Genomic DNA, 284663 nt, shown 5'->3' with positions numbered 1-284663 from the left:
ATATTGAATTTACAAAAAAGTAATAATATGAACATAATATAAAAGTATATGTAGAATTAAAATACATGAAGACAATGACACAAAATGTAGGAAAGAGTAAATGAAGATAAAATATTATAAAGTTTAGCATTATTAGGAGAGTGGTGAAAATAATAGTTTGTGTTAGATGGTAAGTCAAGGAGGCATATTTTAAAGTAGCCACTAAAAGGACATAAAGGAATGTATAACTATCAAGTTAAGGCAGAGGAAAAAAATGAAATAATCAAAATATTTATGTACTCAAAAGAGATGGCATAAAAAGAAAGAAAAAGGAATAGAAAACAGGTAGTTCACATAGAACACAAATATAGTAAATTGTACACATGAACCCAAATATGTTAGCAATTGCATTACATACAAATAGGCAGAATACTAAATATAAATAGATTAAATGTAAATATAAAGGTACTAAGGTTGTAAAAATGGATTTTTTAAATCCAACTAAGTGCTGCTTACAAGAGACACTCTCTAACTATAAGTACACAGATAGGATGACAAGGAAACAGTGGAAAATACGTGCAGACATTACCAAATGAAAGCTAGTGTAGCTATTCTAATATCAGAGAAAGCAGACTTTAAGGCAAAACATTGCTTGATAAAGATTTCATCATAAAGGGGTCAATTCACCAGAAAGCTACTAGATCTATATGCATGCAATAGCATAACTGTAAAATATTTAAAGCAAAAATTGACAGAATTAAAGGAGAGACAACAAACCCACATTCATAGTGAGAGAGTTTAATACATCTCTCTTAGTAGCTGACAAATGGACCCCAAAAATCAATAAGAAGAGAGAAGATCTGAACAACATAATTAACAAATAAACTAACTGGCAAATGTAGAACACCATGTTTCCTGTTATATAATTTTTAAAAACAAGCAAAATGATGCTATTAGAAACCATGACAGTGGCTATTTTGGGGGTGAACCAGATGGCCAGTTCCCTGCCCTCGTGGAGTTTATCACCCAACGAGCAATAACACAGTAAATGAACAGGATAATTATCTGTCATAACAAGCTCTAGAACTCCTGCCCAAGTCACATCCTCCTGAGACTAAGAGGCCATGTGGCCTAGTGGATAGCAGTGTGGGCTCAGAAATCACACTGCCTGATTTAGTCCTGGTTGCTCTATTAGCTGTGTGACCTTGGGCAACTTACTTACCCTCTCTGAGTTTCAGTCTCTTCCTATGCAAAATAGGAATCTTAGTGATACCTAATTATCTGGGTCACTGTGAGGATGAGCTAGGTCATCCATGTAAATACCGTAAAATAATCTGGCATCACAAAATGCCATGTAGTTTCAGGTCGTTGCTGACTTGTTAAGGGGAGAGGAGGCCGTGGCCATATGCCGTATGAAGTCATTACGTCAGCTCACTGAGACGTAAGCAGCCGTCTCCCAGCTGGCCTGAATCATCGGTCAGCGGCAGGAACAGAAAAAAGCCGCCCAAACTTTTCACTGCCTACATACACTTTGGTCTAATCAGCACCAAATTCCTTCCTTCCGGCTTGTGATGTGATTATTCCCTGTGCAGAATCAGATTCAGGCTTAGTCTGGAGCCCATAACTAAGTGTCCATGATGCACTGAGCAGGCGGATCACAAGGCCTCCCGCAGCTGGACAGCAATTAGTGACCTCAGGGCAATTGTGCCCCTGGTTCTCAGCATCCTCACCACTCCCTCCCCCAGCTCCCTCCCCAGTGCCTGCAGGCACAAACAGCTCTGGAGGACCGGGAGCTCTTGTCTAAACCTCTGAACCCAGCGGAGCGGATAACCTGCTCCAGGCTGTTAATGGCCTGCGGTACTTGCAGGCACACCAATGACTCCTAAGTCCCTGACAGGATGTGTTTCTGGGTCCCTTCCAGAATCCTCTCATCGCGCATCTACCAAGCTCCACCCTGCCCTGCTTTTCCTTTCCATACTTTCTTCCCCTTCCTTGGGAGGTCACACCTTTCTCAGCAAACTCCCACATGCCCACAGAATGTCAAGGCATCCGTCCCTTTGCTGTGTCCCAGGAGCACTGGACGAGCAGTGTCACTGCAGTGCTAAATACTTAATATCACGGTTGTCAGATTGCATCCCCTCCCCCAACCTAAACCATGACCTGCTTCCAGGCTGACCCTGTTTCTTTTTGCTCTGTGCCCCCTGTGCCTGGCACACAGCAAGAGGATAATAAATGATGGTGAGGAATGAATGAACCAATGAAGGAAGGGAGGAAAGCATGAGCAAACGCCTTCCAAAAAACAAATCTGAGAAGGGGAAGCATGGGAAAGGGCAGCAGAAAAACCAAGGGCCGGGCAGGCTGGCTGGTGTGATTGACCTTGGGCAAGGGTGCAACAGAGCATAACCTTAGTGAATCTGTAGCAGAATATGCATGGAATCCCTAGTTCCGGCTCCAGATCTGTGGGTCGCCAGCTATGACCTTGGACAGTCCACTTACCATTCTAGGGCTCAGAGTCTTCATCGACAAAAGAAAGGAGTTGGCCTGAGTGATCTCTTGTAGTTTTAATACGTTACCATTTTTTAATCCAATTCTCGACTCGCAAGTTTGATACTAATAGAAAAATATATCCCCTCCATCCCCAGGACCCCTCAAGCCCCCCTTTACCCAAGAGCACCCCCGATGAGCTGTGTTACTCTGGTGCTTCGCACATAACATCACGGGGGTTGGACTGCATTCCTCCCACCTACACTGACCCAGAGAGAAGCCCCCTGAAACAGTCTATGTGGATTTAGGCAGTGGTCTTCCTCTCACTCTGATGGACCATTACCATATGTGATAGCATCAGCCACAGCATGGTGCTGGCCAGCGGTCACTCCTGGACACCACAACAGCAAATCAAAGTAGCATGCCATAGTCCAGGGGCCACCGGACAAAAGCGTTATGTAGTCACCACGTTTCAGGTAACAGTCAGTGAAAGGTGAACTAAGAGGCATGAGGCTTCACCTGAAAAAAAAAAAGCGCTTCGGGAATAAGAAGAAAGAGATGCCGGAGTGGAAATGAATTGTGTCTTATATCACTTTTTCTTGTCTTGCCTGGAGCAAAAGGGATGCGATATCCACCTCCGGAGAGCCCAGCTCTGTCCCTTACCAGCTCTGGGGCCCTGAGCAAGCCTCTTTATCTCTCCAAGACTCAGCCTCCTTATTGTAAAAATAGTGGAAACAGTATCTGCCTCACAGGGTTATTATGAAGTTTAAAAAGCTCATGTACAATGATGACCTATGATTGCTAAAACCACCGGAGTGAAAGAACTGAGGGGGTGGGGTGCAGTGGGGAGACATGCCACAACCTTCCAGAAGCACCCTGCAGTTTACGTGCTAATTACAAAGGAAAATAGCGTCTCCAGTCTCCGCGATGTACCAATCAGACAAACGCCGCCCCAGCTGGCCGAGTGATCGTTAACATCACCAATGACAGGACAAAGTGACATTTTACAGCCCCTGGTGGGATGAACTGAGAAGCACACAGCATCATTTGTGCAATGATTCTTGCCAACAATATTTATCCTGAATCTTTCCCTGAGGGAATATCAAACAAATCTAAAATGGAGGGACATTTTGCAAAATAACTAGCTTGGACTCCTGACAATGAAAGAAGAAAAGGGGCTGAGAAACTGTTCTATATTAAAGGAAAGTAAGAAAAATAAATGCAATGGGCCATCCTTGGTTAAATGCTGGAAGGAAGGAAGGAAGAAAAGAAGGAAGGGAGGGAGGGAGGGAGGGAGGAAGGAAGCAAGGAAGAGTTGTTATTAGGAAAATTGGGAACATTTGAATAATGACTACATAATAGATAATGGAATTGTTTTAGTGTTAAATTTCCTTGGTGTGAAGGTTATATTTTTATTTTTATTTATTTTTATTTTTGGCTGTGTTGGGTCTTTGTTGCTGCGCGCGGGCTTTCTCTAGTTGCGGCAATTGGGTGCTACTCTTTGTTGCGGTGCGTGGGCTTCTCATTACAGTGGCTTCTCTTTGCTGCGGAGCATAGGCTCTAGGCACACAGGCTTCAGTAGTTGTGGCTCGCAGGCTCAGTAGTTGTGGCTCATGGGCTCAATAGTTGTGGCTCATGGGCTTAATTGCTCCACGGCATGTGGGATCTTCCCAGACCAGGGCTCGAACCTGTGTCCCCTGCATTGGCAGGTGGATTCTTAACCACTGCGCCACCAGGGAAGTCCCATGAAGATTATATTTTAGTTATGTAGAAGAATGCCCTTGTTCTGAGGAAATATATGCTGGTATATTTAGGATGGAAGACTCATGACGTCTGCATGTAACTCTGAAATGGTTCAAATATATACATATATATATAGAGAGAGAAATAAAGCAAAAATGTGAAACAAGGTATAAGAAACTAGGTGTAAGAAATAAAGCAACTAGTGAAACTCAGTGTTTCATTATATATTCTTACTACTTTTTGTAGGTTTGAAATTTTTTCAAAATAAAGATTTTGGAGAAAGAATAACACATATATAGTCCTCGGCACTTAATAAGAGGTCCATAAATAGTAAATCTGATATGCTAGTGATGATTATATCTTGATTTGATGGAAACTATTAAAATCTAACAATGCCTATTTTATGCCCACATCTCAGTTCCCGATTTGCCCCGTGAGATGGCTCAGCCCCTAGGCCATTGGGAGCTTCAGTTTTTCCATCCATAAAGGAGGAGAGACATCAGATCCATATGTGGAATACCAACAAGAAATGGGATGCTGAGAGAGAGGATGGTAAAGATTAGACATATAATGAAGCAATCAAATTCCTCTCAGGGGCTGGGATAAATCCGTCCACATTCCTGCAGTCATGAGGATGACACTCTCTGATTGTTCATATGAACTCTGTCCTGGTTTATTTTTCTCTTCACACTCTGATGAAATTATTGTCTCTCTGTGCTCTTTGAATGTCCTAGGAAACTTAACAGGGGACAAGGAATGCCTGTTTTAGAAGGTTGAGGAGGCGGCAGACCCTGTCGGGTGTATCATGCAATTCTGCAGACGCTGATTGAGGACGGTCCTCTGTGTCAGGCACGAGGTGCAGAGAGCAACAAGACCCTTTCTTGTCCCTGCTTGAAGGGTTCATACCCTATCAAAGGAAAACACGCATAATCGAGAGACCAGACAAGCCACATGAACTCTTTATTAAACGTTATGACATGTAAAACATCGTAGGGCTATTATAAGTAGGCGTTTAATAAATCATTGGTGAATGAAAGAATAGCTGAGCGGATGGATGGATGGATGGGTGGGTGGGTGGGTGGATGGATGGGTGGATGGATAAATGGATGGATGGATGGATGGATGGCTAGATGGATGGATGGATGGGTGGATGGATGGGTGGATGGATGGATGGATGGATGGGTGGGTGGATGGATAAATGGATGGATGGATGGATGGGTGGATGGATGGATGGGTGGGTGGGTGGGTGGATGGATAAATGGATGGATGGGTGGATGGGCAAGCAGACAAAGGAATGGAGAAGTGAGTCATGAATAACTCTCAACATAGACAAAGTAGAAATGCCCCAGAAAGTGCTCCCTTAAGGAAGTGTCTACACCAAAGCTGCCAGTGGCTGGTTTTGGTTCCTGGAAGCCTGGCACAAACAAAATAGCTTTCCAACTCCTGGAATCATTGAGAAAATATAAACGCATAAAGAAAGCCAAAGCTTAGATATGCAGCAATTGAAAACAATACTTGAGGAAGACAACTTATACTCACTGCCATATTTTAATTTTGTCCTAACCTTATCTTTTCTTAAGAACTGTAAACCCTAGATTATAATTAAGGCATACCGTAATAGTTAAACTGTTGCTTTAATGACGAGTTTTCCTTTTAGAAAAAGCAAAATAAGGTTTCCCTGGTGGTGCATTGGTTAAGAATCCGCCTGCCAATGCAGGGGACACAGGTTCGAGCCCTGGTCCGGGAAGATCCCACATGCCACAGAGCAACTAAGCCCATGCGCCCCAAGTACTGAGCCTGCGCTTTAGAACCCGTGTCCCACAACTACTGAGTCTCCGTGCTGCAACTACTGAATTGAAGCCCGCGCGCCTAGAGCCTGTGCTCCACAAGAGAAGCCACCGCAATGAGAAGCCCGCGCACCACAACGAAGAGTAGCCTCCGCTCACCGCAACTAGAGAAAGCCCACACACAGCAACGAAGACCCAGCACAGCCAAAAATAAATAAAATAAATAAATTCTTTTAAAAAAGAAAAAACAAAATAATATGGCAGAATCGTGCTCTTCATCTCTTACCCCTTCTCCGTCATACAAAACTAGAGTAAATTTATTCATCTTCCCTCTACATTCCCTCCAGCTGGTGGGGACACACTGCAATTGTGGGCACAATCTAAGAAGAATTGCCAGGCTTCTGGAGAATGCCATGCTAATCCACCCAGAATAACTGACAGCAAAAGACAGCAAAGGCTTATTTTACTGGGGAAGTTGTACAGTGGTCCAGCGAATCATGGTGATTCTGGAATCAGACCTCGGGCAACTTCTTTAATCTTTCTAAGCCTCAATTCCCTAATCTCTAAAATGGGGACAATAAGAGTATCTATCTCATAAAGTTGTTTAGAGATTAAAATGAAAAATGATATAAACCAATCAGTACACTGTGTCTCACAGTAAGCCCCCAGTGAATATCAGGTATCACCAAGAGATGAAACAAAAGAAAAACCAATAATTGGGAAATACAGAGTGTTCATCTGAACCGGTCCTGGCTTGGTCATCCGCTGGCTGACCTTGAGCAAATCAATACCACTCTGGGTCTCAGTGTCTTCACCTATAAAATAATTTTCATGAGCTCCAAGGTCCCTTCCATTCTAAGATTTGTTACTGTTAGAACAAGAGCCCAGAGAGAAAAAGAAGTGAGCATGGTTCTCTCCCCCATTGCAGTCTGTCTCCATGTGGCCAAGTTGGTGGGAAGGCTTGGAGGTACCTGATGGCAGAAAAGGTAAGTCCCACTAGATTTGGAGGCCCTGAGAGAAACCATGGGGCCTCTCTGGATCCACCTGGATCCAACTATGTTTCTGGTTCCACTTAAAGATACTTCTTCCTCTCCAATGGCTGACATAGTTGGCTACCTATTCAACAGCCATCTTCTCCTTCTTCCTTGATCTCTGACAAGGTGAAAATAGGGGTGGATCATGATGGGTTTAAACCAACAGCTCTCAGGGGGAAGTGGTGATGGCTGCATAACACTGTGAATGTATTTATACCACAGAACTGTACACTTAAAAATGGTTAAGATGGGGCTTCCCTGGTGGCACAGTGGTTGGGAGTCCGCCTGCCTATGTGGGGGACGTGGGTTCGTGCCCCGGTCCGGGAGGATCCCACATGCCATGGAGCGGCTGGGCCCGTGAGCCGTGGCCCCTGGGCCTGCGCGTCCGGAGCCTGTGATCCGTGGCGGGAGAGGCCACAGCAGTGAGAGGCCTGCGTACCGCAAAAAAAAAAAAAAAAAAAAAAAAAAGGTTAAGATGGTAAATTTTATGTTGTGTGTATTTTAACACAGCTTTAAAATGGGGGGAAGGCATAAATTTGGAAAGAAGAAAATAAAACTTATGCTATTACATATGACATGATTTTCTATGTAGAAAATTCCAATGAAATCTACAAAAAACTCCTAGAACTAGTATGTTGGGCAATGTTGCAAGATACACAATAAACACACAAAAATCAATTATGTCAATACTAGCAACCAAAATTAAAAATACATTGCCATTTATAATCACTCAAGAAGAGGGAAACACAACATGTACAGGACTTGTATGCTGAAAGCTACAAAACACTGTTGAAAGAAATCAAAGATCTAAATAAAGGAAGAGACATACTGTGTGCATAGTCTGGAAGACTCAACATAGGAAAGATGTCCATTTTCCCTCCAATTTATATATATAGGGTCAACACAGGTCTTACCAAAATTCCAACAAATTTTTATAGCTATAGACAAGATAATTTTAAAATTTATATGGAAAGGCAAAGGATATAGAATAGTTAAAACAATGTGTGAAATGGAAGACTAAAGTGGGAAGAATCAGTCCACTCAATTTCAACACATTGTATCATAATACATCCCTTTGGTAAACAACACTGGATGGTCTTGGTGGAGGGAGAGACACAGGGAACACTGGAACAGAATAGAGAACCCAGAAACATGCAACAGAATAGAGAACCCAGAAACAAACGTGTGCAAATAGGCCCAAGTGATTTTTGACAGATGTACAAAAGCAGTTCAATGAAGGAAAGATAGACATTTTAAGAAACGGTGCTGGAACAATTGGATATTTACAGGAAAAGAAAAAAAAAAAGGTCCTTGTCCTAAGTCCTACACACAGCGTACAAAAATTCACTCAAAATGTTATTACATACTTCAATGTAAAACTATAAACCTTTTAGAAAACAGCACAGAGAAAATCTTTGGGATCTAGAATTAGGCAAAGAGTTCTTAGACTTGACACCAAAAGCACAATCCATGAAAGAAAACTTGGTAAACTAGACTTCATCAAAATTTAAAACTTTTGCTCTGTAGAAGACCCTGTTAAGAGGATGGAAAAACAACCCACAAACAGGGAGAAAATATTTGCAAACCGCATATCTGACAAAGGACTAGTATCTAAAATACATAAGAACTCTTAAAACTCAACATCAAAAAAAAATCCTATTAGGGCTTCCCTGGTGGCGCAGTGGTTGAGAGTCCATCTGCCGATGCATGGGACACGGGTTCGTGCCCCAGTCCGGGAAGATCCCACGTGCCACGAAGCGGCTGGGCCCGTGAGCCATGGCCACTGAGCCTGCATGTCCGGAGCCTGTGCTCCGCGACAGGAGAGGTCACAACAGTGAGAGGCCCGCGTACCGCAAAAAAAAAAAAAAATCCTATTAGAAAATCGGCAAAAGATACAAAGAAACATTTCAACAGAGAGGCTATACAGATGGCAAATAAGCAAATGAAAAGACATTGAACATCACTGGCGATTAGGGAAATGCAAATTTAAATCACATTATGATGTCATACACACTGACCAGAGCGACCACAATAAGAAATAGTGGCAACATTAAATGCAGATGAGCATGTAGAGAAACGATGACTCACACGTGGCTGGTGGCCATATAAAACGGTACAGCCCCTCAGGAAAGCAGTTTGGCAGTTTTTCAAAAGAACTAAATATGCAACCATCATATGACCCAGCAACTGCACTCTTGGTATTTATCCCAGAGAAATGAAAACTTGTAATCGCATGAGAAACCTATACACAACTTTCCCTAGCAGCTTTCGTCCCAACAGCCCCCAACTGGAAGCAACACGGGTGTCGTTCAGTGAATGAATGCTGACAAATTCATACCAGGAATACTACTCAGCAATAAAGAACTACTGATACTTGCAACAATTTGGATGAAACTCCAGAGAATTATGCTGAGTGAAACAAACAAACAAAAAGCCTAGAAGTCTACATACCGTGTGAGTCCATTTACAGAGCTTTCTTGAAATGACAAAATTACAGAAATGAAGAATGAGTTAGCGGTTGCTGAGGGGAAAGGCGGGGGTGTAGTGGATGGAGGGATACAGGTGTGGCCATAAAAGGGTAACAGCAGAGATCCCTTGTGATGACATGCTCCACATCTTGAATGTATCACTGTCCGTATCCTCCATGTCATCCTTGTGATACTGCTTATAGTTTTGCAAGATGTTACCATGGGGGAAACTGGGTAAAGGGGGCATGGAATCTCTCTGCGTTTTTCTTACAACTGCATGTGAATCGACAATGAGCTCAAAATAAAAAGTTTAATTTTTAAAAATTGTGCCAGGGTGCGATCAACAGATCTGTCGAGCCAGGAAGCCCAAAGCCATGTGGTGGGTGTTGGAAACAGAGACTAGGGCAGGCCCTGCAGATGCCTAAGAGGGAAAAAGCCAACCGCCCCATGGGGGGTCAAGACAAACGCACACTGATATTCCACTTGCAGGAACAAGAAAGGAAAAGAACTGCCATATGGGCGGACTCACAAAAGAAACTGCTTTCAGCTTGAATCCCTCTGAAGCCAGAGGCACGTTCAAACAGCAAGTCCCCACCCCTGGCTGACACACGTGGGCCCCTCCGACACAGACTTGCAGATCTGCTCCATTCACAGCGAGTCAGCACTTTGGGACATGTGTTTGCAATCTGAGCCTTCCTGTGAGGTTCGCAGGCCCTGCATCACATGTCTTCCAGGATCTCCGTGGTTTGGGATGCCAGGCCAGCCTGCAGTTGGGCTGAAGTTCTGGCTGAGCATAAACGGGGTCTAAAGGTCAGTTCTCCAGCCAGCAGGCTGGACTGTGGGCCTTGGGGTGCAGAGGGGAGCTGCTCTCAATGGATTTCCTCAGAGGAAAGTCATTTATCTGTGTTGCCCTCATGTCAGAGAAGAAAAGCTCCACAGCGCTGTCCCACTGCTTCCCTCCTACCTCTGCTGGGGAGCCAGGGGGTGTGGCACAGAGCCCCCTGCCCCATTCCCCCCGTCCTCCTCTCCAGCCTGGAGGGAAACGCTGGCAGGCAGTCCACACACCAATGCCTCGCCCCTCCCCACGGCTGCCACCCCCGCTCACCCTGGCTTTTGCACGGGGCATTTTTGCACAAGTCACACCCGGAGGAGCAATTCTCTTCCTAATGTGCTTCTTAGGCATTTCAAGGGATTCCATGAGCCAGCCTCTCAAAAATCATGTTCTAAGGTATTAGGGTGACCGATATCCCATTTAATCTGCCTTTACTGCTCTCAGCCTATTTTACAGATGGGATAATGGAGACCTGGAGAAGCTCATTCTTTCTTACTTAACCCTAACATCCTTTCAACAATTTCTCCTCCCCCATCCGTCTGCATCAGGAAACAAAAATCAGAGCTAGGTGAGAACACTTCCAGGAGTTCCCTGGTGGTCCAGTGCTTAGGACTCCAAGCTCTCACTGCTGAGGGCCCGGCGTTCGATCCCTGGTCGGGAGCTCAAATTCCACAAGCTGTGTGGCGTGCCCCCCCCCCAAAAAAAATAAATAAATAGGTGAGAACACTTCCTTAAGCTGTAAGCACACGCTAGGCCTCCGTCAGGCTTTGAGGCAGAATCCTGAGCCCCCTCCCCCATCCAAGGTCTCCAAGAGGCTGTCCCCAAAGGCAAAGGAAAGTGGCCTAGGAATTTGCCAGCAGCTCTTCTGCAAACGTCCTTTGTCACTTGTGGCCTCTGGAAACAAATCATCAGCCAGCCAGGGAGAGCATGAGTGTCCTCCACGCGCACATGGAAATTTCTCAAGGCCTGTGCTTTTGTTCAATAGGGGGTGAGGTGGGCACAGAGGAGAAAAGTGAGAAAAAGGACAAAGAAAGGTGCCCAAATGACTAAGAAACTTGGTGCCAGAACGGTTTTCAGACTCTGAGGTCCTGGGTCTCAGTTCCCAGGATCAAACATCGTGTCCTGGTGGGTTACAGGGCAGGGTCCCCCGAAGCAGGGGGCCAGGGGCCAGGGTGTAGCTGCAGAGCTGCTGATCCGCCCTGCCCACTAAGCTACGAAGGCCACGTACACGGCAGGAAAAGCAGTGGAGCAGGTCAGGTACCGGGCAGAGTGCGGTCAACTGGGAGGCCCCGGAGTGGGCTTCCAGTGTATGGATTACATGCTCTGCAGTTCTTTGTCCTCTTTAGTAAGATAGAAATATTAACACCCATCTCAGGAGGTGAATGTGAGGAGTGAACCTTAGGAATGTGTTTTGCCATAAATAACAGCCCGACAACCATGCCTAAAAGAATTAGGAGTTTGTTGTTCTCACATAAATCTAGAGGTAGATATTCCAGGGCTCAGACACCTGTTCAATTCTCATTGATTCTAAGACCCACTTAACTTTTTTTATTTTTTTCACTTTTTAACGTCTTGGGAATCTGGATGTGCTTTACAAACAAGTTGGGTTTTCATTAGCACCACTTATCTTTCCTAACGGCACTTAAATAAAGCTGTGTCTTACAATATTGATTGTCTTTCAGTGAAAGACAATGTGTTCTCAGGAGCGAAACTCTTACCCTGGGGCATTCATCCTCTTGCCTTGCCTCATGGTTGCGAGATGGCTGCCGCACCTTTGACCATCACATCCAGGTTACAGGCGGGAGGAAAACAGACGTGGGAAGGAAATTAAAGGTTTTCTCTTCTGGAGACTTTGTCTTTTTAGTTAGGAAGCGATGCTCTCTCCCGCAAATGTCCACTTTTATATTGTTGGCCAGAACTATGTCACTCAGAGGGTGAGTTTTAGGTTCCCAGGCTCTATAAAAGGGGCAGGCACAGGAGGAAGAAGGTGGTTGGTCGCTGAGTGAGCCAACCTATGATGTCTACCCCAGGAGGTAAAACAACAAGCCCAGTCTCTAGCATGTAGTAGAAGCTCCCCAAACAGCAGCTCTTTACCCCCACACACAAACAGAAATGCAAAAGTTCTGTGTTGGGGATGAGGGAGGCCAGCCCACCAAAAAACCTCACTTCTTGGAACACGACCAACACTCTCTAGGAATGCAAATGAGCTTTGCCCAGGAAAGAGTGATACACAAGCGTTTCTGCAGAACCATCTCCGCAGGCTTACACACCACTAGTTTCTGGTGCAAAATAAATAAACAAGCTGTATTGCTTTTCTCACGGATGATTTTTTGGGGTTTCCTTCACTGAGTGAAGCCCTCTTCCCGCCTCTCTTCTTGGGCGGTCTGAGCCCGGCAGCCCCTCCCAACCTCAGTGGGAACAAGCTGGGCTGGCCTGTATCCCAACCATCCGGGCCAACCCGTGCAAGCGATCGGGCTTCTCAGATAACCGGAAAAGAGCCGCGTTCCCTTCAGTTTCTCACAGGGCAGCTCACGTAATCCTCTCGCAAATCTGCCAGCAGGGTATAAGCATTCCTAGTTGCCAAAACTACAGCTCAGATAAGTTAAGAAAATGTTCGGACTCATCAGCTGGGAAGCAAGGAGCTGAGACGCAAACCTGGTCTGTCTGGCGCCCCTCCCCTCCCCCTCCCTCCTCGGTGCTGCCTGCTGTTTACCTCTCAGTTTTAGGCCAGAAAAAGCAACATCAGGAGTCCGTAGAAAGGGGAGGTGTTGCAGCTGCAGGGACCTCCAGGACCCCAAGACCTCCGCTCCTCTGCCTGTACTGGTCGGGTAGCAGGCTAGAGTCACAGAGACGGCGGGAGGTCAGCCGATCCGGTTCCGTCCCGGGACAGGTGAGGACACCGAGGCCCTGAGGACTTCAGAAGAAACGGGGCCGGGACTCAGGCCACAGCTTCTGGCCCCTTGCTTCTTCCAGCACCGTCTTCCAGCTCTCAGACGGCCTCTCCCCCTCAGGCACAGGCCAGGCTGAGAAGCTGCCCCCAGCCAGTCTTCCAGGTGGATTTCCATTGGTTCATTTCACAAATATTTCTAGAGCGAGGACCAGGGGCCTGGCAGTGTTCTAACCGCTGGAAATGCAACAAACAAAGAGTTAATGACCCCATTCTCGCAGAGCTTCTGTTCTCTTGGGGCAGACAGAGATGTTATGCAGAGTGACCAGGGCTGCACTTTAGAACTGGGGTCCGGGAAGAGATCTCCTAGGGGGTGGCACTCAAGCCGAGACCGGAATGGTGAGCAGGAAGCAGCGGGCGAAGGTCTGAAGGAAGAACGGCCCCGGCAGAGGACACAACGGGCGCAAGGCCTTGAGTGGGGAGAGGGTTTGGCTGTGCCAGGGAAGAAAGGAGGTCGCTGGGGCCTGATTCAGAGAGAGAGGAAAGCGACCAGGTGGGAGAGGAGGCCAAGGGCAGGTCCCGTAGGGCCCTGGGGCCAGGGAGGGGAACTTTGCTTTTGTTCTCAATACAATGAGTGGTCACTGGAGGGTTCACATGCCAGTGCCAGGAGTGCGGGGCTCTCACTTTAGCTTTGAAAAGATCATTCTGGATGCCTGGGAAAGAGCAGAGAAGGGGCGAGGATAAAAAGAGGCAGCTGAGTCGTCGGCAGTGCCAGCAGTCCTCAGGCCATATCCTCATTAAGCCGTGAACCTGGGGTTTTCACAAGGTACCCCAACTCCAGGGGTACCCGTCACCTAATCGAAATATGGGCAGCATCCTGGTTGCTTTAGTCCCTTACGATTCTGAAAGACTCTTACGACCCTGATATAGTCATGTCAAAGGAGCAAAATAAAAACCCCTTTAGGGCTTCCCTGGTGGCGCAGTGGTTGAGAGTCCGCCTGCCGATGCAGGGGACATGGGTTCGTGCCCCGGTCCGGGAAGATCCCATATGCCGCGGAGCGGCTGGGCCCGTGAGCCATGGCTGCTGAGCCTGCGTATCCGGAGCCTGTGCTCCGCAATGGGAGAGGCCACAGCAGTGAGAGGCCCGCGTATTGCAAAAAAAAAAAAAAAGAAAGAAAGAAAGAAGAAAAGCAAACCGATAAAAAAACAGAGCAGGATAACCTACTCAAGGTGAGAATAGTTCCCAAGCTCAGAGGAATCAAATCCAGCAGGGGGAGGAGCCTGGGACCCTCCCTCAGGCCTGTCCCCTCCTGGTCCTGGCCACACAGGGAGCATATGTGATACTCCCTGCAGGGTGAAGCTGTTGGGCAGGGCTCTCTAAAGGGCAGTTCTGACTCAATGAATCCTGTGAGCAGGGCCAACAGGCAGAGTAGGACCTCAGGTAACCTGGGCTCCCGAGAGGGAGAGAGATTCCCTCTCATCAGGGCTGCTCCCCACAGAGCCCCCCTGCATAGGCCCCTCCCCACAGTCACTGGGGAGGGCAGAGAATTTGGAATCCCAGAACTGGGATTTCTGTCGGGTTGTAAAAAAGCACTGTGATTAGATATCACTTCCTGCGTAAGAGCTAGTTTTTAGACCTTGTTGTGATCTTCCCGTGGCTAGGTTAACTGATCAATTTAGAAATGTTGCATGAATATTTGAAAAGAATGTAGAACCTTATGTATATACAATGGAATACTACTCAGCCATAAAAAAAGAATGAAATTTTGCCATTGGCAGCAAAGTGGATGGACTTGCAGGGCATTATGCTAAGAGAAATAAGTCAGACAGAGAAAGACAAATACTATATGATATCACTTATATGTGGAATGTAAAAAATACAACAAACTAGTACATACAACACACAAAAAAGGCAGACTCACAGATGTAGAGAACAAACTAGTGGTTACCAGTGGGGAGAGGGAAGGGGGGAGGGGCAACACAGGGGTAGGGGATTAAGAGGGACAAACTGTTAGGTACAGAATAAGCTACAGGGAGATATTGCACAACACTGGGAACATAGCCAATATTTTATAATAACTATAAATGGAGTATAACCTTTAAAATTGTGAATCACTATATTGTACACCTATAAGTTATATAATATTATACATCAACTATACTTCAATTTTAAAATTTTTTAATTAAAAAAGAATGTAAAATTTCTAAGTCAAAATGCCACCTTTATATGTTTATTAGTAATCTATTAATTACTTATTAATTATATTATTCAAATCCCTTTCAGTGCTGTCCAATAGAAATGCAATGTGAGTCACACATGTTATTTAAATGTTTCCAGTATTCATGTTAAAATAGAGAACTGGTGAGATTAATTTTAATAGATTTTATTTAACCCGATATATCTAAAATATGATCTTTTCAACATGTAATCAATATTTGAAAACATTCCCAAGACATCTTACCAGATTTTTTGTACCAAGCCTTAGAAATCTGACATGTGCTTTATACTTACAGCACATCTCATTTTAAGGGCTCAACAGCTTAGTGGTTATTGACTATACTCTGTGGCTAGGGACAACTGAATTGGACAATGCAAGTAATTAAATCCTTGGTTATTTTTTGTCTACTTGAGCTGTCATTTCTGCTTTATACATTTTTTTTTTTTTTTTTTTTTTTTTCTTTTTGCGGTATGCGGGCCTCTCACTGTTGTGGCCTCCCCCGTTGCGGAGCACAGGCTCCGGACGCGCAGGCTCAGCGGCCATGGCTCACGGGCCCAGCCGCTCCGCGGCATATGGGATCCTCCCAGACCGGGGCACGAACCCGTATCCCCTGCATCGGCAGGCGGACTCTCAACCACTTGCGCCACCAGGGAGGCCCTGCTTTATACATTTTGAAACCATGCACAAAGATTTATGAGTGGACAAGAACAAAACAAAACAAAATCCCTCTTCTCGGACCATTAATTCTTTTGGCTTTGAATTCCATTCTCTCTGATGTTGATACTGGCACACCTGTTTCCTGGGGTAAGTGTTTCCTTGGTTAATAATCTTTTCCATTCCTTCACTTTGCAACTTTCTGTGTCTTATATTTTTGTATCCCTTTTAAACAACATATAACTGAACTTTGTTTTGTCACCCAATATGAGAGTTGTGACATTTTAATGGAGACTTTGACCAAATCACATACATTTTGAGCACTGATATATGTGGACTTATTTTGTCCATATACTTGTACTTTCTATTTACTGTGCTTTCTTGTTTCTTTTCTTTTTTGTGTTTCTTACTTTTATTGAATTAATCAGGTTTTAGGTGTTATGTTTCCTTTTTTTTTCTTTTAACAGTTTACAATTTATGTATCCTATTTCTATTCTTTTTTTTTAACCTCTAATTTTTCTTCAGTAGAAGAAAGTGGACAGTTTTATTTCCAACGCTGTGTGATTGTCAGCTAACTACTCTATCTTGCCCTTTTTTGTTGTTGTTATCTTTCATTTTAACTAATGTTAAGTTACATAGATATTTTCTCCTTGTGAAAAACAAAAACGTTATAGATTTGGTCAAATTCCTCATTGATTACATCCCCAATCCCAATCCCCTCTCAAGAAGTAATGACTAGGACTTCCCTGGTGGCACAGTGGTTAAGAATCCGCCTGACAATGCAGGGGACACGGGTTCGAGCCCTGGTCTGGGAAGATCCTACATGCCGTAGAGCAACTCAGCCCGTGTGCCACAACTACTGACCCTGCGTGCCTAGAGCCCATGCTCCACAACAAGAGAATCCACCACAAGGAGAAGCCCGCGCACCGCAATGAAGACTAGTCCCCATTCACCGCAACTAGAGAAAGCCTGCATGCAGCAATGAAGACCCAATGCGGCCATAAATAAATAAATTTAATTTAAAAAAAGAAGTAATTACTATACTTATACTAAGTTTAAAAGATATTCTTCCAACTTTTCCCATGCATTATATTATATATACATATATGTATCCACAAAAATTGACATTTTCTGCGATTCCATTTCTAGAAATGTATCATGAAGAAATAACTGAATAAGTAGGCCAAACTATATGTGAAAAAAATGCTTCATAACCACACTGAGAAAGTTTTAAATTAAAAACATTCTAAATATTCACCAATAGAAGATTGGTGAATAATATAACATATATAGATGTTATAATTTTGAAAATATTAAAAACCTTTTCCCAAAAGGTAAATCTTAAATAACATAAATGCTCCAGGAATATTTGCCATGTTTATCCAAAGGCTTCCCCTCTTCCCTGGCATATGACCTTTGAGCCTGGGAGAGCCTATGCCCTAGTTATAAAAGCAAGCTCCAGGGCTTCCCTGGTAGCGCAGTGGTTGAGAGTCCGCCTGCCAATGCAGGGGACACGGGTTCGTGCCCCAGTCCGGGAAGACCCCACATGCTGTGGAGCGGCTGGGCCCGTGAGCCATGGCCGCTGAGCCTGCGTGTCCGGAGCCTGTACTCCGCAATGGGAGAGGCCACAACAGTGAGAGGTCCACATACCGCAAAAAAAAAAAAAAAAGCAAGCTCCAGAGCACTTCCAAAATAAGAGGAGAGAGGATTAGCATCGTGTGCCATTCATAACTAAAAACTTCCAGCTGTAAAGCATCAGTGTCATTTTGCATGTCGCTGGTACATTTGCTCAGCTGTCTGTCCTTATGTTTTCTGAACCCTAGGTGGGTTTTTTCTATGTTTTGCCTTAAATAATATTCTTCTGGGAACGAAGCAGGCTGTAAAGCCCTTCATGAAGAATGCCAAGAGCGTGGCAAGCAGTCTAAGCAATGCTTTTGACACTGTTAATGAAGATCAATAATTATTTCAAGCACTAATTAGCACAACTAATGTTCGTGGTGTCATTGGAAGTATGCCTCGCAACAGCTGAAAAACTCCTACTCCTGCTGGGGCGTCTCTGTCGTGGGAAAAATCCCTGAGATTGTGAGGTCTGGTGCCACAATCATTTCGTTACCACCTCCTAATGAGCACCAGGACTTGTTGCAAAAAGGAGTAGCTTGGTCATCAAGCTCCCAGTGAAACGCAGGCTGAAGTCAAGCTGATCCAAACTGATCAATATTTAACATCGTGTCATTCCCCAGTCCTTCTGGAAGAGGGAAAGGTGCTGACCAGAGGCTCCTTTTCTCTATTTGTCATATGAAGAAACCGAGACCAGTCCCCACGCTCAGAGGGTAGCAAGAGTCTTAAGATGAGTTTCTCCTCATTTTAAAGATGGGGAGACCGGCTGAGTCCCACAAGCCATAGGATGCACACGTGGAGGGCAGTGCCTTCTACCTGGGTGGGTCCACCTGCAGGAATGTGGCCGTTTTTCCTGAGAAGGGAACTCACAGCGTCTATACAAAGAGTTCTCATCGGGGCCGCATCAGGACGACGGCTTAACAAGCAGGAATGTCAGGAAGCAGGAGCAGAGGTTGTCAAGGGAAGCTTCATTTCCTTGCAACCCTCCTGGGTACTAACTGCAAGTTGTGTTGGAAGACAGGCTTGTACTTAGAGGACGGAGAAATCCGAGTTTTACATTTCCCGACCTGTGATGCTTCACGGTCCAACCTGACCGCTAAGCTGATGCGCTGTACGTCCTGGGGATGGGGATGCCGACTGTGTTGTGTGTGAATGTGTGTGTGTGTGGAGTGTGTGTGTAACCATCCACCCCCAAAAAAGGTGTTTTCTGTGACTCCATCTCTAGGAGTGGACATAGATACCGTTGCCAGGAATCCAGGATATCAGGTCCCGTGCTGACATGAAGGGCCCCCACGGGATCTACCCTGTACCTCCAAGCAATGGGTGATGGCCAGTTGAGATCTAAGGGAAGAAGTCTAAATGTTATTATTATTATTATTATTATTATTTTTTGCGGTACGCGGGCCTCTCACTGCTGTGGCCTCTCCCGTTGCGGAGCCCAGGCTCTGGACGCGCAGGCTCAGCAGCCATGGCTCACGGGCCCAGCCGCTCCGCGGCACGTGGGATCTTCCCGGACTGGGGCATGAACCCGTGTCCCCTGCATCGGCAGGCGGACTCTCAACCACTGCGCCACCAGGGAAGCCCTGTTATTATTATTTTTTACATTTCTAAAGGAGTCTCTGTGAGTCCCATCCCTCCAGCATCCGTGATGCATCTTTCTCCGATGTAAGGCAGCACATGGCGCCAGAATACAGACTGGAAGCAGGGGCTGCCGGTCCCCAGCCAGGGGCAGCAGATGTGCCGCAGGCCTGGATGAGAAGCACAGGTCTCCCAGTCCAGGACTAAAACTCCTCCTTCACTGTAGCTTCCTGCTGGGGATTTCACCGGCCCCTCCGTTTTTTGTTTGTTTGTTTTTTCCCCAAATGAAGGAGTACTCTTCCCATTTTGCAGATGAGGAACTGAGGCCGAGACCCAGAAGCCAAGCCCAAGCATTTGTGACTCAGTCAGTGCTCAGAGCTGGGGCGGGGGTGGGGAAAACTATGACAGTGCGGATCCTGACAATGAGCTCTGTCCTCTGAATTATCAGCTCAGCCTTTGGAGGAGTCAGCGTGACCAGGAAACCAGGGCCTTCCTCACGAGAACACGGGAGGAGGATGGGAATGGAATATGTCCAACTCACAGCTCACTTCCCTCTCCTCACCCAGGGGATCCAAGCCAACCCCCAGTTCCTTTCCCACAGATGCTGGATCCTCCCTCACCCGCCATCTTCTCCCAGTGTGAAATAAAATGGAACAGATCAGGATCTTGTTAGTGGAGCAGCACTTGGGGCGGAGAAGGTCCATTCTTTCATAGAAGGTGAGGACAACACAAAGTCCAAACTCTGGAAGTCTGGGGTTTCACATCCGTGAGGTCTGACATGGGAACACTGGCCATGCGTGGCTACTGAACACTTGCAACGTGTAAGTGCAACAGAAGGACCAAATTTTTTATTTCAATTAAGTTAATTAACCTAAACTTAAATTTTAAAACTGATCACTCGATGTGGTTACTGGAAAGCCTAAGTATGTATAGAGCAACTTAGGTTTATAAATCTACTTCTTCAATCGTAAATGTTATGAAATCCAAAAGCAGAGCAGGCACTTCCAACGTAGAGGCCAGCATCTGAATTCAGATATGCTGTGAGTGTAAAATACGCACAGAGTCTGAAGACTTAGTTGGAAGAAAATGTAAAACATCTCTTTAATAACTTTTTATATTGATTCATGTTGAAACAATCTCATTTTTAGATATATTGTGTTAAATAAGATGTATCATTAGAAGTCATTTCACCTGTTCCTTTTTTTACATTTTTTTAATGGGGCTACTGGGAAATTTAAAATTGCACATCACACTTCCATGCGTTCGCTACTCTCGATGTTAATGTCGCTGGGGATAGTGCTGGAGAGCGGACATCCTGGCTCAGAGGTTCATTCGTCACTGGCCCTCTCGTATTGCTAAAGGTCCCTCCGGAGTATTTTGCCGTCTCCTTCCTAACTATGGTTTCAACAACACTAACTTTGGTGAACACGCACTTCCCCTCATCCTCACCCCACCGACGGCCTCTTCTCCCACTCAGGCCTCCTCCACCCTTCTCTCCTCTACCCCTTAGAAAACCATCTTCTACCACCCGTTTCTCAGGCTTTTCCTTTAACACCACCTTCTCCGGCACATCTGTGACTTGAAACAGAGGTCGAGATCCTCCCCAGAGGTCTCACGGAGGGGCCCTCACATTCTGTGCTGCTCTGGCCTCTCTCCCACCACAGGCTCGGCCTTCACCCTGAATGTGGTGCCGGGGGTTCATGGCCTCTTCTCTACCCCCAACCCACCTTTCCTTTGTTCAGCCCCCTTTCTCACTGACCCTCTGTTGCAGGTTGGATTTCTGGGAAACAGATCACGCACGGAGACGGAGAGCCTGGCGTCTACGGGAGGGACTCTTAGGGACAACGCCTGTAAGAAAGCAAGAGATGAGGGCTTCCCTGGTGGTGCAGTGGTTAAGAATCCACCTGCCAATGCAGGAGACACGGGTTCAAGCCCTGGTCCAGGAAGATCCCACATGCCACAGAGCAACTAAGCCCGTGCACCACAACTACTGAGCCTGCACTCTACAGGCCGCGAGCCACAACTACTGAAGCCTGCACGCCTAGAGCCTGTGCTCTGCAACAAGAGAAGCACCGCAACAAAGAGTAGCCCCCGCTCGCCGCAAGTAGAGAAAGCCCACACGCAGCAACGAAGACCCAACGCAGCCAAAAATAAATAAATAAAACAAATACATTTTTTTAAAAACAAAAACAGAGATGGGACTTCCCTGGTGGTTCAGTGGTAAAGAGTCCACCACTGGACTTACAGTGCAGGGGACGCGGGTTCGATCCCTGGTCTGGGAACTAAGATCCCACATGCTGCGGGGCAGCTGGGCCCTCGCGCCACAACTGCTGAGCTCGCATGCCTCAACTAGAGCCCACGCGCCACAACTACAGAGCCCATGCGCCCTGGAGTCTGCACGCCACAACTACAGAGAGAAAACCCACACATCACAAGTAGAGAGAAGCCCGCATGTCACAAGGAAAGATCCCGCATGCCGCAGCTAAGACCCAACGCAGCCAAAAATAAAATAAATAAATAAATAAATAATCTTTAAAAAAAAGAAAGTGAGAGAAATGGGACAGCAGAGAATGAACTTGAACTGGACACAGTTTCCCCAGAAGCTGATCCCTCAGGAAGCTCTGGAGCTGGGACGGCCCTTCAGAGACCTCTGGAGCAGAAGTAAATCACCCGATCGGGTCTGGATGCCCCCAAGGAGGGGGGACCTGGCTCATCCTGCCCCCACTGAAGGGACCCTCTCAGAAGCCCCTGAGGAGCGCCTCATCGCCGGGTCTAGCCCCGTTTCCTTGGGCGCCCTCCTCTTCGGCGCCCCTGGAGCTGGGCCCCTGCAGGACCTGCCCTCTCCTCCGTGATGTGGCACCCGGCACTGCACAGACCCCCGCCAACCGGGGCAGTTTCTTTCACCCACCCTTTCCCTGCTTAGACCGGGTTCTGCCCTCAGCCCGGCCTGCTCTGCCTGGTCTCAGCTTCTCGGTGTTCCTGTTGGCTCCCTCTCCCCCAGCGCCCCGAAGGCCTCCTTCCTGAGACCCTCACCCCAGGCAGCTCTGTAGACCCGCCTCTGCTGCATCTTCCCCAGTCACCCCCCATTTCAGTGCTTCCTCCCCAGGGACTATTGCCGTCACCTCCCTCAGAGGCCCCCATCCCACCTCCCCTCTGCCCCCCTTTCACAGCCCGAGGTGTGGGGAGGATGGCTGTCAGCTCCCCGCCTCCATTGGCTTCCCTGGACCAGCAGCCTGGTAAATGGGTAACGGCGCTCTCTGTGCTCAAATTTGAAAAGACCACGGTTGGGTAAGCTCAGGCCTTTGCTGCTTTGGCAAGTAACAGTAACCATGAGGCCCCACCGGTTGGATCCAGTTCAGGCAGCTTTGCCCCTGCTCTGGGCCAGGGCGGGACAGATGGGCTGTGTCAACTTTGCTTTTTTCTCCAGTCCGGGAGGAGACCTTGACTCCCAGAGCCCAGGAAATGGAAAGCTGACGGCCCACAGGACTCTCAGAGGGACAGGGCTGTGATGGGGTCTTCCTTGTGTACGTGGGTCTGGGGGGAAGCGGGGAGGAAGGGGGGGCTCTTTGTGATCACACGGGCCGGTCCTTAGAGTCGCCGCACACCCCCACGGCCAGCTTCCCCCAGTACCCTGTGGGGTTTCACGCCCCACTAGGGGCCCACTTGGGGGACAGGGAGACCTCCGGGAGGCCAGGGTAGGGTGTCTGCAAGCCGCCCGACTTCCATCCATCCATCCATCCATCCCTCCATCCATCCCCCCTCCTCGCAGGGACCCCCAGGGCCACCGCACAGCTGCCCTGACTCGGACTGGATTCGCTTCGTGCGCTCCGAACGGGAGAAAGGCCAACCCCAAACAAAGACGGGCAGCCGGCGGGGCGGCGGGAGAAGGAGCCCGGGCATTGGAGGGGCCGGGGGTGGGCGCTCAGGAGGCGGGGCGCGGCCGCAGGAAGTGCAGAGCGAGCGCGGGGTGAGCGCGGCTGCGGTCCTCACCCGCTGGCCCTGCAGCCCCGCCCCGGCGCTGGCAGCCCTCGCTGCGGAGCCCGCGACCGGTGAGTGCTTGGCCGGGGCGCGGGAGGGGGCCCGGCGGCCGCTCGGGACTCCCGCGGGAGGGGCTTGGAGTTGCGTAGCCGAGCGCGGCCCGGCGGCAGCCGGCTCCCGGGAGGATGGGGGCAGGATGGGGCGAGCACGCGCCGCTGGCTGCCGTGTTCCCACCCGTCCTCCCGAGACTGCCCGTCTGCACTTAGTGTCTCGGGAGGGAGCTCGGGTCCTCGGTGCGCGTCTGTCCCTCCTGCAAACGTCATTCTCTTTGTCCACCCGGACTTCTGGTGGCTCTTATGCACGGGCCCGAGGTGACAGGCCCAGAGCCATCCTAACTAGAATGGGTGCAGTCCTTGGTTCGGTGCCCCCGGCAAGGGCTTGCCCAGTGTTGGCAGCTGGCGTGTCTCCTGTGCGGGCACAGGATCGTTCTCGGTGGGTCCGTCTGCCTGCCAGGGTGGTCCACAAGTTTCATGGGCACATCTGTGCATTTGGGGGAACCCGGCTCTGCAGGCCCTTTCACCTGTGTTTCCTGCCTGTTCCTGTGCCTGCAGCTGGCTGGCTGGGTATGGAAGGACAGGAGGTGTGGAAGGTTCTAGACGTATTGTTTTCACCAGCTGTACGTTCACACACATGACTTGGCTGGAAATACGAAAGGGGCTCAGGAGGGCATCTCAAGCTGGGTCTCAGTTGCCGAGGGTGCGGGGGTGAGTGCTGGCCGTCTCAGCACATGGGCCCCCACTGTGGGGCAGGGTGGCGTGGAGAGAAAAGGGAGCTCCTGGAAAAACCCCAAGTGCACTCTAGGGCCTAGGGTAGGTGGACGTGTGGGGAGAGACCTGGGTGGTATTCGGCCGGAGTGGGTGGTCTGTGGTTAGCTGTGGGCAGCTGGATTAGAGGTGGAGTTGGAGACCTGGGTTTGAACCAGAACTTGGTGGAGGGTCACCACGGCAGTAGCGTGTTCTCTGCGCCTGTCACCCTGGGACTCAGTTGCTTCGTGTGCAAAATGGGACTAATGACTGCTGTCCTACCCACCTCGGGAGGTGTCTGGAGGCTCAGGTTAGCTAAGCAAAGTGCTTTGACAGCGGGGAGGCTCCAGGGACTAAGGGTGAAGGCCAGGCCCACGGGCGCGATCGGGCTTTGGGGAATGCCTCGGGGGCCAGGTTTGTGGGCTGCAGCAGGAGCTGTCTTCACGCTGCTCCCTAGAATATTCCAGAGATAGGAGTGTCTGCCCAGTGCCGGGCCTCGATCCCTTGGAGTGTGAGGTATTCCCAGGCCTGCCTGGTGCTGTCCCTTTGGTGTGGATGCTTCCACAGCACAAGAGGACAGCCGGCTTGGCAGGTCTTCAAATCATAGCCCTGGAGCAGCTCAGGTGTGCAGAGACCCTCCTCCAGGCGGGCTGGGACCTTCACACCCACCGGCTGGCTTTTCTCTGCTTGTCACTACCACCAGAAGCAGTCAGGCCACAGTTCAGGCCAGGGAGATGGCAGAGGAGGGAGCTCTCTGTCCCTGGTCACCAGCCTCAGCGTTCCATCTTCTGGTCACAGGGCATCCTCTAGGACCAACGCTGTACCTGCCGAGGAGGGCAGGGAGGGTGTCAAGAGTCCTCACAGCCCCAGACACCGGGATGTGGTTGTGGTTTGTCACCCCTGGATGTCACCTGTCGCCAAGGCTTCTTGGCCCGTAGTAGCTGCTTAGTAAAGAGCCCTGGAAACCCCGGTTCAGTGCAGCTCGGCTTCCTACCCGCTGTGTGACCTGGGGAAAGTCTCTTCACCTCTCTGGGTCTGTTTCCTCGTTGGTCAAAATCAGCATCTTTCCAGATCATAGTTCTGGTCTCAGCTCACATTTCACGTCCTCAGAGAGGAAGTGACCCTCTATCCAAAGTGGCCACCTCCCGGCCTCAGTCACATTGCCCTGATCTGTTTCCTTCCTAGCACTCTCCACACCATCTGAGCCGCTCTCAGCTGCATCCAGCCACACTGAGAGCTTTGCCGAGGAGGGACCTCCTGTATCCTGTTACCTGCTGGCTCACCGCACCTGGAACCTAGTAGGTGCTCCGGAGAAGCTGTGTCAGAGAGTGAGTGAGTAACTCAATAAGGGAGATGGATGCGTGTCTTTCACATTGTGCTCCTGGGAGCTTGTGAGGGGTCAGCGGGCCCATAGGCAGGGCCCTGGGTTCTGCACACCCCAGCTCGGGACTGATCTGAGTTAGAGGCTGGCTTCCAGGTAGGACTTCCCTTGAAGAAAGGGCCCTCCCATTAAAATAAAACGAGAAAACCATTGCATCCGAAGACGATGGGGCCTTTTCAACTCCAAGTTGAAATAACAGTACTGGGACGGGGAGTAACTCACACTCAGCCCTCGGGGATGACCAAAGGCTGTGGTTCAGACACGCGGAGCTGTCATCCCATCAGGCATCACTGCTTGGCCGTGGAATTCATGATATGGTTGCTTTTTTGCAACTGGTTTAATTTCCTGAGCTTTGGGTCAAGATTAATGTGAAGAGGATTCTGCATCAAGGGGTATGCGGGGTTCTGGACCAGAAGGAAACAGTGGACATCACAGAGTGGATAGGAGACACGCTGATGCTGGAGAGCTGCCTGTGTGGGGTTCCCGTCTGCCATCCTCCTCCTTTGGGTGTGTCCCAGGCAGACTGCCCAGACGCACGTGTCTCTCCCCAGTAGTTTACTCGGCCTGGTTTTTCTCAAGTAGTTGGTAGTGGAGGACCCCCTTCTCTCTGAGTGATTCCTGAGCCTGGAAAGCGAGGTGGATGGCGTGCCATGCCCTATGTTTAAGCAGCCACGGAAATCATCCCTCCTTCGTCGCTTCTTGTAAATTCATTTGTGAATGGCGGGGTGACTCCCCTGTCCGGTGCTGTGCCCAGGTTTGGAGCACAGAATACAGTTCATCACCACCTTTGCTAAACCCCAAGGGCTGGGCATCAGTAGTTCACCCAGGGACGGGGAAGGAGGTTGAGTTGTTTGTGGGGTTGTTTTAGGTGGCTGGTTGAGGAGAGAGAGGGGGGGAAGTGGACAGAGGCACTGAGTGCAGGACAGAGCCCTCTGCTAGTTCCTCTGACCGTTGACCTTCTTGTACGCGTCCCTGCTGGGCTTACTCTTGTGCGTTCCTGGGTCCAGAAGGTTTAACCTTCCAAGAGGGCCCAGGCAGAGGGCAGAGCCCATAGAGGTGGTGGAGGGGGAAGGGGGTTCCGGGTTGGGGGGGCGTGGTCAATAGTCTCACGTTCCCTGTGTGCCTGCCAGAGCCTTGGTCCTCCAGGCCTGAGAGTAATAAAGACCCAGCCCTGACCTCCGAGCATCCTGTTGTGAAGGAGATGAAACTTACTCCCCGGAGGAGAGGCGAGAACAGCTGAGTGCAGACTGCAGCGGGGGCGGGGAGGGGGGTCTCATGCAGGCCACAGCTGGAGCTCAGAGAAGGGTCGGGAAAGCGCAGGGGGAGGGCAGAGAGCCCGGGGCGGTCAGCTGTCCAGCCTGGAATCTGGACTCTGCCTTCTCCTGAGCGCCTTCTGTGACCTTTGCTGCTCTGTAAGCGGAGGAGACGGTCTCTAGGTCATAGCCTGGCTTCAGGTCCCCGAGGTTCCCCCCCCCCCCCCCCCGTCCAGGCCAGCCCCGTCCCTTACCTCCTCTGGGTGCCCTTCCAAGTGGGCCATTCCCCTCCCCACCTGGCTTCGAGAGGAGCTGGCTGTATTCCAGAACTTCTCCCATCCATGCTCACTGCCCCCCTCCTCGGGGGCTATGCGCATGGCCCTTCTTAAAGGCTTAATTAGCTTTGCTGTCAAATACCAAGAATTCAAGACTTGAGGATGTTACAGAGGTTGAGGAAATGTTCCGGGAAGTTGCTCCGCTGGGTCCCTAATCTGAGATCACGGGGAGGGTACTCAGACCCTCTCCCGTGGTAATGTGTGTTGGCGGGGGGGGGGGGGGGGGGGGGGGAGGATGCCCTGGGATTCTGTGCTCCTGGGGCATCAGGTCAAATGCGGCATCAAGGAACAGTGGGTCCACATACTGTGTGTATCTCCCCAGCTCACATTCATGCCCACCGTCCCATGAGACTTCACGTACAAAACCCAAGTTCAAAGATAAATTATTAAGAATTCTGAGATGAAACAGCCGACCATTAAACCAGGCACGGGGCCCTGTGAGGCTATACTTGTTTCTGGCCCAGGAAGCCAGCGAGGACCCTCCTGTGGGTCACAGTTGTGGATGGTGGCCCAGTTAGGGCAGAACTAATCCTTTAAACAAGTGGGCTGGTTAAGTGCTCTCGGATCCCTGTTTGTGATGTATATCTTTGGAAAATGCTGGAGGCTGCCGTTTCCTTTCCAGGCCTCCACCCTTCTGCTTTAAATCATTTACATTTTTAAAAAGTCAGCTTAGGTCATTCACTAACAGGTTCTAGGGGTTTTTTAAGGTTCAGAAGAAAAGAACAAAAGAAAGAAGTAGAGGTGGGTGTTGTCCATTTCGTCTGAGCTCTGGAACAGATTAGAAAGCACAAAGCCTCTAGGAGTTCTGAGGCCCGTTTAGAGAAGCTCACCAGCTGCTCCGGGTACGATGACTTTTAGGCCAAAACTGAGCAGATAGGTTGGGACAGAGGAGGGAGTGGCCTAGTGACCGGCGACCCAGGGCTCTCAGGGTTGGAGAGGAGGGGGAGGGGGAGAAGGGGCCACGGGCAGGGGCCACGTGACTCCACAGTTTGGAGTGTGTTTTGCACACACAGAGACTTCGGGAAGCCAGGAATTTTATTCCAGAAGAAAGAAACTCCTCTGTCTGTGGGCAGAGAGGGTGAGACAGGAAGTTAGGACTAGGAGCCCTGGGAGAGAATGAAATACTCAGAAGGCAGTTTGCACTTTCTGACAGCTCTGAGCACGTCACTGAGGGCTTTTAAGTTGCTGGAACCCGAAAGTTCCAAGCGAGTTCTAGGAAGCAGGTACTGGTACCATGAGCTGGAGGAGGGTGGAAGGAAGCCCACCCGCCGCCCCCCCCCCCCCGTTTTTTAACATCTTTTTTAGCATATCATTGCTTTACAATGGTGTGTTAGTTGCTGCTGTATCACAAAGTGAATCAGCTGTACATATACATATATCCCCATATCCCCTCCCTTTTGTGTCTCCCTCCCACCCTCCCTATCCCACCCCTCTAGGTGGTCACAAAGCACCGAGCTGATGTCCCTGTGCTATGTGGCTGCTTCCCACTAGCTATCTGTTTTACGTTTGGTAGTGTATATATGTCCGTGCCACTCTCTCCCTTCGTCCCAGCTTCCCCTTCCCCCTCCCCGTGTCCTCAAGTCCATTCTCTACGTCTGCGTCTTTATTCCTGTCCTGCCTCTACCACCCCCCCTCCCTTTCTGATGTAGAAAGGAAAACTGGGTTAGAGAAAAACAGTGATGATAACAAGTAAAAGATGAGCGGGAGAAACCATGTTTATATCGTACCTTTAGTTCCTTTGAATTGGTCTGCCTTCTACCTTGGTTTTAATTTACTGTATGATTAATGCTGATTGTGAGCTGCCGTTTCCATCATTAGATTTAATAGTTGCATAACAGGCTGTTCTCCAGGGCTCTGCAAACTGTTTTTGGATGACCTGCAAGCTGAGGATGATTTTTACCTTTTTAAAGGGCTGAAACAAACAAAAAACAAAGAAGAACATACAGCAGAGGCCAGAGGCCCGCAAAGCCTGAAACATTTGAACTGGTCCCGTGCAAAAACGGTTTGCTGGGCCATAGCCATCAGCCCCAGGCTGTGATCATGGACAGCTCAGCGCACCCAGGGCTCCGGATGTGGGCACCGCGGCTGGAGGGAAGCTTCGCCTCTGAACCAGGGTCTCTGGGCTGCTCCCCTCTGAGATCCCGACCGAGTTCACCTGGGGTGAAGCCTGGGAATGGGGTTTTTTTACATTCCTTGGCGGGAGGGGTGGGGAGGGTGTCCTAGTGCAGCCGACGTTGAAAATCACTGCCCTGAGGCAGTAATTCTCAAAGCGACGTCTTCGACCTGCAGCGTCTGCAGTGTCGACCTCCCCCAGCTGGTTAGAAATGCAAAATTCTGGACCCCACCTGACCTGCCAACTCAGGAACTCTTGGGGGGAGGCGGGGAGCAAACTGTGTTTTAACCAGCCCTCCAGGGGATTCTGATGCACCTCAAGTTTGAGACCACTGCTCTCAGGCTTGGCCTTTCAAACCTAAACCTTCCTGTTTGCAGGCGAACGTCAGAGACGGTTAGGTGGAGAAGGCAAGGCGGGAGGAAGCCAGCAGGAGGGGATGGCGAGGCCTCGAAGGTTATTTCAAGGCTGGACATAACTGTAGTTGTTATTTTATGCACAGCCAAGGCCCTGGGAGGTGAAATGGCTGCAGGAAGCAGAACTTGGGACTAGAATAACACTACCACCTACAACAATCATGTTATCCTTAACAAATATCATGAATAGCAATTTTAGCTTTGAGCTCTATTTTTCTTTACTACATATGATTGTCTTCTAGTACATTAACTTGTAGAAGGTACCCATTTGGTAAATGCAGGGATTTAAGCACACGTCTGAGCTATCTTGAAATCATTTAAATGAACATTATACGTGCCTGGGAAGTCGGAAGGCTGGATTGCTGACCATCACCTCCTGACTGAGGGTGAATTCTGTTCTCCCAACCACTCCCTCAAGGGAAGGCAGATCCCCCCAGGGTACTTCGCCCCAATTGCTGGCCCTCCAACGATGTAGCACTTGGGGCATTTATAAAAATGTCATAGGGATTAGAACCTACTGATGTCCTGCTATGTGCCAGGCGCTGTGTGAGGTTTTAACATACATTATCTCCTACAATCATCACAGGGCTGTTATCCCCATTTTATAGTTGTGAATGTTGAGTCACAGAGAGGTTAAAGACTTTCCCCAAATCCCGCAGCTAACAAACCCAGGGATGTCTGGCCTCAGGATCGGTGGAAGTGGAGGGGAAGCTTGCCCACAATCAGGCATTAGGTGGCATTTCAGTAAATCTAAGCTGGTGAGTCTGTGAACACGTAAAGCAATTATTCCCTGTTCTCCCAAGCCTTGCCCAGTGTCCTGGGTGTCCTTGGAAGGGTGTGAGTCTACCCAAAGGCTGGATTGCTGATGTGCCACCTTAGAAAGAATTCAAGGACCAGAGGCACATGAGCATCCAGAGATAAAGATTCCATCTGGGTTGTCAAAAATGCAGTTGCTCCCCACAGAGCTGGCTGGGTTCTTAAATTCTTCCTTCCTCATTTGGAAAATTAGCAGCTAAATTGATAGACAAATTTTACATCTTACATGCTATCATCGCTATCAGTAGTAACAAGGCATCCTTTGAGAGTTTTCGCGTCTCCAGAGCACTATACGCTCCTTAGCTCCTGATGTCCTGGTATTGGTGGGCTTGGTTATGACCAGGGCCAGCAAGAGCTCAGAGATCATGACCATCGGGCAGCGCTGGGAGTCTGCAGCTCCCCGCAGCCCCCAAACTAGGACTGAGGACCAGAGATATGGGTTTGAGTCCCAGCTCTTCCCAGTCTTACCTGGTGAGAGTGGAGAAATGGCCTCCACCCTCTGGGCCTCCCTGGCGAAAACACGTGAGGATGAACTCTTGTCTAAGGAGTCTCTACTCCACCTTCTAGACCTGGGACATGCAGGCAGCTTTCCAAACCTTGGCAACAATGGGTAGTGATGCTCCTGGTGATGATGTAACTGGTACCCAATTAGGGAGCCAATGTGGGCAATAGCTAGGGCGTTCTGATGCCAAGTCCGTTTCTATAACATCCTCCCTCTGGAACTCATGGAACTATAGTTCTTTTTTGGAAAGAATTAGGGTAACGGTGCGGGGGTTGCTGGTTAGTTGCCATGTGAGTACATTATTTCCTTGCCCAGAAAGGTCAAGTATCTTTAAAAAGACAAGTTTGTGTATGCTTGGCTCTCCTGTGGGGAGAAGATTCTAATACTTTCCAAGGTGGGGGCAGGTTTCTAAGTCCGTAGAAAATATGTTTTCACAGACCTGGGATGAAGAAACATGGTTTATTTATCAGAGAGCTTAGCAGCTTCCAAACTCTCTTTGATAAATTACATCATCTGGACTTAAGACCTAGCAGATTTACATCCAAGACCCAAAGTGAAAATTGGAGTTTAGAATTGGATGCATGAATGTCCTCTCCCGCAGCCTTGCACACACACACACAGAGATCCACCATCCGTGTGCTCTGGCAGAAAGCAAGCTGAAGCGGGGTCTGGATACCCGGGACACCTGGCTTCCTCCCCAGCTTGGCCTCTGCTGCATCCCTGGGGCCCACGGGGTCTCTGAGCCTGTGTCTAAGACACAGCCCTTCCCGTAGGAGTTCATAGTCCAGGTCTTATCTGTACCTACCCAAAAAAGGAACCTTAACCTTCTTGTGGAGCAAAGTCATAAACCCCTTTGGGGATGTGCTAAAACCTATGGGACCCCAGCATGTAAATGGTAACATTTTTTCATACAGTTTCAGGGGCCTCCACGTTATAACTCCTTGGAAGGAATGGTCTTTCAGGCTTACTTCTCAGCCACGGTGTCCTGCTCCAGAGACAAGACAGGCACTGTTTTGAAAGCAAATGAGCAATAGTACCAATCCTCATCTCTGGGAACAGAGATGAATTTTTGTGTCATTTGGGCTTGTTTTTTTTTTTTTTTTTTAATTTCCCGATGCCTGGAAAGGAGTATCTGTGCCTTTCTGACTCCCAGGAGCAGGTTGTGAATGTCTGTAAGCCAAAGTCACGTGCACCGTGAAATAGGCTTCTACAGGGCCCCTCCTGCCCGCCAGAGCATCCCCCCTGCAGCCTGGCTAGTCCCTTAGAGCCACAAAGCCTTCAAACCGCCATTGATCGTCCCCTCGATGGAGGCGCTGCTGCTGCTGGTGTGATGGGGGGAGGGGCAAGCTGCGCTTCACCCACACTTACCCCCTTCCCTGCTCAGTACCCACAACGGAGGAAGCGCACCCTGGTCTCTAAGAACAGCATCGCCCCCAGTTCCTCTAGCTCCAGTGTGAGCCCCGAATCCAAGCTTGGGAGGCCCACGGGCCCAGAGTGTCCCCAGCTTCTGCCAGGCTCACTGCGGGGCTGTGGATGTGGGGGGTTTCCCTCCACTCTCAGGGTCACGTTCACCCAGCCCTTCTGACCTTCTGTGATTTCTACAAGGCACTAGCAGCCAGGTGTCGGCTGGACCACCGATGGGTGGATGGCGGAGTGATGGGAAGACCTGCTTCCGATGCTTCCAGCCTAACCCTGCGTCAGAGGCGCTGGAGTAGAACCGCCTGGCTGGCATCTCCGGCCACCGCCTCCTCTGGGCCTGTGTATGGTTGGCAGCCTTTTTGCCGGGCCCTGGTCACATGGCCTCAGCCCCCCAAGGTCCCGGTGCAGCTTCCAAAGACCCAGCCCAGGCTCAGGCTCCCTGGCTGAGTCCAGGGCCTGGACAGTGTGAGTCAGATGCACTGGGAGCCGCCCTGGGGGGAGAGAAGTGGCCAGTCCTCCTGACCCGGGGTCCCCAGGCCCAAGCCGAGGGCACAGAGCAGGGCAGAGCAGAAGCCTCCTGGCGGAGATGCTCTCACCATCAGCTGGGAGCTGGGCAAGAGTCAGCAAAGCCTGATGCCACAGCCCAAACTGGAGAGCCACCCACCTAGTGGACCGGCCTGGCAAGGTCCAAACTAGGACGTGCTCCTGGGGGGCCGGCACCAGGAGCCTGGGCAGGACGACCGGCCACGCTGTCTGGGAGACGGGGGAGCAGCACGGGGAGTGGATGAGGGGGTGGATTTGTATTTCACACTGACTCGCGTGCCCTCGAGTGAGTTTCCTTGTCTGTGGGCTGGGGATGCTAAGAGCACCGACCGCTTTGTCCTGCTGAGAACTGCTCACCCACTGGCCTTATTATATATCTGTGCAAGTGACCTAAGATGGTGACAGTGGTAAAGTTTATGTTATGTGTATTTTGCCACAATAAAAAAAGAAAGAGAAAAAGTAGGGTGGGGTTGAGGCCCACGGGGACCATCACAAGCCGAACCATCTATCAAGTGAAAGACTTCTCAGATGATCTCGGAGGTCACTTCCAGTTCTAAAAATATCTTCTGGGTCTACAATATAGATTCCTGGGATTTAGACCCCCCCCCCAAGCTCTCCCCTGGCTCATCTGACCATGGACAGTGCAGGGTGGCTATGGAGTTAAAGAATAAAGAAGCTCACGCCTGCATGGTCTCAGAGAGCACTAGAGCGGGTTTCTTTGTGGTTCGGGCTTTAGGGGGAGTGGGAGAGGGGAGACAGTGATCAAGTGAGCTTGAATGGGGGAAGGGGGCTTAACACACCCCTTCTGCCAGAGAAGCTGCAGTTTATCTGTTTTATATGTTGAGGTTCTACCAGAAAATTTACTTAAAAGAATGTCGTTAGGACACCAGCGTCCTCATTGTGTAGATAAAGACACCGAGGCACACAGAGGGGCAGTAACCTGCCCGAAGTGCTGGTGCATAGCAAGGGGCACCCTGAATTAGATCCCCTGGGCCCTGCCCTCCCCCGTCTGACGATGCCTCTGTACACACCACACCGTGTCCATTAGCGGACATTCCTAGCATCACTCTCTGCGAATCACGGGAAGGGAGGACAGCCCTTGGCGCCTGTCCCTCACCTGGGGTCCAGGACACATGTTTTCCCCAACCAAATGCCCCTTGTGCTGAGCACCAGCCTTCCCTGTGGGTCATGGCCAAGCAGAACCCCCCCACCCCACCCCGCACAGGGCCTCACGCATGTGTCTCCACGTGGGTGATGAAAAGAGCAGCGCTTTCTCGGTGGAAAGCTTGATCCATTCATTCAAGAAGATCAGGGAAATTATAATATAGATCCATCTCTGAGTGTGGGAAAAATTAGACTGTGTTCTTCGCTATAATTAAGCTGGTTTTAGTGGGAGCAGTAAGTACATCTGACAGCAGTGCATTGTTCTTTTTAAAGGTGCTTTTGAGACCCAGCGTATCAGAATTAAAACCCTGCGGTCTTAGTTCAGAGCGGCGGTGCTTTTCCTTGGTGCGTTTACGGTCTCACGTCTCATCATCAGCCTCCACTGCTCCCCTAGCCTGGTCCACCTGTGCAGCCCGTGGTGGCTGCAGGAGGACTGGGTGAGGAAGTGAGGCTTCAGACCTTGGTGGTGAAGAGAAGGGCATCTGGCGATAATTTGATTCAGGGGAATGTGGGAGACCCGGGAGAGAGTATGCATGGCGATTTGGTCTAGTTTGGGAATCGTACACCTGAGATTGCATCCTGGCTCTGTGTGTGTCCGATCAAGGAAGAATTTGCTGCCCCTAGAGGTGGACTTGGAGCAGAATTTTTTTCTTCTTTTTCAATGGGATGTCATACAGAGAAGACTGTGACCCCTAGAGATATAATTCAGTTAGAGGCAAGGCTGAATGGCTGTATCAGACACCTGACAGGACAGTGGCTTAAAGAACAAAATGGCTTTGTCTCTCTTGGAACGGTCCAGGGTAGGCAGGCGGTCCTGCTCCACGAGGTCCTGCAGGGATCTAGGATCCTGCCTTCTTCTTTCTCAACCATCCCCAAGCGCAGTGTGTGGTCCCCAGACCAGCAGAATCAGCAGCCCCTGGAAGCTTGTTGGAAAAGCAAATGACCAGGGTGGGGCCCCTGGGGTGGGCCCAGAAACCTGTGTTTGTAAAAGCCTTCCAGGGCATTCTAATAGACTCTATAGTTAAAGAACCATTGCTCGGAGGGGCTGTCCTTGTCTGCATGGTTGAAACTGGGTTTCAGGCACATCTGTGGCCCAGCTCTTGGGAGGTGGGAAGATTATGGAGATGTGCAGGTGCAATATTTTAAGACCCAGGCTTGGAAGTAGCATTTCTACTCACGTTCCTTTGTCAAAAACTACCACACAGCCAGATACAGCCACTTAGACGGTTGGGAAATGTAGCCACTGGTTCAGTGGCCGCGTACCCAGCTCCAACTCCATTATAATGGAAGGAGGGGAGGACAGCTTTGGGTCGAACACTAGCTGTCTTGACTACCTGGTGAATCAAACTAAAGTTTCAATGCACGTCTCCTCCTCTAGAAAAAGGGGAGGTTATCTACCTACAGGTCACAGTTTAGTTTGTATGTTTAAAAGGATCCATGGGGTGGGGAGTTGTCAGGTGTACCAGCCTCCGAATGTCTTCCCACCCTCACGGGGCTTGGGCAGCCCAACCCTGAGGTATCCACCCCACCTGCCCACCCACTGTATATTGTGCTGCCCAGTCCCTGCTTGGCAACTTCCAGTAAAAGTCAGGATTTCACCCAGCTGGTCCCTTGAGAAGGAGGGCACCCAGGCTTGGCCGGGAAGGATGGGTGGTAAGGATCCTGGTTTACTGGAAGGGAGAGAGAGAAGGCAGGTAAGCAGCTTGTTAAGTGAGCAGCCGTGCACACCTGCTCAGTCCCAGGGCAGCCGTTCATGGGGACTCTGCTGTGTGCGGCTCCCCCGGAAGTTGGGTGAAGCCCTGTCTGTGTCTCACCCCCACGTCCCAGCCTCTGCTGAGTCCCAGCAGCCTGGGCTCTGGGGACTTCCTGCTGCCGCTGCCCCTTGCCTTACAGATCCTGAGCGCGCCCTGAATGGACCACCTCTGAACCTCCATCCTTGCTATGCAGGGCTTCTCGGGAGGTGTGTCCATGCGCCGAGGACCAAACTTGGACAGGAAAGTCAACCCTGGATGGAGGCGACTTCTCTCCTGCCCTCAAAGCCTACGGAAAGCTCAGACCTGCGGGGCCTTGACCTTGGCTTCCCTGACACGAGGACCTGATTTTTCGGTGTGGCAGGGGAACCTCAGCCTCCTTGTTTATAAACTAGAGGTGATAGCACCGGCTTCGCTGAGCCGCCGAGACAGTTAGAGACCTGGCCCCCATGAGGGGCCCCCCGCTATTCACTGGCCGAAGTTACAGAGGGCTGGGGTTTGGGGACTACCGGCCAGAATCTGGGCGAGGCGCCGGGTCTGGAGATGGCTTCTCTGTGCTCTCAAGCATCTTGTCTCCATGAGTAGGAAAGCATACGTTTCTGGTGCAGAGCAGACTGACCTGCCTCCCTCGGATCCGGCATTCGTTTATTGAATGAGCTACTTTCAGACCCAGCGCATGCACACGCCACCGTGATGCTGAGCCTTCTGCAGGAGGCGGGAGAGGAAGCCAGTGTATTTTCCAGCCCTGAGATCCCACTGGGGCGGCCCTTAGGGGCTGTGGGCTTTCCCAGCCTCAGCTGGAGAGCCTTCCCTAAAGGCTGGAGCCAGCACAGGGAAAAGAGGGCACATGGTGGGGGTCGGAGAAGGGGCTGATGCTCGTCCATTTTCAAAGCCTCTGGTTTCTTCGGAGGTCGGACTTCTCTAGGGAGCACCTGTATGTCCAGGTGTTTCCCCCCAGTGGAACTGTCCTGGTCCCATTTGTGCCTCATTTGTATTATTTTCAGAAGGATTTTTCTACTTTGATGTACCACGGACATAGGTCTGTGTTTCTCACCTGGCCTTGAAAGATGAGGGGAGGAAGAGGGTGGCGTGGAGAGGACAGGGGAGGTCCGTGGGGGGGCTTGGGCAGGACGTCCCGGGAGGCCTGTCGGGAGGCGCTGAGCCTGTGCTGAACCATCCACGTGAAACGCCCTCCACACTCGCAGGCATCGGGCCGTAGAAAGGACGGTGTGAGTTTTGCTTCTCTCCTTTTCATCACCTTTGACCCAGGTGTCCTGGGGAACTTGTGAGAAATATTTCTATAACTCTTAGAGCACGCAGGGGCTTTCACATGGCTCTTTGGTGCATATGTTCATCCATTCATTCATTCCTTCCCTATCCCGTGACACCCTCGGGTCAGGCGCCGAGGGGCATGCTTAGGATGCAGGCTGAGCTCAAATCTTAGCAGATGCTGTGGTTAAGGGAAACACCTTATGCTTCTCCGTAGGGTTGGTGACCCTGAGTGTCAGAGCATGTGGGTTGGAGAAACCTATAGTGTGTGGAGGGGATGGGGGCAGAAAGAGCCAGGGGCTCGAGAGATATTGAATACCGTTGACCCCCGATTTAAGATGGTGGTGAAGAGCCAGGACTGAATGAACATCCAAACCGGGATACTTTTTTAAGTGAAAAGGCCACTGCAAATAATCATGCCGAGACAATAGGTGTGAACCAGGACTATCCAGAGAAACTGGCATTGGGTGGGCAAAGTGGAGCATATGGTCCCCCCGAGAAGAGTCCACTTTGAAGCCAGTCTGCATGATTCTGAATCCCACCCCCTCCTTACTGACAGCCTGGCCCAGGCAGGCTCTATAACCTTTGTCTCCCTTTCCTCATTTGTCACGTGGGGTGATGCTCATATCTGCTCATGGGGTTACTAGGAGACTTAAAAGGGGGGACCCTTCCAAAGGGCTTAGGACCATACCTGACATGTGGTACATGATCAGTAAGTATTGACCCTTGTTATTTGTAGGCACACGATCAGACACATGGAGCCTCAGGTGATGCAGTTGCAACTTTACCCATCTCAGTAAGGGAGATAGAGTCGTTGCAGTTTTATAGACGAGAAAAACCAAGGCTCAGAGTCACAGAGCAACTTAGAAAACAGAAATGGGACAAGAACCCAGGTCTCTGGATGCCAAGCCCAGTCCTCCTTACATCCTGCATAGGGGCAGAGGGGTTATGAGAAGGGAGGGAATGGGTAAGGGCGACATCCTTCACTCTCTGGGCTTAATGACCTCATTAGCCCTGCTTTGATGGCAGAGGCCTAGCCATGTTGTCCCATGGAGCCCCACCCACAGGCCCCCCAGGCAGCAGCCCTCCCCTGGAGCCCCTTCTCCCACCCCACAGAGGATGCTTCTTTCACAGCATCTTGCTGTGTTGAGAACTGAGATGAGGTGCTTAATGTTCACCAAAACCCTTGCCTTTTTCCCCCTTCTTTTTTTTTTCAGTAGGAATATATGTTTTAACGACATAATTAACAAAACTGGAGAGTATACACTCTTTTCAACACACATGGCACATTCACTGAAAGAAACGATTTCCTGGGACATAAAGCAAGTCTCAACAAATTTCAAAGGACTGAAATTATACAGAGCATATTCGCCAGCCACAGTAGAATAAGCCAGAAATCAACAAGAAAAACACAACTAAAACATTCTCAAAATGTTTGAAAAATCAAGCAACATACATATAATCTTGGATCAAAAAAGAAACTGCAGTGAAGATTAGAAAATACTTTGAAATGAATAGTGAAAATATGACAAATTAAAATGTGCAGAAAGCAGCCAAAGCAGTACTCAAGGGGAAATACATAGCCTTAAATGCATGTATTCACTTTGAAAAAGATCATCAAGCTATACACTTAAGATCTCTGTGCTTTACTATATATTTATTAAACTTCAATATTAAAAATTTAGAAAAATAGGAAATCATCCGATTTAACAAATTCACACTAAAATACAACAAATGGGGCTTCCCTGGTGGCGCAGTGGTTGAGAGTCCACCTGCCGATGCAGGGGATGCGGGTTCATGCCCTGGTCCGGGAAGATCCCACATGCCGCAGAGCAGCTAGGCCCATGAGCCATGGCCGCTGAGCCTGCGCGTCCGGAGCCTGTGCTCCGCAACGGGAGAGGCCACAACAGTGAGAGGCCCGTGTACCGCAAAAAAAAAAAAAAAAAAATACAACAAATGAGTGATAACATTCAACTATGTCTACCTTTTAAGAAAAAGGTGTAGAAAAAATGATTTTTGCCACACTTTCAAGTGAAATGCCAGTACAAATTGGAAAATTTCAGATGACCAATGTAAGAGAGTTTAGAAGACTTTCAAATGAAACTTAGACCAACCCATCTATCAGAAGGTTATACAAAAATTGCATTTTAGAGACACATTTGGGTGAAACAGAACTTAGAAAGGGAGGTATTGATGAATGATAAAAAGAAAGAGAAGACTAGGAAAAATAATGTCCAAATATATATTTTACAGTTTTATACTTAAACATGGTAAATAGGCACACCTACAGGGTGTCAACTGCACTATTTCTAGGATAACCCTTGGTAAAGGTCCCCTTCAGCTCTCAGTTGCCTTCTGATGTATAATCTCAAATTGATTTCCCTGTAATTCTATAGAGAGTATAATTCTTTATCATTCTTACCTTGCCTTCGTCCACGACTGGTTAGTTAATAGGTTCTCATGACTTTGAGGCTAATCTCAAGATTAGCCTTAGTTAAATATTATTAATATTTGTATCCACCCTTCTTTTAAAATGACTGTCCTGTCTGAACTAATCTACTTTTCAACAGTAAGGTCTTGATCTTCTGCAGTTGAATTCTTCCTGGTCACCTGGGGACAAGGTCTCCTGTCATGGCCATCTAAGTGGAGTCCACTAGTAGGCAAGTGGGCTTAGATACAGAGGCTTTGAGACTGTATCCCCAACGATCGGATACATGGCCTCTGGCTGATGTATTCTCTAGAGTTACCCACACCTTCTTCTTCATTCAAGGACCTCTTGGGGGTTGGTTGTAATAATGCCTTTACCCTGGCATGGCACTGAGGCTGTAAAAACCAGTACACACAGTTCTTGCAAATTCTTCAGCCCATTTGATCCTCACCACCAACCTGCAAGGGAGGCAAAGTTGGACCAGCATCAGCTCCATTTCACAAAGGAGGAAGCTGAGGCCCAGAGGTCCTGTGACTTGCCCAGGGTTATGCTGCTGTAGGTGACAGCTGGTATTCACACCAGGATCTTCTGACCCACTGACTAGAACTGTTTTTGTTTGTTCGCTCATTCTTTTCATAAGCACTGGGGAAGCCCTCACTTCATGGGTCAGACTGAGATTTTTTTTAAAGGGACCCAGGAAAAACAGCAGAGGGTGATAGTCGCCTACAGGCAGAACCTCCAAAGGCTCTGTGTATGTATAAATGTAGAGAGTCAGAGGGCAATGAAACCACCTGCCTCAGGTTCTGAGCACAGCCCTGACTAATTCACTGAATGCACATTGGCACCTGCAAATGAAGCAAAAAATAGTCCCGTACTTAGGAAAACATGTGTCTCTGGGGATAAAGACTAAGAGTTCTTGGTGCTGGGGTTTTATTTCAAGTTTCACCTCCAGCACCATCCACATGACACTATAGTTCGCTGTTGAACCTAAGCTGGGTCCAGAAGAGTTACCTGCATCCCTTACCTGCACACAATAAATACGATGATGTAAAAGAACAAGCCAGTGGCCACCCAGAGCCCCCAGACCAGCCCCTGTCTCACTGTGGCGCTAGCAGCTGCTGGTGGAGGACCAGGGAGAAAGGCATGGTCCCCCCAGCGGGTCCCCAAGCATTTGGTATCTTGGTGGTGACAGCCGTCACGGCACTTGTGACCCAGGATCCTGCCAGGATCAGAGAACACTGGCCCCGCCGCCTCCTGCAGCCCCTGGCTGGGGTCTCTGCCCGGGGAAGGCCCCCTCATTCAGCTTCAGCCAGAGGCCACCGAGCCGGAAGCAGTTACAAGAGGCCAAAACTAGAACTGCCCGGAGGCAAGTGAACATATGCTCCCGCTCTCACCTCTCTCTCCACTTTCTCGTGCTGTGCCTCGGTTTCCTCTCCTGGAAAAGGGGTAATAATCTTCTCGTGGGGTCGTTTTCAGTATTACATCAATTGATGCACACACAGCACTTAGTTCAGTGCCTACCACCTAGTTAGCATTGAGCACATGTTGATAGGATGATGATTACATCAGCCAATCAAAATCCTGTTGGTGGCCATGGAGACAGGAGGCCATGTCCCTGTCCTGCCACTAAGCTGCAGCGTGACTTTGGCCCCAGTGTGTCACCCCTACCCCACCCCCAGAGCCCGGCTTCCTCGGTGCTCAAAGGGGCCGATCCAGGGATGCTTCCCCTTCAGCTGTCCCATTCAGAGGCCCGAGGAAGCCTCACTTCTCTGAGCCCTGCAGAGGGACTCTGCACCCACCGGGAATAGGGTCTCAGGCACGTGGAAATTAAACAGAGGGGCAAGAGGGCAAAGAAGCGCCACACATGCGGGGGTTGCAACCAGGGTTCATTTGAAGCCTAAATTCAGTCACAGGTCAAACCACTTCGACTGTTTTTTCCTTTCCACCTCTTTGACCGTCACACAGGCCTGGCCTATTGCCGACCAAGAACCCAGAGGAGGAAAGAGGCACTTATTTAACTGAGGGGGAGGGTGGAGCTAGTTTTTCCACAGCAAATATACTGGCTTTGTTTTTATTTTAGAGACACCAAGCTCCCCCCTCCACCCCCGAGTATGGGGCAGTCCGCCCCGAGGGAATGAAGAGGCAGCCTGAGCTTGTGCTAACGGGAGCAGGCAGAGAATAAGAAGTTGGTGAGAGCCCAGGAGAAGAGAGCGTGTGGGGAGGGAAAAGTCACACCGAGTGCGGCCAACAGGATTGGCCCCTGGCCTGACTTTCTAGGCTTTTCTGCAGCCGCAGTGTCCAGCCTCTGCTCATGCTGTCCCCTCTGGCTGAGCAGCCTCCCCATGCAGAAACCCTGCCTGTCCTCAAGGACCAGGTTTAATGCCCCCCATTCTGCCCCCATCGCAATCTGGAAGGATCCATATGCCACCTCCTCTGGGCCGCTGGCAGGGTCCGGAGGTTATAGGTGTGCCTGCGCCCCAGCCCCATGGCTACTGTCAGCTCCTGAAGGGCGAACTCCAGAGGTTCTAAGTACAGCTCCTGGCACACCGTGGGGACTCGACGCGTGTCTGTTGAATGAGCAAAGGATGCAGCTGGTCCAGGGGCCGACAGAGCCTCGTATCTATACGGTCAGGTCCCAGGCACCCGCCTGCCCTCTGCTGCCCTCACCCAGCGCCCAGATGGTCCACTCTGCTCTGGTCTCTCCCTCTGGCTGAGCCCTGCCCTGCCCACCGGGACTCTGGCACATCCAGCCAGCCAACGGGGTTCTGCCTACATGTCCCTCATTTTCTCTGCACTTTGAGACTCATTCTGTCTGGGGGGGAGTGGGGTGGCGAGAAGCCGTAGAAGAGACGGTGACCCCCAGGTCTCAGGGCCCATAATTTTACATATCCGGCCTGACGCGGTCCCCAGATCCATCGCTTCACCATCAAGGCATTGGAGGCAGCTGATGTCCTGCAGCACAGGCCCCCAGGCCTGCTGGCTCTCCCTGAATCCCAGCTCTGTTCTGCAGTCAGAGGCTTGGCCTGGAGACCCGGCGCCCTAAGGCTGCATCACCAGGCTGTCCGGGAAATCTGCGTCCTAAATGTGGACTTTGTGTGGGAGGATGCACCCCCCACCCGCTCCGTTACGTCTGTTCAGATGCAAAGGGTAATGACGCTGTGCAGGCCATGCACTTGGAGAACTGGAAGGGGCTTTGGAGAACACTGACTCGGAGTGTGGTCCCCAGACCAGTGGCAGCATCTGGGAGTCGGGTGAGCACCCCCTACTTCACCCAGGGTGGTCCAGGTTCAGCCCTGAAAGTCCAGCATTCCGAGAAATCCCTCAGTCCTGGGCAAATCACATAGCTGGTCGTCCTGCCCGGGAGTCTGTTCTCCAGGGTCCCACCCCCGTCCTAATGCATCGGACACCCTGGGCTGAGCTGTCCCTGTCAACCAGCCCTCCAGATTCTGACGCTCCTGAGAACGGCTGCCCCGCCCCACAGATGGGAAAACAGACACCCAGGGGCGGGGAGCTGCTTGCCGGAGCCCGGGAGACAGTGAAGGGACGGGGCCAGGAAGCGTCCAAAGTCAATCAGCCTGTTCGCAGCCCAAAAAGGTACTAATAGGGACCCAGACAAAGTGCTGCGGTCAGTGGGCAAGGTTCCAGGTCCAGGGGCAGGCCCGGGAGGGGGGCGCGGGCAGCAGGCCAGTTACAAGGCCAAAGAAGAGCCGTCCTTGGCTGAAATGGGGCTCATGACACTCCTCAGAGCTCAGGGAAAGTGGTCCTGGAGGATGATCCGAAGCCCTGGTTCCCCCAGTCCCTTGGTGGGGGAGATGGAGGCGGGGAGAGATAAGGCCCGTCAGGCAGCTTGGGTTTGCTTTCCCCTCTCCAGGGCCTGCTGTGGCCATTCCCTCCCTCCTACCCCCACCGCCTCCGCCCCTCCCCTGATGAGATGCTCATAATCTCATGAGCATCTGGGAAGGGCTGAGGAAAACTGGGGTGAAAGAAGGGCCAGGGGAGGAGAATACATTAGGACGGCTGCCTGCCAGGCCCCATCTGGAACCACTTGGGAGAAATGGGCTCTTCGGCTCCCCCCACCTTCAGCCCGTCCACCCATCCCCAGTCACTAGGCAGGAGGGTTTAGTGGTGGCTGGGCATCTTTCCCAGTGAAATGAGCATGCAAATCTCCCTTCTTTACAATGCAAAGACACTTCTCAACCTCAACTAGGCCTTCTAGCTGCTCCCCTCGCCTTCTCATTTGAAAATATCTACCTTGGGTCTCCAGTCCCCCCACCCCCTACCCCACTCCTGGACTCCTGACCCGAGTCATCCTCCACTGATGCTGCTCTGGAAAAGGTGAGCCCTGCCACGTTCTGTGATTGGCTATCTCGGCAGCATGTGGTGCTGTGGCCGACCCCGCACTCGCCTGTTCTCCTCCGGCCCGCTCCCATGCACATCCGTCTCCCCCAAGGCTGATGAGGTCTTTCCTGCTTCTCCTCCCAGCTGTACACATGGCCTGCCTGTCCATGTCTGTCCCCTGCTCTCCATCCCGCTGCCCCGGGCCTGGTTCAGACCCCGCTGTCCCTTTCTTGGACATCAGCACCAACTGTACCAACTGCTTACCTGGTCCCCAAGCACCCAGTTGGCCCCAGCCCTGTTCTGCTCCTGCCAGGGAACTCTTTCTGAAACGCAGGTCTCCTCAAGGGACTGCCTCGCTGCGTGCCTCCTGTGGTTCTCACCACTTTAGGACATGAGTCCAAGTTCTGGGGCTTAGCTGCTCATGATCTGACACCTACCTACCTGTACACGTCTCAGCCCTCCATTTTAAAACCTGCATCGGTTGGCCCCAAAGTGGAGACAGACTGTCTACTTAGAATTCCTCTTCCTAATTATTTTCATCTTAAAATAAAAAAGCAAAATTAAGCCTTTTGATGAATTTGATGATGTTTACCCTATAGATCTATAATAGTACATGAATAAAATTTATAAATAAATATACATAGTTATGGGGTGTGCTCAAAACAGTTTAGTGATGGAGTGTACAGTTACGAGAGCTTGTGGCCACTGCCCCACATCTCCACCCGTCTTACTGCCCTATCCTTAGCACCCCTGCTCGCATGCTCTGGCAGACCTTTGTACCCACCACTCCATCTCCCACATCAGGGTGAAGTTAGCTATGGGTCATAGAATATTCAACCGTGTACCTTAAAGAAGCTACAAGTTTTTTTTGTTCTCTCATATAAACTAAGTCTGGAGATGAGCAGCCCATGGATGGTGCGGCAGCTCCAAAATCATCTGAGATCCAGGCTCTTTGAACTTATTGCTCTACACGTTTCAAATCATGCTGTCCAGCTCACGCCTCAAAATGGCTGCTCGAGCTCCAGCCATTACATCAGCATTCCAACCAACTAGAAGAAGGAAGGGGTGAAGAGAGACATGCCTCTCCTCACTTTAAGGATATTTCTGATTATTAGAGATAAAGAATGACCTTTACTAATGATAAAGAGATTGATCCACCAGGATGATATCACAACTCCAAATCTATATGTACTCCATAAAATAGCTGCAAAATCTATGCAGCACACATGAACAGAGTTAACCAACAGTATAGCACAGGGAACTATACTCCATATCTTGTAATAGCCTGTAATGGAAAAGAATCTGAAAAAGAATATATATATAACTGAATCACTTTGCTGTACACCTGAAACTAACACAACATTGTAAGTCAACTGTATTTCAATAAAACATTTTTTAAAAGAAAAAGATGAACAGTTAAAGGATGGATATACACATTCATGGTCCTGGTGGGAGTCTGATATACTTTTTTCAATAGACACTAGAACAAGCAGACATGAAATCAGCAAGGATGTAGCCGTGAAAAGTTCAGTTACCAAATTTAACCTAATTGACACCCATAAAACTTTGCTCCCTGCAGTGACAGGATTCACCTTCTCCAATGCACACGAAACATACACCCAAAAATGATACCTTAAGTTGCCTACACTGCTTCTGCTTCCGTGCTTTTTGCAAGCAGTTAATCCTGGCTGTACCCAGTAGGAAGAGAGGCTGGGAAGTGTCGTCTGCTCCAGGGGGCCAAGTACCCAACTGAAATGGGGGATTCTTGTCCTAATCTAGAGGGGAGAACAGGTATTAAGGAAGTGAGCAACCGCGGTCCTCCTTGCTCCCTTCCCCTGTCAGCTCTGGTCCTGAGAGCACTGCATGGTGGGTAAGAGCTCGGGCTGAGTCAGAAGCTCCTCGTTCTGTTCGGGCTTTGCCACTTACTTGCTCTGTGACTTGGACAGCTTATTTAACCTGTCAGAGCCTCACTTTCCTTATCTTGCAAAAGGAATGGGAATAACCCTACTTCATAGGGCTGTTGGGAAGCTGGAACAGGATCACCCGTGTAAAGCACTTAATCCTGGGCTTGGCACGTAATAAGTGCTAAGTTAGCTGCACAGAGAAATTAAGTAACTTGCCCAAGGTCACACAGCTGGGAAATGACAAGGCTAGGTTTCACATCCAGGCATCTGGCTCCAAGCTGGTTCTGACACTTCTTTGGGGGCCTCTGCCAGCCCTAGCCTATGGCCCCACGTATGGTAGGGTCCTATGTAAGGAGCACAGAACAGGGGGTTAGGCAACCGTTAGCCATGTGACTTGAGAGAGGTCGTTTGAAAATGAGTCTTAGCTCAGACATGGATTAAATTCCTCACTCCTTCTGCAGAAGGTTGGATTAAGTGAGTCCAGAGGTTTTTGCCGACCCTGACATTCCACAGCACTGTGGGCTGTGGAATGTCTTCTCTACCCCTCAGGGCCGAAACTTTACCATTAGAAATACGTTTCTTTTGTTAAATCCTGTCATCTGCCTGAACTCTTTTAAAAATAGTTTCCTTCAGAGGGTCCTGACCCCTTGGTTTGCAGGTCTAGAGAAGGTTCTGGTGCATGAGTCCAGTGGGCCCCGGCTGGGAGGGGAGGGCCAGACAAAGGGAGAAGAGAACGCAGACAGGAGTGGCTGGGCCCCAAACAAACGGTCAGTTTACCAATGGCCCCGGTGGCCCAGAGGGTCCCTCGTCAGGACCCTGTGCACAATGACCTGCACAGTGACCGTGTAATAGCTCCCGGTCCAGTCGCCTGGCCGACCCCATCGAGCACCGCTTTTTACACTTTTTATAGGGCTTCCTTTTTTCTCCTTCTGTATTTTTTCCACCACCCTACCTCTCAGACTAAATCGGAGGAAAATGGGTTTTGTCTTTTTTTACCAAGAAGACAAAGTCTTAAATTACCTTCTTCAAGGTCTGCAAATAGAAATCCCAAATAAGACAGCCACCTCTTCTTTTCTGTCTTCCTCTCGCCTTGTCTCAGGAGCCCATGAGCTTGAAATAAAACTCAGCACGGTGGCTCCAGGGGAAGTAATCTGGGCCCGGCCGGCAGCGGCCGCGGAGAGGGGGCAGGGCAGTGGCGGGAGGGCCCGAGCAGACACTGGCGGGAATGGAGGAGAGGGCGGTGGAGGTGGGCAAAGCCAAGGCCTGCTTGCTCTGGGTCTGGAATAAAAGAGGCCCCCCTAAAGGGGACGGTTCCTCAAGGAGCAGCTACGCTCTGAGTGTCAGAGCGTGTGTGTGGCGGGGGGGAGCCCAGGGAATGAGAAGCCCGAGGAGAGGTCTCGGAGGCTGCTTTGGGATTTAGATGCAAACAGGATCACCGGGCACATGAACCCCCATCTTCTCATCCCACCGACGCCACGGTTCCCAGAGAGCCCACCAGCGGGGGCATCGGGACAAGGAGAAGGAGCATGGTTCTGGGGCAAAGACTAGGAATTTTAGGGCTGGCGCTCTGGGTTCTAACCCCTGCCACATGTAATATTAATAGCCAACAGTATAGAACACTTACTCCGTGCCAGGGACTGTGGTCAACACCTCACGTAGGTCATCCCATTTCACCTGCAAGACAGCCCTGCCACGTGGGCATCATTATTCTCTCCAGTACAGATGAGGACACGGAGGACGAGAGGTTACGTAACTACCCACATTCTCACATACCTTGTGACAGATCAGGGTTTAAACCCAGGGAGCCAGACTCCAGATCTTGTCATCCTACTGCCAAACCACTCGGTCTACCGACCTGCTTCCTTCTTTGGAAAGTCGAGGTGCTGGGGTGGCCTGGGGATCATCGAGGTCCTTTCCAGCACAGATGCTCTGATTTGGGGCTCATGCCTCACCTGCGCATGCAGAGGTCCTGTTCAAATGATACAGGGTTCCACTACAAGGCAGGCACGCCAAGTGTGTGTGTGTGTGTGTGTGTGTGCGCGCGCGCAGGACAGGTGAACTTGTGTCCTGCCACCCTGCTAAGATGGGGGGACAATAAGAACACAATAGCTCAGTACAAATTCTGTACGAAGACTTGCAGGTTAGTCCTGCATCAGAAGGGCCAAACCAAGATCCACAGGGCTAGAAAATTCTGTGTGGTTCACCTCCATTTTGTGTCCAATGACCTTGGCGTTTCCCTGCTCTTTGCTTGGGGTTGCACACCCCCAGTCTGAGAGTCCCCGGCCAGACAGGCTAGGATGCCCTTTGAAGGGAACCTTGCCTGGCTCTGGGCAGGCGAGGCCGCCTCCGTGGACCCCTGGCCACATGTGTGTCTTCTTTGCAGGCCCAGCAACCATGGCCCATTACAAGGTCGAGCAGGACGACTGGCTGACCGTCTACTTGAAGTATTTACTCGCCGTCTTTAACTTCTTCTTCTGGGTAAGTGAACCCGGCACGCGCCACCTGCTTCTCCAGCACCGTGTGAGTCAAGCCGTCTTTGCTTTTTGTGAGTCATCGCTCTGGAGCTGATTTTTTCCAAATCAAAGACCACCCATGGGCTAATTCTGCCCACTTGAAAGCAAATGTGTACATTTGCTACTGAGGGGGAACATAAGACTCGGCTTGCAGGTTGGCATGGAGTCCGTACCGCACAGCATCCGGGCATCGCAATGAGCTTGCATTCCGGCCTCAGTGCACAAGGTCTGGCTCTCCCTCCCCTGCTGACTTGTGGCTCCAGTGCCTGGTGGGAAATGTGACGGCCTCAAATAACTGCTTGTTTTCCTCCGAAGCCCATTTGCCTTTCATGATTCACATTCTCCAGGCCCGAGGCAGAGAAACATAAGTCCTGGGGGGCCCAGGGCTGCCTCTGTGCATCGGGAATGGTCTCTGTAGCGACTCCCCCTCGGGGAACCACCCGGGCTAGGTCATCCAGGAAGAAAGGAGTCTGTCCACTTGAGGCAATTATCCAGATAATTGGTAGCAGAATACCATGAGGTCCCAAAAGAGCCAGAGACTGGAATGTGTCTGGAGAGGCAGAAGAGGGCTAACGGTGCAGGCGCCGCCGTCAGCAGACAGGCTCTGCTGTAGGCAACTCACCTACGCTGGCTGAGCCTGTGTCCCCAGTTAAACGAAAGCTATTTGGCAATGACCAACCCGCTTTTTTGCCTAATATAACTTCCTTGTTCCCAACCCTTCTGTCTAGAAAAGTCTTTCGTTTTGTATGGCTCTCGGAACTCCTTTGCATCTGCTAGATGGGATGCTGCCTGATTCAAATCGAGTTTTGTTCAAATCAACTTAACATTTTTAATGTGCCTCAGTTTATTTTATTTTTAAAATTTATTTATTTATGGCTGCATTGGGTCTTCATTGCTGCACGCGGGCTTTCTCTAGTTGCGGCGAGCGGGGGTTACTCTTCGTGCAGTGCGTGGGCTTCTCATCGCGGTGGCTTCTCTTGTTGCGGAGCACAGGCTATAGGTGCGTGGGCTTCAGTAGTTGTGGCTCACGGGCTCAGTAGTCATGGCTAGCGGGCTCTAGAACGCAGGCTCAATAGTTGTGGTGCACGGGCTTAGTTGCTCCGCGGCATGTGGGATCTTCCCGGACCAGGGCTCGAACCTGTGTCCCCTGCATTGGCAGGTGGATTCTTAACCACGGCAACACCAGGGAAGTCCCTCAGTTTATCTGTTAAGAGTGTATTTCACAGATGCCCTGAAATGGTGTATGTGAAGTGCTTAATTCCGTCTCTGCACACAGAAGGCATTCAATAAATGCAGTATTTTGGATATATTAGATGTAGAAGGCCCGAAAATGCCACCAGATCAACCTGCTGGTAAGGCAGGGCTGTTTCCTTGTTGCCATGGCAAAGGATGCACTCTCAGAAGCCTCTCAGAAAGGCGGAGGCAAAGCTGGGCTATGTTTGCCTTTTCAGAGTCTTCCACTAAGATTAATGAAATTGCTTAATACTGGGAAAGATCATGGTATAGTAGTTAAGGACTGGTACACACAGCAAGGCAAGGGTTTAGAAGAGTCTTGGAGCGGGGACACACAATGCTATCTATTCAGAAGTTAAACAATCTGACGTTTGCTTAAATGCTTCTTGCAAAGTTCCTGAAATGAACAATGAACTTGTTTTATTTGCAACTTTTCTCTTCCTGGACGAGCGTTTCCTGGAATAGGAAAGTTGTATGGATGAAGACAGTGGAATAATAAAGCCGCCGTGATACGATCAGGTCACTGTGTGGGCGTAGATAGTTTCGATTCTCAGAGAGAAATCCGGTGGGGTGTTTAAGATTCTCGTTGAGTGAGGATTTTTTAAAAAAATACAGTAAGTCCCTTACATACGAATGAGTTCCGTTCCAAGAGCGCATTCATAAGTCCAGTTTGTTCGTAAGTCCAACAGAGTTAGCCTAGGTACCCAACACAGTCGGCTATATAGATAGTACTGTACTGTAATAGGTTTACAACACTTTTCACACAAATAATACATAAAAACAAACACAAAAAATAAAGAAAACATTTTTAATCTTACAGTACAGTACCTTGAAAAGTACAGTAGTCCAGCACGACAGCTGGCACACGGGGGCTGGCACCGAGTGAACAGGCAGGAAGAGTTACTGACTGGAGGAGGGAGAGGAGGTGGGAAATGGTAGAGCTGAAGGATCCTCAGCAACAGGAGATGGATCAAGCTGCAATTTCACTCACGCCTGACGTTGATGCCACAGGTTCTGGTTCCTTGCTGGAACCAGATGCACATTTGCATCTTTTTTTTTTTTTTTTTTTTTTTTGCGGTACGCGGGCCTCTCACTGTTGTGGCCTCTCCCGTTGCGGAGCACAGGCTCCGGACACGCAGGTTCAGCGGCCATGGCTCACGGGCCCAGCCGCTCCGCGGCATATGGGATCCTCCCAGACCGGGGCACGAACCTGTGTCCCCTGCATCGGCAGGTGGACTCTCAACCACTGTGCCACCAGGGAAGCCCACGTTTGCATCTTTGAAAGCTTGCCCCTTGAAGGTTTGTATGTAGGGGACTTACTGTAATAAGTGTGCTTTTCCAGCTCATAAAGTCTTATGTATCCACTAATAATCGATAAAATACTAAAAAATATAAGTAAGAAAAAAAATGGCCCATATCTCAGGTTATTAGGCTCCTAGGGTGCTGTAACAAAGAAGCATAAATTGAGTTGCTTAAGACAACAGAAATTTATTGTCTCACAGCTCTGGAGGCCAAAATCAAGTCTGAAACAAGGGTCAGCAGGGCCGTGCTCCCTCTGAGACTCTAGGTAGGACCTTCCTTGCCTCTTATCATGAGTTGCTCAGCCCAAGACCCTGACCGTGCACGGGGGCCTGGGAGGGGGAGCGGGCAGCAGGCGTGGTGACCACCCGTGGGGTCCCTTCCACCTGAGCGGACCTGGGGTCTGTCAGCCAGATGGGCAGCAAGTGTGTCAGCCCAGCAGCTCCCCACACAGACCTCCCTGCTTTGAGTTGAAAATACCCCTGCCGGGGGGCCTGGCTGAATGCATCCCAGCTTCCAGGGACCTACTCGCCCCAAGCCTCCTCCCCATATGGGTCATGGTCGGTTTCGATGGTCCAAGCCTCAGGGTCCCGGCATCCATCCCCTGGACCCCCTGTGACCTCCTCAGTAGACATGGGACAGACCCCCGGCCCATCTCTTCCCGCGGCAGAGCACAGCCTCGCACATTTGTCAGCGCACAGCCCCTGGGAATTTTCAAGACGTCTCCAGGGAGGGGGCCTTGTCCACGAGGATCCCTCCCACACACCCTGGAGTCCAGCTGCTGGCCCTCCCCGCTGAGCCTCTCTTATAAGACTCGTGGCAGAGCCAGTGTCTGCGCTGTGGATGCTCCCCACCCTGAAGCAGTCCCCACCTCTTCCCCCTTCCCTGTAGAACCTATGCAGAGCAACAGGGAGGGTCCCCAAAGAGCCCCCATCTGCTGTCCACTGAAGCCCCTCCCAGTGCTCCCCCTGCACAGGCATGGAAGGTGACCTGGATGGCAGAGGCAGGTTGATTGGGTGAACACTCACGCTTCCTTTCTCCCCAGAACAGCGGTCCTTCCCCGTACATCAGCTTGCTACGCCGTCCACATCCAGCACAGAGAAGATAGGGAAGCCCAGGTCCTCCCTGCGGGGTTCCGATGCCTGGCATCTGAGAGGCATTGCTGGATAACGACCGTCCGTGGATCATCCCCTGCGATACGCAGGTCAACCCTGCTGGCTGTATCACTGTTATCCTCATGTTACAGACAGGGGAGCAGATACACCCAGTTCAGAATCCTGCCCAAGGTCTTGTCGTGGTGATAAGGAAAGCTGGTGCTAACATCCAGGTATTCTGGTCCGTGATAATTGAAAATCGATTCCATGGCGTTTATTAAGCATGTGCTCAGTGCCCAGCCCTGTTGTGGACGCTTGGAATACGTCCATGGACAAAGCTCCCAGCATCCATGGAGCTTTCTGTTGTAGGCCTTCCCTGGGCTGTGCATCCACCCTCGTCCTCCCAGTGCCCCGAGGCCGTGAACGGCTCTATGCGAGCCCTGTGTTACCGAGGTGGAAGCAGTCTGCCTGACGCCCCAGAGCTGGAGGCCCCTCTCTCTCTGACCCCTAAGCCAGGGAGCCTGGCCGTCAGCCCTGACGTAACCTGCTGCCTCCAGCTCTGAGTCCTGCATTTTCCCAGTGTCCCGGGTGCCGGGAAAACTTGGGCTCAAGTTCAGGCTCAAATTGAGACTCCCGTTGTCTATTTGCCATGGAAGATGAGGTGCTGTGGACTGAACTGTGACCCAGAGGGATTCATATGTCGAAGCCCTAACCCTCAATGTGACTGTATTTGGAGACAGGGCATTTAGAAGGTAATTAAGGTTAAATGAAGTCACAAGGGTGAGATCCTAATCCGATGGGATTGGCCTTACAAGTAGAAGAAGAGAGCTCTCTCTCTAAGCCTGCCCAGAGGAAAGGCCATGAGGACACAGTGGGGAGACAGCCGTCGTCTGTAAGCAAAGAAGGTCCTCACCAAAACTGGATCAGCCAGCACCTTATCTGGAGGACTTGCAGCCTCCAGAACCGTGAGAAATAGAAATAAATTTCTGTTGTTTAAGCTGCTCTGCTATGGCGTTTTATTAGGGCAACCTTGAGCAGACTAAAACATTAGGCAAATCACTTAATCTCACTGAGCTTCACGTTTTTCATACGTTAAATGGGAATATCAGTACCTGTAAGAATTAAAGATGAATATTTAGAAAAACATTTCGCACAGTGTCTGACATACGCCTACCTGGTGCTCAGCTGTTATGTGTAGCTATTATGGTTAGACTAAGGGGCACGCATAGCTTTCTATGTCCATAGCTCTGGCTTGGAGGCTTTGGGGATCATGACCCATATAAGAAATTCGTGGAAGCATAAGAATTGCTCACATGAAGCATCATTCACGAAGCTAAGCTTACCCTTACCGTGTGCAGTGCACTCTGATGCTTTCTCCTCTGTAGCGTGGTGGTTCGGTTTGGTTTGGTTTTTTAGCACAGGTTACCACCCACCAAGTTTAGCTCACAGCCCTAAATGGTTACATCCCAAAGTTTGAAACACCCAGAGCAGTGAGATGGGGGGGGGGGGACAGCACCCCCTCCACCCCCAGGTGGGCAGGATTCAGGTGCCAGTCATGCAGTGCAAGGTCTTGATGAGACTTTAAACCAAGTCTCCACCAGCTGCCACCATAGCACAATTTGAGGGTTATAAATCATCTTACACTCCAAAATGATTCTACAGTCACTCTGTAATTATCTTCGTTCCCATTCTGTAGATGATAAAACTTCAGCTGAGATGACTGGCAGAGTTCTAGGTCAAGTCTGGGTTTTCTGACTCTGCGTCTGGTGTCCTTCCCATCTCCATAGACCACTGACTCGTAACCACAGCCTTAGACCCACCACTCTGATGCCTACTTGGACTCCAAAATGTCCCCAGGAGTCAGGGTTGAACCTGGATTAGGACGTTTTCATGGTGTGGACAGTTCAGACACGCAGAGCATGAAGAATATAAGCAGAACTGGAGTATAGCATCGCAATACACACCTGCATCCTGTATCTAAGCTCCGCCCCACCTCTGGACCCCTACCCCCTACTCAACCCATGCCTGTCCCCCATCCTTCACCATCACCCTGCCCCTGACTCCCACCCCACCCCCACCATCCAGTTCGACTAATGCAGAGTTGAACATGACCATCTCACTGGGCAGGGGTGGCTCCCTTGGATACAGCTCTGGGTCAGGAACCAAAAACGCCAAAGCTTTCATGACCCTAAAAAAGAAAATGTGACCCAAGCTTCCTATGCAGCCACCTAGGAAATGCTTTACCTTCCCCTCCCATTTCCTACACGGGTCCTTACAGCTCCCATCACCCCTGCAATGTTGTTCTCTAATGTATTATTTTAATTAGCTCCTTGGCAGTGTTAATAATCAAAACTTTTCCAACCTCCCAGGAGCTATGCAGGCTGTGGGAGAGCCAGGGAAGCAGCGGCTCCCTTGCCCGGGGTTGCCGCCTCTGCTCCGGAAGCTCTGTGCTGCCCGGGGCACTGGCTGCAGTGTCCGCACCTCCCTCAGGGGCCAGTGGGGCTCAGACTCCAGGGGATCCCTGGGATCCCTTAGGGGGACATGGACCAAGACAGGAGGCAGCGGTGATGGAGGACTCGCCCGACCAGGGCAGTGAAGTGGCTTGAGAGCATCCCTCCAGGGTCCCCAGGGAGGGCCTGGTAGGGAAGAGCCTCTGCTCACCCCCTGCCGAGGGGAGAAGCCTTCACTCTGTTCACCATCGTCCCACTGATGGTGGCCTCTGCCCACCTCCTGGGACAGATCATCTGAGGAAGAACAGCTGAGGGGCCCCGTGGCTGGCGTTTCTGCTGCGTCCCTTCTTAAGGTGCTGAAGTCGCAGGACCCCGTGGTGTCCAGGCATCCTGCCTCTCTGTGCTTCAGCATCTGCTGGGGGACAGGTCCCTACTCGGGGGGAACGCACATCTGGTCTGCCCAGGGCCACGGTGGGGAGACCGGTCCAGGAGGAAGCCTGTGGTGGCCACTCTGAGCCGTCCCCGCTGCAGCCCAGACACCCCTCAGCTTGCCTGGGGGTGTCCGCAGCCCAGTGGGTGGAGAGGGCATGAAGTGGACGTCAGGTTTCTTGAGTTCTAGGCCCCCGGCCAGTCACAGGTCCTTGGAAAAGTCACTGCTCTCTGGGCCTCAGTTTCTTCCCCAGAATATAGAAGGGTTAGACCTGACGGTTTCCTCTGCCCGCTTCCTCTGTCTCTCCTCCTTCCATGGGGAGTTAACAGGGCATCTCTCATACGTGGAGCGCTCTGCTGCAGGTGCTAAGGTGAGTGAGGTTTAACCAAGAATCTAGAGCGGGAGGCAGACAAAGTACCGAATGCAGCAAACACGCCGCGATGCCTGTAGCTGCAGAAACCCGTGCGGGCGGGGACTAGTAGGGCGGACGGGCTGATTTGCTGGGAGGGGGGCGGGGACAGCGCCAGGCAGCATCCCTCCAGGTTCTGAGCTGCGTGTGGAAGAGAACAGGTGATCTGAGTCCCCTCCCAGCCCCGACCCTCAGTAAGTCCCATGAGATGTGCCCGTGTGATGAGGAGACTGGTCCTTGCTGTCCCTGCAAGAGAGTGAGAAGTCCAGAGTGGCGACCATGGGGGTCCTGGTCTGGGCCGTGGCGGGTGCCGTTGATGAGACTGGTAGAGGGGAGGGGCGCGGAGGACAGGGGTGGCTCTAACTGGGTGAACACTCATCCAGCCCCCAGTCCTTCCCAGTCCAGGTGGTGCTTGGCGCCTGCAGGCCCCCAGCAAACACTTAGGGGAGTGGACTGCACCACCACCTGTGCGATCTCCGCCCCCTCCCCGTGCCACTGCGGGCAGAGAGCACTCCTGCCCCGGGGTCCTCCCGTGTTGGGAGCCCCAGCGTCCTGGGCCTGCTGCACCGGCTGGTCCCCTCCCCAATCCCAGCCCAGAAGCCATTCGGCAGCCTGACGAGGAGAGGAAAGCCCTGCCATGACTTTTACACTCCGCCTGCTTTCCTCTGGGTCTGCAGCCTTAGGTCCCTCAAGACTCAGTGTGTGCGGCCGCTCAGGCTAATCCTTCTCCCAAGATGACAAGCAACTTTTTGGCCATGTTTCTTCTCTATAAATGGGCCGTTCCTAAAATTGCACGGCCTGGGTGACCTGCCCGCCCCTCCCGGCCTGCCTGCGTCCTGGTTGGTAAGAAGGCCAGCTTCACCCTCTGCAGGGTTTTCTGGCCGATTGGCTACAGGCTACGGTTTTGAAAAATGTACTTAATATTCCAAAGGAATCCAACCCAGTTTCTGTAAAGAGCCAAATACTGTTGAATCAACTGTATGCAAATAGCCGCTGCACAGCTCAGCAGGGTCATTTGGCTCCGGTCCCAGTCGGTCTTCCATGGGGCCTCTTCCATGGCTCTTTCTGCTGACCCGGCATCTCTGAACCACTTGACGAAAGCCATGAGCATCTTGCTGGAGGTGTATTGGCAGATGGTCGTGGGGACATGTCACCCATGCGGAAGACCTCAGAGCTTCTCATCCGGCCATTTTACAGATGAAGAAACTGAGGCTTCCAGAGGCGAAATGTCTGCACACTCACACACTTAGTCAGGGGCACGGCCAGGGCTGGGACCCAAGCCCACTGACCCCTTCCCTCCCAAGACTCCCTCTGGCGATCCGTCCCGACGTTGGGCAGCTTTGACTTCTGTCCAAAGGAAAGATCGCTTTCTAAAGAGCCAACCGGGTTCCAAGCAGGACGCCCCCTGAAGGACTTGAAACCCTCTTGCTCCGGATGGCAAACCCCACCGGGTGTCCCCAGCAGACGCTCTGTGACCCCCCAGGGGAGTTCTGGGGGCCCCACTGACTCGGACCCGCCTCCTGATTTCCTCTGCACATCAGGACCAGTGTGACTTTGTTGCTTTCCACACCTTAATCAGGACGGTGTGTCCGCCCAGACCCTCCCCTATGGGCGAGGGCCCCGCTGCCACCCTGGCTGGGCTGCAGCCCTGCCTGCTTCGCGAGATCCCAGCCGTTTCTGTGACCGGGACACACTCCTCTCTTCGGGGGTCAGTGTGCTTATCCGCGGCTGCATTTCTCACAGCACCCCTCACTCCCCTGGGAGCACATAGTTTCTTCCTTTCTTGTGTAATTTAACTTTCCTCCATTTGGACTGAAAATCCTGTTCCTCGTCACGCCCCCTTCTACCCCAAAGCTCCTATCAAAGCGAACACCCTGGGCTTCCCTGGTGGCGCAGTGGTTGAGAGTCCGCCTGCCGATGCAGGGGACACGGGTTTGTGCCCCGGTCCGGGAAGATCCTGCGTGCCGCGGAGCGGCTGGGCCCGTGAGCCCTGGCCGCTGAGCCTGCACGTCCAGAGCCTGTGCTCCGCAAAGGGAGAGGCCACAACAGTGAGAGGCCCGCGTACTGCAAAAAAAAAAAAAAAAAAGCAAACACCTGATGCAGACAGGGAAGTGGCTGGAGGGGCAGTCCTGAGCTGGGCCAAGGGCCTCCAGGCCACAGCCCCAGGGGAGGGTGTTCTTGGGATCCTGCTGGGGGAGGGGACAGGACTGACCCCTGTTGACTAGGAAACTACACGGTGGTTCTCAGCTGGAACCACCTGGGAACTTAGTGAAGGATCCAGGCCCGATCCCACCCCCAGAAATCCAGTCACCTTGGTGATGTGCAGAGGCCTCTGGGTGGTGGTGCGGCCCAGCTGAGAAGCACTGCCTTAGAGGGTGCAAGGTGGAGGGGGCCCCAGAGACATCTACACCGGGGTCATTGTGAGATGCAAGATGAGGCCTCAGCCCCCGAAGCTGAGTGCATTATTTTATGTGGATGACGTTTCTCTGGGCAAAGCATCCAAAGCTTTTTATCAGATTCTCAGTGGGTTCCATGTCCCCCAGCAGATTACGTGTCCCCAGTGCTGTCCACACGTACCCCTTTTGGTGGTTCCAGATCCGATGCTAAGCCTGTGGGGTTGATAAGCCTAATGGCTGATGTGCCTATTTCTATAAAGACACTACACACATCAAAAGTTAGATCCACTCAGTGTGGTCATGTTGACTATTTCATGCTGCTCAGAATCTCTTCTTGGTACTACCACGTGCCTTTCATTAATAAAAAATGAGAAATGAACTATTACTTAATGCACTGTGTTTGATAGGCAGAAACCCTTCAAAACATAAAACCCGTGGGAAAAAGTAATCAAAGGGGCCCTTGGTGGTTATAGGTTGGGAACCGCTGGCCTAACACGTCCACCTTGTTTGAGAGATGAAGAAACTGAGGCCCAGAGAGGTTAAGGGACCATCTTTAGGTCACACAGCCAGTTATGCACAGTTGAGACTCTCTCTCAAGCCTCCTGGGCATGCTGTAGGGGCAGAAAGGATATGTGCAGAATATAACCCTCACTTGACACAATCCTGTTGACCCAGATGGAGGAAATTCCTCACTGGTCCTGGAGGTTATGTGGCCAGAGGTAGCGCACGCTCCAGAGAATTAGAAAGCCTGTTGTAGTCCAGGATTTCATCCAGCCTAAGACACCATCACTTGTAAGACACACCATTGTTTTCTGTACCGCAAGGCAAGAGTGCGGCCAAGCGTGGTTGTAAGATGCCGTCAACCATAAGATGTGTCTGGTTTGGGAGATGTTAAAACGGGAGAAAAAATACGTGCCGTGGAATCAAAGGAGGTGGATTCCATTTGGAGCTGTGCGACATCCTTCCACCTGGTTCTCTTACCCGCTAGAGGTGCTAAGGGGGATGAAATGCCCCTTAAAAGAAAACAGATGTATCTAAAAAGCAGGAGTGAGTGGGGGAGCAGGCCCAGCCCAGCGTGTGCGATCCCAGGACAGAGTCCCACACTGGCCCTCAGCAGACCTGGGTTTGCATCTCAATCTCGAAACTCTGGGCGGGTTTCTGGGGGGGTGGGGTGGGGCGTGTGCAGGAGGGTGTCCTCTCCAGGACGCTCTGTTCTCTCCAGCCTCCATTTCTTCATATGCAAAAGAGAACATGCCTGTTCCCACCCGCCTGCCCTAAGCCTCCTGAACTATTGTGAAGCTCGGAAGAGAATGTGGAAAGTTGAGCCATGGAGGCGCCTGGTGCAGACTCGTTGCTAAGGAGCTTCCGTCTGCCCCGCTGAGGTCTGCAAACGGCAGGCGGGTTATACAGAGTCATCGGGGCCATGGGACCGAGCCCACTGGGGCTGCCCACCTTCAGCCACACTCAGGACCCCCTGAGGGAGCAGCAGCCCCCATCGGAGAAGAACTCATCCTCAGATGAGGCAGGGAGGCTGGGGGCCAGACGGACATCTGCCTTCCCAGGAGCAGGTGGCAGATCGGGTCACAGATGCCGGGATCCTGCCCCCACCCCAAACCCTGGGCCGACACCCCTGCTGTTCACCATCTGGCACCTCGGGGACACACACACACATACTTTGCCCAGGATCACAGCCTCAGAAACGGTCATTCAGCCTCACTGCAGAAGGCTGTATATACAGGGCAGCTGTATTTCCCAGGGTCCCTTCCTGGGATCAGGGCCGAAAGGGGTCAGACGGTCAGCAAAGAGGACACCTCCCCCCCGCTCAGTGACCTGCCGTCCCAGAGCGACTCCAGCCAGTGAAGTGTGTGTCCCTTCCTTTGCGGGGGAGGGGGGCAGCTCGGCCGAGCCGCAGGCCCAGGCTCCGAACGGGGGCTGGCCCTGCCCTGTGTCGCCCCTCAGAGGCGGCCCTCGGGCAGCTCCCCGTCCTCTGGTGGCCTCGTTCTCTGTCTGTAGAGCAGAGATGAGAAGCCCAGTCGCGCTTCCCCCACGGGCGATGAGACGGGGGCTTGTGAAAGTGGCCCGCCAGGGATGCAAGCCGGGGAGGAGCTCTCGGGGTTGGGGGCGGGGACGGCGGGAGGGGGTCCCCACAACTGGAGTGTCCCTGCGTCATGACGGGGACGCACGGGCATCGTGGTGGGAAGCACGGGACCGGGAGTCAGACCTGGATCCAAACTCGTGTCCCTGCCTCTCACCTCGACCATGGGTGAGCCTCTGTTTCCCCATCTACAAAATGGGCAGCCAGACACTTCCCACGGGCTCCTCAAAGGACCAAATGAGATGATGCACGGGAAGGGCCTCGTAGGCGGCGGGTGCTCAGACCCGGTGTCCCGCAGGTGGGGGGTGCCGCGGTCATGGCCGTGGGCGTCTGGACCCTGGTGGAGAAGAGCGGCTACCTCAGCGTCCTGGCCTCCAGCACCTTCGCCGCGTCCGCCTACATCCTCCTCTTCGCGGGCGCGCTCGTCATGGTGACCGGCTTCCTGGGCTTTGGTGCCGTAATCCGCGAGGATAGGAGCTGCCTCTCTGCGGTGAGTGTCTGCCCGGCCCTGCCCAGCGCCGTGGGCAGAGGAAGGGCCACCTGCCCAGGGCTTCTGAGAGCCTGGCCCCCTGACCAGGCTCCGCGCTGAGAGCCCCACCCGGTGACGCTGGCCTTGGCCTTGGAGGCCTCGGGAAGGCTGCCATGGTCTCCAGGTGCTTGGGACCTAAGCCCGGAGGGCACCTCGGAGGTGGCGGCAGCACTCTGCTTCTCCCCTTTTTTCTCCTCCTCCCCCCCCTCCTCCTCTTCCTCTGTCCAGATTTTATCATGGTGATTTTCAAAAATAGGCAAAAATGAAGAGAACGTTATAATGAAGCTCCAGCTCATCACCCAGACCCACTGCCCATCCTGTCCAGCTGCGCCCTCCCCCGCTCCCCGCCCCGCCCAAGACCCCAGACATCATGTCACCTGTAAAGATTTCAGGGTGTACCTCAAAAACGTAAGGATCCTTTTTTTAGAAGAGGTAATGACAAGACCATTATCACACCGAAAAACAATTAACAGTCCTTCCTTGATATCATGAAATAACCAGGCAATTCCAAATTTCCCCAACTGACCCATAAGCTGTTCTTTTTTTTTTTTTTTTTTTTTTTGCAGTTTATTTGAATCAGAACCTAAATTTGTAAGGTCTGTGTATTAGAGTTGGTCGATTTGTCTCCCAAGTCACTTTTAGTCTCTAAGCTCCCCATCAATCTCTCTCTGTTTTTTTTCCTTGCAATTTACCTGTTGAAGGAACCAGGTCATTTGTGCTTTACTCTCTCCCAGTCTGGGCTTTCTGATGCCTTCCTGGTGAGGTTCTCGTAGTTGGGTGCAGAAGCTTGATCAGACTCAGGTGTGATCGTTTGGGCAGGTGTTTCCTGGGTGAGGTGGGCAACACAGGCTCCTGGTCGGACGCCCCCCGGAAAGCTGAGAGGACACCCGCACCCCACCTCTGGCTCCAAGTGTCAGGAAGAGAAGGGCTGCACTCGAGGGGGCAGGAGCCGGAGTCCCGCTCAGGACTCCCAGACCCTCCCTCCCTCCTGGGCTCCTGTCGCCAGGGCAGGCTCCCTGGGGCCCGGGGGGCATCTCCCCAGCGACAAGCCCAGCGCGGGCAGGGTAGGCTACAAAACATCCGGACTCAGAAAGGAAGGGCGGGGGCTGGATTCAATCAGGTTGAGCCTGAAAAGGCTGCGGGAAGAAGCCTTGAGGGCTGTGCCCTCCCTGACCCGCTCCCCGTGCCCATCGCTGACGTGGCAGCCTCAGCCCCGCGTGTCCGACCAGAGAGAGGAGGGGCCGGGGGGGCCGCCCCCCGCCTCCTCTTTCGCCAGCCGTGACCTAGTTTTTAGCTCTGGGGGCAGCAGCCCCTGTGCCCAGGCTCAGCGGGACAGCCCTCCCCTGCCTAGAAAAAGCCCTTAGCTCTGCTGAGGGTCGCCCAGAGCAGGGTGCGGGCCGCGTGGATGGTGGGGGGGTGAAGGCCCACGGGGACCAGCCACCAGAGCGTGGCTTTGACTTGAGCTGTCCTTCCAGCCGTGGGACAGGGGTGCCCTGAGCCAGCCTGTCCCTGCCAACCGTCCCCAACTCCTGAGTCCTGGTGAGCCTGCTGACACCCTTGATCGGACCAGTGTGAGCTGGATGAGGACACGAGACATGACTGAGGGACCGGGCCTGTGGTGTAGCTGGTGGTGAGGGGCAGGGAGGTCCAGCCCTCTGGGACTGAGGCTTACAGGGACCGGGGCTGCTGGGCCCAGAGAGAGCCCGTCCCCTGCATCATCCGTGACCCCCTTTGCCCTGCTCAGCCCTGGTCCTGCGGGAAGCAGGGCCTTCGCCTTGGCCTCTGGTCTCGGGCTGAGCCCTCTGGCCTGGGAGGCAAGCTGCCGGCCATCCTTCCCACCCAGAGGCCTCCCTCTTGGTTCTAAAGGAGACCTGTGGGCCGTGGTCCCTTGCAGCCTGGGAAACAGGCCCCTGCTTGCTGCCGGGACACGATTATAGCACAGTGGGTTTGGATCACGGAGCGCCGCCTTCCTCCAAAAGCAGCCCTGCAGAGTCACGAGAGTTGTGACCTCTGTGTGCCAGGCCGTTCGAAACGCTCAGGCATGTTAGTTCCTTTGACCCTCATGCCAGCCCCACGTTGTGGGGGTGAGGAACGTGGGTTAGAGAGGCTAAGCCATCAGGTCTGGGTCACACTGCTGGCGGGTGGCCGTCCCCAGGCGCCTGCTCCCACCCGCCGCTCGGCACAGCCTCTAGAAGGTGCCGTCCCCCCCCAGGTGAGAAAGCTGGCCTGGAAGGCATGGGGCCAGCGAGGGCCGGGGCTGCCTTGTGGATGCTGCTCCGTTAGAATCACCTCCGCCTCACCTGGGGAGGCCAAGCGTGATGGAGGGAAGCCGAGCGGGACGGCGAGTGCAGAGACAACGTCTCCTGAGTCTGTGGACACCTGCGCAGAGCGGCTGCCCTCAGAAGTCTGGGGGTGCAAGAGTGACTCCCGCGGGGCCCAGCTAGGCCCCAGGGCAGGAGACGGGGTGGAAGCCCTTGCCCTCATTATAGTGCAGAAATAACTGTGCACGGTCAGAACTCATCCAGGCTAGAAGGGAACCCAAGGGCCATCGAGTCCAACACTCCATCCAAGGGGCTGCAGGACCCCGGGGAGAGTGGGGGTCCCCCAGGTGTTAATGGGGGTACTCAGCGTTAGTGGCCTTTTTGGAGGCTGTCAAACCGTAAGCTCTTTTCCCCTTGGCGTCTCGGAGACCAGAGGAGAGCCGAGGGGTCTGTAACTGGCCACTGTCTGCCCGCCCAGCACTGACCTCAGCCCCCCTTCCTACACGATCCATCCACGAGACATGTCCCGCCATCCAGGCCGAGCCATCATGAAAACACGTCTCCAGCCTCCCCAGTCGCAGCCTGACCGTCACTTGGCCTGGGGACCACCCCTGTGCCTGGGGCCGGGCAGAGACCGTGCGAAGACTTAGGAAGGCCAGGGGCTCGGCCGGCCTGTGGGCCGGGAGCACACCTCTTGCTCCAGGCTTCTGACCTTCAGAGGGTCAACAAACAGATGGGCCTGCTTGTCTCCCTGGGCCTGGAGGCAGGGCTGGGGGGCGCAGGGGCTGCTGGACAGGCGGGTGTGAGATGCCGCCCGTCTTCTCAGCCCCACTTGACCCCCCTGCCCGCGTTCGCTTCTATCCCGCCCAGAACCGATGAGCTCTCTGGCCCGACATCGCTAACCAGACACATCAGAGAGGCGCCAGCTTGAAAGTGAGGTCAGGAGAAAGTGCGTGTGTGGACACACACATACAGCCACCCGCCACCAGGAGCGTGGGGATGAGGGCTGACAGCAAACCTCGAAGCCTAGCATCTTCTTCCTTTGCTTTTCCCCGCCCGACCCGTGAAAGAACCAAAGACAGACCAGGTCCAAGGACAGAGCCCAGGTGAGGGAGCGGATCCTGAGGAATCCACATCCTGGCCTATTGGCCTGTGAATTACTGAGCATTTGAATGTTTCAGCCAGGAAGACGGCTGGAAGACTTTTCTCGGGTTAACACAAAGTAGGAATTTTAAAACCCATGTTCCCATTTAGAGGCAAGGGGGATACTTAAGTCAGTTTAAAAGTGTTCTGCGGTTCCTGGAGCTTCTTCCTTCCTGGTCTCATTCTTTCTTCCCCCTCCGTGTCTAACTTCCTTTTGAAATCTTTAATCAGCTAAATGGACAAATGCAGTGAGGGTAGCTCTATACAAAGCACTCCCTAAAGAGGAAAGGGGACGATGAAAGACCAGCCATCTGAATGATGGGTGTCCACCTTGGATCAGGAGGAGGGAGGGGCTTGACATCAAAAGTTCTCTGAGAGCTGCCTGGCGAGGGCAGTCCAGCTCCCTCGGGGGCCCGGGGCCGGCGTCCGTCCTGGCCCGAGCCCTTCCCCCAGCACATCTGCAGCCCCTCAGACTCACTTTCTCAAGAAGGAAATGTTCATTGGGGACAGGAATAGCACATCTTCGCCGGTGCTGAAATGATGATCAGCGCCGAGCCAGAAATCTGCAAGGGGGAAAGGGAACAGGGTTTAAATTATTCACACCAGATCTTCTTTTTTAGCAGGCTGCGTGAGAGAGCCAGATAATTCAGGCCATCTCAGCCCAAGGCCGATGACCAGCACAGATGCCACCCTGATCCAAAGAAAGGGATATTTGTAGAGTTTGGAATATGGGCTCTGAACACTTTTCTATCTTCAGCCAAATGAAGATTAGGATAGATGGTTCAGGCTTGACTGGTCTTTGTCAGGGGTTCTTTTCTATTTAGGGGATGGACTCAAAGGAGGAAGTTGTAGAAACAGTTTCTGAAAATGAGGGGACCCCAAGTTGCAACACTTCCATCAGATACATCCAGACTTGGTTAACCAAAGGAGGAAAGGACTCTGGCTGAAAAGCAGTTCGTAGTGCGTCCTGCCTGGCCTGCTCCGGGACCTCTGGGAAGTCACCCGGCCACTCCCGGCCGCCTCGGTGTCCCCATCCCCATTCAGGGGTGAGGAGTGAGGAGGGGAACAAGGCAGTACTTTAGCTCTTAGGAAGCGAGTCACCACATTATATAAAGATCATAAAGTGTGGCTATAATTATCATTTGCATCACCATCACCAGCTCCTTTGAGAAGGAGCCTAAATAAACGGAGTTATTCTTAGGCCCGTGACTCCCAGGGTCCCCACAGCTTGCTGGGCCACTGTCTCTGTTAGAAGCAGGGGATGGAGGCGGCGTGGAGGGTGCCCGGGTCCCCTCGCCCAGGCCTTGGACCGTGTCCTCCCCGGGCTGTTTCCTCGCCCACATGTTACTTTGCCGGGGCCCTACCAGCCACCCAACCGGGTGGTCACAGCCTCGTCTGTTGGTGGTACTCTGACCTTTGAGTCACTGCCCATGTGCGTCAAAGGAATGGGTCCTGTAGCCAAGGCTTGGGGAACCCCAGCTCCGCCCCATCGGAAGGAGAGGGCCGCTCCTCATCCACTTGGCGTGGGCAGGAGGACCCTCGCCAGGCTCCTGGGGAAGCAGGTACAAATAACCTCAAGAGCCATCCTGGAGATGCTGCACGAGAGCCCCGCTCTCCCAGCAGGGGCCTGTCGCACCTAGGTGGGGGAGGCCCTGGGCTGCACGTGGCTGCCTGATGGATGTGGCCCCTTCCTCTCAAGGCCCTGCAGATCCTTCCCCTCAGCCTCCTTCTTGCTGGCCTTACTTGGTTCAGGGGCTGCACAGAAAGGGCTGCCAGGCGGCTGAGGAGTGAACTCCCCACCCTCTCCTCAACCGCAGAGAAACAGACTTGCCTGAGGTCACGTGGCCGTCACCCCGGCTTGGTCCAGGCCCTTCCACTGTCCCAGCCGGCACGGTCCCCTTTCCCTGGACACCTCCAACACAGGGAGTGGGCACGCACCTTCTCGTGACTTGGGGCCCGTCGTTGGCATCCCAGGTGAAAAGGGAAGCGGGGAGGTGAGAACTGGGGACAAGTTACCGAGCTGCCGGCCACCTGGTCCACTGGGAAGTGGAGGGCAGGCTGCAGGGCGCTGCGGGGTGCAGGGGTCGGCTGTGCACCAAAGAAGTGCCTCGGCTGGGCTGGAGATGAGTGTAACTCAGCCATGTGTGAGTGGGTGATCACCCCGCAGTGGAGGCCGAGCAGGTCTCGGAGCAGACTGACCTCGGAGAGGCAGAGTGTGGGTGGGTGGGTGTCTGTGTCCCTCTGCATCTGTGTGCCTGTGTCTGTACTGTGCGTTGCAGGAGGGCAGGGATGGTTGGTAAACGGCATCTATTCGCGTCCCAAACCCCGGAGTTGATTGGGGGAGTAACCTCTGCCTTTCCATCATTCGGCTTCCTGCTTCCTTTCCTCAACAGAATCTGGGTTTAACCACGTCACCGGGAGGGGACGTGCTCTGGTCCCTGTCACCTAGCTGGGCATAGTCAGTGCCCTGATCACTGAGCCCTTCGACGGAGGAGATCCTCAGAGCAGGTGATCTGGACAGCAGATAGTCCTTCAACAAATATTTGGAGCCCCGGGTGTATGCAGACGTTTCTCCTTCCCAGTATCATTTTACTCCTTACATTAACGTTAAAACAAACCCTACGCCACAGGCACGCGCCCAGCAAGGAAGGCCTGGCGAGGGCGGGCCGCTGGGGAGAGCTGATCTGGAGAGGAGAAGCTCCCCTCCCCAGCCCCCGTGCAGGCAGCGGACAAGGTGGTTGAGAGCAGTGAGTGTTGCTGCTCTACTCTGACGGGACTCCTGGAAGGACGTGGCTGGCGGGGGCAGGTGGGCACTACCCCTGCTTTGCTTTGGCCCTGCAGAGCTGGCCTCAGCTCCTGTCCGGCCAGCATGAGCCACGGGTGCAGGCAGGGGGCGGGACCCACCTTCCTTCCTCTCAGTGAGGTGAGTGCGCCTCTTGGCAGTGGTAGCAACGCGTCACAGACCTGGGGCTGCAGGCCCCCTCCGCCACTGGGACCAGGACGGGAGTGGTGGCCGGACAGCTGTCTGGACATGCTGCCCTCATGTCGGGTCCTGGCCCTGGCCTTGGGACACGGGGTGCCCTCTTCCATCTCACCGTACATCGCACGGAGGCTTTAGGGGTGCTTAGAATCAACGGAGCATAAGAGCAGGAAACAGAGATGGCAGTCAAATGTCATCTTTATTCCTAGTGAAGCTGACGGGAGTGTGTGGCTTTGCACCTGTGTCCAGAAGCCTTAGCAACTCCAGCTCTGGGGAGACATGCGTACACGCCTAAGAAGGGTATCACTCAACCCACCGTGTGGTGGCCAGCAGAGAATGTGGCATCCGGAGGACAGACTGGCCCCAAGGGGAGGGAGGGAGGCCCGCTAGCCAAGCAGACTGGAGTAGCCGTGAGTAAGGATGGGGGGAGAATCCGGGTGTCCTTCTAGATGTCCCTGCAGAGAGGCGGGAGGCTTGGTCCTGACTGCACAGACCGATGCAGCTGCGGCACCAAGACATTCTTCCCATCTTAGCCCCACATTTTATGCAGACGGCCCAGAGAGGGTGAGGGATTCCCCCAGGGTCACACAGCATCTTGTCCCAGAGGCCAGACTCCCAGGCCAGGGCGCCTTGTGTGACATCACTCTCTTCTCTGACCAGCACCCTTCAGGGCTCAAGACCCACCTTTCCTGGGCTGCAGCAGATGTAACTGATCCCCGCCTGCTTGTAGGAGCAAATCTTCTACAAGGGGCAGTTTTTACAGCCAGCTACCTTCCGCCACCTTCTCCTCTCCAGTTTACCGCAACTCATGCTCCAAGTAACACTGGTGGGGCCGCCTAATTCATCCGCCTCAACAAGCATTTCCAGCACATTCCAGACTTCCTGCCCTTCTGGGCACAAGGCAGGGCGGGCAGGGGAGAGGACGCGGAAGGGACTAAGACCCCGTCTTGGCTTGGAGGCTAGTGGGGAATACGAGACACCTGTGTGAAAGGACAGAGGACCGTGTGGGTGGTTGACATTCCCGTTTGGCTTGATCACAGCCCCTGACCTCTCAGAGCCCCCAGACTTTTCCTAACCTCCAGGCTTGGCAGTAACTCTGCTCAGCCTCCCTTTCCCCCAGTAGCCAACTCTGTCCTAGAACGACCACTGCTGGGGACCCCGGCACCCGTCCCATCCTGGGGTCCCTGCCACCTGCTTTGTGCTACCCCAGCCCTTTGCACAATCTCACCTGTGCCGGCGTGAGCACAGGTGCCCGCAGGCTGTATGACATCTCTCCAGGGCCCGTGAGAAGTCAGCCCTAAGGAACATCCAGGCCCTTCCAGGGGACTCGTAGGAGGCAGCAATGGGTGACTTCCCCCCTCCCGAGCCCAAATCCGTCAGGCAGTGGCATCCCCCAAGTCCCTGGGCCCCTTACCTCCAGGGGAGCCTGGTCCTCATCCCCCCAGCCAGGCCCTGCCATCCCCTCTGGACCCAGCTCTCTCCGCCCACACAGCTGAGCTCTTAGCAGAGTCCTAGCCTGGAATCCAGTGGACGCCTGGCTTTGGCTTGTGGTTCTGGAAATGTGTTCTCCTCCTGTGATGCCCACAGTATGACCTTTGGACCCCCAACATTTTGGCTCGGGCATTGGACGGCCTCCGCTGCATCCTCTAGATGTGTCCCTTGAAAGCCTCCTGCCTCCCCACGGCCAGTCTGCTCCCTCCTCTGCCCTCTTCCAACTGCCCCTCCCTCTGTGGACCGGCTCTCCTCTCCCCAGCCCCCGTCGTCTTCTCCACTCCCAGCCCCTTGGGCCAGCACACAATACTGTATTAGCACCAGACACGGGCCAGAGCACACCCTGGCATCCTTTAGAGCAGCCCAGAGCTGAAGTCGCTGTGGTTGGACGGCCTGGGCTGGGAGCCCTGGGCTGGGCCAGGAGGGTAGAGGTCACCTTCATCCTTCCAGCAGTGACATCTTGTTGCTGGAATGGCTCAAGGCTCCAAAATCTACATCCTCTCTTTTCTGCACGAGCAGGCGGGCAGCTGCGCCCTGAGCCCTGACAGCCTCCAGCCGGCGGTTAATTACCAGAAAATCACGTGCCCTGAGGTCACTGCCATTTAAGCATCTGGCTCCGCCTTTTCCGGTCAGGCCTCTTTGGCTGCTCCGAGCTCCCTGACCCTCCCACAGCTGTGATCAGCTCACACAGCCAAGCTGGGGGCTGCAGGCCAGCTCTTCTCCCCGTGACTTCATCTCGGCTGCACCCTGACTCTCCACTCTCACTATGTCCCTGAGAGTAGGCCGGCTCCTGTACCCCGGCCCCGCCTGCCGGGACACTGCGCCTCGTTTCCAGCTGTGGCTTGGTTTCCATCGCTAATCATGCAGAATGCAGGGGGGACAGAGAAGAGCTTCGGCCAAGCTCCCTTCTTGGTGATAGAATCAGTCCCGTGGAGAAATTCCGGAAGTCCAGTGCTATAAAGTTCTTAAAATTCACCTCAAGGATGGCACCAGCTGGGCCAAGCTGTCTGGTCTTGTGGGCACCAGTGAATCTGCCCCAGAAACCATATCTCGGCTTGGCCCCGTGCAGAGTAAATCCATCTGAAGACTCACCTTCTAATTAATCACCTTAACGTCACAATGAAGAATATTTCTGCATGGGTCCTGCAGAGCCTCTTATTAAAGAAAGTATCGGTTTAGTTCAGAGAGTCCCGTGCTGTTTCAGCTTCGTTTGGGATCTGTAGCTTTAGAAAATATCCAACTTTGCTTCCAGTTCAAACTGTTCCATTAGAGAATTAAAGGGAGAAAAAAAAAACTTTGGTAGGTGGTACAGGGGTGGAGGTGAATGCTTGGGTCCCGTTCTGTGCTAACCAGGCTGGTCCCTTCTGTGTCTGGGGTCCAGTCTGGTGTATTTGGAAGTGGCGTGTCCTTATGGAGGGCTCTGGGGGCAGAGCTTTCTTTGGAATTCTCACTACTGGTTTCTATCAGACCAGGATTCCGGCGGTCGATTCTGGAAGGACTGGGGGTGGGGTGAGTGTGAGGCCGGCTGCTCGCAAAGCTCAGAGGGGGCTTGAGGGTCAGGGGGGTGTTGGCATGGGGTGGGTTCCTTTCGCCCCGCGGTGCACAGGGACAAGGCAGAGCTGGAGGGCACACGGGGATCAAAGCCTATACACTCCCAGGAGCGGGACAGGCGTGAGGCCCGTGCGTCAGACGGGGGTCAGAAGGAAGGGTGAGGGCCCCAGGGTCGCAGTCAGGAACTTTTGGCTCCAGGAGGGCTTTGTGGAGGCCTTGACCAAGCTCACACTTGACGGCTGTCAGCTGCACAGCACAGACGTGCTCGGAGCTGCGAACACCGGCAGGGCCCGCAGAGACCAAGGTGCAGCCCTGTGTGCACTCTCGGGTTGTAGCCCAGCTGTGCGGCCCCCAGACTCTCAGACGGTCAGGCCGGGCTGAATAAAGCGAAGGGGACAGATGTGGTCGTTATAGCTGTGGCTATGACCCCAGCACAGGCGTGAAGGCACAGGACCCTTTGCTGGGGACCAGGGAACCTGCCCAGGAGGGGCCGCACCTAGCCTGCCTGGCTGGTGCTGAGGGCTGGAGGCTGCATGGGGGCCAGAGAGACACCCTCCTGTGCCTGGGTTTCCCCTCTGTCTCTTGTCACCACCTGACACCCGGCATCCACCTAACCCTGCCCCCCACCCATGCTGTGAGCTCAGCCAGCCCACCCATCAGCCATCAGGGTGATCCAGCATGTGAGCACCAAGCTCTGCAGCCAGAATCCCTGGGTTCAGTTCCAGACTCAACCACGTGCCGGCCACATGGCCTCGGCCAGGCTGTAGCCTCTCCACACACGTGTGATGCTGGCGCCCACAGAGCACTGTGATGAGCAGGGCCATGCAGGGAGCACCCAGTGTGTGCGCTTGGGGACCACCCAGGTGGCTAAGGCACTGATTCTGCCCAGGAGGGCTAATTTGGGGCTTTCGGGGGTGTTTCGGTGGAATGGATGCCGTCCACTGCTCCCACTGTAGAAGACCTGCCTTTCCTCTGTTCCTGACAAGGCAGCACCCCCTGAGTTGGGTTATCACCTGCTAAGCCACAGGCCAGGAATTCTGGTGGTCTCTTGGAAATGGTGGGCTCAGGGTCCAGTACGTCCTGACTTACACTGAAACATGACTTCTCCAGATTACTCACAGGGGATCTGAGAACTTTTTATTGACTTCTGTTCAATAATTCCAAACCCACACCAGACCAAGTTTAAAGGGGGTGGCCTGTAGCTCCAGAACCTACTCAGGCTTCCCAGAATCAACCATTATCTACAGGCTTCAAGAGCCCACCTCTGCCCGGGGACCTACCCGGGGACCCCAGGGCACAGCCAGGCCAGCAGCTTTCTCTCTGCACCCCAGGTCCTAGCGTGCCCGCAGCTGAAGCCTTGTAGGCATCCCTGATCCTTTCTTGAGTCGGAGTGAGCAACTTCCTGCCCCAAAGTTGCCCTCCAAGGCAGGTACAGGGTAAAACCCCTCACTTGCTTCTGTCCGTGTTGTTTCAGGCTTCTCAGGAACCAGAGAACCTTCCTCAGATCTTTTTTGTCATGTCTCCAATAGTGCATACGGGCACATATGCAAATCAAGCCCCAGCATCACCCTTAGAACCTGAAGGTAAATGTGTAAATCAGAGTTTCTCGGCGGCCTTGGCACCGGCCTTGACATTTAGACCAGATCATCTTTGCCGTGGGGCCTGCCCTGTGACGGTGGGAGGCTTGGCCGTGTCCCCATGGCCTTCACCCACTAGGTGCCAGTAGCGCTCCTTCCCCGACTTACGACAACAAAAAATGGCTCTAGACGTTGCCAGGCGTGCCCTGGGGGCAAAATCGTGCCAGGTGGAGAACCACTGGTATAAGTTAAATGAAAGTAACAATTCCATGCCACCCACGGATCAGAAAAGGATTAAGCCGCTGCCCCCACGTGTGGGCTGCGTGCCCCGGCCAGTTCCCCGTCTCACAGGCGCGCTTAGTAAGAAGCGCACTTGCAGATCTTAATCCAGGGCTGCTTTCCGAGCATCTAGACCCAGCTCGGCACCAGAAGCAGGTTCCTGGGAGCAGTGGGTGGAGTTACGTCCCTCACCCCGCGGAGGCCACGCCCACACCCAGGGCTGCGGATGAGGGGCCGAAGGCAGGCCGGGTGGGCCCCGGGTCTAGTCCAAGGGAGAAGGAGGAGAGCAGGAGTTCTTGTCGGGACACGAGGCAGGTGAAGCGCTGCAGGCATGTGGCTGGGACCCGAGGGCGGGCTCGTGGAGGCCGTGGCTGAGCTGCGTGTGGAAAGCCAGGCAGGCCTGGAGCTCCAGGCAGCGGGACAGGGCAGAGGCGTGGAGCCTGGGGGGCTGGGCCTGCATTCAGGCCTGTCCGTGCAGACAGCCCCCTGCACCGTGGGGGGAGATGGTTTGGCCGGACCCGGGGTGTCAGGGGAGGCTTGGTGGAGGGCAAGGCGGAGGGCAGGGGCGAGGCGTGTGAGAGCTCGGGGCGCCACATGGCAGAGCCCTCCAGCCCGGCCCCGGTGCCCAGGCTGCGGCCAGCCAGCTCCAGAAGCCAGGCTGCCAGGATCCCAGTGCAGCAGGATCCCAGTGAGTGGGGACTGTCACCCCGAGCTGTGATTCAGGGCCTCCCCCGCGCAGGTGAGTCACACACCTGCAGCCCTCCTGCCGCTGGAGCTACTGCCTGGAACCAGTGCCCGTGCCCACCGACCACCCAGCCGTTCAGTCCCTGGCACCTGCCCTCCGTCCCACGGAGCCCAGCCCGGCCCTGACCCCCCCCCCCACCACAAAGGCATCTTTACGGCCGGCCGGAGCTCCTGGGTGGGAGGGAGCATCACAGCCTCTCGGGACCGCCCTTCCCCTCCTGACGACTCCGGCAGGTTGGGTAGTCTGTTTGATGCCTGCTGATGCGTCAGAACAGTTTTGAGGGGCTGGCAGGTATTCATTTAGCCTGCCATCGTGTCAGGATGTGGCTGGCTCCCCCTCCCTTCCCATCCACCCTCTTCCCCAGCCTGGCTTCGACAGCACCTGTGGCAGCAACGTCCCCGGAGCAGCACGACACTGCCACGTCTCCAGGACCACCCTCCCACGTGACCCGCAGCTGGAGGGGTGACGGAGAGGAGCCTCGGCCCCCGCTGCAGAAGGAAGGTGGCCAGTGCCGCCCTCCCCCGGCACGGCCGGCGTGGGCACGCGGCGCGCACCCAGGAAGCCAGGGGAGCAACTGGCCACTGCGCGTAGGGAGGAGAGCGGCCTCGGTGCCGGGCGGGCAGGGGAAGTGGAGGGGCCGCCATGTCAGAGGAGCTGCGGGCCGGGCATGTGCCCCTGGTGGGGGACGGACAGAGCTCGGGCGCGCAGGCTCTCCTGGTGCAGCGCTGAGCCTGGGCTTGGAGGGGAGGGGACCAGGGACCTCCACGGTGCTCTGGCCTCAGGCCCGACAGGTGATTAGGGCCGGCGGTCTCCACTCCCGCAGAGACCGGGAACGCGTCCCCACATCCCCGCTTCCCCACCACTGGCAGCTCTGATGCTGGGAGGGGTGGGGCCCAGTAAGATGGGGGGGCTGTATTCACTTAACTTGAAAAGAAGCCTGGCCCTTGGGTGGAAAGTTCTTTCTCTGTGCCAGCTCCCCCGTGGGCTGGGAGGTGTCCGGGCCAAGCCTGCAGGCCCATGGACAGGCATCACCTCGGAACTGGCCCCGCAGTCCCCACCCTGCACCTGTCTCCTTGCCCTCTGTATCCCCTCCGGCCCTCCTTCCCTTCCCTACCTTATAAGCCCTGAAGTTTCAGAGCTCGCCCCAGGCTGAGCCTCCCCTGGAACCCAGTGATCCAGTGACCAGGGGCTGCGGCCCTGGGGGGAAGGAGGCGGCACCGGCCAGTGCTCAGGGGGAGGGGCTGAGCTGCCCCAGAGGGGCTGCTTGCAGACAGGGGTACCTCCCTCCTCTTCCTCCTCTTCCTCCTCTGCCCGCCCTCATCTCCACCCTCCCTCAGCTTCTTCTCCCCGTCCCCTCCCAGCCACGTGGGCCTGGCATGCATTTCCGACCCCTCGGCTCCTGTAAGAGCACCCCAGGACCAAGCAGTGACACCAGGTGGGAATGGGAGAGGGACGCAGACCCATCCTCCTGCCGGTCACAGCCAAGTGCACAGCCCGGAAGCCAGCCAGCAGGGCTGGGACACACGTGCGAGCGGTGGTGAGGGGAATTTAGAGCCCCCTTCAGGGCCTTGAAGGGCTGTGCCTTTCCCGGGATCTCTGCCTGGCTGTTCCCCAGCCTTGGCGGCGGCTGCCCAGCCAGCATCACCACGCTCAGCCTCACCGGCTCTCCCCACTCCCTGAACTGCAGCCCCCCCACCCCACCCCCCGAGCTCCCTGCACCCTCCAGGCTTCCCACGCTCTCCCCTCCACCTGGCATGTGCCTCCCACTTCCTTCACCTGGCATCTCACCCTTAGAGATGCCACTCAGGTGCCACCTCCTCCAGGGAGCCCTCTCTGACTGCCCTCCCCGACCTGGGGCCTCCTACAGTTCCTAGGACCTGCCCCATAATAGCATTTATAACACAACGTGTAGTCACTTACTTATCTCTCCCTTCCACCAGCAATTGAGGCCAATAATTGCCTTACTTAACGATACCTGGCATACAGTAGGTGTTTAATAAACATTGGGTGGGTGGACGGATTAATGAACTGACAGCAGACCGGTGCATGAAGGGTGGAGTGGGGAACTCCAGGCCAGCAGCCAGGAGAGGCGGGTGTCCAGACCCCCCTCTAGGGCTGCTGGGAAGAGGAGGAAGAAGCTGTGAGTGATGGGAGTCCCCCTCAGCTTTGGGGAAGCATTTGTCAGAGGTCCTGAAGGGCCAGCTGCCTGCCCAGGCTTGACCCGGCCGTGACCACCTTCTCTCCTCATTCCTAGTATTTCTGCCTGTTGCTGGCGATCTTCCTCGTTGAGCTGGTGGCGGGGGTCCTGGCCCACGTGTACTACCAGAGGGTGAGTGGAGCGTCCTCCTCGTACTTACCCCATCGGCTCCCCCAGGAGGGGCAGCGCGGGGAGGGGCGCATGGGGGTGGGGAGGCAGCGACATGCAGGTGGTCTTGGGCCTCGCCCACCTGCCTTGGACAAGGATGCCACGGTCAGGTCCCCTCCCACTGGATGCTCAGTGACTCAAGGGCGCTATTCGGCTGGTAGAGACAGATGACTGCACTGTCCTTTCATGCCAGCGCCCACACGACTGATGAATGTCCTCAGGATAACGATTGTAAATATTTTGAATATCAGCTCAAAATGAAAATCAACAGATGCAGTCCTCCATATTCAGGGGTGCCGGGTGCACAGATTCAACAAATCATAGATCAAAAATATTTGGAAAAAAAATTCCAGAAAGTTCTAAAAGGCAAAACTTGAATCTGCCGTGCACAACTTTTTTTGGGGGGTTGGGGGGCTGTGCTGTGTGGCTCTCAGGATCTTAGTTCCGGGACCAGGCATTGAACCCCGGCCCACGGCAGTGAAAGCGCCGTGCACAACTATTTACATAGCATTTACATTGTATTTACAACTATTTTCGCAGCGTTTACATTGCATTAGGTATTATCAGTAATCTAGAGGTGACTCAAAGTATACGGAAGGATGCGCATAGCTTACATGCAAATACTGCGCCATCTTATTATATACAAGGGACTCGAGCATCCGCAGAAGATCCGTGCTAGTCCTGGAACCACCCCCCAGGTACCCAGAGACGACTGTATTTAAAGGCACCTGGTGCCGAGCCTCCCCCATGCCCACCAGCCGTGAGCTCTGGGGCCCCACCCGTCTCCCAGCTCTGCCCATCACACTCCACCTAACACAGGTCCCCAGCCTTTGCAACACCATCTCTAGGGACCCCGCCTCCCCCCCGGGGTCCCAGTTCACTGTGTGGGAGGCCTGGGCCATAGCAACATTCAAGTTCAAGGAGCTCTAGAGTAGTGGGGGCGGGTCCGCGGGTGGTTCCGCTGACGTACCTTCCCCCTCCACCCTCCTTAGCTGAGCGACGAGCTGAAGCAGCACTTGACCCGGACCCTGGCCGAGAACTACAGGCAGCCCGGCGCTGCAGAGATCACCGCCTCCGTGGACCGTCTACAGCAGGACGTAAGCACCTGCCCTGCGGGCCTGAGGGCCACGCAGACCTGGGTTCCCATCCTGACTGTGTCCCTTCCCGTCTCTGTGACCCTGGGCGAGTCACGCAGCTCCTCTGAGCCTCGTAGGGCCTGCGAGCATTAACCACGGCCCCTCAGGTAGAAGCCCCTCCCACCACAAAAGGACTTCCTGAATCCTGGCTCTTTCTTTCCTCCTCTCCTGCCCTCCCCTCTGGGTGCCTGGTGGGCAGGAAGCTGGCGGTACCAGGATTCGGCTGAGGCCCCAGAAGAGTGAACAGTGACAGGCAGAGGCATCTCAGCAAAGCCGCTGTAAGAATGTCCCAGTTGCAAGCCATCGGGCAGAACTAAGGGCACAGAAAAGTGGTCTCTCCTCTCCAGGAAGGGGCCCAGCAGATCCCCGCAGTGAGGCCCACAGTCCTGCCAGAGGTGGGGGGTGGGGGCAAGTGGACCTCAGATCGATACGGCAGCCACTGGCCACACGTGGCTCTTTACACCTAAACGTAAACCTCAGCCCCTCGGTCACACTCACCACATCTCACTGCCCGGTGGCCACACGCATCTAGTGGCCACCAAGGTGGACAGCACAGGTATAGGGCATTTCCACGTTCCAGAAAACTCTGTTGGATGGTGCAGCTTGGAATCTTGGGGGTTCCGTGTTGGAGAATTTGAGACAATGCTCCCCGCCTGCCCTGGTGCCCCTGCTCCCTGCCACGCATGCCACCCTCACCCTGTGGGCTCTGTGCCATCCTGCATCTGCAGTCCCACCCTGGGCCTGGGGCCGTGGCCTTTTTGCCGGGACCCCAGGCAAGGAGAGGGGGAAGAGGCTGGGGGACCCTGAGCTCTGGCTGTGTCTTACTTCAGTAGGGGGAGGCACCTGTCCCGTTTCCCCAAGACTGGCCCAGCTCCCGGGGGGTCTGTTGTCCTCCGACGTAGTGGCAAAGGCCAGCCCTGTCCCCAAGGTGCACACACACCCGGCTGGGCAGCCCCGTCCAGCTCCGTCTGCACTTGGCAGGCCTCCCACATAGGAACTGTGCCGGGTCACTGCCCTGGGGCCTCTCTCAGGAAGCCCGACACTCCACAGGCCACTGCGGTCCAGGTGAGGCTGGGGGACCCTGACACGGAGAGCGGGGCCGGGGAGGCCAGCTGGGCTTGCCGGGGGGAGAGGACAGGAGGGCACGGTCTAAGCAGAGGGAGCCAGCTCTGCAGTGCCGCCCCACGGGCACCAGAGCACGTGGACTCGGGTTCCCACACGTGCCAGGAACACCTAGAACACCCTCACAGGGACCTGAGGGACACTGGGCCCGGCCCGCATCTTGGGCCTGAGGACACTGAGACCCGAGAGGCAGCGTCTGGGCTCCGGGCCGCACCACGGGCCTGTGTTCACGCACGTACGGTGACCCCAGGGGCCCCCTCGCTAACTGCCTCCTCTGTACTGGGCTCGTGGCCAAGTGCTTTACATGACCCACCGCTTTCAGGCCTCACAGCAGCCCTTGTGGAGGTACCTGGCTATCCCCATGTTACAGGGGGCAAAACTGAAGCCAGGGGGGCTAAGCGACCTGTGCAGGTGGCACGCGAGGACAGTCCCACAGGATTCCCAGCACACGCCATGCTGTTCCCTGCTGTCCATGCTGTTCCCTCTGCTGCCCCGCGGGGCCTCCTTGGCCCTTCGTCCACATGAGCACCTCTGTCCTTCCTACTAAGCGATAGTCAGTGACAAGCGTGGGAAAGCCAGGAGCTTCTTATTCAAGTTCAGGCCCAGGGCCTAGCTTCACTCTTGGCACACAGCAGGTGCCTAATAAATGCTTGTTAACTGGACTAAATGTACCTCCACCCCACACACCAGAGACTCTCACAACAGCCGTGTTCTGTGGCCCCTACAGGGACTTGAGTCTCAGTCCCCCAACTCGGGGTGCAGGAAATAAACCGTGTCCGGCTCCCCTGAGGCCCGGGCTGGCGCTCCCCACACCCCGGAGCCGTGTGGAAGACCCTGGTCTTGTTCAGCCCTCACGCTGACCCCTCGGCACTGAGCTGGCTGTGTGTGGCCTCTGGGACACCTCTGTGTCCTGCAGGTCTAGGAGATCTGAGGCTTCGAGGCCTGGATGGGGGCCATCTGAGCCTCTGGGAAGGCTGTGACCCTCTGCCGGTGGGGGGGTGTCCTACCTCCCTGGATGGCCAGGAAAGCGCCCCCTGGTGGTTTGGTGCTGCCCTGGGCCTGCACACAGTGGTACACAGCCCCACTCGCTGGGGGACCCGCTGGCATCCATCTCCCCACATCTTCTCCCAGACCCTCCCTGCCCCAGGGACAACCAGCGCAATCTTAAAGGATGTGGGTGGGCTTCCCTGGTGGCGCAGTGGTTGAGAGTCCGCCTGCCGATGCAGGGGACACAGGTTCGTGCCCTGGTCCGGGAGGTTCCCATATGCCGTGGAGCAGCTGGGCCCGTGAGCCATGGCCGCTGAGCCTGTGCGTCCGGAGCCTGTGCTCCGCAGCGGGAGAAGCCACAACAGTGAGAGGCCCGCGTACCAGAAAAAAAAAAAAAAAAAGGACGTGGGTGAACAAAAAAGGTGGTGATCGGTGTTCCTGCCACCGGATCTCCACCCGCCTGAATAGAAGGCCCCTGCAGAGCCAGCCTCCTGCTCAAAAGAGGGGAAGGGAAGAACTCTCGGAAGCAGAGAGGGATTGGATTAAGATCTGAAGACTGTGCTGCGGCCCCATAAGCGAGGGGCTGGAGGGCCCCTGCCCCCCCGGGCGGGTCCTCACCTCCAGCCCCGTCTCTTGCTCCAGTTCAGGTGCTGCGGAAGCAACAGCTCAGCCGACTGGCAGCACAGCACGTACATCCTGTCTCCAGAGGCCGAGGGCCGCCGGGTGCCCGACAGCTGCTGCAAGACCGTGGTGGCACGCTGCGGCCAGCGGGCACACCCCTCCAACATCTACAAGGTGGAGGTAAGTGCCCATCCTGCTGGGGCAGGCAGGGGGCCCGGAAACGCTTGCGATGGGCCGGGTGGAGGTCATACTCACTCATTGGCCATGAGACGGCAGTGGGCCTTCCAAGGTCCCCACGAAGCCTGGGGGCGGCAGCCGCTCCTGGGAGATTCGGGGACATCGTGGCACGCCCCTGGGCCACCTGAGAAGCCCACGGGCACTTGAAAGGCTAGACCCGGCCCTTTACGTATCTGGCCTCGCTGAGCTGGGTGGAGGTAGCCCCCGGCCAGCCCTCCCTCCCCGTCCTCACCCACTTCTGGGCCAAGGGGTGTGTGACCTGCCTTCCGTACCTTCCAGGGAGGCTGCATCACCAAGCTGGAGCAGTTCCTGGCCGACCACCTGCTGCTCATGGGGGCGGTGGGCATCGGGGTGGCCTGCCTGCAGGTGAGCTGGAGCGGGGATTCGGGGGCGGGGGCAGCGTCTGGAGCTCTGACGCCCTCACCCGCTAGCTGAGGTCACAGGTCCTGGCCCTCCGCCCACCCTTGCCCTGCCCGCCCCCTCCTCCCCCGCCCCCTCCTCTTCCCTCTGCAGCCAAGTTCACTCTCTTCCCCAGAAAACATGAAGGAAAATACCTGGGCCTTGGGGCCACCTTGAACTTGTCAGGCACAGAGACCTGGGAGGAGTGGGAGTGTGGGCTCAGGTATGTGCATGCACTGTGTGTGTGCACGCGGGGGGGTGTGCACAGCCTGTTTTGGTCCCAGTGGGTCCATGGGTGTGTCTGCATGCACCTGGGTGTACGTAGCCGGGGCCGGATGCACATACGTGTTTAGGCGTGCTGTGCATACATGTATATTCTCATGCATGGACACGCGCTCATTCCTCTGTGTGTGCATGTGATGCACGTGTGCGTGCCCCTAGGGGTATGTACACCCAGCTCTGTGCTCTGAGGGTGAGCGATGCCGTTTGCTCGGTTTCACCACTCCACGCCCCCCACCCCCCGGCCACCACCCAGGAGTCTAGGGGTGGGTGCAGCCTCAGCTCCTCATTTGTAAAAAGGAGCCGATGGTACCCAGACGGGTGACTAGAGGGGATGGGCGTCGTGCACTTAGGTCACTCGGCTCATCGCTGAACAGACAGCAGACACTCAGAAAATGGTGCCCACCGCCGCTTCATCATTTCTACGTGGGCACAGCGTCTCGCAAAAGAGCCGAGTTGTCTCCTGGCCAGACCAGCCTTCCCCCCTCACCCACACTCAGGTGCAGGCGCAGCGAGCTGGGGGCGGCAGGTGGGGGGCGCTCACACGGCCCTTTTGCGCCCGCCCAGACAGGCCTTCTGCCCGGTGCGCTGGCCCCCGGGGAGCTGCAAGCCGGAGTCGGGGTCGCGGAGGGGGTGGGGGGAGGCTCTACACTGAGGTTTCTGCTCTCCCGACACCTGTTGCCGACTTCGGGTGTTGGGGGCCTGCTCTGCAGACACTGACCGGACCTGGGCCGCACTCTCCGTCCATTTCCTCCTGACCTCTGTTCTCAAAAGCGTGAAGCTGAAGATGAAGCAGTGAGGCCAAGGGCAGGGAGCGGGATGACCTCTGAGCCTGAGGTCAGGGTGGGACACGTCCAGCTGTAGGTGTAATGCTGAGGAGGCCGGGTCACCAGGTCGAGGGCAGGTGCCCGCAGCCCCCCGTTGACCCCCACCAAGGGCAGCTCATCCTCCACAGCGCCCTGCGGGACTGTGCTCATGCCCCGGAGAGAGTGTCACCGGGCCACCGCCGGATCCCCATCCCTGGCCCATTTTCTCCGTCCATTCCGCTGCAGCGGCCGAGCCTCGGGCTCCAGCGCCCCCTGCCGGCTGGCTCTGGAGCTGCCACCCAGCCTCGAGGAGGGGCTACAGGACAGCGAGATTGGGGTCTGCAGGTCATTTAAAGGGGAACTGAAAGATCTTATTGGAACGGCTTCTTGGACCTCCCCGGCCCATCCTTGATGCTTGTAATGACAGCCAGCTGCCGTCCCAAAAACCTCACGAGGCTAAAAGCATGCCGGCCTCCCTGTTAAAAAGCCCGCACGCGGCAAACACCGCCTCCAGGCAGGCTGCCAGGAGAGGGCACCTCTCACCCGTGCCCCACGCAGGCTGAGCCCAGCAACCTGTCCAGCCCACCCTCTGCCGCCTCCTGCAGCCGCCTCGGCCTGTGTGTTCTCTGCTCACAGCCGTCTGTGCTGAGTCCTCCATGTCCTGTCAGGAACGGGACACTGGGGGTCCCTCAGGGACTGGATAGTTTGGGCCCATTCCCCATCTGCATACATCAGGGTGGTGTGTGTGTGCGTCCGTGCGTGCGTGTGTGTGTGAATGTGCACATGTGCACACACTGATGTGCACATCCTCGGCCCCTCTGCATGCATCAAAGTGTGTGTGTATGTGTGCGTGTGCACGTGTGTGTTTGTATACACATGTGTGTACATGTGCCCACGTGTTGATGAGCACATCGTCTGCCCCTCTGCATGCATCAGGGTGGGGTGTGTGTGTGTGTGTGTGTGTGTCTTTGGACACACGCTGACATCCACCTCGCCCTGCCTTCCCCGGGGGCACCCTGGGGACACATGTCACGTACAGAGTGCGCGTGCTGGACCCTCAGCCCTCCGGGTCCTCCCCGGTGTGAGAGGTGTGCCGTAGGGGACGCAACCACGAGTCTGTGCTGGTCCAGCTGCTCCCATCTGGCCTCCCCTTGACAAGATGATCCCCCAGGACAAGTCATCAAACCATGAGGTGGGGACAGGGCAGAGAGCCTGCTCGCCACCTGGGTGGAATGCCTGTGACAGCCACCCGCTTAAAGCCAGCGGGAGATGAGATAACCTCTTAAGCCACCTTTGAGCCCGTGGCTCTGAATCCCAGAGGTGGATTAGCGCTGCTCTTAGCACCAAGTCTGAAAGCTGAAAGCTGTGTTCCCAGGGGGTGAAACTCCCACGTGGGGACAGAGGGGAGGGAGGAAGGGGGCACAGAAGGGCTCGACCTCTGCTCCCTCCTTGAGTCTCTCAAAGAGAAACTAGGGTCTGCCAGCCCCAGGCCGTCCTCCTCCGTGTGCATCCGGAGGCACCCTGGAAAGGTCAGGTCAGCAGCAGCCGCTGGGAAACACGGGGTACTGTTTCCTGTATTTGGGAAACCCACCTGGACCCCTGTCCGTGGCACAGTCATGGGCTGCCCTCCCAGCGTCCCCTCCTGCGGGCCAGGAGCCGGAAGCCAGCGGCGCCATCTTCATCAGGGCCACCGTCCCAGCCCTGGGCCTCCTTGGTCTGACACGTCCTCACCCCTGCGTTCTCAGTGCATCCTCGTGCGCGAGGGAGGAGAGGAAGGAGGAAGAAGCAAACAGAGAACAAGGGGGGGAACAAAGGTCCTCATCCTCTGCGTTTAGAGATGGGCAAGTGAGACGTGGGAGGCAACTGCCCGGCACTGCCCGGCTCCGGGCAGCTAGGAGATGGTTCAGAGAGGCTGGCAGGCAGGCTCCCCGGGCCTGGGGTTGGTGCCGCGGCCCGAGCTGAGTTACAAGATGAGCTGGTGACGGTTCTGGGCCCTCCACTCAGAGCTTCAGTTTCCCCTCCTGCGCGTCAGCCAGAGAATCGACTCCGGGGCCTTGTTTTTCTCTGGTACCTGAGAGCAGCAAGAGGTAGACAGACTTTCCTCAAGAAAGACTGCTTCAGCCAGCAACGAGGGAGTGGCGGTGTCGCCGTTCGGAATCTAATAAAATCAGGCCATCTCCAGAGAAGATCTGGGACCACAGAGCCGCCGTGTGGACGGGAAGCTGGTTAGACGCGCAGGCCCTCCCCCAGGCCACAGAATTGCCATCTGCAGCATGACAAGGTCCCTGGGCGATCCGTGACCATTCAAGTGTTGAGAAATACCACTCTTAGCTAGTGGTTCTCAAAGTGGTCCCCACCTCCTCCCCCAGCATCACCTGGGAGCTTGTTAGACATGCAGAGTCCCAGGCCCCTCCCCAGACTCCCTGAGTCAGAATCTGCCCCGATCAGGTCCCCAGGGGGCTCTTGGGGGTGGGAAGCCCAGCTCCAGGGCGCTCTTGGCTGGCACGCTAGCGGGCTCTGATTTCTCTGTCCCTCTGCTCTTTCCACCCGGCAGATCTGCGGGATGATTCTCACCTGCTGTTTGCACCGGAGGGTCCAGCTGCATTTATACTAACGGCCGACCTTGTCCCCGTCCCACTGCCCCTCGCAAGTTCAAGGGCCCAAATCCCATCGGCCAGGCCTGCGACGTCAGCATCAGCTGTCCTGGAAGCTGCCGGAAACAACCCCCACTCTGTGCCCAGCCCCTTGGGACCCACAAGTGCCTGAGACCATGGCTCCTGCAGCCCCCTCCCCGGGCCTCAGCCTCCTCCCTGCACTTCTGTGGGCTCACCGCCGGAACCCCCAGGCCGGGGACGGAGCCTCGCCAGGCATGGGCTCCTGAGGACCGCAGGGGGCTAGGCTCAGGCTGTGCCCCCTCCCCGCGCCCGAACCCTGAACCAGGGCTAGAAACCTTGGCCCCTCTGGGATGCTTACGTTGGGCCCGTGACCCACCTGTGCTCAACATCCTTCCTCGTGCCTCTGCTGGGTGCGCTTTTCTCCCCGCGGCCCGGGAAATGCATCGGGTGGGCAGGTAGGGTTAGCTCTGCCCCCAGAAGACCCAGCTTTCCGCCCACCACCACACCTTCTCACCTGGAAAGGAGTGTCGGGTGGCCCGGTTCCTTCCTGCAGGGCCGGGGTTGGGCGGCGCAGGCAGGCTGGAGCCGCCAGGGCCGGGAGCAGGAGACCTGCCTTGGGCCCCTCCCCGGGAGAGGTCCCTCCTGTGGGGACCTTGGCCCCAGGCCCTGTCTCTAGCCATATGCCCCTCGGGGGTCTCCTGTCCATGGCTTGAATCTCAGGAAGCCCAGGTTTTTAAAACCATCTTCAGCTCTTAATGTTGGTGGGAGTAAAATCCTTTCCGATTAAACCAGATCACAGACCCTGCAAAGCTGGAGCCGCTGCGAAGGTGCAGCTCTGAGCAGAGGGGACGCTCTGCCCGGAACCTCCTTTTCCTGCGCCCACACTCCTGGACCACCGGGCCGTCACCACGTGGCCTGCAGGAGCCCCACTGCTTCCCAGAGAGAATATAGCCCCTTCCTTAGCTTGTCATACTGGTGGTGAACCAGGGAATTTTCAGGAAGAACTTTCCCAGATACGGAGGGAGAACTGAAAGAAAACCCTGGGAAATACAGAGCACAGGTGCTGGCACAGTTTCCCAAAAAACACGTATCAACCCATGAGACCCCCATAGCCCATCCCCCTCCACGTGGCTGTTAGGAGTGGGCAGAGATCCCCACGCCAGCCCTCGTGTCCAGGGTCCTGGATTCCCCTCCTACTTCCCACCGCCGTGATGCTGAGGCCAAGGCCAGGAAAGGTCACACGTCGCCTCCCCAGTCTCTTGCGGGCCCAGCTCAGTCCCTGGTGAAGGGTGTTTTCTTTCCCATTCGGGGGTCACTGCTGTCCCCAACACAGCCCCAACTGTACCAAAACCGCACACTCCCCAAACGGGTTACCCACACGAGCAGAGGGCACAGCAGCCTCCCCGGGGCGGATTCCCTCTCCTGCCCTGGGATTCTCCGGGCGCTGTTAGAGAGGGCCCTGGGATCACTGATGCCAATTCATTAAAAGGGAGGCCAGCTTTCCAGCAATCCCAGATTGCCCCAAAGCCAAAAATCATGGTGCTGCGATTATCTTTGCTGCCCTCCAACTTCCTGGGATTCGTGCATATAATCGAAAAATAACCGTAAGTCCCAAGTTCCCTGCAGGGCTAGATGCCAGGCTGACGTCACACTCTCCCGCTGGTACCGGGACCCCGGGCCACCTCACTCCAGAGTGGCAGCGTTTCTCCATGGGGACCCGTTCATTTGTCCCCGTCCCCAGAAGTGGGGGGGGCACTTTTTCACCCCAAAGCAAAGCGACTTCCATCGTAATTCAGAGAGGCTGGGGGCCCCAGGTTGCCCAGTGTGAAGCCAGAAGGAAGTAAATGCTTCGTCTTTTGTGACAGAACATGCTCATTCTACTTCATTCACTCTTCTGTCTAGAAGACTTGCTTGAGGTGGGCGGGGCTGGGGTCCGTGGGAGCACCTGGGCCAGTTGGGCTCAGGGGGCCCCAAGACGGGGGCACAGGGTGGGGGTGGGGGGTCTGCAGTCTGGGCGCGAGCCCCTCGCCTGGTGTGAACCTGACGGTCCTGTTCACTGTGTGAGCCCTCCATCCACCAGGGACGTCCCCGGGGGGAGCCCACCTTGCAGGGGAGTCCACAGCCCTGCCCTCCTCCTGTGTCACACCCGCATCTTGGTCGAGATTATTCTCTGAACAACCACGGGGCTGCCCTCCGATGGCCTGGGTATCAGGCAGGGGCTGGACCCGGTCTAGGCACGGCTGAGCACATCTGTCTTGTTGGGCCGGCATGTCCGCTCACCTGCACCATCACCGTGAGCGTGAGTATGCACGCGTGTCCGCACAAACGCTCAAGTGTGCCTGGGGGGCCGGCACCCCTGCAGGCCCCTCCCCGCTGCACACAAGCAGCGCTGGGGGGGGCACTGCTGTCTACACAGGCTGGCTGGCAGCGGGGCCCTGGTCAGGTGGGTGAGCAGCAAGAAACCTTTGCGAAGCTGTCCCCCTCGGTGCCTGCCAGCGGGCCCGTCACCTGCCGCTCCTTGCCAGCTCCGAGGGCCAGGCTGTCAGGCTGCAGTGGGTGGGCTGCCGCGAGCTGGACCCTGCTTCCCTCCGTCCCCCAGCTGAGAATGCACAGGCTGTCAGTGGGGATACAGGAAGCCCCGCTCCCGCTCTCCCCCTGCATCCATCCCTGGCTGAAGATGACGCAGTGGCTGGAGATGGTGACGTGGTGACTGACGGCCAGCAGGGGGGGCCTGGGGGAGCCTCTGGGTCAGGCCGGGGGGTGAAGAGGGCGGTCAGTAAAGCACGAATCCAGTCCTGTCCGTCAGCAAGCTCCAGACTCTGTCCTTGCACTTTGTCGTCAGCAGCCAGGCCAGCCAGAGCCAAGAGGGCTAATGTTCCCATTGGCACCGTTTCACGAGGTGGGAACGGTTTCCACCAGACTTTTCAAAAGCTGTAAGTATCCCTGAAAGTCCTTAACTGGTGTTTAGGGAACCCCAGGTTGGGGACCACAGATCAAATTTCACATGCTTTCCCTGAGTTGCCAACCAGTAAGTGAGAAGGCTGAGTCCTTTCGGGAACTGGGTCTGTTGACCCAGAGAAGATATCTATTGAGACTATATTGGCCCTGCAGGAACTCAGTGCAGGGAGAGGGAGGCAAAAGACAAGGAGCTTCCTGAGGCCATTGACCAGTGAGATGGCCTCGCCTGTCCACACGTTGGATCAGCCTTGCTGCAGACGTTGGGCGAGGCTGGTTCCCTGAGCTCTGCAGCCACCCGAAGAAAAATCTCTGGGTGGAAGCAGGCTCTACCCACCAGACCCACAGAGCACACTGGGGCCTGGCTACGCCAGTCCCCCCTCTGCTCAGCATCAAGGGGCAGTGAGGGCGGCTGGGCAGTGCTCGGGGTGCCCCAGCTGCTATCTAAGTGCCTCGACAGGGAGAGCCCAGCAGCAGCTTGAGCTGGAGAGCCTGGCCCGGGCACGCCCTGTGGAGGGTTGTTATATCCCTTTTTGTTAGCTTAAGGAGACACACTTGTCCATCTCCATGGCTGCGTTACACTCAGCAGAAACAAGATGGCTAAATCAAGAGCCTCCAAGTCTTTGTCGAACGCTTTAAGAAGGAACCATTGCAATGCCAGTATTTTTGTGTCCAAAATGACATTCACTTAATCTGACTTCCCTCCGACTTCTGTGGATTATTGAATGCTGCTACTGGACCAGCAGAGCAGAACAAGCCCCCCGGGGGAGGGGGGAAGCTTGCCCACCGAGCCTGCACATCTCCCGAGCTCTATCCCCCCTCCACACTCCATCCAGCTCCACCCCCCAGATCACTCTCTTGCAACTCCAGTTTTCAGCCAGGGGGATGCTCTTCCTTGGGGTCCCACCTCTTGTTTGGGGACTCCTGAGGCCCCAGGTTTGACCAGTTTCTTGCCAAGCACCTACTCTGGTTCAGAACATGCTGGATGTCTTCTTTTTTAAAAATTTTATTTATTTTTGGCTGTGTTAGGTCTTCGTTGCTGCGCACGGGCTTTCTCTAGTTCTGGCAAGCGGGGGCTACTCTTTGTTGCAGTGCGCGGGCTTCTCACTGCAGTGGCTTCTCTTGTTGCGGAGCACGGGCTCTAGGCGCGCAGGCTTCAGTAGTTGCGGCACGTGGGCTCAGCAGTTGTGCCTCGCGGGCTCTAGAGCGCAGGCTCAGTAGTTGTGGCGCACGGGCTTAGTTGCTCCACGGCATGTGGGATCTTCTCGGACCAGGGCTTGAACCCGTGTCCCCTGTATTGTCAGGCGGATTCTTAACCACTGTGCCACCAGGGAAGCCCTGGATGTCTTTACATACATGATTTTATTTAGTTCTTGCAGCAAATCTGTAAAATACGTATTATCTGCATTTTGCAGACGATGAAACCAAGACAAGTTCAGTGAGGACCCAGTGCTCACACAGACACCAAGCACGTGCAGCGCGGGGGCCGGACCCAGTCCTGCGGAACCAGCGCTCTTTCCACCCAGCCGTGGTGTTTCTCTAAGTGTGAAGCCCAGGCGCGACTGACAGCCAATCAAACAGCTGTGGTCAGGAGGGGTCCATAGTGCACACAAAGGCACTTCACGAGCTGTGACCCAACACCAACAAAAGGAGAGACTTAGTCACAGCCTGCAGCTCTGCCCATCCATCCCCCACACGTAAGCTCGCAGCCCGGGAGACCCACGCGGCCTCCGTCTGGTTCCAGGAGTCCTCTCCTGTCAGGGGAGGGGCTCACGCTGGGGGGATGACAGGAAGGCTCCTTCTCCCCCCAGCAAATCTCGTCCTTCACCAAGACTTGTCGGTCCTCCCGTGGGTCCCTGTCATGTTTCCCCCATCCCGCTGGTAACTCCCTTCGTTCTCACGCTGTAGCCAGAGGGATGGCGGCCAAGGGCAGAGCTGAGCCGGTCCCATGGGCTTCAAGCCTCTCAGCGGGCGCCCACTGCTCTTAGCTTAAAGTTTAAACTCACCCACCGGCTCACAGGCCATGACCCCTGCCCAGCCAGGGCAGCTGCCTCTCACAGCACACCTGGCAGGAACCCAGCGCTCACAGTGCGGCCGGGATGCCCCCAGGAGCAGACAGCCCAGGGGCCAGGTGGGCACCGCCGCGGGGCACCCACGGGCTGGGGCAGGAGTAAGAGCAGGACGGGCAGGAGGAGCGGCCCCACCCACGCTCCTGTGACTTGGTTGGTCCTTAGCAGATGACGGAGGGTCACCTGCCCTCGGCCCCAAGGTCCCCCGGTAACTGTCCTTGGGGAGGTTCCCAGGGATCCCACTCAGCTGGACCTTATAGAGGCTCACCTGACTCCTCAGTCCTCAGCAAATCCCCAGGGGCTTCGGGACACAGCAGCCGTGGGAAGGGGTCCCAAGGTGGGTGCTCAGGACAATTCGTGCCAGCCTGGCCTCCCCGAGGAGGGGGGCAGATCTCCACGTGTGGAGGGGCTCAGGGAGACCCCGTGCTGTACCTACCCTTCCTTCCCGCCCAGCCCGTCCACCCACCCCTCTCCTGTTCCTTGTCACCGTGACAATGACAGCAGAGGAAAACCCACAAGCCAGAACCCCAGCCGAGGGAGCTGGGAGCCTCCCGCTGCAGCTAGCCGGCAGATCAGGGCTCTAGTGGCTCTAATGCCACCCTCCATCCCCGCCGACCATCTCATGCTGATGGGTGCTCCCTGCCCTCTCAAGGCCGTCCCAGGGCCACCCTCAGTGGGTGCGGCCCAGACCAAGTCACACGGTGAGGTCCCCTCAGTCCTGGGAGAGACGCCAGGCCCACACGAAGCCCAGGAACATCGCAGGGACCAGGGAGAGGCTGTACCTAAAGCTGACAGCCCCGCCCCACTGGGGGCCTCTGATAACTTGTTCCTGGCCCCTCCCTCACACACTTACAGGACCCCAGGACTGGCCATCTGTGGCAGGTGGCAGACACCGAGGTGGGAGCTGGCCTCTCGTGCAGCCAGCTCAGGCCGCCGGGACAGGCCCCTGACCCCAGAGACCCCTCCCCGCCCAGCAGATCTGTAGCCTGGGCCCGAGGAGGGGAGGAGAGGTCCTCGCTGTGGGCTGTGCGTGGACAAGGCAGGCTGGTCCCTCACACCAACACCTCATGAAAAGTCACAGTCATGGCTCAGTGGACACAAACACCACAAAGAGACAGGCTGCTTGTGCTTTTGACACATTATCAGTTTTTATTTAAAAACATGCTAAAAACATGGCGTTCCGTAAGCCAGGACCAGGATGAAGGAAGCGCACAGATATGGCATCGCAAGCAGAAAAGTGCATTGAAACCAGCACGCGTGCCCCCCGCTCGGCCATGCTGCCCCAGCGGGCAGGGTGTGGGCACAAGCCCCAGGCCTGACCCTCGAGGGGCCCGGTCAGCGTGGTGAGGCAAGGACACGGCCTGGACTTGGCCTCATGGCGGCAGAGGGGGGATGGGAGAACAGGAACACAAGAGGCCGGCCCTGAAGGGCTGAGGGGCAAGGGGAACCTCAGGCGCCGGCCCCCGCTCCATCCTGGCTGGGTCCCTGCTGTTAGCACCTCCACCAGCGGTGGGCAGGGGCCGGAGAGGCGGGAACATCCTTTCCATCCACCTGGACCACTCTTTGGCCACCAAAGCAAGGAGGGACGGCCATCTGGTCCAAGTCAAACCAGAACACCTGCATGAGGGTCTGGGGTGGGTCAGCAACCTTTCCAGGGTGAGAGGCCACAACACAGGCCCACGCTGGAGGGGAGAGAGGAGAGGGCCTCCAGCGGGGGAACAGGGGTCGGCAACTGCTGGGGTCCCCAAGGGCCGTGCTCAGCCCTGCTCCTCACCGCCCTTGCAAGACGGCTGCAGAGAGAGGCCGAGTGGAGACAGGCACTCCCCTGACGTCTGCAGGACCTTGGCCTTGAGAGTCAACTCTGTAAACTGCCTGCATCAGACCCCACTGAGCTAACCATGACCTTGGCAGGGGAGTCGCCAAGGAGGGGTTTCACTCAGGTAGTGCTGCCCACGAGAGCAGGGTCGGGAGAAACTGAGAAGGTGCTGGGCCCCATCACTGACATCACACGGCCGCCTTCTGTGCGAGGTGGGGACCGCTCTGCACGATGGGCGAGGGGCTGGAAAGAGCCCCCCCTCCCGCCCCCGTGCGCGGAGCCCGCCGCCCGGTGTGGACTCGGCCGAATGACAGAACAGCCAAGCACAGGGTCAGGCAAGAAGGCAGTTTTGGGAACTGTGGACAAGGCTCTGTGGACAGACAGACGGGGCAGGGGCTGGCGGGAGGAGGGAGCCGGAGGCAAGGGCCCCAGGGCCAGAGGACGCCCCTTGAAGCTCCAGAAACATAAGATGCCAGCGAGGCCACACACCACCAAGGTGCTAGGCTTTTGCTGTTGATTTTAACAAAACTTTTACATTGCATTGATAGGTGTAAACAACCCCCCCAAGACAAACCCATTATGCAGCAGTCCCACTGTGCCACTCGAATGCTTGTTTGTGGAGGGTCCCTCGCAGTGGAATGGTGGTGCATCCTCTCTGGGCTCTGCAGACCTGGGCTCCCGGGAGGTGGCTGAAGCTCCTTCCCAGGAAGGCAGGGCCAGAGGGTGGGGAGGGCCGGTCCCCTGTGGCCTCCACCCACGGCCCTGCGCACAAGCTTTCCCGTGAGCACCCCCACTCCCGTCTCAGGAGGTGGTCTCTACTCTGCCCAACTCGCCGAGAGCACCCTACTCTCTGCTCCCCCGCACCCCGAAGCTCGACTCCTGAGCACACCAAAAGCTCTGTACTCCTGGTCCCAACCGTCTTGTACTTAAGGGGAGAAGGGGGTTGCTGGCTGGGTGGCCAGGTCTCAGCTCTCGGAACAGACAGGCGGAGGCTGGGGAGGAGACAGGGCCCCCCGGGAGGTCAGGGCCCCCATCCAAACAGTGCAGAACAAAGGCAGTGCCCAGGCGAGGCCCACCTGGGGAAGTGCCAGCTGGTGGGGAAACCTTTCCAAGCTCAGCCCCATGCATTCTTGACTTATTTTTTTAACTGCACAACTTGCTTAGACCAGCATGAACCCTAGTCGGGGCACCTTGCTGCAGTCAGATGCCCCCCAACTGTCCATCTCCAGGCCCTGACTCAGGCTGCTTTGTCCTGGGGCTACTGTAACAGGATCCCATCTGACCTCTCTTGGGTCTTCGGTACTCTTCCTTGGGGTCGCAGAGGATGGGATCACCAGTCACCCCAGCATCAATGAACCCCAAGGAAGGAGATGAGGGTCCTGGGAGCCGGGTGGACATCCCTCCCTCCCTCCTAGCAGGGAGTCAGCAGCCGGAGTGACTCTGGCTGGACCGATCACGGCTCCGCCCTCCCCTCTGGTGGTCGTGGGTCCTCTGCTGCTGTCTGAGCAGCTCCACGGAAGGACCGCTTCCCCTTCCAGAAGCAATGTGAGAGTGAGCAGCATGTGAACTAGAGAGGTATTTGTCCAAGAGTTTCTAGCAGGAATGTCTGTGAAATAACTTGTTTGCAGAACCTGTCGCGGGAATGCCCGCAGGGGTGGAAGGGGAGCCTCCCGGGCCCACAGAGGGCAGGAGGGAGGAAGAAGGGAAAAAGAGCTGCTCATCAGTGACGTGTAAGGACCCACAACCGCTCAGCCTCGTTCCCAGCAAAGCACCCGCAGCCCCCAGAGGACCCCCGGCCCTGGCCTCTCACGCGGCCTGGGCCTCGGCACACGCTGCACCCTGCAGGCCTCGGCCCCACGCGGCCTCCTGTGCCTCCATCTCCCCTGCCCCTGCCAGGCTCCCTGCTCCCCGACCCTCAGTGCATCCTGGCGAGAGCCTCCTGAGTGTGCACAGAGGTCTGTCCTGACAGAATCCGGGCGGACACTTCCTGTCCCCGCCTGTCCCCACCCTCAGAAAGAAAATCAAACCGTTACAGAAATCAACGCAGTAAAAAGTTATAAATCAGAAAGCTAACCCTAAACTTATCCAAGAGATAGTATTCCTGAATAATCATAATCAGAGTAAAATAAAATAGAAAAGTTACACTGTAAGGTATAAAAAGCCTGGGCGAGATGTTTCCAGGGGCCCGGCCGGGAGACGGTCAGCCCCGCCCGCGTCCGCGCACCCGCTCTCCGGGTGGCCAGAGGCACCGGGGCCTCCGCCGGGCAGTCTCTCCACCGGGAGGGAGCCCTGCGCCTCCCGCCCCACGCCACGCGGGGACAAAGTGTCAGCGGAGGAAGGACAGGGCAGAAACGCACCGGTGCCGGGGGGCTCCCAGAGCACACCCCCCGCCCACCCTGTCTTCTTTGGCAAATACACAGGAATCCGGGCGCCCCGGCACCCCGAGGTCTCTGCGCCTCCTCCTCCCTGGCCTCCGCCCGCCGAGAAGGCTGCAGCGGGTGGCGGGGAAGGTGGGCCGGGGCGGCGGGCGCAGGGGTCAGCAGTCTGGAGGGTGCGGGCAGGCGACACAAGCTGAAGGCCTCTCCCCTGGCGCAGTGTCCGCGGGGCCGGGGCGTTCGGCCGGCCCGCTCAGGCGTCGTATTTTTTCCCAGTCCGGTGGATGTGCTGGAAGAGGGTCATGGAGAAGGCCATGCCCAGAATCTGAAAGACACGGGCAAGGGGCCTCAGCTGGGGGCCACGGGCACCCAGAGCGCGTGAGGCAGCCCCCTGCAGGATGCAGATGCTGGCGGAGTGAGAACGATGCAGAAAAGAGGAGGCCGTAGGTGGGGACTTCGGCTGCTCGGACTGTCCGTGCGGGACGTCACCGAGCTTCGAGGCCCAGAAAACTGCTGTTTCAGTCGCTGCGGTGAGGACAGGACCTGACCCTAACTGGCAGCCGGCGGGGAGCTGGGGGCGTGGGGGGAGCGGCAGGACACTGACAGCCCCCCGCCTCATTTCCACGGGGTCCTGGGGTACACGGCGTGGCGTCTGACCGCTGCTCCGCTGGGAGCACGTTACCACTCACCTGGGTCCCCTCAGCCCCCCGATCCCGAGCGGAGCAGAATGTGCAGGAAGCCAGCCTGCGGCCTCCTGGGCACCGGCACTCGCCGCGGATCGCGCGGCCAAGGACACCGTACTTCCCGCGGCACTGACACTCAAGGTCTGCCCGTGACCTTGGAGACCGAGGGGCCCAGCCTGGCCCCGGCGTCCCGGTCCAGGCCTGGCTGCAGGCAGCCCCGAGCCGAGCCCCACTCTCGGCACCAGAGAGACCCTTGCTCCCGTGAGCCCGTCTTAAGTCAGAGCCCTGAGCAGGGACAGTGGCTTGTCTGCCAAGCTTGGAGGCTCGCAGATGATCAGACATGGTCAGGCCCGCGGGGTTTAGGGAAGAAAGGGGACTTCGTGCAGGATGCTCATCTTCCCGTAGACGGACCAGTCAGGGTCAGGTGGTCACCAAGGGTAGGAGTTACACACAAGTGGGCAAGGGGGGAGCCCATAATGCTCCCCCAGAAAGGCCGGGGGCTCCTGTTCTCACCATGTCAGCCTTCTCCTCAAGGAGGGAGCCGGGGGCTCCTCTGAGTCCCCCTCCGTCACCCACGCTGGGCCTTGCACAGCACAGCCGCCCGCGAAACGCTGGCTGAGGGCAGCAAGCCCTTCCCGAGCACCTCCTCTGTGCGACGTTTCGGGTATTAAACTCACGTAACGCTAAGAAGTGGCCCATGATCACGCCCACTACACGGATGTGTAAACGGAGGCACAGCAGCTAAGCCACTTGCCAGGTCACACGTATCCCACGGGATGCGACAGACCCCGCGGAGGCCGCCTGTAGGCCTCGCTCACAGCTGATGCCTGAGGACTCACCGGCGTTCAGTTCAGTCACAGGGTAAACGTCCCCATGCTGTGGGGACAGGCATGTCACAAGCAAACCCATGGGGGCGTCCTGCGATGCCAGCACAGGCCCAAGGCTCAGAGGGATGTGACAATGACACAGCAGCGCCCTGCAGGCTCGCACAGGCCCCGGGGGAGCAGCCCGGTCGGGGAGGGGCGGGGCCACCCATCGGTGGTCTCTCCCTCAGGCTTTCGGGCTGGGCTGCGTGAGGCTGGACGACCCCCTTACCTGCATGATCAGGATGCACATCCCCACCGTGCCGAGCACGTGCTTATTGTCATCAAACCACATCTTCACCTTTTCGTAGCAGCCCTGGGGAGCGAGGACCACAGCTTCAGGCGCTGGCGTGACCCTCACTGCGCCCCTGCCCCTGCCCCTGCCCCCAGCCCCGGGCCTCTTGTCTTCGAGCACCTCCCCCAGGGGCTCCGCCTACAAGGCCCCGCCACACAGCCCCGGACCCCATTCTCCCCGACCTCCGATGCCCCCAGATGTGGGCCCAGATCCCCCATTTCCCACCTGCCTTCTGGCTTCAGGCCTGTGCATCCCCGCCCGTCCCACATTAAGCCACCTCCTTGGTGGCCGGGGCCACCGTCCCCAGGCTGTCCACCGCACGGACCCCTGGGGTGGGGTGGGGTGCAGCCTCACCGTCCTCCACACGGGAGCGCTGCTGTTGCGCCCACAGCCCTGGGAGTTCTCCATGCAGCAGCGGTCAGGAACCGTGTTCTCCCCCAGCACAGGGTACCAGTCTGTGTAGTCGGTGACACCACAGCACCGCATCTGCAGGGGGAAGGGCACAGGGTCAGACGGGCCACAGCCGGCGTCCCCCTTGGGCTTCCCCGGCCCCCAGGGGAGTTGCCGCCTGTAGTTCAGCCTTCTCGTCCCTTCTTTGGGCCTCAGCCGGGCCCAGGGGAGGAAGTGATCGCTCCTTCCTGGAGGCTGGATGAGGAGAAGGCAATGTCGCCTGCCCTCTGAGCTGGGTGCTGGGCGCAGGGCACTGGGCAGGGCGCTCAGCCCTCCGCTCGCCCACCCTCCCCCTGGCTCTTGGCTTTGTGGATCCTGTAGCACCCTGCGCCCTCGGGCTGTGCTGACTCATTTCCTCTTAGAACAGAACCTCCTGAGTCATGACAAGGGAGGCAACCGTGTTGCTAAAATAAGTTGCTGCTCGTGCCAAAGCTCCAGAAAGGAAGGGCTTGGACGAGACGCCCTGTCGATCATCCGTCCTTCCCAGCTCCCTGGGCCCCGCAGCTGCAGGCCACGTCCAGGCCCTGCTCGCCGTCCTCCCCGACCCCCTCACCCCTCTGCGGCTGCCGCATGGTGTCTGACCCAGAAGGCCGGGGTGCCCAGCGGGGTCCCAGAGTCTAAGGCCCAGGCCCCGCCCCCCTGCCCTGCACGGCCCCGCACCTCGGCCTGGATGATGTTCCAGGCGTTCTTAAGCCCCACGTTGTTCTCCGAGTTGTACAGCAGCAGGCCTTCCTTCAGGTCCTTCCTGGCATTCTCGTTCACCTGGCAGGTGAGGGCAGGCTCAGGTTGGGGGTGAGCAGGAGGCCGCCCCGCTCCCCAGCTCTCCCAGGTCGGCCAGGACAGATGGCCACAGCTCTCCGGGGCCGGGGAGGCCCGCTGGGGGCAGGGCGGTGACCCTGGAGAGCCGAGCTCTTCGGGCCAGAGCTGTGACGCGGAGGCGGGTTCAGCCCAAGCCCCTCAGCTACCCTGGTCCCAGGACCAGCCCCGCCAGGCCACCCTTCCCCCAGGCCACGACACCCCCTAACGCTACCCCTGTCGGGACACACCCTGGGAACCGCAGGGTGCACATCAGCCATCCCGAGCGTGGGCCCACCTCTGCTTTGTCTGTGAAGTTGGAAAATAACATCTACCTCTGGGGTTGTTGTGAGAGTTAAAGGAAAGGACTCCTATAAGGAGCTGAGAACAAGGCTGGCCCGCAGGGATCTCGCAGTATTACTCGTGCCTCCTTTTCAGAGACGCAAAGGAACTCCTGTTACAAATCCTAAGAGTGCCTCTCCCTCTCAGCGTGGCCCGGGCGCCTCCCTCAGGACCCAAGGAGAAGATGGTAACATGGCTCTGGGTACAACGCACCCAAAGGGCCCACCGAGCCCGAAGCCCGCGCTTGGCCAATCATTCCTGGTGGTCCCAGAAGAAGTGTCCCAACTTTGCAGGGAACTGTCCAGCCTGGCGGGGTCACCAGGGGTCCCCGCTCCACCCTCCTGAACCCCCAGTGCAGCCTGGGAGCAGCTGTCTGTCCCCAAAGGTCTCTGGACGTGGAAGCACAGCTGCCTCCACTGTGAGCCCTACGCACTGTCACCTGGAAGGTTCCCCTGTGTTACCAATAGGTTATCCTCCTATCACCCAGCCCAGGCACCTAGTGAGCTCTGCATCCCTTCCCCACAACTGTGTTTGAACACTCCCAGTGACAGGGAGCTCTCTGCGCCAGAGGCCGTCCATGGCATCCCTGGGTCATTAGAGGACTCCACTTCCTAAGACGACACAGGTAATAAGCCCCCCACCAAAACCCCTCCTCTGGGCCCTTCTTAGTTCTCCTCTCCTCACAAGTACAAACTGTCACTGCTTTTCCTCCGGCTTCCCAGACCCAACCCCAGGGGCAAGGAAATTCCATACACCCCCTCCCCTCCTGGAAGGCTTACCTTGTCCATGTAGACAAAGAAGAGGATAATTAAGATCAGCTCCGCCAGGAGGATGATCAACAGGACGATGAAAAACTGGAAAGAGAAGGTCCAGGCGTGGGCACGTGGCAGCGGTCATGGCCGGGGACGGGGTGCAAACGGGACAGGTAACACCTAGACAGGATTCCCCAGGTACGGGAGAGGCCACGGCTCCTGAGGACTCCCAGATGGGGAGGGCAGGGAGATGAGGCAGACACCAGTCAAGGAGTGGGAGGGGCACCTAGGGCAGGGGCAGCCAATCACGAGGAAGAGGGGTGGGGTCAGGCAAAGACCCTTCTAGGAGCTACTTCTCCGGGCTCAGGCTGGGCACCCAGGGGGCTCAGGGGCTCAAATGCAGGGCGATCCAGCGTTCAGAGGGCTGGGGCTCTGGGGTCCAACTTACACTCAGGAGGAGGCACCTGTTCTCCTTGATGGCCCCCAGGCAGCCGAGGAAGCCCGTCACCATGACGATGGTGCCTATGGCGATGACGAGGTTGGCTGCAGACAGCGATGGGAAGCTGGGGGAGAAGGTGGCAAAATTGCCTTGGGACACGGAGAGCCAAATGCCCACTCCAAGCAGTCCACAGCCACAGAGCTGGAGAGAAAGGGAAGCCTGTTAGCCCGGCATCGCTCTGGTACCCGTCTCCACAGGACTCAAAGGACTGTGTGTCCCCCCACTGCCCCCACGGCCCCCGGCCCCAACCATGAGACACGGACAGGGTACAGCTGGGTGGTGTGACCTGCACAAAGCCCCCAGCCTCTACGCGTCAAACGGCACCAGCTTCTCGAAGCTCGGAGGGTCACATCAATGAGGACAAATTAAACAAGGCACAGGGAAAGCACGTGACAAGCACGGAAGGTCCTAGCTGCACGTGCACGGCCATGGGGGTCCCACTCAGCAGAGGAGGGCCTGGCGCTCGGGAGGGAGGCGGGGAGGGGCCACATGGCCATGGAAGCAAGTGAGGGGTTTGGGAGGGAACCCCCGAGCCAGTTTCTCAGAGCCAGACCCTGCAGTGACCGGGTCCCGCTGCCCTGACCGGAAGGGCCACTTGCCCATGGTCCTCAGGAGCTGGAAGAACAAATTTCACGCAGATGGAAACAGGAAGGGGCTCCCTGGCCTGGCTGAGGGGCTGGCCGACGTGCAGGGCATGGGTCCGCCATGGCCTCAGCATCCACCCCAGGGAGCAGTAGCCGCCCCCGCTGGAACCCACTCCGCTCCACGGCACCCCTGGGGCTGCGATGCCCGGGGCTGCACTCTCCCATTCCCCGGGCTGCAGGTCTCCACAGCAGCCTCGTTTTACACTCCATAAGCTGACACCCCCCCGCTCCCTCCAGGGGCTCAAGGATGTCTGCGGGGTCTCAGGAGCTAGTCAGTCGGTCGACAGGTATTGACCGAGAACCTACAGCACAGAGGAGCCACAGCCGCGTTAGGGACCTGCCTTCCCAGGGCCTCGGCTCAGACCAGACGGGAGCCAGGGGAGGGCAGCATCCACCCCAGGCCGTGTGCACGGGGCCAAGTAAGTGGCACAGAGTTCAGGTGCCAGGGGGAGGGGGCAGCCCCTCAGGCACGTGCACGGGGCAGGTGGGGAATGAGACACTACCACCCCCTTCTGGACCGTTGTGAGACTTGAAAAGAAAGAAGGCCCGTGAAGAGGGTGACCAGGGCCAGGCGCCGGCCTCCGGGAGACAGGTCCCGAGCCGGGCGCCATGCTGCGCCCCCCAGGATGCAAGCCCGTCTCCACTCTCGAGCTGCCCCCGCTCCGGGGAGCGGACACGTGTCAGCGAGGGCCAGGCGGCCAGGCGCAGGAGGACAGCGGGAAGGCCAGGCACCGGCAGAGGCTGCCCAAGGAGACGACTTCCTCCTTCATCTGCTCCACGAACCGGAATGGAGCTCCTGCTCGTGAAAGCCGGGCCCTGCTCTGAGCACGGAGCAACGGTGGCAACGGCGCCGGCAGAGACCCGCCCTGGGGAAGAGGGGACACGCAAGCAAGCACACGACAGGCTTCCAGGTGCCGCGAAGAAAAACAGTCAGGAGAGGGAGTGCGGGGGCAGGGGGCAGGGAAGGCCCCTCGGGAAGGTGGCACTTGAGGAGGAACCCACAAGAGGGGAAGTAAATAAGCACGCAAATAAGCGGGGGAAGAATGTTCTAGAGGAAACAGCAGTGCAAAGCCCTGGGTGGGGGGAGCCTGGCCAGCCAGGGACCGGAGGTGACAGAGTGACAGTGGCGGGGGACCGGCGGGTGGGACCTCGCAGGCATCGGGAGAGAAAATGGTGGTGGTCTTGATGGGATGGGAAGCCCGGGAGCAGGACAGGGACGTGATCTGTGATTTCAGTAGGTCCCTCTGGCTGCTGTGTGGAGAATAGGGCATCGGAGGGCAACGTGCGATCGATGGGCGAGCCATAAGGAGGCCACTGCCGTGACCAGGGGACCAGGCGGGGCTAGAGGGACCTCCAGCGGGAGGCTGTGCAGGAGCCAAGACACGGTCCAATTCGAGATGTATTTGGAAGGGCTTGCTGGGCTTCGACGCATGAGTAGGATTTCGATAAATGAGGAGGCGGAAAGGCGGTCCAGACGGGGCATGCCGAAAGAAGTGGGGCTATTCCCGCGCGTCACTAAACCGGAGACAGCTCCCAGGGCTGCAGAGATGGAGCCGGCGAGCAGGGCAGCTGCTGGGGCCCCACGCCATGGACAGCCGCCCTCGCCCCGTGCCCTGCGGCAGCCCCGCTGGAACGGGGCCGAGTCCGCGGTGTGGGCACCCCAGGCCCAGAGCGGCCCCCCACCCAACGGGGCATCCACCCAGCTCAGCCAGGGACTGGGTGCCACCCACACCCGCAACCACCAGGTGGCGCCCCAGGCCGGGTCAGGGCTCTGGGTTTGCAGGGAGGCTCAGAGACTTCTCCAACCTGTCCCTGACTCTGCTCAATCCAGTCACTTTCTGAGCTGCCGGCTCAAGTTTTCTTTCATTAATCACACCCTGGAAATTTATGCTCTCCATGCTGAAGATTTATGGCTCTAAAAGCCAGACCCTGGAATGAAAAAGAGGAGACCCCGGGCTTCCCTAGTGGCGCAGTGGTTGAGAGTCCGCCTGCCGATGCAGGGGACACGGGTTCGTGCCCCGGTCCAGGAAGATCCCACATGCCGCGGAGCGGCTGGGCCCGTGAGCCATGGCCGCTGAGCCTGCGCGTACGGAGCCTGTGCTCCGCAACGGGAGACGCCACAACAGTGAGACCCGAGTACTGAAAAAAAAAAAGAAAAAGAAGAGACCCCGCTGCTGCTGGGTCACTTGCTACAGGCTAGGTCGCTCGCTACAGGTAGGGAGCCCGGCCTTGGGACCCTGGAGCCACAGGACGCCCTCCCACCCTGCGCTGGAAACACCAGGCCCCTAGGGACCATCCCTGGGCCCGGAAAAGTCCTCAGGGTACTCACACCACTTTATATAAGGGACCTCAGCATCCACGGATACCAAGGGACGACTGTCCGGCTCCCTCCCAGCAGCCGGTTCCCACCGAGAGTGGGCCCGGGAGGGTCCCCTTGTGCCTCCCCTCCCCGTGTCCCTCGTGGACAGGGGCCCCCATGTGGGAAATCTCCACAGCTCAGAACCTTCCGGAGCCAGTCACCTCTGCGAGTTCACACTCCCCAACCTCTGACCTGCTGTGCCAGCTCCCCAGAGCCCGCCGGGAGGAGGAGCTGCTCCCCACCTCTGCTTCCCTCTCACCTCCTGTCTGAGGTCACCTTGCCCCAGGTATGTCTCAGGTAAGGCCTGCTGCGGACAGCAGGGCAGCCTCCACCGGCAGCCTGGACCCAAATCCCGCCCCTGTCCCCGCCCCCAAAAGGCCACTGCTGACTGAAGGAGGCCCTGCAGGCACCAAGAGGCCCTGCTCCCCCCGTATCCTCGGCCTCCTGCTGAGATGGAGGGACTCTCTGCTCCCGTCTCTGACCCAAAACCGGCAGAGCCCCCAGACCCTCAGCTCACAGACTAGGGTATCACACTGCCAGGCCCAGCCCGAGACCTGGCTTCCCGGCATCTGATGCAGAGCCCCGGCGACACCCCCGCTGAGCCCCCGACGGGTGAGAGGTGCCAGGCCACTGCCTCAGCCCCAAGCCCAGGTCCCGGCCATGCGCCCCTGCCTGCCTGGGGCCTCCGTTTTTCAGCCCAGCCTGCATAGACCTGCCTGAATCCTTTCCCTAAAATGCCTCCTTCATTATGCTGCTCCCCTGTGTGACCCTAAGATTCTTCACCTCTCTGAGGCCCAATGCCCTTTAAAACGTGGCATCTGGACTAGAGAATTTCCCGGCTCAGCCAAGCCTGAGACATGCTGTTCTCACCCCAGTCCGGTGGTCCCCACCAGAGCAACTTTATTCCCAGGGGACATCTGGCAATGTCGAGTCTTTTTTGTTGTCACAACTTGGGGCGAGGGTGCTACGGGCACCTGAGTGGGCAGAGGCCAGGGACGCTGCTAACTGTCCTCCAGGGCACAGGGCAGCCCTCACACAACGAAGAGCCATCTGGCCCCAAATGCCGAGAGAGATTGAGAACCCCTGCCCTAGCCCCCTGCCCCAGCCAGGTGTCCACCCCCCAGCTACCGACTCCCAGAGAAGACAGACACCTGAGAAAGAACTGGTGTATCCCTCCAGGGTGGGGTGCGTCCTAGCTCTGAGAGGGACACACACGGGAGGAGGACAGTGCTGGTGAGGGCCGGAGAGGGGCAGTTAGGGGGCTGATGTCTGGGGGGGGGGGCAATGGCAGCAGAAAGGGTTTGCTGGGCGGGAGGGCAAGAGGACAGGAAGCCATCTCTGAAGCCACAGCAGGGGGAGGGAGGGCGTGGGAGGGATGGGAGGGACAGGGGGAAGCTGCCCCACACCGGGGTACCTGGCACAGGAAGGAGGCGGGGCCTGCAGGGGCACAGCCAGAGCTCGGCGCTGGAGAGCTCAGCTGGTGGCATTCGGGGAAACTGGCTTCCCAAAGCAGAGGGTTGTCTCAGACACAACCAGCTAGATTCAAGCCCCCACGGCAGGAAGAAATTCCAGGGTGAGGCGGGGTGACTCAAGCAACAGGACCCAGCCAACTGACCGACCCAAAGGCACCAGCCACCCTGCTGCGGTCCAGGCCTGGCTGGCACTCCTCTCTAAGCAGAGGCAGGCCCAGGGGCCACCCTGACCACCGAGCCTCCCTGCCCCTTGCCCCTCCCCCAACCAAGGGCACTTCCAAGTATTTTCCACTCGGGCTCCAAATGAACCCCCATCCAAACGTGAACAAACCCTTGGCATTTGTCTGCTCCCTGCTCTCTACAGGGACCAGGACCTGGGTCTGTATTGTCCGTTACTAAATCCCCAGGGCCTAGAACAGTGCCTCCCCTTGGCAATGCCCATGGGTCTCCCTCCTCCAGGCTCTCTCTTCAGAAGGGAGAAGGTGCAGGACCCTTCAGAGTCTCAGCATCTTCCTCATCACCCTGGGCCCATCCAACAGATGCACAGCATGCAGACTGAGGCCCGGGGGCTATGGCCTCACTTATCAAGTCTGCTGTAATTAGCCAATACCCCCATGGCATTTTCCCCATCTTCAGTTGCAACCACATTGATTTGTGGTTTTAGTACATGTTTCTGCCGTGTGTCCTTATGTATTTTTCACACAGCATCCCAGTTCTCCGGGAGTGAAACCATAACCTCCACTGAACCAACCTCCCCCGAGCTTCCTCCCTCACTTGCTTAGAGCCAAAGGGCAGCCACTGCCTGCATCCCCCCACAGCTGCCACCATCTCCCCAACGTGCAGGGAGGCCCTCCCTGGGGTGACCTCCTGTGCCAGGGCTGGACATCCCTGCCTAGCCCTCTGTATAGACGCGCTGCCCAACTCCACGAAAACACCAGTGCTCCCAGGCCAGGTTCACGTCTCAGCCCTCTCTCTACCACCGTGGGGCCCAGAACATGCCTGGATACTGCAGAAATATTTGTTCCATGGATGGATGGATGGAGGGATGGAGGGAGGGAGGGAGGTATGCATGGATGGATGGAGGGATAGATAGGAGGGGTTGGGAACAGGACCATACCCAGACACACAAACCCACCTGAAAAAGAAGGCCCCCTTTGCACCCTCTTCACCACCCCCGTGCCAAGTTCCCCCGTAGCCCCGGTTCGCCTGTGTAAGTCGCCTTCTCTACCTGCCCCATCCCCTCAGAGCTCAGCACACCCTCTGGCTACTTTATCCCCGAGGCCTCTGTGTCTCTGCAGCGCCCCTGCCCCCCACGCTCTCTTTGCTTTGCAGGAGCCCCTCAAATCCTTGGCCTCAGCACGCCCCCGTGTTCCCTATGAGTCAGGGCCAAGTGCAACGTTTAACAGCATTTAATAAATTAGCGGATGTGGAGAATAAAAAAGCAAACAGAAATGACTATAATCTAACAGCCAATGCGCTGGCTGGTAACGATCCTGCCCGGCCCTGGGAGAAGCAGGCTGCTAGGAACTTCATCACGCGGAGACGGGGGAAAGGTGTCAGCGCGACGACTGAGGGGGCGGCTACAGCATGTTTCAGCCACCGTTGCCTCTTTGGGGGGAGGCGGGCTGCAGCTCATTCAATGTCAGGGCCATAAAGGGAGATGGGGGCCGCCGGACAGTGCTTCCAATTCCACATGGAAGGGACAAAGTCACAGGGACAGCTTTGCCAAAGCCACCCGGGAGACAGAAGGATCAGGGTATGGAGCGGGGTGGGCCCCCGTGAGAGGGCTCCTCTGTGCCTGGCCCCAGGGGTCCAGCCTCCACTTCAGCACCCCGGGGTCCCAGTGCTCACCAGCCAATAACACATTCTGTTCCTTTTTTGCACAGCTCTAATTGGCCAAGAATTCTTCCTTATTAACTCAGGAATCCGCTTCCCCAGGGCTAATGTGCGTCAGTCCTAGTTTTGCCCGGGAAGCCCAAGATCAAGTGTGGCAGGACTTGAGGTTCTTGAAGGCCTGTATCCAACAAAATCCTTTCCCAACCTTCTCCTGGCCCATCAAAGGGCTTTTAGGGCTCTCCCCTGTGAGTCACTCTCCACTACCAAAAGTTAGGTTCCAGCTCCGGAGGGGCCAGCGCAGAGTGCAAGACACCACTCTCCCCTCCTGCACTGTGAGTTCTATACCTCTAGTAATCCAGCCTGTGCCGCCCCTGGCTTGGCTGGGAGCCACAGCACAGGTGTGGTTCACGTTGAGCTTAAGCGTGGCTCAAAGCCAAGCAGCGTGATTCCTCGGCCATTCTATTTTTAACCCCACACTTTCTCTCTCAAAGCCTCCAATTTCTTCACAGCTTCACAGCCTCCAATATCATCAGCTTACAGAGGTGACAGGGAGATCACACCCATATTTCCGAGCCGAATTTTCCTCCAAATAAACACGACATAAAGCATTTGCATATCTAAAACCCAGATACATTTTGATTATTGCAGGATGTGGTTATTTGTCTATCGAAGATGGTTCTAGGGGAGAGCATTTAAATGCGGCCAAGCTTCAGGGATGTGTACTTGGGAGCTGTTGAGTCTCTGGCGTTAATAAAGCTCTTAAGTTACATGCTTCCCGAGCCCACTTCTCTCCAGCGAACTTTGCAGGGACATCGGGCACATGGGAACCGCGCCCCCCGATTCACTGGCATACCCTATCGGTTGAGAGGGGCTCCTGCTACAATACCTCTTGCTGTCTAAGACTCTTAAAAGTGCTGGGGATGAAAAAGCGGAGACAGGGGAGACCCCTCTTGAGACACTGAGGCCAGCCCTTCCTCCCTCCAGTCAGTTAGGGTCCTGGGTAGGCGTGAATGCAGGTACCGCAGCCTTGGCCCCAAGCTGGCTGCACAAAGGGCCTGGCATCCTCTGACCCCAGTGGAGGCAAGGGAGGAGACTGGCTTTGCTGAAGCACTGCCCACCTGTTTGGGCTTCCTGGCCTGGCCTCAGTATGGAGGGCATCTGCCCTGCCTAGGGGCTCCCACCAACCAAGGCATCTGTGGGACTGCAGGGTGGCAAGCCCTGTGTCTGTCCCTGGGCCTCAAAGGCCAGGGCAGGGGTGCCAACAGCAGGCCCAGTCTCCACGACAGCTGATGCCCAGGGAGCAAAGGGCAAGGACTAGAACTGGGGAAGGGGGTCTACCTTGGGCTCTCCCAGCACGGCCCCTTTAAAACTCTGGACTTCCACACCGTTCCTGTCTGGGAGAAAGGCTTGCAGGGCAACAGGGCTCACCTCCCCTACCTGTACCTGCAGCCCAGCTCCCAGGCCACCTGGGCTCCTCACGTCGGACAGCAGGGCCCAAATCGACCTTCTCAGGTACCAGCCACGGCACCTCAGTCTCGGACTGACCTCAGGCCTGCTCACCCGGTGGGGAGACGGAAAGGCAAGGAGGTGGAAAGCAGCTCAGAGCCCCCGGGGGCCCAGGGAACAGGCCCAGATGGACCACAGATGGATGTGTGGTCGGGAGGCCAAGGGGCTGGGGGTGCTACGAAGCCCCTGCCAGCCTTGCAAAGGGGGCGTGATCACTCATCGGTCTGTCCACACTGACCCAGGCTAACCGTGCGGCCCTTCCAGGGCGGGCCCACCAGGCTGGCAGAGCTGCACGTGCTTCCTGTTCAAGCTGGGGTGGGGTGGGGCGGGTGCAGGGGAGACGGGACGCAAGGGGAGCATTGTGACCCAGGGCTCCCGAGCTCGCTGCACGAGGATGGAGCCCCTGGATGGCAGGGCGCTGCTCCCCTCGGGAGAGCACACAGCTGTTTTCCACCCCTGCTCTATACAGGAGAGGAGATGGGCTAAAACAGCAGCGGGCAGGCTCAGGGAAGAGCTTCTCAGACGGAGGAGACAGTCGGCTGTCCTGGCTCCACCGGAGGCTTCTGTCCCCTGAGCCAGTGGGAGGACTACCCTTCGCTGGGAGAGTCGGGGGAAGGTGACCCCACGCTCCAGAACTCGTCAGCACTTGACACAGCTTAGAGCCTCGGGCCACCCAAGACCAGCAAGTCTTGGGCAGGCGCTAGTGCAAGAATGGGTGCTCTGTGCTGGGGCAGGGGTGTGCACGGAGCCCTCATCACCTGCGCCCCAAGCACCACGGCTCTGGAGCCGGGAAGGAGCCACGGGGAGCCAGCCTGGACCACAGCGAGAGGCACTGTCTGAACCCCCAAGGTCACGGTAAGCTGGGAGGGAAAAGCGCCAAGGACTCAGAATACTTGTCAGAGGAGTCTGGAGAAAGGATTTTCCCACCACAGGCATATTTTTTCCCTTCCTGCATTTGTTTTATTTTGTGCATCTGGGGAGAAAGGTACGCTTGACAGCGTCAAAGCACAGAATAATCCATGAAGCTGGGGCTGCCCTGGGAGTCAGGGGTGGGGTTCAGAAACCTATCTTCAAGGTTCACGTTGAAACTGGGGCCACCTGGGCTTCCCTGAGAAAGCAGAACTGTCCACAGCCCGCATCTCTGGACATGGAGCCCCAGGGGACGGCAATGGTCCAGCCGCCTTTCTGGGATGTGTCTCCGCTGAAAGACTGAGGGAGAAAAAAATACCTCCCCAGCACTCGGGGACACGGAGAGGATGGATAGGCTGATGCCTGCCGAGCCCTTTGTGTTCCTCGGAATATAAATATCGTACAAGGTACTGTGCTATTATTCAGACTCCTTGGAAAATGCAGGGGATACCTTGAATTCACATCACATCTTTCTGGCAAAGAGCTCCAATGATCTGGGAGACTATAACTCACCCTACAGAACGGGGAGGGGGTGGGGATCATTCTCCCTGTTTGAGGAAAGGTGCCCCCAGCCCCCCTAGAGAGGAAGAAGAGTCACGCCATGAAAATACGTCCACTTCTGGGTGCCTCTCATTCGTCAGGGCTGCCCGCATTCAGGCTGTCACAGAACGGAGGCCCTTTAATAATGTAAAGAGCATGGTCTTCCCTGGCTTGAGCTCAGCAAATAACACTCCCTGATTACATGTGTAGACAGCGGGAAGGATCGTGGGGGACAGCCAGCTCCATCTCTGGCCCCAGGACAGCCGCCCCCACACACTTTGGCTATAAGCCTCGGACGTGGCCAACATGATTGGTCCTCTCTCCAGGGATGCTCTGCCCAGAGCCGGATTATTTATACCACCAGCCAGGAGCCGTGTCCACCCACGTCGGGATTTGACATTTCTGACATGTTTTGTGGGGGACACAGGCTGGTTAAGTTTGGGTTCCTCTGCCAGAGATGGTCTCTGTACCAACTTCACGTGTCAGCCTGAGACCCCCTCCTCGCCCCGGCCCTGGGCCGACTCTGTCATTGGGTAGAACGGGAGACCCTGGCCCGCCTTCTACTCTTCGATGTGCCCACTGCCATTCAGGTCACTCGCTGAAAGCAGCCGGGCCACGGCCTGGCAGGCGAGCGCGCCCAAGGTCACGGAGCTCATTCAGGGAGGAGCTTCATGCCTGGCCCTCACCCACCCAGCGCCTTCCCTGCCTTCACTACCCCTCCGAAGCTGTGTTGCCAGGGACACCAACCATGTGCCCGTGGTTCTGAGTGCTTTGCCCCATCTGCCGCACTTAATCCTCCCAACCCAATGGTGGGGACAGGGGGAGGTCAGGGGGAGGTCATGTTCGTCCTCCCGTTCTACACCTGGAAGGGTGAAGGCACAGAGAGGTTAGGTGGTGAAGGAACCCAGGAAATCTGCCTCTGGAAACCATGTTCTGACCCACCAGACCCCACTGCTTAGACCTAGGGCATCCCCAATACATCAGAAACGGGTCCCTGGACATGTCCATGCTTGGAGAGGGGAAGGCCAGCTGCGTACAGCGTGTCTGGGACCCACCTGTAGACTAAGAGGGTGGGGAAAGCAGGGATGGTGACAGTGACGGTGGTGACGAGGGTGACAATGATGATGTGAAGAACACCGATGAGGAAGCTAAGCATCTACTGACCGCTAACCCACGCCAGGAGACAAGGGATCTACAAACAGTAAAAGCTGGAGAGGGTGTGGAGGAAAGGGAACCCTCCTACACTGTTGGTGGGAATGTCAATGGATACAGCCACTATGGAGAACAGTATGGAGGTTCCTTAAAAAACTAAAAGTAGAGCTACCATTCGACCCAGCAATCCCACTCCTGGGCATATACCCTGAGAACACCATAATTCCAAAAGACACATGCACCCCACTGTTCATTGCAGCACTATTTACAAGAGCCAGGACGCGGAAGCAAGGTAAATGTCCATCAACAGATGAATGGATAAAGGAGATGTGGTACATAGATACAATGGAATATTACTCAGACATAAAAAGGAATGAAATAGTGCCATTTGCAGAGACGTGGATAGACCCAGAGACTGTCATACAGAGTGAAGTAAGTCAGAAAGAGAAAAACAAATATCATATATTAATGCATATATGTGGGACCTAGAAAAATGGTGCAGATGAACCGGTTTGCAGGGCAGAAATAGAGACACAGACGTAGAGAACAAACGTATGGATACTAAGGGGGGATAAACTGGGAGATTGGGATTGACATATATACACTATTGATACTATGTATAAAATAGATAGCTAGTGAGAACCTACTGCAGAGCACAGGGAACTCTACTCAATGCTCTGTGGTGACCTAAATGGGAAGGAAATCCAAAAAAGAGGGGCTCTAAATATATATACTCGTATAACTGATTCACTTTGCTGTACAGTAGAAACTAACACAACATTGTAAAGCAACTATACTCCAATAAAAATTTTTAAAATAATTTTAAAAAAACAGACAAGGTAGTTCCTACTGTTTCCCCCGACTTTGCAAATGAGAAAACCAAGGATCAGAGGTTAAGTGTCTCATCTGAGCTAGATTTTAACCCGGTCTGATGCGACTCCAATCCTTTGACTGAAGCCTCTCTACGCCTCAGACAAACAAACAAACAAAACCCCCAAACTTCATTTTATTAACATTCTCCACTGTAGCCCCGTCTGAGTCAAGGGAGGCGGGAAGGAGCGCAGGGGCCGGAGACACACCCCAGCTGGAAGGAGAGGCAGGTGGTCTGTCCTGCGTGCCGGCTGGGCGGGTAGAGGCGAGGACCAATCGTTAGGGGTGCCCCCCGCAGGGAGGGGCGCACGGAGTGCACATGTGTTGGGGGCAGACGTCCAGCCAACCTGCACTGCCCACTTTGCTGATTTCACCAGAGTTGCAAAATTTGTTGGCTATACCTCTCCACAAAGAAGCAAGAAGGAACAACATAAAATACTTCGGGGCTTGGTGGACCTTCTTACTGTGCCTCTATTTCCACAACCAGAGGAGCTTGTGGAAACGATTCCCCGCCCTGCACCACCCCCCCGCGCCACGTTTTTCTGGAGGGGGCTTTCACACGCGCCACCCCACACGCTCCCCACAGACCCTTGGACTCGCTACCCCACATTATAGATGAGGCCGCTGCAGCTCGCGGGGCCCCCGGCCCCATCTTTCGAAGGCCCATCCCCGCCCGGCGTGGTGAGCAGCCTCATGGGGACATCCACTTGTGACCCACCAGGAGAGGGAGCTTCAGAGGAACGCTCAGAAGCGACCCGGAGAACTTCCTGTCTTTAGAAAGGAGCGACAGGGAGGCCTGACCCCCACTCCTGACGCCCCTCAGCCCAGTCCCTCCACAGGGGCCCCAGTACCTGCCCTGAGCCGGGCACCATGCTGACCACGGCCACCCAGGAGCAGGACACCCAGCTGGACCAGCAAGACCAGCCGGACAGGCAGCCACCACACAGAAGAGCACAGGGCCAGTGGGAGGTCTGGGTCGGGGCTACAGACGGCTCTGGCCTCGGTTCAAGTTCACGGAGCCCTCATGGACCAGCCGGAGGGGGGGGGGGGAATCTCAGAAAATGACTTTCCAGGGCTTGTTTTTTAAATGGGGAATTCATGGTTCCTACCGCAGAGAGCTGTCGCTGGGACTGAATGAGATGCATGAAAATAAACTTCCCAGCGTGGCGCCTTCACAAAGCTATGAACGAGGGTCATTATTAGTACTTATGGCCTGCGGTCCTCATTCATCCTGACTGCTAAGACCGGGCAGAGCGGCTGTTAGCCAGGGTTCCCGCCCAGGCGGCAGCCCCGCGCCCCCAGCTCCCAGCCCCCAGCCCCGCGGGCCCCCCCCCCCATCCAGGCCGCCGCACAGTCAGGCCAGATGCGCGTCCCTCACGGCCGCCCCACCCTCCCTTCCCCAGCCACCCATCTCCGGGAGGCAGCTCGCTTTCCCGATTGGCGAGCATGCTTTCTTTTGGCAGGGAGCTGCTGCGTCTGTGCTCTGGACCGTAAAACAAGTTTTCATCAATAAATTAAGATAAGCAGAAAGCCAGCTCGACAGGAGGTGGGCCGAGGCAGGCAGGCAGGCAGGCGGCGGGCGGGAAGTGGCTCTGTGACCCAGCAGGGGTCGCAGTGAATCCAAAGCAGGACTGGGCTCCCTGCCTCCTCTCCTTGGATCCCAAGGGCCCCCCTTCCACCGGGCTCCTAGCGACGGGAGGCTCGGGAAGTCCCCCGCCTCCCTCCAGTCCCTTCCATCCTCGGGCAGGTGAGCAAGCGGCAGTGACAGGTAGAGTCAGGTTCTCAGCAATGCTCTGAGCCAAAGTAACGATCGTGATCGCCGCATCAGACGAGCTAAATCTAATCAGACACGTGCCGCCCAATCACTGACACTGAGACCCAGCCCTGAACATAAAACGTGCTTGGCCAGAGCCTCCCCACTCCTCGGCCGGGGCCCTCGGGTCCTTCACTGCACCCTCCACACCAGTCTCCATGCCTGTCTCACAGCACCCCACCCACCCAAGAAACCTTCCTCTTCCCCCTTTGCACCATTCTCAATCCCACCCAGGGCCTTCAGGTCCCCGCTGACGCCCACCTCCTCCTCCAGGCTGGCCAGCCCCGCCCTGACCCCCACCTAACACTCTGCAGCGGCTCTGACCTTCTGACCACTCACCAGCCTTGGACCCTTCTCCCACCCGCCAGTGCTGACCTGGCCGGTGATGCTCCAGCACAATGGCTGCCCGGGGCGGGGCGGGGTGCCTCCCCTCATACCTCTCTCTGTGCATCCCTGGCATCAAGCTGAGCATTGGGCCAGGTATGGAAAGAGCAAGCACAGGGAGGGAGGAGTGCGGAGATGTGGAAGCAAGGCGAGTGCCCAGCTCCGCAACAGAGCGCCTCCTTAGCCCTGGCGCCATGACACCGTAACAGGCCAGAGCATATGGTGGGAGAAGGGCCATCTGTCCATCCAGCACCACGCGCGGGGAGGCGCAGCACCACATATGTTCAGGACCTAACGGACAGGTGAGCCCTCGGGCAGAGCGGCAAGGCGAACCCCAAACGGCACAGCGCACCGCCCACGCGCTGCTGGCGGCTGGAACCAGGGGCGAGCCCCTCCCTCCTCTGAGCCTCGGCCCCCAGCTTCCAGAGAAAAGGCTGAGCCTCACAATATCCCAACCCCTCCAGCCCTGAGGTCCTGGGCTCTCACCTCTGCTCGCCCCCCCTCAGCCTGGCTGAGCAACATGGAAGATGGCTACGTCCCCTTTTCAGGGGAGGAGGTGAGGTCTCTGAGGTTGAATGATCTGCCCCGGAGCTGGGAGGCTGGAACCAACCCCCTGCCTCCCCAGGGTGACCCTGTGTCCCTCGGGAAGGCAGCAGGAAGGAAAAGCGGCAGCACCGCACCGGACCTGAGAAGTGCTGTGTGACTTACCGCCCCCGTGACCCAAATCCCCCAGGTAAGGAGACGGATGCTTGGAGGTGAGACTTGCTCAGGGCCCCATGGTCAAGGGCCCAGGCGGACGCCAAGACAGGAACTGACCACTTAAACATACACAAACAGCAGGAGGGGCTGGCGGGGCTTCAGGCCATAATGACGTGAAATCAAGACGGCTAATTATACCCCACCCTGGATATACATCAGAATCGATCACTTCTGAGTTCAGGGGCTTCCCCAAAGCAGAAGCAGCAGGAGTGTGAGTTCTTTGACCAAGTCCAGGCACAGGGGAGGCCTCCCTCCAAGCAGATCCCAAATGGCTCTCCCTGTCTCCTCCCAGCCCCCTCTTCTGCAGCGTGCGCACGCACACACACACACACACACACACACACACACATGTGCGCGCACGCACGCAAGAACGGGCGCATAAACGCTCCCCCTCATCAAGACCTGGGGGGGAAAGGATGCCACTTCAGAAACGGCAAACGGAAAAATAACCTAGATGTGACATGTGAGATGGTAGGAGCCGAGCACAAAGTTCAATGAACGGAACAGAAACATATTGACAACAGCAAAAGGAAACAATTACCACGCAGTTTCATGTGAGATCCCATCCCCAAGAATAAATGTGCTCTGGCTTTTGCTTATTCGACAGAAAAAAACGAGCAGTAGCCAGAGAGGGATGAGGACCCAGCATAATGCAGACGCTTGCATTTTGCGGCTCCACGTTTCCCCGAAGCTCTCAAAAGAGTGTTTTTTGAGATGCAGGCTGACCCGGAAGTCAGAAGAAATAGAAGAAATAACATTGTAAGTGGAGAGGTTTTAGGGTACTGCCTCCAGGGCACCCACTAAACAGACACCGTCAAATTACCAGGGAGAGGGGCCGCTGCCGTCCACTTGGCAGGTTTGCATCTCGGGAAGTAGACGTTACCAAAAAGAAAACAAAAAGAAGATTTTCCTTGGAGATGGAAGCTTTCAGGTTCATGGCACCAGCTGCTCAGGGGAGCCAGAGTCTGGCTTCATCTCAGGAAAACTCTGACTTCTTTTGCACAAGCAAACCTAAGGCAGTCCTACAGAAAGCGCGTCACCAAGGCCCAGAAAGGCAGGGACCAGTGCTGTGGAAGGGGCACAACAGTCCTACAGAACAGTGTGTCATCTGCCTGTGGGCCTGATGCTATGGACACTGGACACACAGGACTTGGTGGGGGGGACCCTGCCGCCTGCACCAGGATGGGGGTCACATGGACCGTGCAGGTACCACACTGCCTCTCGGGTCGCAAAGGGCCCAGGGCCCTTTGCTTGCCCTGACCATCAGTATTTCTTCTCTGTGGTGTCGTACGCCCTCTGAATGACGTCTTCTGAATCAGGGTGTCTGTCCCAGTCTCTGGAAAACATGCCCCTCCACCCGTGTCTCCATCTATTCCTCCATCCAGGAATCAAACCTTGGATCTGGGGCCAGCAGTTAAGAGCACAGGCTCTGGAGTGAACGCCTGGGTTCTGAATCCCAGCTCTGACCCTTCCCCAGTGTAGCCTCATGCCAGTTGACCTCTGTGACTCTGATTCCTCATCTGTAAAATGGGGATAATAATGCTAACTCCCCCAAACTACATGTAGTACCTACAAGGTTTGTTGTGGAGATTAAAAAGGAGAAAACTTCTACAGCCCTGAGAACAGGAACACGGCGTAACATCATAAATGATGGTCATCACCACTGTTACCCTTCTGCAGCTCGCCCATTCCAAATCCTCCAGCCACACCCCTGCAACTCTCCTGCATCCACCTGGTCCTCTCTACTCCCATGGCCCAGGTCCTGGTCTCATCCCTTCGGCCAGAACACTGAGAAGCACCCCTGTTGGTCACCCCACCTCCCCCCGCCGTCACCACCGCCATCTGAACACTCCACCTGGGGTACATCACGCCTCATCTTCCAGGCCCCGGAGGGCTCCTGCAGCCTGCAGGATGCGGCTGAAGCTTCTCAGCACGGCGTCCATTTGAGACCTCCTGCAGGCTCATCTTTTCATTATTAGCCTGCTAGTATCCCCACAGTGCAGGGCACTGGTCCCTTTGTGATGTACCCCAAGCCTTTGCCTGCGTGCCTCCCTGCCGGCTCTTCCCCGCCAGCCGTGCCCCTCCTGCACCCCAACCAGTCAGCAGTGCCATCCTTCCCATGAAGGACCCATGAGCTCCACCCTCCCCATGCCCCCTCTGCGGGCTAGAAGCATCTCCCACTTTCCTCACAGCACCCAACACCCTTTGCCCTACAAGGTTCATACCTTGTTGGTTTTGCCTAAGTCGACTCTTATTTGGTGTCTCCTACAGTGCCTCGCATATAGTAGGTTCCCAAGAGGTATTTTTCAAGTTTTCACAAAGGCAAGCTCCCGGCAGCATGGGACTAAGACGGTACAACTGTGCAGCCCCCAGCTGGTCCCCTGGGGGAAAGGGTACCTCCCCTTACACTATCAAAGACCACGAGGGTCAAGCCTTTCCATGAACACCAAGTATACGCAACCCCCTCGGTGGCACAGAAATGCTGCTGTATCTAATGCAGCTGCATCCCCATCCCCGCTTCCTCTGTGTGACTCAGTCATGCCGTCATCTTGCTTCGTTTCCAAAGGCCATTATTAAACACACACTACGCCAGGAACCACATCCCGCAGGGCTGGGCCCCCCACAGGCTCTCAAAGTGTCCCGAGGAACTGCTCCACCTGACCACTGCCAGGCAGACGTGAGCGGCCCCTCGCTGGGCTCAGACTTGGGCACCCACTTGCCGACCGTGACCTCCCCTTGGACGCCTTACAGGCAACTCAAGCTTAACAGGGCCACATGGGAAGCTTGATGCGCAAGCCACGGGGAACCCTAGTCACCAGCAACTCTCTGCGCGCCCCCATCACCCACCAGCAAGTCCTGCTGGTTCTACCTACGATTTTTGACCCCAGCCCACCCATCTCTCCCCGACTCCACGGCTACCCCAGCCTCCTCCTTGAACTTCTGCGGTCATTTTGTTTTCCCAGCTGCCACCCCTGCCCCTCCACTACTCACTCTCCACAGAGCAGCAAATCTCCAGAGGTTCCCCTCGTATGTAGAACAAATCGCAAATCCCTTCCCGTGTTCTCCGGGACCCTACACCATCCAGCCTCTGCCTTGCCTGCCTCCTCCGTGCCCTGGTCCCCGTTCACCGGCTTCTGCTGGCTCCCAGGCACACCATGTTATTCCGCACTCGGGTGTCCCTTGTCCAGAATGTTCTTCCTTAGAGACTCGTGGTTTCATTCTTCGCCTTGAAACTTCCTTTGCTCCCCATCTTGTATGAAAACCTATTATGACTTTAAGTGTTTATTTACTCTTGTCCATCTTCCCTGCTAGAATGTGAGCTCCATGAGGTCAGAGGTCCCTGACTCGTCCCTTGTGTGTCCCTCGGGTGCCAGGTTCATGGTAAAGCCTCAGTGAATCTCTGTGGAGGGAGGAACAGAGAGAGGGAGGAGACCAGGACTCGGGAACCTCCTGTCCTGGGGAACGTATGCCTTCAGCATACATGGAGTAAACTTCTCGGGCGTCACTGACAGCCTGGGAGTGGCAGAAGGGTGGTTGAGCTCAGCACAGAGAAAATGCTGCCCGATGTGAAAAGCTCTGGTGAAAAAGAACAAGCATCCCACATGCTGTGGAGCGGCTGGGCCCGTGAGCCATGGCTGCTGAGCCTGCGCGTCCAGAGCCTGTGCTCCGCAACGGGAGAGGCCACAACAGTGAGAGGCCCGCGTACCAAAAAAAAAAAAAGAAAGAAAAAAAGAGAAAAAGAACAAGCAGGAGCACGGGCTATGAAGTTGATGGACTCGAGGGAGTTCAATTCCCTGCCCCTGCTGTGCAACGTTAGAAAAGCAACTTGACCTCTCTGGGCCTTAATTCCTCATTTACAAGACGGAGACAACACCACCAGACTCACAAGGTTGCATAAGCACGGTGCCTGGTACAGAGTGATGCTCACAGAAAAAAGTCTTTTTTTCCAAGGATGCTGGGGGCTCAGGCCCACACACTCTTCCTAATTAAATGAGGTCGTCCTCCTGCTCCCCGGATGCCGGGCTGCCTGGTGTCACCATCACTCATGTATCAGCCACCTCAGCTCAGCGTCTCACCTAAGGGACAAGGGGCAGTGAGGGGGGACGTGGTGAAGCTGGGCATACACCATGCTGTCTGCTAAGATCACGGACACGCTGGCACGTGCATTCAATTCCAGTGAATCTCTGTTGGGCGTCAGCAAGGAACGTCTGCTCCCAACCAAGCCATCGTTTTTGACCGTGGCTTGGGGACAAGACCCTGGGAGCAGGTACAGTGGCGGGGTTGGGCGGGGGCGGGGACATGGCACGGTGCCGTTCAATACCGCTTGGTTCTAGGGTCACCCCCAGCTCCTTGCAGCCTTGATGGGAGGGGGAGACGAGAAAAAGAACCAGCTCACCTGACGTCTTGGTATCAAATGCCAAAGAGCAGCTCCAAACCCGGGGAAGGGGGGAAGGCTCCCTCGGCCCTTAGCTGCTCCCTGAAGGAGACAAGCCACACGGCCCAGGCCAGAGATGCTCACAGTGGAGTCCCTCCTTCAGAAGTCAAGGGCCTGTGCTCTCCTTCCCCATCCCAGGAGACAGGACACCAGCGAGATTTCGAGCCCCAGAATATACCCATGGGTGGGAGGACACGTCCCAGGCCCATAGCACTCAGACCCCAAACGAATCTTGCCAAGGCTCTCGTTTCCTGAAGCCCCAAAGCCCGTGGGCTGGACCAGCGGGGTGCAGACCCAGCCCAGGACAGAGCCAAGCCTGCCTGCAGGGGGCTCCACCCTCAGCTAGCCAACAGCACCCCAGCACCCCTCTCCTCCCTGCCCCCTCAATTCTTCTTCCTAAAACTCCTCTTGCCGTGCAGAGCTTCACCGGCTCCCCCCCTGCCCTGCGAGGACCCCACGCCCTCTGGCCTGGCAGTCAAGTCCCTCAAGGGCCGGCCACGGCTTCCCGCCCAGCGTGCCTGCTGGGAACCCTCTGACTCCGGCAGAACGGAGAGGCCAGCTTTGTTGTCACCCAAATATCCCCGTTTGTGAAAGGAGGGCCCTCCTTCTCCTAGCTCAGCCCGCAAGGGCAGCTAAGGGCTCCTTCCGCAGGGTATGGTGCTCTGGAGAAGAGCATGAAGAATCCGAAGGATGGAGGCCGGTCCTCTCCACGTCTGCGCCCCTGCGGCATCAGCACTCTGCACGAAGTTCCTGACTCGGCACACGCAGCGGCCAGTTGGAGAGAAGATGCTGCTCCAGGTGAAAGGGACATGTGGAGGAAGACAGAGGCGGAAAGTTCCAGAATCCCCGCTGAGATGCTGGCGAGAGGGGGGCCGGGGCCACAGCACAGGGGCCCGGAGAGCCTGTTGGGGATAATCTATTCCCGTGGTGCCTCTGCAGGCTTCAGCTGGTTGAGCTGAGATGGAACAAGAAGCGAGCGCCATGGTTCTCGGACGGCTTGGCTGTGACGGGAGTGAGCGCAGAGCGACAGTGGCCATAAAGCAGAGGATGGCCCATGGGGGGTGCGACACTCCACAGGGACCAGTTTCATGGTCCTGGAAAGAGGAAGTTCCGAGAAGCTCAGAAGCACGGCCCATCCACAGCAGCAGGAGATGGAGCGGGACCCCCAGCCCCGGGAGGAAGGGGTCAGGGTGGAGGAGAAATCCAGACCGGAAGCGGCACTCGCGGGGGAAGCAGTGCACACCTCCTACGAGGCTAGCGGCCGAGAACTGCCCACCCGCCGCCCCCAGAGACCCCGGAGGGGCAGGCAGCCTACAAACCTACCCTCCCTCTGCAAAAGGGTGAGGGTTAATGCCTGCAGCAGACGGGATGGGAGGAGGAAACCCCCAAAGCCTAGAACTGTAGTGGGAGAGCTTCCTGCTCTTATGCGAAGCATTGGAAAGAGGGTCCTAACACATCAGGCTGTGGGGGGAGGTGACGGGAGCAGGCGGGGGAATCCCTGACCTTCAGTGGTGCTACCCACTCACCCCGATACTCAGCAAGGCAGGTCCCTGGGCCTGAGCTACTTCCCAGGGGGAAGTGCACCGTCTCTGTGCCACAGGGCTGACCACAGGGCTGCCCCAGGACATCCTCCCATGGGACGGCCTCGGCAGAAAGACAGTCACACAGCAGAGTCCGCTTTGCACTTCAGGCACCGGCCCTCCCCTGGATGGACCCTCTTGAAGTCCAGCTCCACGACGGCTCCGGCTCTGTTTTGGACAATGTGGAGTCGTCACAACTTTGGGGGTCTTCTGCAGTCCCCCCGAAAGAGTTAACCTGGCCTCAAACCTGGCGCCTTAACCTGGCGCCGCTGTGGAGCTTATCTGACCTCCTGAAGGGATTAGCACCCGGCTCAAGAAATGCCAATCAGCCAACAGGGCCAAATTTAACCTCAGCCATCCTCCCACCCTCGCCAGGGCACTCTCAAAATCGGCGATTACGCTAGAGGCAGCTCTCATCACAGCCTGTCATCTGCTATTTATAACCCGCTCACCTTCTGGGAGGAACCAGACACCTCCCGTCACAGCGAGGCACCGAGGGGACTCGGCCACTGGGCCGATGCTGCTCAGGACCCTGCAGGAGGCACTTGTCCCAGGTTCCGAGCGGCCCTGCCCTGTCTTCTCTGCTGCACGGACAGGGCCCTGAGCTTCCTTGTGCAGACTCCAGGCTGAGCACCAGATGCGGCTCTCACCAGCTCAGGGGCCCCTCCCTCTTCCTCATCCCTTCATCATTCTGTGGTCCATCCAGACGGTGCAACAGTATTCTGTGCTGAACAGAAATGAGCCGTCACGCCATGAAAAGGCATGGACGGACCTTCAATGCATATGACTAAGTGAAAGAAACCCACCTGAAAAGGCGACACACTGTAGGATTCCAACGATATAACATTCCAAAAAAGGCAAAACGATGGAGACAGGACATTAATCACTGGGCGCCCAGGTTTGTGGAGGTAAAAAGGTACAGCCCGGAGGATTTTTAGGGCAGTGAAAATACCCTGTATGATACCATACTGGTGGGAACAGATCCTTATACGTTTGTCAAATCCATAGGATGTACAACACCAAGAGTGAAGCCTCACGTAAACTACAGACTTTGGGTGACCATGACTTGTCGATGTAGGTTCATCCTTGGTAACAAGTGTTGCATCTGGTGGGGATGTTGATAATGGGGGAGGCTGTCCATCTGTGGGGTGTATGGGACATCTCCTGTACCTTCCTCTCAATTTTTTGTTGTAAACCTAAAAATGCTCTTAAGGAAAAAAAAAAAAAAAAACTCTTTTAAAGAAAAAAAAATGGTAGGTGACAGCAAACAGCCCTACAAGGATGTAACTGGCAAAAGAAAGGCTCTTCCACTCAAGGACACTAACAAAAGCAGGTGCCTGTCCCTCAGAGACATGAAGGGGGTCCAGCTTTGTTCCCACAAAGGAGAGGCCTGAACCACAGGCTCATCTCCGGACCTGAGAGATGCCAACCCTGCCCAGCACTGCCATACGGTCGAGAGTCCGTTTACTTGTTTGCACAAGGACTTCATCTAAAAGATGCTGCTTCATTCTAAGGGTCACCCAAAGAGAAAGGCTCTCTGGCTTCTGGGCTACAGGTGAGATGTCCCAAGAAATCCTTTCTGAAAGCCAGGTGTTCTTCTACTACTGAAGGTGGTAGGAATCCCGCTGGCAGCTCCACGCCACTAAAACAGGCCCCCATGCCATCCTCCCTATACAGGTCACAGCGGCCACATCCCTTTGGGGTGGCACAGGGACAATCTCTCAAGTACGGTGGCAAAGGGCTGAGTGGGGAGAAAGTGCTAGAGAAAAGTTTAATAATAGCTGGGTTGGGCACGGCCCGTTTCCTTTTTCAGCTCCCTGGCGGGCTGCTCCCATTACGCGATGTGGCTGTGGGCAGAGCCCGTCAGCTGCTGCTGAGACTCAAACCCAGGTCAGCCCGGGGGCCACGTCTCCTCAGGCCACCCCGGTGAAGGGTCCACATGCCGCAGTCAGATGAGGGCCACGCACAAACTTGCAGGGCTCATCTAGCACAGCTTCGCTATATAAAGCCTGGAGCTGGCGGGACAGACAGGGCCAGGCCGCGAGCCTCAAGGTTGACCATCCTGCACCCACCAGCCCTGCAGCCCAGCCACGCGCCCTGCTCCCCATTGCCCCTCTTGACCACAGACTGCTATTCTGGGCTCTGGGGGGCCAAGGGGAGCTAGTGACCGCAGCAGGAAGCCCACACGGCGGGCAGGCTGGCGTCAGAGCAGCTCTCCCGGCGATGGGGCATCTGCTGCCCTCTGTCCAGCCTCTCCCGTCCCCTGGAAACCAACAAATAAATACACCCGACAGTCAACACACGTGTGCACGGAGCATCCACCCTGCGCGGTAGCTACAGACCACAGAGGGAAGTGTCCACGGGAAAATGTGCGCTACGTGCTTGTCGCCATTGATGAGCTATTAATGGAAACCAACTCGGAATCAATAGTAAAAGGACAGGATTAGGGGACGGCATGCCTGAAAACACAGCGCTTAGCAACATGTGGCCCATCTGTGACTCATCTTCCATATCCGTGAAATGGGTTTACGAATAGTACCTCCTTCGGAGCTGTCATGAAGCTAAAATAAGTTCAAGTATGAAAAGCACTTGAAACAGGGCCTGGTACTGAGTAAGTGTTCCACAGGCGCTGGACAGAGCCGCCACCATCATCCGGATGGACAAGACAGACCCAAGTCCTCCACCTTAGTCCTCTTTCTGGTGGAGAAGTGCACTAAGCACTGGTCTGGGGCCTGGAACTCGGGCCCAGGCTGGGTTAGGAGGCGCCTGCGAACCTGACCCAGAGGCAGCCCAAGCCAAGCACCAATGTCCAATTCTCCATGGACCTGCAGACGGTTCTCCCCCGAGCCCTAAAACGGGAACCACCACCCCTGCATTTAGGCCTCCAATCTGGGGATGTGGGGAGGGGAGGGGTGAGGGCAAGGAAGACGGCCCTCAAGCCCGGAAAAGGTCTGGAGAAGAAGCTTGAGCCCCTGAAGGCAGCCAGCCCTTGGCGCAACAGAGGAGGGCCCCCCGCCCAGCCAGTGTTTCCAAGTTCACCGTCACTGCCACCACGCAGGGAGCGGGGCCTGTGCACTAAGCTCTGGGCCGGGTGTTCCCGACGCACTGTTCCATGTAACCTCACACCAGTCCAAGGAGGTGGGTACTGTTGTCCAAGACTAAGCAGCAGGGTCAGGCTGAGTCCCCAGCTCTGTCTGCCTCCACAGCCCTTACCCCACTCCCCTGCTGGGTGTCAGAATCACCGGGAAGAACTTTGGCATTGCAGCTGCCCAGGCCCCCACCCCAGACCTGCTGAGCATCAGAATCTCCGGAGCTGTAACCAGCCAGCTTCCCAGCCAGGAGTGGGCTCCACTGGGCTGAGGCCCAGCGAACAGAAATATCCCCAGGGAGGGACCTCCCTGGTGGCGCAGTGGTTAAGAATCCGCCTGCCAATGCAGGGGACACAGGTTCGAGCCCTGGTCCGGGAAGATCCCACACGCCGTGGAGCAACAATGCCCGTGGGCCACAACTACTGAGCCTTCATTCTAGAGCCCAAAAGCTACAACTACTGAGCCCACGTGCCACAACTACTGAAGCCCACATGCCTAGAGCCTGTGCTCCGCAACAAGAGAAGCCACCACAATGAGAAGCCCGCGCACCGCAACGAAGAGTAGCCCCCGCTCGCCGCAACTAGAGAAAAGCCCGCGCGCAGCAACAAAAGACCCAACTCAGCCAAAAATAAATAAATGAATTTATTAAAAAAAAAAAAGGAAAGAAAGAAATATCCCCAGGGACACGCTGCCCCTTGAGGCCAAACATGCTGTGACCCCTTGCCACATCCCCTGGAGAATGAACACCCTGTCACCACCACCCCGGGCATCCCACCCCCTAAGGCAGGGTTCCTGGGGGCAGTAACCAGACTCCATCCGATCCCTGCCTGGCACTCTGCGGACCCTGGTAGGGAGGGACTAGTTTTCCACCGAAGCTGGTCCTGGGCCGATCGGCATCACGGCAGGTACCCTCTGTCCGTGACGGGGTTCTGGGAAGGTCACAGCGGCGGCCACTGCAGTGGCCGAGTCGGTCAGCACTGACCTGCAGCACGCACCCGCCCTACAGACCATCATCTTGGTGCATGTCCACTACACCTACGAGGTGGGCATCATCATCACCCCTTTACCGATGAGAAACCGAGGCTCAGAGAGGTTGAGAACTTGCCCTGTGAGAGGCTCGGCAAAGCCAGAGCCAGAATCCAGGATCTGAAGCACAGGCCACGTTGGGTCCTTCACGAGGTGCTGGTTATTATTTCATTCGCTGGGCCGCCAGCAGCCTGCTTAAGGAGCTGAACAGCCAGCCTTTGCTGCCTGTTTCCATCATCTCTTTATTTGGTTTTCTTGGAAACACGTGTCTACTTAGAGAGGCTTTGCCTTGGGGGGAGACTGACTTTGGCAAATGAAGCGGGACGACAGGGGTCGGTAGATCCCAGACGAGCTCATAACAATTCTCTGAGGTCACGGGAATGCTTTGAGAGGCAAGGCAGAGCCACGTGGGTCCCCATTTTCCAGGTGGCAAGGAAAACAGGGTGGCCAAGCCGCCTGCTCAAACACGGCGCCAGCACCACCGAGGGAGGGAGGGCGGACAAAGCAGACTCCCGCCGCCGGCCCGGGGCTCACCCCCGTGTAATCGCGCAAACCCTCTTCCAGATGGCCCTGAAACAGCCCCGCCTCCCAGCCCCGTGTCCTCCCCCCAGCACACGTGTCCATGGGCCCAAGGAGGGAAAAGCGACCAGCCCCCAGCAGCCCCGCCAGGGAAGGGAAGGGTCCCAGGCTCAGCCCAAGAGGCACTTCTCACCGCTCCCTCCAGTTTAAAACAGGCCGTGAGGACGCCTGCCAAGACCCAGGGCTCTTGGCGAACAGGAGGGTTATATTTCTGGCTGTGCACCGTGAAACACCAGGGAAGGCTTCCCAAACCAACAGCTGATTCGGGCTGTGATGACAAGACGATCCTGAGAGCTGGCCGGGGCCCAGCCAGCGGCAGGCTCCCCGAGTGTGTCCAGTGGGGGGGTCATCCCCACCCGAGCTCTGGGAGCAGGGCGGCGGCTATATAAGGGAGCCCAGGGGGCGGGGAGTCCTCTGGCCCCGGCAGCAGCTCACGCTCACGCGGGCCTGTGCGCGCACCTGCCGCGGATCAACATTCCTGCGTGCCGTTCCCTGGCCTGGAATGGGCTTCCCCATCCCGCTGCCATCACCACCCCCTCACCGGCTCCCGGAAGCCTAGCCAGAGGCTCTGCCGCCCTCCACGCTGCCCACGAGGAACGCGTGGGAACTAGAGGGAGCTGGGGGCGGGGGCGGGGGAGCGGTGGGGAGCACGGCTGCGGGTTTCAAGTACGGGCAGCACTGCCGTGGCTCACGGTGTCTGGACTCATCCCGCGAGGCTCCGGAGGGCAGAGCGGGGACCAGGGTCGGAACCTACAGGTGAAGAACGATCCGACAACCTCGCTCACCCAGAGACCCGGAGCTCCACCAACACGGCAGCTGCCACTAGACGTCTGGGACCAGACCCCACGGCCAGGAGCCTCTGCTTTGGCGCAGGGGCTGTCCCACGAGCTACCGGGGTCCCAGCCACTCTGCAGGAAGTCCCGGGAGCAGGGTCCTCCTTCCAGGGGGCACTCAAGCCTGGGCAGCTAGGGCTGACGGTCCAAGTGGGAGGCCCCAGGCAGCCCAGGGTAGGAGGGCTGGGAACCCACTATCCTGTGTCCTTCTATTCCTTTAAACTCAAGGCGTCCTTGGCAACAGAAGTCTCTCCTCCCACGTACACACCTGGAAACTCATCAAAGGTGAGCAGAGGTTAGCTCCGCACGGCAGCAGGATGAAGCTAAAACTTTCTGCTACTCTTCTACCTCTCTATTCTTTCCAATGTTCTCCAATGACCACATACAAATTTGATCATCAGAAATAAACTTTTTTTAAAAGAAGAACCCACTTCCTTCTCCCCTCAGACACCCCATCAGTAGCGAAGATGGACCACCTGGAAACCTCTATCCATCCTCCTCTTTCCCGTACCCTCTGGCACATTCACACACACCAGGGGACAGTGTCACATGCAAGTGGATCTCGTTTCTAGGGCAACTCATTGCTGGGAAGGTCACAGCACTCGACTTCCCTGCTTTTCAGGTGCGAGACGCCTGTGTGGCAGCAGGCATGCCCAGCAGGGGCACGCAGAGTGCGATTTTCCTTCCTGTCACCGAAGTGGTCTCTGCTGTTCCCAAGGCTCCCTCACCACCTCCAAAGACGGCCTTGGGTCTTTAATATGCCTGCGACCTCTTTAAGAAACCCATGCTGGCATGAAGCCCCAAAGCGGGAGATCTTCAGAGCTCTAATCTCAGGCTGGGATGGTACCACCCACGCCCATCCCCGTGGTGACTCCCAAAACATAGGGGGGAAGGAAAATGAGGAAGAAAGGGATCTGACAAAGAAGGGGAGGCCACAAGGAGAGGAGAGAGTGCCTGGGCCAGAGCACGGTGCCACCAAGTCCACCTCAGTCCGCCTGCGACCCCTCCCGGCCCCGAACCCCCTCCTCCCAGCAGGTCGTGCCTATCATTGCCACTAACCTGGCCGCGCCCAGGCCTGGCACCCGTGATTAGCACAGGAGGCCACGAGCCCAGCTCTGCATGCCTCCGGCACTCCGTCACAGCACCAGGAAAGGCTCTGCTGTCACAGACACGATGCAGTGAGCCCGCAGCCCTGGGACGGGCCGCATCTGCGGCCGCTGCTCAGCTGACCTCAGCGTGGGCGGCTGGGCCTGGAGTGGGAGTAGAGACGGGGCTTCTCGTGGTGTGTCTGTGCAGCGGGGAGGTGTCCTGTGCGTGCCAGCTGTGGGAGGATCTGGGGAGGGGGTGGCCCGACTCATCCCCACATAAACACACCAGATAGACGGGAAGCAAGTGAGAACTTGAGACGTGAGGGGAGATGCCTAAGAAGCTGAGACCTCCTCATTCTGGAAGAACAAAGTCGAGGGGGATTAGACCAAAGTTTGCAAAATCACGAAGGACGAGAGAGCAGCATAGACCAGCCCAACAGAGCCCGAGACAGAACAGGTCAGAGAACCTCACGATGACAGAACCACAGGGGGCCGCTCAGGAAGCAGGGGCGCTGGGGGGCGTGGCCTCACCGACGGCCAGGTGGTGGTCACGTGCCTCGTCAACAGGTGTGGGTGAGCAGAAAGCACGCGATGTCCGCTGTCACATCCCAGCTCCGTCACTCACTCGGAGGCGCTGAGTAAATAACACACCTCACCGGGCCATTCCCTCACTTGTAAAACACAGGTTAGGATACCTTCCGTGCAGCAACCCCATGAGGACTAAAGCAAGTAACACGTGAACCCCGAGGACAGGGCCTGGTGTGAGGGAGGTGCACCAGGGGTCCCTCACGAGGGTCCGCACTCACCACGGGGGTAACTCAGACGTGGTTTGCCCACAGGAATGTCGGGCGCGCGTGTGGGGCGTGAGATGTAACCCAGCTGCAGCTCAGTCCTTCTGTGCCTGGGCTTTATCATCCAAAAAGCGGACGAACTCTTCCACTTGCAGGCCGACTGCTTGTAAAGACGCACTGCAAACTGCAAAGGCACCTGATAACACCTGAGATGCTATGATCAGAGCTCGTAGCTGAAACCAAGAGACTGGACAGGTTTGCCAAGGGAGAGAGAGGAGAAGAGGGGGGAAGGACCAGAGATGTCACTTTCGAGGACATTAGCTCAAGGCGAGACGCAGCCGTGGAGAGAGCAGAGAAGCAGAAGGACGGACTAGGAGACCACGCCACCTCCAAAGTCAAAGGCAGAGAGTGGTGCCTTCAAAGAGGAGCTGCACGGGCTTCCCTGGTGGCGCAGTGGTTGGGAGTCCGCCTGCCGATGCAGGGGACACGGGTTCGTGTCCCGGTCCGGGAAGATCCCACGTGCCGCGGAGCAGCTGGGCCCGTGAGCCATGGCCGCTGAGCCTGTGCGTCCGGAGCCTGTGCTCCACGACGGGAGAGGCCACAACAGTGAGAGGCCCGCGTACCGCAAAAAAAAAAAAAAAAGAGCAGCTGCACGGAGTCCTCTGCAGTGCACACTCTCGCCCCAGGCTGCCAGCCCGGCCAACACCTCCCGGCGTCCCACAGGGATGACTCCTCTTCCTCTCCCCGAAGAGGAGGACAGTTTCAAAGGTAAGGAAGTAACTACTGCAGAAGTAACCAGGGGCTGTGAGCATCCCTGTGCTGGGGACTCATCAAAGTCCCCGGGGGCAGACATGGTCAGGAAGGAGGCATTCAGGAGCCATTTGCGCCTTGATGAAAATGAAGAGCCTGTCAGGGACTCCCCTGGTCCAGCGGTTAGGACTCAGGGCTTTCACTGCCGAGGGTGCAGGTTCGATCCCTGGTCTGGGAACTAAGATCCCGCAAGCCGCACGACGCAGGCTAAATAAATAAATAAATAAATATGTTTTTAAAATGAAGGGCCTGTTGCTCTGACATGCAGAGGTTGCGCAGATCCAGGGGAGAGGGGCAGGAAGACAGGCCGAGCATCGTGAGACCAAGAGGCAGTCTTCTAACCCGTCCCCCTCCGGGCCCACCAAGCTCACCCACTGGCACGTGTGTGCTGCAGTGCACGCCGCCCTGTTTTGGCAGCAGAGGCCGAGGGCGGGGTCGGAGGGTGGGGGGAGCCCATCAGTAGGAAGAGCCCAGAGGGAGAGCAGTGGAGGGGGCCAGGGCAGACACCAGCACAGTGGGGTAGAGGCTGAAGCTGGCCACGGCCACTCAGCGGGCGCCCTCCGGGGTGTCTCTCTGTGGGCGGAACACCCAGCCCCCCCACCAAGGGCTCTTCCCCAGCCTGTCTGCCCTGGGGAGGCTCCCAGACCTCGCTGTCATTTTGGCCTGACACCTCTCAGGCCTTCCTGTGCTTTGTCCTGCTCTGCAGACAGAGACCCCGAAGCAGGAAGGCCTGCAGAAGAGGGCTTCCATGCCGCCCCCCGGCTCCACGCGGGCCACACTCCGGCATCACAGACGCCTGGCGACCACAACTCCTTTTTTTCCAGGCCAGCAAATTCCAACAGCCGTAGCCAGAGTCAGCACACCTCCTCTCCGGCTCTGCCCTGAGCACATTTCACGGGTCTCTGTCAAGCCACTTCTGCTGTAACTTTGATCGCTCCTGCCAGGCCTCGGAGAGGCTCACGGGCATCGCAAGACACCTTCCCTATGACCTCATGGCTTCAACACGGTACGTTTACAATCAACTTCCATGAGTCCAGCACGCAAGACACTCCTCCTCTCTGCCCTGGACAAACCCACCGCCTGTCCACGCACCCCTTCCTTCCATCCACCTGGGACCGCGCTCTACCCTCAGTCCAGGAGCTATAAACGCACCACAGACTGGAGGCTGCCCGCACTTCGCCCAGGCCTCCGCTGCCCACTGACCGGGCTCGGCCTCCCTGTGCCCCTAGGAGCAGAGCCCCCCTCACCGCCGGCCCAGCGCCGCCCTTGTGAGCCTCCCCGAGGGCTGGGCTGCCAGGATGGCCAGGCGGCGCACGGAGGGGGAGCTGGGAGGGTCGCCAGGGCTGCTCTGAACAGCCACCAACAGGGCTTTGCTCAACCCTGCCCGGAACAAGGCCATTATCAGGCCCAGGAATTGGAGGGTCGTGGTCCAGAAGGACGCGGGTGCCGTGACCAAGATAACACGGGTCTGGAACAATTGGGCTACTGTTCCCTGGCGCCGAGAAAGGCACGGGCTTGGAATCCCAAACTTCTCAGGTGGGAAATTCTGCCAGATGTCCATCTGCCTTTCCTCTCCCCTGCAGGGCACATCCTCAGAGTAAACGGGGTTCAAGCCCTTCTGCCAGAAGCAGCTGCAGTCCCCCTGCCCCAAGGGCCTTAGGGAGAGAGGCAGTGGAGCTGGGAGAAGGAGGGGACGTCAGGGCAGGGTGAGCAGCCCTGGTCCTCCCTGGACTTGGAGGAGACTGCCCAGCAGGGACTGCAGCCCACAACCAGGGTGACCTCCCCCCATCACAGAAGTGCACCAACAGACACAGAACTGCCCGTGCCGGCTGCACGCCACGGTCCCATCCCCTGCACCGTGAGCAAAGGGTGTTTGGGGGTTGGGAGAAGCAGCCTAGGCCTCCACCACCCCTTAGAACTGTTCCAGGAGTGCAGGTTCCACCAACACAGCGCGAGGAAGAAACGTGGAGAGGACCAGGGACAGGCAGCCCTCCCTGCCCGGTTACAGGTGGTCCACGGTCACCGGGCCTCACCTTACTCCCTTCCCCTCCCACACTCCCACTCAACGTGCTTCCCTCCTTAGGGACAATCAAAAGAGGTCTGAGAGAAAGAAAACTGGAAGGCGTTTCTCTCTCTTGGCACGAGTCCACCTTGCCGCCTTCCCATTTTCAGGGTGGAGCAGCTTTGAGAACATCCGTCTGTCTTTCCTGCACCTCTGGGCGCCTCCCTCTGGCAGTGTCCCGAGAACCAGAAACGGGCCTGGCACCTTCCGGGGCTGTCCCACTGGCTGGCAGGTGCGAGAAACGTGCCTCGGTCCAGGCACCTGCTCGCTGGCTTGGCCGCCCCGGGATGGTCCGGTCAGAGCGGTGCCGAGTTCCAGAACCAGGCGCTGCCAGCGCAAGGCAGGGGAGCACAGCCTGCCAGCGGCTGGAGGGGGACTCGGGGAGGCCTGTTCTCCCTCCATCCCAGGAACTCACACCCAGGTGAGCTGGGCTGCTGCGCACAGACCTGTCTTCTCCAGCAGCCAGGAAAGACTGGATGCCCACGCAGTTGGGAAGCTAAGGCCCAGGGAGGGGGAGGCCTGGCAGAAGTGGGTCCACAAAGCCCCAGGAGTGTGGCCGGATGCCGAGAGACACAGCTGGGTCGGCTGACCTCGGGAGGGGGAAGGGAGGAAGAGCCCAGCCACACACTCAGGGAGAAGGTTCCAGAGCCTTCTCTGCTGTCCAGCAGCAGGATGTGGCTCCCGCTCCCCCTTTCCCCTCCATTACCCGAGCTCTCACACCCATGACTAAAGAGACCATCAGCCAGATGGTCCCCTTTAGGGAGCAGCTGGGGGCTCACCATCTGGCGGGACCGATGCCGCGTGCCTGCCGCACCGGGGACAGCAGGGCTGGCGCGGCACGAGAGCAGGGTCTCCAAAGTGGACGTCGCCAGGTGCTTCTGACCGACCAGCCAGGCCTGGCCAGCGAGGCTTCGGTTCCCAGGAGGGCAGAACCAGAGGGCATGCGGGGACAGCGGGGCCCCAGGACAGCCGACGAGGGCAGCTCAATCACAGAAGGCTTCCCAGAGGCAGCGGCCTTGAGCTCAGTCACCTCCTGCCGCCCTGCCGCCCATCAGAGGCCACGGGGCCTGAGAGCCTGTATCAGAGGAGACAGGAAATCGGTGGGGCCTTCGTGTCCCTCCTCAGCCAGGCCTGGGCGAGGCGGCCAAGGGGAGGGAGTGGAGGACGGTGGCAGAGGCAGGGCCTGCAGCCCGCTGCTCCCCTCACTGCCGTGTCCCCCGCCCCCCGCCCACCGGCTGGCTGTGACCCAGTGCGGCGCTAAGCGGCTTAGCCGAGGGCCCTATCTCCTCAGCTCAGGACTGGCGTCTAAGGATGCGGGAGCGGGGCGGCCTCAGCCAAACAGGGCCGGTGCGACCATCCAGGAAGCCAAGCTGGTCCCTCAGCTCCTCTGAGCCTCCGAAAGCAGGACAAGAGCGGCCCCGCCTCCTGGTTGCGACGGGGCTCGGTGGGGTCCTGGGAGCGAGGCCAGCCCCATGCCTGGCCCACAGGGGACCCCCACGCAGGGGCCCGTGGCAGTGGCATGCAAGCACCGCAGGTTAGACCAGCAGAAAACGAGGTGCACAGCTCAGCCACTATGCAGTAACTTAGTCAGGAAAAAGGTGGAAAAACTCATGGAAAACCACAGCATCCCTGGGACAGGCTTGAGGGACGACTCTGTGCTGGGTGATCTTCTCTACTCTGGGTTTTAAGGCCCATCCTGAGCCCTCACCCCCCGGCGCACCGGTCCACCCACAGCCCAGAGCCCTCTGGCTGACTCGGAGGCGGGGCCCGGAGCCCAGGGACTCTGCCCCCTGCACTGTTCCCGCCATGGTCCCGCCTCTAAGGACACCCTCCCACTGCCCCAGGAACGCGGGCAGGGTTCAGGGAGCAGCCACCGCGGAGCGACACGGGATGCCCAGCTGTCAGTGTTGCTGGATATTCCGGGAGGGAAGGAGCAGCTCAAAGGACCAGCGCAGATCACACGTACACCCAACGAGGGCCCCGTGCCCTTGTGGCACCTTCAGGGTGACCAGGGCACCCCCGCCGCAGCCTGCCCCTCAACCCTGCTGACCACTAGAGCCCCCTGCTTGTTCTGTGCTGTCAGCTGAGCACAGAGAGGGGCAGGGACAGCCCCGTCCTTGGGACCTGGTGGGCAAAGGAGGAGAAGACACCTGGCCGTCCAGGCTCCGCCCAGAGCTGACCGTGGGAGCCGAGCAGCCCTGTCCCCGTTCTGGGAGCTGCCCACTGGGGGCTGGGAATGCATGGTGCAGGGGGTGGGCAGGGGGCTCAGCGCAGAGGGCAGGGGGGCGGCAACCCCGGAGTGCCAGGCCACCAGGCAGGAGGCACACCCAGGCCTCGGGCCTCGGCCACACCCACCCCAACCAGGCCACGGGGAAGAGCCCCTCCCAGGCTGCCCCCCACCCTGGCTCAGGGCTGGGTAAGAGGGGCTCTTGATGGGGCTCCTCCCTGCCTGCTCCCAAGCGGCCCCATCCCCAGGGGACCAAGGAGGCCTGAGAGGGAGACCCCTGAAGCTGGCCTGGGGACACCAGAGGGGCAGGGAGGCAAGAGGGCAGGATAGCAAAACGCTCTCTCCCTGGATCAGGGCTACTCCCTGCCCAGAGGAAGAGGGAGGTGTCCGGGTCTAGAATGAAGAGCCCCTCCTGCCCCAGGCACAGCCCCCAGCCTGCCAGGGCCCCGACTCAGCAGCTGCGCGGTGGCCACGGTGAGGAGGGGACAGGGGATGGGACTCTGCCCTCCACAGCCCGGCCAGCAGCATTCCATTCTATCCTGAGTGAGTGACACAGCAGGGCCCCAGGCTGGCAGTGCCAACTGCCTCCCAGCCCTGCTGAGCACACTGGCCGGGCCAGCCCCTCCACGCGGGCCAGGACCGGGTGAGATCACTGGTGTAAGGTCAGGGCCCTGGCGCCCGGCCTCCCACCGACAAGGAAGAAACCCAGGCCCTGATGGCGCAGTGGTTAAGAATCTGCCTGCCAATGCAGGGGACACGGGTTAGAGCCCTGGTCCGGGAAGATCCCACACGCCGCGGAGCAACTAAGCCCGTGCGCCACAACTACTGAGCCTGCGCTCTAGAGCCCACGAGCCACAACTACTGAGCCCGTGAGCCACAACTACTGAGCCCACGTGCCACAACTACTGAAGCCTGCGCGCCTAGAGCCCGTGCTCCGCAACAAGAGCAGCCACCGCAACAAGAAGCCCGTGCACTGCAACGAAGACCCAACACAGCCAAAAATTAAAAATTAAAAAAAATTGTTCAGAACTCACGCAGCCCATTTCTCCCGAGCCACTTCCTTGGGTCGCCTTTTTGGGATGTCCTTCCTATCATATGCAGTCATACACGTATGCATACATATGTTTTAAATTTAGGAACTTACTGTGTACACAGCGCGGTAAACTATTTTTTCTCTCTTAAAATTATACGGTGGTGGTAGTTACGTGACTGCCTGTATTTGTCAAAACTCAGAACTGCACAGCAAAAAGAGTCAATTTTACTCTTGTACGTAAAGTAGACTCTATTGCCGACATTTTCCCCCATGTCATGTAATAATTTCCCAAACTCACTCACCCACGGACATAGCGCACGTGATTTAACGCTTCCCCTCCTGGAGGACATGCAAGTTGCTCTGAATTCTCCTCTGTTACAAACTGCTCTTTGGTGAGCACCCTGACAGATAACACACTGGACAGCATTTCAGGTTATTTTCTCAGGATGGATTCTTGCAAGGGCCGCCCCAGGTCAGAGGACAAGGCCGTTTTTAGGGCTCTCGATACCCTGTGCAAAGTTGTTTAGTGCGAAGGTTGTGAGACTTTTTCCTTTCCCCCAGAGCTGTACCAGAGGACTGCGTCGTCTTGGCAATTAACAGCTTAAAAATCTGTGCCTATTGTGAGGCTAGAAGACAGCACACTATTATCATCATAATTTGGGTTTCTTTGATTACTAGTAATGTTATGCATTCCTTCTCATGTTTATTGATCACTGATATTTCTTCTTACGCAAATCTAGTTGTCACGACAGCTGGCAAGCCACAACTCTCAATCGTCTGGGCCGTTATAGTGTTATTGTTACAATATGTCGAATACACATGAACCCACAGGAGTTAACAGTACGCTCGTGTTTAATACAGCAGCACAGCGTTTGGCATGGGGTGTTGTGAGGAGCCCCAGATTTGAATCCTGACAGCCCTGGGCTTACATCCTCGCGTACCAGCTGGGTGTCGGTGGGGAAGTTACTTAACCTCTCTTAGCCTCAGTTTCAACCTGCCGTGGAATTAATTATAAAATGGAACGACAGTAACTACGTTGCAGGGCCCCCATGAGAACCAGGTGAGGCACTCAGTGTAGGGCCACACCCCTGTGGAGCTCAACAAGAAGCAACAATGACCACATGGATGCTACCAAATGGCTGCTATGCAAAGCCCCGATCCTGAGAGGTGGGAGGAAGGAGGGGGACTGCATTGCTAGGACATCGTCATGGGAATGGACTCCATGACCCTGGCTTTCCTCCCCAGGAGACAAGAAAAGAGCTCAGGGTCACCATAAGCTTCAAAAGGCAGCAGGACGTGAAACAGGTAAGCTCTCTCCTGCCGAGGGGGTTCCAGCCCCGGCGTGGAGGGTGCAGTCCTCTGGGACAGAGCAGCAGGCAGGAGACATGCCTGGGGAGGGGGGCCTCAACCGCCCACCAGGGGAAAGGCCAGGGCTGTGGGGGAGGCCGGGGCTGTGGTGCAGGCTGGGGCTGTGATGGAGGGCGGGGCTGGCTCCAGCCACAGCTGCTGAGAGAGGAAAATCATCAAAGAAGCCCCAAAACACGGCCTCTCCCTTCCCTTCTCGAAGGGCTGGCAGTGGGCTCCTAAGATCCAGGGACGAATCGCAAGCCCCCGTCTGATTCCAGCCCTGCCCTACCCTGCAGTGACTGTGGAGGAACTGCCACCCCTCTCAGGGCACAGCAGCGACTACCTGACCCTCTCTGGGGAGGACCAGGTCTCTGGGGAAACCAGGAGAAAAACGCAGCAGGAAACTCCCTGGGGATGAAAGTGCCCCTGGCACAGGGCAGCCCGCACGCCCAGGGCCAGTGGCCGTCAGTGGCCCAAGTTGGCCAGCCGCTGAGCACTAACTGGACCACCCACTGCTCCACTAGGGACGGGGGTTGGAAGCGATAGCAATCTTCGCCCCAGCTCCTGAGCGGGCAAATGAGGGCATTCGACGTGGCCCAGAGCAGGGGGAAGGGACAGCCGTCTTTGGGGTCTAAACCAGGAGCCCCCCTCCCAGCCAGGGCCCTCCCACGGGACACGGCAGTGTTGACTCAGTCTTCTGGGGACGAGGACGTCGGGGGTTGGGCTTTGCCGTCAGCTCAGAAGACGCCAGCCCCGTCGTCACTCCATGACATTCACCAAGGGCACCGTGGGAACAAACAAAAGCCACAAACCACGTTCAGCACAAGACAGGCTGGCCCCTGGCAGCTTCAGCCTCTGCTCAACCCAACGTCCCCAGTGGGGCCGGCGGGGACTCTGCTCGGGGCCCAGGGAAGGCATGTGTCACGCCGGCCAGATCGAGGGAGCAAAGCCAGCTGAGAACAGCAAAGGACACAGAGTCAGGACTAGGGACCAGGGCTCAGCTCAGCGGCCTGGAACCATCAACCTCTGGCCTGGGTCTCTCTGACCCTCCATTCCTCACCTGTAAAGTGCGAATAACGCATCTTCTCTACAGGAGAGGTAAAAGTGCTGGGTGACCTGCGAGCAGCATGCAGAAACGAGGGAATATTCTAGTCTTCCTCTGGAAGACGAGAGGGGAAGGGAGGGGACGGGAGGTGGGAAGGCCGAGGAGGTAGGAGGAAGCATCCCCAAAGAGGCTGAGACTCTGAAATGCAACCTGCTGGCTTTCCAGGCAAGCCCTCCATCATCACAGGAATGCTGAGCTGCAGCCAACGTACGCCGAGTTCATAAACATGATGAAGAAGGCTGTTTGCAAAATTCATACAGTGGGATGAGCTACGGACGCTGGCGGTGGTGCCCTCCACAGCAGGAACAGCTGGCCGTGTGGACTCAGGGCCGCGGCAGGGGAGCCCGAGGGGCATGCCGACCTGCCCTCTCTGCGACTGGGGACAGGGAGACCCTGAGCCATAAAACAGCCATTCGTTCCAGAGACATCAATCGATCAGGTTTTCGATTTCAGCCCCACCAGGAGGGCAGGCCACACCCAGAGAGAGAGGAGTGGGCTGAGCCTGCCTTGTGGGGGACCAGCCCTGGAGTGCCCTTGGTGAGGGAGGAGAAAGAGTCAGCAGATCTGAGGTCTCTCCCTGGTACGAGGAGACGAGGTGGGAAACGCAGGGACCGGAGCCTTCTCAGCCGTGCACAGCCCCGCACAGCCCGTAGGTCACGTTCACCCAAGTGGCATCAGCCCGCCTGCCTTTGCCAGCGAGCCGCCAGGAGACAGGTCCAGGACCGGACTGGGCGTGTCATCAGCTCCCAGGGGGGCAGCCCACACAGGATGCTCTAATAACGCGACGAAGGGGACAACACCGATCAGGATGATACAAGGAGCTTCCCTTCCCCCTGCTGGCCACACCCTGCCCCCACTCCAGCAGCCCCTCCGCTCCAGGAAGCCCCCCTGCTGAGTCACCCACAGCACATCACATCTGAGGGAGCAGCCCCTCCGCAGTGCAGCGCACGGGCCTCGGCGGCTGCCCCCGTCACACCCACACCCCCGCGCGTGCCCTGAGGCTGTGGGATGGCCAGGGGCTCCCTCTGGGCAGGCCCATCTGCATGACAGTTCTCAGGTGTCCCCCGCTGTCCCAGGGACACAGAGGGCACCCCAAGACGACATCCACGACTGGGCCTGGGCCCGCAGAACTTCCACAAACCCGCAGAACGAGCTGAGTCCTGTGCACCACTACCTGCCCTACGTCTCCTGCTGAGCTCGGAGGAGAGTCCTCAGGCTGCCACCAAAACTACGACAAGGCCTGCGCTCTCAGAGGGCTCGCGACGAAGGTGGGGGGCACAGACCCAGCTCACCAGTCTCCACCCCCACCCCCATTCTTTCCGGTCCCCAGAAAGCCCCAGCTAATTTCTCAGGAATACCACAGGCCGTGTCAGACTCGGATCCAGCCAACCGCGTGCCAGGTGCTCTTCACGTGTCATCTCATTTACCGAGAGAAGCAGCACGGCGGTGGTGGAGAGCACGGGCGCCCACCGGGTGCCCACCGGCCCTGCGGCCACCAGCTGTGCGACCTGGGCAAGTTACCTAACCTCTCTGATCTGCAGCTGCCCCTCCATAAAACGGAGGTCCACACCACCTCTTTCTCGGGGGTGTTGCTGAAATGATATCTGTAATGTGTTGACACTCTCGGAAAGCACTCAGTAAACGGTCCTTAGTGTCACATGACTGCATCAAGCCCTCAAGGTAAGTATCACTGTCTTCTCGCTACCACGCAGGAGGTGAAGCTCAGAGACATCAGGCAACTGGTTCAGAGTCACACAGCTGCTGCTAAGGAGACAGAGATGGGGGTTGGAGCCCAGGTCTTCTGACCTTAGGGGCACTGTTCTTGCGACTGCAGGGGCTTGCAGAGGACATAAAAGGATAGAGGCAGCAGGATGTGCCCTCAACCCTGGGGAAGCCTCAAGTCACGAGGACCAAGGAGCTGTGGGACCCTGGGTCAGATGACTGCCCCCCTCCTCGACTTCAGCAGCTCCCCGGGAATCTGGAAGATGAGGCATGGCCTTAGCAAGTCTCTGTTTGAGAGGACTGGCTGGTGTCCCCAAATTAAATGCTGTTGCAGCAGCGAGGCCAACCCCCGCCCTCAAAGCTAATCAGACTGGCACCTGCTCTCCTCACACAGGCAAACCGGGAAGGTGCCACTGGCTGGAAGCAGCCGGCAGGCCTCACACGCTCTAGCGCGATGGGAAAGCAACCATTTGCGACGCTCTGGCTGCAGTGCAAACCCAGCTTGCAGGGGAACCACCTTCTCCATCGGCAAATAGCCAGCAGTCACCAAGGCTGGCAGAGAGGATACGTGGGCATTTTTCAAATCATAACCCACTTGATGGGGAAACACACACGTGCCCATCACAGCCAGTCTTCCATCCACTGAGATCCGGGTTACATCAGACGTGACCTTGAGGGGAACAGGCACCTTCCCAAACGTCATCTCCTTTGGTCTCCTTGGCCACCCTGGGGAAGGACATGCTTCTGCCCCATTTTACAGATGAGGGAACTAAGGAAACATGAGGCAATTTTTCCAATGTCGTACAAATAGGAAAATTCTCGCTGCAAACCCCACGCCGTGGGGCTCCCGGCCAGGGTTCTCTCTGGCGCAGCCACTGGCTGTTTGCCCTCTCATTCGTCCATTCATTCATTCACCCTCCACTCATCCCTTCATTCACTCGCTACATTTTTTTCCTAAGCAGCTATAGTTCACTGCCCTCTGGGTTGCCTGTCTCCTGCTGCCCGAGAAAGCCTGGGAGACCAGGACGGCATTTTTCTTCCCTGCAGAACTGCCGGGAGAGCACCTCTCCAGGCCCTCCCAGCAGAGTGGACACGGTGGCCAGCAACAGATCTGGACCACAGCCCACGCCACGCTCCTGCCGGAATGCAGCCCTGGCCTAGAACTGCCCCTCCACGGCACAATGAAGCTAAGAGCCTCATAGGAAACATCTGAACCGCCCAGGAATACGGTTCTGGGGACGTTCTTTTTGGAGGGGACATGTCCCCCACGCAGGGGCACGTGGCTGCCGTGGACCCGCCAATTAAGTAGTCAGTTAACGACAGTACCGACTGAGTGGCCTCTACCAGGCCTGGGGCCGCAGGCAACACTGTGGAGGACGAACACAGGCCCTGCCCTCAAGGGGCGGACGGTCTGGTTGAGGGGAAGAGACACGTCTGGAGAGAGAACCGTCTGGGCAGGCAGGAAGCACCGCGTCTCGGCTACCGCACAGACCCTAAATGCTGCCGAGAAATTCAGAGGAAGGCACGGTACCTGCTCCGGGGAGGAGAGATCTCATCCCGACTGTGGGACGTGGGGCAGATGTGGCCAGACTTAAATCCGGGACGGGTACCACGGCCAACGCAAAAGCCTGCCTTTTGCTCCTTTCTTCCCTGATCTTAGCTCAATATTTCATCTTTTTTATAGGCACACGGCAGAGGCTCCAGGGCGGGAAAGCAGGGCAGTAGATTAGATCTGTGAGCGCATCTCAGCCCCAGACGCGTGCTCACACCCTCCACTCATCCCTCCTCTGCCGTGAGGTGGCCCTGCCGCTCTCCACAGCCCGCGTGGGCTCAGGCCTGGGGCTGCCGCTCAGCTTGAGAATCTCCCCCTGCGGAGACCTGGCTGCTCCCCGGGCCAGTCAGAGGAAACCACACACCGGCCCCAGCCGGGCCAGGAGCACGGCTCTTCTCGCTCTGAGATCTGATGTATTTCTCAAAAGATGAAACCGCCCTTGTCCCACGGCCCAGGAGTTCCACTCCGGGAAATGCCCTGGAGGGACGAGATGGTCCAGACGCCCACAGAGGCTTTGTCCAGGACAGGCAAAAATGGGCAACAAAGGACAGATGCGTGTACTGTACTCACACAATGAAAGATTATAAAGTAGGGAAACTGAGTGAACCACGGCTACAAACATGACAAGCATGAACGTTAGGAACACAACACTAAGTAAAAGAAATGCAAACTACGGAAAGCTGCACAGAGCACACGCCACCGCGTGTGGCTCAAAGCAAGCACAGCTCCAGAGGGCGCAGTTGAGGGCCATGTATGAGCGGCAACATCGCAAAACCAAGGGGAAAGAGGGATCGAACACAACCAGGAGGAGGTTCCCTCTGCCGGAAGAGGCCGGGGTGCCCAGGGATGACCACAGGCCACGTGCTGGGGAGGGCCCAGCCTTAGGGTGGGCGGTGGGTGCAGTGGGGTCCCTTCTGTTATCCTTGACACCTTGCATGTATCTTCCGTACCTATCAAATACTACTTAAGGAAACAATTTAAGGTGTTTGCTAAATTAATTATTAATGATCAGTAATTAGGCATGGCTGAGGGGGCTGGAGCACTCCCTGAAGACAACCTGCTGAGGGTTATTGGAAGAGACTGTAAGGGACGAGGCGGTGGCGCCGTCGCGGGAAGAGCTCGCCCCCCCACCAGCCAGCGAGCTTGGGGTGCCCCTCCCACTCCTGGCCCCTCCCCCCTGCCCCCCTCACGCTCTGCAGCAAGGGGATGGCAGCTAACAAGCCTGAGAAGGGGCAGGGGTGCGTGGACTGGGGAAGACAGGACGGGCGGGACCCCGGAGAAGGGCAAGGACAAGCCTTCTGTGCAGCTCCGGGGGACAGACAAGGGCCCACGAGAAGGAACTTCCCGCAGTTAAGCACCCCCAGCGGAGCGGGCAGCCCAGGAGGTGTGAGTAGCCACTTCAGACGGCCCCCTGGAGAAGCAGGAGCTCGGTGGCCTCAGCTGAGAGGGGAGAGGGCCAGCGCCGCACGAGGGCACGTGGACCAAACACCAGCCACAGGACCGGGGGCGCAGGGGCTGGACGTGTCGGCGTCACCCGGGCGCTTATGAACCAAACCGAACCCCAATCCCCGCTCCTGTCCCAGGGTGGGAACTACAAGCTTCCCAGTGACGCTGACGCACAGCCAGGCTCAAACCGCCAGATGCAATGTCCTCTGCGTGTTCTCTGAGTTCAAGATTCCAGGCACCTGTGGCAGGGAGGGGAGGTGGGAGAGGGAACACATCAGGGCGGGGGACGATGGGCTTCGGGTTCCCAGGGCTCTGAAGACCCAGGCTGGATCCTGTTAGCCAAGTTCTCAGCCCACTGTCTCTCCCTCATCTCTTACTGGAAAAAACTTAAAGTGGCTTCACATCCTCTGCTTATCGGAAGGATTTAAAAGTAAATAAATAAGTAAAGCTCACAGTAAAAAGAGAAACGAGCTGATCAAGGAAGCTGGAGCTCGGGAGAGACGATGTTCCGGGAGGAGGCTGCACGCGTTTCCCAGGGTTTGATTTGCTGTCACGTGTGCTGGGGGGGCGGTACCTGTGGACACAGGGAACCCTGGTAGCTGGGAAGCCTGTGCCCGCCTCACTTCCAAGGCTCACCTTCCTCTGTCCCATAAGAATTGTACCAAAAAGAAGATCCAGGGGTGCACCCCACGATAGGATAGAAGCGACTTCGGGAGAAGCAGGGGCCGAGGTCCTGCAGGCTCCCGGTTCCCTGCAGGGGTGCATGCAACTGGGCGGCTGCACCCGAGACGCGCAAGATGCTCCCAGGGAGAGGGGAGAAGCTACCCTGGCCGACCTGGCCGTCGGAGAGGCAGCCCCGGGCTCAGGAAGCTCACAGCACCGGGCGGAGCGGCCGACACTAGCTGGGCCTGCCTGTGACAGCGGGTGAAAAGGTGGAAGGGAAGTGAAAGGCCCTGCCCAGAGCCAACGAGAAACCCAAGCCGGGAGCTCATCTGAAGGTGCCGCCCGCCCACGGCCTGGAGCTAACCCCATCCAGGCTCCAAAGCCAACATCTGTTGCCCTGGCACCGAGGCCAGCCAATTCCACGTGAATTTCCACCCGCCCCGCCCCTGCCAGCTCCACTCTTTGCTGACCTCCTTAGGGTGGGCCTAGCACGTGCACAGGCAGGGCAGGTCGTCGTGCATGGATCTAGAGAGCTCCTCCCAAGCCCTTGCCCACAGCACCTCTCCCTGGGGAAGTGGGGCGAGGCCAGGGTCCTAGTCCCGGCCGAGGCCAGCGCGAGGCCCGGCCTGGGAGCGCCATCCTGAGTCCCCATCTCAGAGCCCGCTGGTGTCCACAGCCGGGGCAGCAGAACCGGGATCTTCCACCTGAAGGGACCCGGAGGGTCAGTGCACCGACAGGAATCCTAAGGTCCAGATGGGGAGGTTCCCGGCCCTGGTCAAGGAGCCGGGGGACCTGAGACATTCCTGCCCCTTTACCCCCGCCTGCCTCTCTCATGGCTGCACCTGCTATCCCCCTGCCTCCTGCAGGATAAGAGGGCAGAGAGAGAAAGAATGCGTGGCATTCTTGGCAAGAAGTTAAAATTACTTTTAAAAGCCCACCATCCTTGCACACCCAGGCGCACACTCTCTTGACCAAGCACTGTCCCCAGTGTGTGGCATCCTTCCCTCCCGGGCAGCAGGCTGATGTAGGTCATGCTGGGCCCTGATAGCAGCCAGCCCCCCTGCCCACCCCATCACTCCAGGCAGGGAGGGCTGCACAGAGATCCTACTGGCTGGGGCTCCAGACGGGGGTCAGGGAAGCCCCGTGGCATCCTTAAGGGGTCTCCAGGGTGACTGAGGATTGCACAAGCCTCCAACAAATCGGCACTTCCTCAGGAAGCATTGGACCAGGGGCAGCGGCTGACCGGGGACGAGAACGGGGAGCTCGGGACACAGTGGGAGAGAGTCGGGAACAGCCAGGAGGACACGCCCCTGCTGGTCCCCAAAGGAGCCGGGAAAACCCCTGGGGTGCGAGGCAGTCTCCAAGGACTGAGAAACCTCTGTTCCACCCTTATTTTAGAAGGCTATGCCCCAAAGTGTTGAAGAACATTCAGTAGGCACCACCTGTTTGCAGAGGTGGGTGCAAAGTGAGTGCTTACTGATCTCTGGAAACGCTCAGTCCCAGAGCAGGGAGGGCAAGCCCCCGGTGGGCACTGCTCTGCAACAGAGGAGACCACCTGGTCGGTGGAGGGACAAGGGCTCGGGGTGGGGATGGGGGGAGATGGTGAGACAAGGACAGGGAGAAAAAAGCTGGGGCCCAGGACCAGGCACCAGGGAAGACGTCTGCTTTCCCACCTGAACCCCTGGAGGAGCTGGAACCGACCCTTCCTCCTGACCTTCACGACCCTTCATCCCCTCGGATAATCCATGATGCCCACCACCTCTGCCCAGGTCCCAGGCAGCTCCAAGCACAGCCCAGGGAGGCTCAGGCAATCTGGGGGGCAGGTGGGGTGGCTTCTGTAAGGGGATACAGGGCCCCGAGGGCAGTCCTGGGATGTGTGGGAGGGGTGGGAAATGTGGGGAATGAGCTGAAAGGACAGGAGACCCTTGTCTCCTGCTCAGGGACCACGAAAGGCAAGCTCGTGCGGCCCACACAGCAGCAGGTTCCTGAAATGTCTTTGCAATAGAGGCTGGGGCAGCAGTGCCCGCCTGCCCACCAGGGAGGAGGCTGCTGGCCGGACCTGTGAGGCCGCAAGGGGCTCCATCTGCATTCAGCCCAGGTGGTACCTGGCAGGAGAGCGACGCCAGCACAGGCCCACTTCCCCTCTCTCTCGAGTTCAGCAAAACCCAGCAGGGAGACAGCCCACAGCTCCACCTCTGGGCAACCCCCCGAAGTGCCCACCCCCATCCAGCACAGCGCACCGGGCTTTCGGTCTGGCAGCAGCCCTCCCTGCGTAGACAGGTCCTGGTGAAAGGCCCTTGCCAGCAAGCTCCAGGCAGGAACGCTGCAGAGGGCAGTGTGGTCAGAAGTCAGGAGAAAGTGTATGATCAGCAGAGAGAAAGCAGGGGGTACCCGGGGGGTCTGTCGGGAGAAGGCGAGGCAGGAGGCCAAGAGAAGAGCAAAACAACTCGAGGTGCCTCCCCATCCCGAGGCTCAGAGTTTACAGACAGAGGAGAGGGGAGAAAGGCCCAAGGCGGGGCATCACCATGCTGGTTCTGCCGGCTGCCCCTTGCTGGGAGGGCTGGCACACATCCCTGGCCCCCACCACCCCCTGGGTCTGAACTGGGACCAATTCCTGCTGCCTGAAGAGGACGCCCTGCATCGTGGGCTGACGTGCCCATCCACACCCTCATCCCTGGAACCTGTGAGTGTGACCTTATTTGCGTGTGTGATTAAGTTAAGGGTCTCGAGATGACGAATCATCCTGGATTACCCCTAAATGCCATGACGAGTGTCCTTATAAGAGAGAGGCAGACACACAGAGCAGAGAGTGACACGAAGGTGGATGCAGAGATGGGAGTGAAGGGGCCAGAAGCCGAGGAGCACTGGCAGCCACCAGGATCTGGAAGAGGCAGGAAGGATCCTCCCCCAGAGCCTCCGGAGGGCACACGGCCCTGCCGACGCCTTGGCGCTGGACTTCTGACCGCCAGAACTATGGAGAATACATTCCTGTCATTTAAGCCACCAAATCCGTGGTGATTTGTTACAGCAGCCACTGGAAACGAAACAGCCTGGAAGTGAGCTGCAGTGAATCTCCACCGAGAAACCTGCTTGGGCATCAGCTCGTGCCCCAGGCTGGGGATGGGGCGTTGCTCTGCTGACAGCCAGAGCTGGTGCTGGGACAGAACCGTACCCTTCCAGGCCTGCTGCCGATGGGGGGCCCAGAGGGTTGGGGTGAGAGCTTGGCCTCCGGAACCCACCTGTTTGGGCAGTACCTTTGTGACCTTGCTAGCCAACCTCTCCAAGCTTCAGTCTCATCATGGGTAAAATGAGATCACGTTGGTACTTTGTCCCAAGGTGATGGTGAGGAGTGAATTCTCTTTTTAATTTTTATCTTATCCTGGAGTCTATTGATTTACAATATTGTGTTAGTTTCAGGTATACAGCACAGTGATTCAGTTATACATATACATGTATCTATTCTTTTTCAGACTCTCTTCCCATATAGACTATTTCAGAATACTGAGTATTCCCTGTGCTATACAGCAAGTCCTTGTTGGTTATCTATTTTATATATAGTAGTGTGTACATGTTAATCCCAACCTCCTAATGTATCCCTCCCCCGCACCTTTCCCCTTTGGTAACCATAAATTTGTTTTCTAAGTCTGGGAGTCTGTTTCTGCTTTTCTTTTTTTTATGGCTGAGTAACATTCCATTGTATATATGCACCACATCTTCTTTATCCATTCATCTGTTGATGGACCCTTAGGTTGTTTCCATGTTTTGGCTATCGTAAATAGAGACGCAATGAACATTGGGGTGCGTGTATCTTTTCAAAGTATGGTTTTCTCCAGATATACGTCCAGGAGTGGGATTGCTGGGTGATATGGTAATTCTATTTTCGTTTTTTAAGGAACCTCCATACTGTTCTCCATAGTGGCTCCACCAACCTACATTCCCACCAACAGTGTAGGAGGGTTCCCTTTAGGAGAAACTTTTTTTTCAACGCACATAAAGCATTTAGTGCAGTGCCTGGCACATAGTAATTGCTCAACAAATATTAGCTGCTGTTGTTACGTCCTCGAAAGGGGCCATGGGGAACAGATGAGAAATGTTTACGAAGGCGCTGGCTAAACAGCGCGGCATCACACAGACGTCAGCGGTCCTCAGTCATTATAACTCACAGAAGTCAAGATTTTCGTCACCCCAGCCCACGTGAGGGGGACCGATCACCCCTGTTTATGAAGCATCTCCCCACCTCCCCTTGCCTACAAGGCCCCCAAGGGCACCAGGCCCCCCGCCTCACACAGGTCTGGGCGGGGAGGGCCCTGCCCGGCGGAGCAAAGGGGCGATCAGAGCAGCCGTGCGAGGGGGCGAGGAGGGGACCTGGGGCAGTTGCACAGTCTCTCACCACACCCTTCCTCCCTGCCCACCAGAAACAGCTCTGTCCCTCCGGGCATCTGACCTTGGTGGCTGACGGAGTCCAGGAGTGTACAGGCCACGGAACCACCCACAAGATGGGCTGCCCAGAGCTCCCCCCCGAGGCCAGCCCTCGTCAGGAGGCCGCAGCAGCTCTCTGAAGCCTGTGCCCGCAGCACCGACAAGCCAGACTGCACAACCCTGGGGGACACACTCAGAGCCCGAGAAAACCAGGCACATGTGGGGCAGACAGCTCCTAAGGCTGCTCTGGGGCTCTCAGTCTCCCTGTGCTGGTTGAAATGACTGCTGGCTTCAGCTCTTGCATTTAATTCTTCACCACTAAACACTTGTTTGGATTTGCCCACTGAGATGCTTGTCGCTGGTGCACAGACAGAAGATGCTACAGGACTCGGTGCGTCCACAGGCAGAGGCATGGGGACAAGGGCTCCATTCTGGCCTCCGCGCCCCCCTCCAGACATGCCTGGTAAGCACTTGGGTCTCCCGTCTGCACCCCAGTATCTCTCACTAAGCAATGGGCTCCGGCCCTCTCTGCCGTCAAGGCTACTGCGTGGAAAGGACTCGGGTCATGTGTGAGGAGGGAGCCCTGAAATCTGAACACCCCTGGGGAGGCCTGGACTCTCCATCCCTAGGAAAAGAGTCAGCGTTCCACCCAGACGGAGGGAAAGAGAGCAGACGGCCCCTAGGATCCTCACGGCCGGAGGATCACGGCTGCTGAGATATCATCTGGCCCTTCCGGAGCTGAACATCCCCTAGGAAATACCCCAGCCAGTCTTCTTGAACTTGTGGATCAATTAGGAATGTTTCTCCTTTCAAAGCCCCAAAGCCAAGAATGGAAGGTTATCTTCTCTGGTCTTGAAAGACGCTTCTCCCGCTACGTGCAATTCTGAGAATAAGAAATAACCTTCCTTTCCAGCCCTGCCCTCCCCCGTCCCTGCTCCCCTCATCACACATGCACTCCCCAGCTCCAGCGCTCGGCCAGGGCAACCTCCCGGGCCTCCATCCCCCCAGTCTCCACTCTGTCCCCCCGGCAATACTGACCGGTGGGAGAGACGGCAGAACAGTGGCCCTGACCCCTCTCCCACCTCTTGTCAGGCCTGGGGTGTTGATGGGCCCTGTGACCTCGACTGTGGTCGGAAGAAAGGCAAAACGGTCTCCAAGTGGGTCCCAGCCCGGCCCAGCAGGCAGAGTGAGCGCAAAAGAACGGTCCCTCTGGGTCCTCCTGGCACAAGCCCGTTCTTCCAGCTAAGAAAGACCCTGCCCAGCTTTCTTGGGAATCAGCCTGGAGGCTCGGGGCTACGGGGTGGCCATGGTCACGCCCCTCTGATGAGCAAGATCTATTTGGAAAGAATCCCTTCTGCTCCCCAGACTAAGCCAATGACTCTGCCCGTTCTTCCTGTTATTGGGAAGGGCGAGCTGCTTTCCCACCTTTTTAGGCTCCGGAAGCAAGCATGAGTCAGGCAGTGCGTAGGGATGCATTGCTCATCTTCCCGTGAGGATGCGACAACGGGCCAGCATCCCACGGGGACCTGCCTGCTTGCAGCTGCCTGCGAACTGCCCCCGAGCAGTATCAGCGTGCACGCGACTCCTGCTGTGCTCGGACACCCCCCCACCAAGAACACTGTGCCTCCCATCCGGCCCTGGGCATGAAGCCTCCCCACCACCGTGCCCCCTTCCGTGGGAGGTGCAGAAACTGTTACCAGCCTCGCTGCTGGACTCCTGGTGGACAGGCCTGCAGGCTGGGGGCAGGCGGAGGACACCAGGAGGCAAAGCCCTGCCTGGCCTGAAGTACCTCTCCTCCGCTCACTGTGGGTGCAGAAGAAAGCCTTCCCCGGACCCTGGCTTCAGGCATGCGCACAGCTTCTGTGTTCACCCCATCACAGCTCTTAGCGTGCTGGGATGATATGGAGCCCATCTCTTTACCGGAACGGAGCTCTCCGAGCAGGAGACTGTGCCCCACCAGAGCCCCTCTGTGCCCCGCCCAGAGCCAGGTCAAAGGTAACGCTCCCGGTGCACTGGCCGACTGATGGCCTGACCACCGCATGGGGACGGGCACCGGCCCCCATGGCCGCCTGGTCACCCCGACCCTCGCTCTGCTGCCCCTCCCCGGGGTGCTGATCCATCTGAGGCAGACCTGCTTTCCCCCAGCAAGAAGTCTGCAGCTGTGGCAGCCGAGCTGACAGAACCAGGGGATCTGTCAGGGGCCGGCACTGGCGTCAAAGCAGACCTGACAGCTGTCATTCCCCCAGCCCGGCAGGCGGCCAGCCTGGAGCAACGCGTGCGTCTGGGAGCCTCGCCGAGACGCAGGCTGCTCGGGGTCCTCGCTCCCGGGGGTCCTTCCCCCCGGGCTCAGCCTCCCCAGAGACGGGGTCCAGGGCCCGCTTCTCCCAGCTGGGGCTGCCACGTGTGGGAAACGGCCCTGATGGGAGCAGGCCTGGCCTTCCAGCCTGACCTCTGCCACCAAATCACTGTGATTTGCTGGCAGAGTCCTCTCCTACGTGGGGTCCCTCCTGTATAAAAAGAGAGAGCCGGACCCCTTGTGCCCCTCCCCTCAACAACCTGCAGATCCCCGAGGGCCCTCAACTCCACTGCAGCGGCCGGGGAAGGTGCCAGCAGGTCGTGCAGCACATAGCACAATCCCCGGGGGGCCGCACTGCTCTCCAACGAAAGCCTTACTGTCCCGTTTATGAGTCGGCAAGGCCTCCGTGCTCCCAGTGATGACACGCTGCCTGCCACCTTCCATACAGAGAGACGGGGCCAGCCTCTCAGTCCAACCAGGGGAGGATTTGAAGCAGCAGGGAGTCTGCTTAGATGGAGGCCTATCAGGTCCCGCCTTTTTTTTTCTCTCAGAGATCTTTAACATCAGTTAGTATGGGTCCCACCTAGAGAAGCACAGATCCATCTGAAGTCAGAGAAATGGGCCAGATGGCAGTTCTTAGCCCTGGTAACACGTGTATGTGAATCCCTGGCCCGGGGCGGCGGGGGCAGGCAGGGGGCTTTTAACATCCAGATGCCCAGGACACACCCCAGACCAATTAAAGCAGGATTTCGAAGGATGGAGCCCAGCATCAGGATTTTGTCTTAAATGTACTTGCGACCCCACTGTGCAGAGAAGAGCGACAGCTGTCCTGCTGCCTGGCCGCCTGTCGGCCCTGGGCTGGTCGCTCTCCGAACAATCTCCTGCTGCTGCTGCTTCCAGTTCACGCTCCAGCGTCCAGACACCTGGACTCCCGTGCTCTGCCCAGCACTTACACCAGAGGGTGAGCAGCGAGGAAACGGGGGAGCTGATGACAGGAACTGCTGGGGAAGGGCAGGATGCACGAGGATGGCCTGGCCTCAGGGGTACTGTTTTTACTCTAAGGCAACATGGACACACACACGTGGGTGTGCACAAAGACACGCACACACGGGCACTCACACAGAGCACCACACGCTGAGGCTCTCAGGGCCGTCACACCAGGACCAAAGCATCACGACAGCAAACCACACTTCAAAAGCCAGGGATCTGGAACAGGCAGTGAAACAAACTCTGTCTGGCCCGACACCTCCAAGGGACATCAGCATGATGGTTCCCAGCCCGACTCCTGACAAATCCATTCGAGACACATCTCTGTCCAGGGCTGGCCGTGCCGGGGAGGCCTTGGTGGAGAGCTGTGTTCCAATTAGCCGGGGAAAGGGCGTGCAATTTCACTGTAGTTGGTCGTGTTTGTTCCAAGGATGACGACTACGGCACGTTTCTCATGTTAATGTCATCCAGCTACCCATGTACTGCAATTACTCCACACTGATGTTAAAGCCGACTGAGCACAATAGAGGCTTCTAATTTGTAAGCAAAACCGCGGTGGCATAAATCAAACTGTTAGAGATAACGCCACGGTGCATGCTAATGCAGAGTTAATAGACGGGGCCGGGAAGGGCCAGCCCGGCCCGGAGCCGGGCCTCCCTGCCCACGCTCCACCCATCTGTCCACGTTGTCCTCCACGTGCATTTCCGGTGGCAGTTCTCCGAATCTGGATGGCCAGAGCTGTGATGAAACCCACAGTGTAGGACAAAACCCACAGTGAGGAGGAGAGGTCCCGAATGAGGCCTGGGGGATGATTTAAGAAGAGAGCTATAGGGCTTCCCTGGTGGTGCAGTGGTTAAGAATCCGCCTGCCGATGCAGGGGACACGGGTTCGAGCCCTGGTCCAGGAAGATCCCACATGCCACGGAGCAACTAAGCCCGTGCGCCACAACTACTGAGCCTGCGCTCTAGAGCCCGCGAGCCACAGCTACTGAGCCCACGAGCCACAACTACTAAAGCCCGCGCGCCTAGAGCCCGTGCTCCGCAACAAGAGAAGCCACCGCAATGAGAAGCCCACGCACCGCAATGAAGAGTAGCCGCGGCTCACCGCAACTAGAGAAAGCCCGTGTACAGCAACGAGGACCCAAAGCAGCCAAAAATAAATAAATAAAAATAAATACATTAAAAAAGAAAAAAAGAAGGGAGCTATAAATCATGGGAGAACAAGGACCTGGAGGCCAGCACCAGTGAACCAGAGTCTCTGGTGCTCGATTGCCAATTACTATTTCCTGAGGGCCCACCGGAGAAAGGGCCCTGGCACGCTCTTGGCAGGAACATGGGTGACAGAGCCAGCTCACAAAGTGAGCCATAAATCAAACAAGGCCCCACACACAAGCTGATGAGGATCACCTCTGGGCGGCATCAGGCTCGGGAAAGGCTGCCAAGAGCCAAGACCCCTGTGACTCATCCAGACGTGGCTCCACGGTGCTGGGAGGGCCTGTTAACCTGGCAAGGGGAAGGCCCAGGCCGGTAGGCGTGTGCTGGACCTGGCTCCCTTCCCTCTGCCGCCGTCACAGGCCAACCCAGCAGGGCCCCCGAGCCCGCCAGCTGCGGCCGTTCCTGACTCTGGAAGTACCAGTTCCGCCCAAGGCCAAGCAAGCTTCTCCTGGGCCGGAGCCAGCACCCTGTGTGCAGAAGTGGGGATCCCGCTCGCACCTCCTCTTCCCAGGGCTGTGCCCCGCCCCCTGCATCCCAGTGGGGCACAGCCCAGAGCTGTGTCTGGGGCAGCCTAGAAGTTCGATAGCCGTTTATTGGAAGAACGGTCAGGAGAAATGGCAAAGGGCCCTGGGCAACTCTAAGGAAACAGAGGACCGGAGACGCTGCTGCTTTCTTTCCAACACACTCTGGTTCGGGTGTGATGTCCTTAAACAACGCATTTCAGCACGTCCGAAGGAAAGCTTCACGTGTGCGGGAAGAACACAGGGGAGTTTTAGGGCAGTGAAGCTATTCTGTGTCATACTGTAATGGTGGCTACCTTTCATGGTACAGCTGTCAGACCTACAGAATGTACAACAACAAGGGTGAACTCCAATGTAAATGATGGACTTCGGGTGATAAAGGTGTGTCAAAATAAGTTCATTGATTGTAATAAGTGTACTGCTCTGGTACACTGATAGTGGGGGAGACTTCACAGGGTTGGGGGCAGAAGGTACATGAGAACTCTCTTTAACCTTCTACTCAGCTTTGCTGCAAACCTAAAACTGCTCTAAACAATGTCTGAATGTCCATCGACAGAGGAATGAATGGATAGAGAAGATGTGGTACATATATACAGTGGACTATTACTCAACCATAAAAAGGAACGAAATTGGGTTACTTGTAGAGACATGGATGGACCTGGAGACTGTCATACAGAGTGAAGTAAGTCAAAAAGAGAAAAACAAATATCGTATAATATCGCTTATATGTGGAATGTAGAAAAATGGTACAGATGAACCTATTTGCAAAGCAGAAATAGAGACACAGACGTAGAGAACAAATATATGGACACCAAGGGGGAAAGTGGGGGAGTGGGATGAATTGGGAGATTGGGATCGACATATATATACTACTGATACTATATATAAAATAGATAACTAATGAGAACCTACTGTACAGCACAGGGAATTCTACTCAATGTTCTCTGGTGACCTAAATGGGAAGGAAATCCAAAAAAGAGGGGATATACATATACATATAGCTGATTCATTTGCTGTACAACAGAAACTAACACAACATTGTAAAGCAACTATACTCCAATAAAAATTTTAAAGGAAATGTAATAATAAGTGCATTGAATGGCCTAGTGATAATGTTATTAAATTAAATTTTATCAAAACTAAAAAAAAAGGGACTTCCCTGGTGGCGCAGTGGTTAAGACTCTGTGCTCCCAATGCAGGGGGTCCGGGTTCGATCCCTGGTCAGGGAACTAGATCCCACATGCATGCCACAACTGAGGAGCCCGCCTGCTGTAACTAAGGCCTGACGCAACCAAATAAATAAATATATTTTAAAAAACTAAAAAAAAAAAAGGGAAAGCTTCGATCAGTTGCTCAGCCTTCTTTAATATTTCCCTTTAATACAAAACAATGTCTCCGGGTGTCAAGGCAGTCTGGTCATGATGAGACAAGGTCTGTGTCTCATCCCTGCATAAGTAGGTGTCTGAATGAATGCGTGAATGAACGAACGAAGGAGGGAAGGAGGAGTAATGGATGGGGTGAGAGACCTAGCGAGTGGTCCTGAGGAGAGGCCTTCCCCCCACCCCGAGGCCTGCCACCAGGGAGCCCTGGGAAGCCCCACCTGTGCTCGCAGTGAAGCAGCCCCATGACCCGTGTTGTCTTCCCTCCTCTCACCAACAGCCAGCAAACTTGCAAAAGGTCAGCCTGCTGACCAGTCCCAGGGCTCTCCTGTCCCAGAGCCATAAAAGGCAGCTTGAAATATCTCTCTGCATCTTTGGAAAAAAGCAACAGGTGAAGGATGGCTCCAGAGTCGGGAGCCACGGGCAAAGGCCAGCATGTTCCTTATCCAAGATCTACAATGAGCAGGGCCTGTCCTCTGAAGGACAAAACCCTTCCCACCTGGGCCCCTCCGCCAGCAGCCTGGCGTGCTCGTCCCCAGGGGGCAGGGAGTGGTCCCACATCACAGGGAGGCAGTGACCCCACAGGCCAGGACAGCGGGGCTATGTCAGTCCCAGGAAAACACCAGCATCAGATTCCTCCACAGACTGCCCCCCGACACTCCCCACTCCCAGCAAACGGCCAGGTTCAGCCTGACCACCTCTGCCTGCTCCAAAGAGGCACCTCTGCCCACATCTGCTGAGCTGCTTTGTGCCGTGCACAGGCCGCCAGGCCCAGCCCCTGAGCGCCCGCCAGGAGGGTGCGGGGCGGTGGGGCTTGCCGCCTGCCGGCCAGGGGCCACCCACCCACCCAGACCCCTGGAGGGGAGCCGGGAAGAGGCCCAGCCCTGAGAGCTTCACGCTAAGTCACATGCCCTGGTCCGTCACCAGCCTGGGACAGTAAAGGGCAACACAGTGGTCAGGAGCATGGAAGGCTCTGGAATCAGCCAGACACGGTTCAACACAGGTGGGTGCTCAGACCAGGGTCCAGCGTGGTGGGAGCTCCCAGAAGTGACAGCTGCTGTGGGTACCTCGAATTCGCCCCTGCCACCTCCTCCTTCTGGGCCGCAATCCTAGATCCCAGAGCGAGATGTACAAACCAGCCTCCAGAGCCTTAAGAGGGGTCTCCGTTTAAGAGGCTCCCGGCCCGGCAGAAGTCAGGACGTCTCTCCCGCCGCCCTCCTCCGGGAGCTCAGTCCTGGTCAGGCGCTCAGCCCAGCTCAGGGCCTGAGGCTGAGCAAACAGAGCGGCTCATCACCAGAGACAACAAAAGAGCGACAACCAACCACGCAGCAGCTCCGTTCCTCGTGCGGTGCCAAGACACCCCCTGCAGACCCAGCCGACAGCCCCCGGGTGGGCCGAGCGGCACTGCTGTCGTGCACAGAGGAACAGCGTCAGCCCGGAGGGGCCGAGCCGCCTCGCTGGCTCACAACGTCTGACCCTGAGCCCACGCTCGCGGCCACCACCACGGCCGCCAGTGGGAGGAGAAACCCCTCATCTCCAGCGCTTCCCTCTCCGTTTGGGGCCTTCGCTCCACAACCACACAACTCGGACAGTCAGCACAGCGGCTGCCAGGCTGGCTGAGTGGCCCTGACAGCCAACACGTCCACCGTGGCGCCGGTGCCTCCGGCCCGTCCTTGGGGTCCCACCTCCACTCCAGTGCACGGGCTGCCCGAGGTAAAGGAAGACAAGAAAGGCCAGGTTGTTTTTCTGAGGACCCAGATCCAGCCACCCGCGTTTGTTACTCTGGCAGCGGAGAGCGAGCGCCGCTGAGCACAGGCAGCTGGTGACGAAGACGTGCTCACCACCGCGGAGAGGACGGGGCAGCAGGCGCGGCCCGCGGCGATCCTACCTGCGGGCTCGGCCCGCAGGCCCCGCCCGGCCCCGCCCGGCCCCGCCCACCGGCTGGCCTCGCCCCCCGCCCGACCCGGGCTGGCCCGGGCCTGCTCCGTCCTGCCCTTCCCTTTCCTCTCCTTCTCCTCCTCCCTTCCCAGGCCCTGCTCTCCTCTATCGCTCGTCTCTGCTGAGACCCTCGGTGGGGCGCTTCAGCCCCGCCGTCAAGGCCAGGTGGGCAAGCCGCTGCCCATCCCAGACCCTCCCCTGCCCACCCAGGTCCCCGCTGCTCCAGCTGATGCAGAGGCCCCAGGGCCTCCTCCCGGCCCCCCTCTCAAGAGCTCAGAGAGGTTTCAACTCCAGTTTAAACACTGAGTCCCTGGAGAGCATCCTAAAAGCCCAGAACCCCACCTTCGATTTCCTCCGCCTCTCAGAGCCCCAGGCGGCTGGACTCACTCCTCATCTGGCCTCGTCCTCCCGCCCTGAAGGAGCTGGGGGAGGGGTGGGAGGAACAGAATGGCGCCCCTCATCCAGCTGGAGAGAGCGAGCGCCAAAGCAAAGCCTAGAGGAAGGGGCCCAGCTGGGGAAGGTGGCCGAGAACAGCGACCGGGCCCCCCAACCCAGTCCTGAACATACGCTCCCCACGTCGGCCAGCTGCCCACACACACCCCGCCTGGACCCAACACGCCCGTCGTGTGCGGGACGACGGGCGGAACACTCTTCAGACAGTGTTTCGGTTACTCCCTAGCCATGTGACAGATGAGGAGGTCAGGTTTGTATAAACAGGAGGCCGTGATGCCAGGAATCAAGCCCACCTGTGTGTCTCTGAAGCCGGTGCCCTTCCCACCACGGTACCTTTCACCTCCACCCGGCAGCTAGGGAGGCCTGGAAGGAGGCGAGGGGGATGAGTGGGTGTCGGCGGCAGGCGAGAAGGGGGGCACAGGGATGCGGGCAGGAGACAGCTGAGGCCAGAGCAAGTCCCCCTCTGTGGGTTCTGACTCTCTTCTCCCCACCCCCAATCCCCTGGGGCAAGGGAAAGGGAGAGAAAAGTGCACAGGCGCGTGAGGTCTGGAGCGGAGGCCACCCTTCACCCCTCCCAAAGACCAGGCCACCCACCCAAATGGGGCCCCTCACCACTGCCTCGGTGATGCGGGAGACACCAGAGAAATGGGCGCTGGGTGTGGTGGGGTCAGTGCCTTCTCCATCACCGGGAATGCAAGACCTAAGTCGTCCCCAAGCTGGGCAGTGGGCATCTCCATCAGGGGACCCAAGATGCCTTCCCAGAAGGGCTCCAGGTCTGCCTTCACCTCGGTCCCGGAATTCCAGCTCAGGGGTGGCACCAGGGGAGCGTGGAGGCTCACCTCCCAATACCCCCTAATAGCCAGGTGACAAGAACCCAGAGGGAGAGAGGCACGAATAGAAGTCTGGGAACACCAGACAGAGAAAGACACAGAAAAATACCTCCAGCAAGTTAAGCGGCAAGGCAAGAGGATGCCCTTTGCCCCTTCCCCTCCTCCCCAGCCCCTCCTCCAACCCTGGCTCAGAGGCGCATTCTGGCAGCCTAGCCACCCCCTAGGACAGTGGGCCCTTGGGGTAGCGGCCTGGCCTGGAATTTCACAAGGATCCAGAAGGATCCTCAGAGCCCCCTGAAGCAAGGGGCCATGGGTGTCTGTCTAAAGGCTGGAGGTCAGGGCCTTGGCAAAGGGGGTCCACATTCCCCCAGGACGCCCGCAGCTCCCTGGAGAGACCGGCCCACGGTGGACTTCAGTGGAAGCAGGCAAGGGGCAGCAGCTGACCCCTCAGGGGCCCACCCACCCTGGAAGCCAGGCCACCTCCTGACCCACCTAATACACTCGGGTTCCGTGCCTACTCGGGTATGGTACCAGTGGCTCCAGCGCAGCCTGGCGGGCTTCATTTGTTCCCGGTGTGGCCTGGACCCCTGACATAACACCTCCCCTACGACTCAGCCTGCCTAAAAGCAAAATAAGGCCTTTGACGCTCTAAGCGGAAGACGTGCTTCGGGTGGCTCCAAGACACCACAAAACGGGGAGGACGAGCTTGGAGAAGCTGCCCCCCGCCCCGCCCCGCCCCGCCCTCAGACCCACCTGCCCTGGTGTGAGTGCCCGGGGTGGGAGGAAAAGGGTCCTGGTCCCCTCGTGTGGGTCCACAGCGATGCAGGCGAGCATCCTGCCCCCGAAACCTACCTCCACGGTTGAAGCACAAGCCAGTGGCTCTGTCCAGCAGAGGACGGAAGCCCGGGTTGCACATCCCCAAGGGGCAGTTAAAGCCAAGAAGCAAATGCACCCAAACTCCCGCCAGTCCCAGCGCAGACTCAGGGCCGCCAGAAAAGGGCCTGCCCGGGAGGCTCCTCCAGCACAGAGCCGGGCGGGGCCCGAACAGCAGCCCTGGGTCACAGGGTCCGTGCTCTGTGATCCTGGGACACACAGGGTATCCCACCGTGCTCTCAGGACCCCTGACAGCAGCCAGGAGCCTGAACCAGCGTGACAGAGCAGCTCTCTCTGGCGCTTGCAGCTGCTCCCGGTCCGGCCCACCTTCTCCCCTCTGACCCAGCGCAGAGCCTCGGGGATGTCGGAGGGGGCTCCCGCCCAACACCCCACTTCGTGGGCAGCCTCGAGCGGGCTCTGCTGAGGTGTCAGCCTCCGTGGGCACCTGGGCAGGCAGCCTGCGGGAACCAGGACCACACAGCGAGGCTGCCTGGAGGGTGAAATGCCTCAGGGAACACCCACTGTGGGCCTTCGGGCCCACCCTGAAATGGAAACACGGACACAGCACCACGGGAAGTTACAGAAAGAACACGACAGCCATCCCAGTTTACATCAGCATCGCCCTTTACAGACTTCAGAGACCTTCCCAAACACCTCGGTGTGTCCTCCGGACAACTCTCCCCGGCTGGCCAGCCAAGAGTTAAGGTTTATCCCCATCTTGCAGATGAGAAGCAGAAGCCCCACAGGAAAGCCAAGGCAGGGCTGCGAGGGGAACCCGCGCTCCCGTCAAGCCTCTTTCCACGCGAGCCCGCAGCCCTCACGACAAAGTCGGAAGGACAGAGGAGGGGCTGAGAGGAAGGGGAGACGGAGCCAGCGGTGGTGGACGGCGGGAAGTGAACCTGCATGTGTCCTTTCCAGTGGGGGAGCGGGACAGTCCCTGTGTTCACAAGGAAGGGACACCATCACAGCCTGGAGCCGTGAGTTGGGAGGGGGGGATGTTTGTTTGTTTGTTTGTTTTCTCAAAGGCAGCGGCTGCCAAGTACAGCTGGACGGGGAGGTGCCGGCCGCCCGGATGGAAGCGGGCAGAGGGAGAGACAGAGGCTGGAGGCGGAGGCCTGGAGGAGCAGGGGCTGGGGAAGCAGGAGGGAAAAGAAAGCCCTTCCTAGTGCTGGAGGGTGCAGTTGGAACAGTCGTCATTAAGGCGTCTTTCTAACAACAGGAAGGGAGCCGCACAGCGCGCTGGGTGTCAAACGCGGCACTGGGGGCGCTGAATAAAGCAGCCCGCCCCTGGTTACCTGCTTGGTGGTGACAGCCCTCCCAGGCAGGGAAGCGGGGGCTGCTGTGGCTGAATGCCTAGCCAGACTCCCATCTCTTCCTGACCTCGGGGGGGCCATGGAATCCAGAGCCCCTGGGCCTGGGCCCAGCTCCCGGCCGGGAGCCCCGAGGCAGAACAGAACCTGGGGCAGTTTGAAGAGGCTCAGAGGGCAAGTTCCAGCACACGCAGGACACACCCAGTCCTGCCTGACGGGTCCTCCCTCACTCTGGCCTCGGTCTCCCCACTTGTGAGATGTAAAGAATTCCATCCCTGGTCCCTTGCTCCACCCAAGAGGAAGAGGAAGATAAAGCATCTCAAGAATCACCAGCTCTTTGAAAACACAAAGGGAGCAAAAGAACTGAAAAAAAAATCACAGGATGCCAGAGCCCGAAGGGGTCTTCGAGGTGAGTTGGTCCAAGTCTACCGTTGTGCAGATGTGGAAACTTAGGCCCAGAGAGGGGAAGTAACTTGCCCAGGGTCACACAGCCAGTTAGCAAGTGCTGGGGCTAGAACCCAGGGCTCTGTGACCATGCGCTGCTCTTTCCCACTCTCCCACCTGGATCCCAGGTGCAACTGAAGAGTTAACTGGTGCATGTCTTACATGAAAAGCGGGACTCGGCACTTCTATTGTAGAACGGGGAGGAAATGTAGGCTTGGTGGCTGGGCCCACCAGGATCTCGCAGGCTGCTGGAGGGGCGTCTGCCCCGCCTTGCCCACCCAACCACAATAAGATGTGAGGAGCCTCCATCCACGAGGAAGGAGAGGAAACAAATCAGCAATGCTGAGAATCCTGTCAATCCTCCCACAGCTTTCAGCTCAACGTGCGCTTTCCACACAGACGCCCCTCCTCCCATCAGGCAGGCTGAGAAAGGGGCAGGCAGAGGGGGGCTCGAGGCGGAGGGGAGGGGGCGTGCCCGCACCGCTCTCTTTGGCTGCCATAAATGGTAATGAATCAAGCACCTTGTGCACTCAGCTCTCCTGACTGCATCCACGTTCCTTCCCCCGGCCCCCCTGAGGGTCCTCAGGCCTCAGGGCCCAGTCAGGACTCGTGTCCTAAATGACTGAGACATCAGAGGTCTCTTGCCCAGGGCCCAGACTCATCAGTCTGACAAGCTGTCACTCGCTCTTGCCCACAGGCGGGGAGCACGGTTGGGCCTGGGAACACACATGACCGCCCGCAGAGAGAACCCTGGGGCCGCCGATCCAGCACAGAAGGCTCGGGAAGGTCCCGCCAGCAGCCGCCCTTTCCTTAGAGCCCCCTGCAAAGGGGCGTTGGGGTCTGTGGGCCAGGCCACATTCACCTGTTCTCCAAACCTGCCACCTGCAGTCTCTACTGTCCACTGGCTACCATGGACTGTGCCAGGGAGCAAGTCCTTGTCCACCACACTCTGCTTCAAGCCCTATGCATTAGCCTCTTCTCCGTCTTCCATACCACCTTCTTTTTTTTTTTTTTTTTTTTTTTTGTGGTACGCGAGCCTCTCACTGTTGTGGCCCCTCCCCTTGCGGAGCACAGGCTCCGGATGCACAGGCTCAGCAGCCATGGCTCACGGGCCCAGCCGCTCCGCGGCATGTGGGATCCTCCCGGACCGGGGCACGAACCTGCGTCCCCTGCATCGGCAGGCGGACTCTCAACCACTGCGCCACCAGGGAAGCCCTTACCACCTTCTTTTTCCTGCCCCCTCGTCCTCCATGCTCCCCCGCCCCCTCTCATGCAAAACCTTCTCGTGACTGTCCTCCTGCCCTGCCTTCTCCCCAGCGGTACACCTCCCATCCTCCGGGTCCTGGAGCCCTGTCCTTTCTGGCCCTCAGCTACTTCCTGAGACCTGCTTCCTCCATCCAGCCCGCTGTGCTCAGAAGACAGACTTCAGGGGCTGGACGCGGACACACTGATACCGCCCACCAGGGTCAGGAGAGCACCCAGCTCCGTCCCCAGACACGGCAGGCACTCAACGCAGGTTCCCCTCCCGCCGAGGGGTGCCCAGGGCCTCCTCCTCCTCCACGCTCCCCCCCTTCCCAGGGTCCTGCTCCAGGTTTGCACCCTGCTGGCTCGGGTCCCCCTTCTCACGTGCCTCCCCCTCGTCCAGGCCAGCCTGGGGGTTAGCGAACCAGGGCTCATCCCTGAGGACACAGTTTGGGGACTCCTGGGACTCAGCACCGAGGAAGGTCAGGACAACCCGGGGCAGGGCTAAAAGAACAGCACGGCCCGGCAGGCACACCCCAGAGCGTCGGCTGGCCGGGCCTCTGCCCAGTGGTGGTCACCGGGGAGGGGTGTGGAAAGGGGCTGACTGGCTAGGATCCAGGAGTGTGCTTTGCTGGGAGATGCCCCGAAGAGTGGCCTGCCTCTGGGGAACCCAGAACACCTACCCCTGAGCGACTCACACGCACCTGGATGGCACAGCCAGGCGCTGGGCACACAGAGGAGCACCCAGGCGGCCCATCTCACCAGCAGAGGCAGTTGGCGTGGCCATGTGAACAGAGCCAGGGCCGCTGCACGGAGCAGCAGCTGCTCCACCGCCCTGGGTCTCGCTTCCCCACCTGCTCCTGCCCCCTCTCTCTCCAGGAAGCGGGGCAGCTACATCTCAGGGGATGGGCACACCCCAGCAGCAGCAGCAGCAGCTGGCATTGGGGGGCGAACACTTCATCTACCATTTTGCCCTCCCCTTCTTTTGGTATCAGCGCCCGTTTTTCTTCAGGATGTTCTCCCCCTCCCCAGTGCAGATGGCCCTGTCCCGTCAAGCAGCGTGCTCTGCTCACCCCCGCCCAAGGGTGGGCTCGTGACCAGCCAGACTCCCTCCCAGATCTCGACTCTCCTGGATCTTGAAGAGTGAGATCCAAGGGCCAAAGCAGCAGGAGCTGACGCATCCTGACAGAGTCCACGGGCTGAAGCTCACCATCAGCTCCTGGTACCGGACCCCCGGAGCACCCTGGTCCCTGGCCCATGTGTGGCCTGCTGCTCAGCCTTCCCTCCTAGCCTGTGAGCTCACCTGGTATCCTTCATAGATACTGAAAGACCCATAGAGAGAAAAACAGGGGTGCGGGTACCCAGAGAAGGGAAAAGAAAGCTGGGCCGGCAAAAATAAGAGACGGCTGCTCAAGTGATTTCCCCCAGATGCCAACTGCCACTGCTGGGAACTGCTCACAGACAGAGAGATAAATGGGGAGATACATTCTGTGCTCCAGAGTTAGCCCTGCCTGGTGTGCGGTGCTTGCAATCTGGGAGCCTCAGCTTGTACAGAATCCATCTAGAACGTGAGATGCTTAGATGAAGATGCCAGCTTATACCCAAGGTCACACACACTTGGAGGGAATCTCTCTAAATATGCATGTTCATAGATGTATAAATATATACGCACATACTTACACTACAAATGTGTTTTGACTGTTTATATAGTCACACGGCATACACACACGTTTATACATAAATACCGCATTAGGTCTGTATACACATGTGCACACATATATGCATACATAACTGTGAATGTGTGCGTATGGGGGGAAGCTCTGAGAACGTACAATCTGGGTACCCTGGGGAAGATGCAAGCGCAGAACCAGACCAGTGGAACACGAGGACATTTTAAAACCCTCAGGGGGACCTCCCTGGCGGTCTGGTGGTTAAGACTCCACGTTTCCACTGCTGGGGGCGTGGGTTCGACAGCTGCTCGGGGAACCTCATGCCATGCCGTGGGGCCATTGTAAAAACCCTCAGGAACTTGCCCCGCCCTCTGTGCTATCACAGCATCTTCACACAGAGACAGACACACACTGGCTGCCCCCTGACCCCACCCCTTCTGCTTCTACTCTGGACCACAGGGTCCTGCGTTCTGAGACTTCTGAAACGGCCTCCCCTGCCCGGGGGGAGGACAGCAGCTGGAGGGAGACACACACACCCCCGCCTGACTCAAGCACGGGCCACGTGGAGCCCCTGGACAGGCACCAGGGAGTGAGTGGTGTTTGGTTTTGGGGTTCCCTCAGCTCCTCTTGTCCCAGAGGAGCCTCTAACCCTACTTTCCGTCCTTTCATAGCCGCAGCCCCGTCATCCCTCACACCAGAGCCACCCCTGGCAAAGGATGGAGGATCAAAAGTCTGCACTCGGCGGAAAACGTGTAAGACCCTCACGGAGAACATTAGAGGCCTAATACGTGGAGTAAACCACGTCCGTGAACAGAAATGCACGTTGAGAATACAATTTCTATTCATGAATGCAAACACAAAGATGGTGATTCTCCCCGAGTTGATCAAGAGATTCAATGAAAGGACAATCAAAATACCACCAGGGCTGGGGGGTGGGCTTGATGGATCGATTTTTGGTGAAACTAGACAAACTGATTCCAAAACTTACACAAAAGAACAAAGGGCCGAGAACAGCCCAAGCATTCTTGAAAAGCATAAGATGAACGGACTTGCCCTACCACTTACGGAGACTTGTTGTAAAGTGGCCGTAATTCAGACGGTGTAGCACAGGGAAAGGTGCAAGGTACCCACCAGTGGGGGAGAAGGGGCCTGGCCGGCTGGCGGGGCTCAAGCAGCTGATGTTACAAGGGGAGAGGAGAGTCGGAGCCCTGCTCACATCGCACGCAGATATACATTCCAGAGCTACGAAGCACTTAAATATGAAAAGTAAAGCCTTCAGAAATAAATACAGGGGCTCGCCTTTGATCATGCATTCACTCATTCAGACCCTCATGAATATGAGCGTCTATTATGTTGTGACGAAAGCACTGTCTTATTACCAGGGACATAAAGATGTCCCTGAGATGTTAGGTTAAATAATACATTAAAAGTACCGTCTCACAAAGAAAAGAGACTAAGTTTGACTACATTAATTTAAAGAATTTGTTTATCAAAAGATCTCTGAAGAAAGTGAAAAGACAAGCTACAAACTGGAAGCTGTCAACTGTGTTTGTGGTACACTTAGCAGACAACGGATGAGTATCCAGAACATGAATAAAACTCCTAAAACTTAGGAAGAAAAAGCAAACAACTCTATAGGAAAATGGACGAAAACATCAAGAGGCATTCACAGAAGAGAAAAGAATGGCTGATAAACCTATGAAAAGATGTTGACTAATCATCAGAGAAATGCACATTTAAAACATAACACAGCATTTTACACCCACCGTATCGGAGAATGCCCCAGACTTCCCATTTTCAATTGCATTCCACTGGGGGAGATGTCAGTTGATGTTTCCAGCTTGGAAAATAATTTGTCATTCTCCAATAAAGTGGAAACGCAAGGATTCTAAAACTCATCAATGCCCATCTTTGCTATGTTTCCTAAAGCAGCTCTCCACATGTGGTCCATGGACTGGCTCAACGCTGAGGAACTTTACAGCCATTTGACATGGCCAGAACATTCAAGTGCACGATCGACAAGCTCGGGGATGCAGTGGGGTCACCTCTGGCTGGAGCCGGGTACCAGTCATGCACAGCAGAGCCCTGTCCAAAGACTGGAAGGGAAGAGCTGCTCCTCCAGAGACACTTTCAGAAGCGAGGCCCCAGAGACGCTCTGGCATATGTGCACCAAGAGGCTTATTCCAGAACGTCTCCAGAAGCATGTTTGCAAAGAAGGAAATAACCCAAATGTCATCACCAGAAGAATACACTGCTGCACACACACATCACGGAATCCCGTGGAGCAGCAAAAATAAACGCACTATCATCACATATATCAACACGGATGAATCAATAAACGTAACGCTGAATTTTAAAAATTCAGAACGCTTCCAACTACCAAAAGTTTAAAAACAAGCCAAGCCAAACGATGTGGTGTTTAAGGATGCACACACACGTGGGAAAACCGTAAAGAAATAGACTTAACACAAAATATAAGGAGAATGGTTCTCTCTAGGCAGGATGCTGGGGCGAGACCAGGGAGGACCGCACAGAGGCTTCGCAGGTGTACATGACATTTCATTCCTTAAACTATCTGGTGGGCACATGTTCGTTATATACGTCTTTCTATGAATTTAGATAGGATATATTCTGCTATTCGAAAAAAGTCTTAAGCCACCATTTTTCTGGTTAGTAAAGTGACCTGGAGGCCCCAGTTGCCTGTCTTTTGTCAGCTCAGGTCACAGCCAAGCTGCCCAGCAGAGCCCAACCCTGAGTGTGCACCGTGACCTGCCCTTGGAGCGCCCAGGGCAGAGGACCGTGGGACCCTGCCATGTGACCACAGGCCCAGCCGGCCGATCCATGGCGCCAGGAACAAAGGGAGGCAGGGGAGGGCGTGGCCCGACTGAGAGGAGTGCAGTGTGGCCGGGCAGCTGCAGGCCCCCGCGTCCGAGACCCCGGCCCTCCCGCACTGCCTTCCGCCCCGTCCTCCGTTCCCACAGAGCCTCCTCCCCATTTCTACCACGTATCCCTGAGGCCAGAGGACGTCTGGAACTCTCCCCAGCCCAACAAGACATCTGGAGCTCCGTCCAGGCTCCAAAGCCCCGCCCAGCCCTGTCACGCCAGCCCTGGGCACCTGACTCACTGTGGGGGGCTCCCTGGGGGTCCATGTCACTGCAGGAGGGCGGTGACGACACCTACAACCACTGTCACTGAGCCTGGCGTGCCAGCATCCCGCTAAGAAGCGGACCTGTGTCACGCACACACCGCCTCACCTGGGCCCCTGGCAACAGCCCTGCAGGACAGGTGATGCCGTCACACGTGCGGAAGCCCAGGCACCAGGCGGGGTAGGAACGCTTCACAACATAGGCCTCATTCCTGCGCGCTCCGAGTCAGCAGGTCGGAGGTCAAGGGGCACAGCGGCCTCTGTCCGTGTACACAGCTGCCTGGGTGATTCGAACCTACATCCTAGGGGAGAGCCCCGGAACGGATGGGAAGCTCCCTGAAGGCAGTCACCCTCGCACCAGCCACCTAACCCGGCCTCCTGCGTGGTACTGAGCTGCCCACATGAGGAAGAGGATTTGAAACCCTGTTCCCTTCCCTTGCAGGGCCTTCCTGCAGGCTCTGAGGGGGCCTGCCGGGGCCCGAGGGAGGAGACGGCGGAACCCATCCGAATGGAAGCACGGACCGACCACGTTAAAAGAGATTTCAGGCCCCCTGAGGTCCTGGGGCTGGGGGAGGAAGAGCGGGGGGTGTGGGGTGAGAGCCCCTTCTCCACCCCGAGCTGCTCACCCTCCCCTCCACGCGCCACTTCTAATGTCCCTGCCCCAATGCCCCCCGCCCGCCCCCCGCCCCGACTCCTGCTAGCAGATTAGCTTTCAAACGTGAGCAGGGACAAAGCTGGCTCAGAAGACTTAACTCTGCCCGACGGGTTTGCCTCAGCCTCAGAGCCTGCTAACTGGAACCACGGAAGCAGGTCTCCGTAAGCTGCATCAGCGACAGCGACAGCTTGCAGCCCGAGCGGCACCGCAAGACCTGTCTCGGGGGTCACCGCCCGAAAAGCAAAGCATCCCGTTCCGCAGAGCCCTGGTGACAAACCTAACGGCATCCCCAGCACCTCGTCCTCGGAACACAGGCCAAACTCACCAGGAAGCCGCCCTCAGCTGGCACCACCAGGCTGACACCGCCCTTTGTTTCCCTATGTTCGGCCCATTGCACACGTGCAGGGGGCTCAGTCTGGATCACCCTTCTCCCCAGCCCGGAACCCCATCCTCACCTATCCAGCAAACTCCTATCCATCCTTCCAAGTCCAGCTGTCACTGTCATCTCTGTATCTTGTCTCTATTAAGCAGTATTAATTACTCTACTTAGAAGCTCGACTGAGCACTTACTGCCCAGAAGTGTAATTATCTGTTTATGCACCTGACTGCTCCCAGGGACCTGGCTAACAGCAGGTGCTCGATAAATGCACACAGGGCACACTAGCCACAGAGTGCCCGCTCAGCCCTTTCCATAAGAAGAAACAGAAAAGACACAACTCACTAATTCTTTTTTCCAAACTCAGATGCTCGTAAAAGAAACGGGCTGTTTTTCCTCCCCTTTATTTGATGGACGCAAACATTTTAGAGGGAGCGAGACAACCATCACACGGCATGGGGGAAGGGAAGGACAGGTCAAGTCAGGCCCCCGGGACGGATGCTGAGTCCAGGCCTGCCGCTGCCCCGGCCCAGGATGCTGGGGAGGGGGAGGGGGGCTCCGTGTTCTGGTGCCTGGGGGAGGACGGGCCAGGTGACCTCTCCATCCACGACTTCCTGGCCCGGGAAAGCTGATCTGCCCTGTGCGAGCCCAGTCAGCCGGTCCTCAGCGCTGCAGGCTCCTGCGCACGCAGCGGGCATTCAGGAAATAGTTGTGGCATGAGTGAACCGGCTCGATTGGGACCCTACAGCCCAGTAAGCCCCACAACCCGCCGCCAAGTTCAGCCAAGGGCAGCCAGGCACGCGGAGGCAGGGGAGGGCGAGGCCCCATCCTCTGCGGAGGCCTGGGGAGGAGGCCTGTGGCTTTTTCTGTGCTCCTCAGGACAGCGGGATGGGGGGCAGGCCCGGGGCCCCTTCCCCACCGGGGTCACAGCACTCCCCCCGTTTCAGCGGAACTCTCTCTTCCCTGCCCTCCTCCTCCCCACCCCCTCTTGACTGACACCAATGCTGGCTCTGACATGATTTAAAAATAGATATCAAGACAAGGAAGTTCAATTTTTAATGCTTTGGAAAGGAAGCGAACACAGAGCCGGCATTCCCTCACGGCCACATTCCCGGGTCTCGGGGCATCAGCCCCCCTCCCCGAGCAGAGCCAGGCCTGACCCACCCTGAGGATCAGGACCCACGTGTAGCTGCCCTCTGGGGAGCCGGCCGGAGTTCTTGGGAAGCCTCTATATACGTACCTCTTGCTGCCCAGCTTGGCCTGTATCTCCTGTTAGAACTCTGTTCTGACCCCTCAGCCCACTCACGACTTCCGTTCCCAGACGGAAGGCAGCCCACAGACTCAGGACACCCCAGGCCGCCCAGCCCAGATTGTACCAGACCCTATCCTGGGCTTCACGGACACAGGGCAGCTACGGCAGCCACTGGAGACCAAGCCAGGACCCAACGCGTGCCTCCAAGGTGGCTGGAGAGCCATGACCAAGCTGCCCGCACCCAGAGGAACAGTGAGCGGCCCGAGAGGGGCCAGGCCGCGAAGGTCTGCCCCCATGTACGGGAGGTTAATCAGGGTGCCCGCCCGACACCCGGCACAGGCAGCCCTGCGCCGGCCCTTCTCCTGCCCCGGCAGGCACCCTGAACGCTGCCTCCTTGGCTAATTGGCCTTTCTTAAGGGACCAATCCACAAGGAATAGGCTTTCCGGTGAGGCCAGAATGTCACTGCTCTGCCAGCCTTGATTTAAAGTGACGGGACAGCTCTGCTGGTGAGCATGCAAAGTGACCATTATTCTGAGTGGCAATTACACTAGCCACGCCAGCCCTACTCCCAACCACCGCCCCCATCAGATAGGAGCCCAATTTGGGTTGGGAGGAGGTGGGACGGGATCACGATTTGCCGTCCCAGGAAAGGGACAAAGGCCCCCAGCACTCAGTGCTCGCCCCGATACTCAGAGTTGAAAGCTCTGAGCCTTTTGTGCCCTCCTGGAGGGGCTTAGCTTCACTTAATCTCTGCCTGGAGTATTCCACCAGATGGTCCCGGGAGGACTGAGAGACGGGGCTGAGATGAGGAGAGACACCTGGGGCGGCTGGAGTGCTGGCGGACAGGCCCCTCCGCATGGGGAAACTTCTGGGCCAGCTCATTTCGCATCCACCTGGAAGCCAGCGTTCTCTTTGAGGATCCGGGTGGGGCGTGCATGGGCACAGAGGAGGTGGGGCTCACTCAGGCAGGCTGACCTCTACCCCACCGTCTATGTCAGGCCCTCAGAAACGCTGCCCTGGGCGCCAACCTGGCTAGCACCGGCTGGCTCTAGGCGGCGGTGCCAGGGGCAGACCTGGACGCCATCCCTTCCCCCCCCACAGGCAGGCACCCAGCAGCCTGCAAGGCACCTGCCCTTTCCTTCCTCGGAAGGAGGAGGTGGGGGGGAGGCCAGCACACAGCTCCGCCTCCATCCTGCCCCCAGTGATGTCACCCGGGCCCCCGCCAACACCAATACCCTAGAAGCTCCACGCAGTGGCAAGGAGCCAGGCCCGCTCAGGCCTGCGAGGGGCTGCAGTGTGACAGCTGCACCTCTCCTGGCAGCGGGGCTCCTCCCAGCGGGCTCCCGGGGGGCAGGCGGTGTGGCCACAGCGGTGGGTTTGGAGAACGACCAGGTGGGCTTCAGGATCTATAGGGAGATCTCGATCTACTGATTGCAGGCCTCAGGTTCAACTCTAATGCCTCAGAAAAGCCTCCTTTTGGGCTCTGAGCCATGAGACTAGAAAGTCATGGCTACATAATTTCTAACACCTGCTCTGGGTCCCAGAGGGCGTGGTGCTGACCAGCCCCACACACCCCCTCGCGCCCACCCTCTCCCTCACGTCTGTCCTTGCCTCCCTGGTGCCCTGGGAAGCAGCAGGGGTCTCCAGAGGTCCTGCCTCACCAACACCACCACCCGCCTTTGCTCCTTCTCTTCCGAGTTGGCTCTTCCCTCCACTGCTCCTTCTATTTCAGGCCCAAGCACCTCCCGCAGGAAGCCTTTGCTGCACGGGGGCACAGGGACGCACAAGCCCAAGCCCTGGCTACACCTGCTCATCTACCTGCCAAGAAACGCAGTGGCCAGCACTCTCACACACACAAGCATCCGTTTCTCTTCTGCTGAATTTTCCATCTCTCCTAAGGTCTAGGCCTTATTTCATCATCCCATACGCTACAAGCATGAAGGACCTGGGTCTTTGAGACTCAAAATTTTTCCCAGCTCATAGCACGTTGTGGGAATTCTGAAAACATTAAGTAGCCGGAAAAGTCAGAGACTAGGAGAAATCAAGTCCTTGCCTGGTAAGAGAGAGGGGGTAGGCAGTTTCTTATTAGGAAGAGTAAGTTCTCTCACTATAACCAAAAAGGAAGGCCATTCCACTGAACGGCTCATTAACCACACGAAGAGAGAGTCGCTTGTCACCCCGCAGCTAAGGCGCTAGGACAGCCTTCATCACCGGCAAGTTTGAGAACGAACTTCTCTTTCCTGTCAGGTGGGACTGGGAATCCGTACCACATGTGTGGGTTTACTGCGCTGACCCTCCCTTCATTCACTCACAAACACACAACCAGTGCCTTCCATGTGCAGGGCACAGACCACAGCACTAGCTAGCGCGTGGGGAGGTCCCTAAACGCCCGGAGAGAAAAAGAGGCGGCACACGCAGTTATACCTACTCTGGCCAGCAGGTGGCGGGGTGGGGGCGGGGAGGAGAGCGTCTGAGCGGGAGGTACTTGCCAGGGCACCGAGCATCCCAGGAGGGTCTTTCTAGTAAGAGTGGGGCAAGGCAGAAAGGCAGAAAGGTAGGCGGAGACTGTGAACAAGGACAGAGAGGGAAGCCGTGCACAATGAATGGGCAGCATTCATGGAAATCCCCAGGCCCCAGAGAAACACACAGCAGTGCTTGGCTGACACGGATGCTGGCAAACGAGCCAGAGGACCAGGAGGACTTGCCCAGAGGCAGCCACAAGATCATTCTTGACATTCCAGTGGATCTGCCCCGGTTTCCACAAAACGCTCACCAGAGGACAGGTAACATCTTACCAGCAGTGACCCAGACCCAGACCTGGGGAAATCCTACTCAAAAGATCTCAGACCAGGCTCCTCGGAAGAGAAGGGAAGGGGGATCCCTCCCCAGAGAGAAGGTAAGGAGGCAGGACGTCCCATAACGAAGGAGGCAAGGCTGTGAGGGGGACCATCACGACCGCCCCCCCACTGGAATAGAAAGGAAACCCAGTCCTTAGGGATAAAGTGATTTGCCCAAGGTCACACGAAGAGCTAATGCAGAACCAAGGCCAGAGCCCAGTCCTCCTCCCGCCCAGGCCTGAGCTCTCCCCCTTCCCAGGGAAAAGTCACCCACCCATACACACCCATGAAAGTTTTTCAGTTAAAGTGGGTCAGTTCACACAAGCACTGAACACCAAAGCACACCGCACGCAGCCCCCCCCCGCACTGGGTGACTCTCCTGCCCCCGTGCTCCTCCTGGACCATGGGCAGCGGACAGCCTCCAAAAGGGAGGAGGACAGCCCTGGGGCAGAGCCAAACATCTGTGCTGACGAAGTCTGGGCTCCAGAGAAGAAAGGCGGAGGCAGAAGTCGGGAGGAAGGAAGAGTTAGACAGGCATTTACGAAGTTTTCAAATTCGCCTAGTACTTCTCATGCACAGGGGCACACAGGGTCAAGAGAATAACAGGGGACTGAGCACAATTCCAAGCTGCCGCACCCACTGGCACCTTCTCTAGAGCCTCCTCTCTCACCAAGGATGGGGCACTCCCTTTGTCCCTTCCAGGCTCTGGGTCCCATGGCGGGAGCACATGGCCGGCCCGCTCCCTGCCCAGTCCACTGCAATCCCTCAAAAGCAGCTGCCGCCACCCGATGGCAGCATCCCTCCCACACCCTCCCTCTCCACACAAGCCCTAACTCGGGGGCAGAGATGCAGGCCAGAGAGCGGGCCCCTCGGCCTGGGATAGGGGCTCCTTCTCCTTTTCCTGGGATTCACTGAAAGGATCAGGAGGGCGTGACCTCTACCACTCTCCCCATCTCATGCCCATAACTTGGCGCAGACTGTGTTCGTGCATGTTCAGGAGGCATACAAGAAGAAACTCGGAAAACCACCCGCACTAATGCTTGAATTAAAATCAAGGTCACGGCTGCTAAAAATTCCGACACCACACCTATTTCTGCACGTTACCCAGTTGGGGGCACGGGTTTCTTACAGGGGGAGAAGGTGACGGCAAACTTCAGCAGCCTCCCAGGAGTAGAACAAGTCTCTCCTGGAAGACAGGCAAGTTGCAGCCTCCATTCAGCCACCAAGGAGAGAGAAGGGAAGAGAAAGATGAATGAAAGTGGGGGCGGGGGGGGGGGGGCGGGGGCCGGGGGAACGGTTTTCTAAAACCCACTTACCGCTGTGCAGAGAGCAGAGCGATGCAGCTCCGAACGGGAAGAGGGTATCGTGCTTAAGCAAAGAAGAGAGGAGACCACGGAGAGACACCGGGAGGGACTTACCCAGAATATCAGATTGAAGAGGAACATCGTGTACTTCAAGCAGCAGAGGCAGCCTCTGGCCATGTTGCACTTCTTAAATTCTAGGAGGAGAACAAAGGACAGGTCCAGGTAAAACACCACGTACTTGCTGCCTTTGGGTGCATTGTACTTGTCGGTCTTCACGCCAGCCTCGGCGCGGCTCTGGCCGCGGGAGCCCGCGGTGCCGTAGAAGGCGCCGGCCGTGAAGCCGCGGCCGAACGGGCGGCCCGAGGTGGACGGCTTGGCAAAGTCCGAGTCCTTGCTGTCCAAAGATGGACTCCGGTGGATCGAAGAATCCTCGCTACTCGACTTCTCCATGATCGCGTCGCTCCCGGGGGACGCGGGGGGCGGGGGGCATCGCTCCCGGAGTGGCACGGAGGGGGCGCCCGAGTCGGGCGCGGGCTGCGGGCGGGTCGGAGGAGCCTCGCACGCCGCCGCTCAGTCCCGGGGAGCACTGCCGGCTGGACCCCGCGCTGGGGGTGCCGGCGCCCCGCTCCTCGCCGGCCGGCCCGGGAGGGCTCTGCGGCGCGCCGCGGCGCGGCTCCACGCGCGCTCCCCGGGAACCGGCTGGCCTGCGTAACTTAGCGTCTTTGGGGAGGCAGCGATTTGCTTGCTCGTTCCCGAGCGTCGGCTCGCCTCCCGGGCGCACCGCAGCTCCACACGAGGCACCCGGGCGCCCGGCTCCGGGCTCCCCGGCACCCCTCTCCCCGTCCCAGCCCGGCCCGGCCCGGCCACTTTACGGGCGCCCGCCTCCTCTCGCCCCGCGACTTTGCGGAGCTGCCCCCGGCCCTGGGCTGCCCGGCCGCGCGGCGGGCAGTGCCGAGGGATCCGCCGCAGCTTCAACCGCTGGGCTCGCCCTGCGAAATCCCGGTCCGACTCCGACTCCGAAATCTCCGGAGCCCCCTCCCCGGCCCTCGGCCCCGCCCCCTGGTTTGCATTCGGCCAATGAGCGCGAGGACTACGGGGGGCAGCCTCCCTCCCGGATGACACCACAGCTTTAATGGGATTAGCGTCTGCCTGGTGCCTACACCAGTGCACCGCGAGCCTCGCTAAATGTCAAGGGCTCCGGAGCCGGGGTGAACCAGAACCTTCATCGCAAGGCGCTGGCCTCCTTCCGGGAAGAGAAGGGGGCGGGAGGGGAGGGGAATGGCTGGAGGTACCACGACCCAAGAAAACCTCCCCAGAGGAAAGTGCTGGGGAGGACTGGAAGGGAAAGAAGCGCGGCCGCTGTCCAGCTGGCCGCCGCTCCCTGTGCCCACAGGGCCTGTCCGACCCAGGCACAAGGTCTGCCGGCTACACACACACAGGCGCGCGTGTCTGCACACGTGGATCAGGCTAGGGCGCGCGGGGAGCTGGGACCGCAGGGGAGGCGCGAGGTGTGGGAAAGGCCCTCGCGACCCGCGCCGCCCGCCCCGCCCCCTCCGCGCACGCGCGCACGCGGTTCCGGAGTCTCCTGCAGCTGCGCGAGCCCCCCCACCAACTCCTGACCTGCGTTCCAGGCGGGACCCCCCCCACCCGGCTGAGAAGAGTAGGTGGCCCAGGTAAGGTCCTGCCTTGCCCCCGTGAATCCTGCCTTGCCAAGGGTGGTGTTGGAGTGCGCTGGGATACCGGCGCTCCGGGAGGGCTGGTCAGGGCACAGCACCAAGAATGCTCTCGCTAGGAGCTTGGGGGCATCCAGAAGGAGCCCTTCATCCTACCATGAAACACCACCTGCGTCCCGGGCTTGTGCAGAGGTCTGCGCTGCCCAGTTGGCAAACAAAGGAGACCAGAAGACAGGTGGGGGGCGGCACCTCTACCACCAGCGAGAGGGTGCTGAGAGCCCCAGAGCAGCGCCACGTCTCCCCTGGCCCTGCATCCCACACCTAACAGCGCGCTTGGCCGCCGGGAGGCGCTGGGCAGGGCGGCTGGATGGTGTGTGAGTGTGAAAATGTCCTCCTGGGATCCCATCAGATGTTTACTCCACACCTGCTCTGTGCTGAGCGCACCAGGCCCTGGGGAAACAGGTATGAGGTGTACTGCTCCCTGCCCTTCAGATTCAGATACACAAGATCTAGCCAGGAAGACAGAAGGACATTAATCACCAAGGCCATGGGCAGGAACAGAGCTACCACATCCGCTCTGGCCAAGGGGGACATTCATACCGACCAGACCCTTGTCACAGATCTTCTTCGGGGCCCTAAGCTGCTGAGTCTGCACCTCAGGGCCGGAGGCCGGCCTGCATCCCAGGGGTGCGGGTGCTCATTCTGAGGGCAGCCCAGCTTCTTTAAAGGGACCAACAGCAGTGCTACTATTCTAAGCCCCTTCCCCACTCAGGTGGCCGCCCAGCAACGAAAACCAGTGTGTGTCACAGACATGGCACCTTGCTGTCTCCTGGTTGGGCACAGCGGTCCCGTGGGTGCTGTGCACACATGAGGGGCAGATGTCCGGCTGGCTCCCGGCAGATCCCACGGCCACCCGACTGGAATGCCTCTTGTCCTCTTCAGCCTGGACCGGCTCCTGAGGGCTCACGGCTGCTACATCACTTCTCTGATGCGGGAGAGACCGTACCAGCTGGACTGAGAGTCAGGAGACCTGTTTTTCACTCTGAGCTCGATCTGAGGTCTGTGATCAGGGCTAGGTGGTCCGCCTTTGTGAGGTGCTATCTCCTCCTCTTTAAAATGGGGTTCACAGAGCCCAGCCCCAGAGGAGTCGGCCTGTGTGAGAACCGTCTGAGGCCCCTAAGAGCTGAGCCAGTACCAGGGGCTGTCATTACTAGTCTCCAACGTGGCCTTGGAGTCAGCCAGCACCTCCCAGGCTGGCCCCCACTCCCCACCCCCACCTTCTCCTTTCTTTTCATCTCTCTCTTCTCCCCAGCTCACACCTTGTTCTGTGAGAACAGCCTCCCCACTGTCCTGGATCGTTCCACCCTCATTTCTGATTACACGTGGATTTGTGCCAATAGCTATTTCCTCAGCAGCTGAGGCCCTGGGGGGCCGGTAGGAGAGGAAGAGGGGCCGCCCAGTGGAAGTGCTCCGCTCTGCCCCCTCCTGGCCACGCTCATCCAAAGGGCACTGAAGGGCTTCCCTGGTGGCGCAGTGGTTGGGAGTCCGCCTGCCGATGCAGGGGACGCGGGTTCGTGCCCCGGTCCGGGAGGATCCCACATGCCGCGGAGCGGCTGGGCCCGTGAGCCATGGCCGCTGAGCCTGCGCGTCCGGAGCCTGTGCTCCGCAACGGGAGAGGCCGCAACCGTGAGAGGCCCGCGTACCGAAAAAAAAAAAAAAAGAAAGAAAAAAAAAAGAAAAGGTGGGCCTCCCTGGTGGCGCAAGTGGTTGAGAGTCCGCCTGCCGATGCAGGGGATGCGCGTTCGTGCCCCGGTCTGGGAGGATCCCATATGCCGCGGAGCGGCTGGGCCCGTGAGCCATGGCCGCTGAGCCTGCGCGTCCGGAGCCTGTGCTCCGCAACGGGAGAGGCCGCAACCGTGAGAGGCCCGCGTACCGAAAAAAAAAAAAAAAGAAAGAAAAAAAAAAGAAAAGGGCACTGAAGTCCCACTCCTCGGCTCATCAACAAAGCCTCGGTGAGGTCCCGTGAGGGCTCGCTCCCAGCTTAGATCAGAAGCATAAGAGCAACTCCTATTTGCAAGGCCCCAGTGTATCCCAGGCACCAAGCATCACCCGCAGTAGCTCACAGAATCCTCAGGGCAGCCCCACAAGATACGTATGGTTATTATCCCCATTTTACAGATAAGGAAACTGATTTCAAAGCCCATGTTCTTTACTCTCTTGGGCTCTAAACCTAGTTCCTGCCCTTGGGAATCTGCCAGTCTAACAGACAGAATCCAAAAGCATAACAGGGAGCCTGATGAGAGGTCATGAGCAGAAGGACCTGAGTAAGGAGCAAAGGGGAGAGGGGTGGTCAGGGCAGTGCCACTGGACCGGTCGTCAGCAAAGGGGAGTCCCCCGGGAGATGGCCCTACATTATCGTACAGCGGGCTGGAAGAAGGAAGGGTGAGGGGCGAAGGTAGTTTGCAAGACAGGAACTGAGTCCCCGACAGGAAGCAGCTCGGGCAAGGCCGGCAGACCAGCCACGGGCAGGCGGTTTCAGTCAGAGCGTCGTCCTCCACTGCCACCATGACGAGCCCACTCATGCGTCACAGACAGCTCAGCGTGGGCGGGACACTGAGCAGGGGCACCGGGAGAGACAAAGGTGAGTGAGACATGGCCGTGGCCCCAAGGAGCTCGAGATGTAGCGAACAGACCAGCCTTCCACCCCACTCCAGACCATCCCTGGAGAAGCCCACAGCAGCATGACAGAGCGCACACGTGCCATGATGGGACGGCACGGAGCTGGAGTTTGGCCTCCCCTCGGAGAAGGGCTGGCTGGAGCGGGCGTGGCAGAGACAGGGGAGGCGGGAGAGCACGGCTAGGGGATCTTCGGGGGCCGTGAGGAGACGGGGCCTGGGGGGCCTCGAGTGACACTAGGAGTCTGAGCTTCATCCCGGGGCTTCCCAAGAAGTGGGGCACGTGACAGAATCGGGGCCCTAGTAAGCCAGGCCTGGCAGCGGGGTGGAGAGGCGAGGTCAGCTGCTGTGCTGCCCCAAGTCCTTAGACTTTGGGTGCAGAAGGAGCCACCAGAGAGAGAAGGTGATGGGAGACACCACCTCTCCCCCGTCATGGTCCTCATCTACTCGCCAGGCTCAGGAGAGCTGGAAGGTACAGACGGCCCTTGAGGGTCTCAGAGCATGTGAACAAGGCAGAGCTGCCTTCTTCTTTCCTTTTGTTTTCTTTAGACAACAAAAAAAAGTAAGCAGGTACAGAATTCCCAGAGGGGAGGAAGAGATGTGACTACGTGAAATCAACACGCAACATCTCTGCTGCCTGGCAGGTGGGGAGATGTTGCATGTTGCAGCTTCAGAGTAATGCCAAGCTCTTGGCCTCCCCCTGCGTCTCTCAGGCCTTTGGGCTCTCGCTAACCTGCACACAGGTGATGGGCCACACAGATCCCCTTCTGGTCCCACGCTGAGTATCTCTGTATCTGACAACATGTGTAGCTCGTGAGGCATCCTGAACCTCCGAGGCTCAGGCAGGGCGGCCCCACCAGAATTCAGGTAAGACAGAGGGGCACTCGCCATCCAGAGGGGCCACCATTACAGAAGGGAGCCTTATTCACCTCAGCTTAGTTTTTAAACTCCCAAATTGGGATCCTCTTCAGCAATGTAGAAAATGCTTTGATTGCTAAGCAAACCATTGACCGATGGTGCCAAAAGGGAACAAGGATGGACGATGGATGAATATAGATAAAAAAGACGTGGTGTATATATGATGGAACACGACTCAGCCACGAAATAGACAAAACCCTGCCATTAGTGACAACATGGATGGACCTCACGGGTTAAGTGAAATAAGTCAGACAGAGAAAGACAAATACCGTATGATTTCACTCATGTGTCAGATATTAAATACATAAACAAACCAAACCAAACCAAAACAAATACGTGGACACAGAGAACAGAGCAGTGGTCATCAGAGGGGGAGGGGGAGGGAGGCAGCTGTAGGGTGATGGCTGGAAACCACCCCCTTGGTGGTGAGCGTGCTGCAGAGTACACAAAAGTCAAGATACGATGTTGGACACGTGAAACCTATATGATGTTAGAGACCAAGGTCACCTCAATAAAGTTTAAAAAGAAAAAGGGCAGGGGGAGGAGGATGGAGCGGTGCCCAACAGGGGCCACACCCCAGGATGTTGGCATGAAGGTTCACTCTGCAGGGGGAGATGAGGAGGGTCTGGGGCAGGGGGCAGGGGTGGGCCTCCAGTTTGCCGTCACCAGACTTGGCCAGGATTCCCAAGGACGGTGATGATAGTAAAAGGGCTGGGGTAGAAAGGAACTAAAGGTCACTGTGTTTGTTACTTGCTTAGTTTCTGAGACCAGTAAGGAAAACAAACAAAGAACTGGGTTTGGCTGCAGTGGGAGGGGTGCCCTTAGAAGGAGGGATGTATTGCTCAGGACCTTCTACCGAGGGTGGCACCTCCTTCCCTGGGAAGAGGTTTGCCCCTCCTCCTTCAGGCCCCCAGATCTTCGTCCAGACAAATTAGTTTGTCCACCTGCCTCTGCTCTAGTCACTGGGCTTCTCAAAGGAGGCAGGGGCTGTGTCTTAACCATTTCCTCAGCCCCGGTGCCTGCCGCTGTGACCACCTCTTCTCACCCCTGAGTTCTTGTGGGTGCTTCACAACGGTCTCTTCTGGTTTTGTGGCTCCCCTCCCACCCCGTCTAAATTAAAGCCTAAATTCTCAGAGCTCCATTTCTCTTGCAGCACTTGTCCGTTTGGAAGCACATGCTTACTTGAGTGACAGTTGGCTGTCTGGCTCTCCTACCGGACCATAAACCCCAGGGCAGCAGGGGCTGAACCCAGGACAATGCGTGACCAGCAGCGGGACCAGAGGATGCTGGGTGAACAAGAGACGAGGAGCTCAAAGGACGGGGAGCACGGGGGCTGGGATGGCAGCACCACCCAAGAAGGGCTTCCTGGGTCGCCTGAGGGACAGGGACAAAGCCTCAGGACGCCAATTACCTCCACCTCCTCGACTACAGAAAAGGAAGCTTCTACTGGTTGCTTCTCTAAGGCCCCTTCCAGCCCTGAAATTCCCACCCAGGGAAATGGGACCTACCTTGTTTCTTGGGAGATGGCAGGACCGGTCAGGGCAGCAGAAGGAAGAGCATCCTGGTGGGAAAAGGCTGGGCGAAGCCAGAGGGAGACGAGTGCCCAGGACGTCTGGGGAGGACACGTCCACACACCCCGCCAAAATGAGGTCTCGCGGCAAGTGACTGGGAAGGGAGGCGGAGGTGAAGCAGAAATGACCCTGGACGCCAGGTGCTCTCCCACCCCCGCCCTTACCTGGCTAACCTCCCACCAGAACAGACCTCCCACGTCTGCCTCGCCCCCTGCCGTGGCACTTGCTGCTTCCTCTGCCTGGACCTCCCTCCCCACGCCCTGACTGCCAGCGTCCACAGCCGGACTCGGGCCTCTGCTTGGAGCACCAACGCACCTGAGTCCGTCCCACCATGGAGCTACCTTCTCACCAACGTCCTGGCCCCAGACCGTGAGCCCCTTCAGGGCAGGGGCTGCGTCCATCATCTTTGTATCCCAGCCCTTGGCTCAGAGCCAGTGCCCAGCACACAGGAGCTGTGAGATCACCACCGAACACACGCGTGCAGACAGCGGGCCTCGTGGGAGCCTCGAGCAAGGTGACAGCCACTCTTCAGGAGAATGGGCCTTGCCTTTGGGAGGGGAGTGAGGGCTGCCACGCCTCCTATTTGAGCAGGTTTACAGGATGCGGGGCGCAGGCTGGGGGCCCACCCAGGGAGCGGCCCTCCCTGGGCTCACAGGCCCTTTTTTCCAGGCAAGTCCCAAACGAGCCCCACCTTTCACCCCAAGCCCAATCAGCCTCCCTGTCAGATGCCCCAGAAGGGCCTGCTGTGTGCGGTGGGCACACACCACGCCATCCGCTCCCGGATGCCAGGAGCAATGAAGCACCGTGATGGACGCTCGCTTATCAGGGAGGGCAGGCGGCTTGCGGAGAACGAGATAAGGCCCGGCAGTGGGCCCAGGAAGTGTAATGAAGCCCGAAGGTCACTGTCATGCCCCAGTGGAATTTCCTGACCCAGCAAATCTAATGTTCCTCAGCCACTCCATGGAGGGCACTGACCGCCAGCTGGGACAACGCTCTCTGACACAGTGGCCAGCCTGTGCGAGCAGCCCATGCGGCTGGGACCCTCCCGCCGACTCAGGAGCCGCTGCCTCTTCCTGCCTCTTCACTGAGGCTGGAGCTACTGCAGGGAGAGCAGCAGGCACACAGCATTTGTAGATGCTCCAAAGAAGACAGGGAAGGAACAGTGGCCGGGACCCTGTCTGCTCTGAAGCCACGGGGGAGGGGAGGCTGCACGCGGCCCCCCCGCCCCCCAGCGGAAGGGAATGAGCGGCGTGGGGATGAGTGGTGGGCGCGTCTCTGTTGGGTAGAACGGGGCTGTCTGAGGACTCGGCGGTCTCAGTGCATGAGGCCATGAAGCACTGGCCACTCTGTAAAGTAAGGCTCCCTCCCCTGTGCCCACTCAGGCTGCCCCATGTCCAGGAGGCTGCCATTCAGGCTGCCTCCTACTGAGGGGCCTCAGAGGCGCATCTGGGCCACCCCAGACCTGAAGGTAGTCTGCTGTTGGTACCGAAACTCTTAGGAAGGTTCTTTCCACAGTCTCTCTCTGGTTGCTCTAGCAGAGGGTCGTTGCTGGTGGATCCCGCTCACACACGAGGGGGACCCAGCCTTGCGCAAAACCTCCCAGGATGCAGACGGCACACACAACCGTGAAAGCAGAGGCTCCTGCTGGCCCAGTTCTCCCTCCCGGGGTCCCTGCTTCCCGTCCCCTCCACCATTAACCTTGCCACCGGCTGCCACGTAACTATTCTCAGACAGAGCCCTGGGGGTGCCACGCTGCCCCTCTCGCCAACTGAAAACCTTCTCTCGCTCCCCAGGGATTTGACACAAGTACTCAAGCGTGGGGTTGTGACCTCCGGCACTGTGCTCTGTCAGTCCTGACCTGTGCCCTAGCTCCATGCACTGGACGCCCACTAACACCGCCCTCAGCCTTGCCGATGGGCGTGCATCTTGCCAGATCACCACCATTTGTCCTCGCCCTGGAGGCCCTCTCTAGGGTCACCGGCCAGCCTCGGTCCCCTCCTGAACCCTGGAGGGGCTCAGATGTCCAGCCTGGAGCTCAGAGAATGTGGCTGGGCTCCGCGAGGCCTGATGCATCTGGGTGACTGCGTGTCACTCATTCCCCGAGCTCCGGCCCCAGGGGGCGCCTCCATATCCCATTCAGGCTGGGCGCCAGGGCACACCTGCTCTCCCCCTCCCCCACACCGTTGCCAGAGGAAATGGCGGGACGACACAGCGGAATCAGGCCCTGACCACCGAGGCCGCCCCTCGTCGCCTCACCCAGCATCCCTCCATGGGTGCCCGCTCGTCCTAACGGCAGCACAGGGCACACGCTCAGACTGCAGGGAATCAGGCCCAGGCCCAGCTCTGACACTTGCCACCTGTGTGACCCGGACCAGAGACGCACAGCTCTCGGAGCAGCGTGCACGTTTTTTGAATGAATGAACGAAGGAGTGACCCTGTTTCCATTTCCTCGTCTGCAGAGTGGGGTTAGGGAGGACTCCGGGGGACAGAGAGGCACTGCTGGGAAAGGGCCTTACCAGGTGGGCCGTCCACACCCCAGAACCTTCCATCTACACACACACAACCCACACAACCAGCCAGCACATTCAAGGGCTCCATACGAAGATCAAGGACACAGATAGTCATTACCAGTCACTAAGACTCCCCAAGCACCCACTGTGGGCCGCCCTGGGCTCGCCGCTGTGGCTGTGACCGAGGAGCCCGCGTCCACCCAGGGGAAGAGCTGAAAACTGAAAAGGCAGCTCGAGCACGAGCCAGAGTGGGTGGCGTGAACCGAGGGCAGGGAGGCCTGGCCTATCCGGGAAGGCTTCTTGGAGGAAGTGGGAGCGTGCTGGGCTGTCACCCCCACTGGAGGCGGGTGGAGGAGGGGCCCCAGGCGCTGCACATCGATGCAAAGGCGTGATCACGGGGACTCAGCTGGTTCTAGGTGCGGTCCTCACCGCACGCGTGTGTGATACACAAGCAGGGAGGTCAGCCCAGTCACACACGAGGAGACTAGACCCGAAGAGCATAGGGCTCCTCTAAGCTGGTCAGTGGCAGGGCTGGGGCCCGTCACTCCAAACAGAGCCGTCTCCTTACGCCTAGTGGTTCTGCCCGGGCCTGGTGCTGGACCCTGCTCTTATGCACAGAGGCACAGAGCCGTCCCACACGCACAGAGGGAGCAAAGGGAAGGAAAGAGGTGGGGTGCGAGCGCCCTCAGGACCACGCATCCAGGAACAAGAGAGAAGCCCCCCGTCGCCGGCCCATGGACCTGCTTTGGAAGTCCCAGGGGACACGCCAGCACCACCCCACGTCACCCCCCAGCCAACACGTCCCCCGCATTCCGACCTCCTAGAGCCTGAACGCTGGTGTGGGTGCCAATGAAAGCAGGCAGAGGCCCCGCCCCCCGAAACCCCGGCCCAGGGAGAGTGCGGATGACAACCGGGGGTGGGCTGTCCACATTTATCAGCCAGCTCTCTGGGGAAAAGCCGTGACTCGTCGTGCTCGCCACTTTTCACAGTGCAAATACTCCCACCGTGGCCAGTTTCTAGCTCCTGATGGCAAATTTCCTGCTTCTTTACTAACAGGCTCTTGACCGCCAGCACGAGCAGCCTCCGGCCAACCACTGCAATGGCCCAGCTCCCTCGGTCCAGGAGAAACTCCAAGGCAAGGAGAAGAACCCAGCACCCTGCTCGTCCTCCCAGGAGAAGTCGCACGTTGGGGGTGGGGACCCCTGCCCCAGGCGTCTGCTCTGCCAGCACTCACTCCTTCACAGCTCCACCCAAAGCCACCTCCTCAAGGGCTGCCCCGCTGAACTCTGTACCTCCCCCAGGGCACCCAGTATCAGCCAGCTCCGCTCTCTGCACAGCACTTAACCGCAGCGTACGGTGTAATTTGCTTTTTTATTCATTGATGGTTTAGGATCTCTCGTCTTCACCAGAACTAAGCTTCATGAGGGCAGGGTTCTGGCTGTGTTTCCGCAGCCAAGGACAGCTCTACACGTGGTCAGTAGTCAGGAAATACTTGTTGAGTGAAGGAAGGCCCAGAGAAGGCTTCTGCCCAGCCCAACAGGAGGCAGCTGGGGAGGGAGGGGCCCAGTGGTCAGTGCCCGCCCGGCTGGGACTCCAGGTGCCCGTGACCTGGCACCACACCTCTGCGTCTCATTTTCTCTTCTCATTTAGGCTGTACGGGACCCTACGTGGCTAAAGGATGCCGGGTCTGAAGCCCTCTGACTCTACAGCAGGAGGCCCCAAGGTCAGGTTCGAGGCCTTCCCTTAAAAGGTCTTGGGAAAGACAAGCTCTTCGCGTCCCCTCTGCACCAGCCACACCTGAGCCCCCAGCCACACCGCCCCCTGTCCCCCAGCCCTGAGATCGGGAGAAACTCCCAAAGAGCACTGCCCACCCCTGGGTCAGAGCCACTGGCGCCCCAACTCCAGGCAGCTGCCCATCACGCCCCGCGGGCGCCCCACATGCAAAGCGGCCAGCTCACCCAGCTATTTTAAGCTCTGCGGGCCCAGCTGCAGCTCGTCACCACAGCGGGCTGGTGGCCCAGGGTGCAGGCAGGAGCAGCCAACTCACAGAGAAGCACCGACCTGGGGAGCTCCGAAGGGGCCGGTCATCCTTTGTGACCGCAGCCCTCCTAGGAGGGGCCGGAAACTCCCGTCCACGCCCTCAGATCCACCAGCCGTGGGAAAGTGAGTCAAGGGCTGCCCTGGGCACGCCCAGATTCCACTGCTGAATGTGACCCCTGAGTTTCCACATCAGAATGAGTCCTGGTCCCGCCCTGCCTACCCCTAGACATTCCAACCACGCTGGAGCTCCCACTGCACCCACCCTCCGGGGCCTGACAACTCGAGACAGGCCACGATGTGGACAGAAGACCTGGGAACGGCTCACTCACTGGGCCCCCAGCCTTTTCCCCTCTCGGTCTCCCCAGCGACTGTGCACAATGCTGGCTCACAGCTACGCTCCACAAACCCTTGTTGACCAAGTGGTTGTTTCTAAATGTGTTTGAACCACATGTGACGGAAGCGGTAGACGGACAACTCAGTGTCAAGGGCTGTCATCAGTATCAACACTACTACGTACATTTCTGCCGACCCCACTGGGCACCAGACCTGAGGACAGAGACCACAGAACCAAGGAATCAAGAGAGTTCAGTGACAAAACAGGGGCGCCCCAAGCTGCAGTCCTTTCCCGGAGGGCTGCCACCCCCAGCTCCGGGGGGACGGTTACACTGTGTTCTCCGGGAAGACGGTTCCCTGAAGTCGTGCGACGCGGACGCCCTGCTCCAACCCACCCTCCTCCGTAGGACCTCCAGCAACCAGGAGCTGCCTGGAGAAGCAACGCACAGAACAGAAACCCTGGGTGTGAGCTGTTCCCACCGTCAGCCTCCTGCCGCAGGACATCAGCAAGCCCAGGGCAGACAGGTCACACCTGCCTGAGGCTCCCAGCCACATGCCCCGGCTCTAATTGCTCCGTTTAAGCAACATCAGCACCCAGGGGAAGAGGGAAGGAGATCCAGAAGGTGCTGTAATTAGGGAGCTCCGCGACCTATCCCCTTGCTCCCCGTCTACCTCGAGAGGGAACCTGCCACCCACACCTTAAAGAAACAGACCCACCACCTGCATTAGGGGGAGGAAGCGGGAAATTCCTTGAATTTCCTTGTTGGAGGAAGATCCCAGAAGCTGAGGGTCTTCAGAGACCATTGAGTCCACTCTCCTCCCTTCCCCTCCCCCGGCTTCCATCATTCCAGACTCTGCTGAACATTTCTATTATAACTGTAAAAGCAATAACAGCAGCCTGCGTTTACAGAAGAAAAAAAAAAGGTACATTGTTGAAAGGGATTTCACACAAGTGACTGTCCTCAAAGTAGGTGCAGAGAGCATCGTACGGAAAATGAGATGACCTGCACCAAGGCCTTCACACTGCCATCCAGTCCCAGGCTCCCTCAGCGAGCTGCCCAGGCCCCGGCTTCGGAGGCCTCGGCTGGCGGGGACCAAAGTCAGAATTTCTGAAGCCAGAACTACGATGACCTCCTCTGTTACTGACCCCCCTGCCCGCCTTGAGAAAGTGGTTCACTGGATCCACTACCCAAGCAGCAACTCAAGTCCCACCACCTCTAGGAAATCTTCCAAAACCAGAGCATCTGGGGGGTGTGAGACCCGCCCCCCTGCCCTGTTTGGTGAGTCTCCTGAAGAGACATCTGCACACGATCACCAAAGTGGCGCTGAGACATTTCAGTCCGTAATCTGAAGTCACACCAGCTGGGGAGGCATCCTGGCCAAAATCTCCCCTCCAGCAGGGACAGATCTGCCAAAAGCACTCAGTCAGCCGGAGCCCATCCTCACAGACGTGCCTAATGCAGGGGGATGGGGGGGGGCACAGAACAATAGGATGAAGTCACTGCAGGGCTGCCCCTCCCCCTCGTGCTGTAGAGTCAACGCTACGGGTTCTGCCTTTGTTCACCCTCAGGCCCTCACCCCGACACAGCTGCACAGCACAGACACCTAGGGTCCCCTGCGCCCCCCTAGAGAGGGCTTTCGATCCGTCCTGCACCCACCCTGACCCTGAACCCAGCACCCTGTCCCAGCCTCGGGGAGGCCTGCGCGCCTGGCTCAGCTCTCTCCAGCTGCCCCGGTTCCAGGCTTCCGTTAGCCTCCCCGCTCCAGCCTGGGGGCTCCTCGGGCCTATGGCCCAGTGACAATCCCCCTTCTCACGGCCCCCCGCCTCGCCGCCCCCATCACGTGGGCTCGCTGACTCAGCCCGAGCAGCGCGTGGTCAGGTCACGTCTTGGCCAGCGGACTGTTGGCCTCGGGAGAGCAGGGCATAGTCGGATGCTCACCATGTCCCCTCAGCTTCCACCACGTCCCAGTCCCGAGCCAGGGACCCCACGAGCACTTAGCAAATGAAGGAACGATGTCTGGAAATCTGGCCCAGCTGGTTCTCCTGGTGGCATCTCGTGTCAACAGAAAAATGGGGAAGGAGAGGGAAGAAAAGCCCAGGGAGAGAGAGAAAAGGAAAGGAAAGGCAAGAGGGGAGCTCGCCTACAGGCCAAGACCAAGGCCATCGGCTGGCGGGGGTGGGGGGGCACAGGCCCGGGGAGCTTAGCAGGCCCTCGGACACTCCCTATCCCCCCAGGGCCCCGTCAGGAACCAGAACTGGCCAATTAGCAGCTTCCTCCTTCCATCGGCAGGGCATCTCCCAAGCAGAGAGCCTGTCTGACCTGGGTTATTAACGGAGCAATTAACTTCCCGAACCTGCGGCCTCGGGCCCACCTTTCAGAAAGGACGGCAGCGCCGGGGCCTGCAGGGGGCAGCGCAGAGCACCTGCCCCTCAAGATCCCACCGCCTTGTCCACCAGCCCCGCAGTGCCAGGAGCTCCAGCCTGCCTACGCCACATCACACACAGCCCCAAGACTTCACCGCCCGCAGGGCCTCCACGGCACGCACACGCGCGCACACGCACACGCACTGGCTGTGGTAACACCTCTCCACCAGCCAGGGTGCTGGCCGTGGCCTCCGTCTGGAGCCTGGGAGTCTGTGGGGTCCAGAAAGGAGCAGGGAAGAGCAGGCGCAAGGAAGCCCAGAAGGCAGGACTGCGGGGCGGGTTTGGGGGGGCAGAGCGGGCGGCAGGAAGGGTGGGGGGATCAGGAGACCCAGGCTTGAGTCCTGTCTCTCGGGGCCTGTGCGACTCTGGGCGAGCTGCTGAACGCCTTGAGGTGCCTGCAGTCTGCCTGTCTGCAAAATGGACCTAGAGCCTACCTCCCCCGAGGGCTTCCTGAGGATCCAGGGAGCCCAGGAAGAGTTACTCGCTTACCTCCAATCTCCTCCGCTCTGCAGAAACGCCCTGGGGAGACCCTGCACAGACAGCCTTCACCCGCTGCTTGAACGCTGTCAGCAGGCAGCTGTTCCCTAAGTGAGCCCTACCTGCCCACCTCTGACTTCTACCTGGGTGGCTTGGCCATGGAATCAGCCTGGTGACAGGAGCTCTGCCCTTTCACATGTCACTCGCTGCTCCATGAGTCATGAGTACAGTACGTGCACGGAGCCCGTGCGTGACGTACACACCGTGCCTGATTTAGTACCCAGCATGCGCTGCACTTAATAAAGAGTAGATGATATTTCTCTTCATTAGCATCATCATCGTTACCCTGGCTAAAAGAATTAGTTCTTCCCTCTGGAGCGGTAAAGCGGAGGCCGAATTCCTCTCCCAGGTGCCAGCCTGTCACACGTAGGGAGACAGTGTCAAGTCGCTCGAGCCTCTCTCTCCAAGCAACACACCCCCTTCTCAGCAGCCTGCAGGGCTTTGCCACCCGGCCCAACTCGTCTTCCTGCCCTCCCTGAAACGCAGTGCCCTGAACTGCTACGTCTGAGCCCCTGGCACGTAGTAGGGGCACAGAATCGTTTGGTGACCGAGCACTTGATGAATGAGCTGGACACTCTGCTCCATGGAATCTGAACATTGCAAGTGGCCACAGACTGGCTGGCTGTGGACGCTCCATCCCCACCAGTGCAGCCTGGCACCACCTCCCTTCACACTGTGACCATCAGAGACAGAGTCCTGAGCGGCACCGGGGCCTGCCCGCTGTCTCACCTCAAGCGCTTCAAACCAGAGCTCCCCGATCAAAATTCCTGCCTCTTCCACATCTAAGTAACCCAAGTAAGGACTTGGGCTACAGGGGCAACTGTAAACATCTGCCCACTATCTTTCATCTTGCTAGTTTTTCTCCATCCTTACAGACACTAGTGATTTAAAGCCCCAGTTCTAACATCCAGTATATTGGTAAATTCTCTCATCGTTCAGAAGATCACAGAATTTTTGCCCTAGAATGCACGTAAGAGATGGTCAAATTCAGTGCCTTCCGTATCCACATGAGGAAACTGAGGCCCAGAAAAGTGATGTAACTTGTCCGAGGACACCTTTAATTTTGTGGCAAAACTGAGATGTGAGCCCTGGATCCTTCCTCTCAGCCCACATCTCTAAGAGTGATGCACTCTGGAGTGCTTGCCTTGTGCCAGGATGTTAATATCTGTTTTCTCCAATCCTCATTACAACCCTGCAAGATAAACACTGCTTCCCCATTTGACGAATGAGAGAGCTCAGGCCCTGGACCACACAGACCAGGAGCGTGTGGCCAAAGAAGGAAGAGAGGCTGCTCCATCTTACTCCAGATGCGTCCCCCCCCGCCCCTGCCTCCCAAGGTCACTGAGCACCGGAGCATCTCCAGCCAGACGTCCAACAGAAACGCAAACCCACAGATCTAAATCTAAATTCGTTATCTTCTCTCTCCAACACCTACCTGTTCCTCCCTTGGTATTTTCTACTGTTAATAGCATCACCACCAATGTGGTCACTTAAACTAGAAACCGAGAGAGAGATTCCTCAGACTCTATTACTTTACCTCTTCACCCCACAGATGCAAGCCAGCTCCCAGGGCCTCGAACCCATCCGTCTTCCTCTCCTTCATCCCCTTGGCAACCTCATCCTCCTTCCAAAACCTACACGAGACTATTACCAACACCTCTGCCTGGTTTCTCTCTCCCCATCTCCATCTCCTGAGCACCTTTCACGTTTGTCCTCACAATCATCCTTCTAAAATAAGCTGATCTTACGTTGCCCCAACTTAAAAACTTGGCTGGTTCTATTCCAAATTTCTTTGAAGAGCAGACCAGCTCCTTCAGCACAACCTGGCAGACCTTCCACTTGAACTCCTATGCATCCTGCAAGACCCAACTCAAACCCCATCTGCTCCTTGTCTGGCCCCTGCCCTCCGACCTCTCTAAGTCAGTCATTCTGACTCAGCCTCCATGAGTGCCTCTGCTCTTCACTGTGTTTCCTCAGCAGGTCTCTCCCCTCTCTTTTGGAGGTGAGCTCCTTGAGGGCAGGAAGGTGGCATTTCTGAATCCCCAGCTCCAACTCACGGGTATGCTCATTTATTCATTTGCTAATTTACTCCACCTTGAAAACGCTCAATGAAAACGGCTGAGTAAACTAGCAAATTCATAAAGCAGGGCTCTGTTTATAATTTTATTTTAAAAAATAATCTTCTGTTAAATAAAAACCCGTGTCTTGAGTTAAGATCAAATTTATTTTAGAAACATGATGTTAAAATACTGACTGACAAGGGTCCTTGTAAAAATGCATGAAATTCAAGCTTCCTGGTGGTCAGGCACTTACTTTGGAGGCATCAGTGTCAATAAAGAGAAGAAAAATCCAATTTTGAGAAATAAAGAATCTGAGCTATAACAGGTATAATAGATGTGTGACTAGGACCCAAATGAATTAATTTGCTAATTGTTTCCATTTGCTGTCATCTGTAGGAACTCCCAGATTAGCGCTTTTCATACTGCGGGTGGGTCATTTCTCATTAGTGGGTTATAAAATCAGTTTAGTGGGTCAGGAAGAGTATTTTTAAAAAATTAAAACAAAACAGAAAATACCAGAATGTATCTCACACAGCAGTTTTGCAGAACATTTTTTTCAGGGTTAGCATGCACATATAAACACACACACACACACACGCACATAATGAGTCACAAAGTTTGAGAAACACAGCCCTGGGTCTTTCAAGGTGACATGCGTGGCCCACGAGAGTCTCAGAACATGGGCCAGCTGCCCATGAGAATACGTACTTTCTAGGCACAAAATTCAGAGCGAATTACTTTCTGCAGGGGGCCACCCCAACTGCGGGAAGTACACTTGGATTCACCCTCCAAGATGGAAATGTGCTTTAAAAGGATGCCAATAAGTTACATGTACCGTGAGAAGACAGAGCAAGTCTTATCCTAGGGAAAATGCATCCCTGAGTCATGGGATCCAGCAACATCATCTGCTGGACAGAACCCTGGCTGGGAAAGTGGATGCAGGATGCTGGCCTGCAAAACGGGAGATCAGTGCCCACGTCACAGTGAAGCAAAACCTCAAACGGACCATGGATAATATGGACTCTTTATTCACGTATTCGTCTCTTGATTGCTGAAACAAATCAAAGTTGGTTTAAAAAATGCATGAAGTTATTAGCTCATCACAAAACTATACCTTCCTAACCCATTAAACTAGAGAAAACCAATTCTGAACTGAGCCAATATTTTATCCGCTACAAAATCTACTCAGCTGTCTGCCTCATGTGGCTGAAGGAAACACCACCTCCCGCTGGTTCCCCCAAACAGAGGGAAAACATTGGCCCTCGTGCATCCGAAGGCTCTTTGCTGAGGACAGTGGGCTAGAGTCTTGTTTCACTTAAGGCAGGATGCGAGGAATGGTCTTGAAACACAAGGGGAAGCCTCCAGAAGAGAGCTGTTAAGGACAGGGACAGGTGACCGGAGCAGGTGCTCGCCACGACCCCGGGCAGGCTGAACCCCACCCCACCTGGAGCCCGGCTGGGCCGCGTCGTGTCGGGCATGTAATGCAATGCACCCGGCATGGGAGCAGCCCAGTCCCTTCCTTCCTAGATGACTTTGGGAGGTGCCTTCCTGTCTGCGGCATCCCTGGTTCCAGGATGAGGAGCGATGGTGACCATGGCGTTGCCACCAACAATGGGCCCTCCCCCTGGGCCCCACGGCCTATTTCCAGCCCCCAATGGTTCCTGTCTAATGCCAACATCAACTGAGGAATCCAGGGCATCCCGGGCCCAGCATTGTTCAAATCACACATTCCTCTGCTTAAAAAGCTACTGAATAACTCTCATTCCTCCACCTCCCAGGAGAAACCACATCAGAGGACAAGCAACCAGATCCCTGTGTGTGATGGGAACAAAGGGGGACGGTCACAGGGTGTCCCCTGCCCGTCAGCTCCCCGGCAGAGGGCGCAGACCTGCCCAGAATGCTCACCTGCCCCTTCCAACAGAGCACCTGCCACAGAGCCCCTGCCCATGGAGCCCCTGCCACGGAGCCCCAGACCACAAAGCCCCTTCCCTGGAGCCCCTGCCATGGAGCCCCTTCCCACAGAGCCCCTGCCACAGAGCCCCTTCCCACGGAGCCCATGCCACGGAGCCCCTGCCTCGGAGCCCCAGACCACAGAGCCCCTGTCATGGAGCCCCTGCCACGGAGCCCCAGACCACAGAGCCCCTGTCACGGAGCCCCTGCCTCGGAGCCCCTGACCTCGGAGCCCCTGACCACGGAGCCCCTGACCTCGGAGCCCCTGACCACAGAGCCCCTGACCTCGGAGCCCCTGACCTCGGAGCCCCTGACCACGGAGCCCCTGCCTGCGGGCCTAACCCACCTCCAGTCACAGCAGCCAAGAGCAGCTGTGAGCAGCCTGGGCCCCACCTGTCTCCTCGGTCCGCACACGCTGCCTTTGAAGTGGCCGTGTCTCTATACCACCTATCTCCCTGGCTCTTTGTGAAAACTGCAACGAAACCCTCGGTGAGGGGAAGAAGATTGCTGATTTTTACCGAAAGCCTAACTCTCAGGCACTGGGTTTAGCACTTGGGTGAGAAACCTCCCGATCCCTATGGGTCACCAGATGGAGATGGAAATGCAAATGGAGGGAAAAGACCACAAGAAATATTACGCTGAGCACTGCAGGGAGGGAAGAGGAAGGGAAACGGGCAGAAACAAAGAACAACGCAGTCTGCCGCGGGGAGGGGATGACACTGCCCTGCGACCTGGGGCACGAGGTGAAGACCCCGCTGCCTTAACCCGCTCACAGAGGTCAAGCACGACGCGAGACTTGCTTGCGGCCCACGAGGAGCCCGCCATCTGACGGGAGGCCAGGCAGCGGGCCAGACCCCTTCCCAGGGCAGAGCTCGCAGAGCCCCACAGCCCAGGCAGCACCCGCACCATCCTTCCCACCAACCACGTAACCAACCGGGGAGGTGGGCTCTGTGTGAAGAACTTCTGCCATGAGGAATTTCACAACTTTGTTTCTTGGCTGCACGAAAAGTCACGGAAATACAAATTAAAACAGCCAACCTATCGCTGTTCACCCCCCAGGTTAGTAAAATGTATGCATCCGGTTAAGCAAGGCCGTCCAGTGCTGGCCGGAGTGGGGTGCACCTCCTCGGTCCCTCCCAGCCTCGCCTGCCCCTCCTCCCCAGGGCCCTCTCTGGGAGGCGGCCGGGCATCCTCCTAACGCTCAGACCCGCTCATTTCACCCACCTGCTGAAGCACTTCAATGGCTCCGATTTTAAGGCGTGTTTGAAGAACAGCCCTGGTGGGTACCTTGGGGCAGACTGGACAGGACTCAGCAGGACCTAAAACACGCACAGTTCATGGTCAAGTAGGGGAGGGTGGGCCGGGGTGTGATGAAAAGATGGGACCTGGGGTACATTTTCCTTGGGATTTTCCCTGACAGTGAGCTGACACCCTCTCGCCTGTGACCAGGCCCCAGAAAGGGGTCCAAGTCACTGGATGAAAAGGAAGGAAGCCCTAGTGGTGGTGAAGCTGTTTAGTCAACGGCTTCGTCTCCTTTTAACTAACTTTTCAATTGTGACCAGGCCAAGGGACAAAATACTTTAGTCAATCAGCAGACACTGACAGAGCATCCTCTGACCGGTGGGAGGCTAGCAGGGAGAAGTGCAGCGCTACCCGGTTGGGGCTGTCCACTGGCCACGCTTACACGCACGCCCTCCCTTGGCCATGCTCGGCTTTCTCCATCAAGCCCGCCTCCCCGATCCCAGGCAAAACCAGACCTTCTCTTCTGCACTCAGAGCCCTGGACTAAAGCTCGCTCTGCCTGCCACTCTGCGAGTCTCAGTGCTCAGACGGGGAGGAGGGGCAGTGGGGAGGGTTCCTGTCCATCCTGGGATCCCAGAACCTAGCACAGCGCCTGGCCCCTAACAGGGAAAAATGAGCGAACGAATGCATGAATGACCCATCGAACAGACGCACGCCCGGCAGAGGACGTCCACAGAGGTGGGGTAGACAGATCCCAAGCCCTGGGAGGGCGGGGCGGGGCTAGGCAGCGGGTGCTCCAAGCAGGCAAGGAGCAGGCACGGGGGCAAGCAGAGTGCTGGGTGTCAGCGTGGGTCTGGTTAAGATGCAGTGTGCAGAGCCCCAGAAATCAATGCTCATTTTTAAAACACTGCTGCCTGGAGCCACCCTCCCTGCCTGATTCCAGGCTCGGTGTTAAGTATCTTTCTATTTATAAAGCGACTCGCCGGAGGAGCGGTGCAATGCCAGTCCCACAGCGGCCACAGGGTGGGGCAACCTGGGCCGAAGGAGAAACTGAGGCCTAAGAACAAGACGCCGGGAACGCCCTGCGGGTTCCAGCCGGAGAGAGGCTCCCGCGACCCCGAGCCCCTCACCAGCTGGAAGGCGTTGCCCTTCCCTGGGGCCTCCACGACCACTGCCAGGTAAGCCGGGCCTTCCACAGTAAGTTCTCTGAGCGCTGGGGACAGAGCCCAAGGGGACGTGAGCACGGGAGCCTGGCTTCCTGGGTCCAGGCTGCTGAGCTCCCTGCACCCCATCACACACCTTCCCCGGGGCGGCCATGCTGCAGCTCAAGGGGCGGCCTCCTGGTTCCTTGTCCGTCTCTTGGGTCCCGACACCTCCAGGGGCCTGGACACCCGATGCCTGCATGCTCGAGGCCAAGGAGGAGCGCCCGATGCCTCCCACGCCGCCCTCGGGGCGTCTCCCGCCCACTCCCGGCTTCAGGCTGAGGACTGTCCTGCTCCCCAGGTCCCAGCGCCTGGCTCCTAAGTCCCTCAGGACCAGCACATCACAGAGGACACACTCCACTCGGCAGGGTGCACCCACAGAGCCCTCGAGAAGTCAGAGGCTGGTGCCACACTGCACATCACACGGGGCACAAAGCTTCGAGCAAGCAGGGCCTTGTGAGCACTCCTGGCCGCCTGCTCAGCAAATAAGGAAGGAAAGATGAGGGGCCGGGCAGGGGGACGCTCGAGACCCGGCAGCGTGTGCACCCCCAAATCAGGAGGCTCCTGAGGTCCCGCTCAGGTTAACAACACGGCCGAACAGCACTGTGCGCTGAGCCTGTCACCAGGCACCTGGGGAAGGCCCTTGTCCAGCCACGCAAGACACACGTGCTACGTCTCTAACACAAAATTAGGGAGGTTAGAACTGGAAGGCGACCTAGAAATCACTCAGGTGTGTGCCCTCTTTACACCGGAAAAAAAACGAGCTTCCAGAGGGAAGAATGAATGAATCCAGAGTCATCCAGCAAGGCAGTAACAGAAGCAACACAAACCCCAAGGCTCTTGACTCCATGGTCAGGCCTCTCCGCCAGGGGCACCTGGGCCGACCCAGCGGTGAGTCGCACCTGCTGGCCTAGCAGAGGCGGAGGAAGGGCATCCCCGTCCCAGGGGGGAGCGGACGGCACAGGCAAGACTCAGAGGCTGGACAAATGTGACGGGATCACATCGGGACAAGAAGAGCAGGAGGGCACGTGTGTGCAGCCTGTGAGAGCCTCGAGGGCAGGGCTGCAGCCCCACTCAGGGCCCGGAAGGCCACACAGAGCCTGGGTCTGCCCCCAGGATGACCGGCGACCACTGCAGTGAATCCACCCAGGCACGCTGCACATTCCCCCGGCGGCAGGCACAGACACCCAGGCCCGCGGGCACGGCCGCTCCGGAGCTCGGCGAAGACGGCTTGAGGGGGGCTGGATAGGAAGCTACTCTGAGGTTCAGGCAGGAGACCCTGAGCATCTGCACTGGGACCCTGAGCATCTGCACTGGGACACAGAATGTGGATGCAGGGGTCGGGAGGAAAACTGAGAAAGACTCCCAAACGCCTAGCAGGGGAGGTGGGGTGGGCGGGGCCGCCCTGCGGGAGACTCCCCTCTCCGCTGAATAGATTCCCCTGCCTCTGGTTAGTCACCTCTGGCGCCTACATGCCTATGCCTACGGCAGCTCTGTGCTCCCCACGGCCTCAATCAATACCTGCAGGCAGACGTTGATTACAAGGCAAGCACGACTCCAAAGATGATGAAATCCAGGCTAAGTGACAGCGCTGACGGATCTAGTGCCAGAGAGGGTCACACAAAGGGGCCCAGCCCACCACCCAGCCCATCACCCAGCTCACTCTTCATGTGTCCCGTCGATGGCTCCTGACCAGGAGCGGGCACCAGGAGCACCCCAGCAGGAGCCCAGGAAGGTCAGAGGAAACACCCAAGGCTAGCCCCCTGCGATGCTGACTGTGCGCTAGGGCGGGACTCACGAGCTGCTTTTAAATTCCCAGATGACCCAGACGCCTGCTCCAGACTAAGAACCACCAATCATTAACACGCTCGTTTTAGAGATAAGCAGGCCTGCAGAGCTGAGCAGTGGTGCACGGCTTTGAATAGAGAGCGGCCATGGTCCCATCTGTGCTGGCTCCCCAGGGCCACCCGCAGAGTTGGGCAGGAAGGCAGAGCTGTGGCACCTGCATCCCAGGACCAGTCTGCATCCCTCCTTCCACAGCAGTGTGCTGAGAGCAGGTGGGGATGGCGGAGCTGTGACGGATGGGTCCTGCTTTGCCGGCTGCTGCCAGAGGGCCAGGGAGGAAGAGGAGAAATGAAAAGCAGCCCAGAGATATTTTCCCTGTGATTTGTGTGGGCCAAGATGTTCTGAAGCAATACTTATTCAGAGGCTTTGTCCCACTTTCATTTATTATCCAGCTTAGCCTGAGTTATCACAACCAGGACGGACCTGTAAACTAGCTACCTGACACCATCGGGACCGTGAAGAGTATTTTAAAATCTCAAGGAACAGCTTCCACTCTCCATGGTTTAAAGGAATAGATGCACTCCTTACCCTCTGGGGACTGTGGCCATTCTCGAAGCAGACACAGGAGCCCCATCCCTCGGCCACCGCTCCAAGCACTGCACCATCCACGCCCCTCCACATCCCAACAACCAGCACAGACCACCCTCTGTCACTGCCCCTTGTCCAGCCCGGAAGGCACACCTTCTAAAAGCCCAGATCATTTCCGGGGTTGAATTTTAATCATCTGTCAACAGCAATTCATTAAAACATTTGCCAGTAAAGGAATGGAAAATGGGGGCTTCCCTGGTGGCGCAGTGGTTGGGAATCCTCCTGCCAATTCAGGGGACACGGGTTCGAGCCCTGGTCTGGGAAGATCCCACATGCCGTGGAGCAACTAAGCCTGTGCGCCACAGCTACTGAGCCTGCGCTCTGGAGCCCACAAGCCACAACTACTGAAGCCCGCGCACCTGGAGTCCATGCTCCGCGGCAGCAGAGGCCACCGCAATGAGAAACCCATGCACCCGCTTGCCACAACTAGAGAAAGCCCGCATGCAGCGGCAAAGACCCAATGCAGCCAAAAATAAATAAATAATAAATAAAAATTTTTTTAAAAAAGGAATGAAAAATGAATTTATTGGGGCTTCCCTGGTGGCGCAGTGGTTGAGAGTCTGCCTGCCGATGCAGGGGACACGGGTTCGTACCCTGATCCGGGAGGATCCCACAGGCCGCAGAGCGGCTGGGTCCATGAGCCATGGCCGCTGAGCCTACACGTCCGGAGCCTGTGCTCCGCAACGGGAGAGGCCACAACAGTGAGAGGCCCGCGTACCGCAAAAAAAATAATAATAATAATAAAAAAATAAAATAAAAATGAATTTATTGAGCATCTTCTATTACACACTAGGGCTGTGTTGGGCAAAGGGGCTGGGGTATAAGACCAGGTCCTCAATCATCTTACCTACCAGATCTACCATACAGAACACAGGGCCAGATAACTAACCATTCAGGAAAGATAGGCATCTGCCAGGGGGAGGGGACAGGACAGCAGGGCGGCCAGAATGTCCAGGGCAAGGGACCCTCGGGGGTTGGCGCTGGCATCAAGGAAAACATGACAAGAGGGTGGACAGTAATTTCCAAACTGACAGCAGTTTCTAAAGATCACAGGTTAGTCATGCAATCTGGTAACTAGGTTTATGGCATTGCACAAAACCAGAAAGAAAAAAAGACCAAAAAATCCCTGCCCTCATATGGCTTATATTCTGATTTGAGGGCCAGGGGGTGACAAAGAAAGACAATTAAGAAAGAACTAAAAAATACGTGTCTGATAAGCTAAGTAGAAAATAAAGAGGGATGGGGGAGACCATGAATATATGGGGTGCGGAGTGGGCAGCTGTTTTAAATAATGATCAGGGAAGGTCTGCGTGGTACCTTTGAGCAAGGGCAGCGGTAGGGAGACACCCTGGGAAGTTTTATCAAAATCCAAGCAAGAGATGATGGACGTTGGCTCAGATCAGGGCCGTAGCAGTGGAGGGAGTAAGGAAAGCTGGATCCTGGTGCTGTAAGGAGGAAATAGGGTAGGGAAGCCAAGGGGGCTGTCAACACATTAAGATGTCTATCAGTCACCTAAGCAGAGAGGCGAACCCACAAGTTGACGAGCCGGAGAACTTTAGAAACAGGAGACACTTCACAGAGGACAATCCGGGAGTCCTCGCCCAACAGGTAGTGGCGTGCTGGTGGCCCAGGAAGCCTCCCCTGCAGCCCCCCCAGCAGGGGCCGTGGCCATGCTGTCCCTCTGCTCTGCTCTGGGGTCCATGTGAGCAGCCCCAGCACTGCTGCTCGGCTCACTGGGGAGGCCTGGTCTCTGCACCCGCCTCATTCTACAGGTGAGCTACTCAGAGGCTGTCAGAGCCAAGCGATGGGACCGAGGCCACCCCCGCTGGCAGCAGAGGCCGCCTGGGTGAGCCCTGCTCTATGCCGCCCAGATCCACAAACTAGATTTTGTTTCCAGGTATGTGATTTTGATGACGAGGGAAAGATCTCTGCTTCTAGAAGGTTTCTCATAAAGTTGCTTGTGAATTCTGATTTCTTTCCTACGAACATACATTACATGCAAAATCCACGCTCCCTGGTATGTGGAGGCGAACTGGACACAGACAGGCAGGTCTGACACAAGAATATAGGTTATTGGTATGAAATTGGCACAATGGCAAAGTCTGTCTCCACAGAAAGGAAGGGAAGTACTGAGCCCTGGCCTGGACCGATGTGCATGTGTCAAAAGGCTCTGGAATATTCTCAGCAAATGCCACAAACGAGATGGATGGGAGAGAAATTCAGATTTAAGTAACATTTATTGAGCACCTTCTATTTCCAGGCTGTTCTATGGCTTCACTCAATCCTCACAGCGACCCTATAAGACAGGTATGATGATTCCCAGATGAAGGAAGCGGAACGTAGACAGGTAAGGGACACGCTCAAGGTCACAGCAGCCAGAAAATGACAGACAGGGGATTCGGGACACCTCGCCCCCCCCAAGACACTCTCCTAAATCAGAGCCCTCCCACTGCTACACAGCTTCCCAAAAGGAGGGCACAAGGGCCCCCCCGCGCAGGTGCAAGGGGACGGCTCCGTCTGACTCGGGGAACCAGAGTCTGGGTCCCTGCATTCTTCCCTCCTCCACCCCCAGGTGGCACCTTCCAGGACCATCACTTCTGCCACCGTCTTCTTCCGTCCTCCAAATACTGCTCAAAGCTGCCCCTTTGTCAAGGGCTCCAGGCTCACCGCCGTGCTCCAGCCCCTCCAATGAGCTCGGGGACTTGGGAGGACCTCACAAACACCCGGCTCTGAACTGCATGACCTCGGCCCGAGGATCCACAGCCCTTCCAGCTGCAACTGCTCACGACCCCATCGATACCTAGGTACCTACGGCCTAAGTGTAACGACAACAGCACTTGTTATCAACAGCGATGTCACAGGACTTCTGCACTGCACTTCTCCCGGGCTGTCACATGGCTAACACATATGGTCCGTCTCACGACCCTGGGTGGTAGGAGGGCAGGCATGCATATCATCATTTGACGTGTGCGGAAACTAAAACGTAGGGGCCAGGGGACCTTTCCAAGGACACCAAACTAATTAATATCTGAACCAGATCTAGAAATCAGAGTGCTCATTTCGAGGCCAGAGGTCTTTCGGCCAGACCCTACGCACTCCCTCTCTCTGCCCCGACGCCCTGGAGCTGAGTCCTCCCCGTGCCTCCACCATGTCCTCAGAGAGCACCAGGGCCAATAAGCCTTCCCGACAGCCCATCCCAAACCCCCAGAACAGAGGGAGCGCCTTCTGCTCCCTACGGGGAGGGCAGAGTGCTTTACAGAGAGAAGGCAGCGCGGGTGAAGGGCCTGCGCCCCTGTCCGATGCTCCAACGGGCATGAGACCCATGAGTGGGTGACAGGGCAGCCAGGGTCCGCTGACTAGCCTCCGTGGAGAGTACTGTCAGGGGGTCTGGGATGAGGAGAGAAAGACGGAAGATGCAGGTACCCACCCCTCGTGTTCCTGGCTCCATTTAATGCCACATGAGATCACCCCCTTGAATTTCTCCTACCTTCCTCCTGAGTCAGGTCCAAACCTGAGCTCATACATCCGCATGCCAGTCCAGTGCCAGCAAGAGAGGGGGCGGGCGGGTGGCCACGTACCACCTCCCATCCAGTCATTTGCTCCTCGGGTGCTGTGCTGATGGCGGGGGCGGTGGGGGGAGGTTGCCTTGGCTTCCCGAGGGACGGGGGGCCTGGGAGGGGAGCTGAGATTCACCAAATCCTCCCCACCCACACCCTGTTCTTCCGCGATCCCTCCAACCTCTCTGGAGACATCTGCCCGTAGAGAGACGGGATGCACGCGTCATGAGTGAGTAATAATGCTTCCCAGGCGGAAAGAGACCGGGAGGCAGGGGGATGGGCGGGGGTGGGGAAGAGGCAGGAAGTGAGTACACGCCTCTGGCAGGACCCCCCCCCCAGTCCTCGTTACTCTCACACCCGGTCCCGCAGGCGTTACCAGTGTCCACGCACCCTGCTCTTCATGCTACACGCTGGGCAGCTTCGGGGGGGGGGTCGGGGGTTTGCCCACCCAGCGCCCCCGAGCACTTGGCGCCCCCAGAGCACCTGGCGCGCATGCACTGGGGACGCACACGTGCTGCCCCCCCTCTTGGTTTCGAAGTGAAGGGGGCATAAAGAAGAGGGGCCAGAGAGGCAAGTTCACGAAGGCCTTACTGACCAGAAGGTTTGAAGCACGGGGAAGGAGTTGGTGCGGCAGAGAGAGACGAGATTTTTCTGATGATAAAGGAGAGAGGACGTGGTTTTTGCCGAGGACAGTTGCAGGGCCCCTTGCAGGGAGCTGAGCTAAAAGGTGTGTGGCATCTGAGCTTCTACAGTAAGTTCTGGTGCATTCTTTCTGACAGATGGCTGCCCCGGGGCTGCTCTTTCCCTGTAGCCTGGGGGCTGCCCAGGGCCCTACACGGGGAATCACCCCGGGCTGAGCCTTCATCAACAAAGACTTGCAGCCGATGCCAACTTCACTCCCTCCCAGGGCATCTGCCCACAGCCTGACCCTGCAGAATCAGGCCTAGAGCTCCCAAAGGAGCCAGAGGATGGGCCCAGCAAGCACACTGCCCCAGACAGGGACTCTGAAGGTCCAGCGTTAAGGTACTCCTAGCCCCCTGTGCCGGCCAAGGACCCTGGAGGAGACCCACCGCCTTGGCCCCTGCATTCCAGGTGAAGGTCCACATCTGTCCCCCACAGCTCCCAGCTCCTGCCATCCCAAGCTTGCAGAGGGACCACGGGGGGCTGTGCTCACAGCGCTTAGACAGCAGCTGGCAGCGCAAGAGCCGCATCTGAGAGGCCTGTACACACCTTGAATCCAGCCCATCCTGGGCTTCATAACCCACACCCCCCAGCGCCCCCCATCATGCCTCTCCAGCTGAACCTTGAGTCCATGCCGTCCCCTGTCTTCACCTAGCATTATCCTCACCACCAAAGGGGAGGCAGGTGCAAAAGGACACAAGCCACAGCCCTAGCCTCAAGGCACTTGCAGCTGTTTCTATCCTAAACTTGGAGCTCTATGTTTACTTATCATCCCTGAAATATGTCTTCTTCTCTCTGGGTCCTCCTTGGCTGTCAGAGAGTAACTTCCTTGATGATGGAAGAGCTAAAAACCCCAGTTTGTGCTCAAAATCCCATTTCTAGGGCTCAATGTCACTGGTCATCAGAGAAATCAAATAAAAGCCGCAGTGAGATACCACTACACACCCACCAGAAGGCTAAACCAAAAACAACAGAAAACATCACATGCTGGCATAAACACGGGCCATCCAGAACCCTCACACACCGCTGCTGGGAGCAAAGGTTGAAACCACCACTTTGGAAAAGTGGTCACGTCTACAGAATTGGAATTTACCCACATTCCACGTCCCAGCAATTCCGATCTTTGCTATAAACCAATAGAAACGGGTTTTGATGAAAAGAAGATGCATAGAAGTACGACTTAAAAATAACCAAAATCCGGAGGGAAAATGTTGAGGAAAAGGAGTCAGACACAAAAGAGCACATACTGTACGATCCCAGCGACGTCAAGTTCAAAACTATTCTGTGCTATCAGACGTCAGGAGAGTGGTTACACTGACCAGGGTAGTGGCTGGAGGGGCAGGAGGGGGCTCGGGAGGGCTAGTAATGTTCGGTTTCTTGATCTGGGCTTTGGTCACTTTATAAAGGTCCTCTGAATGCTACCTCTTTGTGTATGTAAGTTATACTTCAATGAGAAGTTAGGAATTTTCCCATTTCTCTCCACTTAATGCAGCCCTGCAGTCCTTTCATATTGGAAGGACAAAGCTGCTCATGTAAAAGGAATCGCTGATCGTGTGCGAGCACATGTAATAACCTAGTGTTTTTTCATCTCCAAAATGAAGGCTGTGAGATGATCTCTAAGGAACCCTCCAGCTCTAGACAGTACGATGCTTTGATCCTATTCTTAGTAAAAAAAAAAAAACCTCATTAATCAGTAATAAGAAATCATTCTCAAATTAATGAAAAGTAAAAAATATGCAGCATTTGTTTAAAGACGACAGAGTGGCTGCTTTCAAGAACTAAGCATATTACAAATTAAAATGTAAATGTCCACTAAATTGAAGTTAATGAAAAAAATGACAGTATACATTAGACTTAATACTACTTGAATATTATTAAAATTCTGTGTCTTGCTCATGTGAGATGCTTATTTCAACCATTTTAATCGAGAGGAGGCATGAATGCCAAGTGACTACATCTGCTGTATGACAAGTGACCGAATCAGAGCGTCCTGAGGGTAACACAGGTGCAGACATCCCTGACTCCCAAGCCCGGCCCTTCGCTTCCCAGCGTGAGACCCTCCCGCACCTGGGAGAAGCCGAGCCCGGTCTGAGCCCCGAGCTGACCCCCTCCTTGAGGACCGTCCTCTGCATCAGGCTGCCTTCAAACACGGATTACTTGGGAGACTTAAGACACCCCCGGGAGCTGGACAGCACCAGCGATGGTCACAGATTCACGCAGGCAGCAGGACGGGGATTCGAGGCGTCCTCATAAATAAAACCTCTGCACGGTGGCTAATCTCCCGGGCGCCTCGCAAGTACACGAACAGATCCACAAAGGCCCGCAGCCTCGAGAGCTTCGGCCCGAGGCTCCTCCCCATCTGCGCCGCCTGCACAACCACAGCATTGCAGGTCCCTCCCCGCAGGGCCTCGGTGTCTCCTTCCTTACGATGGGGACACCCGCTCTGTGCCCCTCGCCCTGCTTTGCAGACACAGGAACTGATGCACTTGGAATGTTTCTGGGCTCCCTCAGCACCCAAGGGAGCAGGGGGAACACAGCTCAAAGGAAGTCACTTCCTGGGGCCACGATGCGACTCAGAAGGGCAGCTCTGCCCAGGGAATTGCACCTGGAGGAAGTCCCCTGACCAGAGGGCGGGTGGACCTGGACCCCCAGTCAATGCACCACGGTCAGCTCTCCTTCCCCACCAGCCGAGGGTGAACCACGGGATGGGGGCCAGGTACTTAACTCACGGGGTTCAGCTCCTCTGCCAAGATCTAACGGCACTGAGGACCCGGCCTGAAGACCTTCAGTCCATCAGAAGGAAAGGCAGCTGGGCTGGGCCTCCCTTCCCCCGGCCCTGGAGCGGCCGGCGAACTCCCCCTCCTCTAGGCTCCACCACCTGTCTCTGGACCAAATTCGGATCACAGAGAGGCATTTCCTGAGCTCTGCAAGCCTGCTGACCCCGGAGGTTAATCCGACCCCTCCACGGCCAGGCCGCGTGGTGACTAGGCCCCCCTCCCCAAGCAAGGGAACAGAGGAATCCTAGCGTTTCAGGGACCTGAGGCATCGCTGTGTTCCAAATCCAGAAAACTCTGCTTGTGTGTCAAATCGACTCTTCATTACCGAGTGCCCGCTATTTGTTTATGGGGCAAACGTGCATGAAACACCCACTGTGTGCAAGGAACGGTGTGGCTTCTTACCCAACCTACATCCCAGGCGTGGGAGCCCACCTGACCCTGCCACTATCCCTTCTCTCTGCAGACCTGGGCCTGAAGACAGAGCTAAAAACTGCTCCCAGGATTGTTGTGAGACTCAAACCTGGAAATCCGCGTGAAAGGACGTCCCTTAGGAAACAGAAAGCCCGTCAGCATCGATGGTCAGATTGCTCCCTCCCTCCCCTTTCTCTCTTAGGGACAAGGCACCCATCTAGCCCGGCGTCCCTAAGGCCCTCCTCAGCTCAGCGCCCCAAGGGGCTTCTCCATCCCTGCTGCGGCCTCTTGCCCCACTCACCCCACCTTCCAGGTGAGGACTGTGGGGGGAGGCGGGGTTCCCACAAAGAGAGAACAGAGAGGGGAGCCCCATCGATGGGAGGGAGGAGGCCTGCAGCAGCTCCTAACATCCAAGGCAGCAGCTCACTCCAGAGGTTTTCTGTATCCTCCAGGGCAGAGCAAGGATTATCACTGATGTGTTATCTGCTCCAATTCTTCCTGCCAGGAGGCGAGTATAATACCTCAGTAATGCGGCCGCCTGATGGTCTCCACACAGAGATATGGAAATTACACACAAGGGACAGCGCAACACATGCACGCATGCCGCCATCTGTCTCCCGGAAATACTTCCTCCTCCAGGACGTGAGGCCCGGGAAAATCCTCGGGGCAGCATGAATCTGCAGGCAGGACAGGAGCCTGGGGGGCAAGGCCCAGCCCCAGCAACCCGAGGCCCAGGCACTGTGACTTGAGCAGACTGTTGAGTGGCAAAGTGCAAAACCCCACGCTGGGTGTGGCGGAGAGGGAACGAGCGGACACGCGGGAAAATACAGAAGGAGAAAGCACGGTCCCCACGCCGCGCCCCGTGTTCCACTTCCGGGGTGAAGACGTACACGCAAATATTTCACCACAGGACGGAGTGTGGCAAGTGGCAAAACAGAGGTAGAAACATAAAGAAGGGAAGGCTCAGAAGGGAAGAGGTCATCATATCCAACAAGGGGGCAAGAAGCGGTGGCAGGGCTTTATGGACAAGATCTTTCAGCCGGGCCCTGAACAGAGACGCCAAAGGGCGATGGGGAAGGAGGGAGAGGACAGCTTGCGATCCAGGTGGAAAAGCACACGTTCACCCATCTGCTCGTCCAACAACTGCCTGTAGCACCAGGCAGCTCGCCGTGCCGCAGATGCAGAGGTGAGCAGGACAAACGAGCCCGGGAGGGGTCTGCGTGACCCCAGCAGGGACCATGGAAGAGGATGGGAAGAGCCTGGGAAAGAGAGTTGGGGGTCTGCTGGAGAGATTCGCCTCCCCGTCCCAGTCTGTCAACAGTGGGAGGAAGGAGAAGCCCTGAGCCCTCTGAGGGCCCCACTGCCCTCCACCCAGCAGGCTGCCCGGTACCTGGCCATCTGGCTCAGCTCTCACAGTGGGGGAGATGGAGCTTTGAGCCTTGGCCCAGTAGGCCTGGGGAGAAAAGGGGGACACATAGCCTAGAGTCTGGTATAACCATAACTTGTCTCACTAACTCCCCTTAAATCCAGCCGGGGGACCTATTAGCAGTGCTGAAAAAAGTGTTGAGGGGGAAGAAAATGGTCCTTGCCTGGCCTGAATGCAGAGTTGGATTAAAGGAGCCAAAGAGCTGAAAATGCCCTCTTTCTTTTTTTCACCAAACATCCATCACCTCTGGTCTCAGCTGTCACTGTCATCTCCTCCCCAGCTTGAGGATGGGCCTGCCAGGGTCCCATCACCTGGACTCTGGTAGAAGCAAGCTGATGACTTCTCTGCTGTTGGTTCCAGTGGGTCTCATGAGGCAAGGACAACCTTGCTATGATGGCAGCCCCCAGCCTCCACCATCACAGAATCAATGATTTAGCACCCAGTTGCACACAACACTATTCTGGAAGTTAAGAACAAGTTAAACACACATAGAATGATAAAATCTCAACACAAAAGACTGTCCAGGACTTCCCCGGCGGTCCAGTGGTTAAGACTCTGTGCTTCCAATGCAGGGGACGTGGGTTCAACCCCTGGTCGGGGAACTAGGATCCTGCATGCCACGCAGCACAGCCAAAAAAAAAAAAAAAAAGATTGTCCAGCAGGGCCTGGAGGCTGCATGTGGGTGCTGGTGCCCAGAGCATTTTCCCTGGTCCGGGCTCCACACTCCCCAGATGGCAGGCTGCTCCAAATGAACCTTAAGATCCCATCCATTTCAACAAACTGTGCTGGACATCCACAAACCCACACACACACAGAAAATGAAGCTGGACCCCTACCTCACACCATATACAAAAGCTAACTCAAAAGGCATCATGGCTATACATGTAAGAGCTAAAACCATAAAACTCTTAGAAGAAAACATAGGAGTAAACCTTGGGTTAGGCAATGGTTTCTTAGATATGACACCAAAAGCAAAAGTAATACAAGAAAAATTAGATAACCTGGGCTTCATCAAAGCTAAAAACTTCTATGCTGCAGATGATACCACCAAGAAAATGAAAATGAAAAGACAACCCTTAGAATATGAGAAAATATTTGTAGATCATATATCTGATAAGGGGATATATATAAAGGACTCCTACAACTCAGTAATTAAAAGACAACTCATTTAAAAAATAGAGTATATTAATAGATATTTCTATACAAATGGCAAATAAGTACATGAACAGATGCTCAACAGTATTAGTCATCAGAGAAATGCAAACCAAAACCACAATGAGATACCATTTCACACCCACTAGGATGGCTACAAAAAGACAATAACAAGTGTTGACAACGGTGTGGAGAAACTAGAATCCTCTGTGCACTGCTGGTGGGAATGTAAAATGGTGCAGCCACTGTGGATAACACTATGGTGGTTCTGCAAAAAAGTTAGACCTAGAGTTACCGTATGACCCAGCAATTCCTCTCCAAGGTATATAACCACGAGAAATGATAACATGTCCACACAGGAGCTTGCACACAAATGTTCACTGTGGCATTGTTCATAATAGCCAAAAAAATGGAATGACCCAAATATCCATCAAGTGATGAATGGATAAACAAAATGTGGCATACCCATACAATGAAATTTTGTTGAGCAATAAGAAGGAATGGAGTACTGGTACACGCTACAACATGGATGAACCCTGAACCATCATGCTAAGCAAAAGAAGCCAGTCACAAAAGACCCCACTTATAAGAAATGTCCAGAATAGACAAGTCCATAGAGATAGAACATCGATTAGTGGTCACCCAGGGCTGGAGGTGGAGTAAGGGCTGGGGAGAAATGAGGAGTGACCACTGATGGGTATGGGGGCTCTTTAGGGGGTGATAAAATGCTCAAAAATAGATAGTGGTGATGCTTAAACAACTGTGAACATACTAAACCACTGAGCTGTACATGAAACGGTTGGATTACTTTGTTCGTGCAGCAATAACCAAGTACTACAGGCTGGGTGGCTTAAACAACAGAAATGTATTTTCTCCTGATTCTGGAGCCTAGAAATCCAAGACCAAGGTAGTGGCAGGTTCAATTTCATTCTGAGGCCCCTCTCCTTGGCTTGTAGATGGCCGTCTTCTCCCTGTCTTCACGTGGTCCTTCCTGTGTGTGTCTCTGTGTCCCAATCGCCTTTCAAAGGACTCCAGCTGTACTGGCTCATGACCTCCTTAAACTTAGTTACCTCTTTAAAGATCCTATTTCCAAATACGGTCACATTTTGAGGTCCAAGAGGTTAGGACTTTGACAAATGAACTTGGAAGGGCCACAGCGCGGTCCGTAACAACGGGAGAATTTTACGGTACGTGAATTGTATCTCAGTACAAGTATCTTGAAAAATCCCACCACAAAGCCTAGAGACCGGCTAATCCAACCCCTCGTTTTACAAATGGGGAACTGGGTCCCAGAGAAGGGGAGCTACTTGCCCTGAATCCCAGCTGGTCAGAGGCCGAGCGGGCGGCAGAACACATGGCTCCTGCCCCAAGCCTAGGGCTCGTTCCACCAAACCCTCCTGCCGTCCTAGCCTCCGGGACTCGTAAATTGAACAACGATGGAGAAAGTACGAAAACTTTAAACTTAAAAAGAAAAATGCCCAAGAAGTTAGATCATGTGCAGCCAAGGAGTAAACACGCTCCGTGGCTTGTGGGAAAAGGGGACAGACAGCAAAGCTCCGAGGAGGCCCTGGAAGAGACCCGCAGAGTCCATGAGTGAGTTCGACATTCATCCCACGTCTGCTGTGTGCCAGGCGAAACAGGGGCATGTTCCTGAGAAAGATGTCGTTTCCAGAAGAGTTGGCACTTCAGCTAATCCTTGAAACATGGCCCTGATTCCACGGGGCTGAGGGCTTTCCCAAAGGAACTGCGTGACCAAAGGCAGGTAATTTCCAGACCTGCTCAGGAAACAGCAAACTGGCCAGAGCGGTGGAAGCGTGTGCTTTGTACCAGGAGCAGCGGGGACACCCATCAAAGGTATGCTGAGGTCAGCTTCCGGACAGCCCTGCACGCTATGCTCAGAAGCACAGACCTGAGCTGGTGACGAGCTGCGGAAGGTTCTGGGGCAGGGGTGGGACATCACCTGAGCCGGGCTAGGGGAAGGGGGCTCACCCACGGCCAGCGGACGGCCAGGGCATGCCTCACTAGCCCGTGCATGAGGCATTCACAGGATGGGGGAGGAGGGGATGAAGAGAGCCAAAGGCAAGACCCAAGGGGAGCCAGAACTGGGACGCTCCTGCTTCTAGGGATGCTCTCAGATTTATCTTAATTAAACTCAGGAAAGCAAGAAGTTGAGGGGACTCTCTGCAGGCACTGAAAAGCCGCCAACTCCTAGAGCCTGTGTTGTGATCCGGTGTTGACAGCCCTTCATCTTTTCCATTTCTCCTATTTTTTTTAGGAGGTAAAGGGAGGGGAAGGGAAGGGGAGAGAGACACAATAGAGCTGCTCGGTGAACAAAAGCCCTAGTACGTTTCTGTTCGTCGTTTTCATCCGGGTGCACTGCTCCGTCAGCACCCTATAATCAGAGCCAAGCAGGGACACAGCCCGTTACTTACAATTCAGGCATCAAGGCAGCCTGCCTGCCGACGTCTACCAAGCCTCCACCTCATCAGGCAATGGGGAAGGAAGGGCCGGGGACTCAGAGAACCGGAGGACACGGCGTAAGAGGTCAAAGACCTTGGTTCAAGTCCTGGCTGCTCACTCACCAGCTCTGTAACCTTGAGATGACAAGACCTCTCCAGGCCTCCACTTCTCGGTCTACACCAATGACATCTGCAACTATTTGTTAGTCAGAGTCTGCTCTGTGCCAGGGACGAGTTTAGGTGTTTAGCCTCTACAAAACACCCTATGAGGGAAGTATTAGTCTCCTCATTGTACAGATGGAGAAACGGGGGTCCAGAGGTTAAACAGTTAATCAAGGTCAGAAAACTATTTGACCAGCTTCAAAACCCACATTCTTAAACTACACCACACTAATGTGAACTGAGTGGAAATAACCCTGCTCTCCCCTCCCTCACCTGCTTGCTGTGAGGCTCAGTGGGGAGAACTCGCACCAATACTGCAGGGTATATCCTTTATCAATACCATCGGCCTTCAGTATCTGCAGGATTCAATCAACTACGAACCAAAAATATTCAAGAAAGAACTCCAGAAAGTTCCAAAAAGCAAAACTTGAATTTGCCGTATGCCGGCAATGATTTACATAACATTGACATTGTATCAAGCATTATAAGTAATCTAGAGATGATTTAAAGTATGTGGGGAAAAAAAGTATACGGGAAGATGTGCATAGGTTATATGCAAAGACTACGCCATTTTGTATAAGGGACTCGAGCATCTGCAGATTTTGGCATCTCTGGGGGTCCTGGAACCCATCCCCTCCTTGGATACCAAGGGGCGACTGTACTGCAGTTACTCCAGCTCAAAACGTGGTGGCCCTCAATCAGCTACACCCCCCCTCAACTGGGGCTCTTCTCCTCCAGAAAGTTCTCCCAGCTGGTCCAGCCCTTGCTCCACTGCTGACCCACGGTCACGTCCTCATGATGCTCTCGGCCCCTGGATTCCACTGGACTCTTAGACGCAAAGCCCGTCTCACCCCGACTCCAAACTCCGGGAGTCTGTCCTCTCCGGAGACGGCGGGCATCTCTGTCAGCACCCACTCCTGACCACTGGCCCCGACCCCGTCCTGGGGGGGATCACGTGAGAGAGTGCAGAGTCCGGCGCAGTGCCCAGCACTGGGTCCACAGCAGGCTCTGGGCCCAGCCACCAACTCCACAGCCTGACTCCCGTCCTCCTGGTGGTCACCCCTGACAGAGGAGCACCCAGACACATCGAGAGCTCCCGACACGGCGGGAAGGACACCGACCTGTTATTAATACAGGAAAACTAGACCTGACACTGTCAGCGATCTGAAACCTCCCAGCGGAGGGAAGCTTTGTTTTTTCAATAAATGATAAATAACACAGGGTGTTTATTTCCCCAGCAAGTCGTATTTCTTAAGTATCACTAGGCTCGTACGTCAGGGCTGTCATCTGGGGAAAGCAGGGATGATGCGGCGTCTTCAAGCCCTTCTCCTTCCTGAGGAGTTCAAAGCACCTCACGCAGAGCCCCCTCTGTGGTCCCTGAGGCTCTCACCGGGGCTGGGGCCAGCAATCTGCCTGCAGAGAACGCCCGCTGACAAGTCCTCCCTGCCCAGCTGGGAAATGCAGGGGCGGGGGTTCACCCAGAATCCACCTGGTCCAATCCCCAGTGCCCACTCTGTGGCCGACCAGGGGCCTGGAAGTGAAGATGTGGTCTCTTGCTCGAGGCAGACAGACAGACAGACAGACATCCCCGTCTCATCACACACCAGACAGTGTACAGAGAATACGTCCTTCAAGACAGCTCGGTTAGTCCTAACCCCAGGAGCGTCCTCCTCGGGACGACCGCCTACCCCCTCAGGACAGGACTGTCGTCCCCGCCGGGCACTTTCAGAACGGCGTGTCTCTGTCTCACGCGTGTCACCGATCACAAGATGCTTCCTGTGTTGTGTTCTGTGTGCAAGTTGCTGCCCTCCCCATGACTTGTGGTCATTTTATAGCTTTATGCCCCTGGTACCCCTGCAAGGTGCACAGTGTAACGAATGGCCCAGGCACAACACAGAAAGCAGGGGCCACAAACCAGCACCCTCACCGCAGATACATTTCGTTCCGTCTGCATCACGTTTTAAATATTTTAAGTTAGTTGCCAACAGATAAAAATCAGGAGATTTTACCCCCAAATCAGGGGTTCAAGCTTCCCTTGGAGAATGGAGGCTCTAGCGATACCAGGCTATTTCTGCCGTGGCAGCAGCCGGCAGGCCCTGAACAGCAGGTACATCCTCCAACAGGGCGCGGCCTGTCTCACGCACCTGAGTCTGCAGAGCTGCATCCAGTTCGGTTGACGTAATCGAAGGTGCACTGTGCTCGCTTCAGACCATGAGCTCCCTGAGGGTGAGCCCTGGATCTACTTCTCCTGCTGTGAATGGGGTCAGGTGGGGGAGTGCCCTTACGGATCACTCAAAGAGTTGAACATACACAGTGGAAACCTATGCACCCTGGCCAGTGGCTCCCACAACAAGCCTTTAAAAACAGGAACTCTGCTTCCTAACTCACTGCCCGAGGCCACACTTAGACGAAGAGCTGAGTCCTGTGGCTGCCCTCGGGCACCTGACTTTGGGTTGGCACTTCACAACCCAGAACGAGCTCTCCCATTACTCTAGGAAAGTGCCTGGCTGCGTGACTCGCCCTGAGAAAATAATACAAAAGGGGGAGAAAGAAAGGGAGAAGGAAAGGAGAGACAGAGAGAAGAAAGAGAGAAAGGAAGGAAGGACACACACACAGACACACAGACACACACACACACATACAATATTCATATTCTTATGCATATTAATGCAGTTTTATTTAGAAGTCGTATTAATGCATTATTATTTACATCTGTTAAAACCCGAACAAACTAAATTTCCAACAATGGGAAAATTGATAAAAACTCAATGACTACTATGTAGCCATTTAAAAGACTAATTGTGATGATTATGTAGCTTGTGGGAGAATATTAAAGCAAACAGAATACAAAAGTCTACCTGCATTATGACTATAACCACGTAAAAATTATGTTTGCAAGGAAGTACAGACCGAAGGCACCGTGGAAAATGGAACGTTGATTTGTCGTGGTGGCAGGTCTGTGAGGCCCTTTTTTTCACTGTTCCTTTGATTCGTACTCTTTCTTCCTGCACAGCATTATTTCCGTAAGTATTTTTTTTAATACCCAGCCTGGTCCTGTCCCCAAATTAAGTGCATGCAACTCAACCAGACAGCGATGAGGTCAGGCAGGCACGGCTCCTTTGTCCGCGAGTCCCTCGGGGGGGGGGGGGGGGTCAGGTACCAGGTCCAGGTGCGCATAGCTGGGGGCTTCAAAGGAGGCTCCCCCCGACCCTCCCTACACACTGTAAAGCCGAGTTCAGCTCTCCTGGCCCAGCAGGCACCTCGGGGCCGCCCTTTGTGTGGCTGGCCCTCTGCTGCTCTGTCATCTGGTCAGCGGCTTCAGGGCCTGTCTCTGATGCCGCATGAGGAAAGGAGAAGCCCTGGGGCCTCCAGGCAGGACGTGGCCACGCCAGCGACCTGTCCGTCAGTCGCTCTTTTCTTTCCAATACACATTTCATCGTGTCCCTCTCTGGAGACTCAGGAACCAGGTCTAGGGAGGGGGCTGCTTGCCAGAGGACGGGAGACACTCAAGCACCTTCTAGAAGGTGGGGCTAACATGGCATCAGGCCAGACCCCCCGGGGAGCCGCCAGGCGAGGGCAGGGCTGAGGGCCCAGCCATGTGGACACCAGAAGAGCTGACCCTGCAGTGGCCTGGGGGGCGGGTGCTGCGGGCCGAAGTGGCGGCTGCCTCATTGTTTGTTAACTGTGACAGAGAGCTGGGCCCTCGGAAAACAGAGACACTTCCTTACATGCACGGTCCAAACGATCAGACTCCCCAGGGAGAGAGTTCCTGCTCTGAATTCCCCGTGGGGCTGAGAGCTGGAGAAGAAAAAAGCCTCCTTGGCTGAGCCGGGCCCCAAATCACACCCCACATCCAGCAAGGCGTCCCATGTGCAGGGAAATTCACTGAAATTCGATTGTCGGGCTTTTACTTCTCAATTCCTGAGACTGGCTTCATTTAAATTTAAAAAAAAGAAAAAAAAAAGAGGAAAGGAAAGAAGGAAGGAAGGGAGGAGGGAGGGGAGGAGGGAGGGGAGGAGGGAGATTTCCCTCACTGCCACCCTATTCTGTCCAGCACCTGGGGTTGGCAGGGCAAGTCCCCAGGGATGGGGCCACAGTCCCGACAAGTGAGGGTGGGAAAAGGGCAGCCAGCTGGTCAGGTCACTGAGCCCACAGACGGGCACTGGCAACCCCGGTGCCTGCCCAGCTGGTGGCATCTGCCCGGAGGGGAGGTGGTGAAGATGGACCTGAGAGGCCCGGAGGACCAAATGCGAGGCTGGTGGCAGGCGGCCGGCCCCTTCTGTAAGCAATCCCCCACGGGTTATTTCCAGGCACTTTTTCCTGTGAGAAAAGAATGGGAGGAATGCAGCCCAGCCGTTACCCAAATCCACCCTCCTTGGCTCCGGGCCCATGACGTACAGAGGGGGCCCCCAGCGCCTGTAATCAGCAAATCCGTTTCAGAAACTCCAACTGGCAGCAGAGACCAGGGACGTAGGCAACGCCAGCTGAGGGCGTCCCGGAGGGAAACGCGGGCCACGCCGAGAGGGGCCAGAAACACTCCTGGACGTTTATAGCTCCTCGGGGACCTGAGCTCCAGGAAATGCTAGCAATTGCAATCCAACTGTGTCCCTGGCCAGAGAAGCCGACTGGAGACTGAGACTGTGCACGGGCAGGAAGAACTTCATTGGGAAAAAATGTTGACCGAGTTTAATGTGAACGGAAGGACAAAGGCTTGGATGCAGGAGCCTTCCTGAGAAACGAGGCACCGAGCACTCCAGCAATTTGCACGGGGCTGTGCAGGGAGTATTGGGTTCAAAGGCCCGGGCCGGGGGCTGGACTCCCCTGGGCAGGGCCAGGCCCAGGGCGAGGAAGGGGTGGCAGGTGCTCCCTTGCAGTGCCTGAACTTGGCACCCTGAACCCCGCCCTACAGTGGGAATTCGCTCCAGGCCCCCCCGCCGCTGGAAGGAGGGCTCAGAAATCTGAGGCCAAAAAAATACACTGTCCTCAGTCAAGAGACCAAATAAAATGGTGGAGAAGAAACCCCAGCATCTCCTGAGCCCTTGGCATGGACCGAGCACACAGTCCCTCTAGGTCTAAGAACCTGCAGTAGGTGGGTACGTCATTCTCATACTACAGGCAACAACCTGGGAGTCCTGGAGATGGACCCTCGGCGCGTGGCTGGAACCAAGCCCGACGCCTCATCTGCGTGCATCTCCAGGGTCCAGAGAGATCACAGTCCACCTGGGGCTGCACGATGCAGTTTCTCCTAAAGGAAACCTGGCCCACTCCAGACGCCACCTTCAACAGCCAGCGTGTAAGCGAGCTCACTGGGAGGCCTCAGTCAAGCCCCTTGGTCTCTGGGGGCCTCAGAACAGGGGCGACCGGGGTCCCTTCCTGCTCAATAGGTGCAGGAAGGGTGGGTAAGCCCCGAACTCTGGCCAAGAACCCAACCAGACTAAGGGAGCTCCATCTGTCTCTGCCTGCATCTCTCTGGCCAGAGCCTCTGGCACACAGCAGACACCGGGGCAGTGTCGGCGGGCTGAGTGGATGGCTCCGTGAATGGATGCATGAAGAAGTGTCCTGAAAGTCAGGCCCGCTTCGGAAGGAAGCACTGGGAATATCTGTTCACCAGACTTCTCCCCAAAGGCGGAAGAGCTGGACCTTCCCAAACCTCACTTTGCATTGAGATCATCTGGAAAGCTTGTGAAAATACAGATTCCTGCCCCACTGATGGAGTGTCAGACTCAGAAGCTCTGGGCTGGGGGCCCAGGAGTCTGAATTATTCAAAAGGTCCCCAGATGTCTCTAACTCAAGGCCAGGTCTAGAATCACTGATGTATATTACTTGGCTAACACCCGTTCGGTCCTGTGCTGGGACCAGATGAAGCTAAGAAATCAAAACAAAACAAGTGACTCTCTCGTAGAGCCTTTTTTCCAAAGAGCTCAAATCAACATTTTATGCCAAGATGCTGTTACCTGTTGGAATGAAACAGGGTGGCAATTCTTCTCCCATTCTGTAGGTTGGCAAACTGAGGTCTGCCCAAGAAAGAGTACTAATTCTGCTTTTCACCGCTGCCTTTAGCTCCTGAAGAAGGCAGGGTATTAGACCTATATTAGGGTATTACGGACTCAGCTACATTTCATAAAAAAGAGAGGGCTTCCCTGGTGGCGCAGTGGTTGAGAGTCCACCTGCCGATGCAGGGGACACGGGTTCGTGCCCCGGTCTGGGAAGATCCCACATGCCGCGGAGCAGCTGGACCCGTGAGCCATGGCCGCTGAGCCTGCGCATCCGGAGCCTGCGCTCCACAACGGGAGAGGCCGCAACGGTGAGAGGCCCGCGTAACGCAAAAAAAAAAAAAGAGAGACCAAGGCCAGGCACATGTTTGGCTGCAGGAGATGCTGATGTCAGGAATGACACCTCTCCTCCTCCTGCCCACACTTGGAGGACAAAGCACACTTGTTTCTTGACGGTTCACACCCCCCAAACACGGTCCCTCTAGGTCCCACCAACGTCAAACCGTCAGGCCAGAAGGAAGGAGACCTGCCCCCTTCATCTCAGGCGTGCGCCCATCTCCCCGTCCTGGAGGTGACTGGGGTCATTCACTGATTCATTCATGAAAATGACAGCAAAGTAAGAAGTGCTGAGTACAGCAGGAGAGTTAGGAAGGCTCGAGTCCCCACGGGTGTGAAGCAAGAATTAACTTTTCCTATTCTTTTCAATTAAAGAGCGGTCCTGCTGGAGGGATGAAAGCTGAGCCACCCACAGCCCGCAGCTCACCCAGGAGTGGAGTGGCGGGGGGAGATACCCTCCCAGCCCCCTCCCTCCCCCCGTCAGCAGCTGGAGACACTGCTCAGAGGTAGGGGCCAGAGTCGCCTCGGCCAGACACGCCCAAGAGGCCCCCTCTTCCCCCAGCCCCCTCTTTCCTCCCAGCCCTGGATGAGATTGATGGAGCTGAAGCAGCTGCAGCAGTGCGGGGGGCAGGGGGGAACAACAGCTGGACAGAGGGAGGGCCCTCACCCCGCCTGGGCAGAGTCCAGCCGGAGCTGGAGAGAGAGGAGAGAGACGGGCCTCCTCCAGGAGCAGGACGAGGGCCTTGGGCCCCCCTCCCACCGTGAAACCTCCCACCATCCGGGGGGGAGCTGTCGCAGATCCCCCAGGAGCAGAGCTGCTCAGCAGTGGGGTCGCACACTCGGGGCCCTGGGTCAGGCGGCCCACGCTGCCCCAGCCGTGCTCCCAGGACATAAGGCCCCACCTCCACGGGCTACCCCACAGGCCACCGTGCCGCAGGAAGACGCCCGGGTCCTACCCCACCCAGCACACGGGAGGGCGACACGATGACCCGGGGCGCGGAGGGCTGCTCTGACGATCAGTGGACGGGAGTTCTGTCATAAACAAAGCATGTGACTCTCGACAGACTTGGGGTCCATCGCAGTTCCACGAAAAACCTTCGTGACTTTGATTTCTGGTTGCCTTGCCTGCAAAATGAGGATGATACAATCTACTCTATAGGGTAGTCCTTAGATGGAAAGGAACCACATTGTGGCCCGTGACCGGCACCTGATATATGCTGGGCCTCCCTGTCCACATGGGCGAGAGGAGCACGCTAGACCTGATGGTCCGTGGGTCCCCTCCAGCTCCCATGAAACCCACTCAGCCCTTTGCCCGGTAACCCTAGGACGTATCTCCTTCATCCCTTTCCTCTAAAGAGAACGGCTGCTCAGAATACCTTCCCTAGTCCTGCTGTATCTCCCAGATAAATGGGGCCTTTGAGATGTCTCCCCTCCAAGCCCCGCTTCAGACCCTACAACTCAATCTCCACACGTGTCCACATCAGACTCCCAAGGGCCACCCTTCATCTGCCAAGCTGTGCCCCCCACACATATGTAAACCATCCACACAGCTCAGGAACTTCTTACCAAGAGCATATCACCCACTCACAGCACATCTCACACACCAAAGGTAACCCCCCAGCGGGTGGCAACATTGCAAGTGGAAACTGTTGGTGTAGGACCGTCCCGTCCAACATGGTGGCCACGAGCAACATGTGGCCACTTGAATTCAAATTTCAACTACTTAAAACTAAATAAATGTAAAAATTCAGTTCCTCGGGTGCACCAGCCACATTTCAAATGCTCAACAGCCACGTGTAACCGGTGAGCATGCCCTGGGCAAAGCACTGGTCTAGAAGATGTTCTCTCCTCCCGGGCAGAACAGGCCCCAGGTGGCTCAGACTGAATCTGAAGGAAACAGGGAGCGAGAGGGAGGGCAAGCCTAGAGGGGGAGGGGCCGTTTCCCACTGCTTCGGTGGAGACACGACCAGGATGAGGTTACAACAGACCCACCGACTCGGAAAGGGTCTCCCTGGCCCCGGCACCCGGCGATAGGCAGCTGTTACCCACGCTTCATCTGGGAGATGCACGGGATGCCTCTCATTCTCTCCAGGCCCTGGCGGACTCCTGGCCTTCCTAGCTCAAGATCTGCACCTTGTCCCAGAGCAGAGGCACCCTCCTGCCATCGTCCCGCTGCCCAGCTTCAGCTGAAGAATGGCCTGCCGAGGGCTGGGGCTCCGCTGCTTCCAGCCCAGACGCAAAACTATCTGGCTGCAAACCCAAACGGAGGAGAAGGAAGAGACAAAAGCTAGTTTTAATCAAGCACCTACTATATCCAAGGTACCACCGAGGTGCTTTCACTTGCCTTTTCCCATTTGATCCCCCAAAACTGCTGCAAGGTAATCGTTGGTAAACCCACTTTCCAGATGAGGAAGCTGAGGCTCAGAGCAGGTAAGCAACTCATGCGAGTTTGTAAGGGTCACAGTCTGAACACAAACTCAGAATGTCTGACTCCAAAGCCTATGTATGAGCTATTACCCTTCAGAGGTTATGGGGTCCATGACAACAGATGCAGGAGGAGGGGGCCCCGCCACTCTCCTCCCCCAGGGAAGTCCCCAGACACATAAGCACGAAGGTCAAGACCTAGGGTTTCTTCAGTTTCTGGCCCGAGACAGCCCAGAATCTCTGGAAGGTCTTGGCTTTGGAGAGATGAAGAAAGCCATAGAGCAGGACAAGGAAGGGGAAGGAGGAGAGTGGAGGGAACAGAAAAGTAAAGTCAGGAAGGAAGGCAGGGCACGTAGAGGCATCTGAAATTATTCCTAGTGTCACTATTTCTGTGACTGTTTGTCTAATGACTATCTTCCTCAGTGAGACCTCAGGTCCTGAAAGCAACGGCCTCACCTTGTGCAAAGCTGTATTCCCAGCACTAGCACAGAGCCTGGTACACAGTAGGTGCTCAATAAGTACCTGTAAGAAAGACAGATGGGTGGATGGAATGATAAACAGAATGTCCAGGGACTACAGAGAGAGAAAAGTCCTCTTTTCTGCTTTTTCAGAGGCCACTTCCTCCAAGAAGTCCTCCTGACTGCCGGGCCAGCTCAGCTCTGAGGGCTGAGACTTCGGGTGGGGAGGAGCTGTCCTCCTCTATCCTGGGCCGTGTCCGCCCCTCTGCATCAGCCCCAACCCTGTCACCACTCTCTGGGCGCAGAGACCTCAAAGATCATCTGGTCCACTGTTCCCATGTTACGGATGAGGAGACTGAGACCCAAGCAGGGGAACTGTCCTGCCCGGGGGCACAGCTTCTAAGTAGAGAAAGTTCCTCGTGCCAGTGCCAGCAGGAGCTTGATAACGGAAGCTCACGCCAAGCCCCGAGGGCCTGCAGCTCGCCCGCGGGGCCAGGCCCGGTGCCTGCGGCCCATCTGTCTCTCCAGCCTGCCAAGAGGCCTTCCTTCCCCTGTGCTAGTGTGGATGAAACCTAGCGCAGGTGACTTCAAAACATTGCACCATGGGGAGGTGTTGCTGGCCGTAGCACCAAGCCTTTAATTTCCGATTGCCCAGCCTGACACCCCTAATGTCCGAGCCCTCTCTGCTCTGAGCCCCATGTGGTCATACATCACTTTGGCTGGTGCCAGCCATGCCTCCCCCCAGCCATCTGGACACAAAAATGAGGAAAGAGCAGGACAGGATGATCTTGACAGAGAGGACAGATGGGAAGCTAAAGACACCTGGTCCCTACCCTTCCTAACCCCGCTATACACGTGCCCTGGGGCCGCGGGGTGGTGGGCGTGCTTCTCTTTTCCCGGGACTCAGTTTCCCCATAAGCAGTGGGGAATCTTCAGCCCCGACCTCAGCAAGGTGTGTTGAGATGGGAGTTCCCCTACCCCCGGATGTAAAGAAGGAGAAAATCCAAAACAAACCCGAGTCGGGCACCTTCCAGCTGCGTTCGCTCTCAAGCAAGGTCAGTGAGTCAAAACAAGTTCACATAAAAAGGTAAGTTCCCGGGCTTCCCTGGTGGCACAGTTGAGAGTCCGCCTGCCGATGCAGGGGACACGGGTTCATGCCCCGGTCCGGGAGGATCCCACGTGCTGTGGAGCGGCTGGGCCCGTGAGCCATGGCCGCTGAGCCTGCACGTCCGGAGCCTGTGCTCCACAACGGGAGAGGCCACGACAGTGAGAGGCCCGCGTACCGCAAAAAAAAAAAAAAAGGTAAGTTCCCAAATGAGACACTGCCAGGTGAAGGCCCCAGGGCAAGGGCACGGTTAGGGGAGACACGGCACAACTAAAAGATGGGTGTGACCTCAAGCAAGAGACAGGGGTTGCAGAGCCCAGTGTGAGCGGGTCCGTCCTGCAGGTCCTTGCTGTCACGCAGTGAACACACACGCCATCCGCCCCGGCAGCCCAGGGCCACCGCCGTGCACCCATGCTGGGGAGGGGGAGTAAAGGCTCCTTCGGGATGAACTTGACGTGAGGAAACAAGGAGGAACGTTTTCCAGGAGGTGACCTTGAGTTACACGAGGAAGCAAAGGAAGACAAGACAGACTTTAGGTCAAATTAAACGCTAAGAAACACAATTTGACAGTCAGATTCTCCTTGTAACATAAACGCTCTGGGGAACAGGGGGAAAGGGCAAGTACCATCACCAGATATTGTTCAAAATCCAAACGCTTTGGGTCTTAATTTAGCCAAAACACAAACTTCACTGAAGAGGGCGCCCTGACTGTGGCTGACGTGCTAATGAAACCTCCGCTTTTTACCTGGGTGAGAGGGGCCACCCAGGGGTGGGAGAGGAGGACCAAGCAAGGAGCCATCCACATCTCAGCAGAGGCTGGAAAGCAACACCCACCGGAAATGCCGCTGCATGAGTGCCCGAGGCTGGCACAACCAAGCACCACGAACTGGTGGCTTCAAACAACAGATGTGTATCGACTCACGTCCTGGAGGCTGGAAGTCTGAATCAAGGCATGAGCAGGGCTGTGATCCCTCTGAGGGCTCTGGGGAACATCCTTCCGCGCCCCTTCATGGTTCCGGGCGGCTGCAGGCAACCCTCAGTTCCTGAGCGTGCAGCAGCCTAACTCCTATCCCGTTGTCACATGGTGCTCTCCCTGTATTTCTATATCCAAATTTCCCTCTTCTTATCCTTCTTCCTTATCCTTCTTATAAGGATATCATCATCAGATTGGGGCTCACCCTAATCCAACATGACCTCATCTTAACACGACTACACGTGCAAAGACCCTATTTCTGAAAAAGGTCATGTTCACAGGTTAGGGTAGACACGCATTTGCAGGGAGATGCTAATCAACAGAGATGCTTGTCGCAGTGGGGAGACATTACCTGGAGACATTACTTAAGAGTCTTGAGTTCTAACTCCAAATCCACCTCTGACTAGGCAGGTCATCTCAGAGGGAATGCCAACCCTCTCAAAGACTCTGTCCTCGAGGGGAGAATTTGGATGTGATTTCCCAGGTTCCTTCCAGCCCCCAAACTGCCAAGTTAAAAGCAAATGAAAATCCATACAAACTCATGATTTTTAAAATCAGACACAAATAAACCTAGCTATGTATGTACATAGATTTCCCACCTATGCTCTCTCTAAGGACTTAGAAGCAGTGATACTCCACTAGCAACAGACACACTCAGTGCCTAGATCTTGGTCTCTAACACCATTCTCCAGCAAGGGACCCAGAGCTCCTGAGACAAGTGATTGATTCCAGGGCTGAGACAGGAAAAATGTAACGTGAGTCTGGAGTATCTTGTGGTGCCGGAAGGTAAGAAAGTGCTCAAAAAACAAAGATGAGGGCCTCTCAGAAGGGCACAGGAGCCAACCTGCAAGAGCTTCCAGAGGAGCAATTTCAGCAACAAAACAATGGTGTCAAATTATAACTCTAATCCGTAGGATAGAATACGTATCCTTGACCTCTATTATATAACACATATCCATGCATTTATTATATATTATATATTTTATAAAATAAAATTTGTGACTCTAATGATAAAAATTACTAAGTAAGTAAGTAAATAAAGGAAGGAAGGAAGGAGGAAGGGCCAGCTCTTCCTTCCAAGAGAATTCCAATTAACAAATGTAGAGGAAACGAGGGAAACAGAAAATGACCATTAGGCAAACACCACAATAATAACTACTGCAGGAAAGAACCACTGACGGATGCTAAAATTAGTGAGTAAATGTGTGAGGGGGACTTCCCTGGTGGTGCAGTGGTTAAGAATTCGCCTGCCAATGCAGGGAACACGGGTTCGAGCCCTGGTCCGGGAAGATCCCACATGCCGCGGAGCCACTAAGCCTGTGTGCCACAACTACTGAGCCTGCGCTCTAGAGCCCACGAGCCACAACTACTGCAGCTCGCACGCCTAGAGCCTGTGCTCTGCAACAAAGAGAAGCCACCGCCTACACCACAACAAAGAGTAGCCCCCCGCTCACCGCAACTAGCGAAAGCCCGCGCACAGCAGCGAAGACCCAACACAGCCGAAAAACTAAATTTATTTTAAAAAGAAAAAAAGTTTGGGCTTCTCTGGTGGCGCAGTGGTTGAGAGTCCGCCTGCCGATGCAGGGGACACGGGCTCATGCCCCGGTCCGGGAAGATCCCACATGCCGCGGAGCGGCTGGGCCCGTGAGCCATGGCCGCTGAGCCTGCACGTCCGGAGCCTGTGCTCCGCAACGGGAGAGGCCACAACAGTGAGAGGTCCACGTACCGCAAAAAAAAAAAAGAAAAAGAAAAAAAGTTTGAAGAAAAACAGGATATTTGTATAGTCTCAGAGTACCCCCCCCACAAGACATCTATTCATTACCAAGAGAAAAAGAGTAACTTCATAGAGGAGATACCCGGCCAGCATCACCTTCTCCAAGCACTGAGGCTGACATACTGAAGCCATTTACCCCGTGACACAAGCGCTGAGGACGCAGCACCATATCTGTAGCATCCTTGCCAAAAACGCATAACGTCACCCCAATCACAAGGAAATGCTGGCATCCTACAAAGGGACTGATTTGTCCTCCTCAGCACTGTCAAGGCCACAAAAGGCAAAGAAAAAACAGGGAATCTTCACAGGTTGGAGGAACCTAAAGAGACATGACAACTAAATGCAAGGTGGGGTCTTGGAACAGAAAAAGGACGCTAGTGGGAAAATCCAAAGAAAGCCTACAGCTGAGTTAATAACACCACACCAATCTGAATTTCTCGGTTTCCACAGTACACTATGGTTACGTAAGATGTTTACAACGACCCAAACAAAACCAAAAGAAAAAGGATGTTGGTGTGTGCGTAGGCCACACGCGTACGCGCTCCAGGGCACAGGGGTGCAGGAGTGCCAGCAAGTGTGCGGGGGGGTGGGAAACAGGCTCCTGCTGTTTGAGGCACCGTGCTGAGCATGGGGTCTGATTCACACAAAAGGATTACTAGATTACATTCTTTACTGCAGGCAGCTGTCCCTGTCAAACAAATAATCATCGCCTTACACGTATATATCACCTTTCACCCTGCAGCCCTCTCCTAGGCGAGGACCAGCCTGGGGACCCACTCAGCCCTGCCCAGGGAAGGGGGAAGGGAGAAGTGGGGGAGGGGGCCAGCCCACCCAGAGGAGCCCAACCTGAACCCCACCTGGCTTCCAAGAAATGGGGGGTCGGGACCCCCGTCAGAGAAGAAGGGAAACTCAGCTGTTATGAGGAGAGGACGGTGTGGGCGGGAGGGCGGGTGGGAGGCTCCATGAAAGGGTGGGCAAGGGACAGAGCAGCAGGCGGCAGGCTCCCGAGAAGGGCACGCGGCCGAGCAGTGTCAACCCAGGGGCAGGGGGCGGGGCGGTCACCAGCACTCAGCCTCCAGGACGCGAGTGCCGTCGGGCACGTCCTCATCCGCGAAGCACGTCTATCGCGGGATCCTGGAAGCAGCCACCCGCGTTAAGCACTTAGCGTGACCTCTGACACCGCATCTTGCTATTCACCTGCCAGCCACGTGGCCAGGGCCAGAGCAAGGGCCAGATGGAGAAAGTGGGCGTCAGGCATGGTGGGAAATACGGGGGGAACCGCTGGTCCCAAGGAGAGAGGCCATGAGTCCCCCAAGTGGCTGACTGTCACAAGCCCCTGCGAAGCAGCAGGGGCGGGGGTCCCTGGGTCTGAGCTGCTGGGCAGGTGACTTGTTCGTGTGCGGGGCTGTTCCTCCGAGAGCTGCCCTGTAAGGTCCGCAGAGCAGGCCTGGGCCAGGCTGGAGAGGAAGAGGGGAGCGTGAAGGGTGGGTCCCCAACTCAGAGAGACGCCTTCAGACCAGGGGCCTGTGTCTCCCAAGCACCTAAGACACGTACACACGGGAAAGTCAGGTCAGAACATCTGCCGGGCAGGCCAAGGGCAGGAGAGGGGACCGGAGGAAACGCCACGGGCACCTGGGGAGGGCGAGGTCACAAAGGCTTCCTCGAAGAAGCAGGGCTCCCGTTGGACCCTGAAAGATATGTGGGACCCCAAGGAGTCGAGACGGGGCAGGAGAAGGGGAGACTGGCACAGACACCAGAACCGGCACAGCACGCTCCCCAGGCAGGCAGGGCATCCGTCACCGCCGTGGTGGAGGGCCGGGTGGGCTGGGAAAGCCTTTTGGAGTGAAGCTGAAAAGGGCCAGGGTGGGGGCTCTGAGCTAAGACCCCCTGTGAGCCCCCTCAGCATGGGCACGGCTGCCTTTGCGTTGAGAGAGCTGGAGAAGCTGGGCCAGGGAAGGTTTTGGCACCAAAAGGAGCAAGTTTTCAGGGGACACGTCGAGAGAGTTTCAAAACTTTCTCATGACACAGGATACTTGTGAGCTGCCGGAGCCTGGGGAAGCCTGGGCCATCCTGTGTAACACAAAACCCAGATGTTGCCTTTGGCAAGGAACCCAGGACCCCTTGGTCCCCATCAACTGAATTGCACAGCCCCCCTTGGCCTCCCGCACGGCATCCCAACCCCCTCGGCCTCTCCTATGAACCCCGACACCCCAGGGCCCTCTCCCCAGCGCTTCACTTTGGCGTTCTCCAGCCTGAAACCCCCTCAGCCCTTACCAACATACATCCAAATTTCCTTCCTGTCTCCTGAATAAAACCCCAAACTTCTCTTCGGCTCCTCCACGAAGCACCTCCAAACTCCCACAGGCCCACACGACTAAACCCATTGTTCCCTCTGTCCTTGCCAGGAACCCAGTATTTCCTTGTGTTGTCACCCCTGAAACCTCAAGGCGGTCATCCTCCCTCCCACCCACCCCGACCCCAAACTATCCCCACATCCTCCCAGTGCAAACCCCACACTACCCGCTAACTTCCCGTGCCTACAACCTTCCTCATTCAAATTCCCCCCAGAAATCCTGAACTTTCCTTGAGTCTTCATCATCAAACCCCAAACTTTTCTCAACTTCCCATACCAAGTCTAAATCTGCAGCTTCTCCCAAGAAACCCCCGAAGTTTCCTTCTCGGGACTCTTTGGTGGGTTGAGATGCCGAGGGCGGCGCTTCTCAGCCAATTGGTGGCAAATGCCAGGCCTTTTATTTCCAGTCCATCCTGGGCCCACGAGTGGTCCTGCTCTGGGGGACAATTCCGCCTTTCACCCCGGGTGAACTGCCTGGAGATTCGAGCAGCATCTCAACTGGCCAATACCCTGTTCAAAGAGACAAGTCCTTCAGCTTCAACTAAAAGTCCCAAAGAGTTTGCATGGTTCCAGCCACGAGAATCCAAGACTCACCTCGCGCTTCCCTAGGAAACACCACACTACCCTGAGGCGTCACGGCCAGTCAATCACTGCAAACATTGCTAAATGCTGACTTTCCATTTCTGTACCGGCCTCGTCATCATGAGCGCTGGCCCACGGGCCGCACTTTAAGTAGCACTAGCCTAAACCCTCTTAGACTGTCCAGTGATTGCCGAGATGCCCTTCCGTGGCCCAACAAGCCACTTCCCCAGGTACGGATAACCAAGAAGCAGGTGGGGCGAATGCCCACGGGACCAGCTAGAAGCTACTGTCCCCTTGCTTCTGGGGGATGTGGGCAGAATGGTCTGAGCCCCGGTGGGTCGGCTGCGAGGCTGGAGATTCACCCCCTGCAGAGGGAGAGCAAATCCACCTGGGGCTGTGCCAGGGCCCCCGAGGCTGCAGACCCTGTCGAGGATGTCAAGGGGGGCAGGCCAGAGAGAGTCCCACTGTCCCCAGGTTGTCCCACTACCAAAGCCAGGCCCCTGGGGAGGAAGCCCCTCCTGCTGCAGGACTAAGCAGAGGAGGGAAGGTGTGAACAGAGAAGGGAAATCTAATTACAACTGGTTCCTGCCCAGCCACCTGCTAGAAAACAAGACTTGGATGGAAGGATCCCTGACAACAACACGGCCCAAGAGTCTCTCCACTGCCAACGGAGGGAGGGAAGGACCAGCTGAGCCTCCTCTGCCCTGAGCCCCCACGAAAGGGACTCGTGGAGCTGAAACCCGAGCAGATGCCAAGGGGCAGCGGGAGGCGATGGGCCCCGGGGAGGGCGGGGCCCAAATGCACGTGTGCATGGGCGTGGGGCGCAGAGGCCCAGGGCACTGCTGGGCTCCGGCAGAGAGCAGGGAGGGCTGAGGGCCTGCAGGGCTGGTGGATCCGGGGCCAGCAGCGGAGGGCGGGGTGGTGAGAGGTGTAGGGCAACACGAAGCAAAAGGAAGGAGGCAGACGGAGCAAAGCCGAAGAAGAAGCCAGGAGGCGCGAGCCCAGGGAGGGGTCCACAGGAGCGCAGCACAGGCTACAAGCCGCGGGCTCTGCCTTCCGGCCCATCCACCCCTAGACTGGCTCCTGCCTCTAAGCCCCGAGACTGCAGGAGGCGCTGAGTGGGAATCAGCCACGGATCAAAGCTGCTTTCCCTTCTCGGCCCTGCACCTCTGCCCCCGGGCAGGGCCTGGTCCTCCTCGACCCTGACAGGGGTGCCAGCCTCCCAGGCTCCTGCCACACCAGCCCACGCGCCCCAGGTGGAAGGGGCGGCCCCGGGCGGCAACAGGACAGGAAATTCACTCTATCAAGCCCGCTTGCTCAGGACAGAGTCTGCACTCCAGAGGGGGAAGGGCGGGCACTGCCCCCGCACCGCTGCAGATGGCAGGTGTACCCAGAGAGGGGGAGGGCCGAACCCAGGTCACACAGCAGTGGGGGAAGCCAGGCTCCAGACACCTAACGCCCAGCGCCACGCTCTCCCCACTCCCAGCACTGCCTTCCTCTGGGCCCCAGTTCAAGGAAACCAGTTGGCCCCGTCTCTAGAGCCAAGGGGCTGGGATGGGAAGCAAGGGGCAAGTCAAGCCCCCTAAAGAACTGAATGCAGAAATCCGTGCGACAGTGGGTGGAATTACTTCCCCCGGAAAAAAATGGCCCTCCCTTAGCGAACCCAGGGGTACTTGGCTGGAAGCTGACATAATGTAGAGAGGCTAGCGCCACCCACCCCAGCAAGCCGCTGCCAGGAGCACGACAGGGGGGCTTCAGCTGGAGCTGGGGGCCCCGAGAGGTCATGCCGAGCAGGATGCTAGAGCCCAAGACATGGGCCTCGGCGGGCGTCTGGCTGGGAAGCAGAAGCCTCTGGTCTGGCAATCCGGGGGGGCAGTGCTCCCTCGGGGCCCAAATCCAGGCATCAAGGGAGCTGTGTCTCCTGGCAGAACCCGCTGGGTGTGAAGCCAGGTGGGAGGGGGGAGGCAGAGTTCTGGAGAGGGGGGAGTCGGGACAGCGACTCGGGTCCTCCCGGGAGGAGCGGTGGGGCCCCCGGTGGCCCGGGGTAGGGGCCCATCTCCCCATCTGCGCCCGTCATTCAGCTGCTGCCGTTCTGACAAAGCCGACCTGGCCATAACGGGCCCTGCACCCGTACCCGCACCCGGAGAGGCTGAGGACCAGGACGGTGAGAAGACCCAACCTGGAGACGGGAAAAGACGAGGAGCCCAGGAGGGGCCCCCACTGCGGCCCCGAGCTCGGCAGATGCTGCACCAGGGAGGGTCCAACTGGAAAGGGGGTCCCAGCAAGGCCCCCGGCTTCAGATGAGCTCCGAGCAACGCCGATAGCTCGCAAGGCCAACAGGAAGCTGATTCCAGCGCAAGAACACCCCCACCTGGCCCAGGCCTTCATGGCACGACAGCCAGTAGAGATTCCGGCAGCTCCACAGTGCAAAGCGGGAGTTGGGGCAGGCTCCCAGACCAGCCTGCCCTCCACCCCGCCTCCTGCTCAGGGTACACGATGTGGGGATGCTGGGAGGAGGGGCAGGGCGCAGCGCCCAAGCAGCCACCGCCCCATCTCATCTGCCCTCTCCCTCCTCCGGTCCCCGTTCCTTTAGAGGCTGGGCTCCCAAGGCACCTGCACACCCTTCCCTCTCAGAGAGGTGCTGGCTGGTACTGTAAAGCTACAGCACACGTGTTCTAACAGTCACCCTGATCCCGGACGGAGCGAGTGCTTTTCCCAATCCCACCAACCTCCCCCCCCCAACCACCGCCACCAGCATACAAACTGCTTCACTCCCAAGAGAGAGGCAACACGGCGTGGGCAAAAACAGAAAAAGCCCCCGGCCTTGGAAGCTACCGTCCGGGGCCAGGATCCTGTCCCTGAAGTGTGGGGCACACCCTTCCTTTCTCTGGGCCTCAGCCTCTCGACTGTGAAAGGGGACAGCCCCATCCCCAACACAGGGTCGCTGGGAAGACCGAGGTGGGCCACGGGAGAGAAGAAGAACCCGTAAACTGCAGGGTGTACTGTTGAGTGATGTGCAAGGTGGACGGCCACCATCAGTGGCGTGTGACTCACACCAGATCCAGCCTCGGAGTCACGGTCTGGCCCAAACGCCCGCACACCGCCAGCCGCCTGTGAGGAAAGGGCTCTGGCCAGGAGAAGGGGAGCAATCCCCGCTCCAGGAGTGCTTTGTGTGGATCACTGTTCATGTGGCACATGTCCTGGCCTGTGCTGTGTCCCCACCATCACCACCACCGCATCCATCATATGAGCACAGATACCACGCCAGGGACTCCTCCAGGAGCAGGTGGACTTCCTCAGGGACACTGGATCTCAGCTTCCGGTCCCTCTAAGGCACTAACCCGCAGCCTGGGACATAGGGTAAGACCTTCTCAGTAGTGGGAGCAGCGCTGAAAGAGTCTGGGTCACCTTGAGGGCTCCTGAAAAGCCACCTCCAAGCTGATACAGTCACTTCTCAAGGACGTTTGCGGGACAGTCGGGACGCTAGGCTTCATCCCAGCCTTTCCTCACACCCATCCCGGAACCAGTGAGACCTGGAATTTGAGAGTCCCTGTGCCATCCAAGAAGCGATGCTGATCCACCCCAGAGCAAAGGGCTTGACCTAAAATCCACGCGGAAGAGAAATTGACAAGTTTCCTGCTGCCATCTAGTGGCCGACACAAATACGAGCAGGCAACGAGCCAGAAGGCCACCAGCCGGCCTCGGGGACCGGTGGTCAGCCTTGCCTGCCTGGACCAGAGGGAGTGACCAGCTATGTGAGGCAGAACCTAGAAGAAAGGACTGGGGAAGGAGCAGGGTTCACTCATCCAGCTGTTGGTCGCATCCACAGAGCTGCATGGCCAAACCACATCTCAGAGCCCCAAATGCTCCTTGCCTTCCCTCTTGGAAGATGCAGGGCCCCAAACCTGCCAGGCCAAGCCCCAGGGCCACTACCCCTAGATCTCCCTCCATCCCTCCAAAAGGCCCATCTGTCTGCTGGCCTGTCTATGAGCCTCCTGCCACAGGGGACCCTCCACCACGAAGCAGCAACCCTGAACAGAGGCGGGCAGGCCCTCCCAGATACTGGGCTGGGTGTTCCCATCGGACAGGCAGAGCACCGGACAGAACCAGGAGACCTGGGCTCCAGCCTCGATGGGCCCCGAACTGGCTACATGGCGCTCCTGGCAAGCTTCTGCCTTCCCCATCTGTATCATGAAGGATCAGTTCTTGGGTCCCTTTCAGGTCAAAAAGCTCTATGACACTAATTCACACTAATGTGTCAATGACCAGGAACAGCTAATTGTGTGACTGTTCCCACAAGACCCTCACCCCGAGAGGGGGAAGCCTCAGCCTGTCACCCATTCATTCATACGGTAAAAACACACTGACCGCCGCCCAAGCACTGGTGCTGGGATCACTATGTTTAGCTCTGCGACCTGCTTAGCTCTGCTCTGGCCACAGGGAGAAAGGCCGAGGAGGGAGGTCAAGGGCCGATGCTGGGCTGACACAGGCAAAGCGGAGGAAGGAAAGCGGTCCCCGAGCCTGACACACAGCAGGGACCGAGAGCCGAACCCTCACACCGCACCTTCCGCAGGCCCCGTTTCAGGACTCACCCCTCACTACAAGCTAGGGGTTGACTGTTTTATAATTGGTGAAACTGGGGCTCAAGGAGGTTCAGTAACCTACACTCGTCCAAAGGGACACAGGCCGTAAGTGTGGAGCCAGGACCGGCCCCAGGCAGCTGTCTGGCTCTGACTCTGTGCGACAGTGGCCGACATATGTGGCAGGTCCCTGTCCTGCCCTCGGTCCATCTATTTTCAGGGTGTCTGCCTCCCAAGACCCTCCACCTCCTCACTCAAGGTTCTCCTTCCCTCTTACTCTCATTCAAGTCCCACCTGGGGAGGAAAAATTCAACTGCTGTCCACCTCTTAAGAAGCATCATTCTAGAGAACATCCGGACCCATTTTGTCTGATACACTCAGCCTAATGGTGTTATTTATTTTGGAGCTGCCCTTAGAGGAGAAAAATGAATGCATCGGGATGAAAGGCCTGGAAGGATCCAGCACCCACACCAAGTTTTACCTGCCGTTTCCCCCGGGAAGGGCACTGGGGTAGGGGAGGGGTATGGAGATGGGGTCTCTCACATTTTACTCTATTACTTTGATGTTATTTTATTTTTTGCAGCAACCTAATTTTCATATAATAATCGAGTCATCATTTTAAAGTAAACACCGTATGCGGACAGATCAATTGCAGACGACCGCACCCCGCACTTGCGAGAAAAGTGCCCGGCGAGGCAGGCTGGGTCTCACCAGCCGGGGCCCTGGAGCAGGAAATGAGCCCAGTCTTTTTCCAGGATGGGTGGGGTCTCTCACTCAGAGGCAGATGCTGGAGTGGTTTCTGGAGCACAAACTCTCTGCCCCCCAAAATACCCTATCCATCTGCTCGTTCATGCCTGAAATTCCATCCCTGAGGAGCAGTCTTTGATTCCTCGGTCAGAAATAGGCCTGAAACCGTAAACCCACCCCGGAGACGCAAAACGGCGCCTTCAAGTCACACTTGGAGGGAGCGAGGTTACTGGACTTGAGGAAGCAAGGCTCTTACGAGGCTCTCGGAATAATCCTGCAGACAAGATGGGGACACTGAGGCTGGAGGTGATCAGTCACTGCCCGCGGGTGAGGAGGAGCAGTTCTGGGTCAGCCTGTCCTCACCCTGACCAGGCGGGAAGAGAGAGCCGGCGGACCAGGAGTGGGAAGGACAAGGCTGAAACAGCTGTGACCACCTGGGAGGAAGGAGTCGGAATCTGAGGAGCCCCAGGAGCCCGAGCAAAGGATGGCGCCGTCCAGAGGACACCGGGGAGAGAAAGCAGCGGATCTGGAAAGGGTGAAGTGGGGTCTCCACACCAGGTGCGTCCCAGCCCAGCTGGAGGCCCGACCTGGGATCTAAGCATTTTGAACAGGGCCTAGACAAATGAGGCCACGGTTCGAAAACCATGAATAGAATGGTGGAAGACCTGAGAACTGGCTCAAGAGAAAGTGGGACTGTTAAAACCAAAGGAGAAAGTTCGATGTCACTTGTCATCAGGGAAGTGCACATCGAAACCGCAACAAACGACCACCTCACACCCACTAGGACGGTCAGAATTTTTTTTTTTTAATGGAAAATAACAGGTGTTGGCAAGGATGTGGAGAAACTGGAGCCCTCATACATTGCTGGTGGGGATAAAAAATGGTGCAGCCTCTATGGAATAGAGTTTGGCAGTTCCTCAAAATGTTAAACAGAGAATTACCATATGATCCAGCAATTCCACTCCTAGGTATATACCCAAAGGAATCGAAAGCAGGTGTCCAAACAAAAACTGTGCGTGTATGTTCATAGCAGCTCTATTCACAATAGTCAAAAGGTGGAAACAACCCAAATGTCCATCAACAGATGAACGGATAAACAAAATATGGTATATACATACCATGGAATATTATTTAAGCCATAAAAAGGAATGAAATACTGATACATGCTACCACGTGGATGAACCTTGAAAATATTATGCTAAGTACTGAAATAAGCCAGACACAAAAGGCCATATACTATATGATTTTATTTATACAAAATGTCCAGAACGGGCAAATCCATAGACAGAAATCAGATTAGTGGTTGCCAGGGGCTGGGTTTTGGGGGGACGGGGTGATGCCTAAGGGGTACAGGGTGTCTATTGGGGGGCAATGAAAAAGTCGAGGGACTAGGTAGGGGTGACAGTTGCACGATGATGTGAATGTCCTTAATGCCAATGAACTGTACACTTCAAAAAGGTTAAAATGGCAAATTTTACGTTATGAGTATTTTACTGCAATTTTTTTTAAATGTTTAAAAAATGGAGAGGACTTCGGGAGGGCCAGGATACCTGATATCAAATACCCAAGGGCCTGTGCAGAAGTGGTCAGAAGGCTTGCTCTGTGGGTTCCCAGAGTCAGGCCCCTCAGGACGTCCACCTCCGACAGGGGCTCACATTCCCTGCACATTCACCACACACCAGGCCCACGGCTTCCCCAGCATCCGACGCTACTGTCAGCCCCATTTCCAGGTGGACACACGGAGGCCCCCGGCCTCACAGCGAGTGGGGAGCGGGGCATCTGTGCTGTGGGCCACCGACGCAGAGAGCGTGCTGTAGCTTCACAAAGCCCAGCCTTAACCAAGCGCCACTGTCCCCTTCTCGTGTGTGACCTTTGGCCATTTACTCAGCCTTGCTGTGCCTCAGTTTCCTGCCCTGTGAAAACTGGCATAACACCATCACCAGGCTCCAAGCCTGTTGGGTCGAGGAAGTGAGACCAGGAATGTGCCTGGCGGCTCCTGGCACAGGGGACTCCACACAATTCGGCTCCTTTTTTTCCCCCAAAGTGGAAAAAATTACAAAGATGGAGGGAACTATGTCAGCTGGGGGAGAGCTCCGGGTCAGGGGAGGTGAGGAAAAGCCACGGCACCACTCAGCCAGTACACGTATCAGACGGGGACGGGCCCAGGTGTCCTTGAAGCTTCCACCCCTGAACCCTGGCGGGGCTACACTGTGAGACCCTCGCCAGAGTGGGCTCTGCCAGAGGAGAGAAGGGGACAATTCAAGGACGCAGGGATCTTGGGGGGATCGGGGCTGCCCCAAAAAGAAAAGGTGGAGAGAAACGAATGGCTGGGAACGGCAAAAATAAAGTTTGCCAATAAAAATAGAAGTAACGCACTCTTTTAGAGCATCCGCACGTGTGCTAGACGCTCCGCTAAGCGTTTCACGCAGATTATCTCACTGAGGCCGCACATCTCTGCAGGCAGACGCTCTTATTATCTCGTCTCACTGATGAGGAAGCTGAAGCTTGGGTCAAGAAGCGTGCTCAAGGTCACACAGGTGCCACCGAGCCACGGGCCAGTCCTGAGAGCCGGGCCGGAGAGGCCCATCACCTGACCAGAGGGGTGACTGCCTTTGGACACCACGTGCAGGCTCCTGCCCTCTGCTTTCAAGCAGAAGTCCTCCAGAGTCGAAAATCAGCAAGGAGCCCAGAACCTTCTCCCCGCCTCCCCACGGCCAGAAAGCTGAAGCCAGAAGCTGATGTCAGAAGAAGTTGTGAGAGGAGGCTGTAAATATTTAAGACATTTTTGTTAAGTAGAGGAAAAATAAAAAGAGGAACTTCTGTTTTCACCAGCTCCGTCAGCTTTAGGAGAACACAGGCCGAATCAAGTGGCTGCTGAGCGCTCAGCGTCTCCCCTGGGTGCCCAGCAGGACTCAGGCTTCCCAGGCGGGCCACAGGCCCACAGCTGACGTGCTCCTCGGCGGCCTGGGGAAGGGAGCCTCCGGCCATCCCAGGAGCACATCCTGCTGGAGCCCGAGAGTTGGTGTGGTGCCCGAGGCCTCCCTTCACGTCCGAGTCCACCCCGAGGACCAGCGGCCCTGCAGGAAAGAGGCTGAGGGGAAGGTATCCAAGATGACCAGGGACCACCCGAGTGGAGGAGGAGGGGGGTGTGGGGAGACAGTCAGGGACCAGCAGAAAGTGGGCTCCCACTCTACCTGGTTCTGCACGGTCCCCCCACTCCGACCTTTGGGATGCCAGTCCACAGCGGGGGACCCATCCATCTCAGCCTAAAGCCACCTCTCAAGGAAACTGAAGAGGAAAGAGGCAAATTCTGAAAGGGGTGTTGAGATCATACTGTTTTCTTAAGCTAACATTTAAGGGCTTAGAATGCATCAGAGATGGTGCTAAGCCCTCGACACAGATCATCTCGTTTAACTTTGATAACGGCTCTATGAGGCAGATACCCCATTGTCACCACTTCAACGTGGACAAGCTGCATGCCGAAGGGTAAAGTGACAGGTCAGTGAGGCTGGAATCAGGATGCAGCCACGCTGTCTGACCTCAGGGCCCACACTCTAAACCACGAGCCTCCACCACTTCCTAAATCAGACTCCCAGGCCCAAGGAAAGCGATCATTCAGCCTAGTTCCCGGCCTCAGAGCGTGTCCAGGCTGACGAGGGAAAAGGATAAACGGATCCAATGCACAGGGAAATGACCTGTGACTATATGTGCACCCATCACTTCAATGGTACCATGTGTGCATGTGTGAGCATGTGTGAGCCTGCGTGCACATGCACTGGAGAACCACTGGAATGACTGGGAAGGGGGATGGTGGGAATTTAATGTTAAAATATGATGATGCACAGCAGCCAAAAGGTGGAAACAACCCAAATGTCCATCAACAGATTAACTGGATACACAAAATGTGTTCTATCCAGACAACAGAATATATCATTCAGCCACAAAAACAAAGGAAGTTCTGACACACGCTAAGACAAGGGTGAACCTTGAGGACATGATGCTAAGTGACAAAGCCATTCACAGAAGGACAAATACAATGATTCCACTTATGTGAGGCTCCTAGAGGAGTCATAGCCATAGAAACAGAAAGTGGAAAAAGGTGCTACCAGGGGCTGGGGAGAGGGATGCAGGGAAGGCATCCAAGAAGACCAGGGACCTCCCGAACGCAGGGGACAGTGAGGGACCAGCAGTAAGCGGGCTCCCACTCTGCCCTGTTCTGCACGGCTTCCCCCTCTGACCCTTGGGACTCCAATCCACAGCGGGACTGGAGGGGGAGTTAGTGTTTAAGGGGTACAGAGCTCCAGTTTCGAGCGATGAGAAAGTTCTAGAAATGGCTAGTGGTGAAGGTTGCACAAGAATGTGGAGGTACTTAATGCCACCTGTGAAGGTAAATTTTATGGGTCAACTTGACTGGCCGTGAGGTGCCCTGATTAAACCCTATTTCTGCATGAGGGTGTTTTGAATGAGATTATCAGGTGAATTGGTGGACTCGGTAAAGCAGACGGTCCTCCCCGATGTGGATGGGCATCATCCAACCCACTGAGGGTCCGAATAGGACAAAATGTGGAGGAAGGAAGGATTCACCCCTCGTTTTTTGCCTCAATATTTGAGCTGGGTCATCCCATCTCATCTTCTCCTGTCCTTGGAGTAGGATTTACACCATCGGCTCCCTGGGTTCTCAGGCCTTTGGACTCGGACCGAATTTCACCACCTGGGTCTCCAGCTTGCAGGTGGCAGATGATGGGACCTCTCAGGCCCCACAATCATGTGAACCAACTACTTGTAACAAATAAATATATATGTCATAAATAGACATAAGTCACCATACTAGTGGGCCAGGATCTGAATCTCTCTGATCCAAAATCTACTTTCTTAACTGCTACAGGAGACCATCCTCTCTGTGCACCTGAATACAACAAGTTCACAGGAAGTCTCATTGTTGAGAGCAAATGTTGCCACAAAGGCCAGCATTTATCCAAACAACATGGGTGGGGCCTTAAATGCCACGTGATATGCCACGTCCCGATCAATATCCACAAAACACAAACACAGAGGTTGCTCTGAGTCAGGATCACAGGTGTCACAGGTGTTCTCTGGGCTCGCGTGGGGGTCAATTTCCATCATATCATCCACCACAAAACGTCAGAACTGCAACCTTCGCTCTCTCAACTCCTGTGTGCAACGGGGCTGGACCGCTATTACCTAACAGGCCGTGGCAATGCAGCATCACTTTAAATTGGGCTTTCAGAGGCCATTTAAAGCAGGAGCAGAAAATTCTTCTATCTGACAAAGCCCATCTAAACTACAGAGAAGAAAAATCAATTCGGATCGCGTGAGCGGAAAGGAACTTCAGTTAGGGTTTTCTTTTAGAGGGAGAGGTAGAAAATGCCTCCTGGTCAGGGTGCTCAGGAAATGCGACTGATAAAAATAATACATATTTTTAAAATCATTCTTCAGTTATAAATTTATGGCCAATTAAGGGAGAAAACTGGAGGGGCAGAGTGTGACCGAGAAGGAAGGAAGAGGGACCCAGGGTAGATGGTCCCCTCAAGGACCATCGCTGTACTCGGGAAAGTGCTGGAGATCTTGGGTCACAGAGCAGGCGGAGTCCTATCCATGCAATACGCACCCCACAGTCCCCAGACACCCAAGACTTTTTTATTGTTGTTACTGTTGGTCACTAAAGAAATTTTAGAAATCACAGAAGAACATAAAACAGAAAATAAAAATCACTAATAATCACTACCATTATTAGCATTTGGGGTATATTTCCTCTTGTCTTTTTTCTTCACACTGCAAAAAAATTGGAATTTAGAGTATATACAGTTTTACATCTTACAGTATTGGCTTGATATTTTTCCATAAACATGAATCATTATAAATAATTTTTGAAGACATGATTTTTTTAAAGGCTATACAGTTTGCTGTCCTATAACCGTATCAAAATTTACATAACTAATCATCTATTGTTGGGCATTTGGTATGTTTCCAATTTTTAACTATTGTAAGTAATGTTACAGTGAAGATATATATGTATATACACATATGTATCTAGGTCTGTACATATATACATATATATGATTAGTTTCTTAGTATAAATTCTAAGGAACAGGGATTTCCCTGGTGGCGCAGTGGTTAAGAATCCGCCTGCCAATGCAGGGGACATGGGTTCGAGCCCTGGTCCAGGAAGATCCCAGATGCCACGGAGCAACTGAGCCCGTGCGCCACAACTACTGAGCCCGGGTGCCACAACTACTGAAGCCCACATGCCTAGAGCCCTGCTCCACAACAAGAGAAGCCACCGCAATGAAAGGCCCGCGCACCGTAACGAAGAGTAGCCCCCGCTCGCCGCAACTGGAGAAAGTCCGCTCGCAGCAGTGAAGACCCAACGTAGCCAAAAATAAATAAATAGATAGATAGATAGATAAATAAATTTATATTAAAAAAATTCTAAGGAACAGAACTACTGAGTCAGAGAGAATGAACATTTCTCAGGCTACTGATACCAATTTACAAATGACTACTAAAAATAATTCTAAGCAACACTGCCTTTTTGCAGCTCTAGACATAAATGGCACTTACACCTCAGTGTTTTCTACGTGGACCAGTTTCAATCGTGCTGACAGCTGAATCAGTCCTGTGGGCCAGGAATGCCCCACTTCGGTTTTGGAGTGTCTCATCTGATACTTGCTCATATGCCAGCTGAAATGTGCTTCCAGATCGCTCTGGCAGCCCCACCGTTAGCACCAACCACACTGTGTCTCACATCTGAATTGGGTGCTAACATGGCTGCTCCTCCACTCTGCTGTAAACTCCAGGAACAGGGCCCTGCTCACCGCTCTGAATATTGTGTTTGGCCGCGCCTCGCGGCTTGCAGGATCTCAGCTCCCCGACCAGGGGCTGAACTCACGCCCTTGGCAGTGAAAGTGCCGAGCCCTAACCACTGGACCGCCAGGGAAGTGTTACCCCCGCAACTACCTTTGCACCCTCCCTGCACAGCTCCCTTCAAATGTTCTATCAATGGTTCTCAGGCTGTTCTTTCACATCCCTCCTTAGGAAGTCACCCGTCACAGCACTTTCATGTGAGGAGGATCTGAGGTCTTGGGCAAGCCCCTTACCCTCTGGTGCCTCGGATGCCTCATTTGTAAAACGGGGGTAATGATACCTCCCTCAGAGAGTCACTGGGAGGATTAAGTTGGATAAGTCATGAAAAGTGCTACTAAGCAAGCATGATGGGAACCTAAAAAACACTCAAAAAAACGATAGCTTTTGTTTTAAAAAAAATCATAATACACAATAACAAACCCACCAAAAAATTGCTTAATCCCCTACCCACTGGAGGAGATTAAAGAATCCTACAGCTGTCTTTCCCATCTGAAGCTCATCCAGGTCCTGGATGCCTGGGTAGAGACTCAGGACCCCAGGGACTGCACCAAACCCACAGAACCTCAAACCAAGGGTGAAGGAGGTCTGGCAAAGCTGGACTTGGAAAGGCAGGCGGGCAGCTGGTCAGCACGGGGCCACAGAAGCTCTGCATCAGCTGTGCACAAAGAAGAAGGGAGGACAAGCTACTGGGAAACCAAACCGCAACAGCCTAAGGCCACCCCAACCCGGACAGGACCCTGGGACACCAAGAGCCAGCAGGGTAACGGTTCCCTCCCAAGTTGGAGCCTGGAAGCCGGTGACCGGCACAGGGCCGCTCCCTAGCTGACCCTGACAAATCTGCTATTGTCCACTGAGGGCGGTGGGAGTTGAGTCACCGCAGCATTGTCCGACCACTCTATCAGGAGGAAACAGCTGGACAGACCAACACCAAGTGCAGGAAACCTCCACCTCCACCAGGACTCCCCTCGGGGGCCCTGCCCTGTTTGGGAGGCCCAGCATCAGCATCCTGCCTGCCTGTCCCCCTGCCCCAGGGGCCCCTGGCCAATCCTGATGCACCCACAGCCTGAGCAGACATCTCTATTTCCTGACCCCCCCTTGCCTGGGGCAAAATACAAGCTCTTTGTGTGGCATTTTGGCAACACTGGTCGGGGGGCGGGGGGACGAGCGGGGAGGTGGGTCTCCCAGGTTCAACCTGCCAGTAAACAGAAACCAAGGTGCAGGAAAACAGGCAGTAGACAAACAACAATCACATTAGTTTGAAAAGGACACACCTTGTGGCAGGGAGATGGCTTTTCTCTGGACTGAAATGTGAGCAAGCGGACACCAGCTCACTGCCACAGCCCAGGACGCGGCTGGGGACAAACGTCCCAGGAAAGGGGAATTCTTGCCAACTTCCTCATCTAGAGGCCTGACCGGGGGGCTTCTAGGCTCCAGCAGAGGAGCCCAGAATCCCTGCCGGGTTTGGACATAGCTGGGAAAAGCAGCCGGGTGGTTCACGGCTGACAGTCGGACAGCCAAGCCTACATCCTGCCCCTCACACTGCGCAGCTGTTGACCTAAGGTGTGAGTTACAGCACGTCCTTAAAGCAAGGTTTGCAAACTCAAACCTGCAGAGGCAGGTAGGACATGTAAATGAGCAGCTCTGGCGGACACACAGGAACATCCCCCGCTGTGTCAAGACTGGGGGCCGGGGGCGGGGCGGGGAGGGCTCGGGAATGCACAGGTCCCACGCAACGGTGATGCCTGAGACTCAGGCGGCCAGGGGTTGCCCCCTGGCTGGTGTGGGCTCCAGGCAACTAGTCCTCCTCTAACCTCTAAAAAGCCAGAAATCTCTAAGATTGTGAAATCTCTTCACTGTTTAAACATTGGCTCTAACAAACAACATCAACGGGGCAAACAAAACACATCTGCGGCCCGGATGTGACCTAGGCGCCAGACTGTAACCTTGGCTCCAACGTTAGCATGTGGAAAGTGGAGGCAAGACCAGATGGGGTTAGGCCTGACCCCTGACCCCTGACCCCCAGAAAGCACCCGACAAATAGTGGTTGTCAAGCAGCCAGAGCTGGAAAGGACTTCAGGAAGAACCACCCCAAGCTGCTCAGTCTCCTAAAGAGGAAACCTCCAGAGGCCCTGGGGCTGAGCCAAGATCCACAGACACACCAGCGGCAAGAGCCGGGCTGGCCCCCGACGCTCGGGCTCTCACCTACGTCCCACAGACCCCAGCAGCCTCTCCCGGCTCCACTCGGTTTGTCCCAGGTGGCTCCATAACTGTCCCTCACGGGTGTGGCCTCACCAGCTGTGATGGGCAGCTCCCCCCAGGTAAGCACGCTGTGCACTCAGCCTCACGCAGGCCAGGGGCTTGGTCACCGTGAGCTGACCAGGTGACCGGTAGCCATGCAGCTTCCCCTCCCCTGCACTCCCGCTCACACTGAGTGGGCTCTGCGGGCTGGCCCCGTGCCAGGCGCTGACCCTGACCCACCCCAGCCCGAGCTGGGGGGGTAAGGGAGGAGGGCACCAAAGGATGGGGTGCCATCAGCAGGTAGAAAGGCTGAGGCTCAGGCGAGGCCTAAGCACAGAGGAAGGCAGGCCAGAGGCCAGGAACGTGCCCGGGGCCAGAGCTGGGGCTGGGGCGATGGGAGGAGAGAGGACAAGTGGATGGCGTGTGGGGGAGGAAGGCCAGAGTCCCCAGGCTGACGGGGCTCTGGACCAGCTGGGTTTCTGCCACACCAGGGCACTAACTGGGCAGCTCATAACCAGCCGGCTTTAACTAGTCGGGTCCCAAAGCACTCGCTGTGTTCGCTGAGGTGAACCAGGGCTGCATCCTGTCCCCGGGCCCTGGGGGTATCCTGTCTGAACTTGAAAACTTCCCGGCCCTGATGTCCAGGGGAATGGTCCTGGGCCGTCTCCACAGCACACACGGGAGCTTTCCAACCACCAGCAGCGGAGAAGCACACCTTAGCCTTCAAGAGGCAGTGGGCAAGGAGAGCGGAGGGGCCTGGGCTCCGGGCTTCCTAACAGAGGTTCCAAAGAGGGGAACTGGGAGGGCTGAGGGGAGCTGAGGGGCCACCCAGGACAGACCCCTCACATGACAGCCAGCACTAGGCCGTGCCCTTTGGAGGCTCCCTGCATCTTCCCAGCTGGGAACCCCACATTCACCTCCCCAAGGGTCCCGGAAAATCATAACAAAGCCCAAGGTCATCCGCACCTTGCAGCTCAGTCTCTCTCACCTGCTGCGGCTCCCTCTTCTCTCCAAGTCTCAGGGGGCAGGGAGAGAGGGCGGGGAGGCAGGGGACTTGTGGTTAAACACCAGCCAGCGAGGTGAGGGGTGGGAGGGGAGGCAGAAGAGAGCACACAAACATCACGTGTTGAGAGATTTCACAACGACGGCGGTCCAGAAAGTCAGAGAGATTTGGGAACTCCACCTCTGGCTTTCCCCACCTGGAAAGAACACAGACTTTGGAATCCCCCAGATGGGCGTTTAAATCCCTTCTCTGGCATATTCCACTGTGTGACCTCAGGGTGGGGGAAACTCAGGAGCCCCTCGGAGCCCTGTTTTCCTCATTTCACAAAGCAGCTGCCTGGTGCACGAAGGGAAAGCAGCGACCCTCCTCCTGACAGTAAACTATCCTCCGCCCCTTTGTAAGCATCCTGAGGGCAAAAAGCATAGTCCAGTCTGGGGTCAGAGAACCAGCACCTCTGTGGTCACCGAGAACATTCGCTTGTGACCAACTTTCTCAACAACATCTCACCTGCTCCAGTGTGGACGAGACCACCGAGTCTGCTCACAGCACTGCACAGAGGGCACTCAGCTCCACTTCCAGACCACGCGGACCCCCGAGGCTCGGCCCTGGGCCCCCAGCCCTCAGCCCCCAGCCCTCCCACACCGTCAACCAAGCCTCCGTCCTCCTAACCGCCTGCCTCGCTTACTAAATGCCACCTGATACCCTTCACACCGTGGAGGCGCTGGCGCGAGGAAAGGGAGGCGTAAACGTCTTCCCACAGGTTACAGATGAGGAAACGGGGGCAAGGGAGCCAGACTGTTTGCTGCCACCTGGCAATCGGCCCAAGGCTGGCTCTCACCGCGATGGCAGGAGCGGGGAGTGAGTGGGCACTAAGGAACCTGAGGGCAAACGCGGTGGGGTTGAGCTGAGGCCAGAGTTTTCCCATATTTGTCAATAAATACAGATGACGGGCCCTGTTCTATCAAAAAAAAAAAAAAAAAAAAAGGAGGGAGCAGGTGATACCACAGGGAAGGCCGGCGAGCACCCTCATCACCGCCCCTAACGGCTGCAGTGCTTCCCATCCGCCTGGCAGGGTCCAGACGCTTGACCTGTGTTAACTCACTGAATATTTATAATACCCTTGTGAAGCAGGTCCTTTATTATCCCATTTTACGGAAGAGAAAAGGTCTTAAAGAGCCTGCCCAAGGTCTCACGACTGGGGAGGGGCGGCCAGGGTGTGAACCAGGATGCACACAGCCTTAACCATCTCCTGTGGTACCTCTCAGCACACAGGCCCACCCCCCTAACCGCCCAAGCCCTGAGCTGCTCCACTGGCAGCCGGCCCGCAGGCCCCGGGGTTCCTGTACCTGCAGCAGCTGCCCCCAGGGTGCTCCCTCCAGCGGCAGGAGCCGGGACTCATACCTGCAGCATGGGCTCCCCGGCTGCCTCTGCTTCCAGGCAGGGATGAGACCCAGGAGAAGCCAGGGGCCAGGATGCTACCCTGATATTCCGTTCCCACTGACTCAGAATCCCAGGAGAACAGATAGACGGGGGAATTTCTGAATGAGTAACTAACCGCAGAAGAATACCGTTATGTCATTCAGCCAGGAACATAGTTAGGGATGGGCTTTCAAACGACCTGGCCCGGGGAGTGGGAAATGCTGCCCCATTGCTGCCGCCCAGGGCAGACCTGGGCCACTTGTGGGTTTCCAGACGCTCCTGATTACAGAACTGCAGGGTCTGTACCCCATGGGCAGCAGCAGAGGGATCGCTGAACACATGTGGATTCCTCCCACCAAGAGAAGAGAGACGCCCTAGAACACAAATCAGACGGACAAATGATGGAGCGCTGATTCCTCTCTCTCCCCGTGTTGTTTTTGCTAAATTGCTTTTATCAATGGGCTTTGATCACCATCTCCCTCCAGCAGCTTACAAAACCAAGCCCAAGAAGTGTATCAACGGCTCTGCCCGTTACGACAGACGTGGTGATAGGAGAGGCGACAGTGGGGAAAACTCAAACTCCCCAATCACAAACCCTTTGGGGAGAGCGAGCTGCCCTGTGACACCCATCAGGGAGCCAGATGCTGTAGGTGGCCAGGGCTGCCTTCCTGGACGGAGCTTGGAAAGCGGGAGGGGGAGACCGGGCAGGCTTTGGCTGGAATTTTAGTTTTTCCGTAATTTAGAATGAAGTTATCTTTCCTGCTCGAGCACTTCCTCCCATAAAACCGTCCTCCCGGGAAAGGTGAAGATCTGTCACCCTCTAGGCTTACAATTCATTCTGGCGCTGAGTGTGTGGATCTCCAACCGGGAAGGCTCAGGCCAGGCCAGGAAACAACAAATGGGCTGGGATGCGGCCAAAGGCAGCCACGGGGCGGTGGGGTCTAGGGATGGAGTTATCGGCGTGACAGCTGGTAGAACTGGAGAGGGGACGGAGGGTCGCTGTCGTCCGATGCTCCCGCGTTGCCACGAGGACAAGGCGGCAGGCTCGTCCTCAGCTCTCCTGGCAGAGGCATGGCCATAGCACGGCTCCAGAAAGGCAGGGATGGAGACCAGACTGTCCAGCTGTGGGCTGGGGTGAGGGGTGCTCATCCCTGTCCCAGCAGAGGCTGGAATCCACCAGACCGGAGCCCAGTGCGAGGCGTGAGTGGCGAGGATGACATGTGAGGACCCTCCCTCCTCTGAGCGTCCCTGTGGTTACCTGACAACAACCATGCACCCTGAGGAGCTGCGTGGCCTCAGGAAGGGCAGGTTCTGTTTCCCGGGTTTTATTATTACCGTTTATGAAGTGCCTGGGATTATGCTCTGCACTGCACGTGTGTCGCCCTGTTTAATCTCCACCATAACCCTGGAGACAGATGCTATGCCTGCCACACAGTAGGTGCCCAGTAAATATCTACTGAATGAATGACGAACGAGTGAATCCTTTTCACCAACGAGAAAACTGGAGCCTGAAGAGGATAAGCGTCTTGTCAAGGTCCAGCAGCCGGGCAGCAACAGAGCTGTCAGTGAAGCCTGGCTGAGCCCCCAGGGTCTGCATCCTGAGCCACTGCACTGTTCCCTGCGGCCACTGCCTCGGTCTTCAGAGACCCTTAAAGAGTTGGTAGCTGTGACCAAATGTGACAAGTACATCACTAAGAGGCATCAGGTTTTGTTTTCCAAATACAGTCTAACAAGCGCGCATTGCTTTTACAAAAGAAAATAACAAAACTTATCAAAATGTTCTTGTTCAGCCCACAATCTCACAACCAAAGGTGGTGTGTCCATTTAAGAACTAGCTGGCCAGTCAAAAAGAAAGTTAAAAAAATGTTCCAAAAATGCAAATAAAGAGTTGTCTGCGAGGACGGGGGAAACTGGAACGCCCGTACGTGGCCAGTGGGGGTGTAAATTGGTGCAGCTGCTTTGGAAAACAGTCTTGTGGTTCCGTAAGACGTTCAGCGTTCAGTCACCACGTGATCCAGCAATTCTACTCCTAGGTGCTTTCCCAAGAGAAATGAAGACATATGTCCACACACACACAGAACTGTATATGCATGTTCATAGCAGCATTATTCATAACTATCAAAACTGGAAACAACCCAAATGTCTGTCAACTGATGAACAGATAAGGACAAGCAAAATGTGGTGTGTCCGTGCAGCAGAATATGATTCGGCCTTAAAAAGGCATGAAATTCGGATACATGCCATCACATGGATGAAACTTGAAAATATCACGCTAAGCGAAAGAAGCTAGTTACAAAAGACCACATAGAGTACGATTCCATTTATATGAAATGTCCAGAACAGGCAACTCTATAGAGATAAAAAGTACGTTAATGATTGTCTAGGGCTGGGGAGGAGGTAGAAACTGGGGGGAAGAGGAGAGATGCTAATGGGTACAGAGTCTATTCTGAGGGTGTTAAAATGTTCTAAGATTGAGAGTGATGATGGTCACACGATTGAGAATCTGCTGAAGACCGCTGAACTGTACACTTTAAATGGGTGAATTTTATGGTAGTGAATTATATCTCAATAAAGCTGGGGTTTTTTAATATTTATTTATTTATTTCGCTGCACTGGGCCTTAGTTGTGGCACGCGGGATCTTTAGTTGTGGCATGTGGGATCTTTTAGTTGCGGCATGAGGGATCTAGTTCCCTCACCAGAGATCGGACCCGAGCCTCCTGCATTGGGAGAGTGGAGTCTTACCCACTGGACCACTAGGGAGGTTCCTAAAGCTGTTCTTTTAAAAAAAAAAAAGAACCAGCTGCCTATCTTCCTTAATTTTAACAGATTACAAGGTATCTGATAAGGGGTAGAGATCATGACAGAAGGCAACAGCTCGCAATCTCACTACCTCTTGCCCACGGCCAAGATTTCATTCAGTCATTCAACAAACACCTATCATTCAGTCATTCAACAAACATCTATTGAGAACCTACTATAAGCCATGCATCAGGCTACATCTGAGGTCAATAAACTGCAGCCCACGGGCCGAATCCAGCCTTCGCCTGTTTTTGTACAGCCTGCAAACCAAGAACAACTATAGCGTTTTTATGAGGTTGGGAAAAAATCAAAAGCCAGATAATATTTCCCAACATGTAGAAATTATATGAAATTCAAATTTCAGTGTTCGTAAATAAATTTTATTGGAATGCAGCCACACTCACTGGTGTTCGTGTAGTCTCTGGCCACTTCAGAGCTAAAGGGCAGAGGCGAGCAGCTGCAGCAAAGACCAGATGGTCTGCAGAGCCTAAAATATTTACCATCAGGTCCTTTACAGACAATATTTACCAGCCCCTGCACTAGATGCTGGAGATTTAGGGGAGAGAAGAGCGGAGCAGTCACGGTCAGGGCCTCTGTTCTTGTCTGTCCATGGCCCCGAGAGCCGGACAGCCGGGCTCTGAGGACCACACACTGAGTGTGTGCGGTGAGCACAGAACAAGGGGGCCGACAGGGCCAGGCTGCGGGCAGGCTTCCCTGGGAAGGACTGGCCTCTGAGACCAAGAGGAGCAGGAGAAGTGGCGTGTGCAAGGCCCTGGGGCAGGGGCACGCAGCCTGCTGAGGGTCCAGACGAAGGCCGCTAAGGCTGGGCGCCGAGTGGAGGGCAGGGCCTGCAGGCGGCACCAGAGTCTGTGCTCCACGAGATCCATCTTCTCCCGCCCCTTCTCCCCTCTCCCCTCCTCCTCTCCCCTCTCTCCCTCTGGCGCCTCTTCCTTCCTCCCTCTCCTTGCCCCCTCACGCCCCAGGCATTCCCTAAGCCCTTACCTGGCTTAGCTTTCTCCCTGGCACTTAACTCTACCTGCTACACATGCATTTGCTTGTTCACCTACCAGCTCTTACACTAGAATCCGAGCTTTATGAGGACAGGAACTTTGTTGGTTTTTTTTCACTGCTGTATTTCCAGCACCATGACCTGACCTAGAGTCGGCTCTCATATAAATATTTGTAGAATAAATGCAAACACAAAACTCTTAAAGAAAATTTAAGGGCTAAATGTCCTTGATGTGCGACCTTGGGCAAGCTATTTCTTTATGGCTCGGTCTCCTGATCTGTAAAATAAAAATAATAAAGGTACCTACTTCACGGTAAATAGGTAATGCACATAAATGTTGATTATTACTGTTATTATCGTCCTCTTGTGTTACTTGTCTATTTTGTGTCACACGTTAAAGGGGGAGTTTTTAAAACCTATTTCATTTAATTCTCATAGAAGCCCCATGAGATAACTTTTATTACAAATTCCCTCTGGACAGATGAGGAAACTAAAGCTCAGAGAGACTAGGTCAGTGGTCCAAGGTCACACAGTAAGCCACAGAATTAGTATTCAAACTAGCACCATCGGGCTTCCAGGGCTATGCCCCTTCCGCTATACCCAGCTGCAAAGTGAAAATGCCCGAGGAGGCCGGGGAAAGGGAGCCGGCATGTCCTGGAGCAGCTGGGGAGCCCTCATGAAGGAAGCACCCTGTTCTGAGGACTAAAAGGATGCACATGAGCAGAAGAGTGGGTGAAAGTCATTCTAGGTCACAAAACAGAAAAGGCGGTGGGGGCAGTTCTTTTCTACAAGAAGCGTACACTGTCCACTGTCGTCATACAAACAGGAGAGGACAATGGTGGACTCACAGGGCTGGCACTTGGGTGAAACTTTAGATGCATCTGGTCGGACCGCTTGTTTCACAGAATGAGAAACAAAGGCGCGGTGAGCTGGGGACGCTGTGAAAGCCGTGCCCACGCTGACACTTCCACCTTATTCCTACTCGTCTCCTTCATTTCAAAAATCACAGGAGCACACACTCACTACAGCCGGAGAAACACTCCAAACGAGGAAAGTGTTCCCTGCGTCCCCACCACCAGCCACAGCTATGTCAGTTTCACATCCAACAGGCTCAGGGTCACAGTGATCAGCTCGCATCTCCGAACAGAAGGGCACCTGCGTGAACTGTGCTTCTGTTTCCATTTCTGTTACCAAGTCTGTCTGCAGTTCGTCCATTGGCTCACTCATTCACTCAGCCGGCGATTACTGAGGGTCTCACGCAGACCCGGCCCAGTTCCAGTTACTGGGATTCTGCAATGGACACACACGATAAAATGGTCTTTCATTTCTTCCCCACAAAGGCTGAAGACACTGGTTTGTTAAAAACAAGTGGGGGGGAGGGGGGCGGGACTTCCCTCGTGGCGCAGTGGTTAAGAATCTGCCTGCCAATGCAGGGGACACGGGTTCGAGCCCTGGTCTGGGAAGATCCCACATGCCACGGAGCAGCTAAGCCCGTGCACCACAACTACTGAGCCTGTGCTCTAGAGCCCACGAGCCACGACGACTGAGCCCGCGTGCCACAACGACTGGGCCCGTGAGCCACAACTACTGAAGCCCACGCATCTAAAGCCCATGCTCTGCAACAAGAGAAGCCACCGCAGTGAGAAGCCCACGCACCGCAAGGAAGAGTAGCTCCCGCTTGCCGCAACTAGAGAAAGCCCACGCGCAGCAACGAAGACCCAATGCAACAAAAAATAAATAAATAAACAAACAAACAAACCAGGAGGCCTGATTAAAAGTCTGCTTTAGGAGACCTCCCTGGCGGTCCAGTGGTTAGGACTTCGCGCTTCCACTGCAGGGGGCACGGATTCAATCCCTGGTCAGGGAACTAAGATCCCACAAGCCACGCAACATGGCCAGAAAAAAAGTCTGCTTTAGAAAGAGCTCCCTGCCGCCCAGATCTCCTCTCCTACACCATCTGGCAGGTGACTATGACCGTGCCGCCCCACCCCGGTGGGGCATTCTTTGCAGGGGCAAAGGCAGAGGTCTGTGGACTGGGGACACCCAGCACAAGGCATCACGTTGAAAACAGGGGATTCAGCTGAGGCACAGAGGGCCGAGATCCCTGCCCTCCTTCCATTAGTTCCCCGGTAGGTTAGAAGATTCTTCTCTAGGGAATCTAATCGCTCAGGAGAAAATACCGAAGATGTTAACTTATTGGGTTCCTAAATGAAACAGGCCAACCAGGTCACCCTGCGTGAGGCCCAGAGTCCACAGGATGCTCCTGCCACAGACACACACACAGACACAGACACAGACACACACGCAAACACACACACACACATACATACATACACATGCGCACGCACACATGCACACACACATGCGCACATACACACGCGTGTATACACACATGAATACACGCACACACGTGCACACGCACATGCACACAATACACGCATACACATGCACATACATACACGTGTGTGCACAGATACACACGCGTACACACGTGCACGCACACACACATACACATCTTAATGCCCCATTAAGGTATGCATACACACATACATATACACACATACACACACACACACACCTTAATGCCCCACACACATGTAACCAGACTACAAGGATCACCAGACTTCAGGAGAAAGCCTGTCACAGGAAAGAGAGAGAAAAAGCACACACACACTTTATAAGAAATGGTGAGGAAGAAGCTTCCCATTTAGTTTTAATGAATAAAAGTATCATTAATAGCCTCAGAGAAGTAAGAGGCGATGCTGTATCCATGAAAACAAAACAAGATGCTATGAAAACAAAAAAAATGTATATTTAGAAAATATAAGAACTCTTAGACATTAAAAATATACTAATTAACATGAAACCCTCAACAGAAGGCTAGAAGATAAAGCTGAAGAAATCTCCCAGACTTCCCTGGTGGTACAGTGGTTAAGAATCCACCTGCCAAGGCAGGGGACATGGGTTCGATCCCTGGTCCGTGACGATCCCACATGCCATGGAGCAACAATGCCCATGGGCTACAACTACTGAGCCCACGTGCCACAGCTACTGAAGCCCACACGCCTAGAGCCCATGCTCCGCAGCAAAAGAAGCCACCACAATGAGAAGCCCGCGCATACTCTTTTAACAAAGAGTAGCCCCCACTCGCCGCAACTAGAGAAAGCCCGCGGGCAGCAACAAAGACACAACACAGCCAAAAAGCAAAATAAGCAATCTCTCAGATTTTGCAGGGGTTGGGGGGGAGTGCAGGTAAGGAGAAAGACAAAGACAATAAAATTGTAAGACTAATCCAGGAGATTCAATATCCAAATTCTAGGAGCTCCAGAGGAAAGAAGAGAGAAAACGAAAGGAGCAAATCAATGAAGTCATTCAAGAAAATTTCTCAGCACTAAATAATGGGTGTTTCAAGACTGACAGGTTCCAGGGAGCCCTGGATGGAAACATACCCACACTGAGTCATGTTACTTCTGAAGTTTCAGAACAGCAGCCAAAGAGGAGACTTTTACACACAGAACAGTAGAGATTCCAGAGAGAAAAACTGTGTTACCTGCCAAAGATTAAAACTGGAACAACATTAGACAGTAACCTTGGAACTTAAGCAATGCTTTGCACACAGAAAAGATCCCTAGCCTAGAACCCTACAGCAAGCCACAGGATCAGTAACATGCAAGCGTGGAAGGAGTATTTTTTCAGATCCGTGAGGCCAACGAAGGTTCACAGAGCACCTCCTGTGCAGCACATGCATTTACCTTGCGGTGCATGTACTGGATTACCACCGGCCTGTCCCCTAGACTAGAACCCAGAGGCTGTGTCTTATTCCTCCCCGTAGCCTCAGCACAAGATGTTATGGGGTTACCCAAGAAAGGGGGAGGTAGGGGGCACTTAGCGAAGGGAAGGGACCCTAAACAGAATCCTCGGGGATAAGGATCCACAGCACCATGCTGTCCAGGCAGCAAGAACACAAGCCAGGGCTGGGGACCTGTCACAACCCATCAACTTGCTGGCCACAGACAAGAGTTCTAGCTGGCAGGTGAAACTCAAGCCAGGAATGAACAGATCCATGCGCAAGTAGCGCTGGTGATGTTACCAGGTATCTGGGTCTGTTTTAATCATCTTTTCTGGAACAAGGTGATATATAAGTCAATGAGATACAACCAATCTGAGCGTGAAGAATGGGGACAGTGAGACAGAAGGCTGGCTCCGGGTGTGACCTAAGAGTCCCTGGAGCAGTCTGGCAGCCCCACAGGGCACAGACCACCAGGACGCCAGTGTCTGAAACACAAAGGGGAAGCTGGACCTTACAACAAGCACACGGAAGCCCCGGAGGGAGGGCACCTAGGCCTGGGGGCTGCCCTGGGCCAGGGAGGCCCTCTCTCTTCACCCCTGCCCGTGAAAGCCAGAGCTCCGAGGCTCAGAAAGATCCAGGCCCAGAGACTGGGAATGGAGGCCTGGTCACCTGGCTGGTCAGCCAAGCCAGCTGGGAATCCAAGCCCCGTCTCCAGGCCCCCTCCCACCCCTTCAGTCCCACCTGGCCAAGCGCAGGTTCTCACGAGGATGTTCCCTTGCTGGATTTCCAGGTGGGAAGAAGCTGCCATGGAGTAGCCGCAGCCTGGCACCTGCTCCAGGCGGCTTTCGGGAGAGGTCCCCTCCCCCATGCCCACCCCGAAGGAGGCGCCGGAGCCTCAGTGGATTCCCACGGCCCCTTGACGATTTCCTGCTCTGCAGCAGTGGCGGTTCTGAAATAGAAATAAAGTCAGGGGTCTGTCTGCTTGGCTTCTGAGGCTGGTAACCTGCTGGGATCTGAGCAGCCAACAAGGAGCCTTTCCTTCCTGAAACAGCCCCGGCCCCGAAAGGGCGCTGCACAGAGCGCCCTCCTCCCAGCCCCACCGAGGTCTGGCTCTGCCAAAGGCGTACGTTCAAGGTGGGGGGCTGGGGGGGTGCACGCAGGGGGCCCGGCGGAGGGGCCGTCTCCTCCCCTTCCAGAGTCTCCCCTCTTCCCACGGCCAGTCCCCTCCTGGCTGGTTCTACAGGACCTGTTACTCATCACAGACACAGCACCTCCCAACTGAGGTATCCCCTCTGTCTCTCCAAGGTGACCTCGAGGCACGAGTGGAGAAGGCGAAGGGCTGGGGCTGTGAGGACCCACTGCTGACACAAACTCTCCTGCCAGGTCACCTGCAGCCGGGGTCCAGCCGCTGACGTGCGCTGAGGGCAAGCATGTGAGCAAGCATGCAGGCGCGTACAGAGCATGAGTGTGAACCGGCACGTGAGTAAGCCATATGCAAGTGTGCGCGTGCATGCTCCGTGTGAGTGTGCATGCGGGGGAGGGTGCAGAGAGTGAGTGTGTGAGAACAGGAGACGTGCGTGCACGGGGACCTGTGCAGAGAGCAGGTCCCGAGTCCCCAAGGCGCAGCTAGGTAAGGGCAGGGCGTCCCACCCCAGCCGCCCTCCCCCAGCTTCAGACACCAAAGTGCAGGGTAAACGCAAAAGGAGCGGCCTTCCCCCAGCCCAGGAGCCCCCGTTTCCCACCAGCTCACCTATGCCCTCGCCCCTCCTTGAGGCCAGCTGCACCCGGCCGGGGCCTCTGGGTTCCCTCTTCTGCTCCCACACCAGCCTTACTCTCTGACCCCGATTTTCCACCCTGCAGCATATTTTTTTAAAAACAAGGAAACATCCCCCTCACTTCCTTCAGGAGCAATAAATAAGAGGATTACGGAAGTGACATTCTGAAAGTGATCTGAACTACTCAGAAGACAAGAGATGGATAAAATACAGGGCATTTTGGCCCAGATTCACTCAGAAAGAGAGGGAGGGTCTGCCTCCAGGGAGGGGGGACCATCTGCAGTGGCTGCCCGCCAGCCTCCGGCTGAGCCCTGATCGGTAGCAGGAAGCCCAGGCCTCTAAGTCACAGGGCTTATCTAACATGCCAAACACAAGACACAGGGTCCTTGCGGGCCCAGGGAGGCTGCTGTCTAGAGTCGGGGCACAGACTACACTCCCCAGGCTGCCTTCCCTCATCTGGAAGCAATCTGCCCCGCCCTCCAGCAAACAGTGAGGTAAAGGGGAGAGCCTGCCCCACACCCCTCCTGGCTGGCCAGCTGAACACCTGAGAGCGGCCAGAGAACAGGCACAGGGCAGCCTGACCCTGAGCCCAGACGCTTGTGCCACCATCCTAAGCAATCTGTCCCTTCGGCCCTGAAAACTGGACAACAGTCAAGAGCCCAAGCTTTGGAATCAGGCTGTCCCCAGCTGGCAGCTGCTCCAGCAGCCGGCTCTTGGTTTCCTCCTAAGGAAGATGCAGGTAACGTCGGTCGTCGGAAGGATCCAATGGGACGTGCACGCCCGGGGTCTGCCTGGTGCCCAGCACACAACACGCACGTGATAGACAACAGTTACTGCTGGACCTTTCTCTGCACACTCGGCTGACTACACAACAGCCACCGCGGTCCTTCCGAGATGAAACGCAGGTCCGTCTCCTTGATCTAATTCCTCCAAAGGCGCCCACCTTGCCCACCATAAAAGCGACAGCCCTCAGCCCTGTAGGGTCTGAGTCCCGTGACCTTTCCCTTGCTCCCCTCACTCAGCTGTACTGGGCTCCAACAAGCCTCACACGCTCCTGCCGCAGGGCCTTTGCACCTCCTGTTCCCTCGGCCCTGGGATGCACCTCCCCTGGATATCTCCAGGACTCACCCACCTCTTCTTGCCTCTCTGCTGAAATGTCACCTCCTCAGGAACGCCTTTCCTAAAGACCCTGTTTAACCCGTAATACCTGCCCCCCGCCCCTTCCTCCCACCCCCTTCCCTATCTCACTCTGCTCTATAACATTTGTCACCATAGATTTTAGTTATTTGTTTATCGTTTGTCTCCCCCTCCAAAATATAAGCTCCTGTGGTCATGGATTTTTCTTCACTCCTGCATCCCCAGAGCCTAAACAGCACTGCCCCCCAAACATCTGTGGGATGAATGAGTCTCAGGACATTGAGGACAGCCCCACTCGGGGGTTGCCAGTCCTTTAAGGCTTAGTGGCTGCCTCTAGAAAAAAACATGCTCATTCTAGCCACTTCTCAAGGTCACTGTCAGGAGGAAACGACAGATAAGATGATTTCTGGGAATATTCTTTGGTGCTTTCACAGTGGGGAGCCGTATAGAAATGGAAGACCCCAAAATTATTTATCCAGCACCAACTGAATAATTACTTATTCAGTCCCGGGGTGGGGACCCTGAGTGCTAACAGGACCCCACAGAGAGGGGTTTACACAGACAGTCCTTGCCTCCAGGGACCAGTCTGAGGCCCTCGGACCTGCGGGCACGCCTGGTGCTGTTCGCCACAGAATCCCTTGCACACGGCAGGTGGCCAGTAAATGCCTGGCAGAGCATAAATGAGAAAGTCCCAGACGGATAACCACATAGAGAATAGAAAGATCACCCATACAAAACTCCTCAGTAAAATATGTGTTGACCTAAAGCAGCACGTAGACAGCAGCTACCACAGAGAAGACTGACAAAAACACTGAATACGTTTTTAGTATCTTCACAGCAGAGGCCAACGTGTTCCAAGGCAGAAGTCAGGAATTGGTGCAAAAGGCCACAGGGAATGGGGAACAAGCTCAGGAAACTTCTTTCCAGTGAGTGCATTTCAAGAATTAGGCCAGGGCTTCCCTGGTGGCGCAGTGGTTGAGAGTCTGCCTGCTGATGCAGAGGACACGGGTTCGTGCCCCAGTCCGGGAAGATCCCACATGCCGCGGAGCGGCTGGGCCTGTGAGCCATGGCCGCTGAGCCTGCGCGTCCAGAGCCTGTGCTCCGCAACGGGAGACGCCACAACAGTGAGAGGCCCGTGTACCGGAAAAAAAATAAAATAAAATAAAATAAATAATTAGGCCAAAATCCTGCAGATCATGACAGAATGCGCTCCATCGATATTAGCTGTGATTATACCATTGCTTTTGTTTTTATATATACCATTGCTTTTATTATGGTCTTGGCATCCTCCAATGGAACAAGCAGGAAACGAGACAGGGTGCACCGCTTCCCGCTGAAGCACCTCTGGACTGCAGCGCGGCCCAGCCATGGGGATGCAGGGACGACTTCATTCGGTCATCAAGGGCTCCTGAGTGCCTGCTTTGTGCCAGACGCCATCTGGGCACTGGACAGACAGAACGCACACAGAGTGATGCACCTCCTCTCCCGGGCCCCCTTTCCAGGGCGCGTGGGCTTTGTGAGCCCGAATGCAGGCAGGTGCCAGCCCTCCAGGTACACTGGTCTCCAAAGAACATTCCCTCTCCGTTAAGGGAGAAAGGATGCTCATTCACAAAGGGTTCTGACCGCTGGCTGAGGAAGAGGCCAAGCCCACACTGCTCAGGCTGGTGAAAGCTGCTCTGGGGACCCGGCAGCCTCGGACACGAAACAAAGTCCTGCAAACGGGCCACCCTCCAGCTCCCCGGAGAGCCACTGCTCCTCCCATCTCACAAAGGAAGAAACGGAGCCTCCTGCAGGTCAAACTGGTCTGGAGGCCAAGGCTAAGAGGGCCAGGGAGTCCCCAGTTCAAGAGCTCTCCTTATGTCCACGGTGGTGCCTGGCTCGCCCAGTGCGGGAAGGGAGCAGTGAACCAGGAGGGAGGTTCCCGGAGCTCAGGCCTCTCACTCGGGGCACAGCCCAGCACTCGGTTGCCAGGAAGATCTCTCTTTTTTTTAAGATCTCTCTTTCCGCAAAGCCCTTGCCCCAGAGCCGGCCCAGCTGTGACCGCTTACAAGCGAGCTGACCGGGCTCCTTCCGTACAGAGGTGGGACAATAGCTTCGGGGAAGCAGGAGACAGGCCCTTGGGCTTAGGACCCCTTCTGAGATGCCCCCTTCCCCTCCCCCAAAGCCACCGAGCCACAGCCCCGCCCGTCCTTCCTGGGCTGCATCCTTAGAAAGGGGAAAAGGCAGGTGCTTGAGGATTCCCTTGAGAATCTGCCAGGACCACCGTGAAACAGGCCTCCCCAGCATCTTCAACCTGGGGGTGAAACCTCCCGGGCGCTTCCAGTCCAGGGAGGAGAGGCCCCACGGGGGAAGAGACCCAAGACCCAGAGCAACAAGCCAACGAGCAGCCAAGAGCGGAGGTGCCCGTGCAGAGCCACGTTCACCGGCACGGGAAGGGCTGCCGCAAGGCCGCCAGGCTTCACCGTGCGGGAGGCTCACAGTCATCCTGCCTCAAAGGCACTGTGTGTCCAGACACAGGAGACAATGGGACGAGGCGCTGACGCGGGGCCAGCCCGGATCAATGCGGTGCCAGGCAGGCTGAAGGGGGAGGACGGGGCCCAGCACCGGCAGCGGGAGGCCACTCTGCAGGGGCCCCAGACGAGGCCCGGCGATGGAGGCTGCAAGGAGTTTCACAAGAGTAGTAAGGAGCATGTTTCAGGTGTGTTTTCTGAACGTGCTTGCACAGGTGCGTACATGCGTGTGTGCATGCGTGCGTGCATGTGTGCGTGGGATGCGGAGTTGCAAGGGCGGATGAATCATGGGCTCAAAAGGAGGAGTAACATGTAACATCATTGAGTAGAAAAGTATCTTAGAGAGTATCTCGTGTAATATTGTATCTACTCTTCATCCCAAACAAAATCCCCGATCACTATCAGTCTTTGCTGAACCCCCAGCAGTGACGGGGAGCTCACTACCTCCCAAGGTAGCCCATCCCCCCTCTGCTGGAGGGCTCCAGCTGTTAGAAAGTTCTTCCTGGAACTGGGCCCATGTCTGACCTCCTTGAATCCCCTCACCCATGGGTCCTAGGCACCTGGGTATTTAGGCTTTGAGGCCACAGGACATGTTTAAAGCCTCCTATTCCACATCAATCCTGCCCATGTCAGGAGGCCGTTATTGTGCCTCCCCTCCCTTCCCATAACACTCCATAAAAATAACTTCCAGACAAAAGGAACATTCCCGAATCCTTCACCCAGTCCCCATGTGGTGTAGCTTCCACCATCTCAGTCACCCTCCTCTGGACGGATTCAGAGTTGCCAGTGTCCCAACCAGAATTAACAAACCCCGGATGCAGATGTGCTATAAGCACCACAGAGCACAAAGAGGGTCTAAACCTCATACCCAGGGCAGCATTGTTTTTCTTAGCAACCACATGGCACAATTAGCTTACAGTTTCTTCCGTTTCTATTCATTTATTCATTTGGTCCACAAACATGAGCTGTCTCCTATGTGCCGGGTACTGGGCTAGGTACAAAGGATGCTAAGGGAAATACCGTATCACCTTTGTGCTCAGGGAGACAGCCTGTGTGGAGAGATAAAAAAACAAACCAGATGAAACACGGGGGAAAGAACACACAGCTAATGGGGTCTTTCCCGTAGGAAGGCTGACGACAGACACCTGCCCCAGAGGGTGACGATGCCCAGGGTGAGTGTTCCAATAATGCTAGACTCAGATTACAGCCACGGTGAAGTGACAGGGACTGGCTTCACCCTTGCCCCTCAAACAACTAGAAAGCTGGACAGAAGGCACGAAACAACGGCTTCAGACGCCGGACAGCACTAGACTGTAATCCTTGAGAGAAGGAAACAAAAGAGGGAGTCCCGTGATGGCCAAGCTTACTGCCTGGAGGCAGTATCCACACAGCAGCTGAGGACAAGGGATCCACACGGGGCCCAGTGGTCCCGCCGAGTTGAGGAGACAGAAAGTGGAGTTCACAGAGATAGAAGTTTGAGGGCAGAACTTTGGAGAGAAGGGGACTGCACAGAGAGGGTGCTCTGGAGAAGAGTCCCCTGGCATCTCCAGCTGACCTACACAAGTGTAGGGTAAAACACCTCAAGCCTGGGAACAGAACCAACAGAAAGCAATGGGCCAGCCACTCTGCGGAGCTCACTCAGGGCCACGTTCCCACCAATGAGAGCGGAAGAGCTCACGACATGCAAGGCACTGGGTAGGGTCCTCAGAGGGTGGTGCCTCAGTCGCGAAGCTAAATTAGCCCTAGCCTGAAGGCTGAACGCACCCTAACGAAGCTTACAAGCAAGCCTCAGACATGTTAAACCAATCCCAAGCAGTTAAAATGTGTGTCAGAATGAAGTCCAATACTATTGGAAGGAATGTAACAAAATCCAGCAACGCTCAATTGACAATGTCTGGCATCCAATCAAAATTTAGCAGGCATTCACAGAAGTAGAAAAATATGAGCCATAACCAGGAGGAAAAGCAGTCAATAGTACAGACGCAAAAATGACAGAGACGATGAAACCAGGAAACAAGGGTGAAAAGAAAACAGCAACTGTATGTTCCATAAGCACAAGAATGTAGAGGAAAACATAAGCTGGATGTGAAGACAAATGAAAGATATAAAAAAAGACTCAAATGGAACTTCTAGAGATGAAAAACCCAATATCTGAAATGAAAAATACACTGGATGGGACTTATTAACATTGGATTAGACACTGCAGAAGAAAAGATAATTGTACTTGAAGATAGGAACACTAGAAACTATCCAAGATGAAGCACAGAAAGAAAAAAGATGGAAAAAAATTAATGGAGCATCAGCAACCTACAGGACAATAGCAAACAGTCTAATATACACATAGCTGAAGTTCTAGAAAGAGAGGAGAGGGAAGGGGGAACAGAAAAGTACTTGAAGAGGGAATTCCCTGACAGTTCAGTGGTTAGGACTCTGGGCTTCCACCCAGGGGCCCAGGTTACATCTCGTAAGCCATGCAGCATGGCCAAAAAAAAAAAAAAAATTCTTGAAGAAATAATGGCTGACTGAGTTTTCAGATTTGGTAAAACAACGCTCATAAGAGAACAAACCATGCAGGATGGGAGGGGAGTTCCAAGCCAGGCAGACAATGACAAGAACAATGGGAAAGGAGAACCCGTGTGGGGGGCGTTACAGAGACAAACGGACATCGTGGCCCCAAGAGGGGAGCAGTGAGGCTGGACACTGCTCCAGGTCACTGCAGACTCTGCAGGCCCCACTCAGCCCCTCGGACCTCATCCTGGAGGCCAAGGGGCAACCACCTCAACCTGGACAAGGGCAACTATTTTCTTAAACCTAAAGTCAGACTTTGCCTAAGCAGGAGGGTCCAGAGAACAGAAGAGAGGTTTGAGGCCCAGCTGTGACATCTGAGCCCTCAGCCTGTCCCCATGGGGATGACCCAGCTGAGATGTCCACCCTTGGACCCCCCCTTTGGAACAAAGTGTGGAGGCAACAAAAACATCCCACCCGTCTGAGAAGGGTCCTCCTCCCCGTGACTCCTGGAACCAGGTGACTCTCAAGCCAGAAGGGACTTGGGGATCACAGACTCCTCACTTTACACACGCAAAACCCAGAGAAGTGACGTGACTGATCCAGGGCCAGCCAGGTGTCCTGACCCCCCGGGGCTGCTCTTTCCACTGACCACTCACCTGCTGTGATCCCCACCGCCCTTCCAGCACCACGGACGGCTCCGGATGGCATCATGGGTCGGTGCACATCTACACGGGTCTCTACACACCCATGCCGGCTCAGCCAGGGCAGAGGCAGATGCTGGCATCACTGTGCTCCTGACCTGCTACAGGATGGGTGCTCAGTACGCGCCCCCTTCACGCGCACTGAGCAAAAGGGTCTCTGGGCCTGACTCTGGGGAAGGGAGAGAGAGATGAGGCTCCCCAAGATGCAAGGCCAGCGCTGCCCCGAGCCTGCCTAGGTCCGAGAGGGACAGAGAAACAGAGCAGAGAGATCAGAGAGAGGGCTGCACTGACCTGGCCAGTGGGTGTGACCAGGCGACCCCCGAGAGGCAGGGACGAGCTGGTGCAGGAGGGACACTCCTCTGGCTCCTTATCCGACTGGCCCCGAACCAGCCCTGAGCTCCCACCTGCTCCGCCCGGAAGAAGAGGAAACCGTCTGAAACCCTCCTCCTCTCCCCCTCCCCTTGCCAGCACCTCCTTCAGCCCCAGCCTTGCTGTGGGCTCTGGGCTGAGCGGCACCTCTTTACAGGGGTCACGAATGAGCAAATTCTTGAGCTATTCCTGGGGCCTCGATTTTTATCATCGTTCCATTCTGGTCAATTCTGAGAGGCCAGCGGCCAGGAATGCCAGAGAGATCCGAGCCCGGCCCACCAAACCCAAAATAACCCCACACGTGCCTCTCTCAAGTCCTCAGGGATTTGGCCATTTGGGGTGCATGTTTTCCTACAAAGCTGCCCCCTTGGCCCTGTGAGGTTACCTCTGAGGCACCCCTGGGGGAGCTGAGGAAGGTGGGAGTAGGGGAGGGGAGGGGCGGGGGATAAGAGAGGCAGAATCCAGGCTCAGGATCTGCAAAGGCTGGCTCCAGCCTCCTCCACTCAACTGCCCGGAGCTCCTCGGGAAGCCAGCCTCAGTTTCCTCGTCGTGAAAGCTCCAAGCAGCGGCCTCCTCTTGCCCACGACTTCCTGTCCGCCCCTTCGGGAAAGGCAGCGATAAGGCCCCCTCCCTGAGCTGCAGACGCCTTAATAAGAAGCTCCTGGTTTGAGAGTCCTGCGCCCTCCCCAGAGACATCTCCCACCCCTGCAACTGGGAAGATGGGACGGTTTTACATCAGGCAAGTGCTCCAAGTGTCCAGGGAAATGGGTAGCATGGGGGACACGTGTCTTTTCATGTCGCAAATGCAGTATTCATGCATTCAGAAAAGATCGGCGTGCCCACCAAGTACTGGACCATGAGAAAACAGGCAGAGCATCAGTGGAGGGGAAAATCCAGACCTCTGCTCTTCAGCAGAAGTAGAGACAGAGATTGAGGCGAGTGGTCAGAAATGGCCCTGCCTGGCAGAGAACCAACGCCCGGAGGCTGCGCAAGTCCTGAGTCGTCTGAGTCCTCTGGCCGCACGAACACTGCACTGCTCAGAGCGCAGGGCTGGCGGAGGGGGCGGCTGCAGCGTCTCAGAAACACCAGGGTCGGCGGAGACCGGCCCCCGGTCCCCCGCGCCGCCGGGCTTAGGATGTAGCAGCACCGAATGCTTTAGGTCCTGACGTGAATCGGGAATGTCAAGGAGACTTGGTTTAAAACCTCCACCATCATAAGACAGATATACCCTCTTAGGTATTTCTTTAAAGCCGCACCACCCCTCCAGTGAACGCCCTTGAGGATTTTTCGGCAATGACAATGTAACTTTTGGCAAATTGAAGATTTAGCACTCTCTGGTGGGGGTCCCAAGGAGAAAGGGCCCACAGTCTAAGGAATCACCTCCCCTTTGCCCCAGAGTCAGGGTGGGGCTCACCTCCCCAGCCTAGCCTCCTCCCTCACGCCAGCCCACAGACAGAGCATCAGGTCCCCCACCTCGCTCACAGGCACGGCACCATCAACCATTTGGATAAGCAGTGATGAAAGTGGATGATGAAACAGAGGTAACATCATTTTTTATTCCAGATTACGTGTGACTGTCGGGCATGAGGCTTCAGCTGGTCAGGCTGGCTTCTCCTCCAAGCCCTACATTGAGGGCTCTGGCTACAGCAATCCCATCCCTTCCTACTCGGCCTTCAGAGCCCATGCCTGGGTGCCATGGACGCTGCAGGGCCGAACCTCGGGGGGAAATGGGAGAACCCGATGAAATCGAGAAGGCCTTTGGTAGCCTAGAACAGAAAAGGTGTGGGACTCACCTAAGCCAACATCGGCTGAAGCTCTTACCACACAGAGCACCAGGGCTCAAAGATGCCTCGGACCCTCGCAGAGTCAGAGTGGCCAGTAGTGGGACTTCCCTGGCGGTCCAGTGGTTAAGACTCCATGCTTCCGGGCTTCCCTGGTGGCACAGTGGTTGAGAATCTGCCTGCCAACGCAGGGGATGCGAGTTCAAGCCCTGGTCCGGGAAGATCCCACATGCCTCAGAGCAAATAAGCCCATGCGCCACAACTACTGAGCCTGCGCTCTACAGCCCACGAGCCACAACTACTGAGCCTGCGTGTCACAACTACTGAAGCCCGCACGCCTAGCGCCCGTGCTCCACAACAAAGAGAAGCCACTGCCATGAGAAGCCCGCACACTGCAATGAAGAGTAGCCCCCGCTCACCACAACTAGAGAAAGCCTGCGGGCAGCAACGAAGACCCAACACAGCCAAAAATACATAAAAAAAGTAAATAAATTTATACAAAAAAAAAAAAGACTCCGCGCTTCCACTGCAGGGGGCGTGGGTTTGATTCCTGGTCGAGGAACTAAGATCCCGCATGCCAAAAAAATAAATAAAATCTCCTCTTTCTTTCCTAGACTGTGCTTCTCCCCCAAGGAGTTAGACATAAAACAAAGTGGTCATTCACTTGCTGATGAAGTGATATTATAACTCTTGATGATACGGAAGTATGAATCATCTTCGCAGCCACAGGGAACCAGAACTGGGGGCTGGAGGCATGGGCAGGGAAGTCAGGAGTCAGAGACAGGCCTCTTGGGTCTCCGCTGATGGACAGTTTACCTACCATCCGCCTCAAAGCAGTCAACACTCAGTTGGCACGGGCTGAGGACCTCCATTTAGTTTTTCCAATTCCTTGGCCAGAAGGAGCGGCTGAGGTTTCTTGTCTTGCTTGTGATGCCAGGTTTCTCCGAGGTCTGCAGTATCAGCTCTGCACGTTCTCCTCAACACTAAGCACCGGGATACGTTAAGCCTGTGAGCTGATCAGATATCATGCACCCTGCAACGGTAGCATGACGCCGGCGCCCCCAGCACCCAGGGAAGCATCAGGGCAGCTGCAGCTGCTGGCTGCCTCCCATCCCCCAGTCTCCACCAAGCCCTGTCGCTGAGCTGTGCAGCGTGGACTGTTTCACAGTGAACCTTTCGGCCACAAAACATTTCTTTTCCAAGAGGTGCTGAGCAGGGGCAGAGAGAGAATAAAACACCAAGGGGTTTTCAAATGCGAAAGCCCTCTCAGCCTTTGTTCTAGTTTGATGAATGCACAAACCACCAGGCAGTTGACAGGCAAAAGAACACAGGGCGGGCGTGTGAGGAAAGCGCAGTTCATCGAGGCCAGCCTGGGGGCTCCAGGGAGAGGGGAGTTTGATGGATGTGAGCCCGGGGAGGACTTCTCCCCCAGCGGCTCCATGGCAGCATCCTCCTTGAAACTGGAAGTGGCACTCCTTAATGACCCGGAGCTGGCTCTCCCCGCCCCAGTGTTTCCTCCTGTCTCTGCCATCTGAGGCATTTCCCAGGAAAGAAGAGCTACCACGCATGGCAGGTGATGAGAAAACTATACAAACGAATACGTCAAGGGGAGTCAGAATGTTAAGTCCATTGTGAGTTGTCTGGGAAGTGAAGTCTGATCCTGCAGGCTGGGTCTTCTTACTCCACCTCTGAGGGTAGGAGGGCATGGGGAGAAAGGCTGGAGCACAGGAGGTGCCCTGTTTGCTGGGCAAGTGAATGAATGAGTTCCCAGCAGAGGCCTGAGTCTAGAGTGACTGGTTGGCTTTCATCGGGACCCTTCACTCACTGACGCACATTCTTCGGAGATGCCATGAAAATTAGCAGCAGGTACTGAGCTTCGGGCAGCTTCCAGAGGGCAGGCAGGCCCCTGCTCTGCTTCCACAGCCCTCGGGCCGGAGGAGCTGTCCATCACGAAGCCCGTGCTCTAGCTCACACACATCCACACAGAATTCATCTGGAATGACACCTCTAAGCCAGCAGGAGGATGAAGCATCCCGCTTTGCCAGTTTCCCTGGGTGACCCATCCGGTCAGAGGGGGCTGAGAAGGGACCGAGCCTGGGCTGTCTTCCAAAGGTCTGTGGCGTCTAGCGCCCAACATTCTAATCCTCCTCCTCCTGGGCCCGTGCAGGGGCTGCACACCCCTGCCCTCCCCCCGCTGCACACACTTGCCTTTGACGTGCCTTTGCCAGTCCTCCCATCAAGAGGGGGCGTCTTTGCCCCAGCCCTGGAGTTCCAGTGGGTCCGGTGACGTGCTCTGACCAAGCGGCAGGTGGATGCTACATTGTGAGACCTCAGAGCCTGCATCTCAAGGGGTCTTGGAGATTCTGTTTTCACTTAAAAGGCAGTTCCCTTGAGAATGAGAAATCATGTGGGGAAGAGAGGCCCAGCCAAGAGCCTACACCAGCCCAACACGTGCCAGAGGGGCTCCTGGGCCATCCAGGCCCTGCAGAGCCACCAGGTGGCTGCCACCGCAGCTCAGGTGATGGGACCGGCTGAGCCCCGCCCAGTGCTATGGGCACCGCTGCGGAAAGACGGCTAAAGAAGTTTCCAGTTAGTGTAACACAATGTTATTTACGGAAATTCATAAGATAATAGGTAGACAGCTGGATGCTAGTCTATCATTAAAATACCTAGAAGAGGGCCTCCCTGGTGGCGCAAGTGGTTGAGAGTCCGCCTGCCGATGCAGGGGATACGGGTTCGTGCCCCGGTTTGGGAGGATCCCATATGCCGCGGAGCGGCTGGGCCCGTGAGCCATGGCCGCTGAGCCTGCGCGTCCGGAGCCTGTGCTCCGCAACGGGGGAGGCCACAACAGTGAGAGGCCCGCATACCGAAAAAAAAAAAAAAAAAAAAAAAAATACCTAGAAGGAATATAAGCCAAAGGACTAACAGCGATTGTCCCCGAGGGGCGGGATTACAGGAGGCTCTCCTTTTCCACCAGTTCTGGAATGCTTGAAGGTTATAAGGAGTTTGCATTATTTTTGCGACAACAACAAAAAAGTACTTTAAAAAAATTCACCCTGGATTCCATGACAAGCTTATTTTTCCGAAAACTCCGTTTTCATCCTGTCATTCCCCTGTCCGGGGACCACCACCAGCTCCCCGCTGCTCGCCTGCTGAGGTCAGTCTCCTCTGGGGGACATTTCAGGTGCCCCAGAGTGAAGAGGCCCCGCCTTGACAGCTGGCGTCTCCCCCTTTCAGCCCAGTCACCGGGCCGCGCCCAGCTTGCCATCCGCCCCTGCATCCCCGTCCCTCAAGGCCCAGCCCCATCTCCCCTGCGTTCCTCCGCCGGTCCTCAGAGAACGGTCCACCCACCCCTGTCCTTGATGGGCCAGTGTCCTGTATTAGTCTCCCTGCACTGTGGGGAATGACTGCCCCTCATAGGAGACATTCACGGACACAGGCCGGCCAGCCACCACCAGCTCCAGCTTCTCGGTCTGCAGTAGGCGAGGGGCGGAGCCCAGACGGTGGTTCCACCCCGATTCCCTCTCTGCTGTCCACAGCCTGCATGGTGGGGGGTGGCCCTGGACTGGCACTTCCTCCCCACCCAGCCCATCTCAGCGGCAAGCAAGTGGGAGCCCCTTTGCCATGGCTGCTAATGCAGAGTGACTCTGGCCTGGGGATGCTCCGAGAGATTCCCCTCCCCACCCTCTGGTCCTATGTGCTGCATCCAGAGCCAAACTCTGGCTTCAAACCTAATTGCCTTCCTGGGGGACCCAACAGCTCTTCCTCACTCAGGATTCTGCAATCTGCATGTCTGGATTTTAAACAAAGCTGTTTAGAATCTTCCAGGATGGGACAAGTGGAAAATTGCAAGCCCAGACATCTACCTCACTTTCTCTAAAACAACATGTGTCATTCTACGTGTGCCCATCCCCCCATTCCCGTCCAGCCCGGCACGCTGCTCCTCTGAGCCCTTCTACAGGGTGGGGACTCGCCGGGGCAGGATGTATCCTCTCTGCCCCCCACGCCCCCGGGGCTTGCTGGAGAGCATCGGGCCGAAGCCTCAGCCTCCACACTGGGGCAGGCGGCCGGGTTCTGTGTTCGTTTCACACTCCCCTCTGAGGAGGGGGCATTCACGTCCCAGGTACGTACTGACCCGTTGAAAGGGCTCAGGTGGGCCTCTTAGCTGAGAGAACAATGTGGGAGAACTCCCCCCTACACAAACTTGCTAGGACAAGCACACACATACTCACCGCCACACACACGCACTAGTGCATGGCCACACCCTGTTCCAACCTTGCTCTGAGCATCCCCCTGAGACCGCTCCCCTCATCTGTCGGTCCACTGTTCTCAGAGGCCCGTTCCTACCCCTGGCCCTCTCCCTGAACCTGACACCCTTTCCTCCCTGGGGGTAAGAGGAGCACAGGATGTGCTGGAATGCAGCACAGGTACTGGGTCGCCGCCCGCCGGGGCTCTAGAAGGCTGGCCCAGGCGGAGCGGGACGTTGTTCAGGTTTTACAATAATTTGCTCGCTCTAGTGTTTCTTGTTCACCTGAGGAAGGGCATTTTTGGACTCCGCACAAAGGTGCTGTGAGGGTTGGCAGCGGCCCTGAGCTGCCAAGGCCAAGGCCAGGAACACGCCAAGACACTACACGGGAGGCTGCGGGACCCTCGGCCTTCCTGCAGTGACGGCCAAGCCTCCCCAACAAGAGGGAGGTTCCAGGGCACTGACTGAGCTGCCTGACTCTCCAGGCCCCCTGGATGGTCCTCCACCCCCATCCTTTCCTGTTTCCAGCACAAGGTCAGATATTTTAACAAATGCTGACGCTGGGTGTAGAAATGATCACGAGGCTCTTGGAAAGTAAGCAAGTATTCAAAGTGCAATAAATTTCCAGGCACTGGAAGGGGAGTGGGGAGGAAGGCAGAGCGGGGAGCGGGTGGTAAACTCAAAAGCACAGGTAGTATTAAACGACAGACACTCAAAAACCATCTACACGTGGCTGCCGAGTGGGGCCCAAAGCGCCGCACTGACCGGTGAGCCCCCAGACACGCTCCTTCCGGCCGCCCCTTCCGGGAGCCCGGCCACTGCGGGCTGAGTTTGGGTTGTGGTTTTTGGTTCGAGGGGAGGGCGGGTGGAAGCCGGCCTCCACCAGGCAGATATTCTCATTTCACCGGGCTGGGGCTCTGACGGGAGCTGAAATTATGAACTCGTTAGGCTCGGGTCCAGCGATGGGGCCTCTCACTCTCAAGTGCGTGGGGCTGGGGGGCAGGAGGCAGGCAAAATGAAAGGGGCGGCAGAGACCCTGCCGCTAACCAGACCGGCACGCGTCTCTGTGGACAATCTCCGCCCCCCGCCCGGCTTCCGTCAGGACCCAGAGCACCGGTTCACTCATGAACCTCACCCCTCCCTCCTCCGTGCACCTCGAGGCCAGGGGCACAGGAGGTTCTTGTGAGAGGAGGGCAGTGGGGAGGCCCCCAGACTGGAAGCGGAGACCCAGGCAGGCCTTCGTCCACTCAGAAACCACGTTCACCAGCGCGAGAAGGCATCTGAGCAATGGCGGGGAGGAGACAGGCCTAAAGAACCAACCAGCCTGTCACAGGGGACCTAACCAGGCAGAGGTGGGACGAGAAGCTCCACCGGCAGCTGGTCACCATCCCAGAGGCGCAAGCGCAGGACAAGAAACGGCCAAACCAGAGGCAGTGAAGGCCAAGGCCTTCGGAGAGGATAAACTTCCTGTCCAGAAAGGCCTTCACGCAGGTCTCCCTCACTTTGCCTTCAAACAGACGCACAGGAGGACAGTCGTCTGGCTAGAAAGGGCTGGTGATGCAGGCCCATCTGAGGCCCCCCAGGGCGGGCCCCGTGGATCTCTGTGACGGGGTGGGACGTGCCATGAGCCGCGAGGACCCTCACCCGCTTGTCCTCAAGTCCCTCCTCCCTGCCACCTGATTTTCAGCAGACCGGTTTCCCTCGTCCTGGCCTCGTGCCTGGCTGCACAGCCAGTCCTCACGTAGGCGGTGCCCCAAATCCCAGGGCAGCAAGATTGAAAGCAGACACCCCCCCAAGCCCCGGGGGGAGGGGGGAAGACTTAAAATGGGAGCCCTGCATCCCAGCTGCAGCAGACTCCAGACTCCAGGAGGGATGGGGAGCGGATTCCTTGCCGCAGGTCTGCTGCGCAGGGCAGGGGCAGTGGGAATCAGACAGCCCGGGTGTGAGCCGCTGCTCTCCTGGCAATGAAGACGCGGCCTGAGGCAAGTCTCTGACCTGCACTCCACCTTCACTGCTGCCACCGTGAAACGGGGGAAACGACAGCTACCTCACAGGGCTCTCAAGAAAGCTACATGAGAGTTAAATTAAGATTTAATACGATTTAAATTAAATTAGTTGTGGACATACGTAAAGAGTCTGAAACTGTGGCCAATGATGACGATGACAAATATGAATCCTGGCATCTGAGTATCATGTGCAAAGCACGGCAGGCCGGTCACAGGTCTGCAGCCACTCCCGGGACTCCAAATAATCTCTGCTGGGACTCAGACTTTGTTTTTTCTTTTTGGCAAGAAAAGCTACCAGCCAGCACCCTCCTCACCACACCACCCCACCACCGCGCAGCTGGGTTCTTGGAAGGTAAGAGATTTACAGATCACCCCCCCGGGAGGAAGCCACAGGATAAAACACACATCAATTAAAACATTAAAAGACCCAGGTCTGGGCTTCCCTGGTGGCGCAGTGGTTAAGAATCTGCTGCCAATGCAGGGGACACGGGTTCGAGCCCTGGTCTGGGAAGATCCCACATGCTGCGGAGCAACTGGGCCCGTGAGCCACAACTACTGAGCCTGTGCTCCACAACAGGAGAGGCCGTGACAGTGAGAGGCCCGCGCACCGCGATGAAGAGTGGCCCCCGCTCGCCACAACTGGAGAAAGCCCTCGCACAGAAATGAAGACCCAACACAGCCAAAAATAAATACATAAATTTTAAAAGACCCAGGTCTGTACGCAGCACCCCCGGAACCTGAATCAGCACCATCCACACCAGCGACCTGGGTAGCTCCTGCCCAGCTCCAGCTCCACAGGGGCCTCGACGCACAGGTGCTAGGAACGACGACGCTACCAGCAAGACCCCTGGAGCCTGCAGGAGCAGAGATGAGGACCCCCAGCGAGCATCCCGGCAGAGGGTGCCCACCACCGGAGGGCCAGGGGCATTCCTGCAGCAGCCAGGATAGAGGAACAGACACAGGTGGGATGGGTCTGATTCCCACAGATTCTTTTCTGGCCGGCTGGTGGGAGGAGACAGGAAACAGGAAGTTACAGGCCTCTCCTGCTTCCCTAGGCTCCCTCCCTACAGTAAGGGTGGTCAGGAAAGAAATTAAGAATACTGCCAGCCACCATTCAGAAACAGTGGGGAGGAGGGAAATCTCTCCCGGCTCCCAAAGCCCCATTTAAGGGGCTTATCAATTCAAAGTCGAGAGCTGGGGCAGAGAGAAGCTAGAAAATGTCAACATCCCGCTCCATCCTCCCTCCCCAAGCCACAGTGAAAGGGCAAGAGAGACTCTGGCTTTAGACAGTTTATGACACGCAGACTTTCAGAGGTCCCAGCACACAGTGGACCCGGACCAGCACTGACCTGTTTTCCTTGAATTTCCTGTGAACACCTTGGCTGCTGACAGATCAGAGAAGATCCAAGGATATTCCTGCAGGAAAATAAATGAAACATTAGGTCATCACTTCGCTGTGAAGCCACGCCAGGGTGAATTCTGTCCAGCAATGGCCACTCTTTGGGCTGCAGTCTCCCATCGAGAACCCATTCATTCAACAGCTGGAGAAGGCCAGAAAGGGCAAACGGACTCCAGCTGCTGTGCCAGTCCACTCAGCTGGTGGTGGGTGCTACAGCATGATGACAGAGACCAAGCCCTGGCTCGATGGGAAAGACAGCCATGATCGACTAGTGATGTCTGCTACGGGTCATTCTAACAGTAAGAGTATCCGCGCCAGGTATTTGCCATCCCTGGGGTAGACCCTTGGCATCCAGGGATTTAACATTTGTAATTTTGACCACTCACAGTGAGACAAAGTTTCAAGATATTTAAAAGTGTGTAAATTTACTGAGATGTGAGTTTGATTCACACAAGTCAAAGGAATAGACAACTGAGGCTGAGGTAAAGGAATAGACAACTTTCTTGTTTCTATCTCTGCCACATCTAAAGTTACTCTGAGGAGCAATAAAAACTTGGTGGGAAATGGCCATCAAGTGAGAGATAAAATTGTAGCAGAAGTTGAAAGGGTAGTTAATTTGGGGTGTGAAGATATATACAGGAAACATTTGGCTCTCTGCGGAAACATGACTCCAGAGACAGCCAGGTCCCTGTACAAATACTGCCGTGGATGCAAACTTGGGATTCTAGAAGGTGTAAGATTCAGTTCTTTTTTTTTTTTTTTTTGGTGGGGGGGGCAAATGGGCACTTTTTAAATTGCGATATAACTGGCATATCACATATTAGTTTCAACATAAGGATTGGATATTTGTACATATTGCAAAATGATCACCACAAGAAGTCTAGTTAACATCCATCACCACACAGTTACAAAATGTCTTTCTTGGGATGAGAACTTTTACGATCTGACTCTCTCAGCAACTTTTTTTTAAAAATATATTTATTTATTTATTTTTGGCCACATTGGGTCTTTGTTGCTGCGCGTAGGCTTTCTCTAGTTGCGGCGAGCAGGGGCTACTCTTCGTTGCAGTGAGCCGGCTTCTCATTGTCGTGGCTTCTCTTGTTGCAGAGCACGGGCTCTAGGCACGTTGGCTTCAGTAGTTGTGGCTCGCGGGCTCTAGAGTGCAGGCTCAGTAGGTGTGGTGCACAGGCTTAGTTGTTCCACGGCATGCGGGATCTTCCCGGACCAGGGCTCGAACCCGTGTCCCCTGCATTGGCAGGTGGATTCTTAACCATTGCGCCACCGGGGAAGGCCTCAGCAACTTTCAACTTCTAACACAGTCTGACTGATTACTCCAGTCACCACACTGTACGTTCCCCATGACGAGATGTGTTTCTTGCGGGCTTCCCTGGTGGCGCAGTGGTTGAGAATCCACCTGCCAATGCAGGGGACACAGGCTCGAGCCCTGGTCCGGGAAGATCCCACATGCCGCGGAGCGACTAAGCCCGTGCCCCGCAGCTACTGAGCCTGCACTCTAGAGCCCACGAGCCACAACTACTGAGCTCACATGCCACAACTACTGAAGCGCGCGCACCTAGAGCCCGTGCTCTGCAACAAGAGAAGCCACCGCAATGAGAAGCCCGCGCAGCAACAAAGACCCGACACAGCCAAAAATAAATAAATAAAATAAATAAATTTTAAAAATAAAATAAATTGTCGATTAAAACAAAAAACGACGCGTTTCTTGAGAACGTCCGGGTCCACGCTGAGCCTATTTTGTGCCCCTTGGAGATGAGTGAGGGGCCAAGGAGAACACAGGGGCAAAGAGAATCTATGCCCTGAGGGGCTTCCAATCTTTTGGAGGAGCGATGATGCCGCCCTGAAAAGAGCAAATGGCCCTGCATCCTCACCGTCACCCAGCCCAGAATCCCCTCCAGTCCCCCTGCATCGTTTCCTCACCACCCCATCCCGTCAATCCACTGATGGTCTCAATCCTACTTCCAAAATGTCTCAGGTTTGGTCCTCACAGCTCCCCAGCCACTCTCCCCACCATGATTTCCTCCCTTCACAGACCCCATACTCGCCGTCCACAGGCCTAGCCCTGCTTCTGCGACCCCTACTCAAAAACCGGCAAGGGGGCTTCCCTAGTGGCGCAGTGGTTGAGAGTCTGCCTGCCAATGCAGGGGACACGGGTTAGTGTCCCAGTCTGGGAAGATCCCACATGCCGCGGAGCGGCTGGGCCCACGAGCCATGGCCGCTGAGCCTGCGCGTCCAGAACCTGTGCTCTGCAACGGGAGAGGCCACAACAGTGAGAGGCCTGAGTACCGCAAAAACAAAAACAAAAAACAAAACAAAACAAAACCCGGCAAGGTTCCCAGGCCCCCCAAGGTTAACCGCAGTCCCCCCAGCACCAGCAGGCAGCGCATGGGAGACACTTAATTTCAATGCATGGATGGAGGAAATTCCTTGGCTGGACATTTGAAGCCACCCATAATATGGTCACTGTCTACCTGTCCAGCCTTTTGTCTCTCTGGTTCCCCCCACACAACCCGCTCATTGGCCCAACTGAGCTATTCCAAACCCCAGCACTTTCTCAGTGCCATTCCTCAGGCTGACCTTTCTTCCCTTCTGTAGAAATGCAAGCCACACTTCAAAGTTCGCATCAAACACCACCTGCTGCACGAGGTGGTCCTCTAGCATCAGGGTGATTTATCCCCCTGTTTGAAACCACATTCTACTCTCATAAGCTATTCACCTTATATTTTTAATTGTCTTTTTTTTGTGGGGGGGCCACACCACGTGGCATGCGGCATCTTAGTTCCCTGACCAGGGATTGAACCCATGCGCCTTGCAGTGGAAGCGCAGATTCTTAACCAGTGGACCACCAGGGAAGTCCCTGAATTGTCATTTTTTGAAGCCCTTTCTTAACGCTTTACTGTGTTTTATGCTCCATGAAGACAAGGACATTTACCATTTTCATTTTTGCATCATCAGAACTCAGCGCAGACTCTTGTACTAAGATATACATACTAAAGGATCACCCCAGGCAGTGCAGAAAAGCCAGGAGAGATGAAGACATAAAATGCCAAAGGGGTTCCAAGGAAAAGGAGGTTCTTTGGGGATGGGTGGCCAGGGAAGGCTCCAAGAAGGAGCTCAGACATGAGTAGGATCTTCAAAAGAGGGGAAGGAGGGAGGGAGGAGGAGCATTTCAGGAAGGTGGAACAGTATGAACTAAGGGACAAAGAAGGAACGAGCGAAGCATGCTCGGAGATGAGTCTGGCTGGCACCGGGGGTCCCTGGGGGAAGGGGAGTGGGAGGTAAGGTTAGACAGGCCGGCCGGGATGGGTAGGGAGGATGTGGAGGGCCAGGCTAAGGCACCTGGATGAGATCCATTCCCTCGGTCCATGGGATGCCCACCGCAGCAGGCCTGGGCCTTAATGGTAGAGGAAGTCCTATCCCCTCTTGTTAGTCTAGCCTCCAGCTAGGTTATAAATAACAGGCACCGTTTACTGAACACCTGCTGTGTCTGAGGCCCTAAGCTATGTGCTTCACATACATTATCTCACTGCTCCTTCCAACAGCCTTGAGAGCTCAGTATTGTTATCCTTGTTTTGCAAGCAGGAAACGAAAGCTCAAAGAGGTGAAGGCCCTTGCCCAGGCCTCAGCTGCTCGCTCTTTTTTTTTTTTAAGTAATAAAAACTTTAATTAGCATTTATTATCTTCTAAAATCCATGGTTAGTTTCTTGCATATACTAACCAATTTAATCCTTATCTCTCTATAAAGTATGTACCACAATATGTACATTTTACGGTTTGGGAAATTGAGATGTAGAGAAGTTAAGTAACTTAACCAAAGCCATCCTCTAATAAATGGTGAGATGAGAATCTAAAGGAAAGCATCCTGCTGTTTGTAACTCATGACCACTGCCTAGTCTCACCTGCTCACTCTTTTACTGAACAATACGGCCGGTGCTAGAGGGCCCGTGCTGGAGTTACATTCACAGGGGTGAGGACTGGCACTCTGGTCAGCTACCCAGACTCGCCTTATTCACACCTCAAGGGCAACATTAATTAAGGACATAGTAGGAGCTTAATAAAGCACACGAAGTAGAATGGAGGTTGCCAGGGGCTGGGGGGAGGGGGAAATGGGGAGTTGTTTAATGGGTGTACAGCTTCAGTTTTGCAGACGAAAAAATTCTGGAGATCTGTTGCAGAACAATGTGAATATACTTCATGCAACCGAACTGTACGTTTAAAAACGGTTATGATGGTCATTTGTGTCATGTGTTTTTTTGCCACAATTAAAAATAACAAATAGGAATTCCCTGTGGCGCAGTGGTTAAGAATCCACCTGCCAATGCAGGGGACACGGGTTCGAGCCCTGGTCCGGGAAGATCCCATATGCCGCAGAGCAACTAAGCCCATGCACCACAACTACTGAGCCTGTGCTCTAGAGTCCACGAGCTACAACTACTGAGCCCGCGTGCCACAACTACTGAAACCTGTGCGCCTAGAGCCCATGCTCCGCAACAAGAGAAGCCACCACAGTGAGCAGCCCGTGCACCACAATGAAGAGTAGCCCCCGCCCGCCGCAACTAGTGAAAGCCCATGCACAGTAACAAAGACCTAATGCAGCAAAAAATAAATAAATTTATTTTAAAAAAATAACAAATAAATAAAGTACCCTTATTAACTGACTGATTGGCTGCTGATAGCATTGTACACTGTTAAGATATCCAATGCTGAAAGAGACTCTAGAAATTTGTGTGTGTGTGTGTGGTACGCGGGCCTCTCACTGTTGTGGCCTCTCCCGCTGCAGAGCACAGGCTCCGGACGCGCAGGCTCAGCGGCCATGGCTCACGGTCCCAGCCGCTCCGCGGCATGTGGGATCTTCCCGGACCGGGGCACGAACCCACGTCCCCTGCATCGGCAGGCGGACTCTCAACCACTGCGCCACCAGGGAAGCCCCTAGAAATATTTTAACCCAATAACCCTCCAAAACAGAGAGCTGGTGAGTGGAGGTAACTTGCCCAGGGTTAGGTGATGTTAGGACTAAGGTCGGAGCCTAGGTCTCCCAGGCTCAGCAGTAAAGAACAGCAGAGGCAGCTGGGCGTAGTAGAAAACACAGCATAAGAGGTCAGAAGCCATGGGTTCAAGCTCTGCTTCTTCCACTTATGAGTTCTGTGACCTCAGAGAAGTCATTTATTCTTTCTTAGCCTCATTTTCCTAAACTATATGGAGACAATTAAAAATAACACATGCTTTACAACATTATGTGCGAATCAAAGAAAATTATATACAGCTAAAGTGCAGAGAAAGCACTTGGCCAACTACACATTATTTATTTATACTTTTTGGCTGCACAGCACAGCTTATGGGACCTTAGTTTCCCCCCTCCAGGGATCCAACCCACGCCCTCAGCAATGAAAGCGCGGAGTCATAACCACTGGACCACCGGGAAATCCCCTACAAATTACTTTATAAACACTAGTTACTGTTTTTCATATTAACTATCTGTTTATAGATTGAAAGATTAAAATCTGAATAAGTCAGACCAAAAAAACTCCCTCTCCATTCCAGTCCACTCTCAGCCGTTCCAGGCCTTGCACACAGCAAGTCTTCAATGAGTGAGTGTAGAACTGAATTACTCTTCAAGTTTTATCCACCTCAACCCTCTTCCTACCCTCACCCCACAACCCACAGCTCAGCTGCAACAGCCCTGCCAGGACCAGGCGGAGGGTAGGAAGCCAGTGTGAACCTCTGCCTCCCTGGCTGCATTCCTTAGCTAAATATAAATGATTTGTCCAGTCCATCGTTTGAAATTGTCCATAATACCTCTCCTCCCCTTCCCATTACTTAGGGTGACAAGCTGACTGCACATCTTTATAGCAGAACATACATACAAAACATTCTCTATGGCTATTTTCAGCAAAGAGAGGGAAGCTGGCTGGTATACAGGCATCAGAGCATGAGTCCTCAGTTTTCTCCACTAGTCCAGGAAAGCTTCCTGGAGGAGGATACCTGAGTCACCCCAGGGAAGGGGACAGCTGCCTGTCAGAAGGGCATCCTGACATAATGAGTTTGGTTCTCCGAACCAAAGAAAGGTGAACTGCTGCGGTCTTATCCTTGTTTGGGGGATGGGGAGGAAAGATCTACCCAGCCCGGGGGATCCCATACTACCCCAGTGCTTCAAACCTCCCCAGACACTACAGGCATTTGGGAAAGAGGTTGAGAAGGGACCAGTATCTTTTTCAAAAACAGGCGATCCAAGACTCCAGTTCTGAAATACACGAGTACAAATACGGCTCTCAGTAAGGAGGCAGTTTCTTGTTTGGACTTTTTCTTTCTTTTTTTTTTTTTAACCACAACAAAGTTTTTTAAAGTCCCAAACTTGGATGCACAGATGGACTACATCTCGGACCTCGGGGCGTGCCAAAGCCCTGTCACTCTGCGTACCGATCTGCCAGCGGTGGCTCAAGGAGTGGTCGGGGTGCCGGGGGGCTGCAGTTAGTATCCCAGCCCTGCCCGAGCCCCCGGCCCTGCCTGGGGGCGCTGTATGGACCTCCCCCAGCCGGTCCACTGGCTCACACAGTCAGAAACCCTTGACAGCTCCGGGGCTCCCCCTTTCTGCTGCATCCGACAGACCCCCATCCCTTCGCCTGGGATTCCGCCGTCCACTCCCGCAGCCGCATTTCCAAAAGGTCTTCCTCGAAACCTCTCCCCTTGCAGACCCCTCTTCGCCCCGCTACCGGGCACCGCGCACACCGTCCCCTTCGGGCCTCCCGCCCCCTCACAGGGCGCTGACCCCACCCCTCCCTCAGCTCGCCCACTGCCGCCCCCCGACACCCCTCCCAGGGGCGCCCCGGGCCGCTCGCCCCTCCGGGGACCGGGTCGGGGGCTTGCGGGCCCGCGGGCCCGCCTCCAGCCGGCCGGGGCCCGTAACCCCGCACGCTCCCGAGCCTTCGGCTCGCGGCCCGCCGCCCCACCCGCCCCGGGCCGCACTCACCGAGCTCCCAGGAATGCGGGGTCCAGCTCTCTCGCGCTCGCGCGCCGCCGCCGCCACAGCAGCAGCCAGCGGAAACAGGGGGCGGGGCCTGCCCTGGACCGCGAGGCCGCGGGGCGGGGCGAGGCCGCGGGGCGGGGCGAGGCCGCGGGGCGGGGCGAGGCCGCGGGGCGGGGCGAGGCCGCGGGGCGGGGCGAGGCCGCGGGGCGGGGCGAGGCCGCGGGGCGGGGCCGGGCCGGGAACTGGGAGGCTGTGGGGGCCTGATCCGCCGCGCGAGGGGTTGGGGCGGGGACTAAAGCCGGGAGCTGGCGTGGGCACTGCGGGCGGGACATCGGGTAGGGAAGGGGTCTGCGAGGCTGAGGACGGGGACTGGGGCCGGGGGCCTCCAGCACGCCCTGGCCGGATCCCCAGTGTTGGAGCTGGAGGGACCCACGGGCAGGCCAGGGCCGTGCTGGGCGCGGGCGTCCCGGGCCAGATGTGGCTGCCCTCCGGAAGCCCTCCTCCCTCCCCGCCGCCTGGATCGGCCGCTCCTCCGGGGCGCTGGTACGACCCCTGCCCCTGCCCCAGGGGCTAGAGCCGCAGCAGGACCAGAGTGTCTGGGGTGGTCAGGGCCTGGGAGTTCGCACCCCTGCTCTCGGCGACCAGACACAGGCCCAAAGCCGTCCGGTCCCGGCCAGGGTCGCAGCCTTGCCTCTGTGGCCTCCCACCTGCCCGCACACCTAGGCAGGCCTTCCCTGGCTGTGTATTAGGGACCGCCTGCCCGGAGAGGCTGTTGGAGGACCCGCTGTCCACCTCCCTAGAGTAACGGCCTCCAAGTGCTGATAAAGGGCACCTGCGTCCGGAGGACCTGAACTGCAGTGGGACAAACTCAGGTTACGCGTCTCCCGCCCAGGGCTTCCTATAGGCCTTCCTTTCTGGGACTGGACTCTCTTCCAAAGTGACCACTGAACAGCCACCTCTCCTCTGCTTCATTACTGTCATGGAAATGTGTTCTGTGCTTCCCACCTGCACCATCCTGCACTAAGTATGATTTGAGACAAAGTTTTTTAACCTGACTAATCACCAGGGTCCCCTTGTCCTTTCCCAGTTGGATGGCAGTTTCTGCTCATCTCTTGGGCCCCCTCCTCTCATACACACACAATCTTGTTTTTGTCTATTAGACTTAACCCAATAATCCACCCCCTCTGACTCCCCTTTCTTTCCTTCCAACCCTTCTCCAATGCCCCCCATAAAGTCTTCCCAGGCTGACCCCCTCTACCCCCAAGCCCCATTCTCTCCAGTCACTGTGGAGCCCTTACCATATGCAGCTAACCCTGCCCAGCTTCCAGAAGAGGAAAGTGAGACCCAGAGAAGGAAAGGGATTTGCTTGTGATGTCCGCTCTGGGAGTCATCTTACTGTAAAAACACTGGGAGGCAGCCTCACGTGGTAGGACAGGGCTTTGGAGCCAACCAGACCTGGGACTGAACTCTGGCTCTGCCTCTTATGGGCTGTGACCTCTCCAGGCCTCAGTTTCCTCACCTGTGAAATGGGGTTTCATAATACCAATCCCACAGGGTTGATGGGATGGCCAAGATGACTGAGGCAAAAGCACAGCATTTGATGCATGGTGGGTGCAAACATTAGCCTCTCCCTGCCCTTTAATGGGAGATAAGCAAATCTGAAATAATAGGACAATGGAGCTTTAGGGTTGGAAGAAACCTTAGAAGAATCCCCTCAATAGAGTCACAGATGTAGAAAATAAACTTATGGTTACCAGGGAAAAAGGTGGGGGGAGAGGGATAAATTGGGAGATTGGGATTGACATATACACACTACTATATATAAAATAGATAATCAACAAGGACCTACCGTATAGCACAGGGAACTCTGCTCAGTACTCTGTAATGACCTATATGGGAATAGAATCTAAAAAAGAGTGGATATATGTAAATGTATAACTGAATCACTTTGCTGTAGACCTGAAACTAACACAACACTGTAAATCAACTATATTTCAAGAAAATTTTTTTAAAAAGAAGAAGAAGAATCCCCTCAGCAATAACCCCGAAAGTGGCCACACAGCTCACCCTCCTTCGACACATCCAGAGATGGAGGGCTCGTGCCTCTGAAGGGGTCTACAGCTGGGAGAAAAGCCATAGAGGATAAGGAAGTATTCAACATAGAGCAGGGCAAGGTGCCTCGAGGTCTGTGGGGCAGACACATTCCCACCATGTCCACCAAGGACAAACTCAAACAAATGACCTGACAAGGAGGCAGGACACTCTTAGGGCAGAAAGACACCTGTGGGAGTTAAGACACCCCCCTAAGCACAATGTCACAGTTTACTGTACTGGGCTCCTTAGGAGTTTCTGTCCTGAGGATGCTGAAAATGATGAGGAAAACCCCCCCATCGATGGGGTGTCCATGTCCAGGATCTTGGGGTACATCCCATGTACTCCTCTTGTCCTGGCACCGTTATTAATGGCCCCCCTTTCACTCACAAAAGATCTTGGTTTGGACAATAAATGACATGTCACATTAACTCTGGACAAGGGCAGCACTCCCAAGAGCTTCTTCCAACCCTGGACGTCAGCAATTCTGCTGGAATTTCTGGATCCCCAGAGACTTCAAGAGAGAGTGTGTTCGTTTATATCCCCTTGAAATCACCAAATCAAATCAAAAATGATAATAAGCAAAAAGTCAAGCTAAGGGACAGGCAGGACCTGCTGAATTGCGACACCTAGTGGGGAGACTTCGCAGTGCTGGTGGCTGGGTTTGGGGGACACTCCATGTTTGGCCGTTGGTCTCTTCACGTCAGCTCGTAAGGCAAAGAACACCAGCTAACATTCGCCAAGTGCTGTGTGCCAGGCACGGTTCTAAGTCCTTCACGTGTCCTGATTCGTTGAATCCTCATAACAGCTCCATGATGTAGGGGCTGCCGTCATCCTTCCACTTTACAGAGGAGGAAAGTGAGGCTCAGAAGGGTTAGGTAATGTCCTCCAGGTCATTTAGCTAGGAAATGGGCACAGGACTGTCTCCTCATCCAGTTTCCATCAGGTAGATGCTACTTCAGAAGTACCTCCCATCTAAGATGACTTCAACCACCCCTCTGACATGGAGATGATACAAAGGGACAGTAAGAGGCAGAGTGTAGGGACTTCCCTGGTGGTCCAGTGGTTAAGACTTCGCCTTACAATGCAGGGGGTGCGGGTTCGATCCCTGGTCAGGGAGCTAAGATCCCACATGCGTCGAGGCCAAAAAACCAAAACTTAAAACAGAAGCAACATTGTAAAAAATTCAATAAAGACTTAAAAAAAGAGGGCCTCCCTGGTGGCGCAGTGGTTGAGAGTCCGCCTGCCGATGCAGGGGATACGGGTTCATGCCTCAGTCCGGGAAGATCCCACATGCTGTGGAGCGGCTGGGCCCGTGAGCCATGGCCGCTGAGCCTGTGCATCCGGAGCCTGTGCTCCGCAACGGGAGAGGCCACAACAGTGAGAGGCCCGCGTACCACAAAAAAAAAAAAAAAAGACTTAAAAAAAGAAAGAGGCAGAGAGTACCAGGAGGTCTATTTCCACATCTACCAGGAAAGAGTGGTAGTTTCTGCATCTACCAGGGATTAAAATCAGGGCATTAAACCGGACAACAAGAAAACGTATCATCAACCATCCATTAAATGCACAGTGGAGCTGCTCATTTAAAGAAACACTTTCCAGCATGAAAAATGAAACAGCTTCTTCCCTCCCCATCCCCTTCAACAACATTTGCTCATGAAATGTGAAGAGTGGTTACTGGTCACTGCAGCCTGCCAGCTGCCCCCAGGGGGCCCAAACCGAAACCTCCCAAAGTTCTTACAGTGAGGAAGGCAGAAGTGACCAAAGACTTTCTTCTGCTTCCTTTTCACGCTCTCTCTTGTAAAGAATGCAGATCGTCCCCAGGGCACCTCCTTCCTTCAACTTCTTTCTCTTCCAAAGCTAAAGAGAGGCAGGGGTGGTAGGACTGAGGGAGCCTTAGAACACAGGCGTCTGGTACGAGCCTTTGTTAGAAGGTTGCCAGGTGATATTTGGGGCATGCTTATTCTAACTGAAATATTCATCACTTATTTGAAATTTCGTTGTTTAACTGAGTGTCCTGTATTTTTAACTGCTGAATCTGGCAACTCTACTTTGTTATTGATTGTCGCTGAAGCAGTTAGAAAACATAGACAGTCAGAGGTCTGCGAACTTCTTCTGTAAAGGGCCAGATACTAAATATTTTAGGCTTTGCAGGCCATACGGTCTCTGCTGCAAGTACCCAACTCTTCCACTGTAGTTCGAAACTCAGCCGTAGACAACACAGAGTGAGCGAGCGTGACTGTGTCCCACTAAAGCTTTATTTACAAAAACAGGCATCAGGCCATAGTTTGCCAACCCTTGGACCAAATTAGGGCCTTCAGACTCCGGGCTATCTTCAGATGTGTAGTAGGGGCGAGAGTGGCTTGGATCCGAGTTCTCAGGCGTGAAAAACTGAAAGAGACTGACCAAAATCACTAGCGTAAAATATACACGTAATTCGGAGTGGGTACGCACACAGGCATGTGTGACCCAAGGTGGGTCGGTGCCTGCAGAAAGCATGCACTTCTAGAGCAGGGTTGGTCTGGAGCTGCCTAGGTTCTACAAAGTCTCGGTCAGCCCCTGTGCGAAGAAGTGCAGCTTCTCTGCTGGAATTCCTGGTGGTCAGCATGTACTCTGTAAAGACAGAAAGGCACAGGCAACACTGTGAAATCAGACAGAAGGTAGAGAGGCCAAGAAAAATAGATCACTCCTGCAGAAGGCCTTCAGGTGAGCTAAAGCTGTTTGCATTTGCCCACCTGATGTGGCGTACTGAGAAGCACATGGTAACTGTCCGCCAGTGTGTGTGTGTGTGTGTGTGTGTGTGTGTGTGTGTGTGCGTGCACGCATGCGCCACATGGACACCAGCTATCTGAACAGTGTGAGAAGCACCCGAGGGACTTGCTGGTTTGTTGGAATCAATAAATGTAACAGTAATAGCCATGCATTTGTATGGCCACATTTGTATCAATTTTCTTAATGATCTTCGAGTAGTTCTGTATGCTTTCCAAGGACAATTCCACGATTTAAAACCACACTTTAAATTCTGCCCTGCAGACCACAATCACATGTGAAAGGACTGTCCAGTTAAAAGCATTAAACCCAAACGTGAATTGGCCACAGCACAGGAAATGTAATGTGTCTGGGACAAGGGAGTTGTGGAGGTCACAGTGCAGGGTTAGGGCAAAGCATCACATAGGCAGCAGACTATGCTGGGTCACACGAAGGATTTTGACGTGCAGGTATGTCTGAAGATGAGTAAGTCATCATTGAAGCCTTTCAGACAGGATCAGATTTGCATTTTGAGACTTTCCCTCTGGCTGGAGGGGAGCAAGAGGCTTTAGCAGTGGTCTAGGCACGAGGTGAAGTTAGCTTGGTCCAGTTGGTGGTGGTAACAAAGGAGGGATGTGGATAGACTTGAGAGAGACTTTGAGAGAGGCAGAAAGCGACATGCACAGAGTGGATCTGAAGGACTGGGGGTGGTGGGGGGGGAAGCTGTCGAGAATGACTGTCAGGTTTCTGGCCAGCCTCACAGGACGGTGCCACGTGCCACAACTACTGAAGCCCACGCGCTTAGAGCCCGTGCTCCGCAACAAGAGAAGCCACCGCAGTGAGAAGCCCGCACACCACAATGAAGAGTAGCCCCCGCTCGCCGCAACTAGAGAAAAGCCCGCGCGCAGCAACAGAAGACCCAACTCAGCCAAAAATAAATAGATAGATAGATAGATAAATTTAAAAGTTTTTTAAAAAAGCTTACGGGGGGGATCCAGTTGAGACAAAGAGCTTGAAGCTATGGGAAAGATAAGAGACCACAACTAGTAGACGTTTCCATAGAAGGAGGGAAGGAATTATAGAAGTGAAGTATAGAAACTTGGTCTCTTCATTAGAAGCAAGTCACAGGTGCGTGCGCTCAAGGGGAGGCGTGAACACCAGGAGTCAGGGATTGGGGGACACCTTGGGGTCTGTCCTCCCAGAAGGGAAGGGGATTCGGGGTGTTGGCTGGGCATGGCTGTGCAGTGTGCTGGATGGAGGTGGCAGCTGGGTGAAGGCAAAGTGGAGAGCACTGGAGGGCAAGGGTCTGGCTGGGGATGGATGGGGTACTGGGGAGAGGGGCTTAGACTTTGATGGAAATTGTGTTCTCTGCCTTCTTCCATCATACGGACTATGAAGAAGAAATCTGCTTACCTACAAAAATATGTTGTGTCAAATAGGTTAACTTTGTTAAGTATGTATAGATTTTATTTCCTCCCAAAGGCTGACCTCCTTAAAAAGCAGATGGTTGAGGCGCACACACTGAGACAACCTGAGAGAGGAGTCTTGAAGATAACAGGGAGAAAGAAAATGACAGCCCATCTCCAGCATAAAAGGCCGAGGAGAGCCAGAAGGCAAAGGAGAAAGGAGAGCGTCCGAGCTGATGCTTTGAAATTGGAACCCAGCCTGGTGAATTCCATAAGGTTGCAAGAGATGAAATTGTGCGACTGTCAATAAAATGCCCAGAGGATGGCGGCTGATAAGACAGGAGGATCGTAAAAGTGAAGCGGGGCGCACCTGCAGCTCTAGCCAGGACGTCCAGGATCCAAGCTGATGTACATCCATGTGTGACATTAAAAAAATTCATTATATTATAATTAAAATATGTATAGCATGACATTAAAGAAGCAGCAGCAGCTGGTCGCTAAAAGCTGGTAATTTAAAGGGGGGAATCACATGAGAAGCTCTTACATTTAAAGCGCATTTTCTAAAGGACAGAGCAAGATTGGAGGTTATTGGACTCATCCATGTGAACTCATTTTCCGGCTCTCTCGCTGGAGCGGACTGGGAGTGGAGAGTCCTCCCTCTGTTCTCACACGGATAGCGTGATCTGCGCCACGAGTGCCCAGATATTGGTCACTTATAACATTCACCACTTAAAGAAACCAGGGCTCCCCGGAGAGCAGCAGGTTCCACGCCTCGGGGCAGAAAAGTCAAAGCAGGCCTAAGTCTGCTAGATGAGGCCAGAGCACAGCATTTCAAAGCACACGTGAGGTAGTGCGAAAAGGAAAAGGGACACAGCAAAACAAGGCAAAGCTGACGACCAGAAAGGAATCAAAACTTACAAACAGCCCGAGTCCCTAATGATACTGAATACAGATTGCACTAAAAAAAGGTGTATGTGAGTTCCCAAAAATGTCAACTATTCCAGCAATGTGCATGCCATAGCCAAGTGCTGGTTAATAATTAAGCTGTGAATTTCTTGTGCTTTTATCCAGGCAGTGAGACAACCAGGGATGAAGGAGGCACTGGGGTGTCTTTTTTTTTTTTTTAAATGAGGGTTTTAGGAATTTTGTTATTGTGGCAGGCAAAATTTGACTGCAAGAAGCCACTCCCACAGATAATTGCCAGACTGGGTGACGTCCAGACCCCTCTCCCAGCCTCATCCAGTCTCCAGGTGGGAGAGTCTCTATATCTGTAACAGTATGGCAGCTCCAAATACGGAGCTTATAACCCCAAAGTGTAAAGTGTATCCAAGTCCTAAACCTTCACTGTAGTCATCTCAGCACACCCGTGAGGCTGATTCTGCTTGTTTTGTTTAGATAGAGGCTTGAAAATAAATATAAATATGACACAAATATATGTTAAAACTTTTGTGATAGGTTTAAGGATGTGTGTAACAGTTAATTATTGTAACCATTAGGGTAATTTAATTTATATTTTATCTGGGTTTGGAGAGTAAGTTTAAAAATATAATTTATTTTTTGTTGCTGTTGGTTGGCTGTGCCATGCAGCTTGCGGGATCTTAGTTCCCCAGCCAGGGGCTGAACCCACGCCCTCGGCAGTGAAAGCATGGAGTCTTAACCACTGGAGCACCAGGGTATTCCCTAAAAATATAATTTAAAATTTAAATTCTTTTTAAAAATTCACATAACATGAAATTAACCATTAACCATTTTAAAGTGAACAATTTTTACCTGCTGTTTACAGTGTTGGAAAAGTATAGAAGTATGTGATATATTCGACTTGTAATGCTAGTTTAATACTAAGGTGGATTAAGTGTGAAGGTTAAACACCTAAATAAATCTGATTAGATCTGTAAGTTGAGACTTATTACATTTCGTGAATAGTGTTTAAGTTCTTAGTGTTAAATGCTTAGTGTCTAAGACTTTGTTAGATTTATAAGTCTGCCTTGTTAGATATTTGAAGCCCTTAATTATAGTTTAAATAGTCTAAGCTAATTTAATTAATCCAGTTTGTGAGAGTAAATGTTTAGAGAATTTGTAAGGTAACTGAACATTAATGAAAGAAAAAGATATTTAACAAAAGAATTACTAGCTTTCTGAACCAAATAGCAAGATTTACAAGTTGAACTTAATAAGATCAGGCTTTAAATTTTAAAACTTTAATCAATTAAAAAAAACCTAAAATATACAAATAACATGAAGTATTCTTTTCCATGCATAAAAGTTTCCCTCAGACATGAAAAACTCAATTGATAGTGACTTAGTAGTTTATAAACTAATACAAAGGTATAGAATGATATGTATTTGTTGAAATTTTGACAGTTGAAAATATTACGTCAAATGAAAAGGAAGCACCCTTTTTTGAAGTTAATTTTTAAGTTCTATTTTTATTGATATTGTTTATAGTAACCAAATCAAACAATGATGAGTGTGTTGCTCAAATGCATACCTTTGCCAGGGGAGGAAGCCCATCACCTACTCCACCTCCAAGAAGGAGGAATGATCACAGATTGGTCCCAGTTTGGGGGCGCAGCTTTTCTCTGCACCTGGTCAAAAAGCCTAGCCTGTTGCTTCTCACACTTTGCTGTGCATAGGAATCACCTGCAGATTTTGATTCCAGTAGGATGGGTGTGTGGGGTGAGAGTCCCTGGGTTCCGGGGATGCACGGGAACCACACTTTGAGCCAGAAGGGCATGCTTTCTCCACGTGAGCACATGTGGATATGGCTCTTTTCCGGGGTCCCAGTTACCAAAGGCCAACGCTGCTCCCTCAGCCGGATCGGCCACGTCTATCTCTCTGTGGATGGGACAAGCGGTCTTGCTGTCATACGGTAGCAGGAGAGGGGAGCCACTGTCTCCTCTAAGGAGACATGGAGGCAAATGCCCTCCGTTGCCCTTGAATCTTGCACTCCCCGATTCACAGAGATCGTACCCTAGACTGTCTGGGTACGGCTGTGGTGGGACAGGGGATAAACAGAACAGGAGGTCTGGCGCAGTTTTGTTTATTTGTCGTGTGATTCCCCCACTACCGTGTAAGCTCTCCCAGGACCTGGACTTTGATTCTATTCACTGCTGCATCCCCGGGAGACAGAACCGTGCCAGACACATCCTAGGTGCTCAGAAATTATTTACGGGATAAATGAGGCCTGTTTGGGTAGTAGGCGTTCAAGCCAACCCTTCTAGAATTCGACATTGGGGTCCAAGTCTCACCTGATAAAGACAGTGTTGGCTGGCTGAGCTTCTTGCAGGCATCTCTCTCCCTCGAGGGGGAAGAACTGTGACCGAGAGAAGGATTTGGGTCTTCTTAGGCCCCTGGCCACAGCACTATCTGAAGGCCGCTTCCATCTCTGGCCCAGGCCAGGGGCAGGGCACTCCTCACTCAAGACCGAGAGAGGACACAGACCAGAGGCAGGAACAGAGCACAGGGTGAACGAGAAAACCCGAGGCCCAGAAAGCTACAAGGGGAATGTGATGAGTTGCCAAGTCCGAGGCGCAGCAGCAAATATCAAAGCCAGGGACCACGGCCAGGAATCCAAGATCCAGTGAGATGCAGGGGGAGGGCAAGTGGGCCTGTGGTACACGGGGAGGGGCCGGGCCGCTCCCTGGAGCAGGCACGGGAGGCTCGCTTTAAGGTGCCTCCAGCAGTGGGGCTGGGGAGGGTCAGGGACTTCCCTGGTGGCGCAGTGGTTAAGAATCCACCTGCCAATGCAGGGGACACAGGTTTGAGCCCTGGACCGGGAAGATCCCACATGCCGCGGAGCAGCTAAGCCCATGTGCCACAACTACTGAGCCTGCGCTCTAGAGCCCACGAGCCACAGCTACCGAGCCCACGCGCCACAACTACTGAAGCCCGCGCACCTAGAGCCTGTGCTCTGCAACAGGAGAAGCCACTGCAATGAGAAGCCCGCGCACCGCAACGAAGAGTAGCCCCCGCTCGCTGCAACTAGAGAAAGCCCGTGCGTAACAACCAAGACCCAACGCAGCCAAAAAAATCAATAAGTAAAATAAATTAATTTTAAAAAAAAGATTAAAGGGGGCCCTGTGTGGGAGGGACAGAACGGCCTTTCCCGGGGCTCTCGGTTTTCTAGGAGGCAGCGTGTGGTCTTACAAGTCCCAAGGCTGGCTTCAAGCTCCAGCTTGCACTTCCCTACGTACCCTCGAGCAAGTCACTTGAATGTCATCTCATCTTCGCAAACCCTTAGGAAGGTGCAAACCTATAATCAGCTTAAAGTCTGTATCTCCCCAACAATCGCCAAGCGATCAGAGGCATACACGCGCCACAAAGGGTCTACATCAGGATCGGGGGGATTTAGAGAGAGAAATTGGAAAGAAGTCAGCAAAGTAATGACCGAAGAGGAAAAGCAGAAGGAGAGAATCGTGCCCAACTTCAAAAGTGCTGGGCTCGGCCTCTGGAAGGGAGGCTGCAAAGAGAAGCAGATCCCCTTTGATACCGAGAAAACATTTCCACAGTCAGAGGACGCTCAGCAGACTCTTGCTCTGAACATCTGACTGCTACCCAAGTACTTCCAAAATGGGATTGCTCGCCTGCCAGCTGGCAAACACATTTCCCTCCAGTGTTGCTTGTTGTCTGATCTTTACTTCTCTAATTATCCGGCACAGTCTCTACCCCTGTGGAAATAGACACATTTTCCCTGAGAAGTGAGAAAGCTTTCATTGCTGCCCTTGAAGGCCAGTGTCTCCCGGGGCCTTCGGGGCCAGCTCCCAGCTCTCTGCACAACAGCAGGCAAGCTCTGGGGCAGAACCTCCTACACATTCATAACCCACTGTCCACCTACGGTCACCAGCACCGATGAGGGGCCAGAGAATCCAGGTCGAAGTACACGATCTGTGATGTAGTAACCAGGCAACATGAGTGATTCCTCTGAGCCTCAGTTCCTTCATCTAAGAAGAAACTGTCTACAGCATCACAGAGCAGCTGCAAACATCAAGCAAGACAGTGGGTGTGAAAGTGCTCTGGAAACTGAAAAGTGCTATAAAGAGTCAGGAGTGGGATTATTACTGTTGTTGTTGTTGTTACAGCTGTTCATGCTTCACTCTGTGTCTGTGTTTATCGCCAGATCCCATGATGTATTGATGAGAAATAAGTTTGGCTGCGAATTACAAAAAAAAAACAAACACAAAATACAAGTGACTTAAAGTGACTTAAAATCTGTCCAGAGCTATAATGGTGGTCCATGGAATCAAAGACCCAAGAGCCTTTTATCTCATTGCCTTACCACGGGTAACTTCCATCCTTAAGGTCATCTCAGAGTCCAAAATGGCTGCAGGAAATCCAGCCATTACATCACACCCCAGTCAACTGAAAAGAAGGAGAGGTAAAGAAGAGCGTGCCCTCTCTCTATTAGGACACTTCTGGAAACTGCAGCTCTGGTTCCCTCCATTGGTCAAACTTAGTCACAAAGCCACATCTAGCTGCAAGGGAGACTAGGAAATATGGCTTTTATTCTGAGTGACCATGTGCCCAGCTAAAAATGGGGGATCCTATTACTCAGGGCGTATCTGTCACAAGTAGTACTTTCTCTGTCTTCACCTTAATCTACACACCAGTAGCATTTCACCGCTGCCCTGGAAATGCTTTCTTCTCCACTACTGAGAAGAAAACCACTCTCTCCTGGTTTCCCCTCTCCTCTCCCCTTCAACGTTGGAAGAACTCGGGGCAGTCCCGGGAATACCTCCTCTCCTCCTAAGTGATCTCATCTAGTCTCAAGGACTTCAAATACCAATCCAGGCGCCAGAGAATCCTGGACAGAGCCCTGACCTCTCCCCGTCATTCCAGAATCACACGGGCAGCTGCTATGGAAGTCTCCACTCAGAGGTCTAACAGGGATCTCAACTCAGCTCTGATCTCCACCCACATACTTGCTCCTCCCCAAGCCTCTCCCACCACAGTCAACATGTGACTTGAGCCAGGAAACGTGGAGCTAATCTTGCTTCCTCACTTTCCCGCCCTCCCTGTACCCAAGCCTCAGGAAGTCATAGTGACGATCTTCAAAACCCATCTCAAGGTCACTGGCTTCCTTTCCTCTCCGTCACTAACCCGTGTCCAGAGCACCATCGTCTCCCTCCTTGACTCTGCAGTGACCTCCTAACTGGGTCTCCCGGCTGCCACTCACCCCTGCCCTCCTCTTTTTCCTCATCACATGACAGCCAGAGCGACATTTCAAATAAGTGAGTCAGGACAAAGGTGGTGGATTCAACACATACATCTATTTTGTTCCCTCTTGAAACCCTTCTAAGATGACCACATAAGGATTTTTTTAAAGCTATAAATCCTAAAGGACAAAGAGAACACAGGAGGATAGGAACAAAAATTCAGACAACAGAAGGATGGGTGCCGGCGGACTTAGCAGACCAAGAGAGGTGAACCTTACCCCAGAGACAGCCAGAAAGAAACATGGTTTCTACCAACGAACTCGCCAAGAGTCAAGAGCCGACGGCACCGGGCGTCTCTGGAAGCGGAGGTGGGGACAGGAGGGCTGCTCCAAGTCAGCTCAGAAAGAGGTGATGCTCCAAATCCTCTCCTGACTCCATATGCAGGAGGGGGGCGCCCCTCCCTACTCAGGCAGAAGCTGAGAGTTCTTTCCCTTGGAGAGGATGACACAGAGTGTCCCCAGGGTGGGGGACACCAGGTCCAGTGGAACACAAGAGCCCCATGCAGAACAGGGGGTCCGTACTGAACATTGGGGTGGGGGGGCCCGGCACTTTTCTCCCACTTGGTTCCCAGGATGCTGGTGGCTGGATTGTTTTCCACAGCAAGAAACTGGGGGAGCCCTTTCCATGGAATCTGACCCGGCCAGGAAGCCCTGCCCTAAAGAAATCTGCATTCGAACATGAGAGCCCTGCCAGGTGGCCATGGATGCAGCTGGCCTCCCAAACCTGCCCACCTGCTCTGAGTCTCCCATGAGCGTCAGTGCCAGTCTTAAGTAGAGACGGACGACCGATGGTGACCTCCTGAGCAAAGGCTTTAGCACAAATGACAAAGGCCAAAACAGACCCAGAGGAAACAGATCAGGCTGGGAGGAGAACCACATCCCAGAAACCACTGCTACCCGCAGGCCAAGCAATGAAGATGTGGCCCATGAGATAGGGATGGGACGTTACCCCAGCTGCACCCCGGTCCCTCCTGCCCCTCTTCCCACCTCAGCGCCCTCAAAGTGGAGGCTCGCTTCCCTGGGTCGTCTCGTGGCTACTCATGCTGTCACCTCGGAGGGGCCTCCGATGGCCACCCGCTCCGAGGAAGCCCCCCTCCCCCCGTCACTCCCTGACTCAGGAGTCCGGGAGCTTCTCCTGGGAAGGGCCACCGTAAGCCAAGGATGGTTTCTGCCGCCACCTCCCAGCCCTGCATCGTAGCTCGCAAGCTGCCACGGACCCCGGGTCACAGTGACCATGACCTGTTCCAGTGACGCTCGATTTACCGACACTGGGACTTGAACTGCAGACCACTGTCACGGGTCACAGTGCTAGTCTCCTTTGGATTTTTGTTCAACCATTTAAAAACATAAAAACCATTTCTAGCTCCCAGGCTCTACAAAAGCAGGCAGCGGGCCAGATATGGCCAAACCCCATTCTAAGACATCCTCCTGTTTTCCTTTCATCAAAGCGCTAACTGCTTCCTGCTATTTTCCTGCTTACTTACTTTTTCTTGTTGTTTACTATTCATCAGTCTCTGGGACCAGAACGGAAATTCCGTTGAGAGCAAAGACCTCTGCACATCCCTGGTCCCACCTGCCACGCTCACACTCAGAGCCGTGCCTGGCATACAGTCTGTGCTCAATAAATGCTCGCCGTGGGCCACACCAGCCGCCCTGCACCCGCGGGACAAGCTCTGGGGGACAGCCGAGCACTCCCAGCCCGGCTCGCCCCTCACCCCCTCCTTTCCCAGTCCTTCCCTCTCTCCATCCCACACCCTAAACCCCTCTGTGATGCCAGGGCTACCCACAAACCTGAGCGCCACGAAAAACCCACGGTCAGCACTGTCCCTACAACTCCATGACCTGAGGGGAGGGGGTCGTGTCAGGTTGCTGGCAGCCGCCACCTTTGGGATGAGACCGGTAGAGCAAGGCCCCCATGGGCACCACTCAGAGGGAGAGAGCCGGGGGGATGTGCCCCGGCTAAACAGGGAGCCACAACGATCCCCTATGAACCCACAACCAGTAAGCATGGACGGAAGTGCTCAGTAGGGTTCACAAGCATCATAGCTTCTCAGCACCATGTGCTGGGACTCGTGGTGACAGAAGAGGAGCCATCTCTCACCCAGAGAAAGGGACTCCTCGATCCTTGGATGGGAGAATTCAGGCCCCCAAGGTGGAGACGGGGCCTCACACTCTCACCACTGCTGGCACCCGGTCCTTCAAGGTCACTCACGTCCCAGCTTGAACAGACTTACCAGCCACCACCTGCAGGTGACCTGGCTTCCTGGAGAGGAAGGGCCCCCGGGAGGAGGGCAGGTGCTGACACACACGCCCTGGGTCCCAGGTCCCGGGAGCAGTGCTGCTCAGGTGAGCTGGTAAAGTGGGTTTGGGCCCATCAGTCCACCGCAACTCGCGGTTCTGATTCTGGCTAGCCAGTGCCGTGGGCCCACTCACTCCCGGGTCAAGGGCTAAAATCAAGTTCCTAGGAGGCCAAAGTAGGGAGGAGCCTCGCAGGAGGTGGGTGGCAACTGACTGGCTCGGATGGCAACCAAGGCACGTCCTCCCAAGGGCTCGGACTGGCTGGAACGTCACCCCGAGTGCGGCCCCTTCTCCTGTTCTCTCGGGAGGGGCCGTCAGCTGGTGGGCGGCTCTGAGCTGTGGCTCCCCCTGGCCTGGTCCAGACTGAATGGCTCTGCAGCGGCTGCGGTTTTGTGCTCTATCAACAGCGCCTGGGACTCCTTCATTT

The 284663-nt window shown here is 55.8% G+C and overlaps 2 protein-coding genes across 5 annotated transcripts; one reads left to right on the top strand and one right to left on the bottom strand.

The window, feature by feature from the left end:
* Window positions 1-48086: 48086 nt before the first annotated feature.
* Window positions 48087-82733, top strand: TSPAN11 (tetraspanin 11). Its single transcript, XM_060113322.1, has 7 exons — window positions 48087-48170; window positions 59910-60101; window positions 74422-74496; window positions 75525-75629; window positions 78420-78578; window positions 78915-79001; window positions 82674-82733. Exons 1-7 carry the CDS (start codon window positions 48087-48089, stop codon window positions 82731-82733), a joined length of 762 nt encoding a protein of 253 aa, XP_059969305.1.
* Window positions 82734-88881: 6148 nt separating this feature from the next.
* TSPAN9 (tetraspanin 9) lies at window positions 88882-269566 on the bottom strand. Of its 4 annotated transcripts, XM_060112389.1 has the most exons (9): window positions 269486-269566; window positions 262451-262517; window positions 167521-167600; window positions 96578-96769; window positions 96157-96231; window positions 94901-95002; window positions 94145-94276; window positions 93728-93811; window positions 88882-92274 (listed from the first exon to the last, which is right to left on the bottom strand). In XM_060112389.1, the coding sequence occupies exons 3-9, from the start codon at window positions 167581-167583 to the stop codon at window positions 92203-92205; spliced, it is 720 nt and encodes a 239-aa protein (XP_059968372.1). In that variant the 5' UTR covers window positions 167584-167600; window positions 262451-262517; window positions 269486-269566; the 3' UTR covers window positions 88882-92202. The 4 variants fall into 4 exon arrangements, with proteins under 4 accessions (XP_059968372.1, XP_059968371.1, XP_059968373.1 ...); XM_060112388.1 differs by lacking the exons at window positions 262451-262517; window positions 269486-269566 and adding an exon at window positions 194462-194742; XM_060112390.1 differs by lacking the exons at window positions 262451-262517; window positions 269486-269566 and adding an exon at window positions 174181-174279.
* Between the last annotated feature and the right edge of the window lie 15097 nt (window positions 269567-284663).

This window comes from Mesoplodon densirostris, chromosome 11 (genome assembly GCF_025265405.1).
Source record: "Mesoplodon densirostris isolate mMesDen1 chromosome 11, mMesDen1 primary haplotype, whole genome shotgun sequence".
Classification (NCBI taxonomy): Eukaryota; Metazoa; Chordata; class Mammalia; order Artiodactyla; family Ziphiidae; genus Mesoplodon; species Mesoplodon densirostris.
This window is presented reverse-complemented; position numbering and strand designations above follow the sequence as displayed.

Excerpts from the sequence above, each read along its gene's own strand:
- TSPAN9 (XM_060112386.1), bottom strand. The coding sequence starts at position 167,856 with ATGGAGAAGTCGAGTAGCGAGGATTCTTCGATCCACCGGAGTCCATCT. Across the intron at positions 94,277-94,900 it reads GGAACATCATCCAGGCCGAG|ATGCGGTGCTGTGGTGTCAC; the intron begins GTGCGGGGCCGT and ends TTCCCCCTGCAG. Across the intron at positions 93,812-94,144 it reads GCGCTCCCGTGTGGAGGACG|GGCTGCTACGAAAAGGTGAA; the intron begins GTGAGGCTGCAC and ends CTCGCTCCCCAG.
- TSPAN11 (XM_060113322.1), top strand. The coding sequence starts at position 48,087 with ATGGCCCATTACAAGGTCGAGCAGGACGACTGGCTGACCGTCTACTTG. Across the intron at positions 75,630-78,419 it reads TGGACCGTCTACAGCAGGAC|TTCAGGTGCTGCGGAAGCAA; the intron begins GTAAGCACCTGC and ends CTCTTGCTCCAG. Across the intron at positions 78,579-78,914 it reads CCAACATCTACAAGGTGGAG|GGAGGCTGCATCACCAAGCT; the intron begins GTAAGTGCCCAT and ends CGTACCTTCCAG.